This window comes from Lissotriton vulgaris, chromosome 1_1, assembly GCF_964263255.1.
Source record: "Lissotriton vulgaris chromosome 1_1, aLisVul1.2, whole genome shotgun sequence".
NCBI lineage: Eukaryota > Metazoa > Chordata > Amphibia > Caudata > Salamandridae > Lissotriton > Lissotriton vulgaris.
In genome coordinates this window covers 1,928,511,835-1,928,800,192 of record NC_141685.1, presented here as the reverse complement: position 1 = coordinate 1,928,800,192, position 288,358 = coordinate 1,928,511,835, and positions in this window count along the sequence as shown.

Sequence of the window (288,358 nt, the reverse complement as noted above, 5' to 3'; positions counted from 1 at the left end):
GACCTTTATCTTTAAAAAAAACATAACAAACCCGTAATGATCCAAAGTGTAATGGAGAATTTGAGTAGCATTATAAATACTGCATTATAGATACACCTACTCTTGTCAATAAAAAGAAGTTTGAAAAATACCTTATATTATCTTCAGATTCTGAGGTAAACATTGCCACCATACTCCTATTTTCCTGCTGTGCTATATTGTCTTGTCCATCCTATGGATGTATCTAAAATATATATTTATTTCACTATCGCTTGTAAGAAGAATCAGACAAGTTTACTCTATCTGTCCGTTTCTTAATCTATTTGTCTCCTACATGTCTTTGTCATGCTATCTGTCTATATTTGTATCTGTTGTATTGAATATATTGAAAATTATTCATAGTACTATATGACTTAGGCTTTGCAATTATCATTTATTTTTAAGATTTTCAGAACAGAATCATGTGCTAGATGTGGTCATACTAGCTGAGCCTAGCAGCTAATTGAGTAATCACATTCTTCACCACTTACAAATGGAAGTCAAAGGTATAGTCTTTCTGTAATTAAAACTGATTCCAATTTCATTTTGGTGTTTCGTATTTGTTCTGAATGTCTGTTGCCATCTTTAAATTTCACATAACGTTTGTAAGGTCAGTATTAAACACCACTGCTGTGGAACTGGTAGCAGGGGTCATGCGGTCAGAGTCTGGATTGTTTGAAGTTTAAAAATTATTTTTATGAACACAAAAAGCCATCTGCAGTATCTCAACATACATTCGTGGTTATAAGCAGAATACACTGTTTACGCTCTTTTTAGTTCCAAGATGCCATCAGTGCCACTGAGAAATCAAATGTTGGGGTAAACATTTTTTCACAATGAACTATCATTGAGTAGTCCAAATGGTTTCTGAATACGGTCTGGCCACTGTGGAATACGAGCATTGCCTCAGCTAGTCAGAAGGCTTAGAATTCTCTATACAAGTACTTGTTTTCACTACCTTCCAAATTCAGAACTGTGAAGCAGAGACCCTATCAGAAATGGACAGTTGGTTTATTTTGTCTCGCTGGGTTGAATGAAATTTGCGTGGCAAGTTACAATAGATCTATTTGAGCATGCTGAGGGATGTTAAGCAATGTTAATTCCTATTTTCTCCTGTATGTATATTCCCTGAATAAAACCAAAGGATAAATGGATGTTATAGTTCAGTGAAAATGTCATTTAAAACATAACATTTTAAACTAACAAAACAAACTGAATTTCACCACTTATATTTATCTCAAGTAGCTAATACTCATGCCCTAGAGTAACTAAAACTTGTGGCCTGCATGCACAGTGTTGTCCTCAATGATGCCATTTCAGATGTTGCAGTGATGTTATCAATGATGTCATAGAACATGTCATGAGTGATTTAATATGTGAGATATTCAGCAGTGCATGCCGAGGGCAGAGGTATAGTTACTTCAGAGTATGAGTTATAGTCACTTGAGATAGTTATAACTGGTGAATTTCAGTGGTTTTGGTAGTTTAAAACATTAAGTTTTAACTGAGATGTTCACCTAACCAGTCAAAATGCACCGTACTTCACACTCCCTCCACTCTCACAGGCTCCTGACCCATCAAAGGTGCCCAACCCACCACCGCTTATGGTCGATTATGCCATGCAACAACATAAAGTATAATTTTAAGTAATAACAATAATAATACAGGCATTTATGGAGCTCAAACAACTACCTCCAAAAAGGTGTCCCGGCGCTAGAACAAAAAGTGACAGGCGGGAAAACAAGCATCGATCGAGGGTTACATAGGATTAAGCTAAGTTAAAAAGCCATAATTTTACTGCCTTCCTAAATTGTGTTTCAGAAGAAATCTTGCGCAATGAGTTAGGGAGAGAGTGCCATAATATGGTCGCCCCAGCATAAAGGATCTGCCACCCAGCTGGGCTTTCTTCACTCGTGGAGTGCAAAGTAACTTCTAGGAATTCGACCTCAGAACGTGCTTCTGTGTGTAGACACCTAGCCTCTGTTTAAAATAGCTAGGGCATGTTCCATGGAATGCCCGCAAAGCTAAGGTTAAAGCCTTCAATTTGATTCTCTTGGCTACCCGAAACCAATGTAGTTCTCTAATATGCGGAAAGATATGTTGCCAAAAAGGAATGCTTCCGATCAATCTCGCAGCTGCATTTTGGACCATTTGGAGTTTCCTAACAGGGTAAGCCGGTAAGCCTATAAAGAGGCTGTTCGCTGAGTCCAGCCGGGCTGTTACTGTGGCCTGGACTACAATCCAGCGGTAACTCTCTGGCAGCCGGTGTATACATTTCCTCATGTTTCTCAAGCTGCTGAAGCAGGCAGCTGTTACCTGCTGAATTTGGGCTGAGTAGGATAAGTCAGCCGGCCATTTTACTCCAAGATTTTTGGCACAGCCAGCTGGCGTGGGTGGCGAGCCCATTTCTGCTGGCCACCACAGGTCAGCGGCGAGGGGCTGGGATTTGCCTAGGAACACCTTCAGTTTTATCTGCATTCAGTTTAAGTTTATTGGTGTTCATCCAGCATGCAATATCTTTTAAGCAGCCTTTAAAGCACTTAGAAGAATCTTCGGACTGAACCTTAAAAGAAAAAAACAACTGGGTGAAATCTGCTTAAGAGATTGCCTTCACACCCCTGTTGGCTATCTGCGTAAATAGAGGAGCCAGATAAATGTTGAACAGCAGTGGGCTTAGGGCTGACCCCTGTGGCAACCCGCACCATAGATGCTTGCAGTTGGATGGATGTGGTCGTAGGGCCACCCTTTGAGTGCGCAAGTGGAGGAAAGGCTTCAGCCAGGCCAGGCCTTTGCCCTTAACCCCACTGTCCAGAAGACTTTGAGCCAGTATAAAGTGGTTAACTGTGAGAGAGCGCAATTTGAATAAAACGTATATCCTAGCCATATTTAGACGCATATAGTATAAACGTAGGAATGAAATGTATATCGTAACGTGAAGTTGACGCCTATAGCATAAAGGTCAACAGGAGTGATAACGTGGTATAAGAAATGTAAATGTATTTACTTTTAAACATGCATTAGATTTAGAAGGCCCGTATACATAATGGGTTAATGTAGGAATGTGTAGAAATGCTTATGAAATGTAGAACGTGCAAAGTAGAATTCATGTACGTGTGTAACTTTAATGGAGAAACGGCGAGAAATGTAACGTGGAGAAGTGCGCAGAAAGTATACATACGACGATGTAACGAATAAGCATATAATCTCGTACTCTATGTATTATATATATATTCTATGTAAAATGTATTCAAGTATAATCAAGACTTTGCTAAAATGCGATTAGAGATAAATGTGTGTTAAAGGTTATACTGTGTAGAAAGAAGTTTGTAGGAATATTAGAAGAGTTTAGGTCATTTGTGATTTTAACCTGACTGACCAAGAGTTCGCAGGAGCGTAGTCCAATGTATGTAATTTAAGTGGACTCCTAGGAGTCGTGAATAGCTTGATGTGGACGTGAGAGCCAAGAAGTCTAGCACTTGTTAGATTTAAGGTGACAACGCTGGACAAAGTTTATGGCCTAAACGTGATAAGAAGCGCTTGGAATTTGAGAGTTGTTTTGGAATGACCATTCACAGGACCTAGAAGGGTCAAGACAGTTGTAAAGTTAAAGTCTTGTTTAAGTTCATTTGACTTTCGATCTGAAAGTGTCAGTTGAAGTCGCCAACAAGAAGATGAAGATGACATCTAAGGAGAAGGGTCAACCTAACGGACGACGCAAGGAGATGAAGTAATGGAAGAAGCCAGAAACTGACATCATCGGGGAAAGTCCGTGGTGGGCGTCAAGGGGCGTTTCACCCACACTGTGCTTGTGTATTTTAGGGACAGCACCCCGGGGAGAAGATGGCAATTAGCGAAGGGAACAGCGAAGCTAATGGCTCAGAGCGAGAAGATAGGGAAGGAGGGCGAACAGCTCCGAGCAGAGGCCATCTTAGAAAGCTCAGAGTAGATGACTTGAGCAGATGCGCTGAGAGAGATCAAGAGCGCAAGGGAGCAGTAGGCCGAGGACCCTTAGAGAGCGGATGGGTAGGCAGAGAGGGTACTGCTTCTTGAACTTAAGTTACCTTTAGAGGCTAAGAGAGTTTGAACTTCTTTGGGAGTCAAACTGCTGACACCTTTTTAGGAAAGGAACTTGCGAAGTAGGGATGTCATTTAGTATAGAGTAGGGACAGATTTAACTTGATTATTTTTCTCTTTCTGTAGATGACGCAAAAGAACCACTTCATATCGATACTTTTAATTTGCAGATTCGTGAATTGATTTTGTATTCTTTTGTATACTTATTGAGATTTATCCTGAGAGGATTGTATACGCATTTAATCTTGATTTTATATAAACTTTTAAACTTCATCAGTTGTAAGTGGTTCTTCAGAGTGGCGTCAGTTCATGGGGTTATCTAACCTATGCGGGGGTTGTCTTTTACTCAATGACAGATATAAATCGATCCAAAATTGACGAATGAGATAAGTTATTAAATTGATCAGAAATTGATATCAAAATCTCATTCCCCGCAGTTGGTAGCAGAGTAATGATGGTTATCTTCTGAAGAAGATGACCTAGGCCAGGTTTAGTTTACCCCAAGGTCCCTAGTCATCGTCGACCAGAAGAAGAATCGCAGCCGAAGACGGTGCTGACGGTGTATCGAGAGAAAAGCAGCAGAGTCGGTCGAGAGTGAGTATAAGGGTCATGCGTTGTAAGATTGCGGTATTTTATGTTGTACTTGTGTTGTAATGTCAAGCGGAGTTGAATGCCTGTAGTGTGATTGAGGGAAGGTTGTGAGCGCGCGCAACCGGATGAAATCTTAAGCTCCAGAGAAGGACTTAAGTGGTTCGGGTGTATCGAACACCCAGAGTAATTTGTCTACCATTGAAAGGGGGTCATGAGGTACCATTGATTTCCCGACAGACCGATGATAGGGGGAGCGTAAGAGTGAGTGTATGAGTAACGGACGCTGGTCGTACGTTTACTGTGTGTAAGTAACCTATCAGTTGAGGCAAGTGTCCGACCGTAAGAGGAAAGACGTGTTGCCAGTTGAGGTAGCAATTACAGTTAGACTGTGGCCGTACAGTCAGAGAAAAGTGATCGCTTGGACGGAAGTAGTCATTTTTCAGTGTATGAATGAAACGCATGCGAAATCGTGAGACGAGTTGAGAACGGAGGAGAACTGCTGCAGAGAGAACGAGTGACGTCAGCATAGAACCACGCTGAGATTAGTTAGTTTGTCAGACGTCAGCATAGAACCGCGCTGAGATTGGTTAGTTTGTCATACATCAGCGTAGAGCCGCGCTGAGATTGGTCGGTTGGCGTAGAACCACACTGGGATAGGCCGATTTAGCGAGAGCCGCGTAGGGATTGGAGGTTGTCATCGGGACGTAAACAAGGAAGAGAATTAATAAGGAACATCGTACATTATCGAAAATGAAGTGTTTTAAGGGTTTAAGAAGGATCTTTAGGAGAAATAGAAGAAATTTATATGCCGGAGAAGAAGCTCCACCAGAAGGCACACCAGCTTATCATATGGCAGTAAATGTAGGCTTACACTCGATACTATGGATCTCCGAGTGGAATAGGCTAACTGAAGGGGAAAAGGAACTGACGTTTCCAAGATTCGGAACGTTTAAACTAGACGTGTTGAACCAACTGAAAGCGGTAATGCTTTCAACGAGACCTCTACCGAGGCCAACACAATTCGAAGCCCTTGGTGCATGGTTTAGAACAGCACACGAAAAGAGCGTAAAAAGGCGCCAGGAACGAGTGAGACGATCAGTAAAGGCAGTACAGGATGCCAAATGGGATGAGGAAGCTAAGAAGTGGAGAGTACAAAAGATAGAAGCAGACAAACTGTTCACCATGATAGAAGCCACAGGAGAAAAGAAACCTCTAGAGGAAGAAGACGAGGAAAGCGAGACGGAGGAGGATCTAATAGATAGGCTGTTAACAGATAGACCACCTCCATACAGCGGTGAATCCGCAAGTCCCATATTACAGCAAGAGGACGGAGCTAGGTGGGGGGAATATAAATCGATCCCAGTAACGGAGTGGGACTCTAATAAGAGTGAGGAAATACCCCAAACTAGTTCTGAACAGAGAGTAGTGGGAAGATTCGTGGTCCAGAAGGTGCCAGAGACGCAATGTGCAAGGTCGTACCAAATGCCAGACGCTTTACAAGTACCTGTTACCATAGGCCCTATAGTGTCAATCTACAACCCAGAAGGGGTCCAGCAGGAGGAACAGGCACGATGGGACAGGGAAAGAGCAGAAATGGAGAATAGGAATGCCGTAATGAATCCTCAAAGGCAGATATTAGCACCAATGAGTCGGAGTACACCATTAGATTCCGCAATGGGTCCCAGGATAGAACAGGGAGGTCAAAGAGGGCCAATGGATTTAAGGGGTCCTAAACCGAAAACCCATAAGGAATTAAGGGAATACCTGAGAGAATGGGATACGGCCGAAGAAGCTCGGAATAAAAGTTTAGAAACAGGAGCTGAGTGGAGAGACCAAGATAACAGGATTCTCTCTCATTGTGGAGCTGGCGAGAGCAGCCCCGAGTGGGAGAGAGGGAGTCAAGAAAGCAGAAGAGATACGTGCCCTACCATTAGCGGCAATAGGCAAATGTGCGACGACAGGAGTGCAGGGTGTGGCGAAGTGCCCCGCGTCACCTTCAGTGAGGGAGAACGAAGGACACAGGAGTATCGGAATACTTTTAGGTGCACTCACCATGCCCCAGATGAGAATGTGCGACACTGGAATCACGGAAACATGGAGAGTCGTGAAGCGTCTCGACATGCATCCGGCGATAGTGGACGGAGTCATGAGAACCTAGGGAGTCGTGAAACGTCTCGCCATGCATCCGGTGATCACGAAAGAGATCGCGGGAATATGGAGGGCTATGAAGGACCTTATCGTTTGTTGAGCGACACCAGACAGCAAGCGAGTTACAGTGGTTTAGAACAGAACGGTGGATCCTATCTCGTATCTGGAGAAACCGAGCCGAAAAGACGGACTGTAGGGTTGGGGGACGGAGCATTATTCCACCATACCCCACGTGAAGATGGAAAGGCTTGGGATCTAGAGAGGTGGGAACAAAGAGATGGAAGGAAGACTCCTCATAACTCACCTGCGCTTAGGCGTAGGGCGCATAGTGGAGGTGAGAGGGATATGAGAGAACAACCTAGGACTGACGTGCTGAGAGCTGAAATAAAGGCAAGACGGATTGATGTAATGAGTCTGAAGTCAGACTTGGATGAAATAATTGACGGCACAGTGGCAATCGAGAGGCTAGAGCTGTATGCGCCAGATGAGATACTGTTTTTATCTAAAGATGTTACTCGGAAAGCGAGAGCAGCTCATGAGAAGTTATCTGAATTGGCAGAAAAATATATGATAGACATATCACGAACCAAAGCTTTACAGCCGAACCATAGGTTAAATTGCACAGATCTAGATTTGGATGAGCGTAGAACGATCGGACTGAGAGTACACATAAGGGAACTAGTCATGTGTATTAGGATATGGAGAGATCTGGATAGATGGGAGGAAAGATGGTCCAAGAAGGGATCTGTCAGACGAAGTACACTAGTGAAGTCCCAGGATACAGATTTAATGCGAATGGAAGCTTTCCCTTTGCGAGAAATCGCGAACGGAAACTATGTTCACGTACCCTGGAGTAGGGGGGATTTGGCGGCATTCACCAATTCCTTCCCAAAGCTTAGAGAAAATCCCGTAGAGTGGTACAAGCAGGTAGAGAGATTCGTGAAGATCTCTAAGGTACTTTGGATCGATTTGAACACATTGTTCGATATCGTAGTACCTGGAGATTTGTGGACGGCATGCAAGCTTAATGTTGAATGGCCTACTTGTGAGCCTCCGAGAGATACCCGGACAAACGGTCCATCAGTTAGAGTCATGGAAAAATACGAGAGAGTAATAACATGGCTAAAAGAAAAAGTGCCGGTGCAAGATATAGACTGGGTCAAGATAGATCGAACGACTCAGGAGCCTAAAGAAACGGTTCACGAGTTCTATGAGAGGCTACTGAAAGCATTTAAACAATACAGTGGGTTAGATGTAATGGATCCTAAAGACATAGGACAGTTTGTGTCAAAGTTTGTTCTCGGACTGAGACCAGACATAAGCCTAATGATTCAACAGCATCTGATCTGTTGGCAGAACAAACCTTTAGATGAAATTCTGAGGTATGCCAGGTACTGTAGCGATGAGATAGATTCTAAGGCAAAGAAACTCAAGGAAAAGTTAATGCTGGTACAAATGCAAGCAGCTGGAAAGGGTGGACAGCGGCAACAGGGAACAGGAACGCAAGCAAAGAAACAGAATAATCAGAGCAGAGATGAGGAGGAAAGACCGAGACCGAGAATGGATATCGCGGCACTGAAAAAGACAACTAGATGCCATCAGTGTAACGAGGTGGGACATTGGAGACGTGAATGTCCTTACAATGTTGAGACAGGGGAATTAGAACAGGAGGAGGAAGAGGTGCAGAATAACGTGGTTAAGGGAGCAACAGTCCCGAAGGGAAAGTTTGTCAAAGGGGGGACTCAGACTCCTCGAGCCCCGTTTCCTCAACCACCTCGCATTACCAATGGAGGAAAAACCTATAGACAAATGCCATTGTTCGTAGGAGGAGAAGAGTGCTACTACGTTGATCCTCTTACAGGGCAACGAGTGAATAGGGAGGAAGACTGTACTCTAGGAGCCGCCTTGGAAGTAGATCAGAGAGGACCATATGTAGAGGCCGAAGTAGCTGGATGTCCTACTACCTTTTTGGTGGATACGGGGGCCACTCGATCCACGTTGAGATCAGCGGTAGTCCCAGGTCTGCCAATATCGGGAGAGATGATTCAGGTGGTAGGAGTCGCAAACAAGAGGATGACGAATCCTCTGACAGAACCAGTGTCAGTAAAGATAGGGAATTACAGTGACGAACATCAGTTTGTGATCTGTGATTCTAGCCCTGTGTGTTTGCTGGGAAGAGATCTGTTGTGTAAATTGAACTGCACAATACATTGTACACCTGAAGGAGTAGAAGTGCAGACCAATGATGAGGATGCTGATTTTAAGGTTGTAAACTCACAGGAGTGCGTGGAACTATATCCTACCTTAACAGTGGAGGAGCTTCCACAGGATTTGAGGGAGAAAGTCTCAGCGGAGGTATGGGACTTTACTGGAGAAGAAATAGGATTGATCAAGGGAGTAGAACCAGTAAAGATCCTGGTAAGACCCCATGCTGAATATCCAAGAACACCACAGTATAAATTGACACCGGAGACGATTGCAGGAATAAAGCCTGTGATCGAATCCATGATTAAACAGGGAATACTGAAAGAGATCGTGGGTAGTCCATGTAACTCCCCGATCATGGGTTTGCAGAAGCCTAGTGGAAAATACAGAATAGTGCAGGATCTTCGAAAGATTAATAATATTGTTGTCTCATGTTGTCCAGTGGTACCGAATCCATCAGTGATATTATTTCAGATACCGTTCCAAGCTGAATGGTTTACCGTGATAGATTTGTGCCAGGCTTTCTTTTCGATTCCTTTAGACGAAGAGAGCCAGTATCTTTTCGCTTTTAAGCTGGAAGATCGCGTTTTAACATGGTGTCGTATCCCTCAGGGGTATACAGAAAGCCCATCGATTTTTAACCAGCTATTGAAGAAAAATCTTGAAAGTCTAGTACTGCCCAAGAATTCGGTTCTGGTCCAGTACATAGACGACCTCCTAGTTGCGTCAGAAACTGAGGAAGCTTGCAGAGTAGACACCATAACCTTGTTAAATCACTTGGCCGAGAACGGGCACAAGGTGTCTCCAAGTAAATTGCAATATTGTAAGACTGAAGTGCAATACTTGGGCCATAGGATTGAAAAGGGAAAGCGGAAGGTGTCTCCAGACAGAATAGAGGCAATTATGAAGATGAACGCGCCTACAACACAAAGAGAAGTCAGGATGTTTCTAGGCATGGTCGGTTACTGTCGACAGTGGATAGCTAACTTTTCACTGAAGGCAAAACCGTTGTTACAACTGACGCACAAAGGAGTAAGTGATCCGGTACCATGGGACAAGGATTGTTTGATGGTGTTTTTGCAGCTGAGGGAGGACTTATGTCGCGCCCCGGCTTTGGGAATGCCTGATTACACAAAACCGTTTTTGCTTTACTGCTGCGAAAGAGAGGGATGCGCTTTAGCGGTTTTAGCCCAGATCCACGGAGATGCGCGCAGGCCAGTGGCGTATTTTTCGGCTACATTAGATCCAGTAGCCGCAGCGTTGCCCGGATATCTCAAATCCGTAGCTGCAACGGGTGTCAGCATTGAACGTTCTGAAAGCGTGGTAATGGGACATCAGTTAGTGGTGTACGTGCCGCATTCTGTGGAATTGTTAATGACCAGGACGAAGACTCAGCATCTGACAAATGGCAGGCTCACACGCTATGAGCAAGTCATACTGGCTGCCGAGAATGTGACCCTAAAAAGATGCTCCGTCTTGAATCCTGCAACTTTGATGCCACTTCCGAATGAGGTGGATGATGAAAATTGTACAGATCATGACTGCCTTGATGTGACTGAACTATGTACCAAACCGAGACCCGATATCGTAGATGAGCCATTGGCTGATCCCGATGAAATTTCCTTTGTTGATGGTTCATGCGTAAGAGACGATGTCGGTCAGCTGAGAGCAGCTTATGCAGTTTGCACGATTACCAGAGTTATAGAAGCCGCTTGCCTGGAAGGAGTACACTCCGCACAGGTAGCTGAAATTGTTGCTTTGACGCGTGCTTGCTTAGCAGGCAACAAACTTCGAGTCACCATATACACCGATAGCCAGTATGGTTTCGGGGTAGTTCACGATTACGGGCAGTTATGGTCTCAAAGAGGTTACATGACCTCCTCGGGTTCTCCCATTAGGAATGGAGAATTTGTGAGACTTTTGTTAGAGGCATTGCAAGACCCAACAGCTATTGCAGTGGTTAAATGTGCTGCGCATACAAAAAACGTAGACTTTGTATCACAAGGCAACCGCTATGCGGATGAGGTAGCGCGTTATTGCGCGGAACAGGGATATTCTTACACTGATGCAAAAGTGGGGGGAGTCCAAGAAAGAACTGAATTAACAATGTTGTTAGATACTGTGGATACGTGGGATGAATTGAGATGTGTACAGGAAAATGCACCAGATGATGAGAAAAAGAGCTGGGAAACAGCGGGTTGTACGAAAAGCGAGATGAATTTTTGGATCTCTGCCGACGGGAGGGCAGTTTTACCAAATGAACTTGTTAGTCCAATGGCAAGGAAATTACATGGATCAGCACACATAGGAAGAGATGCTATGGTGAGAGTATTCAGACAGACATGGTTTAATCCCAAGTTTAGAGTAGCGGCTGAAGCAGTGTGTCAGCGATGTGCGATCTGTCAGCAACTAAACGTGGGAAAGAGAACACCCGTTACATTGAGTCACATAGGAAGGTCTGGGGGGCCTTTCAATAGGATGCAGCTTGATTTTATAGAAATGCCTCCATGCAACAGACTCAGATACGTTTTAGTGATTGTTTGCATATTTTCTAGATGGGTTGAGGCTTACCCTACACGTAGGTGCGATACACTTACAGTAGCAAAATTGTTACTTAGAGAGTTAATACCGAGGTTTGGGGTGCCATCCTCTTTGGAATCGCACAGAGGAACTCATTTTAACAGCGAAGTAGTGAAGATGCTATGTTCAGCTTTGAATATCGACCAGAAGTTACACTGCAGCTATCGACCTGAAGCCTCAGGGATTGTAGAGCAAATCAACAGTACAATCAAGTCCAGACTTGCCAAAGTTTGTTCATCAACATCCCTGAGTTGGCCAGACGCACTTCCAGTGGTTCTTATGAGCATACGTAGCACACCTGATAGAAAAACAGGTCTCTCTCCACATGAAGTGCTCAACTTGCGGGATTCATCGAGCAATACCATCTGCTCGATGAAACACAATTCGGGTTCCGTAAGTATCACGGGACGGAAACAGCCCTCATAAAGGCAGCAGACGACATCCGATTAATTAGAGACCAAGGTGGAACCGCACTATTGGTGCTCTTAGACTTATCAGCTGCCTTCGACACGGTTGACCATAAGATCCTAGTCAACCGTGTCGAAAGGATGGGCGTGCAAGGTACAGCGAAAGACCTAATAGCGTCTTTTCTAGCAGAAAGATCCCAGGCAGTCATACTGGGCCAGTATGAATCTGCTGAATTATCACTGCCGTGTGGGGTACCACAAGGTTCATCCCTTAGTCCGACACTTTTTAACATCTATGTGTCGGACCTCGCAAATACCATCAAAGCGCACGGGATGAACCTTACCTCATACGCAGATGACACTCAGCTGATACTGGCTGTCAGAAATGACGGGGAAACAGTGGCGGAAAATTTCAAGACAGGTATATTGGCCATTGGAAAATGGATGTCCGAAAACTGCTTGAAATTAAATTCCGACAAAACCGAGGTGGTCATTTTTGGCCACCTCAGTCCAAGCTGGTCCCCCACTTGGTGGCCATCATCTTTCGGAGCTGTACCTGAGCCAGCTACGAAAGTGAGAAACTTGGGTGTCATCTTCGATGACAACCTAAATTTCATGGCTCACGCAAACCAGACGGCCTCCAATGCCTTCTTCAAGCTACGATTGGTGAGGAAGATTCTTCCGTTTCTCCCTACCAACGTGGGAAAGACATTGGTTAGCGCAATGGTCCTTTCAGCGCTGGATTATTGCAACGGCTTGTTTGCAAATGCCCAAGCGAAAACTATCAAGAAGTTGCAGACAATCCAGAATGCAGCAGCCAGGCTTCTCCTCAACATTCCAAAATTTAAGCCTATATCTGAATCTTTGAGAAGTCTCCACTGGCTACCTGTTAGGAACCGAATTAAGTTTAAGACACTATGTATCGTCTATAAAGCACGGCACCATCAAGCGCCTCAGTTCTTATGCGACCATCTCGTCCCGTACATTCCCACTCGAATGCTACGATCTGCAGGACAGAATGACCTGATTGTGCCTCGAACCAGACTGGTCAACTGGGGAGACAGACGTTTTTTAGTCGCTGCCCCAAGATTGTGGAACACACTCCCACAAAACATAAGATCAAGTCCAAATTTACTGTCCTTCAGAAAGAAACTGAAAACTTGGCTATTTAATCTCTAAAAAACTATACAGACCTTATAGGAGGGTAAAACAGTACAGCGCCGAGACGCCTGCGGGCAATTGTTCGCGCTTAATAAATGCCAAAAATAAATAAATAAATAAATGGGGAGAGCTATGAGATTGCCATCGGTTCCGACTGCAGCGCTAGTGAACATCACAGACGATTTGATCTTGGACTACTGCAAGGGACTATCTGATGCCATTAATTCTGTGTCCCTCCAGGTCCAGGCTGCAGAGGTTCCATCAGCACAAGATTTATGCCATGACCTGAGTCCAGGGGACTGGGTCCTGGTGAAAAAACACGTCAGGAAGAACTGCTTAGACGTGCGTTGGCGAGGACCATTTCAAGTCATACTTGTGACGAACACTGCGGTAAAGTGTGGAGGTCTGCCAAACTGGATACATGCCTCACACACCCGAAGAGTGCCAACACCTCTAGAAGAAACAGCTCCTCTCTCGGATGAGAATCCGGCGGGAAGCGGAGAAGCCACAGAGGGGGAAAGCCAAGCTGTGGAGGTGATCGAAGAGGCTGAGACTGTGTTGGAACAGGACGACGAAGGTCAGGACACTAGCGAGACCGAAGTCGCCTCAGGAGAAGAGAGTAATTGGGAGTCCGACACAGATATCGAACAAACTGAGAGTGACCAAGAGACAAGTCCAAGAACAAGGAGCAGAAGGACAAGGAGTGACGAAGCCAGTTGGCCGGAGAGAAGGAAAAGGCCAAGCTCGGAAGGAAAGCAAGGAAGAACTCTTGTCCCGATTGCTGAAGAATCGGATCAGGAAGAGGAAACGACAGACTCAGGAACTGAGAGTCCAAGAAGATCGAGAAGGGTACGTGTGCCCTGCAGAAGGTACGCCACCCCGGAGTGGACTTATCTAGCAGATGTCTTGGGGACAGAAATCTGGGAGAGTGAAGAGCGTGAAAGTAATCGATCTCGATCCATTTGTGGCAGTGGAGATATGGATGTTGACGCCTGGACTCGAGACTGAGGGGTTACTGACTTTCACACTTCCTATACCCCCATACTTGAGTCAGATCAAAGATTTAGTGTTAAACAGATTACAATTTCCAACATTTGGTCATCAAATACCAGAAGAAGAAGAAAAAGTCATCCGTTTTGAGTTGTTGGAACTTGTTGTGAAAGCTGCAGGTACGAGAATAATTGTTGATGCATAAAGACTTTTGTATATAAGTTATAAAGAAGAAGATAACCTAGCGCCGAGTGGAAAGAAGAATAAAATTAGGGATTACATTTAGAGGACGGAGAAGGGCTAGGGTTGTCTGCTGCTGGAAAGAGAAAAGACATTGTTGTGAAAAAGAGACTTTGTTGATAAAGAGCACTTTAAAGACTGAGAAAGCAAACAAAGCAACCAAAGACTGGAAAAAAACTTTTTCGCAAAAGAAGGAGCTACGCTGTTCTGATAACATGGAGAACGGCAACCCAAACAGAAAAGCCAGATGCATAGTAGGTACACTTATAGCAATAGTAATATTCCTCATAATTACAGTAGTGACAATATCTTACATAACAGGACATGAAAGCGATAAGGAAATAACAGATGTAAAAACTGTAACGACTTTGAAACCTGCTCTTGTGGGGAAGAAGGAGGAGAGCAATGTTATACGTGAAAAGGCGTTACTAGCAGATGAAGCTCGTAGGTTACACGTAGACGAGTCGCAGGGAAATTTTAGGTCAAACGCATATGCTAAACTGTTGTACGAATATATCGATGCCATGGAGGCCAAAGATTGCTATGTTTGTATGCAATTGCCGGCTTCTGTAGATGAAGGCATTAGATATCATCATCTCCCATTGACTTATGGGATAACATGTAGTTTACTGCTTAGTATATTTTATGGTAGAGAAGGATTCGAGTACTACTTTTCAAATTATGATTCGGTACTGCCTGAAGTTCCGAACTATAAACAAATGAATAAGTGGGACTATTACAAAAAGGAGGATAGATTAGCTAAATTCTTTCTTCCTTGGGATACATTAGATACATCATATGCACGCAGAAATAATCTGACTTGCAAGGTGTCGGAGGTAGAGAAAAAGTTCATAGGACAAGTGGATGACCGATACAGAAGGCAGAAGATTCTAAAAATGTCAGGACAATGGAAAACGGATTGGACAGAAGAAGAGAAGGCACATAAAAAGAAAGGTAGCAATGGTCCAATAGCATTGGATAGAACGCAGAAAGGAAAGTTATGTTTAACTCGAAGCAAGACGTATTATGAGAGTGTATTTGTAGGTGAAGTGAATTGCGAACATGCTTTTAGATTAGAGTATTATACGAAAGATTTTATGAAAGGGATGCAAGCTATTCCTAATGTGTATTTTGTATGTGGAAGAAATGCCTATGTAAAACTACCTGACAATTGGTATGGTTCGTGTTACTTGGCAATTGTCTTCCCCAAAATATATCATGCAAAGGATTTAGCGATCATAGAAGGAAAGACTTCGACGAGAACGAAAAGGGAAGTAAGAGATGCAGAGGTAGTAGGAGATGTATTTGGAGCGATGTTTCCATTGCTAGGCTTAATCCTTAACGATGTTAAGATCAGGAGACTAGCTACAGTTGTAGGTAGATTGTCTGCAAGTACTGCAAGGTCATTAATGTTAGTAGAAGGCGAGATGCAATCAATTAGAGCAATGGTTCTTCAAAACAGACTTGCTCTAGATGTAATATTAGCAAAAGAAGGCGGAGTTTGTAAGGCTTTGAAGGTTCAGGAATGTTGTACTTATATTCCTGATAATTCAAAACCACTTGAGAAGGTCATAAGCAACATTACACAGATTCATCAAGAAATCGAAGATTTGTCGAAAATAAATGTTTGGGAAAAAGTAGGACATGGAGTAGGAAAGGTTGGAAGTTGGTTTGCTAACCTTGGCAAAAGTATAGTATGGTATATATTAAAACCTGTACTAATAGTATTAATTTGCATAATTACATTATTAGGATTAGTGAAACTATATAAATGGTATAGGTCGAACCAGTTACAAAGATCGATGAGAGATCAAGAAAGGAGATTAGCTGTCTTACAAGATCAACAGTATAAAAGTCTGAGAGCACTCGAATCGATAAAAAGAGGAAATGTTGTAACTAGTTTGGTGTAAAGGGTGCTATTCAAATTGCATTTAGTGATGACTCCTAAAAGTCATCAAAGGGGGGAACTGAGAGAGCGCAATTTGAATAAAACGTATATCCTAGCCATATTTAGACGCATAAAGTATAAACGTAGGAATGAAATGTATATCGTAACGTGAAGTTGACGCCTATAGCATAAAGGTCAACAGGAGTGATAACGTGGTATAAGAAATGTAAATGTATTTACTTTTAAACATGCATTAGATTTAGAAGGCCCGTATACATAATGGGTTAATGTAGGAATGTGTAGAAATGCTTATGAAATGTAGAACGTGCAAAGTAGAATTCATGTACGTGTGTAACTTTAATGGAGAAACGGCGAGAAATGTAACGTGGAGAAGTGCGCAGAAAGTATACATACGACGATGTAACGAATAAGCATATAATCTCGTACTCTATGTATTATATATATATTCTATGTAAAATGTATTCAAGTATAATCAAGACTTTGCTAAAATGCGATTAGAGATAAATGTGTGTTAAAGGTTATACTGTGTAGAAAGAAGTTTGTAGGAATATTAGAAGAGTTTAGGTCATTTGTGATTTTAACCTGACTGACCAAGAGTTCGCAGGAGCGTAGTCCAATGTATGTAATTTAAGTGGACTCATAGGAGTCGTGAATAGCTTGATGTGGACGTGAGAGCCAAGAAGTCTAGCACTTGTTAGATTTAAGGTGACAACGCTGGACAAAGTTTATGGCCTAAACGTGATAAGAAGCGCTTGGAATTTGAGAGTTGTTTTGGAATGACCATTCACAGGACCTAGAAGGGTCAAGACAGTTGTAAAGTTAAAGTCTTGTTTAAGTTCATTTGACTTTCGATCTGAAAGTGTCAGTTGAAGTCGCCAACAAGAAGATGAAGATGACATCTAAGGAGAAGGGTCAACCTAACGGACGACGCAAGGAGATGAAGTAATGGAAGAAGCCAGAAACTGACATCATCGGGGAAAGTCCGTGGTGGGCGTCAAGGGGCGTTTCACCCACACTGTGCTTGTGTATTTTAGGGACAGCACCCCGGGGAGAAGATGGCAATTAGCGAAGGGAACAGCGAAGCTAATGGCTCAGAGCGAGAAGATAGGGAAGGAGGGCGAACAGCTCCGAGCAGAGGCCATCTTAGAGAGCTCAGAGTAGATGACTTGAGCAGATGCGCTGAGAGAGATCAAGAGCGCAAGGGAGCAGTAGGCCGAGGACCCTTAGAGAGCGGATGGGTAGGCAGAGAGGGTACTGCTTCTTGAACTTAAGTTACCTTTAGAGGCTAAGAGAGTTTGAACTTCTTTGGGAGTCAAACTGCTGACACCTTTTTAGGAAAGGAACTTGCGAAGTAGGGATGTCATTTAGTATAGAGTAGGGACAGATTTAACTTGATTATTTTTCTCTTTCTGTAGATGACGCAAAAGAACCACTTCATATCGATACTTTTAATTTGCAGATTCGTGAATTGATTTTGTATTCTTTTGTATACTTATTGAGATTTATCCTGAGAGGATTGTATACGCATTTAATCTTGATTTTATATAAACTTTTAAACTTCATCAGTTGTAAGTGGTTCTTCAGAGTGGCGTCAGTTCATGGGGTTATCTAACCTATGCGGGGGTTGTCTTTTACTCAATGACAGATATAAATCGATCCAAAATTGACGAATGAGATAAGTTATTAAATTGATCAGAAATTGATATCAAAATCTCATTCCCCGCAACTGTGTCAAATGCCGCTGAAAGATCCAGTAGAAACAGCATAACTGATTCCCCTGAATCCAATGCCATCCTAATGGAAAGGGGCGACCACTCGGTCCCCCCGAACGTATGGTGGAGTACCCCGATCCCCCCGGGAAGCCATTTTGGGCGGGAGGCCAGTCTCGGCTGGTATGCCCGAAGCGGCGTAGCCGGGGCGCGCCTTTTCCCGCCCAAGAGTATGTATGTATGTATGTAAATGTAAATGTATAGGCATTTATATAGCGCACTACTTACCCGTAGGGTCCCAAGGCGCTTCGACCGCTGCGAAACCCTTCCTGGCTTCCCTGAGAGATGGTCCCTTAATGGGTATCTCCAGGGTGAGACCAGGCATCCCCGGCGGTCTGGTGGGGCCGTTAGTGAAGATGAGGCAAGCTAATGCCCAGAGTTGCCGAGTGTGATCGCTGATCAGAGTGGGCACCGAGGCGAGAGAATTATCGAGTCCGCTGACCCTGGTCCAGAAACCTGCCGCGCCGGGAATCGAACCCTGGTCCCGGGCCGTCCTCTGCTCTCGGGTCTGCCGCCTCTAACCAGTGAGCCACTGTCCTAGACACCGAAGCCGCTAGCCACGCCCCGGAGGCGGATTGGAGGTGGGTCCACGCCCGCCCGAAGAAGGATAAAAGGAGCAACAAGCCAAGAAAGCATCCTCTTGTTCCTGTGCTCTGAAGCTGCACCTCCCCGTTGCACGAGAGCTCGAGACGGAACGAAGAGCCAATTTTGAAGGATTTAATTTTGTATTTGTTCTTTCAGAAAGTCAGCGTTGGACGATGCCGGGCAAGAAGGTCGGAAAGAGGGTCGGTACTGATCAGATGCTCCGCATGCTGGTGAAAGACATGGCCGAGATGAAGAAGCAGATGGCGGCAATGAATGGTGTGGGGGGACCCAAGCGAGTCGTCGGACCAGCATTGCCGGGAGTAGTCCCTAACGGGAGAGGTAGAAGGGCCAAGAAGGGAGCGTCAGGGGGGGAGGCCCCAGTTCCCGAGGCGCCGCCGGTCCCGAATGAGGGGCAACCAATTCCGGTTGTTGTCACCCCCGTGAACGGGGAGGATATGCCTCCCGAACTGGCAGCACAGTTGGCAGCATGGTTGGGAAAAGATAACGAGGGGGCCACGGCTGAGGATGCCAGGGCAGTGTTGAAGCAGTTGCGGCAATCAAGAGGGGCTGCAAAGGCACCATGTCCTCTTGTTCCCCCACAGGCTCCCGTGGAACAACCAGTAGCGGGTGCGAGTTCGGCAGCAACTACGGTTACAGCTACCGGTCCAGGTAAGCAGCTATTGCCGATGGCGGGGGAGGGTTCGGTACCCTCGAGAAGGGAAAAAGTGGCTCAGCATATCCCGATGGACGTTAAAGAGAGGATATGGGCTGATAAATATATAAACATGTTTTCTTTACTAACTGATCATTATGAGATTGAGCATGTGAAAAATCAAAAGGAGTTTCTGCACCCTAGTGTTTGGCGCGCTAAGATGGCCGCTTTCAGAGTTGATGAAACGATAGGTAATTGGGGCAGAGCGTTTGGGATGTTCACCGCAATTATGGGGGAACGAAGGCCTGAACTGTTGGCTGAGCTACCTGTGTATCAGACACGTATCATGGAGTTTTCTCAGACATATGAGGGTAATCAATGGTTTTGTTACGATAACATATTCCGTACGTCCAAGGAGTTCGACACATCTCTGACGTGGGATTGTTTCGACTCCATTTCCTGGCAAAAAATGGAGAAATCGGGCATGACAAAGTCACCATCGTTGGGGGGGAACGGGGGCGAGTTTTCCCGCCACTCATCTGGGGCGCCCTTTCGGGCGAGATCAGGCAATGATCAGCACTCAAGGACGAATGGCAACTCAGGTAAAAAAGGGGTATGCAGGAGTTTTAACAGAGGCAAGTGTACAAGGCCCCAGGGGTCATGCAAGTTTAGACATGAATGTACAGGGTGCGGGCAGTCCTCGCATCCCGAGACCATGTGCAGAGCCAAAACGGGTGACACGGGAAGTAGAGGGGGCGCCAAACAGGTCTGAAATAGTCCGAGGGGCGTCTCTACCTACCCCGGTTGATACCATGGCAATGATTCCTTGGCTTAATGAATACCCGGTTCATAGCTCCGCTGGGGTGTTGCGAGATGGTTTTTCATATGGTTTCCGCATCCCGGTGGGGGATTTTCAGGGTAAAACACAATGTAGGAACCAACTGTCGGTTCTGCAGAATACGACTGTGGTACAAGCAAAGATTGGGAGAGAGGTGACCCGGGGTCGGGTTGCCGGACCATATGAGAGGGGGTGGCGGGTATCTCAGCCATATTGATTCTGCTACCTCACATTGCGCTGCCTCTGTGCTGAACCCAGCTCGAAATCTGGATTGGGTATCGTCCAGGATATTGTGGCTCTCGATAACATTGGCAATTGCCCCTGCACTATCTTTTCCAGCATTTTTTTTCCTGGAGCTGACAGCAGAGAGATAGGACTGTAATTGTTCAATTCCCCTGAATCCACATTGGGTTTCTTCTTAACCCCTTCGGTGCTCACGACGGAGCGGTTCCGTCATGAGCACCGGTTGCTGTGCTTATGACGGAACCGTTCCGTCATGGCCCCACCCGCTCAACAGAACCTTCAACACAGGGTGAAAATTTGCGCCGCGCTGAAGGAGTTAAGAGGAAGTAGAGTGGTGTGCTTCCATAGATCAGGGAAGATGCCGGAGGAAAGAGAGGTATTCCATATTTTAGACAGCACATTGCTGATGGAATGTGCCAGCTCTTTTCACAGTTTAGGAGGGCATGGGTCATCCGGCGAGCCTGACTTGCAGCCCTGGATCACAGCCAGTGCTTCCTTCTGAGAGATGGGAGTAACTACAGAGAGGAGAGGCATAGCTACCACGTCAGATTTAGCTGAGTAAGGCAGAAATACAGGATTTGTCAAAGGGTCTGATCACCAAAATAGTTAAAGCTGGCCCACTGACGTTATCAAAGGGTCAGTTCATCAACATATATAAAGTAGACCTATTGGCTTTGTCAAAAAGTTTCCGAACACTATAATCAAACGTATATTTCCAAAAATAGAACCAACCTAGGACATGTGTTGCTCTCATTAGGTATAGCTTGGTGCCAGTGACAATAAGTGCATGAGACCCAGCCTGGGCATACTTGTCTCACTTAGGGCTACACACTAAAATATACAGAAAGTAATGGCTGGAATTTTTGAATTAATCTCAGCCACTGGTAATTACTTGGGGCATGTAGGAAAGACATATTTTTTGTACTTCTCACCAACTTATTTTGACCAATGCTGGTGGTTACAGGACCCTGGGCTCTGCCAATCAGGTCCAGGGCCCGTGCTCTGACCGTAAACATATATGGTAAGTGGTGTAATAATAAATGGCCAAGACAATCTACTTGTAAGTCCCTGGTAAATGGTGGGTCATGCAGATTCAGAGACTCCAATGGGCATAAGGCACTTAAGTGTGCACCACTGTGGCACATGGTGTCATTTTGAAGCCTGCCCTGCCATCCAGGCTGGTGTTATAATACAACTGTGTCCAAATTCGACTTTGGAATTAAAAGTACTTCCAAAGACCAAAACTACCTTTCTATTACATACAAGTCACCCCTAAGGTTTGCCCTAGGATCCCCAATGGTAGGGTACCTTGTTATAAAAAGCAAGGACATTATACAATATGTCTTATATGCCCTGGAATGGGAAAAACACCCAAAGTCATTTTTCCCCATAGTAGATGCTTTAGGGCTATTCATGTTTGTGATTGGGCCTCTTCGCTCTGGAATCGCGCCACTGTCATGAAGGATGAGCGTGAGTGGGTGCAAATGTGTTTCTTCTCACAGTAAGTTCACCATTCACAACCTCGAGGCTCCAGTTTATCCGTTTGCGATGCTTGGGTTCTCTTCGCACCCTAAGGAACAGCGCCAGTGACACTCTCCTTGCTGCCGGACCACTCCTGCCCCACAAATGGGACTCTTGGCACAATTCTGAGTAGATAAAAGTTCAGCGGGACTTACCTGGGACAGTATCCAACCTACCCTACATCGTGGTGGCTTGATCTTTTAGATTTGGCCCAATCCAGTTTGACCGGGGTTGAAGCTTTATGATTTTAGGTGCTGTACAGCAATGTTATTCTTTAAAAATTCATATCTCTGCTTCCCTATATTGGATATTTGTCATTTGAAAGATAAAAATATTCTCTATTTGTATAAATTGGTGTTGGATTTTTATTGTGTTGTGTCTTTTATTTATTTACTGTTTTGAAGATATTAAATGCTTTACACGCCTGTCTCCTAAATTAAGCCTGCCTGCTCGTCTACCAAGCTACCAAGGGTTAAGCAAAGGATTAATTTATTGAGACTTGAATGGACCTTGCTAGAGATTGGCGAATTATTACTAGCTGAAGGCACCTACCTCCATCTAATAGGAATCTAATAGTAATCCACCTTCCTACAGGGCCACATTCCAGTCCATTGCTGTTGTGCACTCCAAGCTTTTTCAGTTTGGACCCACCCATATGCAAATCTGTTTTGGCCCTGTAGTAATGGGAGAACTACAGGCCAAACTGCTAAGCCAGGTCTTCCCGGGACTGAAACACACGCAACCTGGCCTCCAATATATTCCACTTCTCCTCTTAAGCAGAACCCTAGTGCAGCGTTTAAAAAATCCTGGTGATAATCTTTGACTTCATCTATACCTAAGATGCTCCAGCCAGTCATTCCGCCAAATATTCTTTCTCTCAAAGGCGTTTGCTGGAGGACGGGGGTCATTAAATTATAATCTCCTAAAATCTTGGATCATGGCAACCCTCTAGCAACTTGTCAAGCAAAAGGGAAAAGAGAGGTTTCATTCTGGTGGCTGATACAGCAATGGAACATGTACATCAATGTATTTATAAAGGCCTTAAATTATAAGAAAGCCCTTCACCATGTGAAATACAATCCTTCTTTGAAAGGGGATACAGCCAGGTAGGCCATTGGAAAAAGGCTAAATGCATTATTTTAAAATCAACCCTTTAAGGTGGTGCACATCTACACTGCACCCCACAAATTACATTTAATAACTTTTAAGAATGAGTATACAGTTGTCCCAAGTATGGTGACCTTCCCAAAGTCAAATACACATGCTGTGGTTAACCAGTCTGTCTCCACGTGTAGGGACAGAGCACATCCAGGGGAAGGTAAGTGCATGATCCCCTCTTGCTCAGAGTTAAAATACTACCAAATTTAGTAAAGAAATGGTGTGCAAGAATTAAGTGCAATATTCTAAATATGGCATTGCCATAATCAAGAATAGAAGATAATAATGCATGGATTATCTCTTCTTTGCCTTCCAGATATAAGAAAGGAAGACATGTTCTCAAAGTCTTCAGAAGTAAAACACAGGCTTAAGCTACTTTATTCCCCCTTAAAGTGAAAGACAAATCTGGACTCAAAGGTCGCTTCCCATGGTCAGTAGGGTGGATAAAGCCAACAGCTGAGGGGGCCACCATGCTCACAATTGGATGGCTGCTAAGAACCACTACTTCAGTCTTGTCTTAATTAAGTGTGTGCCTTATGTTTATACAGTTTGCAACAGCAAAGAGCCAATGTTAAAAATGTTTGTAAATACTGACCGGTGAACTGTGCAGCCAGATCAAAGCCTGGGTGTCATCTATGTAGACAGAAATTGGAAGTCACATCATCTTATAAGGTGCCTCATGGATATTAAATAGTTTAGGGCTCAGCATTGATATCTGTGGCTTACCACACCCTAACGATCTAAACTGAGATTGGTAGCAAAGAAAAGACACAGCCTGAAATCTTCTAGTAAAAGGAATTCTACATATTTATAGCATGGGGTGTAATGCTGAGTAGCTCAAGTCAAATCAGCAACAGTGGGTGATTGTCAGAATCTAAAGCCATTGTGTGGTCTAAGAAAAACAAGGCAGGTACACTGTATCTATCCCACTATCTAAGGTTGATACTAGGGTTGTAGTGGCATGCCATATTGTGCAATATCTAGTGCTGATATATTACCTAATTATTCTCATATTTAGGGAGAAGAGAAATTGGATGCTAATTCGTCGGTCCTTTGGTATCTGCATTCTCCTTTTTTAAATGGGGTCAATTTCTGATTTCTAGAGTAAATAATTGTTCAGCAGACTAGGGCTACCATACATGCGATACATGCCAACTTCTTGAGATATGAGGAGAGCTCGGAACCTGACAATTGTGAGGAGACCATTTATGATTCCTTTGATGAAATAGGCAAGAGCTCAGTGTGCTGACTTTGTGGTACAGTAGGATGAGGACGTGCAGCAGGGCTGGACAGGATATTTATTCTAATTGGTATTTCCCGGAGGGGTGGGTGGAGTCAGTGGAGACTGGATGTTGAAGGGACTGGGCTGCTGCTCGCACCTCTAAGACACCTGGGGCCTTATTTATGAAGGCCTTGCGTCAGTTTTGCACCGCCGGTGCGTCACTTTTTGTGACGCACCAGCGGTGTACAAAATGCGCCTCGTTGCGCCATATTTAAAAAGTGACGCATCTAGGTAGATGCGTCACTTTTTAAACCCCTGCGCCACATTATTCCTGCGTCAGGTATAATGTATGCAGAGGGGGCGTTCCCCCGCAAAAAGCCTCGTAATAGTGACGCAGTGAAATCTATTAGATTTCACTGCGTCACTTTTAGGACGCTGTTGCGTCAAAATCTTGCGCCTGCCTCACAGCAGGCGCAAGACTGACGCAAGCCCTTTCACATGGGGCTTTCCCCATGTAAAAGGACGCATTGCTGGACTTGCGTCACTTTTGTGACACACTCCAGCAATGCGTCACTTTTGCGCTTACAAATACGTCAGAAATACTGACGTATCTGTAACTCCTTGCGACATGATGCGTCATACATTAAATATGACGCATCAGGAATGTCGTAAGGAGTGCGCACTGAAAAGTGACTTATCGCTTTTTTCACGCAGCGATGCGTCACTTTTCATAAATGAGGCCCCCAGGCCTCATTTATGACTTTTTGCCGTAGGGAAGCGCAGCAGGCCTTCCTGCTGCACTTCCCTGCGGCAAAAAAAAAGGGCAGAAATGCGCTGTATCTATAAGATACGGCGCATTCCTGTCCTTTTCCCCTGCGCCGGCGCACAATGGGCTGCCTGCGCCAGCGCAGGCACCCTTGCACAATGGTGCAAGGGTGCCTGCGTTGCGGGGAAGATTATTTTTGTACAGGAAGGGAAACCTTTCTGTACAAAAATAATCACAAGAGGCTTTTCCTCTTTCTATGTGTGCAGCAGAATGCAGCACACATAGAAAAAGGAAAAACGAGGAGAAATAAAGACATTTCTCCCTGTTGCGCCTCCCTTACGCCTCCCCTGGGGAGGCGTAAGCTTTTGGCACTGCTTCAGAGTTACGATTTCTGGTAAATCTGGGGCAGTGTCAAAAGGCCATGGATGTTGCTGGGAACGCCCCCAGCAACACCCATTGCACGCCCCTTTAACGCAGAACACTGCGTTAAAGGGACTGATATTTATCAGGCAGCAGTACGCCACAAAAACTGGCGTACTGCTGCGTGATAAATACCACGCAGGCTTCTGCGCCACGGAACTTCATGAAAAGTGAAGTTCCGATGGCGCAAGGGGCCTCATAAATGAGGCCCCTGATACCCAATGCTATTCGGACAAGGCACTGCAGGGACTTCCTTCAGAGGAGAGTGTGTGTGTGGAGAGAGACCCGAGAAATGGTTTGAAAGATGGAGAGAGAGAAAGGAGAAATGATTCACAGTTCAGACCTGATGAGTAGAATAATTAATTTATTTGCGTGTTCTTGGTCTTCTGCTTTATGTTTCTGCTTTGACCATTTTTTTCTTGGAATAATAGAGAACGCTCCCTGCATGCTGATTCAGAGAAAACAATTAGGGCCTTTTGCAGTTGAGTTAAATGAGTTCATTTAGTAACTTAAACACACATGTTAAACACTTTGAGGGAGAAAAAGTATGGTCGAGATAATAATGTCTTTTTTTTATAAAATATAGCTTTCTTTATTGCCAGATTAAATCTAAATACTGAGCTATGTCTGCTAGGTCTTAGTACTCCCTCCAGTTTTTGCATTGCCTTTAGGGAAGTATAGGTCTGAGGGGAATGCTTGTTTAATTTGATTGTGGAATTTTAGGTACCAGAGCATGAGTGAAACCGTATACAGTCCTTAAACTTGAACTCAGCCTATTATTCTGATACTCCAAGCAGGAGCTTTATTTGTCATCCATTGTCAGATTATGTGTGTGGTTGAAACTGTGGGAGACATACATGTGTGTGATGACATAGTATACGATTGTGTCTTCCTAATGCAGCATCTTTGTAGTAGAGCCGTGCATTTTTGGGCATCCTGAACTACCACAGATAGAAGAAGTGTGTGTCTCTTTCACAACAGAACACATTGCTTTTGCCCATGTTTCGCTGCTGAGATTCCTCAAGTTGGTAAACGAGGATTAGAGTGAAGGTGCAAAACCCTGAGACGGTAGTCTCTGTCCAATCCTCGAAGCTTCATTGCATCTTTGAAGACCTCCATCTAAGATCTATGGAGCTTCGAATTTATGGGCATCATTTAACATTCAGTGAATAGTCTGTCTGTGTACTAATACAGTAGAGGCCGGTCTGTGTCTGCTATTCTGTGGATCATCCATTAATTTACTTGCTTGCGCATCATTTTGGTTAAAGTGCTTCTGCTAATGCAGTGGAAGAGCTTGCTTCAAAAATGTAATGCCGCCATGACATGGCAGCTCATTAGCATTTCCTTGTGTTACCCAACTACCTTCCTTAATATGGGTTTGTTTCTTCTATACAAAATGATGTCCTTAAAGCACAGGAATATGTATCCATGTGTGAGTTGGCCATTGATGATGTTTTCCGGACCAGTACACCTTGCTTTGCTTCCTAGTCCCAAGCATGATACACTGTTTTGGAAGGCCTGCCCTAAGTCGAGCAGACCTTAAGGTGCATCAGGAATACATTTTAGATGGCAGAGCCAGGTAAGGCACATGGTAGTATTTCCACTTCTAAATGAGTTGGGGGAACCGCAAGTTTAGTGGGGCAGCTGAATTGTTGATTTAATGCAGTTGCTTCTATCCATCAAACTTCAATTGAGTTCTGATGTATGTGCTTCAAATACAAACTCATTGAGTTAAATTACTTCTCATCAGCTTTTCAATTATCAACTGTAGTGATTTTCATCTGAAGATGCCTTTCATCAATTTCTTTCAACCCAAGAACATCATTGAATACTTACTGCTTTTCCGTTTGCTGGTTTCTCCCCTTTTCAACTCAGTAACTGATTCCCACAATTCCCTTTGTTTTAGGGTTTTACCTCTCCGGATTCTCAATTCCAATCTCAATTCAAGTACCCCACTGATAGAAATGGGGGTCTCTAGTTGGCAGAGGATTGCACCCTGTTCAAGTAGGGACCCTTATTCTACTCTGAGTAAGGGAGTCACACAACTAAGAAAATCCCTGTTCACCCCCTTGGTAGCTTGACATAAGTAGTCAGGCTTATCTCAGAGGTCATGTGTAAAGCATTTGCACCAACACACACAGTAACACAGTGAAAACACTGCACATGGACATCACACCAGTTTAGCAAAATAACCAATGTTTATCTGACTAAAGCAAGACCAAAACTACAAAATCCAACATACACAAGTAAAGATATCACTTTGAAAAGGTTCAAATCAGTTCAGTTCATAAGAGACGATCGATGCGTCACTTTTATCACAAAGTACCAGGGGCGCGTCAAAATCAAAGATGAAAACAGGCACAGTGGAGGTGAGGCATTTGAAAAGCAAAGCAATGCATGGATTCCTTACTCCCAGGGGAGTGGATGTGTTGGTTCCTTACTGTCAGAGGAGGTGATGAGTCCGTTCCTTACTGCTGCACAGGGGAGGTGATGCGCTATTTCCTTTCTGACAGGGGAGATAATGCGTCGATCCTTACTGGGTGGGGGAATGATGCGCTGCCTCGGGTCCTTTCTGGTGGGCCACATCGATGTATGACTTGGTGCACAGCAAAGATGCGTAAGAAATCCAGATGTGTTGGGTCAATGCAGTGGTGGTGGAATAGGTGCTGTGTCGATTTCCCAGTCACAAAGCAGTGATGTGTTGATTTCTTCACCTGCACAGCAGGCCCTGCACTGGAGTTGGAGCACGCACCACAGATGTCAGTGACACAGTGCTCAGGACTCGGGTTGAAGGGATCTTTCAGCCACACAGCAGGCGCTACATCAATTCTTTGGGCACACCGCAGCGATGCATTGGTTTTTCAACCGCAAAGCAATGCTGAGTCAGAAACACAGGCAATGAGAGTCGATTTGTGGAGCGTCATTTTTCTTAGCAACAAAACCACCTTCAAGGGTGCAAAACTGGAATTGGCACCACTTGGCTGTTCAGAACTCCCAGCAGAGGAGTTCAGGGGTTGCAGATGTAGTGTTTGATGGCCCTGAGTCTTCTTAACAGGATCTTAGCACACACTAGCCCTGGGAAGACCTTGGCAAGCAGGATGTAGAACGCAAAGTCTAGTCCTTTCCTTCCCAGAGCAGGAGCAGCAAGCAGCAGACCTGCACAACAAAGCAACAAGCAGAGTGGCAATTTACCTCCAACAGGATCCAGCTCTTCTTCCTGGCAGTCTGTCCCATTAGCCCAGAAGTGTTCTGAAGTCATGGTATCACAGCTCCATTACTTCTACCAGTTTCTGCCTTTGAAGTAGGCAACTACACAGGAAAGTGTTTGTAGTGTCCAAGACCCCACCTTTCCCTGACCTGGCTCCAGACACACTACACGGGTGGAGACAGCTTTGTGTGAGGACAGGCACCGCCCCATTCAGGTGCCAGTGATAACTCTTCCTACCACTCTAGCTCAGGAAGAGCCATCAGCCGGGTAATGGCCATCAGGACATGCATGACGCTCCTCAGCTCCCTTTCTGTGACTATCTAAAGTGAATGCACAGAAAACAGCTCAACTGTCACACTCCCACAGATGTGGATCTGACAGGCGGGCAGAGGCACGGAATAGTAAAGTAAGAAAATGTCTACTTTCTAAAAGTGGCTTTTTCAAACATGCAATTTAAAAAACAACTTCACTGAAAGATATATTTTTAAATTGTGAGTTCAGGGGGGACAAACTCCAATTCTCTATCTTTTCCCCATTAGAAGTTATACTTGTAAGATGTTACAAGGCAGCTCCAATGATGACGTAAGGGAGAGATAGCCTTTGGAAAAGCAATAAATGAAATTAGCAGTATTTCACTATCAGGACATGTTAGACACTCCAGTACATGTCCTGCCTTTCAGATACATTGCAACCGGCCCATGGGGCTACATTGGGCCTAACTTAGGGGAGACGTATATGTAGTAAAAGGGAAGTTTTGGGCCTGGCTAGTGGGTGCACTTCGCAGGTCAATATAGCACTTTAAAACTGCACACACAGACACTGTAGTGGCAGGTCTGAGACATGATTGCAAGGCTACTCATGTGGGTGCCACAATCCGTGCCACAAGACCACTAGTAGCATTTAATTTACAGACCCTGGGCACACCTGCTCCACTTTACTAGGGACTTACTAGTAAACCACTCACGGATAAACCAATTACAGTTACATTTGACACAAGGAACACTTGCATTTTGCACTGATCAGCAGTGGTAAAGTGCCCAGAGTTAAAAAACAGCAACAATTAATTGCAGCACACATCCAGGAGCAAAAAGACAGGGGGAAACATGCCAAAAGATGCCAGGTCTATACCCACACATTGGGGGATTCAGAGGGGCTCATCTGTTTTTGTTTATGATGGACTTTCAAAAAGAGGTGTTACCTATGTCTGTTGCCTCATTCTGCAAGGCAGTCTTACAGTAAAGGAAATTGTTATATTCTCTATCTATTGCTTTTGCATTTATATTTTTCCCTGTTGATGTGTTAGACTGTATGAATTTCTAACTTGATGAGCCAGCATTTGAGGAGAAGACGTAGCCCTGACATTTATACTCTGGAGATTTAAATCTGCCCTAAAATTACTGATTCGGGTCTCTAATCTGAATTATTAGAGAATTCACTCTGAGGGTTACCTTTATTGCCTCTGTTTGCTACCCTGAAACTGTGCTTGTATGGATGATCAGAAAACAGATGATGATGACAGAGATAACCAAAAGCTAAGTTTCACAAAATCAGGACAGAAAAGTGGTGCCAAATTATAAGTTTTCAACTACCCAGTGGTAGTATTTTTGCAATCTAACACCTAATGAAAACTGAATACAGACATATTCTACTGGAAGCTCTTAACATTACATTTCTGGAGTAAGTCCAGTAGCCTAAACCACAAATTTTACCAGGTCAGGTAAAACTGCATCTCATGTGGGAGACAATGAGTAGTCCTTCATATAAAAGCTACACAGGTCACAGGTAATCCCAGCATAAATATTAACCTCTTCACCAGGTTGCTTATGAAATTTGAAAGTAATCACCATCATTCTCAAGATGCAAACAAAACTGGAATTTATATTTTTCCTTACTCAATATAATGTCTGCAATATAGTAATTTTGGTAAGTGCATATTTCTAAGATTCATAACGTGTTCTAAACTGTGGGAATAAATATCCTTCTCTACAATGTTAATAATGACCTATATCCAATAGGCAGAGTGGCCTTCATTTCTACTGCTTCCTTGTAATTAATGTATTGTTTATGGGCAAACTCCAGCATTAGGCCTACAGTAGGAAAGGTTGATCTATGAAAATAAAACCATTTGATCTTAATAAAGCACTTATAGCTGGGGTATGTTTAGTGGGCTCTCAATTGTGGCAAATATAAAAAATTGACAGGTCCAAAACAAATTCAATATGGGAAATATATTAGCCCCTAAACCAGTATTGCTGATCTGTATCAATGGATTACTAAGTTGACGGTACTGCATCAATAACCACTTCATCGGCTTTCATTACATAATTATAGGCAAATAAAATATGTATTATGGCAGTAAATTACATTATTTTCATTCATATAAAATACATTTTAGGATTACGGTTACATACTTATTTTAAAATAATCTAATTTAAGATGTGAGTTGAATTAAATAAATGCACATGTAACATTTTGGGATACCTATTCTGTGTCATTTAGCTAACTTATGCAAATGAGAAAATCTAAGGGTAATTTAATTTCCTATTTAAAGCAAATTATTTTTATTAATAATGATATTCCTTCATTAAATGAGAAATTAAAAAGTATAAGAGTTATTTTATTAAAAAAATAATTTTAAACTAAGTGTACTGTTACAGTAAGGAATATGCATTGAATTGCAAGAACAATTATTTAATTGACATCAAGTTTTGAGTTATGAATTAATTATTTGAAACATGAATTTCTAATGTCAATTGATTAATAGTTATGGTTATCCTTATGAATATGTTAAGCTCATCATAATGATTATTCACATTTGCCCCTTCCAGAACACATAGCTCTAATTTTGTTTTCCTATACTCAACCAAAATATAATTTTTAAAAATTTAGATAGCCTTTAATAACATATACTTGTTAATGTCAGGGCACATAGCACCAACATAGAGGGACCAGACATCATTAACATTCGCTTTTGCCATTGTAGTAGATTGCAGATTAATTAAGAGTGTGTTGTACCCTGTACATAGAGACACTGGTAGCCATGTTGTATGTCTCAAGTCTTCTTTATTGGTTCCACGTCAGGGTAGTACCAATCATAGTCAAGCTAGCTCTAGTCAGGTACTAGCCAAGAACCAGCCCCAGCAGGAGCAGCCTGCCTAGCTGCTCAGCACATCTCCAACTGTCACCACTCATCCACACAGGCACCCTGGCATTCCATTCATATCAGTCACACCAACATTCTGTTATCATCTCTCACTCTGGCTGAGCAGCTAGGAAGACCTAGGCTGATTGCATATCAATGTAAAACTAAGGATATAACTTTATCCCTTTCCTTTTAAAATGAAAACAAAAATTAAAATTCTAAAGAAGAGAACTATACACAAGAAAGCGGTAATGTTCATAACTCAGGGATGCAACTTAAAGCAAAACATCACAAGAGAGTGAACAATGGAAATCAAGAAAAGATGGGCAAAATACGACATTTAAATGTGCATTAATATCCCCCATGAAAATTATTTAGACATTTCAAAACGTGAAATTAATTAAGTAAAAAACAATGTTAAAACGCAGAGAATCCAAACTAAAAGCAACTTCGCCAGAGTAAAAACACTGCCTACCTTTGGGAAGGAAAAATATTGTCAAGCAATAATAAATACCAAGCAAGCAATAACTCCATCCTTACCAAAAAACTATTAGAAAATAATATAGTGAAGGGTGGACACAGCCCACGGCTAACACCTGAGGCAAGAAACAGACAATAAGGGTGAACCAAAACAAACAAATTATACGTATACCACAAAATAGACCACACAGAAAGTACACACTGTGAGGCACAGGGCGACTTACACACGACAACATCTGAAGCGCGTGGCGACTTACACAGGACAACACTTGATGCGCAGGGTGACTTACACACAAGACATGACGTGCAGCATAACGCGACTTACAAACACAATAAGACCCATAGATCGTAGCAAGCGTGCAGCGTGAGACGACAAACACAATGTACCCTTGTACAAGAAAGTGGGAATAACTTGCACAGGTATGCGGAGCTCATCCGTATACCTACCCCCATGTGGGGTCACTAACTGGGACTAAAACCCAACCCAAACTTTAACAAAAATGTGCTGACCACCCACATACTAATACCGGATGTATGTCGTTACAACGCATACTTTTACTCCGCGTACCATTACAACGCGGTATTTACAACGCATACCGCTACAACGCATAGCGCTTTGGGGTGCTGGATAGTGGTAAGTATAATTTACTATTCTAACTCCAGTCCTCGTGGACCCTAGGGAAGGTGTTGGATAGTAAATTAAACTTACCTCTTATCCTAGAGCGCCCCCCAGCGCAATGCGTTGTAACGGTATGCGTTGTAATGCCCGCGTTGTAGTGGTAGTGCGGAGTAAAAGATGCGTTGTAACGGGTGAATACCACTAATACCATTCCATTTACTGTAGAACACTAGAGACCTGTGCCCCATGCCTGTGAGCGATCTCTCACCCGAGTTGTCCTAGAACCGCACTTCCCCTGCATAAGGGGACACACAAATAATAACGCAGCACCATAAACCAAATAAGAAGACATTTCTGACATTATGCTATAAAAAGGTAGGCAATAACAACCAGAGTAGAGCTACTCTGTGCACACACATACATTGCACATCCCCTTAAAAAATTTTAATAATGTAAATGGAAAAGTGTAAAGATAAGGCAATAGCATTGGTAAATACATTACAATATTCGCCCAATTGGCATTAAGTATGCGCACACAGATTAGGAAGTGTCAGCAGTGAGCCCCAAGGCAATGACAAACCACACAACCAAAATGTAGTAAATAACAGTCACAGGGCCAATAGAATCCAAAGAAACAAGTAAGACCATTTCAACATGTGTACCAGAAAACGGGTCTTTACTAAAATGAAACGAAGCTGATGGAGCAGAACATTGCCCAAGGTCCTTGCGACATGCGTGGTCATAATATGCTTAAAATAAAATGAGCAGGAAACAGTTGACTGGCTCTGATGTAACATTACCTCTGACATACTTGAAACAGAGAATGTCACCCAAGGAATCGCACGATGACAATTCCATAAGTTGATTATTCCACAAGATGTTTCCCAACACCAGCAGCAGAAAGTTGGACAAAGTGACAGTTCAACAAAGTTCACTGGACACATGGAAGCCACACACTGTTGGCAAAACGAAGATAGCTAACAAGCAGAGTGTGTCTGCCCCAAGATGGACGCACGTACATGACGCTGATCCGGATGACTCACTGCGCGGCAATGAGTGCAGGCGTGCAGAAACAAACTTGGTGTCGTCATAGAAGATCCTGTGGGTAATACAGGATTCCACGAAGAAACTTAATGTAAGATTTCGCCCGATGCTACTTTGAATTTTAACTAGAGGTAACGGTCACTCGAAGACCGGCAGCAATTTGCAGGGAAAATTTAAATAATCACATCAAACTCACCACCCAATTGTCAATGAACAAAATGAATGACCCCTTATTATGCCGGTGATACGTTCACACAGACAACGTGTTACAAGTATAAACCAGAACACGTATGACACAAATGCACAGCTCCTCTTGACCCAAGGCAAATATGATTTCTTTCTTTAAAATTTGCTTTGTAGGTCGAATCTGGCAACCGGTACCAAGCATCAGCCAAAACATATCATTCATTTCAATTTCGTGGGTTGATATGTCATGCGCTCTCACCATTGAATAATAAAGTTGCAGGGAACCTCTCACATGTCAACTATTTGCCAAATAGAAATGAAGGAAAAGGTACATAGAAGATGTCCCTAATTTCCTGATGATCCATACTTGCAAAGACACAACAGTGCAGGGTTTTTAGAATATAAACACACGTTGTGGACCAACTCCTCGTAGAATTAATGTCCCAATCCAGGGCAAACACAGTACTGTACACCTCCAGTCAGCAGCAGGCAAGAAAATACTTAAAAGTGCTTTCCATGTGTAACCAAGACACCATTCTTGAGAGACCCACACCGCTCCTGTGTGGCGCTGAGATGTACTCACGTTAGTTCACAGTATATGTGTCCTCATCCCTAAAAATTAATTCAGTCCAACTACAATCACCAGATCCTAGTATTCAGCTAATCAAACTTTCAGATCAACACACAAATAATTCTAAGCCAACAATCTTGGCTAATTATTACACGCAACCCAAAATTAAGGAGAAAAAGTTAAAGAATGCGATATTGTGTAACGTCAATACTGACCTTCGATCTTCAGATCCACTAACCAATATAATAATCACTGGTGACTTTAATTCCAACCTGATCCTAACACCGGAAGAGGATCATAAATTATCAGCTGATAACATCTATTGGGGTGTCCCCCAACAGATGCAAGGTGGTCTTGGAATACGGAAGGATCGACTAGCAACCCAACTAGTGACTGAACTGGAGTTTCTTGGGTTGCGTGCACTGAATGGGAGGTTTCCTGAAGATCAACCCCCCAGTAAAACGTACTATGGTCCACATTCTCAATCCACCTTGGACTTTACAATGGTCAGTCTTTCAATAATTCCCTTGGTGATCAGCTTTCAAATTGAGTTTACCCTGTTGAGTGACCATGCAATGCAACACACTATAATCAGCCTCAATAAGGAAAGATTGCAACCGTCATACATGTTAGAAGGTCAGCTAAGTTCTGTTAACCTGAAACGCATAAATTGGTCCAACACCAATGATCACGAGTGGTTCACTATAATGAAGGACACATTGAGTGAGATCAGAAATGTATCAACAGATGCGATTCAAGCATGGTCCCATTTTCTGCTAAAACTAAAACAAAAAATGAAGTTGCCAGTTATGAAATCCGGTATAGACGGACCACAGAAAAAACACCCGAAAGAGCTACAAGACCTGCGTAGACAACTTCAGAGAACTCAAAGAAAGATAAATCTGGCCGACCGTGGTACTAGTCAATGGGTCAGCTTCCGTACACAAAGAAAAGAATATAAAAATAAGGTCTGGGAATATAAAAGGTTAACTAATGAGAGTTTTTGGTCCAAATTAATTTTCAATTCAAAACGTCAGAATACTAATTTATTTTGGCAAACCATAAACCAGCTAACAAGACCCTGTAACGCCCTCATATCAAATGTGCAGGAATCGGAGTGGGCATCATTTCTTGCTACAAAATTTACAGATATCTTGCCAAAAACTCAGAGTAACGCTCTTTGTCTAAACAGTCAAAATAAAATGTGCCCCGCAGAAGAACAAGGGAGACAACCTTTGACTAGTAATCCTTGTAACGTATCTAGCACTGTTCCTCAGAATAAACAATATACGGCAGAAGATATCATTAAACTGATCAAAAAAGCTAAACCCAATGGGGCGCCATGCCCGGATGGTATCCCGCAAGCAGCCTACAAACATGCTCTGGAATTTTGGGGACCCTGTCTAGCGCAACTGTTTTTGGATGTGCAAAACTGGAACAGAATACCCGAAAGCTAGCAAGGATCCATATTTACGCCAATCTATAAAGGTGGTGAAAGATCAAACCCAAACAACTATCACCTAATAGCATTGCAGGACATTGAGACAAAATATTTTGCAACGCTTCTCTTAAATGATTTGGTCACTTGGTCAAGTGAAAAGGAGCTGATACCCATTAATCAGGGTTCAGGAAGGGGATAGGTACAACAGCAAATATCCTATCCATCACTATGATCACGGAGAAATGTATTACTAGCAAACGGGACCTGAACCTGTGTTTTATTGATCTTCAGGCCGCATTTGACAGTGTGGACCGCAATTTATTGTGGTTGAAATTGAGAGCATGGGCAATACCGGCGAGTATTTTAAGGTGTTTGCTGTTATTTTATTCCAGAACTTGGTCGCAAGTAAAAATAGGGGATGGCACACGGCTGTCGAGAAAAGTTTTTACATCAATTAAACTCAAACAGGGGTGTGTCCTTGCCCCTCATCTATTTAATCTCTTCATCTCGGACCTCACCGGGAAACTGAACAATTGTAATGCTCATCCACCTAAACTAGGCGACCTACAGCTCACCCACTTGGCCTACGCCGGTGATATAGTACTCATGAGCCTAACGAAAGTGGGTTTAACCAGATTAGTAACTGAACTCTCAACATTCCTGTTGGCAAGTAAGATGGCTTTAAATGTTTCAAAAACCAAATCCATGTTGATAACCAATCGCCGTGGATCTAATTGTAATATTTGGCTAAAAGGAAAACCACTAGAGAGAGTCTCAGCATACAAGTATTTGGGTTTCTATCTGGATGATAAGCTTGATTTTAAAGAACAGAAGAAATACCTGACGCAAAGAGCGGGTGCCTTGATATTCGGACTAAGCACTTTGACAAAAAAACTTGAAGGACCATCACTTAAACCTTTAATAATTGTGATGGCCAACAAAGTTCTTCCAACACTGTCCTATGCAAGTGAGGCAATGCATGGAAAGGATATGGACCTACTTAACAGAATTGAAGGAAGAGATTTGAGAGCTGCGTCGGGACACTGACGCCATTGGAGAGATAGTGGCTGAACTGGAAACGAAGAGCGATGGCCGGGATGTTGAGATGGAGGCGCTACAGCAAGAGATCATCCGCATCCATAATCAACAGGTCAACAGGTCGACCTGCAATCCCACGTTGCGGACCTGGAGAACCATTCCCGGCGACACAACATTCGAAACCGAGGGGTGAAGCACTCCCCCGACACTGAAGATCTCTTCCACTTCACGCAAGGCCTCTTCAACCATATCTTGGGCAGACTGGCAGACTCGGTCATATGCCTGGACAGAGCGCACCGGACTGGCCCACCCAGAGCATCTATGGCCCTGCCGGCAGACATTTTAGTTTGCGTCCAGGACTTTTCCACTAAGGAAGAGATTTTAGGCAAGGCGCGACAGATGGGGTCCATTTCCTTTGGCGATCATTCCCCGACCCTATATCAGGATCAGGCCGCCATCACCCTGGAGAAACGCAGGTCCTTCAAGCCGGTCACCACCGAGCTGAGACGCCTTGATATCCAGTACAGCTGGAGGCATCCGTTCCGCTTGGTATTCAAATGGGAGAATAAAGTGTGCCAGCTGAGGTCGCTCAGGGACGCGTGCCAACTATTGGGCATTGAGGAGCCCGAGTCGGAGGGGGGCTCCCGTCCTGGGGGGTCCCGGAAGCCAGCTCTGCCGGTCAGTGGCGGCAGCAAAAGAGAAGGCGCAGGCCGAGACGCCCACCCCCAGGGGAGATCCAGGAAGGTCAGAGAGCAGCTGTCGAAACGGCGGCTCTGGAGCTGGCGGCGACGGACAACGGATGAAACACAGGACTCAGTGGCCCGTAGTCCCTGGCATGGGCATGGAGTGAGGCGGTGGTCGGCGGCGGGAGGGGATTCAATGGATCCGGACACATTTCCCCACTTTCTTTTCCACACTGACAGGTCTTGTGTGGAGAATGGACATGTTCAGTTTCTATGTTCTATAGTTTGGGAGGGGGGGAGGTGGGAGGTGCAGGGGTTGGGTTGGGTGAAGTGGTGGGGAGGGTGGAGGGAGTTGACGGGGTCAGTGTGGGTCCATGGTCGGCTGGGAGGGAACGGTCTGATTTCTGGGTGGGATCGCTGCAAGTGCAGGGGCTTGGCGCCGGGATCCTCAGGTGGACGGGTCGTGCCCGATTTAGTGGCGGAAGGGGGTCATGTTCCCATAGATGGGGGTGAATGAGTTGGTTGTGCTCACGTTGAACGTGAGGGGTCTGAACAATCCAGTGAAGCGTAAAGCAGTCCAACTATTCCTGGAGTAGTCCCGGGCAGACATCTGCCTCCTACAAGAAACACATCTGCTGGCTAAGAATGGCCACCGCCTTCAATCTGGTAAATTTCCCCTCCAGTTCTACTCCTCCTGCCTGGATAAGAAGGCTGGAGTGGCAATTCTAGTTGCACGCAAGTTTAAGGGAAAGGTATTAGGTAAAGTTGCGGAAATTAAGGGTCGCTTGTTAGTCTATAGGATTTCCCTTGGCGGACTACACTGCACGATCGGCTCCATTTATGGGCCCAATTAGGGGCAAGAGAAATTCCTGCATAAGGCCCTGGCTGAGGCCACTGATTTGATAGATCGTCATTTCCTGTTAGGGAGGGATCTCAATCTAGTCTTTGACAACTTGCTAGACAGGTCATGCCAGCGTACTAGTCAGGTGGGGGCGCTCTCACAGGCAGGGGCACTTCGCCTGAGGGAACTAGGATTAGTGGATGCTTGGCTCGCGCTTCACCAAGGGGAGAGGGAATACACCCACTTCTCGGCTGCACACAAAACATACGCCCACCTGGATTATTTGCTTGTCTCGATGTCTACACAGTCGCTTGTCACGAACGTTGATATTGGCACAGCGCCTCTCTCCGATCACGCACCGGTCACCATTGCCCTTTCTGGGCCGTTGATGCCACGGGCCGATAGGGTGTGGCGGCTACGAGAATCCTTGCTTCACAGAGTGGAGACGGTCACCACAATCCAAAGGGCGATACAGGATTATCTGACACACAACAGTTCTGAGGACACCGCTTTGTCCACTCAGTGGGCGGCTCTGAAGGCCGTTCTACGAGGAGAATTTATCTCCATCTCGGCGGCGGAGAATGCGGAACGCCAAACTAAAAGAGACGAACTCACCCAGAAGACCAGGGAACTCGAACAGATCCATAGAAGGACTGGGGCGCCTCGAATATGGCGTCAGCTGAAAGCTGCTCCCCAGCATTTGGCGCCTTAGACTTAGATAGAGCGGAATACGCAGCATTGAGGCTCAAGCATCTATACTACACTGGCGGTGACAGGTGTGGGCGCCTCCTGGCGCACAAATTGCGTACAGTTACACAGAAACGGGAGGTAAAGGAGCTGCGGGGACGGGACGGTCTACCTGTCATGGGGGATCGGGCAATAGCCGCGGCCTTTAGTGACTATTACACGGAGCTATACGAGGCCAGCCCGACAGACCCAGAGGCCGAATTGGACTTTCTGGCGTCGATCCCATTGCCTGCTCTGACTCAGGAACAAACTGATAGTTTAGAGAAAGACATACGGCCGGAGGAGGTTATCTCGGCTATCTCCAGACTGAAACTGGCCAAGGCTCCTGGCCCAGATGGCTTCCCGGCAAGCTTTTATAAGACCTTCTGCGTACAACTTGCCCCGCTGCTCTCCAAGCTCTTCACCTCATTCGCTGAGGAAGGGACGATCTCGGGAGATCTGCTTGAGGCCGCCATTGCGGTTATACCTAAGCCAGGCAAGGATCATACGGACTGTGGAGCATTTCGGCCCATCTCCCTTCTGAACGTGGACCTTAAGCTCTACACGGGGATCCTTGCTGCCAGGTTGCCCCCTCACATGGGGGGACTGATTAATCCGGACCAGTCCGGATTCATACCGGAGCGACAGACCTCCGATAACACCAAACGAGCCCTCCATCTCTTGGAAAAAGCGTCCAGAACGCAAGGGGAATACATGCTGCTGGCCATTGATGCCGAAAAGGCATTTGAACGCGTGCACTGGCCCTATTTGGAAAAGGTTTTGGTTAAGTCAGGTATGGGTCAGAAATTCAGGACCAGAGTATTGAACTGCTATAAATATCCATCGGCCACGGTACGGGTGAACGGTTGCTCCTCGCCACGTTTCAAGATCGAACGGGGCACCAGACAGGGGTGTCCATTATCTCCCCTGCTGTTCGCGCTGTATATGGAGCCTCTGGCGCAGTTGATTCGCATGGATCCCGAGGTCAAAGGGATCAAGTTCGGGGGAGACGTCCACGCGATCAGCCTGTACGCTGATGACGTTCTTTTGTCCCTCCCCGAGTCCCGTAGTTCCCTCCCGGCATGCCTAGACGACCTGCTTAGGTTTGGTCGAGTGCCAGGCTTCAAAGTCAACATGACGAAGTCGGAAGCGTTAGTTCTGTCCTTAGACCCGGGTACTCGCACATTACTGCAAGGCAGGTTTCCTCTGCAGTGGGCCAAGGAGGCGGTCCCGTACCTCGGGATTCGTTTGGCCCCCTCTCTTCAGACCACAGTGTTCATTAACTATTCCCACCTGAGGCGGAAAGTCTGACAGGAGCTAGGGCAGTGGAAACACTACCCACTGTCGTGGCTCGGCCACGTGGCGGCAGTCAAGATGACGGTGCTCCCTCAAATTCTGTACATCTTTCGCACCATACCCCTTACCCCGCCCAAGGGCTGGATTAAGCAGGTACAGTCAGCGCTCTCACAATTCATTTGGAACGGGAGGAAACACCGCCTGAATGTCCAAAAAGCGATGCTTGCACCAGAACAGGGGGGGATTGGAATCCCAAATGTACTTCCAGGTGTCGCAGCTACGCTTCTTAGCGGAATGGGTCCGCTGGGAGTCTGGGAAACATTGGTTATTTCAGGACCAGGCGATCGCCGGGAGGACCTTGCAGGAGATTCCGTTCATGCACCGCATACATAGGCCACCCAATCTGTACGCGTAGTTCATCACGCGAGTCCCACTTGAGATCTGGGACCGGGTAGGGGTCTCGCTAGGTCTTACCACCCTGCCGTCGCCGCTCACGCCCGTCCTTGACAATCCTGACTTCCAACCGGGGATGGATAAGAAGGCCTTCGAACGTTGGAAGCCGGCAGGCTGCAGGGCTCTTTGTCATATGTACGGGCCGGAGGGTGCGGTCCCCTTCCCGCAGTTTGTCAGGAGTATGGCCTCCCCGAGTCCGAAAGACTCAGATATCTCAAGGTCAGACATTGGGCTCTTGATCCCGCGATTAGAACCACAGCGGACAGGCGGATGACGGATTTTGAGTGCTAGCTGATCTCACAGACATCTGACAAGCAGCTAATCTCAGACCTTTACAAAACACTCATGCACCAGCACCATTACACTTACAGCGCAAGTAGGGCGCGCTGGGAGCGGGAGTTGGGGAGAACTCTCTCACACAAGGAATGGGATGGAATATACTACAGAGCACGACATTCGGCCTATCACATGGGGCTCACAGACACGCTCACTAAACTGGCGACCTATTGGTATTACACTCCGGAGCGTCTCTATGTGATGGATAGTAGTAAAGATCCTCTATGCTGGCGGGGCTGTGGCCAACTAGGAACGTTAACACACATCCTATGGGACTGCGGGCTCTTACGGGAATACTGGCGACAGGTCCTGAGCGATGTGGATGTCCACTTTGACACGGAAATCCCCTGCTTCCCTGCGTATGTCCTTCTGGGGCTGCCTAACGCCTTGACTTATCCACTGAGGTCTAGGAGGGGTCGCTTGATAGCCATTGCGCTTGGGTCGGCGATGCAGAATATCCTGATTTACTGGCGGTCGGCGCAACTCCCCACGCATCAGGGCTGGCTCCACCGCCTTTGGACAGTGTTGGGCATGGAAAGGCTCTCCCTATATAAAGCAGGAGAGGGGGCCAAATACGCAGAGCTTTGGAAGAAATTTCTGACCCTCTTGTGGTCTGAATTTGTGGAGGTGACATGCCCGAGGTATCTTAGACTGCTGCGACTATCGGACGCAACACAGGCAGCGGGGAAGGGGGATCCCGTCAGAAAGTAGGGGGGTACAGAAGATAGGACTGAGGAACAGACCATGGACCACCTGGGAGTTTGGGGGGCGGGGAGGTGGGGGCCTGTTGGGGTTGATCCGGGGTTGGGGTGCGGTAGGGGGGTGGAGGGTTTGGTTTCTAGTGGGGCGTGGTGGGTGGGGTTTGGGGCGGGCGGGTGTTCAAATGTATGTCATGGACGAGGATACACCAGCATCTTGCGGACTATGCAGCTTCTGGAAACGGAGAGTGATGAGCCGGAGAATTTCTCAGCAGGCTGCGAGACACTGTTTATTTCCTTTGATCTTCCACCAGGTTGAAGCCGGTTGCGGTGTTCAGTCGCACATGCACATGGCCCTGTTTTTTTTAACGCGGCCGGCCCTGCATGGATTGTAGGCGGCTTGCTGTGTATAACTCCACCCAAGTACCTGAGAGCTGTGCCTTATTCCCATACGGTGTATTGTTCTGCCCGTCGCTTGTCGGTGTGGTGAGAGACTTTATCTGGCTGTATTGTATCCATCCTGTCTTGACATGCTCAATAAAAATATTTAATCCTAAAACATTAACCCCAGCAGTGTACCTGGAAACAACATATTCCATTTTTATTAAAAGAAAGCTGATGCTATTGAGATTTGGCAAATTTCCAACATTAGCAGAGGAACCAGCATGGAAACAGCATGTAGCTGTAACATGTCGATTGTGTGGTAGCCCAAAAAAAGTTCTAATACACATAATTTGCCATTGTAAGAAGCTGTCTAAGGAACGGTCATACCTTTAAAAGCATAGTTTTTGGATCAAGAAGCTACGAACATGTAGATCTGCTAATATTGGAAGCTTGGACATAACTGCCCCTCGAATGCATTGCAAGCTGGTGAAGTTCTTGCAAGCATTTGAGAAATATCTTAAACAATACGAAGATCCCAATTGTTAATAATCTGGAAAAACATTGACTCTTAATTCTTGCTCTTACAAAATGTTTTTTTAATCCTTTTTAAATGATAATTTATAAACTTTTATAATGCGTGTGCGAAATACATCAAATTGTTATGGTTTTAATTAACTAAACAATAAAGTTTAAATTTCAAAAAATTTACTCACGTTAGTTCAGATTCCCAAGAGATGGATTTACTTTGGAATTGCTGTGGTCTTTGTAAAATGATGTGGCTGGAACACTTAATCCTGCTTTTTAAACGCTGTGGCTGTAACACCTACATCTGGCTGCAGTTAACTTCACCTCTAACTTTTTGAATCTTTATGCAGAGGAGTATTTCCAGGCTGTAGTGTCCTTCGGTAAGGACACTTGTTGGTGGGGCTGTCCATTGACATGGACACTGGTGGGGCTGGCTTGCCTGGAACTCCGTACTGCTTCATGTACTTGCTTTGTTTTCTTGTAGTTGCGCAGGTTACTGGAATCACATAGTTGTAGTCTCTTGGTTTTTATCCTGTCCTTAAGTACGCCTGGGTCCAGGTCCGCTTGTTGCCAAAATAAATGTTGTATCCTATACACAGAGACACTGGTAGCCATGTTGTATGTTTTAAGTCTTCTTTTTTATTTCCACATCAGGGTAGTATTAATCATAGTCCAGCTAGCTCTTGGCAGGTATTAGCCATGAACCAGCACCACCAGGAGCAGCCTGCCTAGCTGCTTAGGCCATCTCCAACTGTCACCATTCATCCACACAGGCACACAGGCATTCCATTCATCACAGTCACACCAACATTCCGTTACCATCACTCACTCTGGTTGAGCAGCTAGGAAGACCTAGGCTGATTACCTATCAATGTAATACTTAGGTATAACAGAGTGATTGAGAATATCGAATGGAAAGATGCTCCATATCATAGACAGATTTTCAACTGGTTTGAGTAAGCCGTTTTCACTCTTAGTTTCTATTTCTTGGGTGGATAGCCCAAATAGGTGGAAGCTCGCAGTTGAAGAAAAGTTTGTTCAACAGGTCAAAAATATGAATTCATTCAAAGCCAACTCATCCTTCCATAGTTTTGCAAGATCAATCAATTGTGTTTGGTAAATTGGGTACTTGAGACACCTGTTTTCATACAGCTTAGAAATAGCAGAAGTGGGGTATAAAGCAATTTAAAAAAAAATATTCTCATTAAATGATAAGGAATTGAAAATTAAGTCAGCTCTTTTGAAATGGATGGAGGCATTGACTCATTAAGTGAAGAAGAAACAATAATGGAAAGGATAGTCCCTGTGCCATCAGTTGGTGGTGAAATGTATTGAACATATAATAAGTAGCTTATAGAAAGCAGTGATAGAATGTGGTTTCCTGAGCTAATGTATCAGCTAAACTAAATTTAACACGTATAAAGGTCAGTAAAGATATTCAATCCAAAATAAATGTGAATTTCTGAATAGATTGGTCGGTCATACGGGATGATAAATAAAAATCAAAACAAGACTATGAGATGCATCGCTATACCGTATGAGAATAGGTTAAGATAACATTGTTCAGAAGAGAATAAGAATAGAGTATTTTAAAGTAATTACTGCACCAGTTCAGTAGGGGAAAAAAGTGAAATCCAGATGGAATTACTCCATTAAACTGCCAGGAAAGCAACGGGAACTGAACCAGAGGTCTGTCAGAAACAGTAAATTGTATTTTTAGGCATCAATTTGGTTTGTAATGTCACTAGAAGGTACAAAGTAGCAATTAAGCAGCCTGCATGCAAGAATATGCCAGATAATAAAAGTGCAATGAACAGACTGGCTTATGAGGACATGCATTAGGGTTGAGGTGTTAAAGTTAGTTGGTTTCAAATACTGCTTGAATTAGGGAGCACATTTTCACTAAAGCTAAGCGTACTCAGCGGCAGAAATAAAGACAAATTATGAAAACCGCACTCTGCGAGATCAGCTGAGGGGCTAACACCTAACATTTTAGGGAATGAAAAACGCAAATAATCTCAACAAGTCATACTGGTCCAACAGAAGAAGATTATGGTGCAAATAGGGAGCATGATTGGCAGAGAAACAGTTAACGACCTGGGGTATGAAGGCTTTCTGCTGACTCGGCAGGAAAAACATCGTGGGGGTAGGAGTAGTTTCTGTTTCTTGGCTCTCTGAATTATACCGGATGACAAACCATAGCAAAGAAATAAATCAAAGACCCATGAACTGGAGTCATTAACACAATTTTTTCTTATACCTGGTACTGCCTACTCATGCCTTTAATACATTAGAAGGGAGTGATGCGGCTAAATATGCTCAAAATGCAGAACGGTCTCCTCACACATATATAATTTGGTTGTGCCTCCAACTCCTTAATTCAAGACCTCTCATTGCCAGTCAGTTACTTTAGAAGGGAGAAGGAAGTATGTGTGCTCCCCCATACAATGTTACAGCATCTAGGGGTAAAACAAAGCTGCTGCCTGCAGCCCCCACAGTGCAATTGTAAAGCCCGGATCCGCTGGCTCCAGGCTTGTAATAATCGAGTGTGGCGTTTGTGGACTCAGTAATACCATGCCCAACGATGCCAGGAAATTTACTATGGCCTGGAACAGTATTCCCACAGGGGATACCAAACAGATTAGTAAGCTCTGAAGATACGTGCAGGAAAAAAATATAAGCTTAGCACAAATAAATGTCTCCTACTGCATCGCAGGTCCAGAGTTGGTCTTAGTTTTCACATACAAAATTGAAGTATAGTATAGTACAGATATAGTTCAATCATTGGCTCATCATGTTCTAAATTCCAGATTGAGTTATTACCACTAAGACCAATGTAATGCTCATTCAGACCTTAATCTATTTAAGCAGACAGTAACATTTAGCATTGAAATTGTTTCATAAACCTACATCTCAGAGAAGGTTGGATAGAAAAGTGCAACAAACCCAGAGACTCAAGACTTTCATCAAATTCAGAGACGTTGATGAAATTCTGGAGTCTCAACATAACATAGCTTTGTTAATTAGCTGCCATACAAAGCTTATCTTGAGCAACACATATATCAACAATTGGGAGAACGTAGCAATCTACAACAGAAAATTGTACAGAACATGGAAGTATTAACCTTTTTTAGCCTGTTAGCAGCTTTTGATTCTGTGTTTTACCATGAATACCACAACGGCTGTATGAAATTGGTGTGCACTCAGCCATATTGCTTTGCTTCTATTCTTTCTTAAGTAACTGGTCTAAATCAGAACAGTTACTGTCTCTTAGATCCAGCCCCAAAGACTTGCATTGTAGAGTCCCTCAGGCTTCTTCTCTGATCCCTGAATTCTTTAATGATTATCTGGCACCGCAGGCGTATAATGTGAAAAAAAGCGGATTTGAGATCATTATGTATGCCGATGACACTCAGCTGATTATCTCTATTGATGACAAGTAATTTGAGAGAAAGGATAATTTGGTTGAGTGCCTTTTTGAGGTAGCAGAATGGCTGCATATTTATTGCCTAAACTAAATTCTGCCAAAACCGAGATTTTGCTGTGTGGTGGCGCTGAACAATTTTGGAGTTATGTTTGGTGGCCAACACTGTTAGGCCCCGCTCCAAAACCGAAATTATCAAAAACTTGGACTTTCCTATTGACGATGCCCTGTCTCTGCGAGAACAAGTAACCAGAGTTAGAGGGATTTGTTTGAGGCTGCTACGCACATTGGCTTATGGTCCGTAAACTAGCTATTTTCAAGTTAATGTGGCATACGCAAAGAGCACTTTGCAGAAACTGCCCAACGTTATTGTTGAATAGAGTCAACTTTCTCAAACCCGTAAGGAACCTTCGGTCAGCCAATGAGGCTCTAATGTCTTGCAGAAAAATAAAAAAAACCTTGGATGGGTGCCTGTTCTTTTTTCCATGTTTTAGCTTCCTCTCACTGGAACAAGCTCCCCCAGAATCTACGTGCAGTGTCAGATCTGGGGACATTTCTGAAAAATTAAAGCCATAGTTATACCCACTCTAGGGTCACGATTGTAATGGTAAAATCTAGCGGCAGGATATCCCTTTAGGGATGACTTGTACGCGCTATAAGTACCCAATAAAAATACAAAATACAACATGCCTTTAAAATGACCTGTCTAACCAGTACCTTTCACGCTCATGTGGGGAGTGTCCAATTTATAAGCCATATATACTTTGGTTTTACTTACAGATGGATTTTCTGAATACAAGACATTTTGAAGAAGTTTAAACGAGTTGGATTAATATGAATAAAACGTCATTATAAACCCGACATTATCAGCAAGATTATCTTTATTTTTTAAAATACACCCCCAGAGTGGCAGACTGTTGTGCGCTGTGCACTGGGGGACATCCCCTAATTTGGAGATGCACCGTTGATATTTGATTCACCAGAAACTTTGAGGATTATAAAGTGAAAGTGAATCCCCAGCAGCACGCTATATTGATACAAACTCTGGAACACTCGGACAGTGTGTGTCTTAACTTATATTGATGTGTAAAAGAGAAAATTATTTTATAAACTGCTTTAACTGTAATATTTTCTGTTCTATTCTACAATATTTTTCTTTCATACTCAAATTATGGCAGACTCTTACCAATCATGGATGGATTGATGTGTGTGTATGATTGAATTGGTGGATGTGTATAAGTGGATGCCTTGATGGATGAATGTGGGCGAATAAATGGTTAAATCATGGCATGATTAAATGGAGAAATGTCGAGTGAGTGGAATGATGGAGTATGAATGGAAGAAGAAGGGAAAGCTGATGGATGGTATGAGCAGATGGGTGGTTATTTGTATTGATGGCTAGGAATGGAACTTTTGCTCGTGTCCATCTCTTGAGTGATACTGAAGTAATGAGTATTTTTTATTCTCTATGATTACTTTTAGCAAACATATTATGACATGGTTTCATTGACTTTCTTGGCACTTCTTATATTCGTTTTCATGTGTACTTACAAGTATATTTTTATTGAACTTTTTAAAATTAATGTATTAGCCATTGGTTTTATGTATTGTTCCATTAAATTGTGACTTTCTTTGGTCAATGCCCGAAATAAAGTACTCCATTCAAATCAGAGCTATGACTTGCTGTGGGTGGATGGCAGGGTGGGTAAAACATTGAGAACCAGCAGTTAGTTAGCCTACCGTTCAATTACATTAAATCGTGCAAGCATTTCAGAGAAACAATTGGTACAATTAAAAATATAATAAATGCTGTAATCCTATAGTTGTTTCCCAGAAAACATATCTCCATATTCTTACGAGTGTGAAACAACAGAGCCAAAATTGTAACATCATGCCAGTTTAAAAACAGCACTTCAACATTTAGATCAGCCACTTAGAACGTCATAATTAGATCCCCAAATTTAGGTGTGGGAATATGAGGGGGTCATAATCTCCTGTTCTTCCCATTATCCCCATATCTAAAACCAAAGATTGCAAGGTATTTCCCACTGAATATGATGCATACGTTGATGTGTTAGGTTAGGAAAATGGATGCATTAATCAATGGCTAGGTAATGCATGGGTGTTTGTGCATTGACACATGGATGGGGATATATGGAGAATGCTTGAATGAGGAAGGATTAATGGTGAAATAGTTGGAGTAATGGAATGATTTGGATAGGGTGAATGCATGACAGGATAGAACAGGTCATATAAGTAAATAGAAGTGTGATGAGAGAGAGATACATACATTTTGGTAAATAGATAGATGATTTACATTGGTAGGAGGTGCAATAATTAGCATGAAATGTTCCTCTGTTGTGTACATTGGCATTAGCACAACAAAATAGGCTGTAAGATGGGCCTGAATTGGAACATGTGAACACCTTTAGCGATGTGAGTGGACACAAACTGTATCCTGGTCAAATTTGTTTATAGATTTGTGAATGGTCCACATGTTGAATATGTAGACTGAGATGTAAGAGATGTTCATGTGAAGTTAGATTTTACATTTCACAGCCACCTGACTTCAAGTGGAAAAACTATTGGGTAGCGTATCTGCAATATGATGGAGAGCTGCCTCAAACTCAACTCTGACAAAACCGAAGTCCTCATCCTCGGCTCCACTCCCTCTGCTTGGAATGACTCCTCGTGGCCAGCAGTACTCATAGCACATGCAACCTCGGCATCATCCTCGAGTTTCTATGAACAGTCAAACCAACACTGTATCTTCCTCCTGCTTCCCCACACTCCGCCAGCTCCGAAAGGTCTTCAAATGGATCACCCCCAGAGTCCAGGAAAAGAGTCACCCAGGCACTCTTCAGAAGAAAGCTTGACTACAGCAACACACTCTACCCCGGCACAGTCCAGAATTTCCAAAAGAAATTGCAGCACATCCGAAATGCCTCCACCAGACTTATCCTGGACATCCCTCACCGAAACCACTTCTCCCATCATCTAACAGACCTCCACTGGCTCCTGACCAACAAAATAATCACTTTCATACTCCTCACACACGCCTCCAAAGCCATGGACAACACCGGACCTGAATACCTCAACCACTGCCTCTCCTTCTACACACCGACCAGACACCTATGCTCCACCCATCTGGCATTGGCCACTATCACATGGAACAGAAAAACATTGGCTGGAGGAAGATCCTTCTCCTATCTCACTGTGAAGGCCTGGAACTTCAAACCTCTGAACCTCAGGCAATCACAGTCACAGCTTCAATTCAGGAAGGATCTCAATACTTAGCTCTTCAACTTTACAACATATCCCTCTACCCCCCACCACCATGAGACCCTTACAGGTTAGTAGTCGCTCTTTATAAAAACATTGAATGATTAACTGATTGATAATCTGATATTGGGTTCTGGGAGGATTCATATTTTTGTGCAAAACCATGATGTTTCTCATGCTTACCTTCTCTGAGGAAGTGGCTTGTGCTCTGTTGCAATCATGCCAGATTTGTTTGTTAAACCCCCTGGAATTTGTATCTCAGTAATTGATTCTCACTGACAGCTTTGCTGCAGTTTCATGAGCCAGTCAATGTGTTTAATTTCTAACAAAAGGAACTTATATATGGCTTTCTTTGTTGCTAGTGTTTCATTCAGAAGTCACATTATCATCATGTTCTTCAGGTCCATGTGTGAGATTTGTTCTCTACACATCACTACTGAGACAAGTTAATTACTTTAAAGTCCATGGATCAACAACTTCAGTATAACATAGTCCCCTTTGTAGGGGATTAAGCATTTTACATGGAGAGAACGAGGATGGGGGAGTAATTTACATGGGTTAATAACCGGCAACATGGACATGCCTGACTTGAGCATATCCTTTGGCAGAGTAGAGAAGGGAAGCAGCAAAAATGTTTACACCACTAATACGAGAGATGGCCTTTTTAAAATTCTGGAAGGAACAGATCAGATTGATGGGCCAGGTAAATCTAAAAGCCATGAATGAGCTAACCATAAACTTTAATTCACCATTTTGAAAACAATCCCAAACTGCAATGAATGGGGGTGCAATGCATTGATTGATTGGCTATGGTTGTCAATGGAACCTGAAGAATATGATGACGATTTGACTTCTGAATGAAACACTGGTAACATTAATGTTTTTCCAAAACAAAAGTTGAATATTTTAGAAACAAAATACATTGACTGTTTTGGCTGTCTCTTCAATGAGGAAGTGGAACTTAAAGATTAAGTTTTTGATAGAAGTGCCATGATGAGCGTTACTTTAGAACTATGAAGGCTGAATGAACAGCAATCTAGTAGATTTCTACAGGATTCACTGTTGATTTAGGGGGTTACCTGACCTGTGGGATCCTTCTTTACTGTGTATCCCTTGTTGACTTTGAAGCTTTTTAGAGGGTTTCACGATTCGTATTTCCACCTGCCAATTTTGTATATATTGGATATTTGTGTATAGTGTTTAGTTTTATGTGTAATAAAGTGCTTTTCATATTTAGTAAGGAAAAACACATTGTCTGGACAGAAAAGTATGGAGTGACTATTTTTGTGCTAAATTCCTAGTCTTAAGTAGACAGCATATCCTCTAAATTTCTTTGGACTGCTCTGCCTTGCTACCCTGAGAACCAAGTGTTAGAAAGGGGTATTTGGCTCTCCGTTGAGACCTCCGCAGTACTGAGTCTCCCGGACACCAGTTGAGAAAGACGCCAGTTATTATGATAAGGGCCAATATTACCACCACCCTTCTGCTCTGTGACTCTCCGACCTTGATCCCTTACTACTTCCAAGTGCTAAACGTTCATTGTGTTTGTCTCCCTCCAGCTTTATTTCTGAAAGAGTGCCACCTACTTTGTACTTAAGAGTCTCAAACCATGAGTAATACATCCATGTTGCACATCTAGCAATTTTTAATGGTATATTGTCTAAAGAATGTCTAATATGAACATGTGTTCTGAATTCTGTTCAAGAAAATTTGAAACCGGATACCATATGATCCCACACATTATAGAAAAATCAAGTTCATCAAATTGCTAAGCTCTCTACATCAGATGGGATATAGGAACCAAGTTTGAAATAGTTGAACACCAAACTGAATAGAATCAAAGAAACAAATGATTGTGTGCAATCATTTTGTTAAAACACTATACAATGTGGCAGTCTTATAATGTGTTTTCAATATAACATTACATCACAAAAGGAACAGTACCATATTCATGTAACATTATGTGGATCTGTGCCCTAAACAGTCTGTTATAATGCTGCCCAGTACTAAATGATTTTTTTAACAGGGAAAAATGCATATCAAAGGAATTTAGATTTTTTCTAGAATGGATAGTGTATGTGTAAATATGGCCAAGAATAAGAGCCCTTAACTTTTGTGAGATCTTAATGTTAGTAAAGTGTTCATTCAAGCCCATAAAATATTAATACAGTGTAAAATGTGTTAAAACGTTTTTCATGTTGGATGACCGATTCAATGTGAGAGCCAGTGGCGTAGCTAGGAGGGGGCGGTGGGTTGCAGTCCGCCCCTGGCGTCACTTTTTTGGGTGTTGTGGCAAGCCTCAAGTACAAGGAAAATTTCATTTTTTATTTCATCCCCCTCATCGCAGGCACTCCCGCTCAACGAGGTCTTTCTACTGCCTCCCCCCCTGCTAATCGTAGTCATTCACCTGCCCCCGCTCATAACATTACCAGCACTGGGTGGTGAAGTAAGCGATCACTCCAGGAGTCAAAAGCCCTACCTACGTCAATGGTGGGAGTCAAGAATTTTTTAGAAGATAGTCAACTTACAGAACTCTAGCACTGAATACTGCAGCATATACAAAGAAGGTCTGTAGCAGCACCATCACAAAAACCAAAACTGGAGGCAACACAGGTGAAGGAGGAGGAAAAGGAAAGAGATAGAGGAAGAGAAAAGAAAAGAAAGCGAACTGAGGGAGTAAATCAAGCAAATTTGGTGCAGAAAAAATTAAAGAGTAAATGAGAGAGAAAAAATACATGACAAAGCGAAAGAAGGGTAAGTAAGGGTGAATGAGAAATGGGAGGAAAGTGAGAATAGATTGAGAGAGAGAGATGATAGAAAAGGGAAGAGAAAGGAACACTTGAAACTGAAAGTGATTATGAACCTATGTAAATTTCAAAGTGCATTTAATACTCTCTACTGCACAAACTCAAAACAGGCAGAAAGGGGGTTAAGAATAAAAACAAAAACTTGTTTTCTAAGTCTCCTTTGATTGGGGAGCTTTAGAACAAGCGAGTCAGGGCTTATTGATCGCCTTGTAGATAAAAGTTGCTGAAGGGAGACCCAGTGAAGAGCCCTATGTGTGAGCGTTAAAAGGTTGACCATTTGCTATCTCGTGATCTTTTCTGTAGCAGACTGAAACACAGATTTTTGAGAAGTGTCTGAAGTGGGTATGTTTCTTCTATCAAAGCGCAGAAGAACAACGTAATTTGCTTATTTGGTACAATATCGTACAATTTAGTCTTTGACATTCTGTATGTGGTTTTTAAAATAAAAACACTATTTGACATACAAGCTCATGTTTTTGCTACATGTGGTGAGGATGAACGAAAAATAGAAGTGCTGCATGATGATGAGCTATTCTGCAACTAGTTAGTGGTTCGTTCTCCCATTCTTGAGATTGAACTGGGGTTTGGTATGATTTAGCTTGAGATGAACTGCAGGCATCCAGGATTGAAAAGTGTCGAAGCAATGTCTCAAGAATGGATCTACTATTATAGAGTGATATATCGTTTTGTCATTAGCACCCCCAGCAACATTGGAAGAGTTTGGGAGAAAATGAAGGACTCCATATTCGGTACAAATTTTAGCTTATTTAAATGGATCAATTGTGTAATGTTTTCTCTAGCTATGACATAAAGAAAGAGAACCAGTTTCACACTGTTTACAGGGTATCGATAATCATTGTTTTTGAAGGCCTCAAAGAGATCAAGGCGAATAGAAAGATGTGTTCAACTTTGTGATTTGCAGTTTCAGTGCTACACAGGGTCTGAACAAATCAGAATTTGAATGTTCTTTATGTAGAATTGTTGGGGGTCAGATATAAACAGATTGTGCATCTTAGTCAGTCTAGTCTGAGACGTAAGCAGGTGAGAGATAAGGTCACTTAAGGGAGGTGGAAGGGGGGTGAATGGTTGTTGAGAGAAACGGATGGGTGAAGGGGAAAGGTTCGGATGGAGCCTCTCATAACTGCAGATTTGTGGGAATTGGAGAGATTGACATCTCCAAGATTGGTGCTCCCCAAGACAGGTGTTTACATCTCTGAATATGGAATTCTAAAATGTAATGTTAAGTTGCAGAAGTCCTCAAGCTATTCCTTGTCAATGCAGAGAGAGTAGTAGATGACACTGAACGTGGAGGGTTCAGTGGGTGTGAGCATGAAGTGCCACGTAATTCATTCTCAGATTGGTGTCGGTGAATGTTAGAGAAGTGACTCGTATGAAAGCTCATCTATATCTGGAAGCGTGGGAGGTGCAGGATAGAGCAGCAATCTGATACATCAGAAAGGTGGGAGTAGACAGGGATGTTCCAGGTCTCAGCGATGAAGAGGGCTTCCGAGTTTTTGTGTTAGAATTCACAATTTTTCCTTTTACATTTTACTGTAATCATGTATATCTGGATTTCATTGTCATTATGTTAACCTTGGCATGAAGAGTGAATAAAACCAAACCATTATAAATTGCCACGGTTAAAAATACCTCTCTCTATTTTGGTTCATGTTAGAAATACCCCATGGTTTTTCCATTGACTCTAGAACTCTGTGCACTTTACACTTGCTAAGCACAGGTATAGTGCCTGGGCTCCCTTTCAACATTATATTTAATAATGTTATATCTGGCTAGGTAGCAGTTACAAATTGCATTCTTGGACATTTGTAAATAATTAGCACAAGCTCAATTCACAGGTGAAGTCAGAACAGTAATAAATATTGATGAGGTGTTCACTTGTTCCCAAACTGAAATTAAAGTGTTGAGCAGGTATTTCCTTTTACTCCCGCTACCCACCCCCTAAAGCCAAGTGGCAACACAATTCCACTGGACCGAATATTCCTGATGCTCCTGCTCGGAACTTTTCTGAAATAGAAAAACCAATTCAGTAAGACCTCACAGAGAAGGTATCCCTCCTCCTGGAATACCCTTTGGTTACCAGGTGAAGGTGCAAAAAGTATCCTTCCGTCGAGTGGTCTTCTCTGGCCGCAAAATTCAAATTTCTCTCACTCTGAGCTTTTTAGCCAAAAGTCAATGGCTTCACTGAGATGTCTTCCAGAGGCTATCAGATGACATTGAGCCCCCTTTAGCCTCAGCTTGCTGCCTTGCCCTGCTAAGAATTTTTTAATTCCATTTCAGAGCCTAAGTCCGAATTTAAAACTTTTGAACCAGATTTCTATTTCCAACTTGATCTCTTTGGCAGTTGGCCTTATCTTAAGCCTAGGTACGGTGAAGCACAAACTAGATGACTGTGATTGGCGCCTTATATTATTTGGAGCTATTTAAAATTTAAAAATACATAAACCTGGTTTCCTTTATTGGATATTGTTGTAAATAACGAAGTCCTTGAGCCAGGTACATTTAATAAGCCAGATTTAATTAAGCTTAGTTCCAGGTTAAGTTCCAAGTATTTGAGTATAAGATAAGAATAAACCCACCAGTAGTGGCCTCCCTGCCACTCAGCCTGCCTGCCATCAACTGCCTCTCCAAACACCAGCCAGGCACCCAAGATTCTATGATGACATCAGGCATTCCAGGTATACAACCGTTACAACGCAACTTTTACAACGACCTACCATTACAACGCAACTTTTACAACGCAAACTATTACAACGCATTGCGCTGGGGGGCGCTCAGGGATAGGGAATAGGTTAATTTACTATCCAATAACCTTCCCTACTATCCACGGGGACTGGAGTTGGAATAGTAAATTAAACTATTCACTATCCAGCGCCTAAAAGCATTATGCGTTGTAATGGTATGCGTTGTAAAAACCGCGTTGTAAAGGTAGGCGTTGTAAAAGTATGCGTTGTAACGTCATACATCCGGCATTCCAATACCCACACCAGCTGAGCAGCAGGGAAGTCACACAAGCTAAGTATAACACATATATATTTTTTTATGTCATTATGTTAATCAAATTTACTCTTTTCTGAATTGGTTTGAGAATTTTCTTAAACGGTGTTTTGACTTTGTAACTGTTTTGGTACTGCAGACATTTCTTTACACATTGCTTCTAATTTAAACCTGTCAGCTATGTGTCAAAACCACCAGGGGTTAAGCTCAGGTTAATTTAAGGACTCTAAACTTTCACCCTGATATCCCCGATAAAGGGTTGTGGTTATTATGTGAGGCGGGTGCTCACTTTCTTACAGTACATTTTTCCTGAATCCTATCTTCATGTAAAATATCATTATAGTTTTTGTAAAATAATTTCAGTTTTATAATTTGTTAGAGGTCCATCTGAGATAGAGCTAATAGTTGTTTGCAGTGTTGCATTATTTTTAATTTAGAGATGTGCTGCAAAAAAAAAGAACGTATTAAGTACCAACAATGTGTGATTATCACATTGTTATCAGAACCTATCTGTCCCATTTGACAGTAGACAACACAGAGAACAACTCTCATGGTTGATGAACAAATGTATCAAAACCAAATATTGCTCAACATTTCTTCAGGCATTCTAGATCTGTATGGGTTGAGACAGTGATATCACCCTTGTAGTTATGGTTCAATTTCTTATTTATTGATAAAATATTTTTCAGTCTGTAATGAAAAATATGCACTAAGCTATGCAGAAGCAAAAATAAACGAAAGTTAATCCAGAACTGATTTGTACAGATATGTGAAAGGACAGACAACCTGCTGGAAGGATCAACATAAAATGTGGCATCAAGCCAGAGGCTAGCATCTTTCGTGGGCATGTTTGATTGTTTGAATGTTTACAGCTATTATAAGTTTATTCTGCATTTGGAACTGGCTAGGAAAGGTAAGGACAGAGGTATGCGCTGTGAAGAGGCTCTGAGAATCGTGCCTGGTTGAGCATGGTGAAAGGATCCTTGTCGGGAAGGGACGGCGCCCAAGCAGCAGTGGAAGATGTTAGAAGTATGGGGGATAAGTGTAGAAAAGCAGCAGTTCACCCTGGGGGGCATATTATCAAGGGGGTTTATCTCCGCTTTTTTGGCTTTAAAAGCCAAGAAAGCAGAGATAAAATTATCTCCCTATTATCTAGCTGTCGCTAACACCAGTTAGCGACAGCTAGTAGGAGATAGCGACCATCTTGGGCCCCACTTTGCATGTCAGTGATATTTGTCACTAATGACATGCAAAGTGGGCGTGCCAAGATGTTAGCGACTGGAAACAGCCGCTAACATCGCTATCTCCTATTACCAACTTTTGGAGATATTCGCGCTAAGTGCGAATATCTCCAAAAGCTAACACCTGCCCTGAGCAGTTCTTAGCCATGTTATCCAATGGGAGGTGGATAACATGGCTAAGAACATTAGCCCGGTAATGCATGAATATTGCTGACTTTTCAGCGATATTCATGCATTGCGGCCGATTTTTATCGCATTTGCGATAAACCTTGGTAATACCAAGGTTTATCTGCGATAAAAATCGCCTCAGCTCAACTGTAATTTTTTGTCTCTAACCAAGCAATCGCGATAATTATCGCTATTGCTTGGTAATGTTCTTTAGGGCCCATTGAAGCCTCTTGTGACAGCAGAAGTAGGAACAGTTTCCCACTGCGTGAATGGCTGCTGAGCATGTTCTTTTATTTTTGTGTTGCACATTTGGGGCCCTCCTAGTCAGGAGGAAAATGTATCTTACTTATTTCCAAGAGTTTAATCTGCACATTTTTCAAGACAACAATGAGGAATGCTGAGTTGTACTGGCTTTATTTTAGTAGCTGCATAACAAACAGCTCAAGCAACGCTTTTGGCCGTAGTGCTTCAACAATAAATGTACTTTGTTGTTTACAAACTGCTTAGGTGATGCTCCCTTAGAATGAAATGCTTGAATAGTTGATCTGCTCAGCATACAAATTGGAAACTTCTTTAATAAAGTAAACATGAACTCTGCCATTAATTAAGTCAGCAGTGCTAGACATTAACTGAGACAATACCCTTGTTTTCTAATCTCATTGGGCTAATTATAAAAGTTTTCATTCGAAGGAAGTAAGGTTGCTTGGTTTAAAGAGGGCACTGTGCTAAAAAACGTTCATGATAATTGCAATGCTTAATAAATTGAAAATATGAAGGGACAGAAGCATAATTGTAATTAATAATTAATTAGAAAATGCGTGGATTTGCATGTTGCTTTGTATTTTAAACTATTTTACTATATCCCACTTGTAAGTGTTTGCAAAGATTGTCATATGGCCTTCAGACATTTTTCCTATAAAAGAGTCTCTGCACCAGTGCCTGCTATTTTAATCTGGTTTTGCCATGCAGTAACAAAACGACTCCCAGTGAATGAAGAGGCAATGCTAATAAATGTTCTGCACCCTGGCCCTGTGCCATATATGAACCCTTCTCCAGGATGTTTTTGTTGCTGCCACCCACCTCAGCTTCTCTGCCAGTCAATATCTTGTAATTCTATTAGTGACTTCCTGACTCAAGCCAGCCCTTTTCATCTAATTATTTTTCAGCACTTTTGCTTTCGATGTTCAGGATGTGATTATGCAATCATCCTCCACTGCCTATGAACTCTTTTTACATTCAAAGCCATTTTTAGGTCGAGCCTACAGCACGCTTGCGCTTTCTGCAGGACCTGCTATAATCAAAACACATACTTTATTCCTGCCTGCTACTTACCATTGGTTCACTCCTGCATCATTCTTCTTTGCTGCCTAACTGGTTCAGGCAGCTCCGTTAAAGGCCCAGGAGCACCGGCCAAGTACATCCAATTACTCTTGCATTCTTCGTCTGTAGTCTTGGAGAAATCTTTTGCTTAAATGTGTCTTTTTGCACCATCACAGCTTGTTTTTGTAGGCTGCTTGTGTCTTTGGTACAGAGCCCAGTGGCTTTCTTTCACCTGCTTAGCGTGGTGTTGGGGACCATCTTTTTATATATTTTTTAAATAGTTTGCGCTTTTCACAAGCACTACTGTTTTTAATGCAGGATTACACCGTAAGGTTTATGAAATCTATAAAACACAGTAGACACGTTTCTAGACTCCTTCCTTGCCCAACCATCCTGCTGTCTCTGCTCTGGGTCCCCCTCTCTTGACATCAGCCAGCGGGCTTCAGCCTGCGGCGGCGTCAAAGCAGAGCAGCATGGCCAGGCAGACGAAGAAGGAGGGCTGCGTGCTTTATAAACACATGATATGTTTGTTTTGGTTTCGTTCCATGGCTCATGTTTTAAAGCAATATCTATTTTGGAGTTGCAGACTACAAGGTGCTTATTTGGTGGCATCTTTATGTCATAACACAAATGGTATGTGTCTTTCATTTTTTAAAACACACATGGTATTTTATTTTTTTAGCATTCCTTGTCTTCTGTTTTAGTACTGTATTTGTTTGGCCTTTCCCAGTACAAGGTATCTAGACCAATTATAATAGTCTTCTTTTATTGGGTTTACTGGGTCCATTTAAGCAACAGGGGGGCTTAAAAAGCCACTTACCTTTCCCATACAATGCCTGCCTCCTGCCGTCCCCTTCTGTTTCTCTCTTCAGAGATGCGATCTGGCATAGGAAGGGGCAGCTAATTCCCTTCTTCATTACTCTGGTGGGAAAGGGGGCACATTGCCCACAGATTACCTGCCTCTCAAAAGGGGCTGCACCGGGTCCCCCATGTGTACTGCCTGCCTCCTAAACACCCACATTATTTTGGTAAACATAGGATTACCACTTACATTTCGCTGAAAAGAGCGCTCAAGTCGAATCAGCTAAAGCCTTCACTGGAGACGGAAGGTGGATTTCGGTATTTTTGTGAGGGGTTTGTGTATGTGGCTCTCACAAGATGCACTCCTCACAGTCTTTGTCATAGGTAGAATGAGAAGGCATATGTTATTAATAATGAGCACCAGTACAGCGCACACACTGCTATTAGTGGAGCATCACAGCGCCATTTTATAGTGCACAATATGACTTCCGTGTGTTTCTATAGTAATCACGGTGTGATTCGGATTTGTTCTCTTGTGTCCAGCCAAGCACACATGCAGCAGAAATAGTTCTCTGGTAGTCTGACCATGCTCCACAAAGCCTCCTGGATCTTTGCTCCCCATCGCTTTATAAGCCTGGAACGCTGCTTTAAGCTCTATTAGGCGTCTTTTTCATTCTTGTAATGTTTTTTGATTAACTCAATCACTTGTCGGATTCCTATGCATTTTTATTCAGCTTTACCATTTGTGCCTGCTCTCAACTCGGTTACCTGTTGTCTACATATTACAAAGAGCTTTACCATGAGCATATCATGCTGTCTGCTTTTGGATCAGGATCTTCTGTAGGCTTCTCCATCTATAGGGCACACACACCCAAAGCTGGATCTTGGTGATTGGTGTTTTGCAACTGTGACTTCCGAGGACTTCTTCTAGGATGTGAAATATTGTCCTCAAATATTGAACTTTAAATTACTGTCTCGGTTTTTACGAGTGCATGCGTATGAAAGCTTGTACACGGCCCTCACAATAAAGCCATCACCCTGCATGCAATTATAACGCAGTCATTACAATGACAGCATTGTAACAATGCATACCGTTACCCCGCAATTCGTAACAACGACTTGCGGAGGGGGGAGAAGGTGTTGGATTTAAACACCTTCTCTACTCTCCGAACAAACTGGAGTTGGAATAGTAAATTACACAATTCCAACATCCAGCACCGCCCTCCACAAGTCGTTGTTCCCACTTGCAGGGTAATAGTATGCATTGTTACAACGCTGACGTATTCATGAAAGCTTTCCTAGGCAAAGACTTTTACTCCATTATACTCTTCACAAAGTCATCAACATGTTTGAAACGAGGCAAGAATAGTGTTGGCTTAAAGTGTGTCAACTGATTGCATTGATGCTAAACCAATTTACTTGCTCACATATTGCTGAGAAAATGACAGCATTCATTTATAAGAACATTACTAAGAAGTGTAATGAATCTTCTGTTCAGTGCAGACAGTCCAATATAGGTCCATACCTGAATCACTGACAAAGAATGGAGTGCCCGCAAAAGGTGTTCAGGCACTTTCTGCTACAATTTACTACTCAAGAAGAAAGAATGAGTGGATTTAGCTTACTTTAAAAAAAAGTTTGAGATCCTCTTATGTTTCATCTGAAAGGTGGCCCTTTTTCTCTGGGGGGGGGGGGGGGAGAGGCTGGGGTCAGTGGAGATATAGTCTTGGTCTCCACTTTTCCGAATTCAATAGTCATGGGATTTGACGAGTACAAAAAGACTTGTCTAACTGGGTGACCTGAATGAAAATTCCACACTATCCTTGCCAACTTGTGCTCACAAAATGGCTCAACTAGTTGTTAACATTTTCCCAATTCTGTATCTTCCAGCTGAAGTTATTTTCTAAAGAAACACCAGACACCCCTACTAGCACTGAGATTTAAGTCAAATTCAACCAGGCTCCAGAGTCATAGCAATGAAGGAAAAAAATATTCATAGACCCATTATTCCTCACCTCGTATGCCACGAGGTTGTGACTTGTGCTTTTAAGGTGTCATGAGTTCCATTTATTCAAAATAATTTTCCACAGATAAAGTTTTTTTTTTCTGAAACGTAGCTTTTCGTTGCCATTGTTTTAGTCAAATAAAAGGGTTTGGAGAGGATTCTGCCTTCCACTGTTGACCTATCATTTATTTCAGGGTGAAAGTAAGCTGCATAACAAAGGTGCGTGAAGTTACAGATTGGTTATTAAATTCCCCATTTACCCAAAAGAGTTACGCAGTGGTATCTAGATTAATTAATAATCATCTCTTTTCCACCAAATATTTGATGTTCTCTTGGTAAAGATTGGCCAAAATAAGGCTTGTCATATATACATGTTATAAGACATCTGCCTCTTCAGATTTACATCTAAAAATGCATAGATTTTTATCCTCGAATGTCAGCACAACATGTGTGTTAATGTCCATAGAGTAAAAATCATAATCTTGGGCTAGGAGTGATTCTCTTTGCTCGCATCTGGTGTTGAGCCGGGTCTGGTGGTTTAGTGGATTAATGCGTCCACTGTAGGGGCATGTGTTTGCCCTCATGGTCACAGGTTCAAATTCTTTTGGGTCCACACAGCATTTCATCCTTGTGAGGTTGATAAAATGAGAAACATGGAGTTGGGTAGCAATAAACATCTATTTAGCCCCAAGATGCCCATGGGTGAACATGCGCTTTACAGATACATGTTATGTTATTTTTTTATAAAAAGTAAATTCTTCTGTAGGAGGAGTAGAAACATTTTCTATGCTTGGTACGCACTGAGCCACTTCAAAGGACATGAATGCCTTTTTGTTCATGAAATTGGTGATTAAACTACAATCATGTATTTGGTTTAATTATGAAAATTATATTCTGTAAGTACTCAAGTGTCTGGTACACTGAAGACAGTTTTTTATAAATTGCACGATTAAATTGTCGTATATGCAAAATACTTTCGCTACGAATTGTAAGTACTGAAATCAAGAGAGTTTGTTAATGTTTTTATTGTACCTTTTATGGCTGACACAGACGAAAGAAAGGGCTTTAATTGATTTAATTGATTGATTGCCATGTATGGCTAGTCCATTGCATCCCAGTGGTTAAATTAAAAAAAATGAAATTCCCTACCCTTGAACCAAACATTTTATAGTAGTCATACAAACAATAAAATGCCAATCAAATGCAATGCTCTTGACCTTCTCCAAGCGACAGATGCAATTGGAGCTTACATATATGTTGTCAGAAGTGAGAATATGTATAACATTAGCTTTAGCAATATCAATGAGCTAGCTATTACTTTAGGCATATTTGTTATTTGGGTATGTGGTGTAATTTAAAGATATTGTATTCTTATGTGCTGTTAGAGATTGATATAAATTGTGTGAGGTCATAAGCATTGCATTTGGTGTGCATGGCTAATGTGTCAGTTATGGTTTGCAGAGGTTTTTATGTTTTTTACATACAATTTATAACCAATCCAAATTATAATTTCACTTTAATGGTGTTTGTTCACTGATTTTATGTTTTCATTTTACTGCTTACATACTCCATCCAGCTGGAAACAATTGTGGATTGCAAATCCCTGCTGCACAAAGCATTCAGCAATATGCACAAGAGGCTGTCCACAGACAGGCCCTCAGCCAGGCCCTGCACCCAAATCTCTGTGGCTAGACAACCCCCACAGCACATGGTCTTCAGCCATAAGCAGAAGAGATTTGCTGCAAACAATCTACTTACCTCGGGTGACCACCTCCCCACCGCTGCAAGAAGCTTTGAGACATATATGTGGGAGGAGGGTTGGCATGGGGTCTGGCCTACGATCAGCTTTGCGCCCAAGCTGCAGCATTCAGCCTTGCCAGACCAATTCGTTATGTTTTTTGTGGTCAGAATAATTTTTGATTTTCAATTTTTTATTTATTTGATGCTTTACGTGAGCAAAGGTAATGTGAAATGACTATGTACTAATTGGAAACTCTTATGCTTTAATTATTCTTGTAAGTGGTATTTTCTGGTAGATAAAAACGTGTTTGTTTCAAAATCCTGGGATTCCTTTTACAGAACCAGATATTCATTGTGCACTCAAAGTAATAAAGTAAATAGATACTAAAATAGGGATTGTTCTCCATTTTCTGTGGCAGCCTTTCCATATATTATGGGTTTTGTACAACCTTGGTTACTGGTATTTTATTTATTTCTATTTCTGTTCTTCTAGGATATTCGAATACTCCCTTTCATGCTCTGAATTGAGATGGCATGTCTTGGTCGAAGTGACAAGATAGTACAGACCAATCTGCTCCCTGTTTAATTTCTTGGCACAGAGATTGCATGTCACCTTGCTTAAATTCAGTCTCTTCTTTCACAGGGGATGGTGATAGAATGTCAGGTTCTATTGTCTCTCTGAGTAAATAATGTCTTCTTCCTCTGTTGATGTGGGTAATTTTCACGGAATCTCCTATTGTGCTTTGTCAGCAAAGGCTTAAATGTGGTATATAGATGTCATTCCAATTATATACATCATATGTCTACAGATGTCCTACACTTCACAACACAGTGGATCTGCTTCAATCAATCAATCAAAGGGTTGGTGAAGCACAACTACTCACCCGTAGGGTCTCAAGGCACTGGGGGGGACGAAGCTTCAGGATGTTCATTCGGGTTCGTCAAAGAGCCAGGTCTTGAGGTCCTTCATGAACTTGGAGAGTGTTGGTGTCTGCCGGAGGTGGAGAGGGAGGATGTTGCATGCCTTAGCTGCGACAAAAGAGAATAACCGCCCTTCTGTTCTGGTTTTCTTGATGCGATGCACCGTAGCTAGGGAGAGCTTGGCTGAGCGCAGGGATCTCTGGTGTGCGTGGAACATATATCATATCCAGTGCAGTGATTCAGTTAAGCTGATCCGGTTTTGTGGAGGGCTTTGTGGGCGTGGGTGAGAAGCTTGAAGGTGATTCTCTGTTTGACGGGCAACCAATGTAGTATCTGCATGTGTTCGATGATGTGGGAGTGTAGCGGTAGGCTGAAGACTAGTCTGGCGGCGGCGTTCTGGACGTTTTGGAGTTTGCGGGTTAGGGTTTTGTTGATCCCGGTGTAGAGTGCTTTGCCGTAGTCCAGTTTGCTGCTGATCAGGTTGTGGGTGATGGTTTTCCTGTGCTTGAGAGGAATCCAGTTGAAGGTCTTTCAAAGGAGAGGGAGGGTGTGGAAACAGGCAGAGGTGACGGTGTTGATTTGGGGGTTCATTTTGAGTTTGGAGTCCAGGAGGATTCCGAGGTTGCGTGCGTGGTCGGTGGGGGAGGGAGGTAGGGTTATCAAGGGCGGGGGGCCACCAGGTGTTGTTACAGGCATCTTTGTGAGGGGCCATGATGAGTACTTCAGTTTTGTCTGTGTTGAGTTGTAGACAGCTGTTCTTCATCCACCTGGGGACGGCTTTCATTCCTTCTTGGAAGTTGTGCTTGGAAACATGGGGTTCATTGGATAGACAGAGGATGGGTTGGGTGTCATCTGCATAGGATACCATACTGAGTCAGTGGAATCTGATGATGAGTGCAAGCGGGCCATGTAGATATTGAACAGGGTGGGGCAGATGGAGGACCTTGGGGAACTCAGCAGGTGGTCGGTGTGGGGTCCGAGAGGAAGGGTGGGAGTCTAGCCTGTTGCGATCTGCCAGACAGGAATGAGCGGATCAAGTCGAGGGCTTTGTGCCAGATTCCTGCGTCTTGTAGCCATCAGGGTAGGGTGTGGTGAGATACGGTGTCGAAGGCCTCTGAGAGGTCCAGGAGGATGAGGGACACAGTCTCTCCTCAGTCGAGGAGGGAGCGGATGTCGTCTGTCGCGGCGATGAGAGCGGTTTTGGTGCTGTGATTTTTCCTGAAACCATATTAGGAGGAGTCGAGGATGTTGTTTTTTCGATGGCTTCCGCCGGGTACGGGAGTAAGGAGATTGGTCTGAAGTTTGTGAGATGGGTGGGGTCCGCCGAGGGTATTTTCAGGAGAGGGTTTATCTCAGCGTATTTTCAGTTGCCTGGGAAGGAGGCGGTCTCGAAGGAGTGGTTGATGATTCATCGAAAGTCGAGGCGATAACGTCTGCAGCTTCCTGTTGTTATGGAACAGGCACTTTTTGATGCGGTAAAATGATTAACAAAGATTCATCCAAAGAAAAATTCAGAATGCTCTTGAAAATACTGTGGACTTGAAATAAGTAATCGGCCTATCGAGGGTGGCCTGGCCTTGACAACTGACTTGTCAGATCCATAGACACACCCAGATAGTGAATCCAGACCTTGAGCTAAGTTTTTTTAACCCACTTTTATTCCACCAAGGATAGGTCTGGACATATTTTTCCATTTATGTATTATTTCAAATGGGTTGTCAAAGAGAGTTGTGAAAAAAGTAGCTAATAAGTTGAATCTAGGTTTTAAACACCATGAGACAGTAAAGGAGAGAGCGATATAGACTCAATTATACTGCAGAGACCATCTGCAGTGCTCCCCTCTATTCAAACAAATGGGGTTTGGAGAATAGAGCAGAAATGTGGCAAATAAAAAGAAGCACCATTCTTCTAGTACAGAGCTGTCCCTCACGTAAATGAGAGCCAGGTGGAAATAGTAGGGAGAGGACGGCAGACATTTTTACAGCATATTATTTTATCAAGCATTCATTTTTATTCAATAATACCCTCACCAAGATGATCGGCAGTTGTCCTGGCATTATAATTAAAACTAAAGCTATTTCACCTGATACAAGATTTATGACAAGTGCTTTGATTTTTCACAATGTATCACATAACCACTATTTCCTTCTTCATAGTCAATGTTTCTACCTGCCACACCATTTTCTGTTGCATACATAACTTTTCTTTTCAGAAGAGCAATGCCCTGGCATAATGTCTCTGAAATATAAATTTAGACCTGAAAATAGCCTCGTGAATAAGGACCACTGGTTGTATGCCATCTGAGTGAAAGGTCCCTTCCGTTCTGAAGCACTGCTTTAGCACTGCTAGCACTACTTTATTACTGACCTTTAGGGCAGCGAAGGGAATTACAGATGTGAAGGCTAATAGATACAATGTCTGCCTCTGTCTCTTCCTGTCGCCTAGGGTGCACCCAATTAAGGTGAGCCATTTCTGTTTGTATAAGAGTTTTAAGCATGACTTTAAACGGTTCTAAGTCATTCCTTGTGTTCATTTAATCATATTTTAAATTCCTTAATGCCATAATAAAAAATTCCTGTATGCCTTTCACGCTGCATCAGCAGTTAGAATATATCTCTTTTACGTTCTGCAAACAAAGAAGCAGAATGCCTCAATTGTTCTGTATTCAGTGTCCTAAAATATTGCAGCATTCACATGGTTCCCTGATTTTTCACCATTCCTTGCACTTCCATTGTCCAGTTTATTCAGTCTCAGATCGTCAGCTTCATGGCTTGCTACTGACGCTATTCTTCTGAACACACACCGAGCCCTGTGTTCTTCTTCTATGGCCCTTACCAGAGGTACATGAGTACCTCCATTGGCCTTTGTTCCCTCACATTTCCCTGGACTGACTTCTATCGTAACTCAACACATTTATCTTTCATCATTTTGTAACTTGGTAAATGACTCTCCTCATCACGCTTAAGTAGGTTAACAATTTCCAAGAAGCTTATCTACCAACAATCTCACCGTTCCAATCGCGTCAGTGTTTTTCCTCCACGAGGTGGTATACGAATGACTTCACATACTTAAAACTGTAGATGTGTGGGTGTACGACAGACAAAATATATTGCTAAAGACAAGTACTTCCTTATTTCAGAAATTACTGATTTATGTTAATTTCACTTGATTTCTATTGTTTGTGATGTATTTTTTTAAGTTCAAAATAAGTTTATTGAATAAAATTCAGAAACGTAGCATAACACAAAAGAGAAAAGAATAGAAATAACATATGGTCAATACTTAATATGCTTATAACTTCTATGTGATCATGAGGCTAAAAAATGGTTCAAAATGCAGAGAAAACAATAATGAAGTAAATTGAAATAATAGTAAACAAAGGAGAATAAAAAAACACAGGAATTTTGAAGGAAGTATAACACAAAATAATATATTGCATATAATCAGAGATAGGAACAATATCATGGAGGTTTAGCTACTTCCTGCTGAAGAGGAGATGTGGCTGGGGAGCGACGAGCACTGAAATCAATAAAGAGAGTGACTGGTGACCATAAATGCAAATGTTTAGGTGCCATATGTAGCGGGGAAACAAAGGAAGTGTCTAATCTGTGATTGTAACAAACTGCATACCACCATGCCTGGAATGATAACTTAGTAGAATCTTTCCAATTTTTTGTGATCTGCTGGAAGGCAACTGCTATCAATAGGTCAACAATTTTCACAGTGGACTCACAGTTCTCCTAATTAGAAGAAAGACTACCCATAAAAATGTGTAGGGGGCAAAAGGGTGATTAGTATTGAAAATAGAATTGATTTGAGCCCCGAACTGAATCCAAAAATCATGGACAGGAGGACAGGTAAAGAGCATGTGAAAGAGGTCAGCTTGTGGCGCAGAGCTGGACCAACAACTGTTTGAGATATACGTATGCCTAGTGTGAAGTATATGACGGAGAGAGGAGGAGTCTGTTGTAAATGTTAAAATGTGTTTGTACAGTATTAGCCGCCCTTGAGGACTTACGAATTTTAAGCCAGATTTCCCCCCAGAAATCAATGGACCAAGAAATACCCACCTCGGATTCCCATGCAACTTCCACTTTAGTCTTCTCTCTTGGAGAAGTAGAAGTATGTAAAGCTGTATATATGATAGATGCTTTGGAAGCAAGGAGTACTAAATTCCTAACAGTGTTTGTATGTGGAGGCGTGGTTGTCTGGAATGACTGACTAGAATTGAAAATGGAGTGAGCAACTTGGACTGCTTTCAACAATAGCGAGAATTTGGATCTAAAAGAAATAGGTAGACTAAATAAAGAGTTGGCCTCGTCAAAATTTATGAAATGATCCTGATTATATAATTGATGGACCCATATAATGCCACGTTGTCTCCAGGTTTTCCAGAAGATTGGTTTAAAATTAATTAGAATGTTTTTGTTGTGCCAAATTGGTGATTCAAAAAAGGAAGTAAGGTTACTAGGTGGTATTATTCGTACAGTGTGCTTTATGATAGGAGTAACCAGAGATTGTGGCAGGCGTGTAAAAGACAGGAATTCCTGAAATGAAAAGGGCGATAGAAAGGATTTTTCAAGGGAAGCCCATTTGGGGAGGTAGACATCAGGATCCGCAATTCACTTTGATGCTTGATGTAGAAGAAATGATTTATGGTAGGTGATTAGATCAGCGAAATTCACCCCCCTTCCGTTTTTTGAAGCGGATTGACTTTGATAGAGACATGCAAGCTTTTTTAATACCCCATAAAAAGGATGATAATATAGAATTAAGCTTTGTGAAGTATCTGGACGGATTAGCTAATGGGATGTTCGAAATCGTGTATAGGACTATAGGGGACAACATCATCTTGATGGTATCTAAGCGACCCCACCAAGACAGATAAAGTGGATGCCATTTAGTTGTTAGGGTCGATACTTTCTGAATGCAGCTGTCCATGCAATGAGAAATGGTTTCGGGAATGGTTGGAGAGAAATGCAAACCTAGGTATTTGATGTAATGAGGGCTCCAAGTGAAACCCGAAGAGACAAAATCAGTGCGAAGAGTGAATTTGGTGAGGGGTAAAATTTCACATTTATCCTTATTCAATTTATAACTGGAAACAAAAGCAAAGGATTGGACTTCATTTGACAACGCAGGAAGAGAGACCTGAGGGCAAGATAAAAACATAAGGATGTAATCCGCATATGCTGCCATCTTTACAATAGTATCTTGAAAGGTAAAGCCATGTATGCCGGCTATTTGACGAATACGTAGTAGGAAAGGTTCCAGTGCGAGATTAAAAAGAAAAGGCGAGAGTGGACAACCCTGCCTTACACCTCTATGTACGGAAAAGTAAGAAGAGAGATCACCATTAGCTGTTACTGCGTCCCTTGGGTTACAAGAAAAAGATTAGAGCAATAATTTTTGGACCAAAACCAAACCAGCGAAGAACACGAAAGAGGTAGGGCCATTCAACTCTATCGAAAGCTTTAAGGAAATCCAAGGATTGTTTATCCGATCTCCTTAAAGCTAAATTTCAATTCCATCAATATACTGCCAATAATGCCTCCAATATTCTCCTCAAAACTAGTGCCAAGTACTACGGAGGTCAAAACAAGGCAGGTAAATTGCTGGCGAAATATTTAAAGGTAAAACGAAATAAACTCAAAATCGAATCTGTCTTTGGACGAGACACTCAATTAAAGTTCAAAGATGGGGAAATTTTGACTGAATTTCTTCACTTCTATGAATCACTCTATACATCTGAAACATCTTCTTGCGACCATGACATTTCACATTTTCTCTCTTCAATCCAATACACTCCTCCCACCACTTTGGATTTCTCGCCATTGGAATTGGACATTTCACAAAAGGAACTCTTAAAAGCTTTACAGACACTTAAAAAGGAAAAGCTCCTGGCCCAGATGGTTTCACTGTAGAATTCTTCACTCATTTTTCAAATGTACTCCTTCCCAAATTAGGTCTCCTTATCTCTGATTTCGTGAATTCCGGTCACTCTTCTGGTTCGTTTGCGGACGCTCTTATTTGTCTCATTCCTAAAGATGGTAAGGATCCTCAACACTGCAAGAATTATCGCCCCATCTCCTTAGTCAACATTGACCACAAGATCTTTTCTAAAGCGTTAGCCTTACGACTGGAATTGTATTTACCTGATCTGCTAGGAGCGGAACAATCTGGTTTCGTCAAAGGTCGCCTTATCTCAGATAATACTCGCTTGTTTTTTGATATTTTGTCCAAGGCTTCCCACTCTTCTCACCCTCTAGCGGCCATCGCATTAGATGCCGAAAAAGCTTTTGTTTGTGATGTCTGTCCCACATAAGTTTGCCAGAAGGATATTTTCCAGCTTATACCAGATTTATTCTGACTCAAGTTGCATAACCTTTTAACTATATATCATATCCAGTGCACTGATGTTTTAGTACTGATGCTTTGATAACTACACAGCTTTCTGCAGAGCAATGTGCCTTTTATAAGTGTTCATTGATGAATGTTTCATTGAAGTTATCTCTGCGTTACCATGATTGTTCCTAACCTTGCCTTTTCTTCAATATACTTCAAACGATCTTTCCTAACAATGTGCATTCAGAGGGGCATCCTTTACTAAAATGTTTAAGTATTTTATTCACCCAGACTAGACTCAACAATTGTATTATTCGTTTCATTGTACCCCTTGATCGGAGTAGAATTGAAAGAAACACAGTACCATTGGAAGCCATTCGCCCTCAGCCCATCCAACAAGAAGAGCAGCTTTTCACTATCAGAAGCCATGTACCTTCCTTCCTTCTTAGTCCTGGATGCTACAACTATGTTGGAGACAGCAGAAATGTCCTCCATGCGCAGAGGGAATCTCTTTGCACACCTAGGACATTTTATTCATATTTTACAGAAAGAAACCGTTACTTTGAGGATTTGTTTCTGAAAAACCTAGAAATGTCAAAGGACCTCCATGATATGGTGGACCCTCCAACATTGGAATTTCGACAAAAGTTTTTTTGTCAGATTGGCTCGAGAAATATCCATAACACTCATAGGGCTGTATTACAAGAGGTGCCATGGAGGAGGCAAAGTTCATGAGCGTCCATTTTGTTTGGCTCTCTCGAAAGTGTAGAAATAAAGAAAGAAGGCGCAGATGTCTGTGCGCCCTCTTTTGTAACAAAGAAAGCTCTGGTGCACATGGACTTCCGGTGCTATCTTCATGGCATGTTCCCTCATTAGCATGGGGGTGTGGCACAAGTTCACAACTGCCCCGAGGGCAATGCATTACTGGTAATTGAGTGCGTTGGCACTCTTTGCCCCCGGCATAACTCTTCAAAGGTGCATGGTGGCATACACCGGGGCAATACAACCGTTACCTATTATGGGCCATAATGTTTAAATCCAAAGATAAACTGTACTTTTCAGACATATGAGAAGGCTAGGGGCTCCCTGACAGCAGCGGCATTATCTACAGCAATGCGGACACCATGAAAATTAGGATCAGGGCACAGAAATGTGGCACTACTGCTTAACCGCAAGGATGCCATAACAGCACTCTCCAAAAATGTAATGACAATGTAACAAATGGATTTCTGACAGTATTTAGAGATATTAGTTTAATTTACATCATTCAAGTCGAAACGGCGAAGTAGCAAAGTTTTGCCAATCTTCGTTACAGTTGTTTGATGTTAAAACATATTTTTGTCATTGCTTAAATGCAAACAATCGAAAAGTTAGCCAGACACCAAAAAAGGACAGATATGCATACACTCCTTTAAACTCTCTCATTATCTAGCTTTAGGGTTACATTTATAGTTTTTTTTTGCCCCGTCTCCCTCAGCACAGAAGAAGTCTTCAGACCAAACTGAGTTACTGCAGTCTTTGGTAGTGAATTTTCGTGGAAATTCCTCCCGTCAATGTGGCAAGAAAGTTGTTGTCCACATTGCAGCGCTGAATAGTCTACCGTGTCACGGCGGTCCTCCTGGCATTTGATTTTTGTGTTTTTCAGAAACAAATCCTCAAAGTAAGTGTTCTTCATTCTGTTAAATAAATAAGAAATGTCCTGAATGTGCAAAGCGATTCCCCTCTGTGCATCGAAGACATTTCTGCTTTTTTTCTAACACGGTTGTGGAATATGGCAATCGGAAGGAAGACACATCCTTAAACTGGGTCTGGCTTCTGACACTGACAAGCTGATCTTCCCTGGCGGATGGGCTGAGGGTGAAGGTTTACCCAGGCTGGTGCCACATGACTGTCTGCAACTGAGAACCCACCAGTTCCACCATCAATCAATGAGATGGGCGCACTACAAGGTCCTTGGAACAGAACATCCTCCAGTTTACGGCGGATGTCATGCATGCAACAACTTTATAATGAGAACTTAGCGTCAACAACTGCTAAAATGCAAAGAAGGTTCGAAAGGACAATGTTAGAATAGGTTAAATCAATGACGTACATAACGTGCCTTTGTGTCACATATAGTAATTTGCGGCATGTTCGGGAAAACCTGTAACAAAACCTCTTTTAGCTGCTAACATGATGTTTCATGGTCATTTCTATTACTCCCCCTACTTGCTCTCTGAGCAGGCTGGCTCTTTAAATTCTTATGCAGAAACAGAATGTATCATTTGTTTCCCACTGAACTGATACTGCATATTAATTTCCATTGCGTCCCTAATGTCTTGTCTATGGAGGGCTCTTATATAAATGCTGACAAAGAAATGGATCGCCATAGCAGAAAAATAGCTCCTTGAAGATACATGAATAAAAGCTCTCGACAGGCTGCTATAGGAAGAAGCCATAAACGCTGGTAATTAATAGTCAAGCTCACAAATCTGTCAGGGTTTCTTGTTTCGCTGATGCAGGTTCACCAGCAGCACGAAGCAAATGAGTCACATAGTCACATCCTCGCCATGTTCCTAGTTAAATTGATTCATGTTGATGGAAATTACATGTTTGAAAATAAACCAAAGTTCACATATTCATAAATTAGAAAGCTGTTCCTTTCAGTTGATGGGGAGCATCTCTGCTCATTGATATTCTGGATTCACAGAAGTGAGCAAAAGCAAGGTCAATAAATACAAAAAATAACTGCGGCCCTTAAAATCATTATTATGCATTAATGATATATAAGGTATCCCTTCAATATCATATTATGTAGCCGAGCTTTTGCCTATCAAAGTGTGGTTATGTCCCTGTATCCCTCATACCAGTGCATGTTACTGTTTGGTTAATATGTAATGGTATCATACAAAGAAATTTGTGCATCTCGATGTTTAAGCGATGACCTTTTCTTGATTCGCTGGAATACTTTAGGATTAAGCATCAAACAAAAAGTAACTTTTAAAATAACCTCGAGTTATTTGGTTGTTTTATTGTCCTGTTTTCCGCAAAAATGCTCCTTCCCACATCGAATGCTGAAAAGGAAAGTCTCCGGTTTCTTAAGGCCTTTTACAAGTGGAAGCCGAAGCTGAATCCTCAGTACCTCTGGGCTTATATAGCGTGGCTTGTCACCCCGAGTGGATCTCCAGGTGCTGTGTGGTTCGAGCGATTCTTGTCGGGGAGTGGTGGCGGTCAAAAAGCCAGGTCTTCAGCTGGTTCCTGAACTCCCTCAGAGAGGGGGAGCGTGCAGGTGGAGGGGGAGGTCGTTCCAGGACTTGGCAGCGAAGTAGGAGAAGGCGCGGTCACCACATCGTCTGTGATGGATGCGTGGGACATGGGCTAAGGTGAGGGTGGCATAGTGGAGCTCTCTGGTCATTTGGTCGTCATAGGAGACTATTTTAAGTCCGTAGGAGAGTGCGATGTTGGCCAGAGGTGTCATGTAGGTGTTGAAGAGGTTAGGGATGAGGATGGAGCCCTGAGGGTCACCTTATACAAAACTTTGGGTGTGGTGATGAAGGTTGGGAGGTGGATGCTCAGGGTTCTTCCAGAGAGGAATGAGGTGATGTAGTTGAGAGCATCATCCTTGATGTATATGTGATGGAGTCTGATAATGAGGGTGTGGTGGGAGACTGTGTCGAAGGCTGCTTATAGGTCGAGGAGGATAAGGGCAGCAGAGCTGCCTGGGTTGAGGAGTCATCTGATATCATCCATGGCTTTGATCAGGGTGGTATCGGTATTGTAGTTAGGTTGGAATGCTGACTGGGAGGGGTCGAGCAAGTTGTTCTCTTCGAGGAAGTTGGTAAGCTGGAGGTTGTTGGTGTTCTCAAAGACTTTGGCGGGGAAGGGGAGGAGCGAGATGGGTAGTAGTTATTGAGTTGTTGGGGTTGGCTGTGGGTTTCTTCAATAGGGATTTGACCTTAGCATGCTTCTAGGCATCAGGTACAGTGACTATAGTGATGGAGGTGTTGAGGAGTCCTGCGAGGAGGGCTCAAATAGCTTCACTTCCTATTTTGAAGATGTGATGAGGGCAAGTGTGAGGGGGGATCTGGAGTGGATGGAAATCATAATAGACGTGGTGTCTTTTGGTGAGAGTTGCTTCCGTTTGGTGATATAGTGGAGGGTGGTGTAGCTAGTTGTGTTGGCGTGGGTAAGGTTGGTGGGTTGAGGATCGAAGTTGCTGTAGATGACGGCGATCTTCCGGTGAAAGAAGATTGCCAGTGTGTCACTGAGGACTTGGGAAGGTTGGACAGTGTTCTCAGTGGCAGAGGGACAGGTGAATTCACATTCGATGTTGAAAAGCTCCTTGGTGCAGTTGGTGCTCCCCTCAGGTGAGAGATTTTGTTGGGATTCCTGGAGCCATCTGTTGTAGCTGTTAAGGGTGTTAAGGATGGCCCTAAAGAGGTTGCATCTTGTAGGGGGTCTTGTTGGGACACCAGAGTCTTTTCAGTTTCTTGCAGTGATGTTTGAGGGTTCAGAGGTTCGGCGGTGAATCAGTTGGCTTGCTTGGTAGTTCTTCCCCTGGGAGTTTTCTTCAAGGGGGTGATGGCGTCTGCAGTTGAAGTGATCCAGTCAGAGAAATTCTGGATGTTGAGTTTGAGGGAGTCTGTGGCGGGTGGTCTGTTTTCATTCAAGGCGATTCTTCAAAGGGGTTCAGTGACCCTGCCCCAGGTGCGATGGGGAAGGAGGAGTGTCTTGCAGTGGTGTTTAAAGGGCTGTAGATGGTGAAGGGAATGATGTTGTGGTCTGTCAAGGACAGCTTAGTGGTGTAGGAGAACTTGGTGTAGTCGTTGGTGTAGATGATGAGGTCATGACCAACTAAGCAAGGATGATGATGCTCATGTTTTCAAGGAGCGTGGTGGTGTTGGAGTCACCACTGTTTTTGAGGTGGAAGTTGAGGTCTCCCAAGGAGTATGTAGTGGTTGGAATGTAACATGAAAGGAGCAATGAAGTCCGGTTTGGAGTGCCAGAATCTGGTGCGGGGCCTGGCAGTCTGCAGGAAAGAGTTCTTATAATGATGGTTTTGGTGTTGAAGTTGAGGTGTTCCATAATCAGTGTGGTGTTGTCGTCCAGGGCTGAGCAGTCAAGGGGTCTTCGTGGATGATGGCCATGTCTCCACCGTGTCTGTTGGGGTGGCCGCAAAGGATCATATTGTATCCCGGGGGTGTGGCAGTGGCGATGTGATGTGCGGATGAGGGGTGAGCCAGGTTACGGTGATGAACATCCCATCTGTGCTGAGTGTGACTATAGTGTCCAAGACCTCTGTGGTGTGCTTTCCTTGGGACCTGAAGTCCAGTAGAGTGCAGTGGAGCTGTGGTTTCTGAAGGGTTGTTGGAGCCTGACTGGAGGTTGCGTTGGTTCTGACATTGCAGGAGAAGATGCAGTGGGGGTAGGTGAAGGGTCCTTTTGTGTAGCGGGAAGAGGCAGTACAGCAGTGGTTGTCTTGTTGTTTTGATGAAAGGTTCTGGAGATCATTAGTGGATTAGCGATGGCGGGCTGTGAACCCATGGGTCCAGGTGCCAGGCGCAGTCCAGCGGTGGACGGGTGCAGACAGGCTTTCCTTTGGCATGCCATTGGCAATCCTACTGACGGGCAGAGCCCCAAGACACTCTTCAGAGTAACAGTTGCACTATACAAATGCCTTTGTACATTACATTAAGTAGTCCCGGGGAGAAGGGAGGTGCAGGAGAGCGGCACGAAGAACTGGCGCAAGCCAGTTGGCCTGGCAGCGAGAGTCTGGGCAGAACACAGAGGGAGAACCAGAGTAAAAACAAGCAGATACCAAGAGATGGCACAACAATAAATACAAACAAAATTCAGAAAACACTGCAAAATGCATAAAAAACAATAAAAAGTACAACAAAAAAACACAAATACAATACATTTCGAATACAAACATAGGAGAGGCATGAGAGGAGCGACTGGGGCACAAATCAGTGCTCGTCAGGAGCAGAAGGCGGCAGCAAAGTGTCATTCTATGGGGATCTGGGGAGTGGTGACCTTGACAAAGAGGTCTCGGGCTACTCCTTAGTCATTCTGAAGAAAAGTTACAGGTGCACTATTTTCCGTTCAAGAAGTGGCCCTGCTATGGTTTTCTCTGTGTTTTGTGAGAGGTATGCAAAGCTCATGTACTCAGGGAAACCATAAACAATTAGGCCAGGTTAAGGAGTTTCCCATGTTTTTACAGTTAAGAATTTTTGGCATGTAGAAAAATACGAGCGAGTCATCAGGTCTGTATGCTCTGTTTCCCAGCCTCACTAGCCTGGAACAAAAGACACTCCATACCAAGGAAAAGGAAATGGCTGCTAAGGAGAGATATTCGGAGGTCAGTGACGGTATTCGATTCAGGTCTGTCTGAAGAGAGCTTTACTGTTGCTGCTAATGTTAAAAAATTAACTGTGCAAAGCCCCACTATTCTGCACTGCGCTATCCCACTTCACTGTGCTATATACCAGGGGCATCAACATCCGCCTTTGTAGCATTCGGTGGTACAAAGCCATTGCACAGGAAACAGTAAATACAAATCAACCACACTGCAAGGGTAGAGTGACCTACAAGGGATAGGTCACTCTACCCTCCACTCTAAAGACTCTATTCAACTGCAACGCTTCCTAGGGACACTGACCTACTACACTACATCCAAGGGACATTAATCCAATGTAATGTATCCTATGGAGCCTGCGCAGCTACAGTGAATACATTCTATGGGTCCTCAATAAATACAATGCACAGCTTGCCATGGACACTGAGGCAACACTCACATTGCATCTTAGGGAGACATCACCCACTGCCTTGCACATCAGTCTAGGAACACTAATTATTTACACTGGTATATGCATTTGGGGAATTTACTCAGATTGTATTGTAATCTTGTGACACTAATCTACTACTTTGCACTTTATTATTTGGCACCATGGTACCACAGTACTTCACGGGGCCACTATACTCCCACATCACTTTGTCCTCTCGCACAATGGATTTCTTCCTAGGAGCTCCACTCACCGCACTTCAAGGCTGAGCCATAATCCATAACACTGTGCTGTATTCTAGGGAGACATACCTACAAACTGTGCCATAACCAAAGGCACTAAGCCAGCCAGCTCACTTTATCTGGCAAAAAAACAGCCCACTGCTTTCTACAAAGGACATTAACTCACCACACGGCACTGCATTGTTGGAACAATAACCTTCCGTGGAGCACAGCATCGCGCATACACTAATCAATCAGTTTGCAGTACATTATAAGGCGAATAGGAAATCCCATTTCAGTGACTTCTGAGAATGTGTTAAGGCATTTCATGAATATGCTATTTTAGGATCCAACGTTAATTTCTTGATATTACCATTGACTGATATATTGTTGCCTGGTGATCTCAGAGACATTGATATACTGTGGCTAATACGATAATAGGTGGATAATACGTGAACATGACTACTGGGATGGCCTTGACAAATGGCTTAGTACCTTGTAACACGGGGATGGCGGCCGAATGGATGTAACACTTTTCGGGTCCCAGTGGAATGTGAGGATCTGGACAGAAGCACCTCAGAGGAATACATATGCCTGGAAGAAGCGATAAGGAGGTGGGGTAATGACCCCAGGACAGAGGAGACAAATCAACATTCCATATTAAACCATGAACAAACACTTCTCCGCAAACTCAGATGACCTCTCATGATCAGATGTAAATCAGAGATTCCCGCTTGCCCATCCTTTCTGATAGTGGAGGAGCAGAATTCGGTGGAAGGGGGGAATACGCTTCAGCATTTGAAGTGAAAAGATCTTTGAACGCCTTTCCTACACCTCAACCTGAATGACGAACGACTGCGGTGTTTATTTAGTTGCTGATTCCAGGGTAGAAGGTAAGACTTTTCTGGTTGGAGCCAGGGAAGAAACCACGCACTGTGGGAATTAATGAATACACCTAAACCTTCGCTAGACTTTTGTCTTTTGATATTAAAGGTCTCAAAACCTCAATGACTTCCACAAAGGATAGAGGGACAGTGACAGTGTTCCTTGAGTACGCTTGTGGTACGGCTCTGTTGCAGTCACCTCCTTTTAACTTGGAATTTTTTATGTGGGGTACTGTTTACTTTTTAAAAATAACGTGTGAGGGGCTTGGGTGCATTCGCTAATCCTACCTGCCCTCGATTCCTGGTCTTCGTGCCTTGGCCCGATGCGGTGATTCACCGTTCCGTGTAGGGCAGGGTAGAAAGAGGCAGGCACTTCCGGCTGGGGCAGCGCTCTAGTTGTTGGGCGAGCTCGCATTTGAATTCAGCGGACGCACGCAGGGTGCACGCCAAAGGCAAGCCCGTCTGCACCCGTCCTCAGCCGACAGGGGCTCGGGCCAGAACCCCTGCTGGATCTGATTCAGTCATCTGCTACAGCGCTCAGGCACTTCGCACACTCTACTCAATTATGGAGGCGAGGTGTAAGCATAGTATAAATACTGAGATTAACAGTTGGCAATGTAACCACTGCTAGTTTAAGGTGGAGGCATCTGTGGAGGACAGGAAGGTAGGTCCATGAGGAAGCATAGAATTGAGATATATGACCAATTGATGGAGGGACAAGCAGATGTCTTATTTGTCACTGAGACATGGCTAGATACGGAATCCGCACATGATGTTTTGGAGTCACTTCCCGAGGGGTATGGGATTATGAGACTGGACAGATTGTCTGGTAGAGGAGGGGGCATTGCAATTATTTATAAACATCATATTCAGTGCTCCCTCGAACCAGCTGATATTGTTGACAGTGAAGCAGGCCTCTTTACACTCATAAATGCCACTAACTATGTTTTCAAAGGTCTACAGACCTCCGGGACCCCATTCAAGGTTCTCTCTTAGCTTAATCGACTACCTTATGCAACTTGCACTAAGGTACGAAAAATTAGTGGTGTGGGCGATATGAATTTGCACCTTGATGATGCACTCAACTCTGGGGCACAAGAGTTGCGCCAGGAATCAGCAACACTACAACTATTGCTAAAGTCTGAATGCCCTACACATAAGTTGGGACATTTACTTGACCCCATTTTTGCTAATTGGGATGCTTTGGTCGTGGAGGCTCCGCTTCCCGTGCTGTGGTTGAATCACTTTTTGATACAGTTTACGATACAGCTACCGGTACTCAAAGCACAGGAGAAAGTTAAAATTGGTATTAAAAGTAGGAAGTGGGTGGGATTCTCTCAAGGGGCTTTCAACGAGGCCCATCTAAGAGACGGACCACCCTCTGGTCTGGATGCTAACCTGCCTTGTGAAGCCCTAGGGAGGCCTATTACTGATGCCCTTGACTGCACCGCACCCTGGTCATATAAGGTGTCCACAAAAAACGTAAACCAGCTCCCTGGTTTGGTGAAGAACTTAGGACTGCCAAATCAGGGTGTAAGGGCCTAGAGAGATGATGGAGGAAAGTGTTCTCTGTCCACTTGGAAGAGGAATATAAAATCTGTCGTAAGTCCTACCATTCGCTTATTAGAAAGGTGAAGACCGCCTATTTCAAGGAGAGAATCCAAACAGCTGAAAATTGTACCAAAGAACTATTTAAAGTTTTTAAAGACATTTTCTCCCTGACATTTATTGCATCAGCCATTGTTGGATCTGAGGAATCCTGCAATCGGGTTGCTGAGTATTTTGCGGCAAAGGTGGGAAAGATTTATTCCTCCTTTCGTGACTCTGCTCGTGGGAGGGTGGGAGTGGAGGAGGAACCTGTGGATGCCCTAACACTACAGTGTCTCCATGAATTTGCTGTGCCCGTTCCGGACACTCTTAAACAGATAGCCACTAGCATTAAATCTGGGACACCAAGGGATCCAGCTACTCCTAGGGTGCTTAGAGGGAGCATGGACACACTAGAGCCTTTTATCAGATATCTCATCGAGATGTCTTTTAGCTCAGGAATGGTACCTAACAGATGGAAGGAAGCAGTGGTGCTCCCTTTACAAAAGAAGCCCCATATCAGTGCTGAGAAACAAGACAACCTGCGACCCATCTCCCTGCTCCCTTATTTTGCTAAGATAGCAGAGAAGATTCTGAATATACAGCTTACAGCACATATCAGTAAAAACAACCTTCTCCACCCCTCTCAGTCTCGCTTTCATGCCCTTCACTCCACCGAATCGGCTCTGCTGTACTCCACCAAGACCATTTGGAAGCATGTGGATGAAGGACAAACAGCGGCCCATAATTCTGTTAGATCTTAGCGCCGCTTTCGACACTGTTGCCCACCATACCCTGCTGTGGGATCTAAAGAGAGGCAGTGTCATTGGCAGGGCCTTGAAGTGGAAGGAATCTTTTCTGTCCGAGCGTAGCTTTCAAGTTATGCAAGGCGCTTACTACTCCAGGAACATCAAGTTGACGCAGGGGTGTCTCAGGGTTCTACCCTGAGCCCGACCTTGTGCAATCTCTTCATCACTCCCCTGGCTAAAATCTCGGATACATTTGGGATTAATGCCCTGTCCTACGTTGATGACACCCAGCTTGTGGTCTCTTTGACTCAAGCTCGGGTCGACGCAGCCTCCAATTTAATGTCCTGCCTTCTAGAACTGGCTGGGTGAATGGCAAACAATTGTCTGAAGCTGAATGGTACCAAGACCTAGATGCTGGTGATTGGGAAGGCTCTGTCAGTTTGATAATAGGTTTGGTGGCCCCAGACGTTGGGGTCTACCCCTACACTGTGGGAACAAGCGAGGAATCTTGGGGTATGGGTGGATAACAAGCTGTCTTTTGATTACCACACTAGGCGGGTGGCAGGCGCCTGTTTCGGTATCTTACGGTGTTTATGGAAGACCCTTGACACCCTTCTCATGGCATCCAGGAAGATCATGGTGCATGCCTTGGTGACTTCTCCCCTGGATTACTGCAGTCTCCTGTATTTGGGTGCATACGAAGATTGCAGTGTATCCAGAAAGCTGCTGCAAGATTAGTTCTTATGCTACCGAAGAGAGCTTCAGCTAAAAGAGCGCTGGTCTCCCTGCACTGGCTTCCCATCAGGGAGAGAGTAAAGTTTAAGGCCATGTGTGTGAGTCATCGGATTCTACAGAAGAAGGGGCCTTCGTATTTGCACGACCTTCTCACTCCATGTGCACCGACCAGACTGCTTAGATCGAGTTGGAAAGGAAAGGTGCATATCCCCAAAATTATGAGATCCAGGATGGGCGGCCTCTCTTTTCGGTACTTGACGGCCCAGTTGTGGAACACTCTCCCTCAGAGTCTCCAGTTGGAGTGCTCTGAATCCATCTTTTGGAAAGGTGTGAAGACCTATTTGTTTCCTGTTGTCTAATTTAGTCTGTTACCAGGTAACTGTGGATGCTGCTCTCTTTTTTAGTTGTTAGCGCGGGGACACACTGGTTCAGTGTAATCAGACCCTTTATAAATGCAATTATTATTATTTTATTATTTGCTACTGGGAAGGAGGGGTAGAACCCAATCCATAGAGGATATCTATGTACTCCGATTGATACTTGTCTTTTACATATTGGAGGGAGGCAAAGAGCATTTATCCTTAAGATTTGTCCAGCCTCTGACACAGGTTTTTCTTTGCTTAATATTTGGACAGCACGTGATGGTCAGATACGTTTTTGATCGAGTGTCGGTGGATTCACTGGTGTTGCTGTGATCATAGTCCCCAACACTACAGTTGATTTGTATAGGGGGTCTGTATTTCGTCTGGGACACCTCACTGCCCATGATTAGGTATGGATCCCAAGCTGCTTTAACCCTAGGACTACCCCCTCTTCACCCTTTGACTGCCCTAGGGTGAGTGTTATGTGGGATTGCCCACATACACCATGCCCCACACTGCTATCCTTAACCCCCCACACAATCACTGACAGCCCCCTGAATATTCACACATCCACTTTGAATCGATCACCCTAATAAAGTGACTCAGAGATGTCAAATGCTACAAGACCACTTACTCTGCTATCCCTCAATTTCAATGGCATCACACATTTAATTAAAAGAAAGAAATCCATAACAAGCATGATATCACTTTGGTCCAAGAGACATATCTGACTCCAACTGAATGTGATAAATTCAAGAGGGACTGGGTGGGTCAGGTACTTTACACATGCCCTGAAGATCCACAACCCTACTCACAGACCTTACCAATGAGCTAAGGGACTAGAGGAGCGACAATACTTTACACAAACATCTCTCCTATTGGTTGCATCACACTTAGATACTGAGGTGAGGTATGATTTTGCACAACTCCAAATTCAGGACTCTTATCTGATAGTGTGCTTGGGGGAATAAATCGATGTTTTATTCCAGGGTGAGGAGAATATTACCATCATTCAGGAGGATGAGGGTGATGATTGTAGGGGAATGAAATGTGGTTATGGACCTAATTTTTGACAAATCAGGGCATCCAGATCTTGCACATGGGGAAGACTGGAAATGCCTCTGTGACTTGCTCTCTGACTTTGCCTCAGTTGATCGAAGTAGATTAACACACCCAATGAAATGAGGTTGTACTTACACCTCATGTGCTCATGGAACTCGTTGCCGCATTAAATACTTACACATATCTGGAGTTCATTATCTGGTGGCCCCTACGTTTGAGTTAAAACTGCAGCTCCACCACCGGGTCAATGGCTGATGAATATGTCCAGTTATAAAAACCCAGAGGACATGAAGTGGCTACTGTAAATACTTCAAAGTTTTCAGGACAAGAACAGGTATTCTGTGGACTCACCATTGATAATGTGAGGGAGATGGAGTATGTTTCACAGGGGAGATGTTGTGGGAGTCTGCAATAGCCAAGCAAAAAGCAAACGGGAAAAGATGCTCTTTGGAACGTGTGATCAGAAAACCCACACTGGATTACGCATGGCAACCCACACCGGCAAACCTAAGAGCCATTACACAGACGATATAAACAGCCTACACACAACCCAGTCTGAAAATGTACTCCTTCTTTTATGATGCAGACACTACTAGTGGGCAGGAAATGTGGGCGACTTACTGGCCTACCATCAAAGGGGCATGGAGATGACCCTCACAATCCTGGTCATACGCAATCAAAATGCTCATATCCTAGCACAAGCCCAAAAGGTTCTGCAGGGATTCCACACCTCTTAATCCCCCCTATATGAGGTCCCGAAGACCTATTGGCCGAAGGAAGGTTTCTAGACAAATTAATGCTTCTGAGACTACCAGCAGAGCAAACTTCTCTGCTAGATGCTGATCTAACAGAGGAGGAAGTGATGTATGCCATAGATGACACAAAGGCATGAAATACCCCTGGCAAGTCAACAATCCTGCTGAATTTTATAAGATGACCAAAATTCTGGTCACTTCCGTACTATGCCGGGTATTCCAGGTAGCGCTGGCAAAAGACACCTTGCCAATAGACGTTACCAGAGCTAGGATCATTCTTGTACCTGTACCAAACAGAGATCCATTGGAATGCGCTAATTACAGACCCATTTCTTTAATACGCATGATTGCAAAAATTCGAGCAAAGATATTGCAGGCTGCCTAAAAATATGCATTACCACTTTAGTTCACCCCAATCAAGTGGTGATTGTACCAGGGAGAACCTCGAACAACCACATGAGATTCCTTTCCCATATCCTCTGGCAGGTGAGAAACAATGATAATGAGAAGGTACTCCTTGATAGAGTGGAGTAAGGGAACCTTCTCTGCACAATGAAACGGATGGGGTTTGGACAGAAATTCCTGGCCTTGGTACGCAGTATATCAAAATTGGGGAAGGAGATTGTTACATCCCCTTAGTTCCCAGTAAGGTGGGGAACAAGCGAGGGATGGACTTTATTCCCACTGATGTTCCTTCCAGCCTTGCAGCACTGGCGTTGGCTAATAGGCGAGACCAAGAAACAGCAGGCATAAGGACGGTGGCAGAAGATTCTAAGGTTCATCTATATGTGGGTGATATCCTTTTTATCCAACGCCGCAGGGAGAATAGTGGTGTTAATATACCAATTCTCAAACTTTTCGGGCTACCGCGTTAATTGGGTAAAATGGAAGTCCCTCCATCCATACATTCCACCACTCCAGTTTCCTTGGAGAACCTGACTTTAAATGGAAACAACATCTTAAATACTTAGAGGTACTAGTTAACAGAGGTTTGCAAAACATGGTCAGGATAATACCAGCCTCCTAATAAATAAGATGACAGTTGATGTCCTAAGATGGGAACACATAATTTTGTCCCCATGGGGAAAGTTACAGGTAGTGAAGATGAATATAACACCCAGATTTAATTCTATTCTTGGGGTGTGACGTCTGCTGGTTCCCAGGGTTCTCTTGCGCCAAATCGACAAATCCATATGCATGTTTATATGGGGGGTGAAACCCCACCAATACAGCTCGAAACTATATGCTGCCTCCACAGCGGGGGCATAAGTTTGCCGAATATGGAGTCCTACTAGCACATCAATTAGCCCACTCTGTTTACATATTAAAAGAGTGTTGAGAGAAGCCCTCGCAGATTCCTTTGGAAAGACACTCGACAGGGGCAGAAGGTGACCTGACAACATATACGAGATCCTGGAAAGGTTCAGACACTGGGAACCCGATTATACATTCAGTGCATATAACATGGAAAAGGGTACATGTTACTGGTGAGGGGCTCGGTCTCATTACATGCAGGTGCTCCGTTATGGCACAGTGGAGCGATTATGGTGGGGCAATCAGAGGTAAGCTGGGCAACCTGGAAGAGAAGCAACGTTAAATGCTTGTCCGACATGTTCAAGGACAGAGCCATCAAGTCAGTTTGAGACTTACAGGAATAATTTGGCCTACCGCCTGCGCAGGCTGTGAGGTATACCCAATTGTATTGTATTGTATTGTAATTGCATTTATATAGCGCTTACTACCCCTGATGAGGCGTCAAAGTGCTTTTTTGGCGGGTATCACGCTACTCCGGGACCCATAGAGGATTTGTGTTGAATTAGTATAGTGAAACATGCAAGTACATTTTAAGTGGTGGATAAGTTAGTCAATTATTTGGATTTGGAATGATAGCAGAAGGATAGAGGAGGACAAATGTTTGTATTTATTTATCACTTGTTGATGCATTCAGGAAGCCTATAAAGGATTAGTGGTGAATTATTAAGGTGAAACATGAGGTAATTTCAGTGGTGGATATTAGTCTGTTACTTGGAGTGAGAAGGATAGCGGAGGGATAAAAGGTAAAGAAAGATTAGCATTCATATAGCACTTGTTACCGCTGATGGGTGTTGAAGAGCTTTTCTGGCGAGTAGCACGCCACTCCGGAACCCATAAAGTATTACTGTTGAAAATTAGTATAGTATAAATATGAAGTAATTTGAGTAGTAGATATGTTATTCAGTTATTTGGGCAGTATATTAGTATAATTGAATATGGAATTTGAGAAGTGAACATGTTAGGCTGTTAATTTTGATGGAAAAGGATAGTGAAGGGATGAAAGAGTGAACATTTTTTCTTTAGGTCTTAGCAGTAGGAAGATGCTTTTGGATAAGTATAAAGGAGTTTTGGAGGGGAGGAGTCGGAGGGGAGAGTTTAGAAAGGTTTGTTTTAGGGGATCGGTGTAGTAAAAGGGTGTCAGATGATGCAAGGAGGTGTAGCACAGGAGAGAGTCTAGAAAGGGTTATTTTGGCGATCAGAGTAGTGGTATGGGATTTGGGATAAATGAGAGAGTGGATGTAGAGGATATATTGATAGATGTATAGGATGAGAGATTGGGTAGTGCATTGGAAGGAGTAGTAGAAAGAAGTTTGAGATGAGTCAGAAGGTTGGGCTAGAAGATATATTGAGCGAAGAATAGGCTGAGAAATAGGCTAGTGCATTGGAAATGCTAAATTAGAAGAAAGTGATAAATATATAGATCCATAAGTACATTGAAAGTATATAGATAAATAAAGGAAGTAAGTATATTTAGTTTAAATATATTGATAGCGGCACAGGATGAGAAATAGGGTAGTGCATTAGATATGCGTTTTCAGGAGAAAAGTAACAGACACACAGATCCAAGTACATGGAAGGTGCATAGATGCACAATGGAAGTATGTAAATGTAGGCCAAAGATGATTTTTATTTATTGATTAATATTATTATTATTTTTTTTTTATTTTCTCTTAACAACATAATTATTTTACATGTTTGGTAATGTAACACACAAAGATAGTTACATATCTACAGTGAAAACAAATGCTTATATACACAGGGATATGTTGTAAATTTCTGTTTCCGTATGGTGCTTATGTGGGGAAGAGCCAAATCTTGAGTAGTTTTCTGAAGATAATGTGGTTGTCGTGGATCTTATGTTGGGGGGTAAAGAGTTCCATAGTTTGGCAGTGAAGGATGTGCCACCCATAGTTTTTTTCTTGTATGGTGGGATTTTGAGACTATATGCTCCTTTAGAACTATTCCATGTATTGCTTTGTGGGTAATACAAAGCAGCTTGAACGTGGATCTTCTGGCAACCAGTAACCAATAAAGGGCTTTCAAGGCAGGGGAGATGTGATCTCGTGGTTTGATATGCAAGGGTAGTCTGGCAACCGAGTTCTGAATCCGTTGTAGTCTTTTCATGGTCGGTAAAGGTGATCTGTGGTAGAGGCTATTGGCGTAATCGAGTTTGGATAGAACAAGGGAGATGGTAGCTTGGACCTTGTGCTGGAATCCCAAAATAGGGAAAATTTGTCGCTCACTCAGGAGGGAGCCTTATAACCTGACAATCTCCCCACTTCATATAGACATTCATGTTTGGAAGCACTTTTGGGGGTACCATATGGGGAATATATTCCCTGCTTATTGACCATGCCTATTCTTCAGACTAATTTGCATATAGCCAGGTTCTGAGCTGGGATGGGGCAGTGAGATAAATAACGGTGATGGATCAAGCCCTGATCTTTGGACTGGGTAAGAGTGGTCTGCTTAATTCAGACACTCTGTTCATCACCACCCCCTTATCTGTATCGTTTTTGGCCACTATAGGTGTGGCAGGGTATACTCAGACATGAGTCCCTTTCTCACTGCTCCATCAGGATTCAAGCAAGCCGGGCCGAAGAGGCTGAAATGCCAGAAACCGGTCCCCGGTAGCTTGTCTCCTTTCTGGTGAAGAATTGGCTTGGTAGTTTGGTCTGCCCTGTTCCCATGATGCACTGGGCCAGGGACAGACTAATTTGCATATAGCCAGGTTCTGAGCTGGGATGGGGCAGTGAGATAAATAACGGTGATGGATCAAGCCCTGCTCTTTGGACTGGGTAAGAGTGGTCTGCTTAATTCAGACACTCTGTTCATCACCACCCCCTTATCTGTATCGTTTTTGGCCACTATAGGTGTGGCAGGGTATACTCAGACATGAGTCCCTTTCTCACTGCTCCATCAGGATTCAAGCAAGCTGGGCCGAAGAGGCTGAAATGCCAGAAACTGGTCCCCGGTAGCTTGTCTCCTTTCTGGTGAAGAATTGGCTTGGTAGTTTGGTCTGCCCTGTTCCCATGATGCACTGGGCCAGGGACAGACTAATTTGCATATAGCCAGGTTCTGAGCTGGGATGGGGCAGTGAGATAAATAACGGTGATGGATCAAGCCCTGATATTTGGACTGAGTAAGAGTGGTCTGCTTAATTCAGACACTCTGTTCATCACCACCCCCTTATCTGTATCGTTTTTGGCCACTATAGGTGTGGCAGGGTATACTCAGACATGAGTCCCTTTCTCACTGCTCCATCAGGATTCAAGCAAGCCGGGCCGAAGAGGCTGAAATGCCAGAAACCGGTCCCCGGTAGCTTGTCTCCTTTCTGGTGAAGAATTGGCTTGGTAGTTTGGTCTGCCCTGTTCCCATGATGCACTGGGCCAGGGACAGACTAATTTGCATATAGCCAGGTTCTGAGCTGGGATGGGGCAGTGAGATAAATAACGGTGATGGATCAAGCCCTGATCTTTGGACTGGGTAAGAGTGGTCTGCTTAATTCAGACACTCTGTTCATCACCACCCCCTTATCTGTATCGTTTTTGGCCACTATAGGTGTGGCAGGGTATACTCAGACATGAGTCCCTTTCTCACTGCTCCATCAGGATTCAAGCAAGCCGGGCCGAAGAGGCTGAAATGCCAGAAACCGGTCCCCGGTAGCTTGTCTCCTTTCTGGTGAAGAATTGGCTTGGTAGTTTGGTCTGCCCTGTTCCCATGATGCACTGGGCCAGGGACAGACTAATTTGCATATAGCCAGGTTCTGAGCTGGGATGGGGCAGTGAGATAAATAACGGTGATGGATCAAGCCCTGATCTTTGGACTGGGTAAGAGTGGTCTGCTTAATTCAGACACTCTGTTCATCACCACCCCCTTATCTGTATCGTTTTTGGCCACTATAGGTGTGGCAGGGTATACTCAGACATGAGTCCCTTTCTCACTGCTCCATCAGGATTCAAGCAAGCCGGGCCGAAGAGGCTGAAATGCCAGAAACCGGTCCCCGGTAGCTTGTCTCCTTTCTGGTGAAGAATTGGCTTGGTAGTTTGGTCTGCCCTGTTCCCATGATGCACTGGGCCAGGGACAGACTAATTTGCATATAGCCAGGTTCTGAGCTGGGATGGGGCAGTGAGATAAATAACGGTGATGGATCAAGCCCTGCTCTTTGGACTGGGTAAGAGTGGTCTGCTTAATTCAGACACTCTGTTCATCACCACCCCCTTATCTGTATCGTTTTTGGCCACTATAGGTGTGGCAGGGTATACTCAGACATGAGTCCCTTTCTCACTGCTCCATCAGGATTCAAGCAAGCTGGGCCGAAGAGGCTGAAATGCCAGAAACTGGTCCCCGGTAGCTTGTCTCCTTTCTGGTGAAGAATTGGCTTGGTAGTTTGGTCTGCCCTGTTCCCATGATGCACTGGGCCAGGGACAGACTAATTTGCATATAGCCAGGTTCTGAGCTGGGATGGGGCAGTGAGATAAATAACGGTGATGGATCAAGCCCTGATCTTTGGACTGGGTAAGAGTGGTCTGCTTAATTCAGACACTCTGTTCATCACCACCCCCTTATCTGTATCGTTTTTGGCCACTATAGGTGTGGCAGGGTATACTCAGACATGAGTCCCTTTCTCACTGCTCCATCAGGATTCAAGCAAGCCGGGCCGAAGAGGCTGAAATGCCAGAAACCGGTCCCCGGTAGCTTGTCTCCTTTCTGGTGAAGAATTGGCTTGGTAGTTTGGTCTGCCCTGTTCCCATGATGCACTGGGCCAGGGACAGACTAATTTGCATATAGCCAGGTTCTGAGCTGGGATGGGGCAGTGAGATAAATAACGGTGATGGATCAAGCCCTGATCTTTGGACTGGGTAAGAGTGGTCTGCTTAATTCAGACACTCTGTTCATTACCACCCCCTTATCTGTATCGTTTTTGGCCACTATAGGTGTGGCAGGGTATACTCAGACATGAGTCCCTTTCTCACTGCTCCATCAGGATTCAAGCAAGCCGGGCCGAAGAGGCTGAAATGCCAGAAACCGGTCCCCGGTAGCTTGTCTCCTTTCTGGTGAAGAATTGGCTTGGTAGATTGGTCTGCCCTGTTCCCATGATGCACTGGGCCAGGGACAGACTAATTTGCATATAGCCAGGTTCTGAGCTGGGATGGGGCAGTGAGATAAATAACGGTGATGGATCAAGCCCTGATCTTTGGACTGGGTAAGAGTGGTCTGCTTAATTCAGACACTCTGTTCATCACCACCCCCTTATCTGTATCGTTTTTGGCCACTATAGGTGTGGCAGGGTATACTCAGACATGAGTCCCTTTCTCACTGCTCCATCAGGATTCAAGCAAGCCGGGCCGAAGAGGCTGAAATGCCAGAAACCGGTCCCCGGTAGCTTGTCTCCTTTCTGGTGAAGAATTGGCTTGGTAGTTTGGTCTGCCCTGTTCCCATGATGCACTGGGCCAGGGACAGACTAATTTGCATATAGCCAGGTTCTGAGCTGGGATGGGGCAGTGAGATAAATAACGGTGATGGATCAAGCCCTGCTCTTTGGACTGGGTAAGAGTGGTCTGCTTAATTCAGACACTCTGTTCATCACCACCCCCTTATCTGTATCGTTTTTGGCCACTATAGGTGTGGCAGGGTATACTCAGACATGAGTCCCTTTCTCACTGCTCCATCAGGATTCAAGCAAGCCGGGCCGAAGAGGCTGAAATGCCAGAAACCGGTCCCCGGTAGCTTGTCTCCTTTCTGGTGAAGAATTGGCTTGGTAGTTTGGTCTGCCCTGTTCCCATGATGCACTGGGCCAGGGACAGACTAATTTGCATATAGCCAGGTTCTGAGCTGGGATGGGGCAGTGAGATAAATAACGGTGATGGATCAAGCCCTGATCTTTGGACTGGGTAAGAGTGGTCTGCTTAATTCAGACACTCTGTTCATCACCACCCCCTTATCTGTATCGTTTTTGGCCACTATAGGTGTGGCAGGGTATACTCAGACATGAGTCCCTTTCTCACTGCTCCATCAGGATTCAAGCAAGCCGGGCCGAAGAGGCTGAAATGCCAGAAACTGGTCCCCGGTAGCTTGTCTCCTTTCTGGTGAAGAATTGGCTTGGTAGTTTGGTCTGCCCTGTTCCCATGATGCACTGGGCCAGGGACAGACTAATTTGCATATAGCCAGGTTCTGAGCTGGGATGGGGCAGTGAGATAAATAACGGTGATGGATCAAGCCCTGCTCTTTGGACTGGGTAAGAGTGGTCTGCTTAATTCAGACACTCTGTTCATCACCACCCCCTTATCTGTATCGTTTTTGGCCACTATAGTTGTGGCAGGGTATACTCAGACATGAGTCCCTTTCTCACTGCTCCATCAGGATTCAAGCAAGCTGGGCCGAAGAGGCTGAAATGCCAGAAACCAGTCCCCGGTAGCTTGTCTCCTTTCTGGTGAAGAATTGGCTTGGTAGTTTGGTCTGCCCTGTTCCCATGATGCACTGGGCCAGGGACAGACTAATTTGCATATAGCCAGGTTCTGAGCTGGGATGGGGCAGTGAGATAAATAACGGTGATGGATCAAGCCCTGATCTTTGGACTGGGTAAGAGTGGTCTGCTTAATTCAGACACTCTGTTCATCACCACCCCCTTATCTGTATCGTTTTTGGCCACTATAGGTGTGGCAGGGTATACTCAGACATGAGTCCCTTTCTCACTGCTCCATCAGGATTCAAGCAAGCCGGGCCGAAGAGGCTGAAATGCCAGAAACCGGTCCCCGGTAGCTTGTCTCCTTTCTGGTGAAGAATTGGCTTGGTAGTTTGGTCTGCCCTGTTCCCATGATGCACTGGGCCAGGGACAGACTAATTTGCATATAGCCAGGTTCTGAGCTGGGATGGGGCAGTGAGATAAATAACGGTGATGGATCAAGCCCTGATCTTTGGACTGGGTAAGAGTGGTCTGCTTAATTCAGACACTCTGTTCATCACCACCCCCTTATCTGTATCGTTTTTGGCCACTATAGGTGTGGCAGGGTATACTCAGACATGAGTCCCTTTCTCACTGCTCCATCAGGATTCAAGCAAGCCGGGCCGAAGAGGCTGAAATGCCAGAAACCGGTCCCCGGTAGCTTGTCTCCTTTCTGGTGAAGAATTGGCTTGGTAGTTTGGTCTGCCCTGTTCCCATGATGCACTGGGCCAGGGACAGACTAATTTGCATATAGCCAGGTTCTGAGCTGGGATGGGGCAGTGAGATAAATAACGGTGATGGATCAAGCCCTGATCTTTGGACTGGGTAAGAGTGGTCTGCTTAATTCAGACACTCTGTTCATCACCACCCCCTTATCTGTATCGTTTTTGGCCACTATAGGTGTGGCAGGGTATACTCAGACATGAGTCCCTTTCTCACTGCTCCATCAGGATTCAAGCAAGCCGGGCCGAAGAGGCTGAAATGCCAGAAACCGGTCCCCGGTAGCTTGTCTCCTTTCTGGTGAAGAATTGGCTTGGTAGTTTGGTCTGCCCTGTTCCCATGATGCACTGGGCCAGGGACAGACTAATTTGCATATAGCCAGGTTCTGAGCTGGGATGGGGCAGTGAGATAAATAACGGTGATGGATCAAGCCCTGCTCTTTGGACTGGGTAAGAGTGGTCTGCTTAATTCAGACACTCTGTTCATCACCACCCCCTTATCTGTATCGTTTTTGGCCACTATAGGTGTGGCAGGGTATACTCAGACATGAGTCCCTTTCTCACTGCTCCATCAGGATTCAAGCAAGCCGGGCCGAAGAGGCTGAAATGCCAGAAACCGGTCCCCGGTAGCTTGTCTCCTTTCTGGTGAAGAATTGGCTTGGTAGTTTGGTCTGCCCTGTTCCCATGATGCACTGGGCCAGGGACAGACTAATTTGCATATAGCCAGGTTCTGAGCTGGGATGGGGCAGTGAGATAAATAACGGTGATGGATCAAGCCCTGATCTTTGGACTGGGTAAGAGTGGTCTGCTTAATTCAGACACTCTGTTCATCACCACCCCCTTATCTGTATCGTTTTTGGCCACTATAGGTGTGGCAGGGTATACTCAGACATGAGTCCCTTTCTCACTGCTCCATCAGGATTCAAGCAAGCCGGGCCGAAGAGGCTGAAATGCCAGAAACCGGTCCCCGGTAGCTTGTCTCCTTTCTGGTGAAGAATTGGCTTGGTAGTTTGGTCTGCCCTGTTCCCATGATGCACTGGGCCAGGGACAGACTAATTTGCATATAGCCAGGTTCTGAGCTGGGATGGGGCAGTGAGATAAATAACGGTGATGGATCAAGCCCTGCTCTTTGGACTGGGTAAGAGTGGTCTGCTTAATTCAGACACTCTGTTCATCACCACCCCCTTATCTGTATCGTTTTTGGCCACTATAGGTGTGGCAGGGTATACTCAGACATGAGTCCCTTTCTCACTGCTCCATCAGGATTCAAGCAAGCTGGGCCGAAGAGGCTGAAATGCCAGAAACTGGTCCCCGGTAGCTTGTCTCCTTTCTGGTGAAGAATTGGCTTGGTAGTTTGGTCTGCCCTGTTCCCATGATGCACTGGGCCAGGGACAGACTAATTTGCATATAGCCAGGTTCTGAGCTGGGATGGGGCAGTGAGATAAATAACGGTGATGGATCAAGCCCTGATCTTTGGACTGGGTAAGAGTGGTCTGCTTAATTCAGACACTCTGTTCATCACCACCCCCTTATCTGTATCGTTTTTGGCCACTATAGGTGTGGCAGGGTATACTCAGACATGAGTCCCTTTCTCACTGCTCCATCAGGATTCAAGCAAGCCGGGCCGAAGAGGCTGAAATGCCAGAAACCGGTCCCCGGTAGCTTGTCTCCTTTCTGGTGAAGAATTGGCTTGGTAGTTTGGTCTGCCCTGTTCCCATGATGCACTGGGCCAGGGACAGACTAATTTGCATATAGCCAGGTTCTGAGCTGGGATGGGGCAGTGAGATAAATAACGGTGATGGATCAAGCCCTGATCTTTGGACTGGGTAAGAGTGGTCTGCTTAATTCAGACACTCTGTTCATCACCACCCCCTTATCTGTATCGTTTTTGGCCACTATAGGTGTGGCAGGGTATACTCAGACTTGAGTCCCTTTCTCACTGCTCCATCAGGATTCAAGCAAGCCGGGCCGAAGAGGCTGAAATGCCAGAAACCGGTCCCCGGTAGCTTGTCTCCTTTCTGGTGAAGAATTGGCTTGGTAGTTTGGTCTGCCCTGTTCCCATGATGCACTGGGCCAGGGACAGACTAATTTGCATATAGCCAGGTTCTGAGCTGGGATGGGGCAGTGAGATAAATAACGGTGATGGATCAAGCCCTGATCTTTGGACTGGGTAAGAGTGGTCTGCTTAATTCAGACACTCTGTTCATCACCACCCCCTTATCTGTATCGTTTTTGGCCACTATAGGTGTGGCAGGGTATACTCAGACATGAGTCCCTTTCTCACTGCTCCATCAGGATTCAAGCAAGCCGGGCCGAAGAGGCTGAAATGCCAGAAACCGGTCCCCGGTAGCTTGTCTCCTTTCTGGTGAAGAATTGGCTTGGTAGTTTGGTCTGCCCTGTTCCCATGATGCACTGGGCCAGGGACAGACTAATTTGCATATAGCCAGGTTCTGAGCTGGGATGGGGCAGTAAGATAAATAACGGTGATGGATCAAGCCCTGATCTTTGGACTGGGTAAGAGTGGTCTGCTTAATTCAGACACTCTGTTCATCACCACCCCCTTATCTGTATCGTTTTTGGCCACTATAGGTGTGGCAGGGTATACTCAGACATGAGTCCCTTTCTCACTGCTCCATCAGGATTCAAGCAAGCCAGGCCGAAGAGGCTGAAATGCCAGAAACCGGTCCCCGGTAGCTTGTCTCCTTTCTGGTGAAGAATTGGATTGGTAGTTTGGTCTGCCCTGTTCCCATGATGCACTGGGCCAGGGACAGACTAATTTGCATATAGCCAGGTTCTGAGCTGGGATGGGGCAGTGAGATAAATAACGGTGATGGATCAAGCCCTGATCTTTGGACTGGGTAAGAGTGGTCTGCTTAATTCAGACACTCTGTTCATCACCACCCCCTTATCTGTATCGTATTCTTCAGAACCAGCAAGGGGTTTACAAAGGTGGTGGGAAGGCTGACTTGAAACCACGTTTGAAGATGAAGATTGAGAGGACTTGATGACTTACCTTGACAAAGATTTGAGGGAAGCAAGATTTAAATTCAGTCACTTTAAAATTCTCCACACATGGTACTGGACTCTGGTGAAGCATCACATGGCAAAACTAAGTCAGATAAAATTCTGCTGGCGGTGCACCAGAGAGAGGAATAATTGTAAGCATAATTCGGGAATGTGCACACTGGCGGCAGATATGGGCCACCCCTGAGACAGAACTGGGAGAACCACTGTCATTTATGTTGAGAATGGCCCTTCTCCATGATTTTTTGGGATTGCTCACATTAACATCCCATGTGAAACAATGGTTATCGCCAGCATGAGCAATGGCTAAAGTAGTCATGTTAAGACTCTGGAAGACACAAAATGCCTCATCCCAAAAACATTGATTAGAAGGCATGTATGAAATTGCAGTCTTTAAAAGTGTAATTCATCAACAATGATAATTGACAAAAATTTGAAAAGATTTGGCGCATCTTCTTGTCTTGCTGATCTGTTTAGGAGGAGGAGGGATTGCGAACTGGGATTGTGAAAGCAAGAGGGACAACAGATTTGGATTAAACTGAGTGGGAAGGGGCGGGAGGGGTGAGGGACACCAGGGAAATGGGGACAGACAATTCCTTGGTTATGGTATTAGACAATACCGATGTGTTAACTAAGTATATTATCATCTTAAGATGTACTGCTATGACCTTGTTTTTGAAACGCAATAAATAATTGTTATTAAAAAAATGCCATACTTATGGCTTTATGATAATACCGAGATGCCCAGTTCCAGAAATCTTTGTCTCTCACTCAGTAGCGGTCGGTGGTGGGAGTAGCTGCCATGGGGAGGGCGAGGGGCAGGGTGGGGAGTAGTAATCTATGGATTACGGAGGAATACAGGTAAATAAACATATACATAAATAAAACAAATTTCCTTCCATGCACTGCATCGCATTTGGGGAAGCAGTGCACACAACAAAATTAGTTTTAATTATTTATATGTTTACATACCTGTAATCCTCCATAATCCATAGATTATTAACCCCACTCTGCCCCTTCCCACATCACCGCATGGCAGCTACTCCCACCACTGACCGCTACTGCTCTCACTTATGGCAATGTTTTATGTATCATTTCATTCTGAATGTCGTTAGAATCAAATTGATATCTTGCCCATTGTCTAGTGTCTGTATATTTTAATTTGGCAGAAACCCAACTTTCTGCATTGTTGCGATATTTCTCTACCTTTATATTTGGTAAATTGTGCACCCTTGCCACAATTTACATATTAGAAAATTTAAATTATTCTTCCTGAATTAATATTTTTTTCCTTATTTGAGTCCATTGAACAAGGCTCACATTAAGGAATTATTTTCCTATTTTGCCCATATCATATTGACTCCAATCGTTTATCAATCTTCCTCTAAATTGGTACAAGCATTGCCTAATGGTTTTTTGGCATGTTTATGTGGAAGTATCTGCTTGTCTGTATTTATTGAGTTTACAAGTTTTTCAACGTACAGTATCTCAGTAACTTTGGATTATTGAGTTCCTTTTTTGGAAATAGCAGACCTATAGGTTTATTAACACGGATCTGGATAAACAAATAATTCTCATAATAGCTTGTTTTTATGAATCTAGTCTCATATACACAATTGATTGCCAGGTAATAATTCTGGAAGTCTCGGAATGTTAATTCACCCTATCAAATGGTTGGATTTAAATTCTCAATTATTATTTTAGGCTGTTTTTGATTCCATAAAAAAGGAGCAAACTAAGCTCTCTGCTTTTCGAAAAAACATTTCATGTAAAGTGCATGGCAGAGCAAAGAATAGAAATAAAAAAAATAAGTGCTATATTGTCTTTTAGCAACGATGTGCTTGGTATAACTGTAATTGAAAGTAGATTTCAACTTTCTATTAAACTTTCCATGTTGTTAACAAAGGGACATAATTCAGCCTTGTAACGTTCCTAGTAATTTTTGGAAATCTATTTACCCAATTGTCCTTTAGGGATTTCATTATAGTTAGTTTGTAACTGACTAGGCAAGTCTATTTTCCTCGCATGAAACATTGGTATCTTGGTTTGGATAGATAAATGAATGAAGGTCCATTTAAATCGCATGCCTGTTCAATAGTCCCTTAGCCAAGTGAATTTATTTTATGGCCTCCTAGCTCTTTGAATTCTGCAACTATACTTAATGCAAGATGTGTATTATTTTGTTTGCTTTGTAGCATAAACAACATTTCATGTGCATTTAGTTTGACTCTAAGTGGGAAGGATATATTGTTAAAAGATTTTACTTTCTGCTAAATGCTGTGGGCAATCATTCAATAAACATCTCAAGAATAATTGATGAAATCTGAGTGCCCTGACATGTCCCTCAAGTGAAGATTTAATCAATTACACATTCTTTGTTGATAATTAAGATTGCCGTAGAATCCTTGATTAGTGAAGTGATCAGTCTTGTCATCAGGGAAAGGAACCCTATATTTTTTAGTACTTCAAGCTGGAATTCCCAACTGGCAAGATTGAAAACTTTTTCTTTGTCCTCCTGATTAATGCTTCTATTTGTGTAGTTAACATTTTGTAACCAATATTCAGTAATGTGATGGGTCAGAATGAATTGAAATCTAGGCAGTTCTTTAATTTTTTCAAAAACTATATCCATACTTGTCTGTGGAAAGAATCAGGAATCTTGCTACCTGCCAAATGATATCTAATCAGTTGGGTAAGCATTTATTGAGTTCTTTAATAAAGGATAATACAATTCTGTTGGAAACTGCCCTCCCCAACTGTTTTGAGATTTGGCAAACTGCTCATAGAAGTCTCTACTAACCCTTCTGTATTTAGAACTGTTAATGTTTGTAATTCTTCACTGATGACTGGTGGATTCTTACATTTCTATAGATATGCTTGGATTTTTATCATTGGAATTACAGCTGGAGACTGACATATATTTTTGAAGTTTGTAGAAAAATCTGGCCTACTTCCCCATGGTCATTGGTGATTGAGCGGAGGTAGATCCGGAAGGGTTTGGGAGCAGGTGGGAGATCTAAGTTAATTTCCTAGGGCAGTGATTTCGTCAGAGAAAAAGGAGGCGAATTCCTCGATGATATTAGGGATTTAGGGGTTTCTTTAGAGGTTTTAGCTAGTTTGTTGTATTGGTGTTTGATCATTTGGAAGAGCTTGCGAGGTCTGTTCTTGGCGTTCCCCAGTTCTGATCTGAAGAATTCTTTTTTTGAGTTTAGGATTTCCTATTATAGGCATTGCTGGTATGGCAGAGAAGTGTTAAATGTGTGGCTGAGGGGTGTTGTCTCCAGGGTCTTCCTGCCTGACGGAGGGATCTCCTCTCATTGTTGAGGGACGCATTGAACTAGGGGTTTCTGTCTTTGATTTGGGTTCTTTTTAGTTTTATTGGAGCAAGAACATCAAGAATGTTATATATAGTCTCAGAATAATGTTCATTGAGGTTGTTGACCGTAGTGATATGAGGGGTGGGGGGGTCACACTTGCCGCAAGGAGCCAGTTCCCCGTGATCAAGGTTCTTGGTGTCTCTAAACCAATGTTTCAGAGTCACAGGTTGCGGTGCCCATGTCATGTGAGTGCCAGGTAATAGGAAAGTGATAATTTGGTGGTCAGACCAGTCGCATGGGTTTATAGAGATAAGCTTGACTGCTGACTCCTTAGCGAGGATCCAGCCAAGACTGGTGCCTTTCGAGTGTCTTGGGAGTGAGCAGGTTTGGGTAAGGGCTTGGTCAGCCAGGAGGTCTTTGATGGTGTTGACCTGCGGCTCTTTGAGATCATTCCAGTGCAGATTGAATTCACCAAGGAAAATGTCTATCGAATTGGGGGAAGATTTGGCTCTGGTGATTTCCATGAGATGGTCTGTGAAGGTGTCATTTATGCCTGGGGGGTGGTAAAAGATATGCAGTTACATAATTGGGTGGCGTTGCTGCATTTGGAAAGTGCAAGGTATTCGCAGGAGTCTGTGAAAATTGCCAGAAGTTCAGTGACAAGGAGGTTATAGCGGTAGATGCAGGCAATGCCTTCCCCTTCTTTTTTGGATTGCCTGTCCAGCCTTGGAATGTTATAGCTGGGAGGGACTAAAAAGTCCAGGCAGGGAGATGAGGATTCATTGAGCCACGATTCAGTCAGGATTGATAAATCAAGTTTTTGGCTCAGGATGGGATCGGCAGCATCAGCGGCATGCTTAGCTGCTGAGCAGCAGTTAACTAGGAGGCCAGACAGAGGGGGGTTGTAGAATGTGTTGTGAGATGGGGCTAACAATGGTACTAGCTCTAGGTTGCTATCAACCACTCCTCTGTTGCGGAGGGTAGTAGACCTGTTGTGGTTGATTGCAACCGTGCGAATAGCATGTTTATCACTCACGTCTAGTAGACTTGGGGTTACAGGGGCAGTATTTTAAGTAACAAGAATGGCTTGAATTTCCTCTTCTGTGCGGTTTAGTGGACTTGGGGTCACAGGGGCACATTTGTAAGTAAGGAGGAGGGCTAGATTTTTCCCCTTTGAGAGGTGGTAGGGCTGCTTGCAAGGACGAAGGTGTCTCAAGGATAGAGGTAACTGGTGATGGGAGTGCTTGGTGACAGGGAGGGAGTAGAGTTCAGCGGAGCTTGAAATTCGAGAAGGAGAGTTTGGTGAGGTGAAGGAGGTTCTTTAGTTCCAGAATGGAGTTATGGATGCTCTGATTTAGTGTGGCTGCTCTGTAGTGCAGTGTTTCAATATCCATGTAAGACAGAGGTCTTCAAACTTTTTGATGCCAGGACCCCCTTGTAAAACCTTTTTAGGCGTAAGGACCCCCTTCTGACAAAAGATTTTAGAAACTGGTACTCCTCATCAACAACTATCTACAACCATAAATGCGCCTGTTAGACCTCACCACATCCATCCATCCATCCATCATTCATCCATCATTCATCCACCCACACTTCCACACATCCATCCTTCACCCATCCACCCTTTCATCCTTCCTTCCATCCATACATCCATCATCCATCCATCCTTTCAGCCTTCCATCCATGCATCCATCCTTTACCTATCCACCCGTCCATCCATCCACCCATTATTCATCCACCCGCCTTTTCACACATCCATCATTCATCCATGCAACCTTTTATCCATCCATACATCCATCCACCCTTTCATCCTTCCATCCATACATCCATCCTTTACCTATCCACGCATCCATCCATCCATCCACCCACCTTTTCACACATCCATCCATCATTCATCCATCCACCCTTTTATCCATCCTTCATCCATCCACCCTTTTATCCATCCTTCATCCATCCACCCTTTCATCTTTCCATCCATACATCATTCATCCATCCTTTCATTATTCCATCCATACAACCATCCCCCCTTTCATCCATACATCCATCCTTCATCCATCCACCCTTTCATCCATCCATCCTCCATCCACCTTTTCACACATCCATCCATCCATCCTTCATCCATCCATCCACCCTTTCATCTTTACATCCATCCACTCATCTTTACATCCATCCACTCATCTTTACATCCATCCACTCATCTTTACATCCATCCACTCATCTTTACATCCATCCACTCATCTTTACATCCATCCACTCATCTTTACATCCATCCACTCATCGTTCATTCATCCATCCACTCATCATTCATCCATCCACTCATCATTCATCCACCCACCTTTTCACACATCCATCCTTTCATCCTTACATCCATCCTTCATCCATCTATACATCCATCTACCCTTCCATCCTTCATCCATCCATCCTTCATCCATCCACCCTTTCATCCATCCACCCTTTCATCCATCCACCCTTTCATCCATCCACCCTTTCATTCATCTATCCTCAATCCACCTTTTCACACATCATCCATCCATCCACCCTTTCATCTTTACATCCATCCACTCATCATTCATCCACCCACCTTTTCACACATCCATCCATCCTTTCATCCTTCCATCCATCCTTTCATCCTTCCATCCATCCTTTCATCCTTTCATCCTTTCATCCTTCCATCCATCCTTTCATCCTTCCATCCATCCTTACATCCTTCCATCCATCATCCCATCCATACATCCATCCACCCTTTCATCCTTCAATCCGTACATTCATCCATCCACCCACCATTCATCCCCCACCTTTTCACACATCCATGCAACCTTTTATCCATCCATCCTTCATCCATCCACCCTTTCATCCATCCATTTATCCATCCATTCATCCTCCACCCACCCACCTTTTCACACATCTATCCATATATATATATGTATATATATATATACATACATACATACATACATACATACATACATACATACATACACACACATGTACACACACACACATGTATGCATGTGAACAACCCGAATGACAGTGCGGGCAGCTAATGTATTTAACACTTTTTTATGCACAAAATGCATCTTCCTGTCTAAAGCTACAAACATCATCAAATGCCAGTTTTGAATTCCGAACACAATTTCTGAAATTTCGCATAATTGTGCAAAGGAAGTTAAGCAGACTTTGAACACCCCCAGTTATAATGCGGAGAGGCTTGCAAAAGGACCACACATGTTTCACTCACCCCTTTTGCAGGTAATGTCATGCAACAGACAATCCAAAGGATGATCGAAAGGTTTTCTCCATGTCTGTTTGTTTCAAACGAGTGTTGTCATTCTCACACAGAAATCCCAATTATCATGCGGGCGGGGTGGGGGGGGAGGGGGCAAAAAATCACGGACAGCGGAGTGCTGGCAGGGGGAGGGTGGTGCGAAATCCATCCAAGGACTGCAGAATGCGGGCAGGGGTGTGCGAAAATGCACAGACGAGTGCGAAGGGGGGTGGGACCCAGGAGAGGTGGCAGAAAGCAGGCGAGACCAGCAGCCACCATTCCACTGCCACACTAAGTTACCTACAGGTTAAACTAGCGCTATATAAAACGTTACAAATTAAAATAAACTCCACAGCGAAGTCCATTGAACTCAAAAGGCTAAAGCCTCCTCCCCCAGCTCGTGTATGTGAGCCCTGCTGAAACAGCCTCAGGGACATATACAAAGGCACACCAGAGTACTTCACAGGTCTTCAAAAGACCTTTACTTGTTAATGAGGCTTTAATGTTTTTCACACCTTGGTGTGAATAAGGCCTCCGCCGTGAGCACCCTCAATCAGCCCGACGCCAGGAACTGCACTCTGACAGAATCGGCGACCCCCTTCCCAGGACTCCACGACCCCCCTGGGGGTCGCGCCCCACAGATTGAAGACCTCTGATGTAAGACCTTGCGGGCCAGAGGTCACTGGTTCCGGAGTGATTCTGTTGGCATGCACTAGTAGTGTAGTAGTGGGGCTAGGGCAATCTTTGTCTTTGGCCCTTGGATGAGTTTCAATATCCAAGAAAGAGGGAAGATCTTGCGGGCAGGAGGTCCATGATTTGGGAATGATTCTGTAGGCAAGGACCGGTACCATGGTGGTGGTGCTAGGTTGAGCTGTGTTGTGAATGCTTAAAGGAGTGGTTGGTGTGTAGCTAGGTGTGCTTGGCGGATTGGTTGCAGGATCATAGGGGATTTCACTCTGGATGACTACACTAACTGCACCCTTGCAACTACAGTCCTAAGGACTTTGCTTGCTACAAAAGTGGAAGGAGTGGACTTCCTAACAGCAAAAGGTTAAAAGAGGTCCACCTGCATAATCTCCACCAAGAACAACCCATCTGGAGTGCGTACAGTGGACTTTTGAAGATTTTCCAGGTGCATTGTGGAAAACATAGTCCCAAAATCCCAAGGACCATCTTGAGGCTTCTAGACCCTCGAATTGGTGTTTTGGACTCTATGAACCCACAATAGGAACTTCAGAAAAAAGTTCCAGAAGTTTGGAGCAACATTTGTAAAACGCTCCATTAGTTGACCAGGTGCATGGTGGGAGTTGCGGCCCCAAACACTTGGCAGGAGTTGTGGATGACTTTCTTGCATCAAGAAATACTTCTGGGAGTACATGTAAATGGTTATGTTGTGGGTGTCCGGAACTCTGGACTTGGTCCCGGTCCAGCGTGACCTTTTTAACCCTTTGAGCGCTCTGTGCTTCTAAGCGCTAGTTTTACATTTAATCTTTACAAATTCATATGTCTGGTTTCCTACTTTGGATTTTTGCCATTTTGGTATCATCGTAAAGATATAAATATAACCTAGTATTATACAATGATGTTGAATTTTTATTGTGCATTGTGTCTTGCTTATTTAAATTATTGGTGTTTTTAAATGCTTTACACATCTGTCCCCTAAATTAAGCCTGCCGGCTCATTGCCAGTTACGAAGGGTCGATCAAGGGAATCATTTATTGGTACCTTGACTGAACCTTTTATTGTGTTAGTGGCCGATTTAATAGTGGTAGGTCCCTTCTTATCACTTCTAATAAATCACTTTCCAACAAATGGTATTTAGCCCATGATGATATGTATTTGTGTTTAAATTACACCACACAGGATTATGAAGGCAGAGATGGTTAGGTCCCTTAAGGCCTGGGCAAAGTCAGCTCCCCAGAATGAGGGGTAGTGGGAAGATGTCTCATCCAACAACCTCCAGGTGGAGAGGATGACAACAATATTTCCATAACTTCCAGTATCAGGTTCATACTTCCAGCTAGGGAAGGGAGGGGAGGCTCCCACACACAGGAACCAGAACTGTCCCCTGAGGAGAGACAGCTTGAGGCTCAGTTAGCATCCATATCTTTAGAGAAGTAGAAACCGGAACCAGGGAAGAAGAAGTGGGCAAGGAAGGAAGAACTAAGAAATGGTGGCAGTGAAATTGAAGAAGGTGTTGAGATGCCCAGGGGTGGTGGTTTTGCTCCCAGGCTTCCCAAGGGAATATTTCCCATTTACGTATAGAGGGATGACATTGATAAATGGCTGGCTGCATTTGAAATAGCCCTGGAGTTGAGTAGGGTCCACCCTAAATATTGCAGTTCACTCCTGTGGGAGGTGATCCCATTAGCTGGGATGGGATAGGCTCCTGACCCTAATAGGTAGTAGGCAGAATCCTCCCCACAGATAAAGAAATGCTTAGCCAGAAAATGTGGACCGACCCTAGAACAGTACAGTGTGAAGTTACAGGGCCATGCAGAAAGAACACACACACAGTCCTGGGTGAACTTTGTGGACATCTCAGTGAAGGTACTAGAGGGCTAGATTAAAGGTTACAAGGCGAGCAAGTCTGAGGGCCTATATAATATAATTCTTGAAGGGCACATCCTGACTCATTGTGTGCAAGAGAAGCTACACTAGTAGCTAGTGGACTCTAAGCTGCCTGGTCCAATATCTCTTGTTCACTACAATGAATTTTCATTTTGATAGCATTTTGAAGATAATGAATATATTAACATATTCTAATCTGTGTGACATGTCTCTACTGTTGCACTCTTTAGGAACTTGAGAAATAAAAGTGTTGCCCTAATTTTGTGACTTTGATATGAGAAAATGTTGCCAATATCTACCGCCCAAAAAAGTAAAAACATTTGAAAATATATTTGAATACAAATTCCTAATGAAATAATATTCAGATATGGCAAAAATGGATCAATAATAATTGCATGGTTTGTCATCTTGGATATGCAAAGAAACATGAATGATTGGCGTATTGTATTTCTAATATTAAGTTCTGCTTTGTTTGTTTCTGTTTTGTGCTTTTGCCTATTGGATGTTCCTGAACAATCATTATACATTTTGTGGATACTGGATTAAGGACAACTTGAAAGAAAGTGACCTTTTCTGATTTTGTGCAATGCACTGCAAATAGTGTTACTAAATTGTATGCAATACTTATTACATTGTGTTTAGTTAATGGATTTAGAAAAATAAAATTAGTTTTACATTTATGCAAAAACATTCAATGATTTTGTGATTATAAGATAGATTCCCTGTACATATTATAGCATTTTTGTGATGCAACTTTGCATGTAATGTGAAATTTGGGTTGGGTATGGGGAAATCTAAACAGGTGATTTTGAGTCTCTGCAGGGTCAGTGGTCACACATAACAGGATGCATTCAGTCCCCCATGCAGAACCCATATTGAGGATATGCCCTTATCCTTGTTTGGTACATGCTAAGAACTTCATTTTAATTTCCCCATGTCTGGTCAGATCCTACTACACTGTCCCTCTTCTGCTGTCTGCAGCATGTGAAGCACACTGAAAACCTGTGAGGGTCAGAGAGGTTCCAGTAGTTCCAAGAGTGTCTGTAGCCCTTCTAGGATTTAATATAACAAAATATCACTTTTGTAGGAGCCTTGGGGAATACAACACAGCTGGGTGTTCATAGAACGTTCCTGCTCTCTTTTCCTATCTCGGCACATTGTCCTATAACTTTTTAAACCTCTTGTAAGAGGAAGGAACGATGTATGGAACATGTGAGACTCTGCAAATGCAAATGTAGAAATGTAATTATTAAATGTTCTGTAGATGATGAGATGTTCTATGGGCAATAGTGTAATATATTATAGTTGAGAGCAAAAGAACTGGGGAAAGGGGTCCAAGCACGATTCCACCTATCCTAAGTACTGCCTTATTCAATCTTATTGGTGACACGGATCGGAGATTCTATGTCCCCTAAATCTCCAAGAACAACTAATTGTCCCAACTTACAATTTGTAACAATATTGATCCAGCACACAAAGTTCTTTTTTATATAAAATATATACAATAGTAACAACAATTTAGCAATCGAAGTAGTGAAGCAATCAGTAGCAGAATCAACGATGTTATTTTTTGAAGTTCAATCTTTATTTCATCTTCACAACGCACTGTAGCCAACGCGTTTCGTCCTCCACGGACTTCTTCAGGGCAAATAAAGACAGTTCTTTTTGTAATGTCAATGTAAGAATCTATCCTTGCGTCCAGTCCAATTAATACTGGATATCCTCAATGAAATCTCTCCTACTTTTCCATGTTTTATTAATCACTTTATGGCGGGGAATATATTTTCAAATGTCAGAAGTCTCTCCGGTAAGGTAGCCCGGTGTAGTGCAAATTTTCAAGGTGGATTTAAGCCAGCTCCATCGCGTGGCGTCTTCCGTTGTAGCATTGCAGTAATATATTATAGTGATCAGCTTGGTGATAACTACCATCCACCCACATTAGGGGCTGATGCCTGTAGCTCATGTCCTTTTATACCAAGCAATGGTAAATTATCTCTTATTAGAACATTGGAATATTGGGAGCTCCAGTGAAAACAATGGAGTAGCTCCAGGATTATAATGGCTGGTATAAGCCTGGAGCTCCAACATTCCAATGTTTCTTTGTTCACTGCTCTGGCTGTGAACAAAGGCTTCAGGGAGCCTGAGAGGATTCCAATCCCCTCGCGCTCCCTTAAGGCTTTGTTTCATTTGTTAGAACATTCTACCCTCTAGTGGCAACATTTTCTAATAGCCTTATAGCCCTTCGTAGCTGGGCTATACCGGCTATTAAAGTTCCTCTCCCTTGTTAAAGGCCATAGCCGTAACGCTGGACAGGGCTTTTAATAGCCGGTATAGCCTGCTACGGCGGGCTATCAGGCTATGTTAGAACATTGGAATTTTGGGAGCTCCATTGAAAACAACGGAGTGCTTCGAGCTTATAATGGCTGGTATAAGCCTGGAGCTCCAACATTCCAAAGTTTCTTTGTTCACAGCTCTGGCTGTGAACAAATGCTTCGGGGGGGCCTGAGGGCATTCCAATCCCCTCATGCTCCCATAATGCTTTATTCTTTTTTTGTTAGAACATTATGCCCTCTAGTGGCAGAATATTCTAAAAGCCTTATAGCCCTTCGTAGCTGGCTATACCGGATATTAAAGTCCCTCTTCCTTGTTAAAGGCCCTAGCCGTAACACTGAAGAGGGCCTTTAATAGCCGGTATAGCCCTCTACGGCGGGCTATAAGGCTATATTAGAACATTGGAATAGTGAGAGCTCCATTGAAAACAATAGTGTGCTCCAGGCATATAATGGCTGATATAAGCTTGGAGCTCCAACATTCCATTGTTTCTTTGTTCACAGCTCTGGCTGTGAACAAAGGCTTCAGGGAGCCTGAGGGGATTCCAACCCCCTCATGCTCCCATAAGGCTTTGTTTTTTCTTGTTAGAACATTCTGCCCTCTAGTGGCAGAATGTTCTAATAGCCTTATAGCCCTTCGTAGCAGGGCTATACCGGCTGTTAAAGGCCATCTCCCTTGTAAAAGACCTTTGCCTTCGGCTCGGGCCTTCAACCCTGGAGAGGGCCTTTAATAGCCGGTATAGCCCTCTGCGGTGGGCTATAAGGCTATGTTAAATACCCACACATCCGTTCACTTATGTTACATAATTGCCCAGAGCAAATTAAAACATTATGGGAACATACAATATACTATCCCCATCCTTTAGCCTCACTGCACTTTTTCCCCTTAATGATTCCATCTGTGTGTTTAGGATTCGTTTTATGTGGCAAATCAGGCACAGCCTCCTAAATATCGCCTTACAATATTGTACAGGAGAACAATTCTATAATCTGCATAATTATTTGAAACCCTGAGTTTACTTTGTCTTCCTTTAGAAAAATGAAAACCTATCTTTTCAAAGCAGAGAGTTTTCTGACAGTTATTGATTAATTTGCCTGAAACTGACAAAGAAAACTGATCTAATCTTTGGCCACTGACATTTGAATATCAAATACTTGCATAAACAAGGAGCTGTCACTGCCAGACATGCAGGCTAGTGGGTCTCAGAGAAACTAGTTTAAGACACAAACAATATTTTGCATTCAACCTATTTCCAATTCAAATTCCAGTCACAAGGACTGAATATCGCTTCCATTTCAGTTGCTATGACTTTCATAAATACATTAATATTTTTTGGGGGGAAGTATTAATCTGCGAAAGGCCAGTGCGCACAAAACTGTTAGTCATAGTTAATATTTAAATTGATTCTGGTTTTAAGAAGCCAATCTCAATTTCTTTTGGAAGTTACTGTCATATGTCTGCCACTAAATTTAAAAAGATATTTAATTTTTTGTAGCTAGATTCAATTAGTAGTGTGCATGATTGCAGGCCCAGTGTTCAGTAAGATATTTTATGAAGGTAGTGCACAAAAAAGAGCCAGTATTCATATTTAGATGTAATAAGGTAACGTCCCTCAATCTTCTAGGTAGCAATTTGTATTTTAAATTAATGTTGGTCCTTTCCAAACATGAGGTGTGTGCAATCAGCATGATGCAATACTATATCCGGCGTCATATCACAAGTACGGCAGGGTCATTAAGGCATTGTTGCATCAGTTTTGATCATATTCACATGTATTCAACAGAACACAGGTGGCAGCTGTGTGCCATGTCATGTTTAGCTTTTTCACAACATGTGTTACTGTTCACCCATGTGTTCAAATTGGTAATAATGTATTTTTCAGTCAACATATAAATTGACATTCTGCGGAATATCAATAAGGGAACCCTGGGTAGTTCCATATATTTAGGAGTAATGATTCTCCTTTTTATGGCACATGCATGTAAAATCAACCACATTTGCAGATTTAGGACCTGATACACAGGCTGTATTTTGAAGTATGTAAAGTAATACTTACTTACCACAAAATTCAGTTCACAACAATACAAGTGGAAATCTCCACTTCGCCTATTTTTTCTATAGGGAGATCCTCACACAAGTACGTGTATTAATAGTGAATTCTAGAATATGGGGAACTCTTACTATTAAAAGGGAGCTAAAATTAAGTGAATGCACTCTCCGTCTACTGCTTTCACATACACAAGATGCTCAAGAAAATCTTCAGCCGGCTACCCATCAACCTTGCAGAAGCTTCACCTCAAGCATCACTAGCAAAATAGATTTGCAAGCTAGACTATGGCAAGCTAGACTACGGCAACAAACTCTATGCTGCAGACCATACAAAACTCAATCATCAGGCTCACCTTCAACATACCAGACTCCTCAAAGGAGGCAGACTCCTACTACTCATATACATCACCCCCATACACAGAACCAGATCCAGTGGTCATGCCTTCTCTTGTCTCGCTCTAAAATCCTGGAACGACCTGCCTCTGCACATCTGAGCCTCCTTCTTTTAAAAAAAATAATAATCATTTTTATAGGACATTATTTTATATCCAAAATTACACCAACAAATTTGACAGTTAGAAGCATTATGATACAAAAAAAGAAAACATCAAAATCTTCCCAATACTATGAGCATTTTATAATTTTATACCCACCCTGGAAACCCCACCAGCAGCTGATGAGAGATCCCAACAATATATTCGTAATTCGCTCTTAAGAATCACAATGAAAAAAAAAACATTTTCCATAAAAGAAACCCTTTTCTCACAAATAGTAAAAAATCTTTAAATATCAACGGGCTATGAATATCAATTTCTATAAATTTCTATAAAGTGCAGTGTGTGAAAGCAGCAATCTATCAACTTCCCTGTTTAATTCTTCCCCTCTACCCACTCAGTTAATGACGCCCAGAGTCTCAAGCCGTTCATTCACGCTCTAGCCCCCCCTTCTTGCATAAACTGCATTTTAAAGGTTACAGACTGTTAAAAACCGGGCAAGCCCCTGCTGAAATCCCAGTGGGTTAGAGTCCAACCAAGCTGATGCAATGCAGAGCCCTAAAACTGCCATGCCAATAAAAATCCGACCTTGCCCGGCTTTCCCACCCCCTCATCTGCCAAACCTAACAAAATCAGGCTTGGAGAGAGGTAACATTCCAATCCTAATGCTTCATTAAAAAAATGTAGTGATATCTTTTTGAAAAATTCATAAACATGGGGGTGTGGCCATGATGGCAACCTAGGAGGACACTGGTTCCAGAGGCTCCCCGCTCCGTGCTCCCCTCGCCGGCCGAATCCTGCTTAAAGCTCCCCTATGAAAGCACAGCAGTTGGCGAGGAAACAAGCACACATCTGGAGCCTATTTTACTGGTGCATTTGGAGTGTGGGAGAGGCAGCGATGACCTTGCAGAGCCCAACCCTAGACACCGCGAAATGGCACCCTAACTGGGAGAGCGCAGGCTCACTCCAGTACAGGACCTGAGAAGGCGACCTTGCACCTAGAAGGCCTGGTGTGCCATCCAGGGGAGGGTCACCGCATCGGAGAGCTGCTGGGTCGCCGCTGCAGTGACCCATCGGAGCGACAGGAGACTAACTGCTGCCCCCCGTAGACAGCAAGCAGGTGGAGGGCTGAATCCCACGGGGTAGCGCACAAATCGAGGCCGAGGCAGTGGGGCCTATATCGGAGGAGCGATGGTCCAGGTGCTACTTCCCGCAGCTCCCCAGCGGAATCCTGTCTTCAGGGGGCCGGTGAGGAGCGGTGCCTGCGACCTTTGGGAGACACGTGGAAGCAGAGAAACAAGCGCCGATTCCCCAGGTGATTTTGGGGCTCAGGAGAGGCAGTGGTGGCCCTGTACAGTCAGGCCCGGGCACCACAAAATGGCGGCATAGTGGGGATAGCACCGAAGCACACAAGAGCGGGGCCAGAACAGGAGATCCAAAGCCTGTGAGGTTTTGGCGAGTTTGTCGGAGGAGAACCGCCCGCATCTGAGGGCGGCTGGAGCACAACCACAGCAACCCCACGGAGCAGCGAGAGGCGAACTGCAGCCCCCCGCTGACCACGAGTTAGAGGAGAGTCGCACCAAGCACGGAGGTGTGCAAATCAAGGCAGGGGCGGTGGGGCCTATACCAGAGGGGCGGAGATCTGGGTGCTGACTCCCAAGGCCTGCTCATTGAGCTCCATCGTCTCAGGAGCGAGAGGGGAGTGGTGCCTGCGGCCTACCGGGGCCCACACCTGGAGCATTGCAGGGCCGGGGACAGACTCCCTAGCACTGGCCCCCCATAGACCAAGCGTAGCGCCTAAATCCCTTTGCTTGATACATCGCAGCCGTAAAGGGGCGTGCGGACCCATAGCGCCTAACAGTACAAAGTGGTCACAGGTCCAAAGGATACGGCCTGGAATGGCCAGCACTAGGAAAAAAGGTGAGCGCACGCTAACAGACATGCTCCTCAAAGGCCCTCCCAAAGGGAAAAAAGGGCCCTCCTCCCTGGCCGTGCTGAAGCACCATACAGACTCAGGAGACAGGGAGGTGCCCATCACCAAGTAATTTCTAGAGACCCTATTCAACTCCTTGCGAGAAGATGCAGAAAGTTGCCGGAGAGGTTCGGGAGATACGCAGAGAAGTGGACGGTTTGGGTGAGAGGGTGGCAGCAATCGAGGACTCGGATCAGATCAAAGTCAAGAAAATCGAACAGCTACAGCAAGAACTTCTCCGTCTCCGAGATCAACAGGTAGACCTACAGTCGCATGCTGAGGATCTCGAAAACAGATCTCGGCGCAACAACATACGGGTCCGCAGTGTCCCATACAAGGCAGAAGGAGTAGATATCACTGAGTACCTACAAGGCCTATTCTGAGAGATTTTGGAGGAACCAGCGAACTTTGAAGTTCGCATTGTCTGGGCACACAGAGTTGGGCTAGCGAGACGTGCACCTGCTCCGCCTAAAGCTATCTTGGCCTTTTTACCTGACTTCCCTCTGAAGGAGAGAATCCTTCGTGAAGCTCAACAAAGGCAGCCTCTCCAATACCAGGGTTACCCAGTGGCACTTTTTCAAGACCAGTCGGCCATTACACTTCAAAAGAAAAAGGCATTCAGGGTCGCCATGACGGTTCTGCGGGACAAGGGGACCCCTTTCGACTGATCTTTAAATGGAATGGAACTTTACAACAATTGCGATCCCTCCAAGACACTAATGCCCTGTTAGGCATTGAACGTGATGAAGGCCCAACATCACCGTGACCATCCCAACAACCCTCGCGAGGAGGGTGGCAAAGAGTAGGTCGTAGACGATCACCTGGTGCAGACCTGAAACCAGATACGGCCACAATTGTCCCAAGAACAGGCAATGGCCATCCAGCTGGCTGAGTGATGGGGACACAAATGCACTACAACAACGCTGATCCAGGGGGCGGGCGGGGGGACGAAGGAGTCGCCTCGGTTACACGCCCTACAACGACCTTTCACCACAGGCCTGCAATACAAGTTTCCTGGCCTGGGATTATGATATACTGTGGGGGTTTTGGTGTTGGGGTTAGGTCGGGGGGTGCCATTCAAAAGTTGGTATGTTGGGGGGAAGGGACGGGAGGGAGGCTTATTGGGTGGGGGGTCGGGTTTTGGGTGAGTTGGGGGTTGGGGTGGGCGGAAGGGGAACCAGGGCCCGAGGCCCACACGGGATATGCAGCGCGGGCGGCTTCCACTAGAATGGACAGTTACTACACTTCATCGGTGAGGTGACTGGGGCCACGTTAAAGGTTATTACTCTGAATGTGAAAGGGCTCAACAACCCCATCAAGCAGAGGGCAGTCCTATCGTATTTATAAAACTCAGGTGCCGCTATATGTTAACTTCAAGGAACTCATTTACTCACCAAAGACTGGCACAGGATGAGGTCCCGAGCATTCCCTCAGCAATTCCTCTCCTCCGCTACGACAAAAAGGCGGGGGTTGCAATATTATTTGCCAAACACTTTCACAGTCAAATTGGGGACAAGATCGGGGAGATTAAGGGCAGGCTTCTTGCCTATAGCATTAAGGTGGGTGACATGCCAATGATAGTGGGATCCATGTACTCCCCTAAGACGAGTCAGGAGCCCTTTCTTAGAAATGTCCTGTCATAGTCTCTATGATCCCCAGAACACTTCCTACTCATAGGAGGGAACCTCAACCTGGTTATGGATAGGGAGAGAGATAGGTCTGGCCACCGCTTTGGCAACACAGGCGGGAAAGACTGGTTGGTAAAGAGGGGGCTGGTGGACTTGTGGCGGGCTAAACATCCTGAGACCTCGCACTACACATTCTATTCTCATGTTCACCACACATACTCCAGACTGGACCACTTCATAGGCTCCTCAGATTTGGGGGTTCAGAAAGAGGACGTGAACATCATCTTGGCAGCCATTTCAGATCATGACGCCGTGGAAATAGCGATTAGGGTCCCACGCATTAAGACATCACAGGGCCGGTGGAGGTTGAGGTAAGCCCTCCTGCAACGTGGGGAGGTAGTCCAGCAACTCCACAAGTGCATCACTGACTACATTGAGCTTAATGGCCGTCCAGACACGCCCCTGACGGCCGTTTGGGGGGCCCTAAAGGCAGTGGTGAGAGGAGAATTGATAGCCATCTCATCTGCAGAAATCAAAGACCTCAAAGACAAACAAGAATCACTAGCAGCCAAAGTGCTTGAATTGGAAAGGGTACACAGTCGCAAAGGAGCTCCCAGAATTTGGAAACAGCTGAAAGTTGCGAGGGCTCAGCTGGCAGGTAGAGACATAGACAGGGCCAAATATGCTGCACTCAGGCTCTGGCACACGTATTATGTGAGTGGGAATAGACGGGGACGCCTCCTGGCAAGTGCGATTGGGCCAAAGTCCAACTATCTAAAATCTCAGCCCTACACGATAAGCACGGGGAGAAGATACACGACGAGGTACAGATCCCGGAGGCGTTTAGTGCATCCCTCCACAGTGCATACCCCCTCCTTGACAAGAACGCAGAGGCTTACCTGCAAGACGCAGCCACCACCGCTCTCAACGTGGAAGGTGCAATGTCACTGGATGCACCTATCAGAATTGAGGAGGTGGTTAGTGCAATGTTCCGTCTCAAGCCCCTGAAATCACCAGGTCCGGTCGGCTTCTCCTCATGTTTTTACAATGTTTTTTGCCCCGTAGTCGCACCGATTCTCACCAAACTTTTTAACTCATTCCAGGGGCCCGGCTCCATCCCACCCTACATGCTGGAGGCTGACATTATAGTGTTGCCTAAACCAGGAAAAGATACCACCCATTGCGATGCCTACAGGCCAATCTCCCTACTTAATCTTGACCTCAAACTTTTCACAGGGGTGCTTGCCTCAAGGCTTGGACCACGTCTTCCCGGTATTATAGAACCAGCTCAGTCAGGCTTCATCCCTGGCAGACAATGCAGCGATAACCCTAAACGCATTCTCCACTTAATCGACAAATCTCACTACAGACAGATTCCGTGCTCCTATCCATAGACGGTGAGAAAACGTTTGATAGAGTGGATTGGGACTTTCATGAGAAGGTCCTGGTGCACTTTGGTACTGGGGAACGCTTCAGAGCGTGGGTTGCAAGCTGCTATCATCGACCACAGGCATGGATCCGAATCAACGGGTTGGGTTCAAGTCCATTCGAAATCCAACGCGGCACTAGGAAAGGGTGTCAGCTCTCGCTCCTCCTCTTCGCGCTCCATATCGAACCGTTAGCTCAAAGGGTGTGAGACAACCCGAATATTTGTGGCACAACTTTCGGTGGAGAATTGCACTCAATTAGCCTATACGCTGGCGACATCTTGACAGCGCTCGATAATCCCGCGCTGTCAGTGCCAGCATTCCTAGATGAGGTGGAGGCCTTCGAATAGGTGTCGGGCCTCAAGATGAATAAAGGGAAGTCGATGTTACTGCCACTCGGCAGCAACTCCCACGCCACACATGAGCCATCCCAGTACGACAGGGGATTATGGGTCCAAACGCAACTCCCTTACTTAGAAATTGTTCCCACCCCATCTACTAAACAAACAGTTGCCAGAAACTACGCTAAAGTTACATCGCAGATCCAAGGGGATCTCAGGAGATGGCAGAAACAACCATTGTCCCTACTAGGGCGGATCGCGGTGGTAAAAACGTCAGCGCTCCCCAAGATACTGTACATTTTCCAAACTATCCCAGTGCTACCCCCAGCAGGGACCATCAAGACTCTGCAAGAGGCTTTACAGCACTTTGCCTGGGCAAGGAAGAGACCAAGAATGCATAGAAACCTAGCTTTTCGAGGGCTTGATGAGGGTGGCCTTGGGTCCCCAACCTGCAACAATATTTCCAGGTGGCGCAAATGAGATATGTGTCGAATGGTACAGGCCTGAGTCAGAGAAGAGATGGCTCTTTCAAGACAGGACAATGGCCCAGACCTCATTATGGAAAATACCATTCCTCCGTTGAGCGCACAGACCAAGATATCTCCAGAATTCGCACATTACCCGCACGGTGTTAGGCGTATGGGACTCGGTGGCCATTAAAAGGGAGCTCACAAAATTCCCGTCGCCGCTAACTCCCTTACTTGACAATCCTGACTTCACCCCAGGAATGGACACTCACATGTTCCCTCAATGGCGAGGATCAAGTTGCAGATCGGCAGGACATTTCTTCAACCTAGAGGACTTTATACCATTCTCAACACTGCCACAGCTCTATGACATTGTTGCTCTGCAGCATTTCCAATACTTTCAATTCCGACACTGGTTAACGCACCGTGAGGTTAGTCCCTTAGTTGGTAGGAAAATTACGGGATTCAAAAAATGGTTAGTAACCAAAGAGTCAGACCGCAACTTAATTACAGATCTCTATAAGATGCTCACCCCACCTCCTGAGATACACTGTTCAGCCTGTCAGCGGCGTTGGGAGGAGGAGCCGGGAAAATGCTCACGACCAGGGAATGGCATTCCATACATTACAGGGCCAACCACATGGCTAGGAACATGGCAGGTAGGGAGACGTCTATGAACCTCGCAACTTACTGGTATCTTACTCCAGTTAGGCTACACAGAGGCAACCCATCCAGCAGCTCCACCTGTTGGAGAGGGTGCGGTGAGAAAGGTACTCTGACGTATCTTCTCTGGGACTGCAAAGAGGTTACGGCCTACTGGACATCTGTTCTCAATGACCTAGACACTTACTTTGATACCAAAATTCCACGATTTCCAGCATACACTATTCTGGGACTCCCGAATATGCTCATGTTACCGCTGAAATCCACAAGGGGGCGACAGATGGGTCTGGCAATACAGGCAGCCTCCCAACGCATCCTATCCCTTTGGGGAACAAGCACACGGCCCACACACACAGGTTAGTTACACAAATTCTGGTACACGCTGGGTATGGAGTGCATCCAAGCCACACTCACGCAATCCACTGCCTACTTCCCCACAGACTGGCAGCCAATGTTATCACTCTTATCAGTGGAATTCAATGAAATAACTTGCCCCAAATACCTTCGCCTTCTACGCCTTACGGTACACACTACTCTGATGCCAAGTCCAGGCCAGAGACATCATGAGTCTATCATACACGAGTCCTATCTAATCACACATATCAGCACATGGGTTGGGGTGGGGGTGTTCTTGGGGAAGGAGGAAGGGTTTTGTTTTCCTTGCTGTTCCTCTTTTGTTCTCAAGAGAGCTTTACGTCCAGGTACACAAGACGACACAGGGGCGACATTCGAGGACATTTGTCACACCGGAAGGCTCCCGTATACAATGTTCATATCAATGTAACGCACTTATTACAGTTAGTCCTTAGCGTAACCTTGTGGACTTACAACAGTATTGCAATGTATTTGTTCTTATCTAAAACCAATAAAACAAATTTGAACAAAAAAAAAATCATAAGAAGTCACATGAAGCAAACATATGGACAAGATCTACCCGATATACTGCACAGCGAGGACATATGTACTTTTACTCTTTCCCATTTAGCAATTTTATGCAGGGTATATTAAAGGGAAAAGCAGGTCTTATATTATTGTGCTTGCAGTCGAGCGGGGATTAAAACATTCTGCGCCATTCTGAATGATTGATGGAACACCATATCTGAGATATCAATTTTATCATTTCATTTAATTGACCATTGCTGCAAATCGTCTTTTATCAATGACTTGAAAAGAATATTTATTAGCCTTATTGACAAATCCTTATTCTCTACCAATTTATCAACTTTAAAATGTTCAGAGAATCCAATTGGTCCACCCCCTTTTTTAAATAAAAAGTCCCTGATCTGAAGGTATTCAAAAAAGTCTCTCTGATCTAACCCAAAGATCGTTATAAGATCACCAAAGGGGACAAAGCTCCCTGAGGGAAAGAAAGACCCTAGTGCAGCCAAACCGGGCTCAGCCCATCTCCTACTCAGTTGATCCCGAAAGATCTCAGGCTGACTCCCATATTTTGAAGACCCCATATAGTGTCTTGAAGAAAACTTTCTTATAGTAGCTATCTTTAGATATCGCCACAAGCATTCCTAGGCATCCTTCCCCATAATGAGTTAGAAGGAGGATGGAACCTCTCCAATACACCTTTCCACCGGTTGCTCTTTAAACATAACTAAACTATGCAATAGAGAGGTGGCCCAATAATACAGTCTCAAATTAGGCATAGCCCATCCCCCTCTATCCCTGGGCAGTGTCAGAAATGTAAAGCCTCTTCTCGGTTTTGCATAAGCTCAAGCGTACCTAGAGAACAGATCTTCCATTCTCTTCAACCAGTGTGCTGAGATCTAATGGAATTCCCCGAAAAAATATATAACATTTTGGGGGAAACATCTTTTTAACCATATTGCATCTACCAGCTATGAATAGATGAAGATTGTTCATTCTAAGCAAATCTTGATTAGTCTTAATAAAAGGGGTTCTACTTTTTCCTTGATTACATTGTCTATATCTAAAAATATTTTTATGATCTCATTATTAATAGACTTTTAAATGTAAAATAAATGTATTTATGAAGAAAATAATATATGTATGTGAATGATATACATACGGTTTTCTAATTTCTGGACATACGCAGAGAGGATTCTGAAGGGTGTTCCTGGAGAAACAAGCTATGATTTGGGGGCTTCCTGGGGTGAGCATGGAACTATTCCAGGAGGAACAGATCACTACAGCTCTTCTCCCTAAAATAACTATTAAAATGTTTCATGATCGAAAGAGCCTGCAGGATACTTACTCCCCTGCTAAAGTCTGGGTTTACCTTCAGAACCGGAATGCCATCCTTAAATGTGGCCGCATACAGGGTCCTCCGCTATTTGAGGAAAAACCAATCTCAATATTACCAAACTACACACAAAGACTGCAAGAACAATGAAAAACTTTCCGAGCTGTCAAAAAACTCATGAGAGACTTGAACATGATATACAGCCTGATTTTTCCAGTGAAATTGCTTGTCCAACATGAAGTAAAGGTGTTATTCTTTTTTTAGTTCAGGAGAGGCCAGTGACTAATTGGAAACTTGGTACAGACAACAAGCTGGACTCTGATAAGAACACATGCAGACTCCGCTCTCTTTTGGAGATGGAAAGGATGACGGAGGAGTCTGCACAATCGTCAACATCTGAAGAAAATTGTGGTCTGTCCGGATGGTACGCTCCGGGCTGTGGTCGTAATGCCGGACTCAAGAAACAAATTTCAGAGGCCCTGAAGTAACCCTAGCACAGCTAATGATTGCACTGGCTTGGAGTGATAGTGATTGCTACGATTTACCTTCTTGACTGCAAGTAATACTATTCCCACTGGGGGTGCACCCAGTGGAGAGACATCCACACCTTCCGGGAAAAGCTGAGGATGTCATCATTGCTGCCTGAACTATGGACTTATCAGTGATGGGGCTGTGGCCGGGCTTACTCACAGGGGTGGGGAAGGGTTAGATGATTATGATATCTCATTTTGACTATTCTTTAAGCACTTCGGCCTTGCACCTTCTCAAGAGACTTGGCCTCTAGCGAAGCACAACAGTTTTTAATTAGAATTGTTGGTTTTCTTTCTGCTGTAAGTTCTTCGTAATGGGGCGTCATAAGCTTGCTCCTGACTGGTTGGCTGCTGAATGGGAGGTTTTGGTTAAGCTACACATTGGGACGGGGGAATTGGATAGAAATTATGTTTTTAAAGGGTAGGATAGTTGGGGAATTACACGCCTCTCTTGTACACCATGGTCCCCGCTACTAATCCCGGGTTTTGCCTTCTTGGGGGGTGTGCTGATGGGGAGACCAATCGGCTGGAATGGTGGCCGAGCTGCCATGTCAGTAACTGGCCAGTCACATAACTTAGCTTATGTCCTTGAATATCCTGGGTCTTGCCCAATGTGAGAAACATAGGAGAATGCATGCTTACCTGAAATGTTATAATGTGTCTTTTATATTTTTTACAAGAAACACATATCCAGAGTGTTAGACCTGGCACCTTGGTGTGGGTCTCCCTTCCATTTCTGCTGTTGCTGCATGTGTTTTTGCTGGTGTTAGATGCTTTGAGCACTGTGCCACTGCAGTCCAGTGCCACAGTGCAAGTGCTCCCTATTGTAAATTAATGTATTAATTAGTGATTCCATGATTGGCTGGTTTGGTTTAACCGTCAGACCATAGTACAGTGCACAAAGGAGTGCCCAGGACTTGTAAACCAAATGCTGCTGGTGGGCTTGCAGCACCGGTTGTGCCATCCACAGAAGCAGCCTGTAAAAGTGTGTCTAAGGCCTTCCATTGCAGAGCCTGTGTGCAGTCTGGTACTACCATGCTAACTGTGCACGTGCACCCACTTACCAGTCCCTAAACCTTCCCTTTTCTTCATATAAGACACCCCTATGGTAGGCCCAAGGGCAGGGTGCATTGTAAGTATAAGGTAGGACAAGCCCTGATGTGTGTGGCATGTCCTAATAGTGAATTACAGCCATTTTGTTTCACTATTGCAAGGATACCTATTCCCTGTGGGCCAGAATGGGCAGTTACATTATTACATCTTATAATCCTAACTGACACAGGGAACATGGTAGAAATTGGAGTTTAGTATGCATGAACTAAGAATGATAAAAATACATCTTTTAGTGAAGTTGATTTTATCATTCTGTGTTTGAAAATACCACTTTTAGAAAGAGGAACCAGAAGAAACTGAGGAGAGGCTATCCCTAAGCTAAAGTGCTGCTTGGGGAATTGACCTGCAATGGTTGCCTGACTGCCAAAGAAAGGAGAAAGAGACTTTGATGTACTTTCATCAACTTGTAAGGATCTCCAAGGGCTTGAGAGAAGAGCGTGCCTAATGCTGAAGTCTCAGACTTCAACCACCAGCTCCCCAAGAGTTTTTTTGGAAGTGCCTGCTGCTGTTTTGAGCTTTCTGAGGGACTGCATGTCGCAAGGAACTGGAAGCGCGACTCACAAAGAAGAAGCGTGTCGCCATCGCAGCCGCTGCCGTCGCATCTCTGAACAAGGGTGTCGCCGTTGTAGCTGTCGTATCGAGCGGAATCGTCTCACATCGAGGGAGAAGGGTGTCGCCACCAAAGCCGCTGTCGTCGAATCTCTGAACAAGTGTGTCGCCGCTGCAGCTGAAGCAATGAGTCGAGACATCTCGCAACATAGGAGAAGCCCTCTGCATCAAGAAGAAGACGCCATCTTTGTTTCTTTGCATCAGATCTTCAACGCATCACCGTCCTTGTGTGCCAGGGACTACTGCATCACCTTCCCTGCTACACTTTTGTTGCCCTGCGTGTCGCATCTTAAGACACATTGACTCAAAGTGTCGCATTTTAAGATCTAAAGAAAACTAAGCCAATTCTGTCATTTTTAAGTACAGTATTGTGGATTTTTGTCGTTTCTGGTCTCGTGTTAAATCTATATAAAGAATACTTATTTTTGATTTACACTCTGCCTCTGAGATAAGGCTGTCTGCTACCAAGGGGGTGAGCAGGGGTTATTTTAGGAGTTTACCCCTTACCCTGACTAGAGGCAAGAGTCCCTATTTGTCACATGTACCTACCTGTGCCAACTAGAGACCTCCAAATCTAACAGAGGGATTCTATTCCCAGCCTCTGTAAGCAGCAGAGTGGACATATGCTGCCTCATACTCTGGGTATGCCTGGAGTGCATTAATATGGGTTGCACTGCAGATTCCATTTCAACACAGCTACCATGTTCTAGACCAGGAGGGTAGATATGTTATACTATATGGAGCCCTAGACAGCTGCAATATCCATCTGGTTACTTTTAGGCACTAAATAATGACTGCCCAGACTTTTATGCCAGGTTGGCTGCGGGTACCTCCTACTATCTCACTGCAGATAATATTATGACAGGGGAGTGTAGACGGTGCCATGGCCGATAGCCGCCCAAACATCACACTAAACCCCATATGATCAGAGCATTATGCGACATGATGAGAGAATTGCATCTTCTTGACATATGAACAGACAGATACACATTAGAGAAGGTGTTCTCCTGTTACACTCCCACAGCGGGGATCCATAGCTGTAGATTATTGTCTGGTTTGCAATGATATGGCACTAGGGGTATCGAAGACCTCATACTTGGCTCGCTATCTATCAGACAACTCCCCTGTCCTAGTGAGATGTAATGAGGGAGTGCAGACAGCCTGCACAACCACTATGGCACCTGCGAGTGGAGGCGTAAATAGATCATCCATTTGAGGCAATGGTCAAGAAAATGTTAACACATTATTTTACTGAAAGCTGTGGTACAGCATGTAGCAGAGCAATGGACTGAGAGGTGATGAAGGTGTTTCTGCTGGGGGGGGGTGCCTCAAGACACCCTATGAGGTCAGATGACAACGGGAAAGGGAAATTCAAGCATGTGAGATAGACCTGGGGGGCATAGAGGCAGTGTTTCATTTGCACCCCAACAGGCTGGTGGACTGGTGTAAGACCAGAAACATACATTCACTGCATATCACCAGCAGCTGCATGCCAAAGCTAATAAAACTGTTTTGATGCTGGCTCGACTGGTCTGCAGAACAGCCTCATCCTGATGAGTGATTATTCAGGAGGCCGGGTCTGCGCGGAATGGGTCACTAATGAGGTGTTTCAATGCCATCTGAGCAGGACCTTTGCTGCGCAGGAGAGGTATCAGATGGGTCACATGTAGGAATAATTGACAGAAATAATACTCTAGAATCTTGACTTGGAGGAGCATGAAGAGTTAGAGATAGGTCTATCACGCATGAGGAGATTCTTTCAGCGATCCAGGGTTTAAAAACTGCAAAAACTCAGGGAAACTATGGTCTCCCGCAAGTATGCATATACAGTAGTTGATAGACTTCTAGAGGTGTATGATGATGCTCTCTAAAAAGGTAGCATTCCGCCCTGTTAGACCTGGCACCATTGGCGTGGGTCTCCCTTCCGTTTTTGCTGTTGCCTCAAGTAATTTTGTTGGAAATAGATGCTTTGGGCACTGTGTGACTGCTATCCTGTGCCACAGTGCAAGTGCTCCCTATTGTAAATTGATCTATTAATCAGTGGTTCCATGTTTGGCTATTTGGTTTACTTGTCAGACCCTAGTCTAGTGCACTAACTGTGCCATGGGTGTGTAAATCCAAATGCTACTGGTGGGCCTGCAGCACGGGTGTGCCACCCACAGAAGCAGCCTTGTAAAATGTGTCTAAGGCATTCCATTGCAGAACCTGTGTGAAGTCTGGTACTGTCATGGTGACTGGGCAAGTGCACCCACTTGCCAGTCCCTAAACCTTCCCTTTTCTTCATATCAGTCTCTCCTATGGTAGGCCCAAGGGCAGGGTGCATTGTAAGTATAAGGTAGGACAAGCCCTGCTGTGTGTGGCATGTCCTAATAGTGAATTACAGCCATTTTCGTTTTTCACTATTGCAAAGCTACCTGTTCTCCATAGGCCAGAATGGGATGTTAGAGTTATTACATTTTATAATCCTAACTGTCTCAGAGAACATGGTAGAAATTCGAGCTTAGTATGCCCGAACTCAGAATAATAAAATACATCTTTTAGTGAAGTTGGTTTTAATATTCTGTGTTTGCAAATACCACTTTTAGAAAGTAGGTATTTGCTTGTCTAACCATTCAAACCTGCCTCTTCTAGGTTGTGTATTCCCATGTCTGGTTTTGTGAGTGACAGTACTGGGAAATTCCAGGAGACAGGCTGAGTCACCCGGTGGTGAATAGAGAGATCTGCATCTAGATGGGAGGGAGGAGTTGCACCTGAACCTTAAATAGGGCTGTGCCTGCCTTCCACAATGCTGGCTCTGCCCCCTGTAGAGGGGCTGATGTCTCTTCCCTGCACACTGAAAGAAGAGAAGGAGTCCTGTAAACAAAGTGCTCCAGGACTGTACTTGCCTTCCACAATGCTGGTTCCACCTCCTGTGGGCCTTGATGTGCATGCCCAGCACTGTGAAAGGAAAGGAGAAGTCGGGAAAACAGAGTGCTTCAGAACTGGTTTGGACTGGGCAAAGACCCTCTCCCCTCAGAGAGCAAAGGATTTTGGGGTATTAATATTGGGACCATGATCCCATGAAATGAGATCACTTTGGACTACAAGAAGAAACCTTTACTGAGCAGAGGAACATGAAGAAACTGAGGAGAACGTATTCCCAAGTTGAAGTGATGCTTGGGGGATTGACCTGCAGTGATTGCCTTACTGCCAAAGGAAGGAGAAAGGAACTTTGTGTATTTTGCTTTCAACTTGTGAAGGATCTCCAAGGGCTTGGAAAAGAGCTTGCCTCCAGCGGAAGTCTCAGGGACAACAGACTTCACCTCCCAGCTCCCATAGTTCTTTGGATGTGCCTGCTGCTGTTTTGGGCCTTCTGAGGGACTGCGTGTCGCAAGGAGCTGGAAGCACGACTCAACAAGAAGAAGCGTTTCGCTGTCGATGTGCCTGCCGTCGCAACTCCGAAGGAGGGTGTCGCCGCTGGAACTGTCGCACTGCACCGCATAGGAGAGAAGCGTGCCGCAACGAAGAGGAAGCGTGTCGCCGTCGCTTCTGCTGCCGTCGCAAATCCGTAGTTGTCGCACTGCACAGCATAAGGAGAAGAATCTCGCCATGAGGTCGGAGCGTGTTGCCATCTCTGTAAATGTAAATTGATACTTGTATAGCTCACTACTCACCCGCAAGGGTCTCAAGGCGCTTGTACGAATACCGCTGTGGAACCCGTCCTGGCTTTCCCTGTGAGGCGTCCACTCCTGAGCACCCCCAGGGGGAAGGCCAGGCATCCTTAGCATTGTGGGGGCCGTTGTGGAGATTAAGCAAGCTATTGCCCAGAGTTACAGAGTGGGACTCCATGATTAGAATAGGCACTGAGGCAAGAATTATCAGGTCCGCGGAATTTTGAGCCCAAGACCGCCGAGGCGGGGAATTGAACCCTGGTCCCGGGCTAGACCTCTGCATCAGGGTCTGCCGCTCTAACCATTGAGCCACACTTCTCCATCTCTGTACCTACTGTGTCGTTGCGATTCCTTAAATGCAATTGCAGTTTAAGTAATTGCAAATTTTGCAATTAATTAAATTGCGACTTTTGTATTTGGGATGATGCATCCCAAATGCAAAAATACCAGTCGCAAATGGGCCGATTCTGCGAATCGGCCCGTTTGTGACCGTTTTTTTTGTTGATGCATGTGGCCCAATGAGAGAAAATTAGGTATCAGTCTCCCAATAAAAATTGTACCTCAGATGTGGGTAGGCTTAGTGCCAGCAACAGATCACACCACATTTTTCCACTGAAAATGTACCCTTTTTTTTTGCAATGTGCCTAGCTGTAGATTTTGGGCCCTGGCTTAGCCGGCACCCAGGGAAATGTAGCAAACTTGTACATTTTTTTTAACTATACATGCAGGGGAATACAGGATGGGGTGACTTGTGTTCGCACCAGGTTATGTGCCCTAGAATCTCTTGAAAACCTCAAATTTTGTTTAAAAAACACATTTTCCTCACATTTCTGTGATCGAAATTCCTGGATTCTGCGATCAGTAATAAACTTCCTTCACCCAACAAGTCTCCCAATAAAAATGGTACCTCACTTGTGTGGGTAGACCTAGTGCCCAAGACAGAAAATTACCTAAAACACAAGGTGGACCCATCACATTTTTCGACTAAAAACCGACCTTCTTTTGCATTGTGCCTAGCTGTGGATTTTAGGCCCTAGCTCAGTCAACACTTAGGGAAACCTAGCATTCCTGTAGATTTTCTGTAACTAGAGACTCAAGGAAATCCAGGATGGGGTGACTTGTGTGGCTCTCACCAGGTTCTGTTACCCAGAATCCCTTGCAAACCTCAAAATTTGTCTACAAAAACAAATTTTCCTTACATTTCTGTGACGGAAAGTTCTGGAAGCCACAAACTTCCTTCCACCCAACATTCCCCCAAGTCTCCCGATAAAAAAGGTACCTCACTTGTGTGGGTAGGAATAGTGCCCACAACAGGAAAAGGCCCAAAACACATTGTGGACACATGACATTTCTCCACTGAAAACAGACCCTGTTTGTGCAATGCGTCTAGCTGTGGATTTCGAGCCGAAGCTCAGGCAGCACCTAAGGAAACCTAGCAGACCTGTACATTTTTCAAAACTAGATACCCAGGGAAATTCTGTGGATGGGGTGACTTGCGTGGCTCTCACTAGGTCCTGTTACGCAGAATCCCTTGGAAACCTCAAAATGTGTCTAAAAATCTAATTTTCTTCACCCCTCACATTTTCTCGCTAGAAAGTTCTGGAATCTGTGGAGATCCACAAACTTCCTCCCACCCAAAACTCCCCCAAATCTACCTATAAAACTACTACCTCACTTGTGTGTGTAGGCTTACTGCTCAGGACAGGAAACGGCCTAAAACTGCAATGCGGATACATCACATTTTTCCTTTGAAAACGGGCCCTTTTTTGGCAACAAGCCAAGCTGTGGATTTTGGTTCTAGCTCAGCCGGCATCTAGGGAACCCTGCCAAACCTGTACGCTTTTGACAGCTAGACGCTAGTAAATTTACGGGCATATATTTTCTCACATATAAATTTACATTTGTGAATAGGGTCCTTAGAGTGTAGGCAATGTATGAAAAAAGGAGCAGCCCCTTACATAAAGCCATGGAAACTGACTTTTTGCATTAATTATGTGACACTCTAAACTTGCAAACATTTCATGTTGGCCTCTGATGGGTGCGCCTTGTGCCTGGCCGAAGCAATTCTTTTCAGATCAGCTCTAATGAGAATGCAATATATATCAAATACTTTTTTTTATGCTCTCTAAATAGGCTTGATTGTATAATACCAGTTCAAAGTTATAATACCTGCAATGGTAAGTCAGTTAGTCAGTTGTTATTGTAAAGTTAATTCAAATCTTAACAACAAATTTCTTAAAGGTTAAGAAGTTTTCCCTTCATATTCATGTAATACAGATTAAAATAATGATTTCATAATAATTTTTACAGCTACAAATTATATAAAATGTAATAGAGAAGAAGACAACACTTTAATATGTAACATTTTGAATAAACCTTATTTCATCTCAATTTAGCAATTGAGCAAAGGTGCAGGATCATACATGTCAGGTTAGTGTAATAAATGTACTATTGAATGGTAAGAATGTTTTCAGACTGGTGTGGATAGCTCCCTAAATAATCTTGTGCTGAAAGATCATACTGGAAAATGGTAACAGGATTTTGTTGCTTTACAAACCTAGGGCCATATGTAGGTAATCTCTATTTACCGATTCTGAAATACCGAATTTTCCATTTCGGTATTTCAGAATCGGTAAATAGTATGTAGGTAAACATTCGGTAAATGTTACCGATGCGGTAATATTCAGTATTACCGATTCGGTATTTACTGATTCAGTAATTCCCATTCATTCCTATGGGCTTGGAGGCCTATAGGAATGAATGGGAATCCATTCACTAATACTGATTCGGTAAATACCGAATCGGTAATAGGGGGAACATATTTAAGGGTGGCATGGTGTCACAAAATTGCTTTTTCAAAGGTATTCGGTATTTACCACCAACTTATAGTTGGTGGTAAATAATGAATCCTTAAGGCGAAAATGCACTCACTTGAGTGCTACCTACATAGGCTTTTACAAATCGGTAATTTACAGAGTCCTTAAAATAACGAATCGGTATTTTACAGATTCCTTAAAATAATGAATCCGTAAATTACTGATTCCTTATTTGCAGTCTCCTACATCTCAAATACCGACCGGTATTACCCCACCTACATATGGCCCCTAGTGTTGATAAGAATGAACCAATCCTATTACAATTCTGCTAGAAAAGCAAGCTTTTGAGGGGGACAGATTTAAGGTTTGGTGGTGTTTTAGATGCGCCCAATAAAACAGAGCAGCTCTCCAACAAAGTACAGGGAGCTACCCATGGTTTTGTTACATGTGTTTTGCATAATTTGTGCAACATTCTAAGCGTGCCAGAGTTTGAATGTGACATTTATATCTTTGCCTTGTTGCTGACTCTCTCAGCAATAGTAACAGTTCATGCCACTTTATATGATGGAAATGGAATGAGATACTCTACTTATTTCACACACGCTACAGAACAAATTCAAACAGATGGTCCTAAAGTTAGAGCTTTGTAACTTTGTGGTAGCCATTCAGACTCCCTTTTCCTATTAAGATCATGCCATGGGAAGTTACCATGTGGTTACAGATTTTGATGTGGGACATATGAACACAGCATGGTACCCAATGATATATCAATTATGCCTCAGACAGGGTCAGGGGACATTGCAGACACAATAAATGTATTCCCAACTAGTGTGTGTCAGGGGAGTGAATCAGGCATACAAAGAAGCTACAAAAGGCATAAGCTTTGCTAGATAAGCATGTTCTGATTAAAAACCCAATCCAGGTATATTGAGGGAGGTGTTTATCAGTGGCATTTATTTATTCTAAAGTGCATTTGTTTAAAGTAGACATAGAGAACTTGGGTTCAGTCTGTCTACTTAATCAAAGAGCAGCCCCTTGTGAGTGTTATCACCATTTGAACAATGAAGGCAGCTCCACCTTTGAAGCTCGCCTTTTGGGAAGTGGCTTCCTGCAAGGGGGAAGTGACACCTCTCCCTGCAGCAGGATGCTATTGTTGTCACAAAACTCTTCAGGTGGGTGTGGGATAGTGCTATGGGCGAGGCCCAGAACAAGCTGGGTCACAGAGTAGCAACTTTCTAAAATTTGCATTACTTTAAAAGGGACGTTAAATTCGGCCTGGGCATCAGGTCAAGTTTATTGCCATAGTAAATTTGATACCTTACAGTGCCCTGTTAAGTAGTCCCATTCAGAAGTAAGCCATGCTTGGGGTGCAAGCCGGTAACTCTGTATAAGCCAATCAGGCTACTAACGTTCCCACAGCAAAACAACAATTTGAAGGGTTTTGCTGCAAGGACATATATAAACTTACAAGTTCCACTTAATAATATACAGTTTTATGCAATACGGCTATGTAGGCCTTCCTTTTGCGAGACTTACATATATTGTTAAGGGAACTGTGAGTAGGCTGGGAGCCATTTTGTACTTTGTCACACACAGGGTGGCCCAATCACTGCTGCAGCCCTGGGTGAACACTCTGCCTTATATGCCCTTGGTACGTGGATGCCATATTCTAGGGACTTACAAGATAAGTCAGTACTTGCGAATTGGGAATAGCCAATTCGACATACACTTTGTAATGGTAAGAACACTGGCAATGAGGTCTGGTTAGCATGCCTTCGTCCACTATCAGAGTAAAAAAACTGCCAGTTAGTAGTCCACCGGGGGCAAAAAGAGTGGGGAAGGACCAGCAAAAAGCCTGTTTCCTCACAATATAAAAGGAACATTTTGGCCTGCCAAAATGTGTTATTTTGATAGGTCAAATTTGCAGTCTGAAAGAGCACACTCAGGCTACAGAGGGTTTGCACTCAGTCGTGTTTACACTGTCACTGGAGTGAGTGCCATAATGGGTGCTGAAGTCCACTTGTGATGTTTAACTTACAGGCCCAGAGTATCTTTTGTACCATTTACTGGGATCATAAAGGTAAATTAAATATGCTAATTAGGGCTATACCAATTTAATGATGTTCAAAGGCGGAGCACATAGGCCCCTTACCAGTGGTTAGGAGGTATTAAGTGCACACATTACTGGAGCCAGCAAAAACAGTCAAGTCAAAAATCTGGTGTTACATCACACAAAAGATGGTGCTTTCCAACATAGACTATATCCTATGGAAGGGTTGCTATATTAACACTTTGGCATTAAGACATTTTTAACGAGGTGATAATTTCACAGCACTGGATCACAGAAAGGATATCTTTGTGGAGTATTGCAGGCAACTATTTTTAACTAGTACATTGCAAAATTTGACCATATCTATATTTTAGAGCATATAAACACAATTAGGAAACATGTTAAAAGATTTAAAGCATCATACTATGTTACAAAATGTGTTTCAAAGTTAACTACAGGCGCTAGTGTAAAACGAATCAGTGTTTGTTGTCTGTATACATTTCTGCGAGGTGATTTATCATTAAGGGCCAGATGTAGGAGCCCTAATAAGCCGTTACCGACCGGTATTAGGGTTTCCAGATGTAGGGGGCCTATATTTTACTAATTCTGTATATTTAGCGAATCGGTAAATTTACAGAATCGGTAAAATACCGAATCAGTATATTTACCGATTCGGAAAATCCAAATGTAGGTGACACTCCTAAGAGTGCCACAGGCCCTTAAGAATCGATATTTTACCACCCAATACCATTGGGTGGTAAAATACCGAATTCAGGTGTGCATGCACATCTGTGCATGCACACCTGTGCAATGTGATACACAGACATGCCCTTAGGGCATGTCTGTGTGCCACATGGCACACAAGTCCGGAATTGGGGTGCTAGAGGGTGCCAAAGTGACACCCCCTGCACCCTTGCAGGATTCTGTATTTACCGATTCGGTAAATACCGAACCAGTATTTCCAATTGATTCCTATGGGCTTCGAGGCCCATAGGAATCAATGGGAAATACAGATATGGTATTTACAGAATCGGTAAATACCGACTCTTACAGAATCGGTAATATTTTACCTACATCTGCTTCCTTCCAATTTACCAACTCTTAAATACCGAATCGGTATGAGCCGCCATTTAAGAGTCGGTAAATCAGAATTACCTACATCTGGCCCTTAGGGTGCTATTGGCATGATCCTCCCTTGTACAATGCACTCACTTGGCGCTCTTGATGTGGAAGTTACAGTAGGGCACAAAGCCTCAAAGTAGCTGCTTTCTATACAGCTCTGTTGCTGACCCATGTATCAAACTGGTCAGCCGGAATGGAAGCAGCACATGTAAGTGTGAAAAACAGGCCAGGAAATGTCTTTGATGTTTTATTTTTCTATTTTAACATTCATTGCCAATGTGTCCCCACAAATCCCATAGGTTCCCCCATGTAAATGTAAGTAAAATGCATTATTGTAGCCAAATTTTGAGGTTTGCAAGTCACACCACTCTGGATTCCCCTGGTTGTGTAGTTTCAGGCAAGTCTCGCTTTGGTAGGTTTCTTTTTGTGATGGCGGAGCCCCACCCTAATTTCACATCTTAAATGGGTCTTTTTTCATGCCAAAACTTGATTTCCCCCCTCCCCCCTTTGTTTTGGGCCTTTACTATTGCAGGCGCCAGGGAAAGCCACAAAGGTGGAGAGCTGTTTTTATCGGGAAAAATGTGGGAAGACAGGCTAGTAGAACATTTGTTATTACCAATTGGATTTCAATCCATTTTTGACTTCCAAGTTTTGCTACATTCTCTCTAAATCACAAGACACTACCGGAAACTTCAAGTATGGAGGTGTACAAATAACGACCATCCCTAAACTTAGCATCTTGCGCACATTAAAAAAAATACCTAGGTTATGTTTTGTTACGGGAACTTTTAGGGCGCACGATTATCCAGAGGTGTCCTGCCCCTAGTGACTCCTCATTGATGCAGAGCTGGGAAAAAAGAGGACTTATTTATCAACAATTCAGGTCTTTAACCCTTTCCTGAAAGCTAGAAGATTGGTGGCATTTCTCAAATAGAATGTCAAGTAGTTCCAGGCTTTTGCTGCACATGAAAAGAAACTTCTGCCAACCATCTGAGCTTTTTGTGTTGGTGGAACTACGAACAGCTTGGCTCCCAGAGATCTAGGAGTTCTTATCAGTATATACCATTGAAACTGGAGCCTTAAATGATCTGATCCTAAGCCTTGTAGTGCTTTAAAGACCATACAAAGAGATTTAAAATGCACCCGGTTCCTCACCGGGAGCCAGTGCAGTTTTTGTATCTCTTAGGACAGTGGGGAGAACTTGGATGTGCCTGTAAGTAATCTGGCCATGGCATTTTGTAGCAGCTGAAGTTTATACGGAAGTCTTTGGTGTATGATTAAATAGAGGCTGTTACAGTAATCCAGCCTTGACATGACCAATGCTGTAACTACTGTTTGCCGGCTCCCTGAAGGTAAAAGCCGCAATACCTTCTTGACAGTTCGAAGGACATGCACTGTTATTGAAGTTACTGCATTTACTTGGGCCCCAAAGGAGAGTTTCTCATCCAATATTATTCCCAAATTGTTCATCTTTTTTGAGGGTATAGGAAGTGAACCTATATAGGCAGGCCACCAATTAGGAGTCCAAAAATTAAGATAGTTCCCAAACAGCTTTACTTCAGTTTTACCTGAGTTAGGTTTTAGGCAATTGTCTGCTATCCATCTCCCAACCGATTTCATACAGACTTGAAACCGTGTATCTATTCCCAGCTCTTGGGCAGGTAACAGAGACACCACAATTTGTGTGTCATCAGCGTAGGAAGCAAGACCAAACCCGAATGCACTGATAACGGGGGCAAATGATGAGACATAAATTTTAAAGAGTGTTGGGCTCAATGACAACCCCTGCGGTATACCACAAGGCAGTGCAAAGGACTTGGACTGAAATTTACCTAGGGTTACAATCTGTTCTCTGTCTGATAGAAAAAATTTAAGAAGATCCCAAGCTTTACTCTGGACCCCACAAGTCTTGAGATGGTCAATCAGAATATCATGATGGACTGTATCAAAGGCCATGGACAGATTAAATAAGATCAGGGCTGCCCTGCTTCCTCGATCCATGGCTTCCTTGATCTCCTCAGTGGCGTTAATGAGCGCAGACTCAGTGCTGTGTCCTTCTCTTAGACCTCAGCCAAATCAATTCAGCAATACAACCATCTGAAATGGCTGCAACGTTAGGCTCAATTCATCCATTCCCTTGATAACAAGCTGGGGGTCTATCTGCAAATACTCTCAGCCTGAGACCAGCTTATCTTGCAATGTGCAGTACCAGTTGTAAACTTCATGATGTTCAGAATTTAAGCCACTGTCGACGATATTCTGCCCTTGGTTCCACAAAACTGGCGGTTCCCTCAAACCCCCCTGCTCTGCCTCTAACTGAGAATAATGGGGACCATCTGAATTCGCACTTCAAGGACTCATCCCCCTTGCCTGAGCTCAAGATGGCTGCCTCAGTGGGACCCTCCTCAATGCTCTATCTCTACTGTCTAAAATCATTGGTCATCATCCTGATCTTGACCTGCTCTCACCCGGCCCTGTTCTTGCTCACCCACCGGACATTTACTCTGAGAACTTTCCCTAGACAGTTGAGACCAACCTTTTTGACTGATGCCCGGTGCAGCTATCTCACAAGCTAAAGGGAAGATGGACTATGGATTTCCTCCTTGGACATCACCTACCGAGTCAGTCTTTGGATAAAATCTCCTGCGTCTCTCCTGACCTTATCTCCCTCCTCCCCCTTCACCCTACCTCTTACCCCTTTCCTCTCTACTCTTCTCTACTTTCCAGCTATTGACCTTTGCCCTCACCCATCCTTGTTCATAGTTCCCACCCTGTATATCCACTGGACTTTCATCTGTGAACTTTCCCTTGTCAGTTGAGACCTAGCTATTTGACTGATGCCCGATGGAGCTACCTTGTTCAGCCTTGGACGTCACCTACCCAGTCGGTCTTTGGGCAGACTTCCTTTCATCTCTCCTGCCGTCCTCTCCCTCACCCTCCCTGTCTGCTCTATTTGTCTCACCTTTCTTTCCTCTCTCAATGTGTAGCTTATTTTTGAAGTAATGTGTAATTGTTATCATTTTCTGTTACAGTGTGTAACCTAATGTAAAGCACTCTGATACCTACGGGTCTAGCCAGCGCTATATGAAACTCATAAAATAAAATAAAATAAAATAAATAAATTCTCTAAAGCCATATTGGGAGGGATCCAGCGCTTGTACTTCCCCCAAAAAGTACTGAGTTGACGATTCATGATTTTTTCAACCGAGAGATCGTGCGGAAGTTGTTGGGATCCTTAATGTCCAGGTTTGGCTTTTTCAGAAGGGGCAATATTGAGGCTACCTTCCAAAGCTTGGGGAACTGATTTGTTTCAAACATTCCATTAAAAATGGATGCAAGAGAAAGAGCGATCGGACTGGGGGACAGTTTTACAACCACCATAGAGCATGGATCAAAAAGGCGAGCTCCTACCATTAGGAGCTCAAGAGTATCGTTAACGGTCAGTTTGCGCAAATTTGTCCAGGGCAAGGGGGGCAATCCTCGTGGGCCTAGATACCTCCCTTGCCATGTTCAGGCCAGCATTATTAGGTCCGCTGAAGACCGAGAAGATGCTCTCCTGTTTATTGAGGAAGAATTTGGCAATCTCCTCACATAGTCCCTAACTAGACTGAAGTTTAACTGGGCTCAGGGAAGCCAGGCTGGAGACAATTCTAAACAACTCTTTGGCTGAGTTTTTTGCCAAATCAATTTGCGTTGAGTAGAATTTTTGTTTCGCTGAGAAAATGACTTGTTTATACTTCTGAAGGCTAGATTTATACAGTTTCATTTTTGCTCCATTGTAGCCTTTCCTCCAATTACGTTCAAGGCATTAACAGATGCGTTTTAAATTTCTCACCTCCTCTGTAAACCATGGAGTGGGTTGATGCAATCTTTTGGGTAAAACTGTTTTTAGTGTTGCTATTTTATCACACACTTGTGCAAGCCATTTGGTGTAGACGGTGGTCGCCTCCTCTACACCCTGTGGTAAATGACCTGCTGTGGTAGTAAGAAGATCCTGTAAATCAGTCCCATCAACTCTATTCTAGGCTCAAATCTCTATCTGTCCTTTGGGATAACTACTCTTCTTGTGTTGAGCCACAATAGTTAGTTTAAATTTAACAGTAGCGTGATCAGACCACACAAGTGGTATATGCCTGTAAACGCCAGACTGGGATGGTTGGAAAAAATACCATCTAGGGTATGTCCTGCTGCATGAGTCGGTCCCCTAACATGTTGCTTGAGATCGTCACTATCCATCATGTCCATCAGCATTGCCATGTCAGGGTCAGTAGACACCTCTAAATAGAAGTTAAAATCTCCCAAAATAGTATGGGTGTTACAACAAAGAACTTCTTCCAACAGATTAGCAATAGGAACAGCAAAAGAGTTTCTAGCTCCTCGTGGCCTGTACAATAAAATACCTTTAAAGGTATGATGGTCGGATAGGGTGAAATTAAAAGACAGACCCTTACCTGCTGTGGTTGAAATGGGCTGAAATACAGCTTTAATAGAGCTGTGGTAAATCACTGTGAATTCCCCCCTTTCCTAACAGGCCTATTTAATGCATGGCAGAAAAACCCAGCTATGTAGCTTTCACTAAATCTGGACCGGGGGCGTCTTTTGTCCAGGCTTCTGTAATGAAAGCCATCTTTATTTCATTTTCCTCTATGAGCCTTGCACACTGCATACTATGATTAACCAAGGACCTGGCATTCACCATCCACACCCGGCTACAACTGTCCTTTTATCCTTAATGGACACAATGGGCTTATATCTGATATCGGGTAGAGTTATATTACATTTAGGACAGGACCCTGGGGGAGCTAACGGCATTGAGTCAAATGAAAAACATGCAATCCCTATCCCTCTCCACCTTATTCAGTTCCAACAGAGTATTTTTGGAGTATGTGTAAATGGAGGGCTTTCACACACACTAACCTTAGCGCTTGCTAAGGGTGGGAACTAGAGGCACGGGGTCTAGGAGCAAGCCAGCCTCCACTCTACTATGAATACACAAAAATGGGCTGTCACTAGAGTGCGTTCCTACAGTTGCCTACAGAGTTAGAAAGAGATGTGGTCCCAGTGGGGGCATCTCATAAAACGTTACAGACTGGCCTCGAAACAACAATCCTTTCTTCCTCAACACAGAACTAGCCCAGTTATTCAGGAAAATTAAGCTGAAAGATTTCTTTGGCGAGACTGAAGGACAAGACAACAACTGCACCAACACTGGTCTACGGAAAAAGTCTACTTTCTCCCCTCCAACTCAGAACGTTTCCTGCAATGTCTGGCTTTTGAACAGGCAGTCCTCACTGAGGTGGAAAAAATCGACTTCAGCAATTCAATGGGGTTTCAAAACAGGACCAGAGGAGAGAGGACGGCCCTGGAACAACTAAAAAACAACTGTGATGTGGTTGTGAATCCGGCAGACAAGGGAGGCGCTATAGTTCTGATGGATTGCATCATGTACAAGGAGGAGTGCCTGTGCCTTCTGTCAGACATGACCAGCTATGAGATAAACCAGGAAGACCCTACACCCCGCATTATGACCAAGATTAAGGACATGGTCAGTGAAGTAGAGACCCATGATTGGATCAATAAACACAAGGCTGAATTTCTAGTGAATACGGAACCAAGGACACCCAGATTCTATACCCTCGCCAAAATCCACAAAAACAAGACAGCCAGGTAGACCAATAGTGTCGGGAATAGGGTCAGCATTGGAACCCCTCTCCCAGTTTTGTGACTGGCTTTTTAAACCAATTGTACAAAAATCATGGTCCTACCTGAGAGACACCAAGGACATACTCTGCCATCTCAGAGACCTGGAGACTGACGCCAGTGAGGATATGTTCATAACCATGGACATAGAAGCGCTCTATATGAGCATCCCCCAGAGGCGCACACTGGAGGTGGTGGAACAGATCCTACAAGACCAAGAGTGAACATACATGACACCTACACATTAATCATGGGGAGATCAAGCCTGAAACAAGGGAGCTTTTTAGAAACTCCATAGAGCAAGAGACCTCCTCTTTTGAACAAGACATGGGCATTTAAATACAACCACAGATGGGTCCCAAGAGTGCAGTACAAATACGAATTACACGTGGGCAGTGCATGCAGACATGGGCACTTTAGCCATTGTTTTTTGTCCCATTTATACCCCTCCTGAATACAGCTAAACCAACCATGACAGTGTGTTTCGCACAAAGCGTAAGAACATTGAGCTCGGCTCTAACAGGCATAGAGGTGGAGTGCTGGAATCCCTAGGAGTCTGAGACTTATTTAACTACACAGTGCTGGGCATGCGCAGTAGGTGTACTGCGGTGCAAAACCCATAGTGTTTTGCATCCTAATGCGAACAGTGCGCAGGTGCATAACCTGGACAGTTTCCCTTGCACATGGGTGTCTGCTTTGCCTACACCAGTAACTTAGGCAACCAGATGGGGCTTTTCGACAGGCCGAACGGGGGGGGGGGGGGGGCGTTGAAGGGCCATTACTAGAAATATCGTCTTCTAACCAATGTGCGCAGGCAGGTATAGACAAGCCTCAACCCAGGCGGCCAGGCGTTACCCAAAAGGGACACAGGAAGTACACCTGACGTCCTCAATTAACGCTCATTATTCCACTAACTTACCACCTAAATAGAGTACATAAACCCTCTGGTTCTTCACCATTTTCCATCGACGGGGAGACCGAGAGGACACCTCTGTGAAGAATGGCTGGAAGCACTGAAGTCAGACAGTAAGAGTGTGTATGACTGGATGTGATTGTGAGAATGGAAGGGTGTTCCACCCTCTGGGAACCAGAATGTATGGGTACTGCCCTACTAGAGCTACAACCTTTAAGTCCATTCTTAGTTAATAGTATGTGATGGCAGTTTTTCTGTCCACTACTTTTGACCCCTTGTACTTCTCATTTCTAGAAAGTCAAAGTAGGTCCTTCCGCCTTCGCCCTCCCATGGAGCAAGTAGGTTAGGATATAGGGTAAAAGTTGGTATGATACCATTTCTTTTATTTGGCTGAAAGAGTACATGTTTACATGTCACGTGTCTCGTAAAGACCACACCACATGCGCAATAGGTGTGACGCCATATGGATGGTACAATGTGCCAATTGCATACATACTTACACACTCTGGTCTGTATGTTTTATTTTTGTTTCCTTCTTCCCCTACAGAGTCAATTGCATTGGTACTACACCGAGGGGGCAACTATAAACCCATAGCCCCCTTTCACATTAGAGGAAGATTCGTCCTTTTTGCACTAGGTGTGAGAAGGTGAACCCTTAGGTAGTAACCTCCCCTTTGGTCCTGAAGAATGCTACGTACCCTTCGGGGACACGAGTGCAGAAACATGTCTACCACATTTAACACTGTGAAGGAAGAATAACGTTCCACATCACCGGTCACTTCTGTTAATCACCATACATGTGTTCCCTGAATAAACATAGTCTAAGGACAAATGTAATGGTTTTTAAGTCACTTATCTCTTCCACACGTGCATCACTTAGCTTTTGTAGTGCATCCCTGTCTCCAAGTGTATGCCGCCCTCTATCAAACCAAGTTTTTAGAGGGCGAGGACAGCCGATGATGAAGCATGACACCGGGCGGAGTGTGAGGCCAGTCCGTAACTTTTTATTAGATGCCCCACTGGCACTGCATCTCTTTCTAACACTGTAGGTAACTGTAGGAATGCACTCTAGGGGCAGCCCATTTTTGTGTATTCATAAATGGAGGACTTACCTGGCATCAAACTACCAGGGTTTCTGGTGTTGGGCGAGGCCCGGGCACGGAAAGGCGCAGACGGGCTTGCCATAGGCGTGCTTTCAGTCCGCCAGCGTCTCAATTTGTAGCTGGAGTCAGGGAAAGCCTCGTCCGCTACTCCTCGTCCTTCCTAAATGGCTGCACCGCCTGACTCAAACACGAGTCAAGCTGTTCTACCGAACCTCAATTCCCAACAAAGTAGATTGCAAGGATAGAGAAGGTAAAACAATTTATTTAAAATTCCAATTTCTAAAAGTAAGCGCCGCTTAAGGAATGTGCAAATTACGCTGTGCAACTACACTAAACAACTGAAATATCAGCAGTTTAAAAAGCAGGTTGAAAGGGTATTGTTTCTACATGTGCCAAATATCGCTGTGTAAAGCACAGTGCATCTAGCAGTCATCTAACATTCTCCCGGCCCAAGCTTCAGGAGAGAATGCGCAACAGCGCCAGCGTCTCAGTTAGTAGCTGGAGTCAGGGAAAGCCTAGTCCACTACCCCTCATCCTCCCAAACTGTCTGCCCCCACCCAACTCAAACACGAGTCAAGCTGTGCCACCGAAGCTCAATCCCCAACAAAGCCGATTGCAAGGATACAGGTAGGTTTCTTTCCTACCGATTTTTCACTCTTTATATTTTACCATATGAATTGCCAAATAGTCAATGCACAATGAAAATTCATTATCAGCTGCGGCTCAGTTGTTGGCCCTATGCACCCTGTATTTTTGGACAATTACATTTCCCACTTTGTTAAATAAAATGTTCAGACGCCATTAGCATCATACTTCCTCAGTGAGTCACCACGGGGCTTGCATTGCTCTCCCCTAAAGAGTAGTATGAGGTAGTTGAGCTGCACCTTGATTAGGCATCGATGACATAGGCTCACATGTTTGATGTGGACACTCAGACGGGTCACCTCGCTCGAGATCTCTGAAACAAACGAACTTTGAGGTAGATGTTGAAGTGCGTTGCGTCTGGTGTGATGGACTTTTTTGGATGATGCGCTGTCATCATGTGTTCTTTGCACATGACAACCCTCAAAGGGTTGACAGCAAATTGAGAGTATGTTTCTGATTCCATTGTGTTTGACTAGTAGCCAGTCCCTTTTATTAAATATTGTTTCATGGGCGCATTGCAGCAGATTAGCATATGTTTTTATTTTGCTCTTTTGAGAAGTGTCTGTGCTACAAATCTCATCGGCATTCATCGATAGGCCCAATATCCATTGTGGTAGTTTGGTTCTGATAGCTCTCCCAAATAGCACAGTGGCAAGACACTCACCAGTTGTGGAGTCAGGAGTTGTTGTTTTTTTCAAGAAGATGGACGACGCAAGAGAGAATCATGAAGGAGAGCGGCCAGGCAGGGGAGGTGGCAGAAAGACAGGTAATTCACTTCTTTATATCTTTTCTAATGACTTGGGAGTGGGGAGGGGGAGCGGGCGGAGCGGAGCTCCACAGAGTTTTTTTAAACTCCGTGGACCTATGCGTAGAGGCACTAAGCCAGCTCCGCCAAGGGTTAATATCAACAAAAATGTGCACTGCACCCCTCCACTGTCATTTTTGCCATCACAACTATGGGTGAAACCTACAGCGTAGGACCCGTAGAGCGTTCAATTATGTCCAGATTCAACAATGTTTTTAGTTCTTTCTCAATGGCTTCTTGTATATGAAAAGCGACTCTTCAGTGCTGTTGGGCAACAGGGCTAATGTCTTCATTAATATGAAGTTGCACTTGAGGCTTCCCTGGCCATGAAACTGACTCACAATGTCAAACTGAGCACGGACGTTGTAGTTGAGAAACATCAATCTCATGTCAGCAGCAGTGGCAAAGCTAAGTGGGCATGCACTAGATGAAGTTCCCTGAAGGACATGAATTGGTGCTTGCACTAATGTCATTTTATGGTACATGGTTGCTATAAATGACACTTGACTCTATAATGGTTTAGCAGCAGCCCACGTGAATACCTTCGTGTTTGACAGCGTAGGGCATGGCACAGGAGATAGGCTATTGAACTTTTCTATTGTTATGAAGTTAATCAATGCACCTTTGTCTATTTTGAAGATTATAGGGCAACTGGTATTCTTTAATGTAATTTAAGGACAGCGTCCAAATTAATTTTGTTGCTTCGTTTGGTGATTCTTCTTTGAATTTTGATCTTCTTTGAAAACAGCTAATCCTACACGTGAATGTCATTCCTTTGTCAATATCATCAATACACATACGTCTTCTCCACTAGTGCTTGATAATGATGTTGAAGAGCCTTAATATGATGAACATGAAGATGACCGACTGTGCTTGCTTTCTACTTCTCATGCCTGATGTTGCAGTTTGACCTTGTGAGCATGGTGAGAATGCTTCCAGAACCTCCTGGCGTCCATTTTCTCTCCTTGCTGTGACACATTTGGTTTCACTTTGCTTTGCTGATCATTATGAAGTGGGTCTTTTCCCCACAGCCTTTGCATATCTGTCCCATGGCTGGACATTTATATTCATGAGGAAATGGAAACTACTTCGGAACCATGACTTTTTCTTCTTCAGAGATATCGACTTGTATGCATAATTTTTGTGCTTATTCTTGCTTTTCATGATCAACACTGATTCACTGTGCGCTGTCCCTGCTTCTATATCAGAAGCTTGTGGATCTGCTCATTCTTCTGTTCTTGCAGTCATTATCATCTTCTCTAAGCTTGAGTGTCTCTCTCAGCATGCATCTTCTGAATGAACTTGAAAGACAACCATTGATGATTCTTAGGTGCATAGCTTCTTCATCATTGAAGTCACAGAACTTACAGTGTGTCAAGTCTCTCAACAAACTAATCCATTGCTTTAGCAGCCTGCTGTTGGTTGAAAATATACCCTCGGCATCTGATTGAAAGTGGCTTCCAATGCTTCTTTTATCTTTTTGTATGACACTGTATCAGTTTGTGAGACTTTCTTTAGCACTTCTTTCACTCTATCACTGGCAAGGTTTTTCAAATATTTAATGTTTTTCTCATCATCTTCTTCTTCTAGCTCATCTATTAAGTCATTAAAAGTTTCAATCCATGCAGCCCACTTGGCACCAATGTTCTGCTTCTTTTCTGTGTCAAATGGCTATGGTGGTTTCAGAAACACATCAGCATTGCACTCTGTGCACTCCTCTGTTGCCCTTGAGAGCACATGCTGTTCAGAAAGTGTTCTCGCACAAGGCAGGATTGGCAGCCTCTCAACGTAACACCCTTGTTGCTTGAGCCTAGTCTTCTTGATTGATTCAAAGTCATGCAGTGCTTTAATTGATTGTACCGGTAAGTAATGTTCTTCCTTCCTACCTGGTTTTAACTGCTTTTAGAGTTTGCTTCGTATGTGTGATGCCCCTTAGCTACGGCGCGGCGCAGTCTCTCCTCTTTCAGTCTTGATAGAAGGTTCTGGTGGGCTATTTCAATGTGCTTCTCTGCTGGGCCTTCAACTTCTTCAATAACAGCATATGGGCTGGAGTGGGGCTTTGAGTCCACATTCCCAAACTGCAGGTTGCATTGCATCGATTTAGGGCGCATGTGGCATGCAGAAGCAATTTGCTGTACCATTGCAAACTATGAGGGAGAGCAGCCTTGTTTCTTTGGGGCACATATCCCCTACCTGTCGTCAGATGTAGCATCTTCTCCAGCCCAGGAGCACGCAGATGAGCACGAAACACACACAGAGCTCTGAAACAGATTAATGTATTCCTCAATATAATATGACACTGCATGCAGTGCCTCATAACTTTCATAAGCAGTCCTCAGTGTCGTCTGGTACAACCGCTTCTGGATCAATATTAGTTTTGGTTGCGCACAGGTTTCTGTGTATTAGTTTGAAAAGTTGTTGCGTGCCACGGAGGTTTCACTTTCTTGACCATAAAGTGTCTCCTATAAATCATATATACATCCTCCATTCTTAGAGGGCGACCCTCTGGGCGCAGCTTTATGAATCGCATCTCTGATTAGTATTCTTTCTTCATGTGTATACAAAAAATACTTTTAAAACAGTTCTTCATTGAAAATAATCGTATTTATTTAATGCATGAATATATCCTTCTGTATGTGCTAATTTTCACATTTTCCTTCCATTTTCTCAAATTTTTAAATGGTGTTCCCAATGCATTTCGTGCCACCTTGGGCACTTCATCAGGGGAATCTAAATGAAAACAAGGTTTACTGAATGAGAATCCACACTTTCGAAGATTAGTGTGTGTTGTCATACCCAGCAACAAGGTACTATCATGACAGTATAAAATCAATCTCTATGTTAAGATGGTCTGAAACCAGATGGCAAATGTCATATGCAAATATAGTCTCATGCCGTAAAAGTGCTGTTCGCTTGGGGTGAACCGATAAAGGTGCAAATTAAAACCGTGAACTCACAGACTGTGCTTAAAAGAGCAAATTATGCAAAGCGCAAATGTTGATCAGTCTTCACAACTGATGTTGATGTGGTGCTGTTAGAAACATGAATATTGAACATAACAAGGGTTTATATGCTAAAGGTTAGCAGTAATTGGTCAAGAAACTAACGGGGTGATATGTGTATCTGGCTGTACGTGCAGTTATTATGATCATTATAATGGTCGGGTACTCGAATATACGCGCTAGCGTATCGCAATCTGTTTGGTGCTTGTTAGACCTGACATCATTGGCTTGAGTCTCTCCTCCATTTTTTCTGTTTTGCCTCTACTGTTTTACGATGTTTTGCTGGTATATGCTTTGGGCGCGGTGCCACTGCTGATCAGTGCCACAGCGCAAGTGCTCCCTATGTTAAATTGATGTATCTATTGTATCCATGTTTGGCTTATTTGGTTTACTGTCAGTCCTTAGTCTAGTGCACCAGGAGTGCCGGGGCTTGTAAATACAAATGCCGCTCGTGGGCTTGCAGCACGTGTTGTGCCACCCACGGGAGCAGCCTTGTAAAAGAATGTCTACGGGTCGGTCATTGCGAGGCCCACGTGCAGTCTGGTACTGTCACGCCGGCTGCGCAAGTATACCTACTTGCCAGCCCCCCAAACCTTCCCTTGGCTTCATGTTAGTCACCCCTATGGTAGGCCCGCGGGCAGGGTGCATTGGAAGTCTAAGGTAGGACACGCTTGACCAAGTTGGCATGTCCTAATAGTGAATTACCGCCATCTTCGTTCTTCACTATTGCGAGGTAGCCTGCTCTCCATTAATTAGAATGGGCCGCCGGGATTATTAATGCTATGATCCTAGCTGGCTCGGGGAGCATGGTGCAATGTCGAGTTTGGTATCCCTGAACTCGGGGTTTAATTACGCATCCGTTGGTGTGGATGGTTTTTGGACTCTGGGTTTGAAAATAGCACTTTTAGAAAGTGTCTATTTTCTTGTCTAACCATATCTGGTTTCTGCTGGTCTTGCGTGAGTGTGACAGGAGCTGGGTGGCTCCACACGTCTGGATGAGTCGGTATGGGATGAGTGGGACATTTACGTTGAGAGTAGGGGGAGAGTAGTTGTTGATAGCCTGCCTTGCCTGATACAATGCTGGCTCCACCTCCTGCCAAGCGGCGGATGGCTCTGTGCCTGCCATGGACGATCCTAGCCCCACCTCCTGCCAGGAGGCCGATAGCTCTGCTCCTGCCAGTGTCAACGCTGGCTCCACCTCCTGCTGGGCGTCTGAGGACCCAGCCCTACTCAGTGAATAGGCCAGGTGCTTCTGCCTGGCTCCACCCACAACAGACCCAGGATGTTGGGAAATCCCCGGCATGGACAAAGGGATCAAAGCCGGAAAGGGGTATAAGAGAAGGACCCCTGAACCAAGAATTTAGATCACTTCTGACAAGGAACCCTGTAACCAAGGACAAGAGGCCTGCTGATCTAAGGACTGCCTATCCCTTCTGCCAGTGTGCTGTTGTTGGGGGAATCCTGCAGTGCTTCTTTATTTTCGCCAAGGAACCAGGAGAGAGGAACTGTGTGTGTACTCTCACGCTTGCTAAGAAAATCTCCAAGGACTGGAAGAGTGCCAGTCTCCTGCTGAAGTCACAGGGCTAAAAGACTTCATCTGCTAAAGTGCTCTTGGCTGGAAGCGTGCATCCAGCACCTCTGAAAGAACCAGCCATCACGACGACCGGACGCCGGGCCCGACCGACGCCAGCAGCAACGCCAGTGAGTGGGAGTACGGCTCTAGCTCCAGAGGACCTCGTGTCTGCACCGCTGCTGATCGCATCAACTGTGTGCCCTTCGACGCCGTGAGCGCTGCTCACTCTGTGCAACCGCATCATCGACGACGCCTGCTGAGGCCTGATCGACACCGAAGACGCGACGCCGGATTGCTCGACGCCGCTGATCATTGTGTGCTTCATTTTCCTAAAGGTACTGTGTTGTTGGGGGTCCGTGTGACTCCAGGCTCAACGTAGCGCTCCTCGCGGTCGACGCCGAACCTGTGGATTAACTTTGCCTCGACGTCGTGTAGCTCCCGTGTGAGTTACCCTGTTGCTAAGAACTGTGTTTCCAAGAAGAAGATTCGCTTGATACTAAAGACTTTGTGCTAAAGAAGAAACTACCTTTGAACTATCCTTTTTCCTTCCCAACGTATTTATTCCGATTGTGTACAGTTTTGTCGTTATTTGGTCTTGTGCTAAGCCTTATATAAAAATACTTATTTTTATAATACTACTGTGTCGTGTCCATTTGTAGTGTATTCACTGTATTACTGTATGTGGTCATAATTGCTTAACACACAGCCTCTGAGATAAGCCTGTTCTGCTCTGCCAAGCTACCAAGGGGGTGAGCAGGGGTTATCGAAGGGTGTGATCCCCTTGCCCTGACTAGAAAAGGAGTGTCCCTATTTGTCAGAACTGTATACCTCTGCCAACTAGAGACAGCCGGTTCTAACATTGGTGGCAGCGGTGGGATTTGGACCTTGCATTTATGACCCATGTACAGTGATTAGTGTGCGCTACATAGTGAAAGCAGACCATAACGCAGTCACAATCTAATTGGGGAGGATCCTATTTTTGTTCTCCGCTTTTCTGAAACTTGATTTTTTGAACACTGCCAGTTTTGACCATGAGTGACAACGGAGTCACTACCCCTGTCGTTGTTGTGGAGGAGTTTGAGAGGAATAAGCTTAAGAAATACAAGAAGGATGAGCTGAAACACTTTTGCAACCAGTTTAAAGTTCCTAACACAGGCCTCTCGAGAAAAGATGATTTTCGTAAAGCATTACAGGCCTGGTGGGAGTCCAGAGATCCCTCTGATGTGGTGGTGGTACCCACAGAGGAAGGGGATGAGGAGGTGCCAGTGAATGGGCCTGTGTCCTCTCCCGGTAGCAGTGTTTCCTCCAAAGGTCTTTCCCCTGAAGAAAGAGAAGAAAGGGCGAAAGAGCGAGCTTACAACATGGAAATGGCAAGGCTAAAGATAAATGGGCAGTTGGAGTTAGAAAATGCAAGAGGTAGAAGAGAAGCTGATTTGGAGATCAAAAAGTTAGAGTTTGAACGAGAGAAGTTAGCTTTGGAGCGTGAAGCCAGGTTGAGGGAGCTGGATATCCAAGCTAAAAAGTTAGAGTTGAATCCCTCTGGTGGCAGCATTCCATCTGAGCCTGCAGAAAGTACGTTTTACTTTCCGAAAGATGTGATCAAAGATTAAAATAGGAATGAAGATATTGGTCAATGGTTTAAAGCATATGATTTAGCATTGTTGGCCCACTAGGTCCCTGAGAAGAATTGGGGAGCGGGGTTGTGGGGTCGCTTTGTGAATGAGGGAAGAGATACCCTGTTAGACATGCCTGTTGCGGATAGGATGTCGTATGCTCATATGAAAGATGCTTTAATGTTGCGGTATGGCCTAACCCCTGAGAAGTACAGACAAGCTTTTAGAGAATGTAAGAAGTTGCCTGGTACGACGTGGGTTGAATATGTGTCTTATTTCTGCAGAGCCATGGATGGTTGGGTAAAGGGCTGCAAAGTGGAAAGTTATGAAGCTCTTTATGATTTGTTTGCTTGGGAGCACTTATCTAATAACTGTTTTCCAGAGCTGCGCCAGCACCTGATTGATAGCAAGGTATCTAACCCTAGAAAACTTGCTGAGGAGGCGGACCGCTGGGTCAGTACCAGGGTCCACAAGGGTCCAGTGGGAGACTCAGCCAAAGGTGGGCAGGGTCCCCAGCAGAAGAGTGGGGGGGACAAGGGTAAACAGAAGGAGTCTCAGAAAGGGCCCCAAAGTAATCCCCAAGGGAACCAAGGGAAAGGTTCCCAGCCTCCCCCTGAGAAGAAGCCCGGGGCCCCGACGGGTAAACCTGTTCATAGGGGCCCCCTAACCTGCTACGGTTGTGGGCAGGTGGGACACCGGTTTTATGACCCCCCAGTGTCCCAAAAAGGATTCGAATGCACCGCCGCGTGCACCCCCCCGTCAGTTGGCGAGTGTAGCCTTGGGAGGGGAGGCGATGGTTGTCCATGGTGGGAGGGGTCCCGCAGAAATGTCCCTGGTCTCGCTAGGAGACATGCAAATGGTCCCTCCACCCCCTCTGCCTAGTAACACTAGTAAATATAGGCAGTGGGTGACCATTAATGGCCATAGAGTGGAAGCTCTCAGAGACACCGGAGCGAGTGTGACGGCTGTCAAGTGTCACTTAGGGCCCGATGTAGGTGGCCGTTTCAGGCCATTTACCGACCGGTAACGGCCGATTTCGGCCGTTACCGACCGGTAAATGGCCAATCGGTATGTAGGGGCCTAAATCCAAGGCCACATGTAGGTAAATCTACATTTACAGAATCGGTAAAATTACCGATTCGGTTAAATACCGAATCGGTAATTTTACCGATTCTGTAAATTCCATATGTAGGTGGGACTCTTCTGAGTCCCAAAGGCCTTAACGAATCGGTATTTTACCATGAAATCCAACTTCATGGTAAAATACTGATTCCGGTGTGCATGCACATGTGTGCATGCACACCTATGCCATGTGGCAGGCAGACCTGCCCCTAGGGCTTGTATGCCTGCCACATGGCACCCAATCCTGTTTAGGGGGTGCCAGGGGGTGTCAAAGTGACACCCCCTGCACCCTTGTGAAATTCGGTATTTACCGATTCGGTAAATACCGAATCGGTAAAGCCTATTGATTCCTATGAGCTTTGAAGCCCATAGGAATCAATAGGCTTTACCGATTCGGTATTTACCGAATCGGTAAATACCGACTTTTACCGATTCGGTAAAAGGGAACATCTGGATTCCCTACATACCCACCCCTCACATTTACCGATTCTTAATTACCGAATCGGTAAAATTCGGTAATTTTCGGTAATTAAGAATTGGTAAATGTTACTTACCTACATCTGGCCCTTAGTGTCCAGAGAGCAGGTGGTTCCCCACGCATTCTACCCCGTGATAGCTGCCGACAACTCCCAGAAAGAGTGTGAGGTGGCTCAGGTTTCCTTTGAATGGGGGGGAGTTTCAGGTACTCTTCAGGTTGCTGTGAGGCCCGCCATGCCTGTCGATTGTCTCCTGGGCAATGATTTAGAAGACTCCCCTTGGGCTAAGGTGGAGAGAGCGGCGCACTTGAAAATGTTGGGTGTGCCAGAGTGGGTGTGTGCAACCACTCGTTCGATGACAGCGAGTAAGGGTGTTGATGGGGTCCCGGAGCCTGAAAGTACGGCCCAGGACCCGGCTGTGAAGAGAAGAGGCAGGAGGCGCGGGAAACCGGCCCCCGTAGTTCCCGTGGTCCAGGAGGAGGTAGACCCCGAGGGGGATGCCCTGGAGCCCACAGGGGAACAAATTGCCGAACTGGGAGATCTGCCCGAGCTGACCCATTGGCAGCAGGATGGTGGTCCCTCCAGGGAGGAATTCTGTGTGGAACAGAAAGTGTGCCCTTCTCTCGTGGGCATGAGGCAGAAGGCCTCAGCCCAATCCTCAGGTGATCAGTCAGGGTCACATTTTGTGTACTGGGAGAACGACCTCCTGTATAGCGAGCCTAAGGCTGCTGAGCCTGGGTCAGCCCGTGTGCTGGTGGTACCCCAGCGTTTCAGAGCCTTCCTACTGGGTTTGGCTCATGACGTTCCGTTAGCTGGACATCTGGGGCAGGACAAGACCTATGACAGGCTTGTCACCCATTTTTATTGGCCTCAGATGCGTAGGGATGTAGACATCCATTGCAAGACTTGTCGCACTTGCCAGGCAAGTGGGAAAAGCGGGAGGAAGCAGAAGGCTCCCCTCCAACCTTTTCCAGTGGTCAGCAACCCCTTTGACCGGGTGGGTATTGACATTTTTGGGCCCCTGGACCCCAAGAAAGCCCTGGGCAACAGGTTCATCCTGGTCTTGGTGGACCATGCCACAAGGTACCCGGAAGCCATCCCTCTCAGAACAGTGACGGCCCCCGTGGTGGGACGGGCACTGATGGGTGTTTTCTCCCGGATGGGGTTCCCCAGAGAGGTGGTGTCAGACCGAGGCACCAACTTCATTTCGAACTATATGAAGTCTCTGTGGAAGGAGTGTGGGGTAACCTACAAGTTCACCACTCCTTACCACCCTCAAGGAAACGGGCTGGTTGAGAGATTCAACCGGACCCTGAAAGGCATGATTATGGGTCTTGAAGAACCAATGAGGAGGAAATGGGACGTCCTCTTGCCATGCCTGTTGTTTGCTTACCGTGAGGTGCCGCAGAAGGCTCTAGGGTTCAGCCCCTTTGAGCTCTTATACGGTCACCCGGTAAGAGGACCTTTGAGTCTGGTCAAGGAAGGCTGGGAGCAATCTCCCAGGAAACCTCCCCAGGATGTATACAGCTACATGCTGGCCTTTCGGAACCAGACTCCATGTTTGGCTTATTTGGTTTACTGTCAGTCCCTAGTCTAGTGCACCAGGAGTGCCGGGGCTTGTAAATACAAATGCCGCTCGTGGGCTTGCAGCACGTGTTGTGCCACCCACGGGAGCCGCCTTGTAAAAGAATGTCTACGGGTCGGTCATTGCGAGACCCACGTGCAGTCTGGTACTGTCACGCCGGCTGCGCAAGTATACCTACTTGCCAGCCCCCAAACCTTCCCTTGGCTTCATGTTAGTCACCCCTATGGTAGGCCCGCGGGCAGGGTGCATTGGAAGTCTAAGGTAGGACACGCCTGACCAAGTTGGCATGTCCTAATAGTGAATTACCGCCATCTTCGTTCTTCACTATTGCGAGGTAGCCTGCTCTCCATTAATTAGAATGGGCCGCCGGGATTATTAATGCTATGATCCTAGCTGGCTCGGGGAGCATGGTGCAATGTCGAGTTTGGTATCCCTGAACTCAGGGTTTAATTACGCATCCGTTGGTGTGGATGGTTTTTGGACTCTGGGTTTGAAAATAGCACTTTTAGAAAGTATCTATTTTCTTGTCTAACCATATCTGGTTTCTGCTGGTCTTGCGTGTGTGTGACAGGAGCTGGGTGGCTCCACAGGTCTGGATGAGTCGGTATGGGATGAGTGGGACATTTACGTTGAGAGTAGGGGGAGAGTAGTTGTTGATAGCCTGCCTTGCCTGATACAATGCTGGCTCCACCTCCTGCCAAGCGGCGGATGGCTCTGTGCCTGCCATGGACGATCCTAGCCCCACCTCCTGCCAGGAGGCCGATAGCTCTGCTCCTGCCAGTGTCAATGCTGGCTCCACCTCCTGCTGGGCGTCTGAGGACCCAGCCCTACTCAATGAATAGGCCAGGTGCTTCTGCCTGGCTCCACCCACAACAGACCCAGGATGTTGGGAAATCCCCGGCATGGACAAAGGGATCAAAGCCGGAAAGGGGTATAAGAGAAGGACCCCTGAACCAAGAATTTAGATCACTTCTGACAAGGAACCCTGTAACCAAGGACAAGAGGCCTGCTGATCTAAGGACTGCCTACCCCTTCTGCCAGTGTGCTGTTGTTGGGGGAATCCTGCAGTGCTTCTTTATTTTCGCCGAGGAACTGTGTGTGTACTCTCACGCTTGCTAAGAAAATCTCCAAGGACTGGAAGAGTGCCAGTCTCCTGCCGAAGTCACAGGGCTAAAAGACTTCATCTGCTAAAGTGCTCTTGGCTGGAAGCGTGCATCCAGCACCTCTGAAAGAACCAGCCATCACGACGACCGGACGCCGGGCCCGACCGACGCCAGCAGCAACGCCAGTGAGTGGGAGTACGGCTCTAGCTCCAGAGGACCTCGTGTCTGCACCGCTGCTGATCGCATCAACTGTGTGCCCTTCGACGCCGTGAGCGCTGCTCACTCTGTGCAACCGCATCATCGAGTGCTCAATACGGAAAACAGCATGATTGAACAAAACAAGTTCAATAAAGTTATTTGGCATGCAGTGCAAAGCATTAATCTATCGCTACGGTGGTGTCGCAGAAAAAGTCATGCCGTTCGTCATGATTGAAAAACGGGACCTTACCTCCCAAAAGAAGTACATCCGCTTAGGCAGTGTGTTGCAGGTTTCGTATTAGGCGCCATTGCAATCTGGGGTCTTATAAGGAAATAAACAACGGGTTCGCAACCACACATTCTTTTACCGAGGCATCAGCTTAAGCACCATTTTGTGGTGGATAATTGCAATCTGACAGTCGAGTGCAAGTTATTAGTATGTCAAAAATAAAATTATATACGCGTACAAAAACAAAGGGTGCAAAACAATGAATAATGCGACCATGTTGACACAAATATTATCAACAAGTGTAAAAAAATGAAGGTGTAATATATAGTGAATATAGTGGAGTTTGATTGCATGTCTATGGGATAAAAGGTGAAGGGGACAGGGAGAGTGTGTCAGTTTCATAAGGCTATGAACAGCTAACATTTCCATACATTTGTTTTTAATTTTTTTTGTTTTTTGTTCCAAGACCTTTATTAAACAGATACGTGATAAAATAACACAGCGTAAAGCTCACATCCTTAATATATAAGGCCGGCAGCATTCTGTTTTATGCAAGCATTGGGCTGTCACGCCCCGGTACTGTGGTATTACGTTATTACACAGCAAGTCGCCTACAACCACTGAGGGCCGGCCGCGTATATTATGCTATTTTGTCTCGGTATTTTACCTTTATGTAGTGCAAACATTAAACATCAAGTCAACTTAACTGGATCTTTCCACTACTGCTCTCCACCACCAGTGTATAGTGTCGTGGTAATTCAAATGTGATGCTAAAGATATTTGAATACAGTAATAAGAAACAATAGCAGCCATCTGAAATCACCTGGAATACACCTAGTCCTCACTGTGCGCATTCAAGTACGTTGTTAGTTATGCCCAATAGTTTTTAGGCCGAGACCTAGTTGGCAACATTTCTTCGTACGTACATAGAGTGTTTTGACAATAAACCAAATCTCTCAGCCATTGTTTAGTTGACGGTGAATTTTTGCTCTCCCAGTGCATTGATACCTGTCGTTTAGCTAGTAACAGTGCCACCGCACAGAATCGGCATTTCGTCGCTTTCACTGCACCCAGTAGTCCCAGTAAGCAGCAGCGTGCTGTACATTCTACAGTGACTCCCACCATTTCAGACAACATAGATACCAACTCAGCCCAGTATTGTTGTATCCTTGGACATTGCCAAGCTAAGTGTATAAAATCGGCTGGATCATATTGGCATCTTTTACATTGTGCATCTTCACGTAGGCCAAATTTATGTAACCTGGTTGGTGTATAGTACGCCTGATGGATATATTTGAAGTGAATAATTCGTAGGTTGCCATTTGGTCTCATCAGTGTGCATGTGACCTCCCACCCAGTCTTTATCCTTAAGCAGTATTTCTAGTACCAGGTCCCATCTTTCCCATGCACGTGTAGCCTTTAGGCATGGGCGGATTTTGCGGATTGGCAATCCGCGAATTTGCGGATTTGCGAATTTGCGGATTGCGAAAATCCACAAAATCCGCGAATCCTCGCAGATTTTTTTTTGTGTGTTCGCACGGGTTTCTGCAAGTTTGCGAGGGTTTTGTACAATTTCGCAAATTGCGAACTTGCAGAAACCCGTGCGAAGACAATGTGCCTGCTCATGTATGTACCTCTTGTGTGTATAAAAGGTCAGAGAAAGATCAGTTCAGCAGATGAAGAGAAAGAAGCTCCTGGTCACAGGAACAGCACGGGTATTGCGCTCGTGAAAGTCAAGGATGCAAAGTCTATCCAGCATCACAGCTGATTTTCCACGGTAGATTTGGGAAGAAGGCACACCTGTCCAGCCTCGACGACGCTCACGATTGTTTTTGGGCTAATGAATGAGTCACTGAATTTGAGCATCAACTAGTTCGAGCGACCATGTGTGTGTTACTATGCAATCGCCCCGAAGGGTGCAGGGGTCCCTTGAGTGAGCTGTAACTATTTTACAATGGCGCCAGCAAGCTGCCAGCGCCGTTGTAAAATAGTTACAAAGTTAGCTTGCACAGGAAGCACTTAGATAAAATAAAGCAGCACCTGCTTCATTTTATCTAGTGGTTCCTGTGCAAGCTAACTTTGTAACTATTTTACAACGGTGCTGGCAGCTTGCTGGCGCCATTGTAAAATAGTTACATGAGTGGGGGTTCAACATTTGAACCCGTTACGTCCGCGGATTTTTTTTTGCGGATTTTGCGGGAAATCCGCAAAATTCGCAGATTGCGTATTTATCAAAAATCCGCAAAATCCGCGGGCGTAACGGATTTCCCGCTCACCCCTAGTAGCCTTGTGACCGATTTCTGACTGCATTTGTGCATAAAGTCATGATACTAGATACGTAGTGTTTGGTGATGTCAGAACAAACTGTAGTGCTTCTAAGGTAGGCGGTTCTTCCGGGAACGTGGTATAGTGTTGCCTGATCGCGCCTTTCAGTCTGTGTATTGTGAATTGGAAGAGCAAAGTGGGGTTTTGTACGAATTCTAAATCTTGTTCAGACAGGAAAACACCGTCCTTGTATAGATCCCCCATATTCACTATTCCCACCCGTTTTAGTAAATTCATGCCCACTGATTCTGCTGTAACTGAGAGATTAGGATGGTAATGTAACGGTAACGCTTTGGCGTAGAGTGGGAGTTTGTTCGCTAATCTGCCCAGCTGTCTCCAAGCCGCATTTGTAGCGTCAATAGTGTTAATGTCTTTGCTATGTAATGGCGGTCTGTTGTGAGTGATGATGGCATCGAATGGGACCGGACTGGCATCTCCCTCTTCCACCGCTACATGAGTTAGATAATCGTTGGGTGATACCAATAATTTGCATAATGTGCCTGTGCACAGAGGTAATGTAGCAGTAAATCCGGGACTCCCCATCCTCCACTTGCATAGGGTAGTGTCAGTACCGACAGTTTAACATGCGCTTGTTTACCCGCCCAAATCAGTTGTAGCACTAGTTTAGACACCCGATTAAATACTTCCTTTGGTGGCGGTATCGGTATATTGTTGAATAAGTACAGGAGCTTAGGGAGCACCACCATCTTAACAATTGCAATGCGGACGGCCAATGATAGTGGAAGTTGTATTCACCTCTTGACCCTATCCTCCAAATTGTCTATGACCCTGACGTAATTTGTTCTAATCACTAGTTCCGGGTCTCGATGGAACCAAATTCCTAGATAACGCACTGGGTCTGTGTGCCACTTGAGCGGGTATTCACTTGTGTGTGGCGTTGTCGTGTCTGTTAGTGGGAATATCAGGGACTTGTCCCAGTTTATTTGTAATCCAGATATACCTCCGAATTTGATATACAACCGAAGTAGCGGATCCAGATTCTTGGCCGAGTCCCGTACATATAGAAGCATATCATCGGCGTACAGCGAGATATGTAGCGGTCTGCTGGGGAACTGGAGCGCCAGGTGTTGGTTCTTTTAACTAACCAAACATGCTAGGGGTTCTATCGCGATGGCAAAAAGGAGGGGGGAGAGTGGACATCCCTGTCTCGTCCCGCGTTCGATATTAAAGGCATTTGATACGTAACCATTGATTTTGACTCTAGCAATAGGCCGAGTGTACAGTAATTTAATCCATTGTATAAACATGGGGGGAAATCCCATTCTCTGAAGGATTGTTAACAAATACGACCACTCAATGGAGTCAAATGCCTTTGCAGCGTCTAACATCACTGCCACCGCTTTAGTTGATGGTGTGAGGTAATGTGAAAATGAGAACAACGACCTAGCATTATGCGCCGTATTCCTCGAGGGGATGAATCCAGATTGGTCCGGAAGAACTAGATTAGGCATGAGCGGTTGTAATCTGGTGGCTAGAATTTTGGCAAGGATTTTTGAATCCACATTTAGTAACGACAAAGGCCTATATGAGGCGCAGTTCGTCTCGTCTTTGCCCGGTTTGAGTAATGCAATGAGCATAGCTTCCCGCAATGATGCCGGCAATATCTGAGCTTCATGTGCATCCCCAAACATGGCGACTAGTCGGGGGGCCAAGAGATCTACGTATTTCTTGTAGAATTCACAAGTGAATCCGTCCGGCCCTGGGGCCTTGCAGTTCGGTAGTGACTGGATCACCTCAGTGACTTCCTCTACTGTGACAGGAAGGGCCAGGTATTGTCTTTGTGTGTCCGATAGCCATGCGATAACGATATCATCCAGGTAGTCCAGAGTTTCCTGTTTTGTGGCCACTGGACATGACTTGTACAGCTCACCGTAATTTTGAACAAAGCATTGCAGAATGCCCTGTTGATCCGTATAAGATACACCATCCTTCCCCTTCACCTGCGTGATGATTGTTGACTTACGTCCTGCACAAATTTTAGCCGCTAATACCTTCCCCGGGCGTCCTCCCTCCCCGTATGATCTTGCAATGTGCTTTTTACTGAGATATTTGATTTCATCCGCCGCAAATCTGCTGTGTTCTGTTAGAGTGTCTCTTATTTCACTAAGAGTTGATTGTTGGTGTGAGACTTCGTAGTGTTTCTCCAGTTCTTGCAGTTTGGTTTCACATCTGGATATTTGTGTTCTAATACCACACAATATCCCTGCGGTTGTACTGATACACACACCACGTATAGTGGCTTTGAACGCTTCCCACAAGAGGCCTGCGTCTTCTGTGGATTCCTCATTTAGAAGAAAATATTCACGGATTGCTTTCTCGATTGTGTCTGCATAGAATAAAATCTGTGAGCGCTGCGGCATTACATTTCCAGCTGTATGGAGGAGGTGTGTAGTTGGGGATGTTCAGGGACAGCTTTACGGGTAGTGATCCGATAGTGTTTTAGGCAAGTGTGTTATCGCGCTAGTCCTCAATAGTGTATCTTTGGACCCAAACCAGTAATCTATACGCAACCAGCTGCCATGTGCTATCGATGTGTGCGTGGCCTCTTTCGCTAATGGGTGGCGCGCTCTCCATAAATCTTTGATGTTTAATTCAGCTATTATATCGTGTAATTTGTCACGGGCCCGTGTATGATGTTCGATCGTGTTACCCGACCTGACCATGTCATCCTTAAGTGCAATGTTCAAGTCCCCTCCCCACAACAGAGTATGTGTGTCTTCAGGACAAAGTTGTTGCCAGATCTCATTAAAGAAATCCGGGTCGTCCGTGTTGGGACCATATGTGTTAACTAACGTCACCTGTCTGCCCTTCACCCTGCCTCTCAATATGATGTAGCGACCATTCGTATCCACCTTGACCGCATCAACAGTGAAATGTGTGCCTTTCCGTACCAGAATGGAAACCCCTCTAGCATAGGAAGAATATTTGGAAGAGTGTATTGATTCAGCCCATCTTCTCCCAACCTGGGCGTGCGCATGCGGGGCATCATGTGTCTCTTGAAACATAACTATGTCCATATGCCATCTGTCAAGTGAAGCAGAGATTTGGCGAATTTTCTTGGGATTGGTGTATCCTCTAATGTTCCATGTTAAAAGATTAAGTGGTTTGGCACCTATATCTGTCCCAGCCATGTGAGTCTGTAGTGTGCTCCAGGTTTGTAATCGTGTGTGACCCAGCCGTATGCCTGCATAGTGCAATGTATCAACTGGGCGTCAGCATCACAATGAAAGCAATATATACAACATAAACGGAAGTAGGCAGTGCATCTTAAGCAGTTTGATCCATAACTAGTAACTTCAGACCCCCCCATCCACCCCCCACCCACAACAGCAGCCCAATCCTGCTGAGGCCATACCCTATATGAACATTCCCATTGCATAGAACTGTGTTGGGGAACTCCCATGTGGGGATCCGCTTGAGCAACATGTCTCCATCCGAACTAACGGATGTGGCCGGACTACAATAATAACTCTCTTCTTGTGTCTGTGAATTAACAGTAGGTGGTTACCTAACATTTAGTTACAATATAATGAGCATTATGTCAATACCTCTAGTTGCAAATACCCTTTACGAGCCATGTACCAGGTTAGCACGTTGGGAAGGTAGAATCAGGACCGACTTCCCGCATACAAGTGCAACACGTGAGATGGGGAGCAGACCCGTAACTGCAAAATAGCATTGTCACAATTGAGTGCGCCCTCACCCTCCGCCCTCCCTGTGCGTGAGTAACAGGTAATGTACTGTATTTGGCGGAGTCGTTATTAATCATGTGTTTACGCACGATGTCTAAGTTCGTTAGTCTAGGTTATTATAATGTTGCACCCACATTTTAGTCTAGTTTCAGACAAATCCAGTTGTTTCCACCGTATATCATTAAGTTCAACGATGTCTAGTTCTGTGGCTGGGTGGAAGCTGAACCTGAGTGTAGAGTACAAACCCCCTGCATTAACCTGCGTGCACATTCCACATCTGACCTACGGTCCGTACCGCATGCAAGAAATTGCCTACAGTGCGTTTTGGCGATTTTTTTGCCGTACCCGTCTGTAGATTAAAGTCTCATGTCAACTACTTCCTGTTGGCCACTCACCCCACTGCACACATCCGTACATCAGCATAAGCAACTGTTCACAGTGTCGGACTGTCAGTGAGTTTCATTCGCCTTGTGATTTCCTGTGGGGTGGAGTCGGTGCATCTTACTAGGCATAGCTAGTTCTCTTTTCCATTATGTGGACTTTTGTGGCATTTGCTAAGTATGACATTTCACTCTATATCTTCCTCTTGGTCGTTGTCCCTTTCACTTCTACGGGAGGAAATGATAGTCTTGATAAAGTCGTTGGCCGCTTTAGGTGAGTTGAGCAACGTTGATTTTCCTTTCCAAGTCACTTTCAGCCGTGCAGGGTATAGCATAGCATATTCTGATTTGGACGCCCCTAGGTTCCAGAATGGGCTGAGAGCGCTCGCCAGCTGGATGAATTCGAACTATCTCCAGCTGAACGCAAAAAAAACTGAGATTATGATCATCGGCAAGAAACAGGAGCTCTGGGGTGACAAATGGTGGCCTCCGGAATTGGGGCCTACTCCGACTCCGGTAACTGAGACAAAAAATCTCGGTGTTTGGTTTGATCATGCCCTTAGTTTTGTTTCCCATACCAAGAGAGTGGCCGCCAGTTGTTTTTGGCATTCTGCGAGGACTAAGACCTGCACTGAAATTTTTTGATGCCTCTACTAGGCAGCTGGTGTTGCAGGCAACGGTGATCTCTCGGCTTGACTACCCCAGCACTTTTTTAGTGGGGGTGAACCAAGCGGAAATTACACGTTTGCAACGTATCCAGAACGCAGCAGCCAGAGCTGTGGTTGGCTTGCCCAGGTTCTGTCCCGTTGCTAATACCCTACGTTCCCTCCACTGGCTCTCAGTCAAGCAGAGGATCTAATTTAAAGTGCTTTGCCTCTCCTACAAAATCCTCAAGGGACTTGCTGCCCCGATTCTCTCAAACCTTTTGACACCCTATGTCCCTGCTCACCCTTGAGATCTTTAGGCCAGGACTTGGCAATAGTCCCTCGGTTTAAGCTTAGCCGAGTGGAGGCCGCTCCTTCCGAGTTCGGGCCGCGGCTTTGTGGAACTCTCTACCTTTAGAGATAAGGGTGTCAGGTAATCTTTTCTTATTTCGCAGGGCCATCAAGACTTTGTTATTTCCCTGAGACTGTTTGCTTTTAGTCTATTGTCTGGTTGTTGTGTTGTGTAGGATACCATGTCAGGCGCCAGGACGCTCCTTCGCTGGAGCAGCTGTGCGCTGAATAAATAATCCTAACATAACAAAACATAAAATAACATAACATAACATATTCTACCTTCAGGTCACGCAGCTTAGCTTTTGCCGTGTTGAATTCTTTACGAGCCTGTTGGACCGCTATTGTATAGTCTGGGTAGAACTCTAACTTGTTATTTTGAAACGTAAGGTCCTTGTGTTCGCGAGCCAGTCGCAGAACCATGTCCCTGTCGTGGTAATTCAGTACTCGTGCGACAATCGGCCTGGGTGTCGTGCCTGGCGGTGGATGTGGTGCCAAGGTGCGGTGGGCCCGTTCCACGATGAACACCTGGGATAGTGAGTCTTTTCCAAAAAGCGTCGTACATAGTTCCTCCACATATAGTTCCATTTTCCCGGTGTTTGTAGATTCCGGTACCCCCGCTATGCGAATATTATTGCGTCTCGATCTAGCTTCCAAATCTTCTGACTTAGATTTGATGACTTCCAATATCTTCTCGAATCCCGTGCATTTGGACGTGCTTGTTCGTGCTTCATCCTCCACAGCGGAGATTCTTGTTTCCGCTTCGACCAGCCGCTCGCCGTGTTTATTCATTTTCGCTGCCATATTGTCTACCCTGGACGTAAGATGATCCAATTTGCCATTCATGTCTTGTAGTGTGGATTGGATAGACTTCAGAATAGCTTCCATGTTACTCGCTGTTGCACCCGATGCTTCCGCTTTGGTATCTGAGTGTGATGTGGGTGTCCTGGTGGTCCTGCGGGAGTCAAAGCTAATCTTAGGTTGCTGCTTGTCTGGTTTGCCCATCTTGTGCCTAGCCTTGACGAGTTGTATCTTAGCGTGGTACAGTGCAGTAGGATGACTGTATTAGGTCAAGTTTGTCGATCACTGCGAACGGGAGGTATCGCGGCAGGTGATTGCGATGTTCTGTGGGTCAATGCCTGTACATGGGTCCGTCGCGCTCAGTGTTTTATAAAACGTGTGGCTGCTTTAGGGTTGGCACACGATCATATCTCACGGCTCAGTAGTGGCCTCCAAGCTAGCGCATGTATTGCAGAGGTCTCCCTCCTGTGCACGCAATTTACAGATCGTGCTCGATGTGTCTCACCCACCTAGACCTCACCACATGTCTCACACGCCTTGATTCGGTGGTTGTATATCCCTGCGTGTATTCTATTTCACAGCTTGCACTGTAGTGCGTTCCTTGTGTTTCCTTCGCACGCCCAGGAAGGAGCGCCGCAGCAGTCCGCCAACAGCCCGTCCCCCTGCATTAGCAGTACAAGCGTTGTTCATCTACCACGGACTTCGGTTGTGCTACATACGCCACAGTTTGTTAACAGGCCGCGCACAATGGAGATTGTGTGGCAGTCGCACCCCAGCACTCCTTTCTCGCTTCATACAGCAAAGTACCTGTGCCGCATTGTCCGTTTTAATGTGACGCTCTTTGCTGTGATCCCGAATGCTGTAGGCGTGTGTCACCAGAAGCCTCGAAGCACTTCTAATGATAGGTTAAGGAGACCGTGTGGCCCATGACCTCCGTCATGTTGATATGGTTTTTCGCGCCTGTTTTCCTGCAGTCCCCTCGTCTAGCGACACAGTCACTGCGCTTCGCTGATTGTGCCCCCACAGTTAGACACCGTGTTCTGGGTGACTGTTTGTGCTTGGGGGTTATGTAACACTGTTGAGGAACGCAATTTAGTCAGGACAAGTGCATGATGGCAGTGCATGAGTTGTCGCCTAGGCTGGGGCTGTCTCTGTCGTGCTGTGCTGTGCCCCCCGGCAGTGTATGGTTAATACCACGGCAACATAGCTAGCTTGGTATCCTCCGGTGTGGTGCGGTGTCCGATCATGACGCTGCTGCATTCAGTGGGGGCTGCCATCTTGTGGATTGTCTTCGCGCCAATATCTTACTTGCCACTTTGCCAATATTTTAATCTTTTAGCGCCGTTAATGGGCTATGCGTTATGGGCGCTGCATTCGTGGGTGAATAGAAGCTGATTGTAGGGTATAACACCTTAGCTGCTTCACAAATATCCCTCCCCAGTGCGCAGCACTGAGGAGGAAGCGCTCGTGACGACCGTTGGCCGTCAGCAGCGCTTAAGAGGTTAAGAAGCCCAGTCCTTTTTTATGCGCCAAAAGGCAGCGGGTGTCCCAGCCTCGCATTACATGGACAGCACACCCACGCTTAGCGTGTATTTAGAGCCCTCTGGTTTTATGAATAATTGTAGGACCCATGCGCCTTACCGCTAGCGTGTGTCAGACTGCAGCCATAACGCTCCGTTATCGCACAGAGCCTCCAGGAACACTCACGCGACCGTTGCAGAGTCTATCAGGTCCGGGGCTCAGCAGCCGCCATCTTGCTCCGTTCCCGCTGACCTCCGGAGCTTCAAACTTTCTTAAAGTCTGATATGATGTCCTGCAGCTTGGGACCCCAGATTTTCCACGATCGTTCTCCACCTGTTTAGCTTCCTCAGGATGTTTCGCAATCACATTTTCGGGAGCATTATGTGGCTGGAATAGCACGATTTTCAGTCCATCCGGCGGAGCTGCCTGTTCAGACAACCATTCCGCAGTGCGCCCTCTAGCGCCCCCCAACATTTCAATACATAACAGGTTCGTGTGTGAAGTAACCATGTGGTGTGAATTCAATGAGACTAACCACAATCTGAACATGATATTCAGTCTATTAAATGGCCAATTTTGAGTTTGTGACAGCTTTATCACAGGTAAAACGCAAATTCCAAGCGGTCATTGAGTCCCTTGGGCTTCATTGAGTCTAGCCTATAAATCCAATTGTTCTACCTCTGTAAGACAACTTTGTTGGTATGCTTCCCTTCGGTTTTCTTCACAACTTCCAAGATGGTAAATTTCACTTGTGCGATGTTGTGTTTTCTCTCATTGAAGTGAGTTGCTACTGTCGATTTGACATTTTTAGTCCTGATGTTGCTTTTGTGTTCTAATATGTGGGTTTTCATTTTTCTGTTGGTTTTCCCTACATAAACCAGGCCACATGGGCGTTTTAACAGATAAATACGTTTAGAAGTGTTACAGGTGGCTGTGACGTTCACTTTGATTTGTGTGTCTCTCATCGGATGCGTGATGGTGTTACCTTTGATTATACCATGGCAGTTGCTGCAATTGTCACAGGGAGGGGTCCATTTGTGGGAAACTGCATCAGATCTAGCTTTGTGTTTCAAAAGTTCTTGGATATTTCTACTTCTAGTGTAGGCAAACATTGGTTCATTCTCAAAAATACCTTTGAAGTCTGGTTCGCTGGCCAATAATTGCCAGTGCCTATTAATGACACGTTTATATAGATGACTCATAGTGGAGTACTTTGATACTACGACCATTCTGGTTTGTTCAAGTTTTTTGACTGATCAACAATTGCGCTTTGCATAATATGTTCTTTTAAGCACAGTCTGTGAGTCCACGGTTTTAATTTGCACCTTTGTCAGTTCACCCCAAGAGAACAGCACATTTACTGCATGAGACTATATTTGCACATAATACACTGCCATCTGGTTAAATATGACAACACACACTAATCTTCGAAAGTGTGGATCCTCATTTAGTAAACCTTGTTTTCATTTAGATTCCCCTGATGAAGTGCTCAGGGTGGCGCGAAATGCATTAGGAATACCATTTAAAAATTTGAGAAAATTAGCACATGCAAAATGATATATTCATGTATTGAATAAATACGATTATTTTCAGTGAAGAACTGTCTTAAAAATATTTTTGGGATACACATGAAGAAAGAATACTAATCGCAGACGCGATTCATAAAGCTGCGTCCCAAGGGTTGCCCTCTAGGAATAGAGGACGCATGTATTGATTTATAGGAGACATCCGCTTCTAGCACATTCAGCAGTACATACACTTTTTATGTGTATATTTTAATCTCCCTTTTGGAATTGTTTGTTTTTTATATATTTTATCAGTGGAAACTTCCTCACTTCATTCTGGGCAATACTTGCTTCCCTGGTCAGCCAATTGCCACATGGCATGATTTCTGCAGTGAGACTCAGGCAGTGGAGCACTTCCAGGGAGAGGAGAACACCCAGATAGCGTTCTAGTGTTTTAACCAGACACTAGAATACAAGGGCAATGTGCATGCGGACGTGCCAGTAATCAGTGCCGTTTGGTACAGATGCTTTTCGCACATTCAGCAGTATGTGTACCTTTTTTTGTGTAGATTTTAATCTAGATATTGGAATTATTTGTTTTCTAAATATTTTACCTGTGGAAACGTCCTCACTTCATTCTGGGCATTTCCTGCTTCCCTGGTCCTCCATGAGCCGTATGGCATGAATGCTGCGGAGGGAAGAGGGCAGAGGAGCTCTTCCGGGGAGGGGAGAAGACTGCCAGGTAGCGTTCTAGTGTCTTAACTAGACACTTCAACATAAGGGCCATGTGTAAGCGGACACACAACGAAAATGGCGTGTCAAAGGCAAGCCCGTCTGTGCCTGTCCACATCCGGACTGCGCCCAGTGCCCGAATCCCTGGTTCTCGCAGTGGGATCAGACATAAGTGATCAGATATCCCAGAGATTTGCTATTGAAGCTTAAAGGTAGGTGGGAGGCCCCTCCTGCTCGGTGTTTCCGTTTCTGGACCTTTATGAGCAGTAGCAATGTGACTGCTCCTCATCTGGCTTCCATGTGAATTATCCTCAAAAGAGAGTCTGGGTACATAACAAAGAGGAAGGCAAGGTTCAAGGGACCTCAACACCTGACATAACTAAAACGCACACTGCCCCTATTTTAAAGCAGGAACATAATGGTTTCCTCATAAATTCTCGTTCACTGATAAAGCATACATTGGAGTCCGCTGTTTTCTTGGCATCATAGGAACCTGACTGGGTCTTTATCACTGAAACCTGGGCTAATGAAGCATCTGATGATGATTTAATTGATGCCATCCTGACAAATTATTCAATCATGAGACTGGACAGGGCCTCTTGGCCGGGCGGGGGACTGGGTATTGTCATATTTTAAATGTTTGATGGAATCTGGATTTGATCTAAAAACATGCAAAACACTCTATTTAAAAATGATTTTATCAGCTACTTACTCATTTGCGGGCTTACTGATATACAGACTCTGAGGACCCAGATCTCCTTTTTAAAGGAGCTAAAATACCTAGTCAAACCTTTTTAGCTAACAAATGCTTGACCATTACGGGTGATACTAAATTCCATCTTGAAGAGACCAACCCCCAAGGCTCACTATCATTTATGGAAGTCCTTACGAGTTTGGGAATGACGCAAATAGTATCTGCCCCTACTCCTAAGGCAGGTCACACACTAGATGGCATTTTTACTAATGATATTAGGCTGTCCCATCAATCAGTCATCCACCTTAGCTGGTCCGATCACAGTGCAGTAGCTTTTTCTTTTACATCGTCATCCTCAGTCAACAGCAGTCAACCCCTTCAAACCATGATCAGGTCAAGAAGTTGGAAGGGGTTATCTGCTAAAGTCCTGTCCAAAACCTTACACAGCACACCCACTGAAGTCCTGTAGGGCCTAGATAAGGGGGCATAGGCATTTGCAGAGTGGCTGGAGATGGAAGCCAACAAGATCGCCCCCTCTTACGGTAGTCACACAAAAAAGACTCTCTCCAACAGCCCTCTGGTAAAATTACGGACTCAGGACGCTCAAGCAGGCATGTCACCGACAAGAGCATATTTGGAGCGAAAACCAGGTGGAGTAAGAAAAAAATAATCTGTAGATATCATATCAAGAAATATAAACTAGCTTTGATTGACCAAAAAGCCAAATATTTCACCCAAAAATTTGAAAATGCCACATCTGCCAGAGAACTCCTAAGAGCAGTGCAACAGATCTCCACCTCCCTGACACTGAAGGGTGTGAGGGCTCACAATTATTTTGCAACCTGTTAGCAAATTTCTTCCAGTCTAAGATTGTAGATATCCATAAAGAATTTGAAGCAGCCTCTAACACACCTATGCAGCCAACCCCAACCAGAAGGCTCAATTGGCATCTCGGAAGACCCCCATTCAAACACATCAAGAGACCAAATTAATGTTTGTCTTCCCATCTCTTACCCCTAGAATAGTGGAACGATTCCTTCTTAACACAAAATCAGGATCACCCCCTAAAGCCTGCCTACCTACAGATCTTCACCTGGCAGCTAGTACCATAGCCCATCCTCTTTCCAATTTAATGAACCAAGTGATTATCTCTGGATCCTACCCCGGATGATGGAAGGAGGCAAATATTAGGCCCTTTCTAAAGAAATCAAACTTGGACGGTATGGATTGTAAAAAGGAGCATCCTATTTCACTGCTTCCCTGACCAGAAAAGATTCTAGAGAAACATCTTAATATTCATCTGGTGGAATTTGCAGAACAGCTGGGCTGGCTGGACAAATCTCATTTTGGCTTCAGGAAACATGATTGTACGAAATCCGCACTGATTTCAGCCAAAGACTGCATTAGGCGTCTAGTGGATGAAGGACAAGATTCAAACACATCAAGAGACCAAATTAATGTCTGTCTTCCCATCTCTTACCCCTAGAATAGTGGAACGATTCCTTCTTAACACAAAATCAGGATCACCCCTTGAAGCCTGCCTACCTACAGATCTTCACCTGGCAGCTAGTACCATAGCCCATCCTCTTTCCAATTTAATGAACCAAGTGATTATCTCCGGATCCTACCCCGGATGATGGAATGAGCCAAATATTAGGCCCTTTCTAAAGAAATCTAACTTGGACGGTATGGATTGTAAAAATGAGCATCCTATTTCACTGCTTCCCTGCCCAGAAAAGATTCTAGAGAAACATCTTAATATTCATCTGGTGGAATATGCAGAACAGCAGGGCTGGCTGGACAACTCTCATTTTGGCTTCAGGAAACATGATGGTACAAAATCTGCACTGATTTCAGCCACAGACTGCATTAGGTGTCTAGTGGATGAAGGACAAGATGTGGCACTGATACTCCTTGATCTATGAGCAGTGTTTGATACCATCTGGCCTTTGCTGTTGATGGAACGTCTTCAAGACCTGGGTATTACTCATCAAGCCCTGGTCTTCTTCCTTCTGCTCTTCTTCCTTATGGATTGTTCTCAGAGTGTGAAGCTACGACATTTCTACTCAGAGGTTTTTTCTCTGCCATGTAGAGTGCTGCAGAGCTCCTCATTAAGGCCCACACTCTTTAATCTTTAAGTGGCCCACCTTTTCTGCCATAATCAAACTCAATGGGGAAAAACCGAGGTGCTGCTCTTTGGTACATTGAGCTGGGATAGCAGCTGGTGGCCAGATACACTAGGTTACTCCCCAGCCCTGGGAAGAAGGTCACAAATCTTGGAGTTCTTTTAGATATTGTCGGCGCCTTCGACACCGTCAACCATGAACTTTTGGTTGAACGTGTCGAGGGCGGCGGCATCCAGGACATCCCTCTAAAATGGATCTCCTCTTTCCTAAGCAATCGCCACCAAGCCGTCCGCCTATCCGACCTCAAGTCGGAAAAAAAGGAACTCACCTGCGGGGTCCCCCAGGGTTCCTCCCTTTCCCCGCTCCTATTCAACCTCTACATCCGGCCACTAATATCCGATCTACGGAGGAGGGACGTAGCTATCTTCAACTACGCCAATGACATTCAGCTCGTCTTCACCATTGACCCCTCTCCTCTTGCAATCGAAACCTTTCAGTCCACCATGACGTCCATCAGAACGTGGATGAATACAAGCCAACTTAAATTAAACCCAGACAAGACTGAGCTGGTACTTACTAGGCCCTCACTCAACCCCTGGAACCCTAGCTTTTGGCCATCCGCCCTGGGCCCTCCACCTACCCCTGTCGGTGCAGTCAAGAGCCTCGGGGTCACAATTAGTAGCGATCTTACTTTAAAAACTCAGGTCAATTCTGTAGTCTCCTCCTGTTTTTTTCACTTACGCAGGATCCGAAAAATTAGCACATTTTTCTCTTTTGAGGCCCTGGTTCAGGTCACCCTGGCCCTAGTCATGTCACGAATTGACTACTCCGACTCCTTGTACGCCGGGATTCCTGCTTATCAGCTGCAGAGGCTTCAGCTGGTTCAGAAACAAGCGGCTAGACTTGTACACGGCTTACCTAAGTCACATCAGGCTAAACCCCTCCTTAAGGGCCTTCCCTGGCTCCCTGTGGCACAACATTGCCTCTTTAAGATTGGCTGCTTGACCAACAGAGCTCTATCATCCCATGGGCCAGTCTTCATTTCCAACAGAGTCCAGCGCTTCATTCCCCGCCGTACCCTTCGCTCTGCCAATGCTAATCTCCTGACTCCCCTCACCTTCAAGTGCAAGAAACATGGGGGGCTTAGATTTGCGTTCCTTGCACCTCAGTTTTGGAAATCATTGCCACCCACACTACGTCAAATTGAGTTCTACCCTATGTTCAGGAAAGCTCTTAAAACATGGCTGTTCTCCCAGGCCTATGATCAATAACTCACACCCTCTCTCTGTTCACGCTTCCTCATATCCAGCGCCAAGAAACCGTCAGTGAACAAGCGCTATACAAATCCCTTTTATCATATCATATCATCATAGATATTGAAATTAATCTTAATGCCCAGGCTAATCGCACGGTGGCAAAATGAATTTGGCTCATAAGGATGCTTAGGAAAATCTTCTTATTCAGCAGTCAGCATGTAAGCAAGTTGCCCTTGCCCTAGTAATCTCCAGACTAGATTATTTGTATTCACTAAACCTAGACTCCAACACGAGCACCCAGCAGAGACTTCAAGAGGTACAAAATGCACTTGCCAGATTTATTCTTGATATTCATAGCTGTCAGTCTGCCACTAGGGGACTAGAGGCCTTACATTGGCTACCTATCAGAAGGAGAATTATGTTTAAATCACTCTGCATAGTGCATAAGACTCTTTTCCTCCCCAGCCCATAAAGAATAAAAAATATGTTTTGCTGGTATCGTCCAGAAAGAAACTGGCAATCAGCACATGGAAATCAGCTCATGGTGCCTAGAACCAAAGGAAAGAAACGGGGTGACAGAACATTCTCAATTGCAGCAAACAGACTTTGGAACTCCCTTCCGCAAAGCTTAAGGGTTATTCCTCAGCTTATGCCTTCCAGGAAAGCACTCAAGGATGTATGCATTATAGACAATTTTCCTGAACACCTCTAGGCTAAGTATGGTTCTCCGGATAAATATCTACAGCGCCTTGATGCCTTCAGGAAATTGTCGCGCTATGCAAATTCAAAAACAAATCAAATGAAGCACACCTGAACACCTCCCAGAAGACTACGTCTGCCTAGAACCGTAGGCGTTCTAGCGCACGTAATATCAAAGACACCACACCACGTCAATATTCAGGCTGATAGCATGTAAGTCTTTGTCTTATGCTGATCGTTCTTACCTCAGGCATCAATAATTCTGTGCATTTTCTGTGTAGAAGATTTGCATTGTGCCACCATGCTCTTGCCATCTGACATCGCATAGTTTGGGCAGCCTCTGCATAATGCCTTTTTGCATTTCTCTCCTAGTCGCAATGAGCCAGTCATGCTGTCTGAGATTGAATAGCGTTCACGTGGCACTGACGGGCAGCATAAACACCTAGCATTGCCAAGTGATGGTGTGTCTGCAGCACAATCTCATTAGCGCTTGCTAACAAGTTTTCACAGCAGACCATTATCATGTTGGCTCATAGACTACAGTGCAAGATGTTTGGACTATGTGACTAACATATCTCAGCAATAATCTTTCAGCAAAGCAAACAGATTGCTTCCCTGAATGTTTGGAAGAGAGAACGCAGCAAAGATATAAAGAATAATGTAATTGCATGTGCCATAAAATCATAACTGAAACAGCAGCGATAAAGCTTTCGGTGGTTGCAGACGGGTTCATGCTGAAATGTGTCTAAAGAAAATGGGCATAAAAGTCTAGGAAGCTTTAAATTAGAGAAGAGCGGTGCCTTTCATAACACCCACAACAAAATCTGTCACCTGCTAACAAAGACAGATTGTCAGCACCTTCAATCAGAAAGTTACATATTAAATGACAGCGACGAAACCCATGAGAAGCATAAAAATCAAGCTAAGAAGCTGAATCCGCAGTCCCTGTGCGAGATAAGAAAAAACATTTAAATCAAACTGGCAGCACCATGGAAAGCTTTTACAGAAACCATTAATGGGTCCAAACTATTAATATGACCAGCCAAGGGCAGAGAACATGACTTTAGAAATTCAGCTTTGAGGGCTGTGTGACATCAAGTGATGTGTCTGTGGGTAGGAGGGAGGAAATAGCAGCTTGCATAGGCGAGTGGAGAGACGAGGGGATTTGTCGGAAAGCAGTACTTCGGTTTCACAGAAAATCAGGAGTCGGGGGAATACCTATCATTAGTGCAGCAGGTGCAGTAGCACCAGAGCCCAGAGTTGTGAGAGGAACACAGTACCAACATGATGGATGCTCCTTGCTATCAAATTAGGCGACGGGGGTCCTCTTTATGTGTCTCGTTTGGGACCCAGGTCACTCTTGCTAGGCCATTGGCGAGAGTAATTGAGATAAAATCGTTTCCGGTGTATGTTTGGGAAGGGGTTGAAACATGGTTTGTCAAAGGGATTGCTGGTTCTTACTGTGGGCTCATGTGCCCTTTTCCTTTGTTTGAGCTGGGAATGGTTGTAAATAGAAAAGGGCAATGCCAGGAGGACATGTTTTCGGTTTTTGGCAGTAGGACTGTGTTTAGGATTGTGTTGGAGAAAGAGGGGGAATAAAGGTTTAGCCTTGAGTATCAAGGGGTATGCGGATGCTTGCAGTTTAATATCTAGGCATATTGTGCCAAGCGTCTCCAGCTTCAGCAATGCCTACATTCTGCTGGCCCTTGCCATTATTTCAGCAAGAAAATCCTCCCATACTTTTATTGAAGAAGACAATTGACATTAGAACACTGGAATGTTGAGAGCTCCATTGAAGCAATGGAGTAGCTCTGTGCATATAATGGCTGGTATAAGCCTGGAATTCCTACATTCCAATGTTTGTCTTCCTGTATCTCCCTTTTTTAATTTAGAACATTCAACCCAATATTATTTCACAGTCCTAGGAGTTGGCCTTTTCACAGGTACCAGAGTTAAAGAGGGAAGTTTCTGTTCACAGCTAAAGGGCTCCGTGGCCATTTGCCCAGAAGAGAAAACCTTCCCATTGTTTCACAGTTACTGTATATGGAGAATTGTTCTCATATGAAAAGTGTACAAGTCGAGAGGGCTGTGGGACTCAGTAAACCGATATTTGTGTGTTATTTTTTATTTTAGTAAGGTAAGTTACCGACCCTCGAAGGACCGGTCACCACTGTACAGAGAACACTGAATACAATACCATCAAGTGAAGGTTACATATATATGGGAGTCATTTACAAATGTGAGTGTACACAAAACCAATATGTTATCACTTACACGTTTTTCAAACATTTAGAGGATCAACAAACAGGTTTGTCACTTCTCATATGATAAATATAGGCCTGAACGTCTGTTTGCATTGGTATGAGGCCTCAGTGATGAAACAGACCAAAGCATTGTGAGGATCATAAGGACGACTTAGCGTTGGTTCTCTGCTCCATCGAGAATGAATATTGGTAACCGGATCCTTCCGCATACATTCCTTTGCCTGGAACCCTAAGCCTGACATACACTTAAGATTGACTACCTCATAGTCACCTTATAGTTATATGTGACAACATTTTATCTATCGCACATATATTGGGCTTTCATCGCACCACTCAATCAGTCAATAAATCAATCAGGGTTTTTTAAAGCTTGCTACTCACCCGTGAGGGTCTCAAGGCGCTGGGGGTGGGGGTAGGGGTGCAGCTCCGGCTCAGTCGAAGAGCCAGTTCTTCAGGCTCTTCCTGAAGGTGTGCAGAGTGGAGGATCATCTGATGTTGACTGCAAGCTTGTTCCAGGCCTTTGCTCTGATATAGGAGAATGCTCTTCCATCTGCTCTGGTTCTGCGGATGCGTGGAGTGGCGAGGTCTGCAAAGAGGAGGTTCCTTCTAGGTACATGGAAGGAGACTCTTTCGTTGAGGTATTTGGGTCCGATGGTGTGTAGGGATTTGTAGGCAAGTAGCTTGAAGGTTACTCTCTCCTCGATGGGGAGCCAGTGGAGGTCTCGTAGGTGCTGGGTCATGTGCTCATATCGTGGGCTTCCACGGACGAGTCTGGCTGCAGTGTTCTGGATGGTTTGGAGCTTATGTAGCAAGGATTTGTTGACTCCGGCGTAGAGGGAGTTATGAGTATGTGGGTATGTGGGTGTCGGTCTTTCTACATTCGGGGGAGATCCACTTGAAGGTCTTTTGGAGGAGGAAGAGGCATTTGAAGCAGGTGGAGCAACAGCGTTGATCTGGTGTGTCATTGTGAGGGAGGAGTCTTAAATGAAGAGATTTTGGGCGTGGTCTGATGGAGTGGATGGGTTTCTGAGGGTGAAGGGCCACCAGGTGTTGTCCAGGTGGTGGAGAAGGGCCCAAGGATGAAGACCTCTGTCTTGAGCTTTAGGCAGCTGTTGCTCATCCAAGCCGCAATGTCTTTCATTCCCTCCTGAAAGCTGAGTCTGGCGTCTTCGGGGTTCTGCGTGAGCGAGAAGATGAGCTGGGTGGCGTAGGATACTTTGCTGAGCCCATGCTGTCTAAGGATGGAGGCAAGGGGGGCCATGTAGATGTTGAAAAGCATGAGGCTAAGCGAGGATCCTTGGGGTTCTCTGCAGTTGATCTCTGTGGGTTCGGAGAGGAAGAGTGGGAGTATGATCCTTTGGGTTCTGCCCGTGAGAAAGAAACAGATCCTGTCGAGGGTGGTTCACCGTATGCCGGCGTCATGGATTGTTGGGAGACAGTGTAGAAGGCTGCGGAGAGGTCTCATAGGATGAGGGCCGCAGTGTGGTGCTGGTTGAGTAGCAGCCTTTAGAAGCTCTATGCCATTCTGGACTTTTAATTACTGTCCAGAGGTGTCAGGGACAACACCCGAAGACCCCTGAGTTCTACCTGTCTCGGTGCACAAATGAACAGAAACACGGGCTTCTCGATGGTGGCGTCAAAGACCAAAGGTTTATTACTGCAGGGACACAGAAGTCACAGAAACTACACACGGGCAGATTCTAGGAGCCTGTTCGAATTGCATTAAGTGGTTGCTCCTTAAATACAGAATATTTAGCTGGGGGCAACATTCTCCACATACTAGTGTGTTTCTCAAACTTTATGTCCTAAACAATAAATATTTGGCGTTACACAGGAATCGTCAACAATATCTGATGTCAAAACATTTCGAATGAGAGGTTCCCACTGTTCCATCATAATCCCATGTCATCTTTACATTGAAGAGCCGGACGCCTCATCGTAAATTTCGTTACCTCCCCCTAATAAAGGCCCAGACGGAAAGGAGCAGAGCCAGGTGCAGAGATAGAAAAACAGGATAAGAGATGTTTGTGGGTCGTAAATGGGCAAGGCTACCAGCTTCGACCGCCTAATCATGATCAGGCCAACGAACACGAGAACCAGTATAGCAGGACTGGCCTCGGGCAGAGGAGACAGCTTCTGCCGAGTCATGCGGCCACAGCGTTTCTGTCCTAAGGTGTACGTGTCACTAGCAAGGTGAATCGCCGGCTAAAGCCCACGTGTCTTTATGTGAAATGAAGTGATCAGAGGTCATTGCGTGTCCATTGACTATGTGAGGGCAAGGAAACAAGATGTATGCCATGATCTAAAATGGATGCCATCGGTGTATCGGAAATGTGGTTATAACAGGAGTGCTCTTGCTCGTAGCATAGCGAAAACACCAGGATATACTAAATGGATCATTTGCGGTTCATCGGTATCAAAATTATGAATTTACGACAATGTTGAAAACACGGGTTCAAATCGTCACGGAAACTCAGACCCTCCTTTTGCCCTTACATAGGCAATTACTCAGTCTATGCCAGAATCTATCTCGATGTTCATTAGGTCAGTGACATGTTGCATCGTCATCCTTTCTCGTACCTTGTCTTCAAATACTGGCGGTTTTCTAAGACAGGTTGCAGCACAGAGGCTACACAAAGCGGGACCACATTGGATAATAAGGCAGCACGAGAATAGGAAAACTAAGATAATACCAACGACCATCAGAACCTTCCATCCCCACGCTGATAGTAGAGTCCAGAGCCATTCCATTAAGGACCAGTTTCCCTTGTCTACATGGATAGAGTCGGAAATTTTGTGAAGCTTAGAGATCGCTTCATACACTGTCAGAGCATTATTGGGGATAAAAACACAGCAGCTCGATTGGATCATTCTGCATACCCCACCTCGATCTGCAAGTATTACGTCAAGAACCATACGATTCTGTAACGTCATGAGACGATCCGCCTGAAGCTCAGCTGTTAAATTACTAAGGGCACCCGCACTTTCTGTAATAGTAGATTCAACTACCCGTGTTAGTTGACGTAGATTTCTACTATTGGCCATAGGCCCCCAGAATGGAAGGAAACCTTTGAAAAAGTCTCCGGCTTCCTGACCAGCGGTATCTTCTTTGCTGAAAACACCTCTTGCTACTCTGGTCTTGTGATAATCTGAGGAAGCAGTGTATGTTGGAGGCAATAGTCGAGCAATATAACATGAACCTGAAAAGTCAGCAGGCAACCATGTATATGCCCTATCCTGACAAATGAAGTAGGTACCCTTAGCAGTTAGAAAGGCAGGGGAAGAGTTAGACGGATACACATAAGTCTCAACGCATTCACTCTTCCCTAGCCGAGCTCTTGGATTTCTCCCATTACCTTGCAAACAGACTTGACCTCGGTGAGGCACGACCCAAACTGGAGTGGAGCTCTTACGCTTGCTTTCACCCAAACTAATGCGATACTCTGTAGAATTCCAACTCAGATATACTCGTAGGTCATCCCTAGGAGAAGATGGGGTGTTATTGACGTCTTTAATCATGTCAATGATTCCCTTGACTAAAGCTTTATTAGCGGAGTTATATTTAGCGGAACGTGGTGGACGCGGGGGATAGGTCTCTAGGGCATAAACAAATATAGTCTGAAAGGCCTGAAATGATCCATTATAGCTGAAAGGCAAGACCAGATAGGGAATGCCTTTATCCATTGTGTGTGGTATCAGACCACATACCCAGCAGTCTGTTGTGTTAACTACCAGCTGGTGTTGATGCAAGAGCTGTACAAAAGTGTTGTTTATGAATTCTGAGCATCGAGCTTGCTCGTGTTCAGGAAACAGATGAAAGGAATGATAAGAAGCAATAGTAGTAGAAACAGGATCAAGGGGAGGTACTGTAGTTGTTATCGGTGCAAAAATCAAATGGATGCCAAAGACGATTTCACCCACCAACATTATTAAAGCGATTAAAAACATAATTGCACATTGTATCATAAAACATTTGTTATGAAGAATCTTGTTCAGTCTATTTCTGCGAACATAAATTACATTCTCTCGGTGCAGCCCAGGAAGCTCCATCTTCTACAACCGCTCGCGACCACTGATGGTATGTACGTAGTTGAAAATGCCTCTACCAGCCCTGGGAGTTCCCAGAACTAACAGAAAGACCGACCTTGTGTCTGGCCCCCGCAGATTCAACTAGGCACAAAGCCACGACCCTACGGCTACCCAGACGGCAAGGTATTAAGCACAATAGAAATATACAGAGAAATGCAAAATGTATAGCAAACTTCCTGGCTGGAGGCAATGTATCAGAGCAAAATGATAAAAAATAGGCAGTTTCCTGCTTTATTTGTCCTTAAATTGAGAACGTAGGTTGTATCTCAGTTTTCCTGGTGTAGTTTGATCCAGAAATAGATTATTTTCATCAGGAGTAACAATGTTCGGGTTCGCAGATGGCAAGTGTTCGTTTGATGCAGAGGACAAATGCTCAGTGTTCAGAGGAGCAGTTTCAGAAGGGGAGTCAGAGTTCGGTGAATCAGTTATCAATTCTGCATCGCTGAAAGGGACGTATCTAGGAACTGGTTCGGTTTCAGAGGCACCAATTCCTTTTCTCACCGAGTTATCATAAGGGAGTGGAAGGGGTACACGCTTAATAAGCGTCGCATGGACCCAATTTTTTCTACCAGCCACACGTACAGCAGTCCTCGTTGCCAACAGCACCTGGAATGGTCCAACGAACTTGGGCTGAAGATTTCTGGTCCGTCCAAAGTTCCTTATAACGACAAAGTCTCCGGGTTTGAGCTGATGACCTGGACTTTCCGGAGGCTTTGGCAATGCATCGAAAACCTGTTGGTGAATGAGACTCAATTTAGCAGTCAAGTCAAAAAGGTAATCAATTAACATTGGGTATTCCAGCTGCCTAAATTCCCTAGGCCTTGGTACCCCCCAAATATTAGCAGGGCGACCGAACACAATCTCATAGGGACTAAGCCCTACTCGGGAATGCACAGTCGCTCTTGTGGATAACAGGGCCAAAGGTAAGGCATCTGGCCAGGACAAGCCCGTGGAGGCTTGTATCTTAGCCAGTTTAAGCTTGAGGGTTCCATTGTAGCCTTCAACTAAACCTGCTGACTGGGGGTGATTCGCACTGTGGAACTTTTGTTTTATCCCTAAGCCTGCACACACACTTTGCATAACTTTCCCTACGAATTCACTTCCATTATCTGACCATACAATCCGTGGCATGACGAACCTGGGGAAGTATTCTTTTAGGAGAATTTTGGCAGTGGACAGGGCAGTATTGTCTTTGAGTGGATATGCTTCGATCCACCTTGAAAAAGCACAGACTACCACCAGGACGTACTTAAGGTTATTGCATCGATCCATGTGAATGAAATCTAACTAAATCACTTCAAAGGGGCAAGAAGGAGGAGCGAAGTGACCAGCAGGTGTGGGGGTTCCCTTGCCAGGATTATGCATCAGGCATATCATGCAGTTTCTCACCACTCTTTCTGCACACTTACTAATTCCATCATTCTTCCAGACTGCAGCCAACATCTTACAAATCCCTTTAGAACTGATGTGCGCTGCTCCATGCGCCATCGTTACTACCGCAAGCACATACGCATCAGGCAACATCCAACTCTGTTGTTCCGTCAAATCAATCCAACATCCATTCGAGTCCAATTTACCCGTTTTCTCTTTCCATGCAAGTTTTTCATCTTCAGTCGCTTCTTTCTGAATCATTCTCACACTTTCCATTGTGTCCTCACACATTCCTGAATCAGTAACCCATCTTGCAGACGTTGCAACATACATCCCACTCATCGGATTCCTAGCTGTCTGTTTTGCTGTCTCATCAGCAAAGGCATTTCCTCGACCAACATCATCCGTGATTGCTCGATGAGCACTGCACTTTACAATCGCAACTTCCATTGGTAAGGTTAGAGATTCCAACAAGTCATTAACTAGCTGACCATGCTGGATCTTAGTCCCATGGGACGTAATAAAACCTCTTTCCTTCCACAATCGGCCAAAACTATGGGCTACGCGCAACCTTCTCTTTCGTGAACATAGAGTGTAAATGGCTTACTGTAGTCAGGTGTACCCAACACAGGAGCTGAACATAGTGTGTTTCGTAACTCAGAAAAGCTTTGCTGACATTCGTCAGACCATGGCACTGGATTCGGAACACCTTTCCCAGTCAAAGCCACCAACGGTTTTGCCAAGAGAGAAAGATTTGGGATCCATTGCCTGCAGTATGAGGTAATACCCAAAAACGCACGCACTTCTCTCTGTGTGCTAGGAACATTCATCTGTGTAATTGCTTTTATTCTCTCTGGGGTCAACCTTCTTCCCTCCTTTGACAAGAGATGACCTAGGTAGGTCACTTCTTGGCAACAGTATTGCACTTTGGAAGGTGACACCTTGTGATTCAAATCAGACAAATGATGCAATAAGGAAATTGTAGCTGCTTTGCAAGTTTCCTTGTCATCGGCAGCCACTAGAAGATCATCGACATATTGCACTAAGGCAGAACCAGGAGGAAGTACAAAAGAATATAACTGACTTTTTAATGCCTGACTGTAAATGGATGGGCTTTCACAATAGCCTTGTGGAGCACGTTGAAACCTGAAGCTTCGTCCTCCTAGAGAGAAGCCGAAAATATCTCTGCTTTCCTCGGCTATCGGAATGCTGAAAAAGGCATTCTTCAAGTCAATCACTGAGAACCACGTGGCTGTAGCAGGAATCAACGTTAACAATGCAGTAATGTCTGGAACCACAGGAAACTGTGGAATGACAATTTTGTTAACCTCTCTAAGGTCAATTACAAATCTGTAGACTGGAGGTTTTGAGTGATCAGTGCGTTTCAGAATAGGCAGTACAGGGCTATTACAGACATTTCCTCTAGTTTCCTCTATCACGTCTTTCTTGATCAAATCTTGCACTATCAATAGGAGCGCACGCTCACCTTCACTAGAAATTTTGTATTGTGGGATTCGTGGAAATTTGACATTTGCCTTCAAAGTCACTACATATGGTGGGATTTCCAAAAGACCTACATCGTTAGGACCGGTCGCCCAAAGAGTATCAGGGAGAGAACGCAGCTCCAGTGGGAGCGCATCCATTGACAAATACATCGGGGAGATGTTTCTCTTACCTAATGTAAGCTGTACTCCTGAAGGAGAACAGTACAATGTCGCATATAGGCGTTTTAACAAGTCTAAACCAAGCAGATTTTCATTACAACCAGTCGTCAAAATCAAGGGTGCTTTCAATTGACGAGGCCCAACAGAAATAGACAAAGGACCAGAAACAGGGTTGTGAACAGGGGCGCCTGAAAAACCTACAGAAACATTTGTTAAGCCGGACAAAGGTGCGCCAGGGAGTTTTGCATGAATGATAGAACTTTTTGCTGCACCAGTATCCAACAGAAACGGTTCGACTACACCTGATGTGGCTACTGCGACATAAGGCCCACTCTGGTCTACTGGAACTGATACTACTCCCTCTCTCTGTCCAAGGCTGTCCTAGTACTCGTTTTTGCTGAAATTCCTCACCAACTTCACAGTAATCTTCAACATGATACTGTTGAGATCTGGCTGGCTGTGTAGGCTGACCATTTCGTTGATCAAAATAATTAGAAGGGCGATCATTCGTTTGTGGAGGCATAGCACCTCGTCCTCGACCTCTAGAATTTTGCATAGAACCACCACGACCTCTCTGAGCTGCAGCAGCATTATTTTGTGCCAATACTGGACACTCATTCTTGTAATGACCTTCCTTCTTGCAATAGGCACATTGATTCCATTGGTATTGCGGTCTCTGTGAACCATAGTCGGACCTCTGATATGACCCTTGCTGTGTATTCGTTTGATTCTTGCGAGGCGGATATGCTTGTTGCAAAAGGACTTTAGTTTTTAAATCTTTCGTTTTCTTATCTGATTTTTCCTTCTCTTCTTTATCCCTATTTTCATAGTACTGGGCAGTTGCAAGTATCTGTGCAGTCGTAGAGACAGCCCACGCACTTTCAGAATTCTTTAATTTATTACTAAGCTCTGGTAACAGATTGTGCACAAATTTATCAACAAATAATCTCTGGCCTCCTTCCGTGCTCATATCCTGACCACTGTGATCTACGAAAGTTTCCTCGAATCTAGTGAAAAAGTCGGAGACGCTTTCGTCTTTCTTCTGCCTGCATGCGGACAACTTGTCCCAGTTAACGCGCAATGCTGGCATCAGAGTTTTCATTAAATCGATTATTCTACCGGGCAAATTAGCAAATAAAGGTTCAGGTTTAGAACCCCCAATTTGTTGATTATCTGCCGCAATAATAGCTGCCCAATCACCACCTAGAGCAACTGGATGATTTTCTCTACGAATTTTAGCCCAGATTGGTTGCGGTACTACATTACCAAATAGCATATCAATGTCCGCTAGATTCATTACGCAAGCTTCAACCGTCTGAGCCAACTCTTTGTAATATCCGGCGGGATTTTTACGCGGATCTGGCAAGGCCTGTTTTACTGCTAACACTTCAGCTCGCTTCCACGGAATGTGTATCCACACTCTCTGGAATTGCGCTGGAGCGGCTGCAATACCACACACTGCATCAGCTTGCACAGCGTCGCGCCATATTGGCGGAACCTCCCTCATAGGGTATTGGCGACCTTTATTTGCGCTACCCTTCTCTAAATCTCTTGGTCAACGGAGGGAAGGATCAACCCTAAAATCTAAAATCAGTTCCATTGCTTCTTTTATTTCCTGGCCAACTATCATACCTGCAGCAAATTTTTTGTTGAATATGAATTAATTCGTCTGGAACTTGTTCAGAATCATTCTCATCCCATTCCTCACGCAATAGGGAACACATAACTTCAAACACATAGCGTTGTGTCGGTTCATTCCATTGCATAAATGTATCTAATACATCTCGTACACTATACCTTCCAACTTTCGAAATCCACCTGAGAGCAGTGGAATCTAATATTCCTCGTTCTTCAATATTAGGAAGCTGACTACGTCTCTGAACAGATTCAGAGGCAGGACTTTTAATCAGAGTTTTGTAGAAAGGAGAGAGAATATTAGAGACAGATTCAGTGATTCTCAGACGAACAGAAAGCGGAGTCATATAGCTAGAGGAAGTTTGAAGTAGAGTGGTAGTTGGGACAGAAGAGACAGCAACAGTAGGTGTAGGAGGCAAAGTAGCTTGCGAAACAACAGGTATTAGCGGTACAGGCATAGGCAAAGGAGCTGGCAACCCTGGAAGAGGGGGTGCCGGAGGAACATTGATAACCACGGGGAGTGCAGGAGCTTGATTCAGGGGAGCAGGAGCAGGTATACCAGGCTGTCCAGCAACCGGTAACACAACATTCAGCAGAGGTGGAGCCGTAGCACCCTGTGCATACGGTGGAGGTGACCTCAACAAGTAAGATCATTTTCAGAATCCTCCACTATCTTAGTTGTACTCGATGGCAAAGCAGGGTAGCACTTATCTATCGCTAAATTACGTTCTCTATCGGCTACCTCTATCGCTTTCTCAGATTCATTAAGTTGCAGCTGCTTAGCAGACTGTTCTAAAGTCAACTCTTGTTCTTTTTGTTCTTTCTTCAACTTTTTAGTCTCTCTCTGTTTGGATTCTTTTCGCCAACAACGGAAAGAATCAAACATTGCCGGCCGGGCTTTCTTTTTAAACAACTTTCTTTCTAGATTATCGAGAATTTCAAGTTCAAAACTACCATGTAGTGGCCAACTAAGGACACCATCTTTCTCCGTATAGCGGATCCATACCTCGTTATAAGAGATAGGGCCCACACCAAACTTGCAATAAAGATCATAAAGAGGAGTTCCAATCGGAGGAACCGAACACGAGTCCTCCAACTGGGAATCCCTGTTGCAACCAAAACATGATAACATACAACTTTTCCGACTTACCATTTTATAAACCCGGAACACAGAACAAACACAAACAACAGTGCGCACTCGAACTTAGGCCTACCAAAGTGAACAAATGTATTGATACCCAGACTAAACCAAAAGATTATCGTAACTAGAACAACCAGTGATAATCTTACAAAACCAAACCAAACCAAGGAACTAAAAGGATTATCCAAACCCTTACGAAGTAACCAAACAACTAGCAACCACTTAATACTTAACTGAGGTACCGAAGACGTCACCAAGGAGAAACCCGTCACGTCTTGCTGTACTAAGGTCTGCACCTCGGGTCCAAGACAGGGCGACGGTCAAGGCAACGGACCACTGCAGCCGTCCGAACGGGAACCCTCGTGGAAGAGAACGTCAGGCCACTTTTACGATATGCCGGGATCGATGAAGTGGGGCGCCTCCCTCCGGAATCTTCACACGAAGCTTCTCGAACTCTTCAGGCTTTTGGACCGGTACCGAATGACGTCGCCCCACTGGGGGCGCCAATTGGAGTTCTGGACTTTTAATTACTGTCCAGAGGTGTCAGGGACAACACCCGAAGACCCCTGAGTTCTACCTGTCTCGGTGCACAAATGAACAGAAACACGGGCTTCTCGATGGTGGAGTCAAAGACCAAAGGTTTATTACTGCAGGGACACAGAAGTCACAGAAACTACACACGGGCAAATTCTAGGAGCCTGTTCGAATTGCATTAAGTGGTTGCTCCTTAAATACAGAATATTTAGCTGGGGGCAACATTCTCCACATACTAGTGTGTTTCTCAAACTTTATGTCCTAAACAATAAATATTTGGCGTTACACAGGAATCGTCAACAATATCTGATGTCAAAACATTTCGAATGAGAGGTTCCCACTGTTCCATCATAATCCCATGTCATCTTTACATTCAAGAGCCGGACCACCTCATCGTAAATTTCGTTACCTCCCCCTAATAAAGGCCCAGAAGGAAAGGAGCAGAGCCAGGTGCAGAGATAGAAAAACAGGATAAGAGATGTTTGTGGGTCGTAAATGGGCAAGGCTACCAGCTTCGGCCGCCTATTCATGATCAGGCCAACGAACACGAGAACCAGTATAGCAGGACTGGCCTCGGGCAGAGGAGACAGCTTCTGCCGAGTCATGCGGCCACAGCGTTTCTGTCCTAAGGTGTACGTGTCACTAGCAAGGTGAATCGCCGGCTAAAGCCCACGTGTCTTTATGTGAAATGAAGTGATCAGAGGTCATTGCGTGTCCATTGACTATGTGAGGGCAAGGAAACAAGATGGATGCCATGATCTAAAATGGATGCCATCGGTGTATCGGAAATGTGGTTATAACAGGAGTGCTCTTGCTCGTAGCATAGCGAAAACACCAGGATATACTAAATGGATCATTTGCGGTTCATCGGTATCAAAATTATGAATTTACGACAATGTTGAAAACACGGGTTCAAATCGTCACGGAACCTCAGAGGAGGGCCCAAGGATGAAGACCTCTGTCTTGAGCTTTAGGCAGCTGTTGCTCATCCAGGCCGCAATGTCTTTCATTCCCTCCTGGAAGCTGAGTCTGGCGTCTTCGGGGTTCTGCGTGAGGGAGACGATGAGCTGGGTGGCGTAGGATACTTTGCTGAGCCCATGCTGTCTAACGATGGAGGCAAGGGGGGCCATGTAGATGTTGAAAAGCATGAGGCTAAGCGAGGATCCTTGGGGTTCTCTGCAGTTGATCTCTGTGGGTTCGGAGAGGAAGAGTGGGAGTATGATCCTTTGGGCTCTGCCCGTGAGAAAGAAACAGATCCTGTCGAGGGTGGTTCACCGTATGCCGGCGTCATGGATTGTTGGGAGACAGTGTAGAAGGCTGCGGAGAGGTCTCATAGGATGATGGCCGCAGTGTGGTGCTGGTTGAGTAGCAGCCTTTAGAAGCTCTATGCCATTCTGGACTTTTAATTACTGTCCAGAGGTGTCAGGGACAACACCCGAAGACCCCTGAGTTCTACCTGTCTCGTGCACAAATGAACAGAAACACGGGCTTCTCGATGGTGGCGTCAAAGACCAAAGGTTTATTACTGCAGGGACACAGAAGTCACAGAAACTACACACGGGCAGATTCTAGGAGCCTGTTCGAATTGCATTAAGTGGTTGCTCCTTAAATACAGAATATTTAGCTGGGGGCAACATTCTCCACATACAAGTGTGTTTCTCAAACTTTATGTCCTAAACAATAAATATTTGGCGTTACACAGGAATCGTCAACAATATCTGATGTCAAAACCTTTCGAATGAGAGGTTCCCACTGTTCCATCATAATTTCATGTCATCTTTACATTCAAGAGCCGGACCGCCTCATCGTAAATTTCGTTACCTCCCCCTAATAAAGGCCCAGAAGGAAAGGAGCAGAGCCAGGTGCAGAGATAGAAAAACAGAATAAGAGATGTTTGTGGGTCGTAAATGGGCAAGGCTACCAGCTTCGGCCGCCTAATCATGATCAGGCCAACGAACACGAGAACCAGTAGAGCAGGACTGGCCTCGGGCAGAGGAGTCAGCTTCTGCCGAGTCATGCGGCCACAGCGTTTCTGTCCTAAGGTGTACGTGTCACTAGCAAGGTGAATCGCCGGCTAAAGCCCACGTGTCTTTATGTGAAATGAAGTGATCAGAGGTCATTGCGTGTCCATTGACTATGTGAGGGCAAGGAAACAAGATGGATGCCATGATCTAAAATGGATGCCATCGGTGTATCGGAAATGTGGTTATAACAGGAGTGCTCTTGCTCGTAGCATAGCGAAAACACCAGGATATACTAAATGGATCATTTGCGGTGCATCGGTATCAAAATTATGAATTTATGACAATGTTGAAAACACGGGTTCAAATCGTCACGGAACCTCAGAGGAGGGCCCAAGGATGAAGACCTCTGTCTTGAGCTTTAGGCAGCTGTTGCTCATCTTAGCCGCAATGTCTTTCATTCCCTCCTGGAAGCTGAGTCTGGCGTCTTCGGGGTTCTGCGTGAGGGAGACGATGAGCTGGGTGGCGTAGGATACTTTGCTGAGCCCATGCTGTCTAACGATGGAGGCAAGGGGGGCCATGTAGATGTTGAAAAGCATGAGGCTAAGCGAGGATCCTTGGGGTTCTCTGCAGTTGATCTCTGTGGGTTCGGAGAGGAAGAGTGGGAGTATGATCCTTTGGGTTCTGCCCGTGAGAAAGAAACAGATCCTGTCGAGGGTGGTTCACCGTATGCCGGCATCATGGATTGTTGGGAGACAGTGTAGAAGGCTGCGAAGAGGTCTCATAGGATGAGGGCCGCAGTGTGGTGCTGGTTGAGTAGCAGCCTTTAGAAGCTCTATGCCATTCTGTGACAGTGCAACAGCACCAACTTAACTTCCACCAATGGCCAGGCAGCCAGGTGTTTTAATGATTAGGATCATCCGCCTGATACTGCTCTTTACTTGCATCTTTTTGTTACTCGCATTTATGTTGAGGGCTCTTTGTGACCAGTTCTTTTCCCGCACTGTCTTCCTATTTCAACTCAAACTGTGGGCTATAAGTTAGAAGCAAAAATAAGGTGTTAGGCAGCATGTGGTACATGACAAAAAACCCTTGAGTCATCCTTACATAAGGCAATGCCCATTAATGCAATACCACAATGTCAGGTTGTAAGTTTAAGTCATTACAGGCGGGTGCACTGGGTAAGCCATACTTCCAACTAAAATGCAAAAAGCCTGAGGAACAGCAGAGGAATAAAAAATGTTTCTGTAATCAATGGGTGAAACCAAGTTTGCTGAATAATACAAGAGGCAGTGATTCAATAAAATCTGTGATAGTGTCAAAAACAAAATCAAGTTTGAGTTACAAAACTCATATCAATGCAATTTAATAGTACCCTTCATATAAATACATTGACAAGATTAAACATTTACACAAATATAAATGTAGATGAAAACGTAATCTACCGAACCCAGGAGGCACTGGAGCTGGGTAGAGTGTTACATAACGCAGCAACAGCGTTCAATAGTGTTTGCAAAATCAGTTTAAAGTCTAAATCTTTAACATGTTTTTCCTTCACTTCCAAAACTACTATAACAAATACTTTACTGTTTTATTATTATATAAAGCAAGGGTATTCATTTTTGCAATTAAAGTTTACTCTAACAAAAATTTTGTGGCATCTAAAATAAACACAGTATTAACTAATTGATTGCTCCATTTGCCCATGTATGCGGTAATGCTCCCATTGGAGTAACTAAGCAATATCTGTTCAAATTTCAAGTTGTAATTAGGCGTGCATGGTGATACTTATAAGGCACACATCAAATCATTCTAAGCTAATTAATACCTGACTCTTTTTTTGGGGGCAAATGATCCTATTAAATAAGTGAGGAAAACATAGAAAATTATTATACCAGAACTCTGGTCTGTTTAAATACTAATGGTCTGATTTAGATCTTGGCCGACGGGTTACTCCATCACAATGGTGATGTATATCCCGTCCGCCAAATTGTAAATCCTATGAAATCCTGTGGGATTTATATTTTGGTGGGTGGGATATCCGTCACAGTTGTGATGGAGTAACCCGTCTGACAAGATCTAAATCACACCCATAGTGTGGGAGAATTCTACCCAAAATATGCAAATTCTCTGCATTCAGAGGTACAACTATGTGCCACAATAATGCTTTCTGTATTAAACCATAGCACTACAGGACTTATGTTTCATATTCACATGGAAATATTGTGCCATGCATGTCATGACTGTTATTGGTAATGTATGATCCTGAGTACGACTGAGTATACTAATGAGGAGGACACCATAGCTGAGAGAGGAGGTTTGTCAATGAATTTGGGAAATGTTATCTTCAATCACCCACAATGGGTGCTATGCATGTGGCTGTCACTTTCTGGTTCTTCCTGTGACCAATCAAGTCTCAATTAGTCTGAAGTCCTATTATTTTAGCCAATGGCATCTGTGGTGGTGCCAGTGTGTCATGGGCCCTAGGGCCAGGAAGGAAATGGGTCCCTTGGCTGTTGTTTGAATTATAAAATACAGCAATAATCAGGGTTAAGTGTGTTTCCCGGGCCTCCGGGCCCAGCCCCACTGCACCTACTACACCAATGGTAGCTACACCCCTGGATAGCATGGCTCATGTCAAGGAAGAATACACAAAAGAGTAATGAAGATTACAGGAAATATCTGGGGTATTACCTTCACATTCATCTTCCTCATCACAATCGTTGATCTAGTGTATAAAGTCAAATTTGGGAATAAGAAAAAACAATCAGAACCTCTAATTCAATTAGGCAAATTATCAAACATGTTAAACAACCAAATCATTATCGACCTGATTTATCAAAGTTACCAGCTACCAAGTCTGCCAATCTAACAGCAACTGACCACATCTCCCTCACAGACACAATATGAAGAGATTAAATTGAAGAGTCCTCTAAATTTAGTGGACCGGGAAACCATTTTGCGAGTATACACATGGCAATTATATATTTATTTCAGGGTGTAGTGGTGGGGATGTAGTAGAGGGGATAGTTTTCAGCAAAGTATGAAGCAACAGCTTTGCTACCTTGCCACTACCATCTTCACTCTCCCTTGTACAAGGAGGGTTAAACCACAGTACAATGAATGCACCGTGCACAAGTAAGAATCCCCACAAACACTTTCTGGAAAAAAACTGTTTGACTATGTGAAAATCCCTACAAAATCAAACATGAAACATTAACAATGTCTAAAATACTGTCTAATGTTTCTATAATATATTTCTGGGAGAAGGCTCTCCAAAGGTATATAGAGTCACCGTCCCTGGTAATGATCTTATTCACATCCTCTTCAATTACAATCTACCAGACCACACTCATAACAATAAGATATAGTTATAAGGTTACTAGAATGTGCACACTGCTGGAATGTCCAATTAGATCAAGCACTGACAACTTCTGAAACAGGTCCTGCTCCTGTGAGAACAAACAAAATCTTCCCTTTTATTCTGGCTACCAATCCATGATATGAGTTTGTAGCCATGATACCAGAAGTGAAGAAGAATCACATTGCCTCAATGCTCTCATTCACAGCTCCAGCTTGAGAAACAGCAAAGCATCTAGCCCCAAGCCTGAAGCTCCAAAGGATTGTGCATTTGAAACACAATTCTTCTTTATTTTTGGAAAAAGACTAGGACACAAATGTATGTCCTTAAATGAAGAACATCCCCAACTCCTGTCAGCTATAACTATGAAGCAGCGTGTGAGATTTGGGTCTGCGTGGAAGACCGTTGCACCGGTCAGGGCATCCGCCCAAGTGCAACTGTCCATGACCCCCATATTCCATCCTGGTACATCGCTGTGACAAGAAGCAGGCCATTACCCATGTAGTGTTGTGAACCAGAGGGGCCATCTCTATGTGTGCGCTGTTCCGGAAGCTGTATGCAAGGTGTTGAGGGAGGGTCATTGATCTGGAACATCGTGCAACCGAAGTATAGCAGGTTGCGACCTGTGGAAGCAGAGCATCGGTTTTATTACCCAAGCCCAGTAGCACTGAAGGCCTGCCGCCGTATTCAGAATCACTTCAACGAAAGCTGTTGGACGTCTGCCCACCCCCAACATCCAGAATTTCCCCTCATGGGCCTGGGCATGCATTAGTCTCCTGGCGGTGAGGAGAAAATCTGGATGTTGTGGGTGCATGGAGAGCAGGTAAGTCTGATTGCTGGGCCACCAAGCCTCTTTGGGAACTTGCTCTAACTAAAAGCGCGACTGTACTGAGACACTTAATATGTTGTGTGCAGTATTTCACTTTATGCTCATATAAAAATACCACTTTATTTTTTACAAAAGTAAATATCTGGCTTGACATTCATTTATTGGAATGCTGAGTGTCTTTTGGAGTTTTAAGTCTGTGCATGATTTGGATTGACCTCCTCTCAAAGAAGCCTTCGACTAGCAACCCACGCTATCACTGAGAGTCATGTGCTGAACCTGTGTTCAGGCCAGGACGCTCCCCCACTGCTCCACTGTCCCCTGCTGGTGCTGTGTCCCTGTCCGCTGCCCCTCGCTGCTTCTGGGAAGTCGAGGCCCTCCTCCACCCGTAGGCTCCCGCCTGCGCCTCATCCCTGATGGCCCAGTGGTGGGCGGTAAGTATGCGGTTTGTTCTGCTGCCTGCTTTATTGTGCCCACCTCGTATTTTTGTCTCCTGTATCTGTGTTGTCTCTGTCTCCTGCTATCTCTGTGCGCTGCGTTAGTTAACTGTCGCCTGTATCTGTTGCACTGTCTCTCTGTACTCTGCTTTAGCTAACTGTTGCCTGTAATTTGTTGCCTACCTCTCTGTGCGCTTCTTGTCAACTGTTGCCCTCTGTTTTGCCCATTTATGTGCCTTTGTGGTGTGCCAGTTCTCCCGCCCACTCCCCGCACTCCCCGCATTCCTTCCCTGCCGCTCCCGCCCCCCCTCTCCCATTTGCTTCTCGCCATCCGCCTCCCAGCTGCTCCTCCCTCCCTCCACCCTTTCTTAATCCAGGCTGCTGGCGCACCGGTGGCACGTCAGAGGCAAGCCCGTGCCTGGACCGTGCCTAGCACCAGAACCCCTGGCCCTGCGCCCCCACCCCACCCGACCCAGACTCAGCTACGACGCCGATTCCCTTCATTCTCTCAACACCGGCCGAGACCAACACTGCAACCAGGCCGCCCCGAAACACACCCACTGACCCTTCCTTGCCGCAGCTGCACCTGCGACAGAACCATCAAACCACCAAGAACCAGACCCAACCACTTCCGCTGCATACACCTAACCACCCGCTCCACACGCAAACACGCCATCGAGCTCTGGGACCTGCTCGACACCACAGGCCCGGACGTAGCCTTCCTGACCGAGAAGTGGTGGAACGACTCTTCGACACCAGACATTGCCGTGGCCATCCCAGATGGATACAAGATCACCAGCAGGGACTGTGCCAATGGCATCGGAGGAGTAATAGCCATCATCCACAAGTCCACACTCAAGGTCACCACCCACGCAGACAACACCCTCAACACCGCTGAACACCTACACTTCCGGATCCACACCGACCCCAACACCACCCTCAGAGGAACTCTCATCTACAGACCCCTGGGCCCGCTTCAGCGACTCCATCGCCGACCTCGCCAGCACCCACGCACTCGCCTCCACGGACTACATCCTCCTCCGGGACCTGAACTTCCACCTCGAGAACAACAACAACGCCAACTCCTCCATGCTGATCGACAACCTCGCCAACCTCGGCCTCAGACAAATCATCATCGTGCCCACTCACGCCGCCGGCCACACACTGGACGCCGTCTTCTCCACAAGCACCCACGTCACCTTCAACCACACCACCGAACCCCACTGGACCGACTACCACTGCATTCACTTCACCTTCAAAAAACCAACCACGCTCCATCGCACCCAACATCTGTCTCGCCGCTGCTGGAGCAAAGTCACCGAAGATCAGCTGATCAACACCCTCTCCCAGAACCCACCCACCGACCCCACCAACCCAGACGCCGCAGCCCGCAACCTCAGACAGTGGATCAACGACTGTGCCAACATCCTCCCCCCACTGAAGAATCCCTCCAACAACCATGCCAGCAAGACAGCCACCTGGTTCACCGACAAGCTCCTGGTCTTCAAACACGCACGCCGGAAAATGGAGAAGAAATGGCTCCATGAACGCACACCGGACAACCACGCAGCCCTCAAGGACGCCACCCACAGACACCACCACCTCATCATATCAGCCAAGAGATCCTCCTTCAAAGATTGCCAGGATAACAACGCACACAACAGCAAAGAGCTCTTCCGCATCGTAAAAGGACTCTCAAATCCCAGCACCACCACCAATGACATCCCGCCCTCACAGGAACTGTGCGACTCACTGTCCATCCTTTTCCACCGCAAGATCGCCAACATCCACGAAAGCTTTAACACCACGACCGACCCGACCACGCCAGACTCCACCCCTCTCCCGAAGAACAACAGTGCCAACCGCCTGACCACCTTGTCCAACGTCAGCGACGTCGAGACACGCAAGGTCATGAACTCCATCCACTCAGGATCACAGACAGACCTGTGCTCACACCACATATTCAACAAGGCAGAAGCAGCCATCGCAACCCAACTACGGAAGATCATCAACATCTCATTTGAGACAGCAACATTCCCGGAAAGCTGGAAGCATGCCGAAATCAATGCCCTTCTCAAAAAGCCCAAGGCGGACCCCAAGGACCTCAAGAACTTCAGGCCCATCTCCCTGCTCCCGTTCCCGGTGAAGGTCATCGAGAAAATCGCCAACATGCAACTGACCCACCACCGCGAAGACAACAACATCCTTGACCCATCTCAATCTGGTTTCAGACGAAACCACAGTACCGAGGCAGCCCTCATTGCCGCCACAGACGACATCAGGTAAAAACGGCGAAACATCTGCCCTCATCCTCCTGGACCTCTCGGCCGCCTTCAACACGGTCTGCCATCGCACTCTAAAAACACACCTCCAAGAAGCCGGTATCCAAGAGAAGGCCCTCGACTGGGTCACATCCTTCCTCTCCGACAGATCCCAGAGCGTCCGTCTTCCACCTTTCCGATCCGAAGCCACCGACATCATCTGCGGTGTCCCCAGGGCTTCTCCCGAACCCGACGCTGTTCAACATCTACATGGCCCCCCTCGCACTAGTGGCCCGCCACCACAACCTCAACATCATCTCCTACGCTGACGACACTGAGCTCATCCTCTCCCTCACCAAGGACCCACGCACCGCCAACATCCACGACGGAATGAAGGCCATCGCCGACTGGATGAGGACTAAACTCGGACAAGACGGAGGTCCTCATCCTCGGACCCAACCCCTCAGCCTGGGATTATTCCTGCTGGCCAACCACTGTGGGGACAGCACCAACACCCCCCGACCATGCACGCAATCTTGGAGTCATCCTCTACTCCTCCCTCTTCATGTCCAAACAAGTCAACGCCTTCTCCTCCTGCTACAACACCCTCCGCATGCTCCTCAGGATCTACAAGTGGATCCCGACCGAAACAAGAAGAACGGTGACACAGGCCCTCGTCAGCAGCAGGCTGGACTACGGAAATGCACTCTACGCCGGAATCCCAGCCAAACACCTTCGAAGACTACAGCGCAACCAAAATGCCTCCGCCCGACTGATCATCAACGTCCCCCGCCGCAGCCACATCACCCCCCACCTGAGAAACCTACACTGGCTCCCCATCGACAAGAGGATCACCTTCAAACTCCTCACCCACGCACACAAAGCACTCCACAACGCCGGACCAGCCTACCTGAACAGCAGACTCATCTTCCACACCCCGACCCGCCAACTCCGCTCCGCCAGCCTTGCCCTTGCCGCGTCCCCAGCATCCAACGAACAACCTCAGGTGGCAGATCCTTCTCCTACCTCGCCCCCAACTCCTCAAGACCTGGCTCATCGAACAGTAGAGATACTTCCCCCCCCCCCCCCCCCCTCAGCGCCTTGAGACCCTCACGGGTAAATAGCGCGCTCTACAAATAGATTGATTGACTGAAAGGGTATAACATGACCCAATTGCTCAGTACCCATAGTAGGTTTGACCTGGGATATCAGGAGTGAAATGCCTAAATCTCACACAGTTGGGCCCAGTAAACCCCTGCTTTTCCTGTGTCCCTCGAAGGGAGTTCTACCACAGTGCACATGAATCCTGGGGGAAAATATGAGAGGAACAACTCCTGTTTTTGCTGGTGTGACGTTGCCATTTAATCAGCCTTTTCCACTAACACCTTCACAATCAGCTGCTTTGTCCTCTGCTCAGACAAATTGCATTTTGCTAGATGAATCATTTTCAAGTTTCCTGTGGGATTTCAAGGAGGAGAGGAAGTATCCGACAGATACAATCAATATGTTCTGGAATCTTTTTTCTCTTACCAGCCCTCTCTTGCCAATTACCACTAGAAATGTGAACATTATATTCCACAGACAGCAGGAACAAATCGTGCTCAGAGCATCAACCAGCATAATGTGAGTATCCTTCTAGCAACTAACTCCAGCCTGCCTTCATCTATGAAAGAGAACTACCAGATGTTCACACACATACATTGCTTTGTGAACCAGTTTGAATTCAACCAGCAAATGAGGCATACCCAGTGGGTCTGGGCAATAGCATGTACAGAAGTGCTACTGCTACTCAAATTGTTCCTGCACATTTGCAACTACTGTTAGAGGAGGAGCACCAACCAGAATGAAACTGAAATTATCGCGTCTAATGGCTCATTCAGTTTCTTTAATCATTTACAGGCCATTAGTTCCAAGTAACTGATAAGTCACCTCTTACCACAAGGGAAAAATCACCATCCAAATAATATTTACACAAGTAAGGCTTCTGCTTCTAAAACTTTGGAACATACCCTTCACTGGTACCTCAGCTCTGCACCTGAATCTTGATACATTTCCCCCATGTGGCAGGCATCAGACCAACCCACAAGTTTTCAGCTAAAATGTTATCAAATGCTAAAGTGTGTTCGTATCTGTCAGAAAGCAGAATAATATTTGGGGTGGATGAGAAACAAGCACAAGTAATAAAGTGACACCATTGCTGGGTCCTTATAAAAGTTTAAGTAATTTAAACCAGAGCTCAAACTGGTATTTATGATACAAAGCATACAGCCTTAACTTAAACAGTTACAAAAGTAAAAAGAAACACAATAAAAAAGCTCCAATTTAGAAAAATAGGGAAATGTTTAATTAACAAAGTGACACCCAACAGCAAAAATCCCAAAATAGGAAATGGACATATCAATTTTAAAGATTGGAGTTGAATAAGTACAATGAAACATAAAGCACTCAATGAAATCTAACAGTTGCAGATGACCAGCACCAAGGTGCAATTTCAGGATCAACACAATAGTGCCAAGGTTAGATAAAGCAAATAAATTGGTTATGGTGAAAGTTTGGAAGTCAAAAATTCCAAAAAGTTTCTAATTCTCACTAGAGAAAGGGAACTTTACACAAAGTCCTCCCTGAGTGGCTTATTGAAATTGTAGTTGCCGGATACCTGAAGCAGATTGACCCAGATTTTAGATTTTTTTGCTGAAACGTTTCTAAGAACAGAAAAGGACATAGTCATTTTTCCCAGAGTTACTGGGACCTTTGAGTGCAACAAATCTGAAATGGAATCCTGCGCCATGGAACTGCTGGTTGGATACCTTTTCTTTATCTGTCCCACTTAAGCTCCGAAACTTTAGAGGAATTGTTTTCAAAGCTTCTTCTGGTGGTGAAACAACCCCAAAAGTACACTTCTAAGGCCCACAGGACTTTATATAAGTCGCTTAGATACTCACATGGTGTCAGGCTGAGGCCAACAGCAGGGTCCTGTCCAGGTCCTATTGCCACTGGTCAGCTTGGCAATTCAGGAAAAAAAGGCCACTTGGTCCAGCCCTTCAGGTCAGAGGCTTCAAACAAGAGGTATAGGCATCCTTCTGTCCTTCTGCTACATTCACGCCTGGCTCCAGCTACTGGGTAGGTGTGACTCCTGGCTCTTCCCTAACCACTTTTTTAGTAGTTCCTATTTGCAGTACTGGAAACAGACCCAAAGTGTCATGTGTCATGGTAATTCCAGAATGACTGAAGTCTTCAGCCACACTAAACTTGGGATCAAAGAGCTGGGGTGTGTATGGGTGTCTATTATGAAAATCAGCAGTATCCTTCCATATCAAACATTAAAATCTAGTTTGAAGCAAGCCCTCGGGCCCTCAAAAACAGGACAAAAGCAGAGTCTCCCAGCAACCAGACAAGGCATGCACTAGAATTGTGTTCTGGTTCTGGTTGAACCTTTTAAGGCTGCAAAAGCTTCTCATGTGTCTCAGACAAACCTGTTATGCAGGATTTGACACTGTTGTGGTATCAGGATGTTAACAGCCCTCACCCTGAATATTCTGTTGAGCTTAGAGGAGTCACCCCGACCATTCAGGACCATCTGTCAATCAAAGTAGTCTATTGTGTGGTTCCTGGGTGGAAGCTCACACCTCATAAGGGTTCAGTATTTTGTTGACAGCTTTTGGGGAGCTAATGTAAGTTAGCCCCCATGCGATTCAGACAGGGTAGCCTTCTTAAAGTTAATGTTACTAAATATTTATTTTAATCCAACTTCACCATTGAATCAGGCTTTTAATAAATATTAAAAATAGTTGTTGAACTATTTTTCTAAAATGGTCCTAAACTGGAGCTAGCAGGAATTGATATTTTAATCTGTACTCTAGTTTTTTCCCTAAAACAGCCAGAGTATTTAACAGTGAAAATAGTTTTTGAAGCCTTTTTACTGGTGGCACGTGTTAGCAACAGATTTCCCATTTTTTTCATTCATGCACTTTACTTTCTGTGCTTTATTGTTATTTAAATGGACAGGGAGGCTACACTGTTAGTCCAGAAGTTATGTTTTTCTGGTCACACTAACGGATGGCACTATAGGTTTTGTAGTCCACATTCAGCATTTATCTTCCCAGTCCATGGGTATTGTTTCTACATCATACAAAATGACCTTACAGAAGAGTTAATTATGTTAGCTATGGAGTAGACAATTTCTACATGTTTTAGGGATCACAGCACATATGGTAAGCACCTGACATCACTGCTCCAGTATGCAGAGTCTCAAAACAAACCAGCAATACAATTCAGCAAAAACATATGAGGAGATTTTTCTCATCATATATACCAAAAACCTTTATTGCATTCACAAACTCCAATTCAGAGTATTTCTGACAATAAAAAGGGTTTGTACATCTGGCCCTTAATTCCATCTAGGCCTGTTTTGTGAATGTCTAGCAAAGCCTACACAATAAAATTGAGTTTGCACTTATTTCAGTTTGAGAGCACACTAAAGTAGTGTACACTGTTTCTATTTATTAGCTATGTAGGTTTGCAGAGACACACTTTTTGGAGAGACTTATGAATATTAATAAATATGCTTTTCCTACACAACAAAGGCATTTTTCCTTTCAATGCATCACTGAAGGATATTTAAACTGCGGCCCAAGCAGAGCAAAGAGGTACTCTCAGCAGAGAAGTATTTTTCTCATACACATTGAAGGTGTAAACACACTGCCATCCACATATGAAATTGAACGTCCCTTCTACATGTGCTTTTTCTTTGCCATCTAGAATGGTTTTACAGGACTGACACATAGATTACTTGGATGAAACCAATATCAATATTGCTATTTTAGGGGAAGATCACACACACTGTGTCATTGGTTAGCTGTGTCAAAGAACACAGAATCTTAATACCAGCATAAACATGGTCCAGAAAAAAGGCAAACCATTTGGGGTAATCATGCAGGAAAGGTGAATTTGATACAGTTGGCCAGAGAGTTCACAATGTAAAATCCATTCCTATTGCATTTGAAATATAATTCATAATTTAATCCGCTCCATGTTGTGTTTGTCCAAGTTTACAATGCATAATCCCGTCTTATTGAATTTGTCACAGAATACACAACATAAACGTTATTCCTTTTGTATTACGCACACAGTTTTCAATGTGAAACCCCTTCTGACTGTACTGGTGGTGGGGTTATTTCTTGCAAAATCCTTTGCTATTGTATTTATTATTGGCTCTGTGTTAATAATTTTCCTATCAATTAAGAGTAATGGAAGTATTTCTTAGTGGACTGTCAAAATTACTGTCTGGTAAAATGCATGTAGGGAAGGAGATCAACATGTCTTAAATCTCTTTTAGGATGATCTCAAACACTACAAAAGTGGCCGCCCATTACAACCGATACCCTTACTTCCGTCTTGAAATCGATCAAATCAGGTTCTCCACATGACCCTATTCCTGTCAATATAATAAAACTTATTGAAACACCTGCCCTTAAAATCATTGCAGACACTTTAAATTCATCACTTGAGCTGGCCACAGTTCCTCCCCTATGGAAACATGCCATAGTGACCCCATTATTGAAAAAACCTACAGCTGACCCGGAACAATTAGCCAATTATAGACCTATATCACTCCTCCCAGCGTTTTCCAAATGTCTGGAAAGACATGTACACACAGCCCTCACCCTTTTTTCTGATGATAATGCCCTCCTTCACCCCACTCAATCTGGTTTTCGAGCGGGTTTCTCCACAGAGACTGCCCTGTTAGGAATCTCTGAAAACATCAAGAAACTCCTCGACGACGGTCAAACGGTTGCGCTTATTTTACTCGACTTAAGCGCAGCCTTTGATACCGTGTCGCACAATAGATTACTCACTACGCTTGAAAAAAATGGAATCAGTGGAATAGCACTGCAATGGATCAGATCCTTCCTGAGCCAACGTACCTATCAAATAGCTTCTGCCACTGCAAGCTCTGGACATTTTAACTCTCCTCACGGGGTTCCACAGGGGTCCATTCTTAGCCCGCTCTTTTTCAATTTATTTCTGAGACCCCTGGCAGATTTAGTGGAGAAAGCTGGACTCACTTTTACGACTTACGCAGACGACTCACAAATTGTCTTTTCACTATCTGAACCCCAATCTTCATCATCGTCTTCTCTCAAAAATGGTCTCCTGAACATCTTCAACTGGATGTCAACTAACCAGTTGAAATTAAATGGAGACAAGACGGAAATCCTTCTTCTGGGCAAACATCCAGAGCTCTGGAATATATCACACTGGCCTACACAGATGGGTGATCTCCCAACACCAGTGCCCCATGCAAGAAATCTGGGAGTAATTCTAGACAATACCTTGTCCATGAAGCAACAGGCAAGCAAAGTAGTGGGTCTCTGCTTCACCATTATCAAATGGCTCAGGAAGATTCTGTGGATGCTGCCGGTCCCCATGCAAAAAACAGTAGTCAATGCCTTAATTACATCTCGGCTTGACTACGGGAACATCTTGTATCTGGGGGCAAATAAAGCAGTCATAAAAAGATTACAGCTAGTACAAAATACGGCTGCTCGATTTCTCTGCCATATCCCTAAAAATTCCAGTGTGTCCCCTTACCTACGCGAACTGCACTGGCAGAAGGTGGAAAATCGCATCAGATTTCAGGCCTTAAACTACATGTTTAAAATTAAATCAGGTACTGCCCCGAAATATCTTCAGACATTAGCACATCCCTATATCCCTACAAGAAACTTACGGTCCCAATCAGCTGAAAAGTTCTGCATGCCAAGATTCAAGCTTTCTAGGATGGGAGGAAGATCCTTTTCCCACCTTGGTCCCACTATATGGAACTCACTTCCATTTCACATACGAAAAGAGGGAAGTCTCTCCAAGTTCCGTAAAGCGATAAAAACCTGGTTGTTCGATCAGTAACCTGAATGACCCAGCTTTACTCTCCAATCAATGATGCTGTGTTCTCAGGCGCCGGGAAACCCTTCTTGGGTAGCTGTTGCGCCAGACAAGTTTATAAAAATAAATAAATAAATAAATCTCATAGGTTTTGCCTAATGGATGAAGCCAGGCCTCGAAAAAGAATGACATCCCATAAAAGAGCAGGTTTAGACAGAGAGGTAACCAAACCCCAAACCATTGCCTACTAAGGCAATTTGTGAGCTTCCATGTAGGAAAATACCTGTCATGATGCTTTAATGCAGTGTTGTAGCAAATCCGCAGATAAAGGTTTATTTTCTTTAACATGTGCTTTTAATAATAAATAAGTCTGGCTTTAGTCATGACTTTTCAGAATTAACATATCAGACCTATGGTAGGTGACATAGCCTTTTCTAATGAACTAATTAGGCTTGTAGTCTTTATCATTGTCTTGTCATCAAAATTAGCTCAGTCATACTGTATTTAGTGTAATCCTTACTAAAAGTCAGCCATTATGTATACAGTCATACAACTAAAACGTTTGTATAACATTGGATTTGATAAAACAATGTTTCAGCACCTCCTAAGGGGATACAATATGAATTATCACAGTGCACATCTTCTACCTCCAGGGCTTGTCAGAGGGGGTATCCGACAGTAACACCATTGTCTTTTACAGAATTCTCTAGGATTTCTCATATTAAAAGCTGTCTACATATTTTAACACAGTCTAATAATAATCAGCAACCCTTAAAAACCTATTGTATATTATATCTGCATTTCACAAAAAATATGTCAAGCAACTGTCTTTGTGGTAACTTTTCGGAATCATCTGAGCAAAGCTATGTGTGGCAGCTGACAAATTTTCTCAATGACCTAATGTGGCCTACAGCCTTGATCATTGCCTTGTCGCAATAAAAAAACCTCAAGCCTGCTGTCTTGAGCATTTGGTTTGCCACAAGGCAAAAAGTGCATTACAATCACTCTTTGTAAGTGAAAACATGCACAATGTCTAATTAAAGCTTGTAGAGAGGAAGATCTATATATAGATGGAGCATTTGTCCATCTCATAGTGCTTCTTAACCCTTTCACTGCGGTGGCTATTCCGCCGCAGTGCTAAGGGGCGGGAGGGGCCACGTGGCGCTGATGATGGAACCGATCCGTCAGGCCCCTCGGGTGAGCTGTGCTTTTGACGGAACGGTTCCGTCACGGCACCGCCCGCTCAATAGAATGCTCCTCGAAGGCACGAAATCAGCGCAGCGCAGGGACGGCGAGCGGGCCGTGACAGAACCGTTCCGTCACCAGCACAGCCCACCCGAGGGGCGTGACGGAACGGTTCCGTCACAAGCGTGGGAGGGGTTAAAGCTCTTTTTCTGGTGATAATATAAGGCCTGGCAACAGACATCACATGAGAAGTGAAAGTATAGCACAGTCAGGAATTAACATCTTTAGAACAAAGAACAGAAAATATATCTGCATGCTTTTTGAGTAACAAGAGCAACGTGAATTATTTCACTGCTAAATGAAGATTTGAAAAAAATAAATGACAAAGGACTGGATCTATAGCAATGTCTTGGAGTCTTACTGAAAGCTCACACCTATGACGAGCTTTCTACAGCTTTGTCTGAGTTTTACCAGAATATATGTTGATGTCTTTGAAACTTGCAATTTCTACAGCCAGTTATCTAGACCAGCTGGTTGATCCCTTGCTATAACAGGTACATGGGCATTTTACCATTTAAATTGTTTTGCAGCATTAAGAATCAGAAGGACCTTGCAAGGATTACCTCCTCTGAACAGCTTTAATAAAAAGCAGATCATGATGTCAAGAGATTATGTCTGAGAAAATGGAACTCTGCTAACTTTTTAAATGCAAAGAGATTTTCTTATTTATTGTGACCATTTGTAACTGCTAGCAGATTAAAAAAAGAAACTAACATCGAAAGGACTGCCTTTCACACTATACACTTGGGTTTTATTTAAGACAAGCTTATTGGATGAGCACACCAGTGACTTCTGTGCTGCTTGTTGACGTCTTTGAATCATGAATTATTGGAAGAGAATTCTAAACAAGGTGCCATGCTGGTGGCAGCATTCTGTAGACATATTTTAAATAAAAATCCCTAACTAAACCAAAACAGTTCAGTCTGCAAATCCATCAGAAGGAGGCACATTGAGACAACTCAACGTTTTGGATAATCAACAGACTGGCAGGAAGATGTGGTCTGTGGATGAAGAGGGGGTAATATGAAGGTTAAGTTGGGTGTGTGTCTATAATTAACGTTCATTTACAAATATGCGAATGTTATAAATGATGATCGACGAAATCAAGAAGCAGACATCACAGAAAAAGGAGTCTAAGTAGAGTTACATATTTTCCTTAATATGTGATTCTGTGACTGTTTTTAAATTAAAAAAAGATGAACATAAATTAATCAGAAATTCATATTTTGAACGCATTTCTTGGGAAGAGCAGCTGACGGAGTTGTTCTTCCTGTAATGAGAGAATTTAAAGTGATTAAAGCTTGCATTTATTCACTTTGCTCTGAACACCAAGTAGTCAATGGCGGCGGAGCGTCGCGCCACTGCATGGCTCAGAGCCGGCAAATGTAAATTAAAACAATATTCTTGCATCGTTTTAATTTACATTTGCAGGCTCTTAGCCAGCGTTGTTGGGAGGGGTGGGACCAAAGTATGGGAGGGGAGGAGGAGTGCTACTGCTCTGCACTCCTGAAGTGCGCAAATGCGATCTGGCGGCCGGCTCAGGCCAACAGAAACACACAAGCGCACTTTGGTTTTCTCCAGCCCAGCTGCATTGAGAGACCCCAACAAATCCTTGGTCTAAGCAGGGTGACTTTTCTGCCTCCTCAGACAAACCCCCTGCGCTGCAGCACGGGTAATGAACAGGGAGTCTGTCCCAGGGGCTGCTTTGATCAGCAGGTAGGAAGAGGAGATGCGAGGAGACGCGATGCTGGAGCGGCCTGCAGCAAAATGTAAGGTTTCTTTTTTAATATTTAATCCCCCCGTGTGACCCCACGCACCCGCCTCACCACCTTTCATTTATGGCGGTCGCCGCTGGTCTATGTTACAAATGACGTGAGATAACGACTGCATAGTGTCTCAGATACCTTTCACCTTCAGGAATCTTTTATGCCTCTGTCAGTTAACCAGGAGTTTTCATGTGGAAGACTTAATCGTAAATACAGTATTTCGGGTTCTACCAGACGTCACTTGAGTAAAGTGAAATAGGGTGATGAAGCAGTCAATGCTATAGTACGCATTGAAAGGCAGGTGGCCAAGAGAAATATAGTTTTCATAGGAACTAGACACAATGTATTACAAGGACAATGGTTTAACTTGGTTTGTCGATTTCAATTCGTTCTACAGCTTTCATTTGTTTTACTTAGGATATGTCACATTCTCAGACTGCAATAAAATGTACACCATGAAAAATATAATGTAAAGTTGAGGTTAGAGCTTCAAAAAACAATAAGCATTGGCAATGTAATAGGTCTCTACTGGGATTATAAACGACAATGTGTTTTACCTATGCATTTTGTTTTTCAGTAGTTTGGATGTATGTGGGGTGGAGTGGAATGTTCTTTGTTGTATTGGAAATGTTAGTTGTGAAATTGTATCAAGTGGAATTGTGTGATTTGCAGTGTATTTGTGTTGTGGAATTATTTGGCATGGTGAATAGATTGGTGTGAGAACGGCATAGTATAGATAGAAAAGAGGGTAGAGAGGGATATGAAGGTTGCGGATGAAGTGGTGAACTAAGTTTAGAGAGAGGAGCAGAAAAAAATGGGAATGCATGGCCACTTTTGTAAGCCTAAGACTTCCTAAGAAGAGGAGGAGTGGCATGGATTTGGTGGGGAGGATAGCATTAAGGGCCCAATTCCGATCTGGGTCAAAAAGCTCTCCGAACAAGCCGGATCCAGAGTGTTTTTTTCGGACCGAGACGGACTCCTGCAGTGTGAAAATGCGAGTACAATGCGGCCACATGCTGTCGGACTCGGTTCGGTCCTACTCCCATAGAAGTCAAGAGGAGCCGGTTGTACGGTGCATACATGGGCTCCCATTGACTGAATGGGTACGGCTTGCACAAAGGTGCCCCCTACAGTGGGTACGCATCAGTGCCATCTGCATCATACACGCCTGTGTTGGGGAGACTCTTGGGTCTTCCCCTGTGTCCAAGTCGTAAGGCTGCCTGTGACAGGGAGTCGGACGCGGACCCCCAAAGGCAACGTCCCGGACATTTTGCGACCCGGAAACTTTGTATCAAACCGGCTGTCCGATGCGTGCATCATATTGGCTCGGTCATAAATCGCATTCATTGCACAACACGGTTAGCTTACGGACGAGACGTATGGAGCGGTTCGGACTCGGAAGCGACTCGGTCAGTAAATTTCACGTAGCTTGCATTGTACTTGCTCGCTCGTACAGCTGTATGAGTCGGGTGGAAAACACGAGTACGGCTCGTAGCTTTTCCAGCCGGATCGCGTTCGGTGCCCATCCGACCCGGGTTGGAATCGGCCCCTAAGAGTCTTGCTGTGCGGTGTGGTGTGGTGTATTGACATTTATTGTAGTGTGGTGGATTGTTTTGGAGTTGTTTGAAATGGTGTGCACTGCGCTGCATTATGTAGAAAATGGCAGATAAACAAAACAATGTTGCCTAAAGAAAAGGGTTGCATGCAGTAATATTTTAGGATATAAAAATAAAAGAATCATTCTTAGTTTTACAGAGGTGTGCTCCCTTTGGTTGTACCCCACATTTGGCAATCTGGCTGTTTTGTGTTTGTTCCTCTTGTGCTAAAGAAATATATACACTTTGAGAACTAATAAAAGTGTCAGTACTGGATGCAAATACATAGAAGTGATAGTGGCAGAAAGGGTAACTGAGCAAGTAAATGCTTCCCACTGAGGATCTAGCTGAAAGGGAGAGAGTATGCCATTTTAACAAAAGCTGCCAACTTTATAATTAGGGAACCAGGCTGCTAATGCACATGTATTATTTACATCATGATTGTACATTTGTAAACTATTTTTCGACTAAGTTTACATTTTATTTAATGTGACCTCTGCTATGTTTAGGCCAGAGCTCCCGATATAGTAACTGGGGAAGCAGATTGAAGTTTTGGCATGGTGTCAGCACCCTGATTGTTTGGGTAATTTAATTGCTGTCCACAAGTCAGTCAGTCAAAGTTATGTTTATTTAGATCATAGTCTTTAAACAAATGCAAAGACATAATTACAGATTTTTAAAAAAATTGGACGGCAATATAAAAAAGTAATTGCAAGTTAAAATATTCTACAACACTATTTATAAAATGTTCACAATGTATACGTAGCTTAAAAGGAGGTACCAATAAAAGCATCACTTTCTTTGGGTGGCCCTACCCTTTAAAAGTTATAAATACTTACGATCAACTGTCCACATGTGTTAAAAGTACGGCAGAGCACACTAAATTTAGAAACAATATTCCTACATGCTCCATTCCCAAAAAGGTACTTGCACACCAAAACAATAAAATGCACTTAAAAAGCCACACTGCTTTTCCAGTTACCAGCTCAAATGTACAAAATTTGAACTATTAAATAAGTTGAACAATCAGGCAAATAATAACTATCACTATTGACTACATACAGACAACGGTATGTTGAGACAGATGCATTCCCTTGATGGAGTGCGACAACCTTGCAGACACATGCTCAATGGCAGCTGCCCACACTGTGAAAGAAGTCCCACTTTAAGACCTGCCTTGGCACCCGAAGCTTATGTGTAAGGTATCTTTTCAATATTTCAGGAAAATGTGTTTCATGCTTACTGCTGTTCTAGGAACCTAGGAAGCTGCTCAGCTGAGACACCAAATGGGACGGCCCAGCGAGAAAAAAGGGAGTGACACCTCCGCCCTGTTGGTAAAAGGAAGGTAATAGAGGCCCCAAAAAACAATACGATGGAGGAGGACCTAAGGGAAAGTTTATAGACCAAGCTCTGAGTACAATTCCCAATAAATCTATAAATAACAAAAGGTACCAGAGGGTCTGAAAAGGAAGAGTTCAAAGGTGTAGGATATCCACCCGAACAAACCTCAGTCCCTTCTTTAACTAGAGGTCAAATTAGTTGACACAAAAGCTCTCAAAGGATGAGGAAGCTACCCATCAGTCACCATACGGATCCGCCCTTCATCATCTGGGTATTGTCCGGACCACCCGTCTCAGAAAATCAGTGTATCAATCAAAGGGTGACCTGGTGGTTAAGAGGTCCCCTCTGTTGAGCAGAAAACAGTGTGGTCAACCACTCGATATTGAGGAGTGGAGAAGAACTATGGGACTGAGGTGTGCAGTGCGAATAACTGTGAGTGAGGAAAAGAACAGAAAAGTGCGTTAAAATTGGTTATCAAAGCACGAAACAATCTTTATTCTGTGTATGCTTGCAATACCAAGATTAAAAATACATAACCTTAGGCAGTCAAGTTAGGTAGACCGTCTGAGGTAGGTCGACATGTTTCAGCAAACATGGACTATTGCGTCCTTGCTTTCATCAGGACCAGAAATATAGGATAAGTACTACTGCACAAAGTGAGAAAATAATAATGTGACAACGAAAAAGAAGAGTACCGACGGACAGAGCGGTGCTTCATTTTACCCTGAGCCACTGCCAGGTGGGGTGAGGCGATTCTACCTTACAGATTGAGTGAACAACACTAACTGTAATGACATTTGGATTATACAGGTGACTCCTTGCACTTGTTTCACATCTTTTTCGTTGTCACATTATTATTTTCTCACTTTGTGCAGTAGTACTTATCCTATATTTCTGGTCCTGATGAAAGCAAGGACGCAATAGTCCATGTTTGCTGAAACATGTCGACCTACCTCAGACGGTCTACCTAACTTGACTGCCTAAGGTTATGTATTTTTAATCTTGGTATAGCAAGCATACACAGAATAAAGATTGTTTCGTGCTTTGATAACCAATTTTAACGCACTTTTCTGTTCTTTTCCTCACTCACAGTTATTCGCACTGCACACCTCAGTCCCATAGTTCTTCTCCACTCCTCAATATCGAGTGGTTGACCACACTGTTTTCTGCTCAACAGAGGGGACCTCTTAACCACCAGGTCACCCTTTGATTGATACACTGATTTTCTCAGACGGGTGGTCCGGACAATACCCAGATGATGAAGGGCGGATCCGTATGGTGACTGATGGGTAGTTTCCTCATCCTTTGAGAGCTTTTGTGTCAACTAATGTGACCTCTAGTTAAAGAAGGGACTGCGGTTTGTTCGGGTGGATATCCTACACCTTTGAACTCTTCCTTTTCAGACCCTCTGGTACCTTTTTCTATTTATGGTAATAGAGGCCCACCTGCCTCCAGAAAGACCACTCAGGCACCCACCGGGCTGCTGGCAGCATTCGAACAGCACAAATACCACCAAAATCAGCCCCCAGACTGCTAAAAAAAGCAGCTGACAGCTGGAACTCGGGTACCAGCCCCTCAGCCATTGCCCGAGTGCCCACCTTACCAATCCGACCCTGAGTCTGGAGCCTAGTCAGACAAATTTTTCTGTTTTACTTGAGATAGTCATAAGGAGACGGGTGGACAGGCATGTTTTTGACCTGGAGCAGCTGAAAATCACAGTAATGATATAAGTACATTAAGCCTTTAAAAATGCATTTGCCGTTAAAGCAAAATGCTGAGCTTTGTCTGGTGAAAGGAAGAATTTTTGTATCATCTCAGCCGTTAAAAAGTCACTCATTTTCTTTTCTGCTGATTTTATTCTAATGATTTACCGCAAGGAATTGTTGCAATTCACAACCTGAATAATATTTTTTTTATTATTCGAGGTTCCAACTATCCACGTGTCGAATACACCCTGGTTTGGTTTTTAGAGTTAACAACATTTGTAGATTCCAAACAGAAAAGATTTGTAAGGCATACAGACAGGGCAGTTCTGGGCCTCTCGCTGTCAAGGAAAATCTATAAAATTAAGAGCAAATATGAGACATTGAATGGTAGAAGCAAATGAAGGGGTTCAAGTTTGGAGGAGGAAATAAAAGCCTAAAACCGCTGAAAAAAATGAAAGAAATATGACAGTGGATGTCTTCCCGATAGGGAACAACTAAATGTTGAAAACTATGTATTTTTGATAACGCTTTCCCTTCTAAATTATGAATCTGACATACCCTCCTGAGTGCACTTTTTTCTCTTGAAAAAGCGTCTTCACCTGGGCTAATTAGCTAAACCTCTGTGCAGTCTATGGTCAAAGTAAAACATTTATTTTAAAAAACCTAAACAAAATACACACAGATGTTTAAAAGAAAGACCATCCATGGCAAGCAACCTCTCGACATAGTATCTGTTCAGAAAGTAAATTGCTGGTTCTCCCTTTAAGGGAGTTACGGTAATGCTGCTATTCCTCACCACAGCTGTCTTCGCCTTAGAAAATAGAGAGGCTTTTAATTGGGCTCACGGGGACTAGAACGGCACAAGAGACCACAGACACTTCCTCTGGCACAGTACCTGAGATGGGGGCCATTTCAAAAGCAAGCAATCTCTCCCATTAAGGCCTGTTCAGAAAGTAAATTGTGGTTGCTCCCTTTAAGGGAGTTATAGTAATGTCTTCGTTCCTCACCACAGCTGTCTCCGCCTTAGAAAATGGGGAGATTTTAATTGGCCTCACGGGGACCAGAATGGCACAAGAGAACACACACACTTCTTCTGGCACAGTACCTGATATGGGGGCCAACTCAAAAGCAAGCAATCGCCTCCAATAAGGCCTGTTCAGAATGTAAATTGCAGTTGCTCCCTTTAAGGGAGTTACAGTACTGTCTCTGTTCCTCACCATGGCTGTCTCTGCCTTAGGAAAAGGGGAGACTTTTAATAATCTTACAAGAATTGGAATGGTACAGGAGATCACACACACTTCTTCTGGCATAACATCTGCGATCAGGCTTGCTGTGCTGGAGGCGGGCTCGGTCCTTGAAATGCAGGTCTGGTTTTGGCAGCATTGGCGAACTCACAAATCACAGTAGTTATCTTTAAAAAGGTAGGCTTTGTTTAGGTTGAAAAAAGCTAAGAACAAAACGTGGATGAAATATTGTTACAATCCAATTAGTGGTGTTTGATGTTTAAGCACGAAAAGAGCTACGAACAAGTCCTACACGTGCATCAAACATCAAAAAGAGTTCCTAAAAAAACACTTAAACACACAAGTGAATGTTTTCCAGTAGTTAGTCCCTACTGCTTGGGTGTAACCGAGCGGAGAAAAGCAGGGACACACAAAAAAAGAATTCACTGGCAAACAAATGATTTGTAACGACGACCCAATAAAAGCCAAGGGGCAGGCTAGAATGCCACAAACTGATTACAGCATGTCTTGAGAGACAGCAAATGGGTTGACTAGGGTCGACCTAAAAAGGTGTTTGGAGTGACAATGGAATGTTATATACGCAGCAGGCATTCCGTAGAGTATATCACACATGAAGACTAGAACACCTCTTTATAATCCTGTGCAGCTGCAAAATGCACTGTTTGAATATTCAATAATGGGAACACAGGACATTTGTATAGATATACAGTGTACTGCACTGCTCATGTGTTATTTCATGTATGCTCTACACAGACACATGTCCGCTTCCTCTGGTGAAAAGCGTACAACATCCAACAGATTAGAAAACAAGCTTGAACACTCCACTCTTCGTACACCACACTAATATTTAATGTTGCCTTCTCCAGAACTCTCAGCCTTCTCCTAACTCGTCTGTATATGCACAAACCACACACACAAATACAAAGTCACACAGTGTCTGTTTATATAGCTGATAAAAAGCTGCATGTTTTATCAATCATCAAAATGTATATGACCAAGAAAAGACAGTTTAAAAATAATTTCTGGTGCAAAGGTTTGCATGTGAATGGCCGATGAAGAAACATCTGTGTTTAATTTGAAACAGAAACATTGAAATCAATCACTTTGAAAATTAGTGAAATCGTTAATTAAATCTAAACTCTGTGTAATGCTGCATAATTTCAACATTAAAATGTAGAACCCTGAAGCAATATTATCAGTATACTGTTCACTCCCATGCTACGGATCTGAAATATCTGTTTTACTTCGGTCAAAACATCAAACTGTTTACTGTAGGATGGTTTAGAGCAGTTATCATAGCAAACAACATTCATATGTTGGATGAAATTCTGGTTACAAATATCTATGGGTATCCATCTTTGTTAACAAATATGAGGTAATATTGAATAAGTCATTTGACTGAAAATTTAGATTGAGGCAAGGACTGAATTTTAGTGTCAATGATTCCTAAAAAAAAGGTTGTTTTTTAATTGAGAAATAACTGTATTTCTTTAAAAATGAGTGAAGCTTTCAGGTTACATTTTCTCAATTGATGTAGAGAGTTAAGTTTAGTACCAGCCACGCAACTGGCCATTCCTGCCATTTTTCTGTATTGTCCGATGGGTCCGCTGCATTATTTCTTTCTGACAGAGTTTGTGTGGCACCTAAGGCAATTAACTGCAGCTCTGGTACTCATGAGTGACAGCTTTGGCACGCACTGAGGTGCAAATGTCCTTGTGTAGTGTATAGTCAATGGGTCGCTCACTACTGACCTCACCAGCGGGTGTAACCCAAGAGCATCACGGTAGATGCAGTCCTTCTAGGCGTGTGCGCCTTTCGTAGCTCTGGAAGTGTAGAAAGCAAAATTGCAGCACCAACTCTGTACACCGGTGTTTTGGAATTATTGTTCCTCATCAGCAGAGTGTAGGTTTCTCCAGGGTTTGCTGGGCAGGCTGCCAAAGTATTCACAGGTATGGTACCACTCAAGGCAAGTAGGAGCGGTATCCAAGCTCGTCAGCTCAAATGGTTCAAGGGAACCATATATAAGTATATAGTCAATGCTGACGAGGGAAACTGTCCCGAAACCCGGGCCATGTCTCGGGTCCTAAGAACTTGGGGATAATGAGTAACTACTCGCACCAACTGTGGTGAACTACTTTTTGCTCGTCCATCTACATGCACTACATGTACCAGAGTGCCAGGGGGCGACCCGGAGGAAAGGCTAGTGGTGTGCGATCCAACTTGGTTGTACTTAAACGGCTCCCGTGAGCCCTGAGCTGACGAGCTCTTGGAGACGCACCTGCGCGCCAGAGAGGCATCAAGGCCTGTGACGGTTATTTGGCGGCCTTCTCATCTACCCCAAACACTGCTCTGCTGACTAGGGAAACTGTCCCGAAACCCGGGCCTTGTCTCTGGTCCAGAGAACTTGGGGATAATGAGTAACTACTCGCACCAACTGGGGTGAACTACTTTTTGCTACCCCAAACAATGCTCTGCTGGCGAGGGAAACTGTCCCGAAACCCGGGCCATGTCTCGGGTCCAGAGAACTTGGGTATAATGAGTAACTACTCGCACCAACTGTGGTGAACTACTTTTTGCTCGTCCATCTACATGTACTACATGTACCAGAGTGCCAGGGGGCGACCCGGAGGAGAGGCTAGTGGTGTGTGATTTAACTTGGTTGTACTTAAATGGCTCCTGTGAGCCCTGAGCTGACGAGCTCTTGGAGACGCACCTGCGCGCCGAAGAGGCATCAGGGCCTGTGACGGTTACTTGGCGGCCTTCTCATCTACCCCAAACACTGCTCTGCTGACGAGGGAAACTGTCCCGAAACCCGGCCTTGTCTCGGGTCCAGAGAAGTTGGGGATAATGAGTAACTACTCGCACCAACTGTGGTGAACTACTTTTTGCTCGTCCATCTACATGCACTACATGTACCAAAGTGCCAGGGGGCGACCCGGAGGAGAGGCTAGTGGTGTGCGATCCAACTTGGTTGTACTTAAACGGCTCCCGTGAGCCCTGAGCTGACGAGCTCTTGGAGACGCACCTGCGCGCCGGAGAGGCATCAGGGCCTGTGACAGTTACTTGGCGGCCTTCTCATCTACCCCAAACACTGCTCTGCTGACGAGGGAAACTCTCCCGAAACCCGGGCCTTGTCTCGGGTGCAGAGAACTTGGGGATAATGAGTAACTACTCGCACCAACTGTGGTGAACTACTTTTTGCTCGTCAATCTACATGCACTACATGTACCAGAGTGCCAGGGGGCGACCCGGAGGAGAGGCTAGTGGTGTGCGATCCAACTTGGTTGTACTTAAACGGCTCCCGTGAGCCCTGAGCTGACAAGCTCTTGGAGACGCACCTGCGCGCCGGAGAGGCATCAGGGCCTGTGACGGTTACTTGGCGGCCTTCTCATCTACCCCAAACACTGCTCTGCTGACGAGGGAAACTGTCCCGAAACCCGGGCCATGTCTCAGGTCCAGAGAACTTGGGGATGATGAGTAACTACTCGCACCAACTGTGGTGAACTACTTTTTGCTCGTCCATCTACATGCACTGCATGTACCAGAGTGCCAGGGGGCGACCCGAAGGAGAGGCTAGTGGTGTGCGATCCAACTTGGTTGTACTTAAACGGCTCCCGTGAGCCCTGAGCTGACGAGCTCTTGGAGACGCACCTGCGCGCCGGAGAGGCATCAGGGCCTGTGACTAAGCATGAGCGGATTTTGCGGATTGGCAATCCGCGAATTTGCGGATTTGCAAACTCGCAATCCGCAAAATCCGCGAATTCCCGCGAATTTGCGGATTTTTTTTTTTTTTTGTGTTCGCCCGTGTTTCTGCCAGTTCGCGAGGGTTTTTACAATTTCGCAATTTGCGAACTTACCTGTCGGGTCGCAAGTTTTGCGAACTTGTTGTTTCTACGTGTCCAACCTGTTTGGGACACTCTTCTTCATCACTGCCACTCTCTGTCACCACTGCCACTCTCTGACTACTCATGCCACCCTCTGGCCCACCCATGCCACCCTCTGTTTCATCACCACACCCTCTGGTTGTCCAGTGTACATTATTTTTGGCAAAGCAAAGCACACCTTCCCTGCCTCAAGTGACCTGAATTAATTTGGGGCTGATTAATGTGTCACAGAATATTTTTTTAGCTGGCACCTGCTTCCTTAGTGCGCCCTGATTAGTGATCTTTTGCACTTGCTAAGTGCTTTCATTGTTGCAAAATTAGTTACAACACCTGCCCTGCCCCAACTGACAATAATGAATTAGGGGCTGATTAATGGATTTTAACTTCCAGCCTGGCTCCTGCTTGTCTCCCTTAGCTGTAATTCAGGACCTTTGTGGCATATGTGTAACTATTCTGAGGTTCAGAGCAGGGTCACATAATAGTTGCAACTGGCAACTGAACTCTGGAGGGGCCCCTCAGGAAGCACTACAGGAAATGGCTACTAATGATGAGCCTGAACTTTTGAACCTGGTAAGTAGTTACTTTCAGTTTTGCTAAAATCGTATTTCTGCAATTTCGCACTTATTCGCGGGGCGCGAACTCACGCGAACAGTGCGAGCAGTGCGAGCAAAATCCGCTGCTCGCGGATTTGCGGATTTTTCAGGAAATTCGCAAATCTCGCGGATTGCGGATTTCCCGAAAATCCGCAAAATCCGCGAGCGGAACGGATTTTCCGCCCATGCCTACCTGTGACGGTTACTTGGCGGCCTTCTCATCTACCCCAAACACTGCTCTGCTGACGAGGGAAACTGTCCCGAAACCCGGGCCATGTCTCGGGTCCAGAGAACTTGGGGATAATGAGTAACTACTCGCACCAACTGTGGTGAACTACTTTTTGCTCGTCCATCTACATGCACTACATGTACCAGAGTGCCAGGGGGTGACCCGGAAGAGAGGCTAGTGGTGTGCGATCCAACTTGGTTGTACTTAATCGGCTCCCGTGAGCCCTGAGCTGACGAGCTCTTGGAGACGCACCTGTGCGCCAGAGAGGCATCAGGGCCTGTGACGGTTACTTGGCGGCCTTCTCATCTACCCCAAACACTGCTCTGCTGACGAGGGAAACTGTCCCGAAACCCGGGCCATGTCTCGGGTCCAGAGCACTTGGGGATAATGAGTAACTACTCGCACCAACTGTGGTGAACTACTTTTTGCTCATCCATCTACATGCACTACATGTACCAGAGTGCCAGGGGGCGACCCGGAGGAGAGGCTAGTGGTGTGCGATCCAACTTGGTTGTACTTAAACGGCTCCCATGAGCCCTAAGCTGACAAGCTCTTGGAGACGCACCTGCGCGCCGGAGAGGCATCAGGGCCTGTGACAGTTACTTGGCGGCCTTCTCATCTACCCCAAACACTGCTCTGCTGACGAGGGAAACTGTCCCGAAACCGGGGCCATGTCTCGGGTCCAGAGAACTTGGGGATAATGAGTAACTACTCGCACCAACTGGGGTGAACTACTTTTTGCTACCCCAAACACTGCTCTGCTGACGAGGGAAACTGTCCCGAAACCCGGGCCATGTCTCGGGTCCAGAGAACTTGGGTATAATGAGTAACTACTCGCACCAACTGTGGTGAACTACTTTTTGCTCGTCCATCTACATGCACTACATGTACCAGAGTGCCAGGGGGTGACCCGGAGGAGAGGCTAGTGGTGTGTGATTTAACTTGGTTGTACTTAAACGGCTCCCGTGAGCCCTGAGCTGACGAGCTCTTGGAGACGCACCTGCGCGCCGAAGAGGCATCAGGGCCTGTGACGGTTACTTGGCGGCCTTCTCATCTACCCCAAACACTGCTCTGCTGACGAGGGAAACTGTCCCGAAACCCAGGCCTTGTCTCGGGTCCAGAGAACTTGGGGATAATGAGTAACTACTCGCACCAACTGTGGTGAACTACTTTTTGCTCGTCCATCTACATGCACTACATGTACCAGAGTGCCAGGGGGCGACCCGGAGGAGAGGCTAGTGGTGTGCGATCCAACTTGGTTGTACTTAAATGGCTCCCGTGAGCCCTGAGCTGACGAGCTCTTGGAGACGCACCTGCGCGCCGGAGAGGCATCAGGGCCTGTGACAGTTACTTGGCGGCCTTCTCATCTACCCCAAACACTGCTCTGCTGACGAGGGAAACTGTCCCGAAACCCAGGCCTTGTCTCGGGTGCAGAGAACTTGGGGATAATGAGTAACTACTCGCACCAACTGTGGTGAACTACTTTTTGCTCGTCCATCTACATGCACTACATGTACCAGAGTGCCAGGGGGCGACCCGGAGGAGAGGCTAGTGGTGTGCGATCCAACTTGGTTGTACTTAAATGGCTCCCGTGAGCCCTGAGCTGACGAGCTCTTGGAGACGCACCTGCGCACCGGAGAGGCATCAGGGCCTGTGACGGTTACTTGGTGGCCTTCTCATCTACCCCAAACACTGCTCTGCTGACGAGGGAAACTGTCCCGAAACCCGGGCCATGTCTCAGGTCCAGAGAACTTGGGGATGATGAGTAACTACTCGCACCAACTGTGGTGAACTACTTTTTGCTCGTCCATCTACATGCACTGCATGTACCAGAGTGCCAGGGGCCGACCCGAAGGAGAGGCTAGTGGTGTGCGATCCAACTTGGTTGTACTTAAACGGCTCCCGTGAGCCCTGAGCTGACGAGCTCTTGGAGACTCTCCTGCGCGCCGGAGAGGCATCAGGGCCTGTGACGGTTACTTGGCGGCCTTCTCATCTACCCCAAACACTGCTCTGCTGACGAGGGAAACTGTCCCGAAACCCGGGCCATGTATCGGGTCCAGAGAACTTGGGGATAATGAGTAACTACTCGCACCAACTGTGGTGAACTACTTTTTGCTCGTCCATCTACATGCACTACATGTACCAGAGTGCCAGGGGGTGACCCCGAAGAGAGGCTAGTGGTGTGCGATCCAACTTGGTTGTACTTAAACGGCTCCCGTGAGCCCTGAGCTGACGAGCTCTTGGAGACGCACCTGTGCGCCAGAGAGGCATCAGGGCCTGTGACGGTTACTTGGCGGCCTTCTCATCCACCCCAAACACTGCTCTGCTGACGAGGGAAACTGTCCCGAAACCCGGACCATGTCTCGGGTCCAGAGAACTTGGGGATGATGAGTAACTACTCGCACCAACTGTGGTGAACTACTTTTTGCTCGTCCATCTACATGCACTACATGTACCAGAGTGGCAGGGGGCGACCCGGAGGAGAGGCTAGTGGTGTGCGATCCAACTTGGTTGTACTTAAACGGCTCCCGTGAGCCCTGAGCTGACGAGCTCTTGGAGACGCACCTGCACGCCGGAGAGGCATCAGGGCCTGTGACGGTTACTTGTCGGCCTTCTCATCTACCCCAAACACTGCTCTGCTGACGAGGGAAACTGTCCCGAAGCCCGGGCCATGTCTCGGGTCCAGAGAACTTGGGGATAATGAGTAACTACTCGCACCAACTGTGGTGAACTACTTTTTGCTCGTCCATCTACATGCACTACATGTACCAGAGTGCCAGGGGGCGACCCGGAGGAGAGGCTAGTGGTGTGCGATCCAACTTGGTTGTACTTGTGTAGTGTAGTTCCTATTTTCCCAATAGGCTCTGTGCATTGGAATAACATAAACAGCAGTGTAGACGTAGGACTGAGGTCAACTAGGTCTCTACTGACTATGTTAAACTTAATATAGGTTTGCGCCAGCTAGCTCAGAGGTCACTGGAAACTTTCTTGAATAAATAGGGAGGGACAACCTGCCCTGGCTCAGACAAGAAGGGATTCAGTTTCCGACAACCGCATAAACATGACAACTTTGCTCCCTCAGAATAAGAGTATATCTCTAGAGTCGTGTGAAAACAATAGACAGCTATTTCACTCAGTCAGCAGTGCATACTTAGTTTCACCAGAGTGCAGAGAAATAGAGAGACGGACGTTTTCAATAAAAAGGTGTTATTTATTGAGCAGTCTTCTTTCTCATGCAAGAGAAATGAATTGGCACAATTGCAATACTTAAAGAAAAGTAAAGTGCGTACAGTAAAAGTAGTATTATGAAATAATACTGTAAAAGCATGGATATGGTTTCTTAGCGATATGATACTTTAAAATGGATTAAATATATACATACATAAATACATTGACTAACGTACTCAACTGGTGCTTCTAACTAAGCCTACCCCGGTGTACCTGACCTAAGCCTAATACATGGGAAGGGATGAGTAAGTAGCAGTTTTTAAGTTAAGTTAGTTAAGAATATTTTGCCAAGAATCTGCATCAAGAATTCTCTTAGGGGTTTAGTCAGCTCCGTACCTTGGTAGTAGAATGTGGGAGGTCTGGTATCTCTTTCCTCAGGACTCGATATTCCAGCAACCCACAAGGGTAAGCTGGAAACACCGTAGCTGGATTTTCTCGGCTGGAGAAAAAGACAGCGTCTCTCTCAGTGCGTCAAACAGGAGGCGCAGCTTCCGTGGCCACTCGCATCAGCTGGGCTCTCGGGCAAGTAGATGGCCACTCTGCTCCAAACCACTGTGTGTTTGCTTAAGGCAACTGTTTGTATTTTATACCTGGAAGGTGCCGGGTTTGACGTAAGGTTGGACATAAGACGTCACTAAGAACTAACAGTTCTCTCTGGACTTCAGGAGTTCTTGTTCAAATCAAAACAAAAGCAGGGGGGTTTTCCCGGGCTGCTGGAGGCTTGATTTGTCTAAAGAACGCGTTGTGCTTTCTAGGAGTCGATGTAAGTAGCCTTGCTGTGCTTTGGTTTGCATGGGCTATTACTGAATATGAATCTGATTCTTATGCCTTTATCAGGATATTATTGATTATAACATCACAAGGGCATAAATTGTGAATATAGAATTAGGGTCCTAGATATGAACACGACACTTGGGTGGTCTCCCACCCTAGAGTGTTGAGGACGTAGGCCTCCTATTTTCCTAGGTGCAAGCTGTGGCTGGTTGCATCAATTATACTTTTGGGGTACATTACTGGCATCCCTATTAGGGTGGCCACCTCACTCCAGTTCAAAAAGGACACTTTCTCCAGTCCAGAATACATGATCTATAAATTGCTTTTTCAGGTGTGTTGGTCTAATCAGTTCAATGGATGCACAGCAAAACTACTTAACCCGAATACATGTTTACTACACGGAAGTTCAAGACTAGACACAGTGTCTCTGATAACCTGGAGAGTTGTGGTCAATCTAACCTCTATGTAAATTAAGGACAGTGTTTTGTGCTGACAGTAACCCTGTGGTTTGTTTTTATATTTGAAGTATTTTCAATATTTAGTACATATGTTGTGTAATAATAATTGCAACAATTGCTCTTGGAAGATGGTTTGTGGGAGATGGCAATCTGGAAACATCTCAAGGTTTGAAAGCATGCAGTGTACAAAACAGAGGATGGAGGCTGCCCAAACAGAACTTCAATAACAGCTTTATCGCACACTTTTTCCTGATCTGTTTCTTTCCAACACTGGTCGTTATAGAATACACAAGGTTTCCCACTTGAGAAGTAATTTAGATTTTCATTCTGTTGAAGTTAATCAATAAAGTTGCATGGGATTGGGTAATATAAATACCAGTCATGGATATCAACAAAACTGTAGAACTGAGTGCTATATATAACACACTTTGTTGTTGGTAATGATAAGTGTGGAAACAAGGCTCAGAAAGTTATGTGTGTGCTGCCGACACCTACATCAATGTGAACAATTACACTGTTGAATCCCAGCATGGCCAACTCAGCCTGCCATTCCTATGCAGAGTGGCAAGGAAGTAGCAGTTCTTCCATATTGCCTGCAATATGTGGTGTGAAAGAACAAAAGTACTGAATATGTCAAAACATATTTTTTGTCACAATAAAAAAACTTTTGAGAATCGTTAAAGTGAAAAAATCATGTGACTTTTGAATCTCAATTACAATGAATTTCAAATGGTACAGTGTAAGTAGTGAGATCACCCAATCAATAAATAATGAAAGACAAGTGCAAAAAAAAATACAGATGATCCGCATGCAGGTGAGTAAGATCAATAGCCACCTTATCTATCTTAGATTCCAGGGAGGGTCGGGTTTGGTTCATGGTCTCCTCCAAACGTTCAATTGCAGCAAGTACTGCATCCAGCTTGCTCGCGGTCTGATCCACTGACCCCTGTTTCGCCATCTTATCCATTTTGGGGTTTGGACGGTGGCAGTATGGCCTGCACTCCACCCATTCCAGTCCGTGCTTGGATGCTGTCCGACATCTGGTGCAGAATCTGTTCGCCGATGCCTCCTTTACATCCAGGGAAGGCACACTGTAGAGCCGCCAGGGCTCAAGTACTTCTCTGGAGCTCCCCGCAGTTAGTAGACAGCCAACAGCGGGGCCTTGTCCACCACTTTGCAGTATCGCCCCCTTGGTCCAATCGTCTACTCCTGTAGCCAGCTACGCAGGCCCCAGCTATGAAGAGTGCAGTAGCGCACTCTGCAGCAGACGAGCGGGCCAGGCTCGGATCGCCGGGACATCCATCCACCAATGCCCACCGCCTCAATAGGAGCTGATAGGACGTCCCAGTTGGACAGCAGCAGCCCGCGACAGCTGCACTGTGGCCGTTCGTGTAGCAGCTTAGAATGCACCGCTGCCTCAGGCTGTGGCAGTTCCAGCCCCAAAGCTGCAACTCTGTGTCTTCGCGACGACCATCAAGGAGGGGCGCCAGCCACAAGTACTCCCTGTTTCAAGAACAACAGGAAGGCCTCTGGGTTAATGAAGTGCTGCCGTTCAGTATATTAAAAAAGGGGGGATGTCCCATCTGGGGCGAGGGCAGCGAGAGCCCAGCATGGCACCTCACCCGGCAGTGCCGCTGATTAAGGTCTGGCTGGTGGCGCTCACTGGTGCTGGTGCAAATCAGCGGTGCACAGCGGGTAGCTCCTTATAAAGCGGGCCCCCTTCCCTCAGGTAACAACACAAGTAGGTAGGCTGCCACAATGGCCCATCTGGCAGCATCTCACTGCGACCTCTCACTTCACATCCTCTGTAATCAGGTCTTTAATGCACAGGGGTCGCCTCTACTACACCTCCTCAGTGCTCAGAAGAATATATAAACAGCAGCTCTCTGCAGCTCTCGGCACAGCAGCTGGGGGTGCAATAATCTCAGCCCCTCTCTGATAGCGGTATCAATGTCCCGATCTGGCCACGTCCTCAGCCTGTCAGCGAAGGAGGGGGATGGGCTTCCTCTCTGTGTATCTCACGCGGGAGCACCAGCAGCCTCACAGGGCCGAATTGGAGCTTCCCGCATCACATCCCCTTAACCACCGCAGCCATTCAGTGCAGAGCCAGGCTACTGCAATACCTGGGGTCATGCGGGTGACGTCGCTGGGGCTTAATCGTCCTCCTCGCCTCCGCCACCCATAACGATCAGCAGGGCATGAGGGCGGGCACTTACAACAATGGTGTGCCGGGGGCAGCGGGTCGCTCGCTGTACCTCTAGGGCAGCGGATGTGATAGGGGTCCGGTTGCCATCATCGCATCCAGCTCCTCCTCTTGTGGCAGCCAGGTCCTTCGCGGTCACAGCAGGGCAGGCGGATCACACATTGGGGGTCCCAGCGTCAACACACCACGGCCCATCAAGCAGCAATACAGCAGGCACAACTGCAGTCATCGGCGATCTTACTACTACGCCAGTGCTTGCGGCCTTGTGGGTTGGTTCACAACTCGGACTTGCGTAGCTGAGGCCAGCCGCACTGAGGCCACGTCGCGAGTGGCCCCTTTAGCCGGGAGCATCACAACAGACTCAGAGAGGGACAAATCACCACTGCCATATCAGGACATCTTCTGGCATTCATCCCGATCGATCACTGTCCTCAGAAGTGACTGCATGCGGAGAGATCGGCCCGTGTAGGGGAGCCTCCTGGAGAGCTCTACCCGAACACGTCCGGCTCGATTGCAGCCTAGCCACGCCCCCGTGGGTTGGGTTTGTACTTGCGTGTAACGAGCGTGCCTGTTCCTCCACAGCCTTTTTTCTACAGCCATGGAACTGACACCAGGAGCTCTTTAACACCTTGGCTGCTAGGCGTTTCCCCCCCCTGTGCTGGAAAATGCTTTAGTACATCATTCATGACGAGCTCAGCTCGTCATCAGCACAGCTCAACTGTGCATCATGACGAGCTGAGCTCGTCATGAGCATCGAAAGGGTTAAAAAATCTTTCTACGTTTTTTTACAATATTCGATGACTCGAAACCACAGTATTTCAATGTTTTTTTTCATAGTATTTCGAATTGCTGAAAGACTGCCAGTCTCGGACTTCACCCATATTCCTTTTCTCTCATTTCAGCTTATTAAATATGATCATCAATCACTCACTTTCAATTTTAGGATAGAGAAGGAGAGAGGGTGGTAAGGTGGGGAGACCAAAGAGGGTCAGGGGGACTCAGTAGTCCTACCTGGAAAGACCTGGAACCTTTAGGACCTCATTTATGAGAGCCCTGCATCACTTTTGCACCACATAAAGTGGTACATTCATGATGCAGGGCTCTCATTTCAATTTATGAAGCAATAGAAAGCCACCCTGCGTTTCTTTAAGTGGCCTCATAAATCATGACCAAGGCGACGCATCTCGGATCACTGCTTCACCTTACTCTGTGCCCTGGAGGCATTCCATTGATGTTGTAGTGTGTTTTCCCATGCAACACCCATTGAATTTGATTCTGCCCTAGATTTACAAAGTGATATAAACCTAAGGAAGGACCAAACCCTGAGGTGAGGACTAACGATGAGAAATATGTTTACTGCTCCTCGTTTTTTCCAGATTTCATGTGTGCTACATTCTGCAGCACATATTGAAAGAGGAAAACACCTCTTAGGATTGTTTTTGTGAGGGAAGGTGCTCCTTGCAAATTTGCACATTCTTATTCATTGGAGAGGCAGCTGAAATATTTCAAATATGGATTGCAGACAAGTTTGAGGAAGAAACATCTCTACTTTATTAAATAAACAAATGTATTATATTTAATGAGGCAGTGGGAGTCTTGAGAAGGGGACTAAAGTGAACACTGTGGAGGTCAGATTTTAGGGTAGACACATAACTCCTGCAGGTAACACTCTGCTAATATAATGGATGTCCTGCAGTAAAATCGTTTCACTGGGATCAAAAAAGAATGTAGCAGATCTGCCCTTAGGGATTTCAATCTAAACTAGCTCCTACACATTAAGATGTAGTCAAAAAGCATGAATTGGGTAACAGTGCAATTAGCCTTCTGGATATTAAATCTTAGAAGTGAAAATTATTAGTCATTCATTTCACCAGAGTCACAGTGAAAAGAGCCAGCGCGTTATTAATTAATGTAAATTATAATGAACGTTCAGCAGCCATATGCAATGAGGACATTTTACTTAGTGCTCCCTAAATCACAGCAGGGAACTTCACTACATGCTGCTTCCGCTAGTTGAGATAACCTTTTCACATCATTTATATTCCTGCCGACATTTAATCAGGATTCAGCTATTGTTTCCTTTCATGATCAGGGTATTTTGTACAGAATGCCTGATTTCCTTTAAACTCTTCAAGGTTTATAATCGAGAAACTAAAATATGTATTTCAGTTGGTAATCAAACAAAAATATTTGAGATCACATCAAAATGCATATTATAGATATGCACTCATCGTCGATATTCATAAATAAATTTAACTCGCTCAAATAACAAAACAAATGACTTTTTTCACAGTAATTCATATTTGGCAAAAAAGTATTTCTTTATATAAAATATCACCTACATAACACTAAAATGCTGGCAGAGCAAATGAAGAATAAAGGAAAAAGGGGCACTTTTACAAAATGAAGTTAACACAATATAAAGTGCAGTATTATGCAAATTTAGATCTGATTCTTTGAAAAGAAAGGATAGGCAGAGCATGCTGGAAGTGTCCAGGGATTGTCCCATAATGCAAACTTTGAACAACTTATGAATGAAGCAAGTTGTCTTACTAACATGTGCATTTTTTCTCTTGCACTCAGTGCCTTCAGCCTGAAGGGCACTATCAGCACAGGGATAGTTTCTATTTATTGTCGGTTGTGAAGTCATCACACAATTCAATGCCTCTGAGAATGTCAGATGTGCTCACAGCTAAAGCAGCCTTTTAAAGAATGAACAGGATACCACTCGAGCCTACAGTTGTTTGCATATCATAAACAAAATAATTGAAAACCTATACTCTACCCTGTAACCCTGCCCCACATCTTTGATGTGTTCCTCTACGTTCTATCTGATTCCTCAACGAGTTAATGGTCTTTTAACATCCATTTGAAGCGATTCCACTTAGGTCTGACAAAAATGAGCAATATCCCAAATTATCCTCCATCACTTATCTGGTATTATCGGCTGAATCTTGATCTCATATTATCTCTCTTTATATTCTGTACCCTCCAACTCCCACCCCAGACTAGCAAAACTGAGGAGTAGATCTAGATTACAAAATGCCTGTGGTGCTAGAAGTGTAACAGTGCCAGAAAATCAAAGCTGTGTACCTCTATCTTTCGCTAAGAAGTATTGTATTACAGAGAAGGTAGCATGACTCCTTATATAATAATCAGTTGCACTTTAAGTGAAGAATGTTGCACAAATCTGTAGTTTGGCAGATTTGACTCACTGGCAATTTTACATTAAACCTCACAAGTAATTCTACACAATAATTTGTAGAAGATTAGAAATTTGGTGAGAAGATGAAACTTGAGCACAGGTATGTGTTCACCTCAAACAACAGCAGACCATATTTGAGAATTCCGAAGTTGTTTGTGGAGTCATGAATGTGAGACAATATAATGTATATAATACCTCTTAATAAATCAAATTGAGGTGTGCGTGGCTTGGCGCCCGACAGACATGACGGCGCCCGAGTGAAGCTCTCCGGGGCGTCCAGGCAGCTTCACGTTTCCCGCTGTGCCTCAATGACGCAAGCGCAATGCTGAAGCGTCGGTAGGTCTCCTGAACACCCTAGGATACTTGCAGACTTCATTCCTGCCGGAAACAGTGACTTTTCCGATGCTGTAAGTCTTCTCAGCAGCGTCACAATTTCGCGGCCGCATTTTGTTTTCTGCTCGTGCTGCAGCGCTTTCACTACGGTGATTTATGGAAGACAGATGCCATAGACTTTCCTCCTACGTCTTCTTACACCTTTCTTGTGCAGCATTCATGTTCTCAATGCCTCCACTAAACGGTATAAGCGTTTCTCTGGCATCATTGAAACAACTTATCTCATAGGAGCTTCTGTGAGGAAAGTTTTGAGGCAGCCATTTTGTGAATTCCTTCTCATGTATGCAGCTTGTTGGAATACATAAATCCAGTGACAATAATTCTTTTTCTTCAAGGAGGCAGCCATAACTAAATGTTTTTTCTTTGCCTGTCACTCGCCTCATGTACCACTTTTGAAGTGACTACATGCAGTTATTACTAAATAAATAGCTTTATCTTTTTACACTCATTTGGCTTTCTCAGTTGCTTTTCCTTTTCTTTTGGTGTTTCAGTGATCTCTTTCTTCATTTGTTCTTTTTACATATTTTTTATTTGGACGATGTGTTTATTTTGGAGATTTATGGGCAGACTAAAAGGTGCTCTTTCAATGAAGGCAACTTCAAAGCATATTTTTGTTAAAAATTAAAACATTTTCACTGCGTTGTCCAAATTAGAAGACTCTCTGCTATCTACATCTTCAGGTATTATGGCAACCATGGATCCCTTAACAGCAACATCGGGGAAATCCATCTCCAAACGCCTAAAACAAAATCCTCCTTCTCCGCCTAAATCAAACTCACTTGTTTATATGGAAATATTGTTGGAAGAGATTAGGGCCTTGCGTCCCTTTATAGAAGAAACCAACACAAATTAAGAATCCTCACTAAGAACTGGTCACATCTTGACACAAGAATCACCGCTGTCGAGCATAACATGTCTTCTATCAAAGGGACCTGTACCAAAGTTTCTTCTCTCCAATCTCAAGTTTCTGTACTCCAGCGTCAAGTGGAGGATCTTGAAACTCGTAATAGGCGTAACAATCTGCGCGTTTATGGCCTGGCAGAAGGAGTGGAAGGGTCTGAGCCTCTCACTTTCTTTAAATCCTTTCTCCCCAAGATACTCCACTTGCCAGAAAGTACTGTACTGAACATTCAGAGGGCGCCTCAACTGGGACGCCTTCCCTCACTTGCCTGACCCTAACAAAGACCAAGAGGTGTTATCTTGTACTTCCTGGAGTATACTGATCCACTAAAAGTTTTATCAGCAGTGAAATCTTCTCAACGTATCACCTGGTCTGGTTCAACTTTATTTTTGGCGCAGGATTACTCCAAGGCCACTGCAAACAGAAGGAAGGCTTTTTTTAAAAGGAGATCTGATCTACAATCAATAGGTGCCCGTTATGGTCTCTTTCACCCTTGCCTCTTTAAGGTCACATTCAATAACAAAATAACGACATATGAAGACCCGCTGCGACTGCAAAGCTTCATAAACACTCATAAAACAGATGCTGTGGACTCTTCAGGATTTTCCTCTTCAAATACTGGTTGAATTTATGAATTTTTCAAACTTTGTAATGTTCCCTTTATTGTTTTATTAAGTTGCTTCACCCCATCTTATTTTTCAATGTATCTTTGGTAACTTCATTATTTTTCATTTCCACAGCTGTTCCATCCTTTTGACGTGCTGCCCCCTGGTCCTCTGTTTGGTCGATCCCGGTTGTACCGTCTGTTTCTGTGTGACTCCACCCCTCCCCTTGTCTCCCTGAATCTTCCTTTTGTAGGTATATTTCATTTTCATATACCTTTATGGTTCTTATCATCTGGTCTTTTTTCATTGTTCTCCTCTGTATCCTCACATTTCTTTCTTTTACTTTTCCTCTTCTACTTCCTTAGACTTTTCTCTTCCCTTTTTCTTCTTCTTCCTTCTCTTTACCTATGTATTCGCAGCCTTTCTCTCTTTCATCACTTTTCTTTTCCTCGTCTGCTCTGAATGTTACTAGTATTTCAAGGAATGTTTCCTATTGTTTTTCTGTCATAAAATTAATTGCTTCTTATTTACTAAATAATTTCACTTACAAGATTGTTTATTACATTGTATGCTTCCTGTTTTATAATGTTACCCCATTTCAGAATAATTCAGGGTTACTACATGGAATATTAAAGGATTGAATAACCCTGTTAAAAGACAACAAGTACTATCCCACTTAGCTAGATTAAAAACTGATATTGCCATGTTGCAAGAGACTCATTTATCTGATACTGAGGCCTCTAAATTAAAGAGATTTTGGGTAGGTAACGTTTTCTTTTCCCCAGCCCTGGGCAAGAAAAATGGTGTTCTAATTCTGTGTCACAAAAAGTTTGATGTTTCTGTCACCCATCAGGAAATTGATTCGGATGGTCATTGGGTGATTGTTAAATTACTAATAGATAAAATACCATTGGTTCTTTTTAATGTTTATGCTCCAGTTTCTGTTGACAATACTTTCTGGTTGCAAATTTTGGATAAATTACTCTCGTTTGATGATGAATATATCATTCCTGGTGGTGAATCTAATCAAATCCATTACCCCGTTTTAGATAGATGTTCCCCAGTTACATTTTTACATACTAAAATGCACAAGCAATTTACCTACACTATTCATCGGAGATCCTTAATTGATATTTGGAGTCTTTGTCATCCAGACCTCCAAGAATATAGTTACTTCTCTCCCCAACACACAATCTCGCACTGATTATATCTTTTTAAGTAAATCACTTGCTCAATATGTTATCCATTCAGAAATAGGTGCTATCTTAATTTCAGATAATGCCCCGGTTTTTGTTGACTTTGATTTAATTTCTTTTTTCCAATCCATTGGTAGATGGCGATTTAATAACTCCCTACTTGCAGATCCTAAATTCTCTAGCCTATTCAGTTGCTTTGCTTTGGAATTTTTCACTACTAATAATCTTTCTGACTCTTCTCCTACTATGATTTGGGACTCTTTCAAAGCAACCGCAAGAGGCTTCATAATCAAGTATGTCTCCCAGAAGAAAAAGAGTTTTGAAAAACTTTCAACTCAATTACTCACTAAAATTAAAAAGTTAGAATATACTTATTATTATTCCATCACAGAAACCTCTTTGAAGGATCTCATTTCTGCTAAGATTATTTTTAATAAATTGTCCACAGAAGCTGCAGCCTCGTATCTCCTGAAGAGCAGTGCCCGATAGTATGAAGGCCATATTAAAATGGGGAAACTCTTAGCTAATTATTTAAAAACGTGCCGAGATAGAACTAGAATTGCCTCCCTAACAAATTCGAATGGTGATTCTTTTTTTAAAGATGATGATATTGTACAAGAATTTGTCCCCTTCTACAAAAACCTTTATACTACTGAGACACAACCGGTTTAGTCTGATATATCCTCTTACTTTCAGTCAATTAACTCCCCCATTCTCATCATATTGACTTTGACTCGCTTAAATCGGATATTACTTTGAAAGAAATTTACCACGCTGTTTCAGTATTAAGACGCAGTAAAACTCCTGGACCCGATGGTTTCACCTTTGAATTTCATGAACATTTTTCAAAATCTTCTTCTCCCAAACCTCCTTCTCTTTTTTAATTCCTTTATTACAAATGGCTCTTCGCAAGGAACTTTTCAAGAAGCCATGATCTGCTTAGTTCCCAAAGAAAATAAAGATCCTTCTTTTTGGAAAAATTATCCAATTTCTCTAGTTAACACATATTATAAAATTTTCACAAAAATAATTGCCCTGCGTATTGACCCCATATTACCCGAACTCATTGGACCGGAACAATCATGTTTTGTAAAGGGTCATTTACCCTCTGATAATTCTAGATTTTTCTTTAATCTCCCTAGCAAAGCCTCTTTCCTAAATTATCCACTTGCTGCTATAACTCTAGACACTGAAAAACCATTTGATCGGATTGGTTGGGATTTTATGTTTTATGCTCTCAAATGGATAGGATTTCCTCCCAAATTGATCTCTTTTATTTCTTTATTGCATTCTGGTCCCAAAGCTTCTATCTTTGCCAATGGTAAGGCCTCAGACTATTTTTCTCTCTTTAGGGGAGTGCGCCAAGGCCATGTCTGTTTATGCTGATGATATCCTTTTATATTTTTCTAATCCAGATGTTTCTCTTCCTTCCTTTCTTCGTCAAGTTGATATCTTCTCGCAAATCTCAGGTTATCGCCTTAATCGAGATAAATGAGAAGTTTTACCCCTTAAAGTTTTATGTCTTAAACATTACTTCGGTCAGACAGGATTCTCCTGGCAACCGACTAAATTGAAATACTTGGGTTATGGGTCTCCCCAACTATCTCAGAAACCTTAAAATTAAATTTTGACTACATTATCAAAAAGTTAAACGACTCAATTACCAAATGCATCCCCTCTTTTGCTTGTGGTGGGGCAGATTAGACTCAATTAAGATGATGCTAGCTCCTCTATTCTTATACTCTCTCTCTATGATACCAGTACACATCCCTGGCTATTATTATAAGAGAATAGACTCACTCTTATTGAAGTTTCTCTGAAAAATAAACCCTCTCGAATAGCCTTATCCTGTCTCAAGAAGGACAAAATCCATGAAGGTCTTACGCATTTTCTCTAAAACAAGCTTCCCGATGGCTCTCTATAGAACTCCCTACACTTCCCCCTTTGTGGCTCTTCATCGAAAAATTATTTACTTCTCCCTTCACCTTCCCAGAAACTCTCCCTTTCACTTCTAACACTTCTTTTCTACACTCCTCTGTTATTGCTCACACCCGTAAACTCTTAACTCCCCTTTTACCTTCCTCATATCCCTCCCTCACTTCGCTATCTCAGCAAAAACCACACTTTTTTTTAAAATCATGGAGAACCAAAGTCTTGTTATGGATTTCTCAACTTGTGCTTGATAATCAACCTTTATCCTTTTCCGATCGTCAGTCTAATTTCCTGCTTCCTAACTCTTTTAAAAAACATTATGACCTCTTGCTCCCCGCCCTTCAAACATATCTTAATTCACTCCCATTTTCCTCCATTTCCCCTTCATCTTGTACTACAATTTACCCTCTATTGGACACTTCTTGTATTTATAAATATTTTATTATTTCCTTCAGAAAGGCTTAAGACAAAGACTGAATTGGCATGGGAACATGATCTGTCACATTCTTGGTATGTTTCTATATGGGATAAGTTATGGTTAAAGATTCATAAACCATCAAGGCATCTAACACTACCCAAAACCTTTATTTTATTTAACAACTTTTATTACATTCCCCTGCAAGATTAGGCTCTTTTTCCCCGGATGTCACATCCAAATGCTGTTCATGTTCCCACCCAAAAGCTGTTTTTTTTTTTTTTTGTGAAGTAACAAGGGCCCCCTGGTAAGGATAAAGATCCTGGGTCAGGGAAAAACGTACAATTTGAAGAAATCAACCCAGGCTGTCTTGTGAGTAAAACACTAGCTATGTCAAAACATAATAATATACCAAAACACAATCAAACTATAACACAACAATTAATTTGATATCAAAAATAATTAGTTTTAATTAAAAAAGATTAATTTCACAAATGAGTTTTGTATACATAATGAATTAATACAGTAAAACAGATATTATTTATAAATAAAACATGTAAGATAAAAACAACCAAGGAAACATTGATGTTTATCCTATCTAATGTTAATAAGGCTGTGGTCTGTCAGTCAACGCGTTTCGACACGTCGTGGTGTCTTCTTCAGGACAAAATTGTATGCAGCCAAATGTTTCTGATGGAACTTGGTTAGTTGCTTTTAAACCTTCAAATACGTCCACAAAAAGTGAGGCACCTCATATAATTCTATATTTCTGCTTCCTTCTCACTTCTTATGGACCAAATATTCTTTTTTTAATACTTTTCACTATAATGTCAGATGTATCCGATAAAATAATCTCAGGGTATTGAGGTGGAACACGTTAAGCCAGTGGCCGAGGTGCCAGTATCCGAGGTTGATAGGAAGTCGTGGGCTCAAACGGAGTAAATAGTAATTCTTTCAATGTTTATTCTGCTTTAAACGGTCCGTTTGCGAGAAGCCGTGTCGTTTGTAGTGCGCGAACGCCGAAGATCTAACTCGACGGGCTTTGGCAGTGTTGTTTAGAAGGGCACAAATTATTCCCTCGATTCCGAGATTTACTTCCCTTATTCCGAGTGTCTGCAAGGCGTTCGCTCTCGTCTAAACTCGATCAGGTGCCGGCCGGTTCGTGAAAAAGTAGGACCCAAAAGCTGATCTTGAACACATGTTATTTTGAGTGTCCTAATATACAAACTTTCTGGCATTTAATTTGGTCTCGTATAAATACCATTTTTAAGACTAATGTCCCCTTTTCCATATCTATTATTTTTCTGGGTTCCCTATCCCCATCTTGGCCTTAAACCCCTCCACATTTTAAATTGTTAGATTTTTTACTAGCTAGAGCCCTACATTTAATAACCTCTAATTGGAAAGAAGCGAGCAAAGTTACTTCTACAGCCTGGTGGAATGCTATATGTTTTCATCACAGACTTGACACCAATTACATCACTCCTATTTCTCGGGCAATTAAAAGAGATTTATTATGGTTTCCTCTCACTTGCTTCTCCTAATACAACTACTGTTACTAATGTAGTTACACCAGATGAGGTCCGTAAACCACCATGATCATATATTGTTGTCTTTTCTTCTTAATATTTTTAATGGTTGTTGTTAGCCTTATACTTATATGCACTCATAATTTTATCTTTATTGATACTTATTTGCATACAATGTTCTTCTCAAATTTTATTTACTTTCAACTTTTCCTGCAATAACAAATGTATCCTTTTCCCCCACCTTTCCCTTTCTCTCTCCCTTAATTTCATATATATAATGTTTGTTGTAACCAGTTTTTTCCTTCACAATCTTTACTATTTATTTTATAATTAGGTTATGTACTACGTTGTTTTGATATACTGTTGCTTTATTTCCATTGGGTTTCAATAAACACAAACTTTAAAAAAAAAATCAACTTCAAGTAATATAATCATGGGTTACTTTAAATTCAGTGACCAGCTTTATGTTTTCCACTAGAATCAAATTGCATCAATGGATTTAACCAAGTTTCGAATTTTAGTCCTATTAATGTCATTCATCTTCTTTCATGTTCCTTTGGCACTCTGTGTACCAATTTTATTTGTTTCATTCCATGCGTGGGGAAACCTATGCATAAACAAAAGAAATTTGAAATCCATAACTGGGTTTTAAAGTACCTTCATATCCAAAAAAGGTAAAGCTCTACGCAACTGTACACATTCTTCATCAGTTCTTTAATGTAAATATTGGTCTTACACAATGTAGTATTAACTATGAAATATAGATATTTCATGGATTAATACTCTTCTCCAAGATGACTGATGATCATTGCATATTGGATGTCATAAGTATCATTATTACTCTAGTGTTCAAGTGTTATTCATTGTCTATAACAACATGTCCCATAGCCAATGACTAGAACTTAAACTCTGCAGTAATTCTAGTTTTCTATGGTGTTTTAGTGAACTGTTGTTGGAGCTGGCCCTCTCTTCATGGTCTCAACCAAACCCTTTGCCTTCACCCCTCCTGTTTTGCTTAATTCTTTTTTGTTCGCTTTAGGACTCGGTGCACTTTACTACTGCTAACCAGTGCTAAATTGCTTATGCTCCCTCCTTCAAACATGGTAAACTTGGTTTACATCCAATTAGTACATTTAATTTACTTATTTACTTTGATGCCCCTAGTAAGGTAGTACCCAGGGCCTCACCCAGTTAAGTAAACATTTAGAAAGTTGGCATTTTAGTGCCCTAACTATTTGGTGCTTGCAGTTTGTGTCCACATAACCGGGTGTAGTTGGCAGCTGTCCTTTGTGTGCTCCTCCCAGGCAGTATCACAAAAGGGTGACTGGGTGTTGACATATGGGCCACATTGAGGCTGATCGGAGGGGCAGACCTGTCACATACCATGCTTGCACTTCAAAGGAGCTGATTCAGCATACACACAAAGAACTTCACACTAGCCTTTTGTGACTCCAGACATCCTGGGACTAGGGCTGGGTAAGGAACGAAGTTCCAGAGTCAAATGTGAGGGGAAGTCCAGACGTTTCTCCCCCTTCAAAGCTGGTACCTGGTATAAATACTGGACTCCTGAGACCCGCTCCTCAGTACGCTCCTGGAGTTGTAGATACTCCAGAAGAAGGACTTCCCTGCTGCCAGAAGACTGCCCTGCTGTCTGAGCCAGAAGATTGGACCTGCTCCATTCATCCCAGGCTACGTGAAATGACTGCAGGGGTCAGGTTACTGACCTGTTCAGAGCTAAAGGGAGAAAACAAGCTCCAGAAGCTTCCCTGCAAATTTCCAGTTGACCTGATGTACTAGACTTGCAAGTGGACCTGCTTGCACCTTGCTTGCCTCTGAGTTCCCAATCCCCAAGAGGTGCCTCATCTGTCCTGGATCCTCACTGTGGCTTCATTTGATCTCCTCCTGGAATAAAAGGAGAAATCCTGTAGTTTTGGGCTCTTTGTGACAAAATCTTCCTGTCCCACCAACCACCAATGCGAAGTTCCAGTGAACCAGACTATGAGCACTACAATGACCACCAGCGACGACCGGCAACATGGTTCTCCACACTTCTGGTAATAGCATCAGCAGCCTGCGAAACAACTGTCTGTAACGCCCAACCTGCTCTTCACACTACCACGATGCCCATCTGCAGTGCTCTCATGTGGTCTCTTTCACCATGAAGTGGACTCTTTGTGCTAGGCTTTCAAGAGGTAATTTTTTTCAGGGGAACAAGCCTGATCCATGAAACTGACCCACTCTCCATCTTGGTTGGCCTGCATTTGTGACTTTCCACTGGTCTAGAATGACCAGATGACTGCAAGTAGTGCTTTGTGCTTTTAGGTACTCTACCTAAATCTTTGTAATTGCATATTTCCGGTTCTACTGATTTAATTTTTGTTGTTTTGGTGTCAAATCAATTACTAAATTGCACTCTTTTTTTCTAAATTGGGGTGGGATTTTTCTTGTATTATGTTTTCACTTTATTACTGTTTGTGTGCTGCGTATATTTATTACAATTTACCCCTAAGTTAAGCCTGATTCCTTTTGTGCCAAGCTATCAGAGGGTTAAACTCAGGTTCATTTAGTGACTTTCAGTAGCTCACCTTGCCAAGGATTGTGGCCATTTCCTGAGAAGTGGTTCTGTTGGGTATTGTACAATCTCTTTGGGTTAGGCTAAGGACAGCTCTAAAACACAAACAAGCAGAACTCTCTGATATTCAAAGTTTTTATATATATTAAAAACAAGAACCAATGAAACAGTAAAATGGAATTACTTCATTCCACTACATTACTAGCAAATATTTATCAAACACAAGTGCAGTGACTGTGGTGATTCAAGTGACAAATGTGAAACATGTAGTGACACTTATATACAAAGATGTTGAATCAATACAATTTACAAAAAGGGGGGGAGGGGGAGGACCGGGGAAAGTATAGAACGATGTATTTATTATCGTTTTGTGGCCAGTTTCATCATAGTAAAAGTTCCAAGGAAAGCAAGGAATTATTGTCCATATTCCTGGAATTATCTTGGCCAAAAGGAAGAGCGTCGACGTTTCGACCCAGGTTGCGCCCCAGTTGGTGGTCGCGGCGGGTCTTTATCAAGACAAAGGGGGCTGGAAAAGAAGGGAAATGTGTATCAGAGAGATGCTTGTATAAACCGTCATAAATGACGAGAGTAGCTCCAGATTACTTACATGGGGAATGTTCAACAGTTATTGTGTTCCAGAGGGTAGCCCGATGGTCAACCTGGAACAGAATATTTAAATGAGGAATTTTAGGACCAGGTGGTGTGGGATTCATTCAAACTCATAGTCTTAAGTGCCTAGGTGACAGAATATATTAGTCTACTCAGAACAGTGCACGAGTGATTTAGCCGTTTTATTTGGTCTTTGTGAAAATGCTCCCCGGGTAATTACGAGGGAATTGGCATATAGGCAGGTCCTTAGAAAAATAACATCAGCGGGGAGCATCCGCGATGTGACGAGGCGATCTAAGTATGAGCGCCAGATCGAGCTTGCCGTATGAGGTGCTGGTGCACATTCATACCATTAAGTGCTAAAGTGTTTGGATATCTTAGCCGGAGTGCCTACGTGATTTTTAAGAAAACGGTGCAGTTCCACTTAAAAGAAATTGCAACCGGAGTCATCTATGCCGGAAAGGGCGATCCGGGTGTGGCATGTGGGCTTACCCTCGATTTAGTGTCATCAGCGTGGAAGCCTCCGTGATGTGGGAACCGGCGATCCGAATGTGAACGCCAACCCGAGCTCTCCGAGTGAAGGCGCTCGTACTAAGGGGCTTGAGTCAGAGCGGTAAATGTACTCGTATCCAGGCAACATCAACCCGGAACGAGACTAGCCAATCAGGTTGGAGGCGTCAGCAGAGAAGGCGGAAGGCCTTTCTCCTCGAGGACGCAGTGGACGTCCGTTGCAATTTCTTTTAAGTGGAACTGCACCGTTTTCTTAAAAATCACGTAGGCACTCCGGCTAAGATATCCAAACACTTTATCACTTAATGGTATGAATGTGCACCAGCACCTCATACGGCAAGCTCGATCTGGCGCTCATACTTAGATCGCCTCTTCACATCGCGGATGCTCCCCGCTGATGTTATTTTATTAAGGGCCTGCCTATATGCCAATTCCCTCGTAATTACCCGGGGAGCATTTTCACAAAGACCAAATAAAACGGCTAAATCACTCGTGCACTGTTCTGAGTAGACTAATATACTCTGTCACCTAGGCACTTAAGACTATGAGTTTGAATGAATCCCACACCACCTGGTCCTAAAATTCCTCATTTAAATATTCTGTTCCAGGTTGACCATCGGGCTACCCTCTGGAACACAATAACTGTTGAACATTCCCCATGTAAGTAATCTGGAGCTACTCTCGTCATTTATGACGGTTTATACAAGCATCTCTCTGATACACATTTCCCTTCTTTTCCAGCCCCCTTTGTCTTGATAAAGACCCGCCGCGAACACCAACTGGGGCGCAACCTGGGTCGAAACGTCGACGCTCTTCCTTTTGGCCAAGATAATTCCAGGAATATGGACAATAATTCCTTGCTTTCCTTGGAACTTTTACTATGATGAAACTGGCCACAAAACGATAAAAAATACATCGTTCTATACTTTCCCCGGTCCTCCCCCTCCCCCCCTTTTTGTAAATTGTATTGATTCAACATCTTTGTATATAAGTGTCACTACATGTTTCACATTTGTCACTTGAATCACCACAGTCACTGCACTTGTGTTTGATAAATATTTGCTAGTAATGTAGTGGAATGAAGTAATTCCATTTTACTGTTTCATTGGTTCTTGTTTTTAATATATATAAAAACTTTGAATATCAGAGAGTTCTGCTTGTTTGTGTTTTAGAGCTGTCCTTAGCCTAACCCAAAGAGATTGTACAATACCCAACAGAACCACTTTTTTGTCAATCACATATACCCAGGTTCTGAGGGACACAGGGTTACCCCATTTTGTCAAAACATTTCCTGAGAAGGGTTCACACCTCCCCCAACCAACAACCCAATTTCTCACAGCAGTTAGGGGTCTATTAGGATGGCGGTCTGGAAAACACCCAATCGCCATGCACCGCTGCGGTGTCAAAAGGAGCATGTCCTGCATATCCCTGCACTATGTGGCAGGCACTGCACAGTGCCTGGTACAAGGACATGTTGGGGGATACCATGGGTACCCCCCAGTGCACCCACACCCCCAAAACATTGGGGGCCCGCAATGGCCCCCCAGAGACATTCTCTGCATGCCTTTCCATGGCAATTCCATAGCGGCGGAAACCCTGGCAACTGCCGGCATCATAATCATGCCGGTGGAGCCTGGCCCTGCACCGGCTCCATTTAGCAGTCCAGCTCACCCGCCAGGCAAGGGTGCAGACTGCTATCGGCAGAAAATTGGCGGACGGAATTTCTCACAGCCACGGTCATCACCGCCCTGCTAATGTGACCAGTGGTGTTCCGAGTTTCGATCGCGGACGGATGGCCATTGTCGGCCCAGTGGTTGCCACCGCCAGCAGCCATTCTTCTGCCATCCTAATAGACCACTTAGTTTGAAAAATTAGGCATTTGAAATATCATTTGAAAGATTGATGGTTTTAGACATCCAGATAGGTGTGAACTGAAGGGAAGAAAGATTAAATCTAGCAAGACATAGGCAGTAATAGACATATAGAGAATGCATAAGAGAGGTGACTCGAGAAGCAAAGAAATAGATTGGTTTAGAGAGCAAAATATGCAGTCAGAAAATACTCTGGATGTATTGTGCACTACATTTGCTATGAGGCTAATATTTTTGTTTATTCTTTGTGGACTTCTAATTTGTATTTATGATCCATGCCATTTCATATTCACTAATAACATTTTTACCACTGCATTCTGAGAATATATATTTTTATACAACACATAAATAAATGACTTAACCATGTAAATTCCATTCGCATTATGGATCATGTCAGTTTTTTAGAAAAGCAAATTTGTCATAAACAATTAATTCTTATGGATTGTTTGAAGAACTTCCGATAATGGACTGCAGCATGTGTACTTTCATGGTGGAATGAACTAGAATGAACTAGAACCTAATATGCTCCAATGGAAAATCATATAAGACATTTGGTTTTTGGCAGGTTATCTATCAATTGAACATGCCACTGTGAACTAAGGTAAAGAATTGAAAAGGCTTGTTTTAACTAACTCATTTATTCCTCCCAATTTCCATAACACTGCGGGTTTCTCATTTATGTTTCATTCTGGTCAGCTAAGCATGGGCTACCACTGAAGAATCTTCATCTCAGGTTCTTACTTTATGGCCAGATCATCACAACAACCATTACATACTCCACTGTATATATTGCTTTCAATAATAATATAGGCCCAACCAAAGTAAAGGATTATTTAATTCTTCATAAACCGTGATAACAGTTACATATTTGGTGAGTTTGCTTCATCTTTCTTATAGTACATATTCACTGTCTCCATTTACAGGGATCGCCGATGTCCCATTGAGAATTATTTATGGTGATAGAATGTCAAATATAAAGGATGTTACATAAGACATTGGCTATTAAAGTATCAAATGAATATAACCTTGTTAAATCATCTAAGAATTTACTAGATAGTAAAACATTGTTCGGTTTTGTATAGTTTAGTTGATTTGTGGGCCATCGTATAGTGCACATCACACCCCTAATAGTCTACTGAATGCAATCAATATGCAAGGTAGTCTAGAACTTCCTTGTTGGATTGGCCCGTTTTGTAGGTTTATCCCCAAACTCTTTGCTTAATCCTCCATTTTTTCCTGGCGTGTTTTTGTTGGCTTTTGTTGTAGGACTCTGAGCACTTCACCACTGCTGATCAGTGCTAAAGTGCATATTCTCTCTGTTTAAATTATAATGATAATTTGTTATCAATGATTGGCATATTTGATTTACTGGTTAGTCCCTAGTAAAGTGCACTGAGTGTGCCAAGGCTTGTAAGTAAATCAAATGCTACTAGTGAGCCTGCAGGACTGATTATGCCACCCACATGAGTAGCCCTGTAGGTGTTTCTCAGACCTATCACTGTAGTGTCTGCGCGCGCAGTTGTGAACTGCCATGTCAATCTGGCAAGCATACCCATTTGCAGGCCCTAACCTTCTCTTTTCTTACATGTAAGGCACCCCTCAGGTAGGCTCAAGGTATCCCCATAGGTAGGGTGCAGTGTATGGTAAAGGTAGGACCTGTACTGGTGTGTGTGGTATGACCTGATAGTGGAATACTGCCAACTTCAAGGATAGCATGGGAGGTACTTTGTAACATTTTACATGTATAACTTCTCATTGGGACAAGATGGAGGAACACAGTTTAGGCTTTCCAAACTCATAATTTAATAACACATATTTTAGTAAAGATGGTTTTTAAATTGTGTGTTTGAAAATGCCACTTTTAGAAAGTAGCTATTTTCTTGTTTAACCATTCTGTGTGCCTCTGCATGTTTGTGGATTGAATGTCTGGTTTTGGAATGACAGCGGCTGGGGATGTGCATTCACAGTAGGACAGCACTGCGGGGTTGAGGTGTGCTGGCCCTTCCTGGATGAATCAGAGCTGAGCTGAATAGACCTTGACTGCATTTAGAGTAGTTGGAGGAGTTTTCCTTGAACCTGAACAGGGGTTGTCTCCCTTGCACAATGCTGTCTCCACCCCCTGTGGTCTTACTCTACCAGTGAGGACAGAATTGGTTTGGAATGGGCTCAGAGACCCTTACACAAAGAGGAACAAAGAAAAAATAGGGTATAAATAGTGGACCTTAAACTCCAGAACTTTAGATTACTTCTGGAATCAAGCGGATAAATTGGTTCATTTGGTCTCAAGGGAAGACGAGAAGGGCACTCAAATTTATGTCCCTCCCTAGGGAGAGAGGGGGCTGGGTGGTACCCGACTTAAGCGCATATTATTGGGCCACGGTTTTGCAATATATCCATGGGCTTCTGGGTGGCATGACCGGTGGAGGGGCGATGGTGTTATACCGGATGTATATGAGTTACTTTTGAACGGTGAAGCCCGTAATTGACTTCTAAGTTTTAACAAGGCTAGTTACCATAAAAAAGTCAAATTTCTAAGACTCTTGGAGCTGCAATAACGGTTTGGACTACTATCATGAAAAAGCTGGGACTGGGCAGAATGAATTATTACACTCCTTTATTTAGGAATCCATCTTTACCCTAGGTCTTTCATGATGGTGTAATGAGGCGATGGGATGTGTTGGGTGTTAGAACAATTGGTGATATCACTGACCCGGGTGGTATAATTAGTTCTGAAAAAGTGCAAAGCTTGTTCAATCTGGAGCGCAGAGATTTCTTTTAATTCTTACAGATCCGGTCGGCCCTGGTAAGGGAAAGAGGGGGGCTCAGAGCATTCGGTAGAGATACCGTCATGGAAAGGGTGCAAAGATCCGGAGGGGTGCCTATCACACAGATCTATATTGAGCTTAACCAATCTCAGAATCACAATCTGAAAAAAAATTCTGAAAAATGGCGGGGGAAGTTGAACATTGAAGGGAACAAGTTTAAAGCTTCACTTAAGCTAGGTTGTATGGTGCTAAAGGTGGCCAATCTTCAAGCCCAACATTTTAAAACTATTTTTGAACTTTATTTTACCCCAGCAAGAATAGCTCAATGGGGTGGAGCTATGGGCTCCTGCTGCCTGCACTGTCACAGCATGGAGGCTGACATGATTCATATGTTCGCTCTTGTCCTATGTTGGACCCTTTGAAAAGGGCGCTAGAGCTTTTCATGGGTCAGACTATGAGGATTCAAATAAAATTAAACAATTAATTAGTGGTCTTAGGTGTGTGTAGGGATGGAGTTCAAGTAGCTCATCGTGAGTTTATATTTCTTGCCATGGCTGTTGCTAGGATCTGTGTGGCATTGGCATGGAAGAACCCTAACCCTCCTACTTTTCAACAATGGGTGTCACGGCTTTAAGCCATATATAGTTTGTTAAAGGGCTTATATGAGAAGAAAGGGTGGAAAGCTAGGAAACTAGGGAAACTCATCTGTGTCCCAGTAATAGATTGGAAGACCGCACTGGAGGGATCCCAGCCATAATCATTGGTTTTGAATTTGGTAGTTGTTTCAGCTTTGACAGCATGCATGTTATTTTTTTAGGATGGCGGGAATAGGGAGCAATACAGATTCAGCAAATTGTTGTTTATTTGCTCTTTGATGGTTCAGTCCCTGGAGGGTTTTGTTAACTCCTTTCTTTACCCATTATTGTCTAATGTAATATGTACTCCTGCAAGTTCTACATTATCAAGAAAATTTGTATGGAATTGTATGGCTTTTTTTCTTCCCTTTTGTAATGATGAATTAATAATTGATGGTGACCAACAAATAAAAAAAAATGAATCAAGAGGAACTTTTGCCAAGGAGAAGAGTTGGGGAGCTGTGAGGAAGAGTACTGTCCCTTTGCTGTGTGCTGTGTGGGGTTAGCCTGCAGTTGCTGCTTCTGCCAAGGAAAGGACAAAGCACTGAACTTTGTTGTGTGTTCTGCTTGTGAAGTGTCTCCAAGGGCTTGTATGTCCTTGCCTCCTGTTAAGAAGTCTCAGGGACACAAAATACTTCCTGCAACTCCTCTGGTGCGGCTGGACTCTGCCATTTGTGAGTCCTACCTTTGCTTGAGGTGCCTCCTTCCTGTTACAGGGCCTCAGCGGTGGGGTTTGCAGCTAATCTCTGCCAGAACCAGCGCATAGCAACGCAAAGCTGTGCAAAGCCTCTCAGAATTGACGCCAGATGACACGAAGCCTCGCCGAGTCCCACCGAACAGCTGAAAGCCTTTCAGAAACAATACCGGACTATGCAAAGCTTCGCCAAGTCCACCGAACAGCTGCCAGACACTCTGAACCCACACTGGGTGATGCAAAGCCTCACTGTGTACTGCCAGGCGATGCAAAGCCTCAAAACGCAACCTCCAAGACCAATGCCGGATGGTGCAAAGCCTTGCAAAGCATCGCATCATCTCCGGTGTGTCACGCATTGCACCTGTACGTCATGTTTTTCCATGCATCACCCACCCATCAGAATTGTTTTGAATTTCGACACTTCCCCTTACAGTCCGAATTCAATGCACCACTTCTCTGGCATGCAGCAGAACTGCTGCCACTCCACCCCAAGGACTCAGGGACTGAGGCATCGCTGTGTTTTCCAATGCTTTCTTTCTCTATGGCTGTTTGGCCTTGTGAACTTTGATGCATCTACGAGTACTGTGCATAAAATCACACTTCTATAGTTTTCCATGTACAAATTGCTTAAAACCTTTTAAAGTCATATTTTGAATTATGTATGTTGGATTTTTATCATTTTGGTCTTGTTTGGTTCAGATAAATATGTTTAATTTTTCTTAACTGGTGTGGTGTACATTTGTGGTGTTTTCACTCTGTCACTGTGTGTTTGGGTGCGAATACTTTACAGGATAAGCCTGTCTGTTCGTGCTAAGACACCAGGGAGGTGAGCAGGGGTTATCTAAAGTGTGTATCCCCTTAGCCTGACTAGAAGCAACAGTCCCTACTTGGACAAAGTTAAATACCTCTGTCAACTAGAGACCCACCGTTTCTAACACTTCTGTATATCACAACTAAACTATATTGTCAATTGTGCGAAGATACCTGCCATCGTTAGCCATATTGCCTAAGTCCAGTGCTATTTATCATACCCTTATCAATATCGGTTCATAGCTACAGTTTCTGAATATATGATTAGATAACTTGAGAACCCAATTCAATTAGTCATCAAGAAATAATTTATGGGTGTAAAATACTCTGTATAAGAGGTGTTAGTAAGCAAATGATGGAAATATGAATAGAAATGTTTTTCCCAGGGTACTACTACTGCACAGTGATAGAGCAGTGACACAAAACTATTCTTTTGAAAGATATTGAGATTTCAAATTTCAACTTTGAATTCATAACATAAGGAAGTAAAGACAGTTATGAAAAGTTATGTTCCACATTTTCTCAACTTGGAGTAATGTATATTTGTTTCCATCTTCCTTTTTCCTTTTACATTCACCTTCATAGACGTTAAGGCAGGTCATTCCTGAGAAAAATATTTTGGCTTTATTGACATAATTGTATAGGAGAATATGCTTTTCTACATGGAAATAATACAGACAGCGTATAATCAAATCTAAGGAAATTAATAATTTTTGAGGTAGGAGAATAGGGAACTCATAATAATCTACTGTGTAGCAACATGGGCATATAAAGTACATCCTGATGGTCTGTTAATGTTGATGATGTTATAGAATTCTAATCAAAGTGGACATTTAGGGTGGTTAGAGAGGGAAGATTAATGGTGTCCATTTTAGGAGTCTTCGTGTCATATATTGGAGGAGGATTTTTTTTAGATGTATGGGCAGTATTTAGTACCTTGTGTATGTATAAATATTAGGGCGTATGTATAAATATTAGGGCAGCCCTAAAATAGATGGTATATGAGGATAAAACACAAAGAGTAACAACAGTGGGTATCTGCTGATTTAGCGGAGGGACTCTCACATACAACGAGCCATTTACTTAACTATATATTATTCCTGAAGTTACATTTCTTGAGCTCTTCTTTTTGTCTGGTAAAATCTTTCAGTGGTCCACCTGAGCAAATGCGTTTGATTTTCAGCTCTGCCCGCAGTATGTGGGGAACTTTAAAAATCCAAATCTGGCATAAAGCAAGTTGTCAAGGCACAGGGTCACCAGACAAATTCTTCAGCTAGGGGATCTATGACGTATGTAGTAAAAGTATTCTCAGTGCTTAATTTGTAAAAAATGAAGTGCAGGTGCTCAAATATGTGTTGGAGACCACACCCACTTTCCTCTGGCTCCACCCACTTCCTGTAGTGGGTCGCCACAAAATTAATCCTACGTATGTAAATCACCGTATATGAAATGTACATAAGCCAGGCCCAAAGGACTACAAGTTGTTGGAGTGACATGTCGTCCTTACTGGTAGACAGTTGAGTTTAAGACTGCTTGATCTGGAGAAGCCCAACCTCTGAATTGAAAATGGAACACCATAACTGTTTTTTTTTATTTCTACCCAAATTAACCCTTTTTGCAACATTAATCTATGCTCTAACCTATACTTTGAACTGTGTATAATGTTCTTTTACGACAGTTAATAATTAAATGTTCTATATTTAGATTTATAACTTATAAGCTGTAACAAAATGATGTCTATTAGAAAAGCAGTAACCCACAGACCTTTTTACATTATGTGCACTTTTCATCTGCATGGTACAAATTCTTTACAGCAGGCACATTACCCTTCAATCTAATGATGAGTCAAAACCTCTACGAGACACAATTCACCTCAACTGCGTGTGTGGACTGTGACTTGGGGACAGGACAGAAATAAAATGAAAAACTTTCACCACGGCAGCAGATGGCACGTGAACAGGGTTTTGCTGAAACCAGTGGCATTCACAGGGTCTTGCCACAAAGATGGGATTGGCTGCTGGCACAGCAGTTACTTTGGCCTGCATCATGCATAAAAAAAAAAAATACTGAGTGAATACTGTTGTTTCTGCGTTTTGTCTCACTTACCACACAGGTGGCCATGTGCTAACTAGAATGTAAAGCATGAGCATCACTCCACTACCGGCGGGTGTTATGCAATATTTAATGAAATGCTGTGTAGGTCACTTGTGTTGGGGAAGTATCACTCCCATGAATGTCAGGTTTCCAAAAGCTTCTTCAATCCCTCTGGCCCTTTGGCAAATTCTCAATGTTTTCATACATATTGCACATGCTGCCGTGTTTTGACCTTGCATTGTGTTAAACCAGAACAACTACACAGTCCTAAAGCGCACACGTTTATGAAAGTTCCGCACCGCTTGGGCTGCCTCCCCTTTGTTTCCAGTCACTAGATAGGGCAACTCCAGTCACCCGCCAATGCCACATCCTCCGAAATCCGCCGGGCATCGTGGTAATTATAAACCAAGGCCTGTGGGGGAGGTGGCAGCGCCGCCTGTGAGCGCTTCTTTTTTGTGTCCCCTTTTGGGGGCAGTGTTTGGATGAGCACCCTGCAGGATGTGGGAGATTGCACCTCCAAAGGTTATTTTATGGTAGCAGGCGCGCGCCTGTTGGGCGAGTGGTTCACCCACGCTCCGTGAAGTGCGAGAGGAACTTTTTTCAAGGCTCTGCACAGAAACTACAAAAACAACTTGAACCACGAGCACGAGGCTTGATGACATAGGAAATAAACCTTTTAACAGGAACACCACATTGAACACCGTGAAGAACAGGCCCTCTCCTTCTACCAGCCTCCAGGCCCAGAGCATTGCACGTGATGCAGGCGGCATGATTGCTTGGACTCGAAGTCTGTTTAACATTACTAAACGCGGTGACTATCACACTGCGCTCAATAAAAAGCTGTGTTAATTTCGGTAATTACTTTCTTTATTAGTCTTGCTTCGTGGAGAAGTGTGGCTCAGGGGTTAGAGGCGGCAGACCCGGAAGCTGAGATCGGCCCTGGACCAGGGTTCAATTCCCCGCCTCCGCGGGTCTTGGGCTAAAAATTCCACGGACTCGATAATTCTCGCTCCGGTGCCTTCTCGACTCACGGGTTCACACTCTGCGACTCTGGGCAATAGCTTGCTTAATCTCCACAACGGCCCCTCGCGGCGGGATGCCTGGCTTTCACCTTGTGGATACCCTGCCGGGGTTATCTCACAGGGGAATACCAGGACGGGTTCCCTAAGCAAGCGCCGGGAAACCCACTGCGGGTATATGTGCGCTATATAAGCTCAAATACATTTACATTTACATTTCCAATACACTCCAACTCGACAAGCAGGGTGCTAGAAATTCTTCAGTACGTCATGCTAAACGGGCGGTGACTCATGCAGTGCGTGCGCATGCGTTGGAATAAAAAAAAAGGTTACGCATAAGCACGTTTCTGCCCCCCCCTACCCCACATAACCAAATCCAGCAATGGAAGCCAAATTCTCACGGAACCACGGAGATTGATTTATTATCAGCACAGCAGCACTCTTCACCGGGGACTCAGAGGACTGTGATAGTGTGAATTGCAGTGTGGTGAGTCAATGATTTATACTGTGACATTACACATGCAGTTCAGTCAATGATGTGAGTTGGCAGTGGCCCTCAGCTGTAGACACGGCATGAAAAATAAGTGCTGGTTGTTGTATTCCTTCCTCTGCTCTTCTTAGCTATTCTAGAATTGTTATTGCTCTGTTATGGTTCCACATTCTCTTTGTGGGAGTTTGGCAGAACCAGCCTGTCTCCTGTACTTTGTAGATGTCTAAGCTGTTATCCTGTAATACAGCATCCTTCTGCTACAACTTCCTGACTCCTGGATTACAACATAATTTTGGCGACGCTTTGGGATATCTACTGAACACCACGCATGCCTCCAGGATTTTTTTTTTAAAACAGAAGCTGTATTTTCATAAGGATTCTAAGGATTTAAACAGCATTCACGTATACCTAAGGTATTTTTCTTCTATGTGTTTTGATTGCACCTGCGCCTGATTGCCCTTTTAATGTGCTTTGATTGCACCAGCGGCTGATCTTTCTATTTGCTACTCTTCTTCTCGTTTTTTTTATTATTTTACCTCAACTCGGACTAATCTTTACTCCACTAAAATAGTAATTTCCACATTTCAATTTGATTTCATCTACTTTGAAATCTTTTCGGAAATTTTATTCCTTCAAGTTACCTGGTTTCCTGTGTGTGTACTTTTGAAATTTTCACCCTCGCGTGGGCCTTCAAACCGCTGACATTAAGAGTGTTCATCGCGTGAGCTTTGGAACGCCTCACTGCACTCGGACCTTTCTTTTCCTGACTGCGTTTCGTCCGACTTTGACGACGCATCATTCAACGCAGCGTATGCCAAGCTGCGTTTTACGTCATTACGTGAACGTCCTCCGCCATTTTCAAGTTACCTTGACAACGTCTCAACGCCGATCCGCACGGCAGCGGCGGCTTTACTTTTTGCAATTTCCTGAGTTTAATGCGCATCACAACGCCGATCCACACGGCAGGGGCGGGTCTACATATTTGGATTGCGCTATTGTGAGTTCTTTGGCTGTACGAACATAAACTTTCCCAATCTATACCATCACGATTTCTTTCTTATCTACCACGCGGATAAGAGAAGTATTCTCTTTTGTTGAACCTCATTTTTTTTTCTGTTTGTTTACATTAACAAGCTTCTACTAGTATTGCATTCACCTCTGGATTTCTCAATTGATGCAGACATCGGTGACTACTTCTTTTATTTTAATTTATTTCTTTTGCTAATCTAATGTATTTTTGAAAGTACTTTTTCTTACATATCTGTACTGTGTGATTTTCAACTATGGCCAGCAATATTGTTTCTCCTGCACATTTCTTACCTACAGCAGGTGATCCCAAAGTGGAGTGGGATCTTTGGTTTCCTACTTTCCTCGCGTATGTGGATGTTGTTGAAGAGGATGGTTGTTCTCCTAAGAGGAAATTAGCGTTGGTAAAAAACGGTCTAGGTGGAGCTGGTCTTAAAGAACTAGAAAATCTTCCTTCTTTGGATGGTGCAGGTGATTTAAATATATTTGATGTTGTTGTCAAACAATTGGCTACTAGGTTTGGAAGGAGGATAAACATTGTTATGGAACGTTTTAAATTTTATTCTCGTGTACAAAAAGAAGATGAATCAATTGAGAAATGTTGCTGCTTTACGCACTCTCGCTGGGTCTTGTGCATTTGAAACAATTAATTTTGAACAGGTTCTCAGAGATCAAATCATGATGAGAACTAAGAGTAAAAAGATACAAGAGCGTTTGTGGATGGGTACTGAAACTACTCTTAAGGCTGTACTCAACATTGCTAAGGGTATTGAACAGTCTGAAATGTTTGTAAGCGAGATTAGAGGTCAGGAAAGCAAAAACAAAGTAGTAGTCATTCCTGAAGTTTCAGTAGTAAAAGAACTCTATAATCAAAAATATCAAAGAAAAACGCAGCCTTTTCCTAACAAACCACAATTTGTTCCCAATAGACAAAGTGACAATTTCAAAAGGGACACTAAACCTTTTGAAAGGAGAAATCAAATTGTTTGTTACAGGTGTGGAGGTGTCGACCATGTAGGGAGCTACAGAGGTTGTCCTGCCTGGAATAAGATATGTGTAAAGTGTAAACGTTCTGGTCATTTTAGTAAAATGTGTAGATCAACCCAAAGAGTAAATATATTGACCGATGATGATGTGGATTCCGTTCCTATTGATACTCTTGGTATAAATAGCTTATTGTGTGTTGGGGATACCAAATGTAAAGGTTTTCCCAAAGACATAATATCAGTGGATGGCAATGAAATTTCCATGCTTATAGATTCCTGTGCTTGGTACAGTATTATTGGGATGGACGTTTTTAAAAAATGTTGGGGTTCTTTGAAACTACTTCCACCGGATGTACATCCAGGTGGTTATACTGGTCATAAGATTGACTTGGTGGGCTTTATGTGGGCTGACATCTCATTTAAAGGTAGGAGCATTAAAGGCAAAGTTTATGTTGCCTCTAATGGTGCTGCTCTTCTTAGTTGGCCTCATCAGCATGAATTAGGCATCAAACTCGACCCTAACGCAGCTCACCCTGTTTACATTATTTCTCCAGAGAATGATAAGTTCACTATTGCCCTAAAAGAAAAGTTTCCTGCCATCTTTTCTGACAATGTAAGCAAATTTGAGAATTTTAAACATTGCATTATTCTCAAGGAAGGAGCTGTTCCTGTCAGACATAGAGTTAGGAATGTCCCACTTGCATATCGTGATAAATTAAAAGTAATTCTGTCTGATCTGGTAGCTAGGGGAATAGTGGAACCAGTTGAGTCATCTCCATGGGTTTCCCCAGTGGTTTTGTCCAATAAAAGCAACGGCGAACTTCGTCTGTGTGTTGACCTTCGAAGTTTAAATCAAGAAATTTGGGTCGATAGGCATCCTTTACCTAATATACATGAGCTTATTTCTACTTTGTCTGGTGCATGTGTCTTCTCCACCGTAGATTTGGCAAGTGCTTACCATCAGGTACTTTTACATGAGGAATCCAAATTTTTGACAACCTTCATAACACCAGAAGGTATGTTCCAATTTCGTCAAATGCCTTTTGGTCTAGCCAGTGCGGCTTCTGTCTTTCAAAGACTTATGAAGGAAGTTCTTGAGGGTTGCAATGGCGCTATTGCCTTTCAAGATGATATTTTAATTTTTGGGAAAAATTTTGAAGACCATGACAGGAATCTTGATGCTGTACTAAAGCAAATTCAAAATAAGGGCCTAACTTTAAAATTTTCTAAATGTAAATTTAGACAAAGTAAAGTCGAATATCTGGGACATGAGATTTCTGCCCAAGGCATTAAGCCCAAGCGTAATCACATCCAAAGCATACTCAAAGCTCCTGCACCTTCTAGTAAGGACCAGCTTGTGTCGTTCCTAGGCCTTACTGAGTTTTATAGTAAGTTCGTTCAAGATTATGCCTCGAAAGTACATTCTTTGAGATTATTGCTAAAAAAAGATGCAACGTTTTCTTGGACCAGTGTGCAACAGTCTGCCTTTGATCTTCTTAAAAAAGAAATCCTTAATGCTCCATTTTTAAGACCTTTTGACCTGGGTAAAGAATGCATTGTATGTGTGGATGCAAGCAATGTAGGTTTGGGCTCTGTTTTGATGCAAAAGGATAGAGGTGAGGAGTATGTTGTATCCTATGCCTCGAGAACTCTTCATGGTGCCGAGTACAATTACTCTACAATTGAAAAAGAGTTGTTGGCTTGCACCTGGGCTGTTGAACATTTCAGACAGTTTCTTTGGGGAACTAAGTTTCGCTTACGCACCGACCATAAACCTTTAATTAACATGCTAGCTGCTGGTGGTGGGAGGACTCTTACTGCCCGTCTTGCACGTTTGGCTGCGAAATTGCAGGAATTCCAGTGTGTTGTGGAATATGTTCCTGGACGTTTGAATGTACATGCTGACTGCATGTCCAGGTTGCCTGTTGATTCACTGGTTTCTACTGTCTACAATGATATGGATGTTGTATTTTCCATTGGTGACGTTAATGGTGAAGGAAATGAGAAGTTGTTGAATGCTATTTCTGAAATTGACTGGAGGAATGCGATGTTTAATGATTCAGTTTTATCGAATGTTGTGATGTATTTACAACATGGATGGCCTGAAGAACGGAAACTATCTGGTGAGGCGTTGTCTTTTTACAAAGTCAAGGATGAAATCATGTTTGATCAAGGTTTTGTGACTAGAGGTGATAAAATCGTTCCTCCTGGTGAGTTAAGGAAGAAAATTATTTCAATGGCCCATGAAGGCCACATGGGTATGTCAAGTACAAAAAGGCGCATTCGTGAATTCTACTGGTGGCCTGGAATTGACAACATGGTTGATAGATGGGTCAGTTCGTGCTTGTCTTGTTCTTTGAGTGATAAGTCAGTGAAGCCTTTATCCAATGGTGTTTCACCCATTGAGTTCGTTACTTCCCCTTGGAAGAAGTTGGGTGTGGACATTGTAGGTCCCCTGGATTTATCACCCAACAAGGATCTGTTTATTTTGGTCTTGATTGACTATTTCTCCAAATGGCCTGAGTTAAAAATTGTAGATAAAGTGGGTTCTGTTCAGGTTGTGGAAGTTTTGGATGAAGTGTTTTGTAGGGAGGGCATTCCTGCTGAACTTGTTTCTGACAATGGTCCACAATTTGTTAGCAAGGAATTTTCTGCTTTTCTTGATAGATGTGGTATTACACACAAAAGAGTGTCGAATTACAATCCACAGGCCAATGGTCAAACAGAACGTTTTAATAGAGTGATAAAAGAGTCCATCCAACTTGCTGTTAAGAACAATTTGAATTGGAGAGAAGCATTACGTGCCTCTTTGTTGTCCTATCGTGTATCACCCAACTCTGTCACGGGTCTGTCTCCTTTTGAGATGCTTAGAGGCAGGAAACCTGGTTCAAAACTTTTGCCCTGGTGGATGAAGAGTAAGATCGCTGTTCAGAATACTTTTGATCCTATTAAGGTCAGAGACAGAGTGTTAACTTATCAGGAGAAGATGAAAAAGAGTTCTTCTGGTTCTGTACCTCGTAACCCTAAAATTAAAGTAGGAGATTCTGTGAGAGTAAAATTTGGTAGATCTTTTGGGAATAAGTGGAATAAATGGTCTGACCCGTGCAAAGTTTTAGAGGTTTTTTCTAAGGCTGTAAGAGTAGAAGGCGGTAAGATCTGGAATGTTAGAAGAGTCTCGTTGTGTAAGGCTTTGGATTCCAAGCACATTTCGCAGCCAACGGATTCCAAGCACATTTTGCAGCCAACTTCTGAAATCAATCCTTCTCTGGCTATTCCTGATGTTGGAAATGATGTAACCTTTTCTGCCTTGTTAGACACTTTTGGGTGTGAGCCACAGTCTGAAGTTGTCATTCCTCCACAAGTTATCAATTCTTCTCCGTCAGCGAATTTGGATTTACAACCTAGTGAGATCTGTCTACCCTTTAATGATGTTAGTGATTCTGTGGTGTGTGCTGAACCTGTGGTTCCTGGACGACTCATTGCACAACCTGATAATGTTGTTTTACGAAGAAGCAGTCGTGTTAAACATTCTCCTGTCAGATTGTGTGATTTTGTTCATTGATTTTTCATTTTCTTTTTCTTTTTGTTTTCTTTTATTTTTTTTTAATTTTTTTTTTCTTTTCAAAAGGGGGAAGGTGTGTTGTATTCCTTCCTCTGCTCTTCTTAGCTATTCTAGAATTGTTATGGCTCTGTTATGGTTCCACATTCTCTTTGTGGGAGTTTGGCAGAACCAGCCTGTCTCCTGTACTTTGTGGATGTCTAAGCTGTTATCCTGTAATAAAGCATCCTTCTGCTACAACTTCCTGACTCCTGGATTACATCACCGGTGCTAAGCACCGGAAAGCACCGGCACAAATTAAGCTCTGAGTATTCTATTGTATGATTAATAATATGCTTCAGACATGGTGCTGGGGACAAAGTCTGAAATGGGCCATTCACTGGGAAGTGAGAATATATGGGCCGCTTTCTTTCACAAGATCGTGGTTTGGAAATCCTAAAGAAGTGTCGAAGGTGCGGCTGTGGAGATGCATAGTATCCTTTCTCCCCTACGGGGGTGTAACCAGACCTGTAATTAAAATAATACATCCTTCGGACACTGGAAGGGGCCAGAAAAGAACCATGTATCTGGTCTTGACTAAGGAAGCATATTATCTTTAAATGAGGACAAAAAAAGAAAAAAAAATCATCATATTCTGCGAATGCCATATTCAGCGCTTGGCTCAGTTGTTCGCCGTCCCAAGCAAGTACAGTACTTCAAATTGTTAAGCAAAAACTTTTGCAGAGCTAAGAGCCTAAATTGCCTGAGGCACAAAAGATCTGTTGATATACCGAGGACATTGGGGGAGTAAACATACTTTTCAAGGGAAGGCAACATTTCAGTACAAAGGTTTGCTATTGGAAGGTCCCTTTAGAGAGGAAAACGTATTGTCTCATAAGGCAGAAAATGGACCAAAACCAAAATGGCGAAGCTTCTTCAATCACACTACGCCGAAAAACAACTCTGAAACGTCAAGAATAATATTAATCATTCAAGATTTAGGCCATACAATGCAGAGGGAGGGAGAAGAAAGGAACATCAGGGCTTAGGTACTTAGCTGGATCAGAAATGACTGACAGCGCGCATTCGTGCGTGTAACACTCAAAAAGCTGTAGTAATGGAAATTATGCATTAGGTAGACAGATTGTTTGCCAGCCTTGTTGCAGGCTGTCTATGTGGAAATCTCTGGGTTGGCAGATGTGACAGTAATAAAAAGAAACACAAAAGACGTGTTCTTATTGAGCAAAGCCATAATGCCAGGTAACATGAAGGAATAATTGTTGAGCCAGCCTTAGACCTAAAGGCCTTTGCAACTGCAGGCAGAAACCAAGCATCACATAAAAAGAAGCTAATCAGCAAGAGGCACACCACACACGAGGCCTGTGCAGCAAAAAAAAATATTTTAATGAGCATGCTTACAAATGACAGTGAACCCTGCAACCAAAAAACCCTCAAAAAGTCTACAATGTTCCAAAACGTATTTCTCTCGGACACAGTTGAATTGTCACAACGAAAAATCTAAATCACGTAGAAAGCCCTGTAAAAGGAGGTCCAAGGTGCAAAATACATGATGTGAATTAATGAAATACTCAAGATTCAGCACTTTATCAAAGCGTGAGCCAAGAGCCAATTTAAGGAATTACTCATGGGAAAATTGTATTTCTCACTTCAACAAAAACTCATAGAAGCAAAAGAAATGAAGTATATGAGAAAGAAGAAACAAAACATGCTAACTAATAGTCCTAAGATTGTCAATTCAATAGACCCAAATTAAACTGTGCAAAGAGTGTAAGTCGCAAGGAGCCCTGACATTGTGATACTGCTAAAAGAGGGACTATGAATGACGAATCCAGTACCACAGAGAACATTTGTTTACCTTTAACAATAACATTTGTAACATTCATGGAAAGAAAGAAGGGTGACTTATTATGCCATAAAAGAAAAACCCTTTCTGCCTCTCCAAAACATGTAAACGATAGTAAGATGGTGGCATTTCTCGAAAAATTAAAAAAGAGAACCGGATGCATATTAGATACCCAGATGATAAAAAAAAAAAAAAAATGAGGGGCTGTTGGTGGTTTAACTCCAAAATGAGGAAAGAAAAAAGAGAATTAGTATTGCAACCGGGCGAAACATATAGGGGGAATACAGTTTTTTCCCAGGAAGGACATTAATCCCTTCCATGCGTCTGAAGTCACAGTGGGCGTGTGCGGAACATGGCCGGGGGCCGTCCGAACCCCGCCCACTCAATAAATCACCAGTACCGTGGCGGAATTAGCGCCGCGGTCAAGGTATTAACCAAACTGAGGTTGTTTGCCTGGTGAACGATATTAGAAACTGGTGCAATAAAAACTGGTTGCCAGAATTAGCTTCACCCGATTTTATTATTTGCAATTCCGTAGAGTTTTACTAACATCTGTTTATTGATTCCTGGTGTTGCTGACTCAGCATACTCTGAGCAGTGCCCCAAAGACCCACCTCACCCAACAGGCCACAATACCATACGATCTACAACAGTAGCTTAACATTTGTCTTGTCTCCAAAGCAGAGGTTAGCTATTTATATTACAGAGCCTTTTTAAGCTCATGGTGGGATTCATTTCCACAGAACATACTTCTATGAAGCATATAGCCAAGTGATGAGGATAATACTGCAACTCACAATGTTACAGGAGAGAGTATTAATCAGTGCTCAGCTTAACGGCTAGAGCGACTAGAGCGGCCAACTCTGAAGCTGGAGAACCTTCTCAGGGTAGGAAAGTGCAGTACAGGAATTTTGGGGGGGATATTGGGTTTGAAGAGGGCAACAGGGAGTCACCCAAGGGAATCCCTTACTTGGCTTGCGCCTCCTCCAGGCTCTGGTCCGTGATAGTCATGATCTGCTGCAGAATGCTCCCCAATGTCTTGCTTCTGCGGAGGCTCCCTATTGTTCTGGTGGTGGTTCATGCTCTTCAGGCCCTGGGGCCCCTGGTGCGGGGTTTGCCCTGGCAGGCTCACCCCCCCCCGGGCCCTGCATCAGCTGGCCCCGCTCGTCCATGCTGCTACCCAGCACCCTTACCCCCACCCGGCACAAATAAATACTCTCCTTCGCATCTCCGGTGGCGGAAGCTGAAAGCGGCCGAAAACCTCGGAGTGAATCCACCAGCCTTGCTCGGTTCCCCAACTCCCTCCGCGTGGGGCACTGGGCCTTCTCACCCTCTGCAGCACCGGGCTCGAGCTTCAGGCCTGGCGCTGCTCCCCCTTGGCTCTAATTCCGAGCCTGCTTCCCGTGGGAAGCCTTCGGGCAGGCGCTGGCTGAAGTAAGATGGGGGACGAGGAGGTAGTGGTGTGCTGTGTGCGGGAGGAGGGTGTGTGGTGGTGGAGAGCTTGGAAACTCATGGCTTCCTACTCCGTTCCAAGCTGATCTAGGACGAGGCGAGGCCTGGGAGGGCATTGACCGTAAGTTAAACTTGTCTGAAACCCAGGATGCAAAGAAAAACAAGCGCCGCCGCTAAAGTGAAAGAGACTGCGCCGGCAATAAAAAAAGTGCTGATGTAATTAAAAATAAGCGCGGCCGCTAAAGTGAAAGCGACCATGCAGCAAATAAAAACAAGCATTTGCAATGCAATAGGACTCGCATTTACGAGAGACCCATTGCATTGGAAACGGGAGTGCAGGGGGCGAGACGGCACATATTTTAGAGGAGGTGGGGGCGAAAAGTCACGGACTGCGGGAGGGGGCGGGGGAGAATGAGAAGAAAATAGTGTTAGGAGTAAAGGGGCCAGTAGCCATAGGAGGATACTAATGATGACATGGCCATCATGAGAAGGGACTAACAAGCCTAAAACCAATCACAAGACAGCATTTAGGACCTTAGCCAATGAAAAAGATGGGCGGAGAGTGGGCGGAGCTTCTACGCTTTACTGTATACTGCATGCCTCTGAAAGCGAGCAGTGCATGCGCTGCATCGCTAGGCTCGACCTAACAAGAGATTGCTTAATTAATAATAGCAGAGAGCCGCTAGCTCTGTGCCTGTCAGGTTAATTAAGAGAGCTATTTTAAAGGGCCCTAATTCCCCACTCCACTACCAATGTTTGCACCAACTGATGTGGGCTTTTGACAGATCATTACATGAATCTAATAAATTGTGGGAATTTTAGGACACACAACATTGGAAAAGGTATGCCAATCTTCAGAATTGACCAAACTGACTAGACTACTGCAATAATAGATTTCAATAAGTAATCCTTAGAAGTAAAATAACGGTACATTTTTTGTTAACATGAGTGAATGAGTTTATAAAGCAAATTAGACTTTTCAGTCTTGAGCAGAAGGCATCATGTGGAGAGCACGATATACATTGTCTGGAGATTTACATTTAAATTCAGTATTTTGTGTGGAATAGCAGCAATGTAGTTGCCTGAAGGTAAAACATGGAAGCTACCATTAATAGACTGAAAGAATATTCACTAAATAATCATTTACATGCACACTCTAGGCAGAAGTATACATTTGCTTTCTGTTTCTTGAGGAAAAGCATTATCTGTTTGATTATCATTCTTACCTTATGTTGATCAACCACACTTATTCGCCCTGAAATGATACAAAAAGGAATCAATGAATCTTATGCATTAGGTTTTCAATTTTATACTCAGCAGAATAATTATAGGGCATCAGAATAGAATGACGAAGAAGCACGAAGAACCTCTTGCTTTCTTCTTAAATTCTGCAGAATAATAATATTGAACTACCAATCTTTTCTGACCAAGGGGTCTTTTGGCTTTGCAATTTCACTCATTCGCACATATATGTAAACTAAACACATATTCTATTCCTTTCTTCTCCCATTAAATAGAGTAAACAGGAGTTCAGGGACAGTAGTCCTACTGGTAGTGTTGGAACGAGAGATTGTGGAAGCGAAACTCAATCTACAAATAAAAAAGGCCAAAGTGTGTGTGTGTGTGTCTGTGTGTGCATTTCTATATTCACTGAAAACAACAAAGGGTAAATGGATGTTACAACTAGGTAAAAATGTCACATAAAATGTTAAACTAAACCCCCCCACTAAATTCAACAGTTACCGTTAACTGAAGTAATTATAACTCATGCCCTTGCCATGCACACTCACATTTTCATGGCACCATTTCAGTTTTTATCAGCGATGTTATCAATTATGTCATACAACAGGGTATAAGTGTTGTAGTATGTGAGGTCATGAGCAGTGCGTGGCAAGGGTAAAAGTTGTAGTTTCTTGAGCCTTTGTTTTTCTCAATTTATTTACATTTTTTTAAATAATTAAGATAATATTTCCATATCTAACTATAACATTGCTTTAACCTTTGTTTTTTATTGAATTTCTTGGTTTTATTGTGATGTAATGTAACATTTTCTGTAGCCACCTTCAATACCTACTCAGAAAAGAATGCAAACAGATCATCAGGATCATCTTATGACACAGACTGCCCAAAATCTTCAAATATATCCTTTATACAATTTGCGTAGGGGGAGTAGTTAGAAGCCTACTACAAAAGTGCTTGGAATTAGGATCTTTCCAACCCAAGTTGAACATCTTTTCCATGAGACAACACCTCAAGAAGGAAAACCTCGACAAAGTCAACCCAGAAAAAACAGGCCAGTATTTAATGGCATTTTCCTAGGTAAACTACTTGAAAGAGTAGTTGTTACTCAACTCTCCAATTTTACTAAAGAAGATAACTTGATGCCAGAACAACAATATTGATTCAGCCCAGATAATGTCATAATAGCAGACCTTGTATCCATATTGGACCATGTAAAAGTCACAGTGGTCATGCATGGATTGACTGACCTACTGCTTCAAGACAATGCACACCATTGACACTAATATACAGACTTCATCTCAAAATATGTGAAAACACTCCACAATGGATTAATTCACACCTCCAAAACTGACAGAGCTTAATATTCCTACACCGTTAGTATCTGCCATTCACACCCATCTAACCCTCTTACTGAAACCGATCACTTTTTTTTAATTTTCATGTTACAGCTAGGCAGATGGTACACAAATCACTCTAAAAATGGAGGGGCCAGAGGACCTCTGCAAGTCAAAATATTACATTGCCTCAGTGCCTTAGGGGTATTGATTATAATCAACCACTTAAGGCACAGTACCACAAAGGCAGAGACCTTTGGGCAATCCCCCAAACAGGTACCTTAGATCTTTCAATTTGCCCCCTCTCAAAATCCTGAAGTAATTCAGGAAAAGAAAGAGAGGACACTCCATATTCTTCCTCGCAGCTAAGCTATAGAATGAATTACCATTTTTTATGTCAGCCATTTCTACTGAAATATGCTTTAAAAAGTTGAAACTTCGGTTTTTCAAACCACTTAAGATTATTATGTCTGTTATACTGTCTCTCCTGTATACTCAGTGCCATGATGCTCTTGCTTGGCAGCTGTGAGGCTACATAAGTATTCATTCATTCAGTCATGGATATATGCTCCACCAGCTATGTTAAGCAATGTGAAAAACTAGGGATAAACATAGACTTAAATCTATCTATAAATCTTAGTGCCAATGAGGTCACAAGAGGTACCTTCAAAACAATAAAAATATTAAGGCACATCATCCAATAGCTTGGACACCAACAGAAACGCAAGCTATCTGCATATGTGTGATCCCCGGGGTTAACTCAGACTTCTTGGAGGCTTGACAGAGGAAGGGAAAGAACTTTCCAGAACCAGTTGTGGGAGTAATATAGGGAATCCCCCCACTTCAAAGACTGGCACCAGGTATAAATATTGGACCCTTAGAACACATTTTCATTATACTGCTGGCCTTGTGGAAGACTTTAGATCTGCATTGACACCCGAAGGCATTGCGTTTGCCTAAACCTTAAACATGGGGTTTAAAAATGTTTCAACAAAAACTTACTGGAGAACTGACAGAATACTTGAGCCAACCTTATAGAATATCCTCCCAAGGTGCATCTCCTGACTTTGCAGTAAGCCCCAAAATGTACTTTTCAGCAGCAGAAAATCCTATTTAGCTGGACCTCTCAGTGAGGGTATCTGTCCTCATGGAGCCATTTTTCGCTACAACTTCCAGCTTCATCCCACTGGGATTTTTGGCTTCTGAAAGGTTTTCTAAGTTCAAAGGTAAAAATGTTCACTGGGCTCAACAACATGCTCCCCATTGATGGCTACAACCTTCAACCTGGAAATCCTTTTTTCCCCACTCAGAGCATACACTGAATACATGTATAGTATGAGCAAATAATCCTTGCTTAATAGTTTCTTCCTGTTCCATGACAGGACAAAGTGTAAGGTAAGAATACTGTAGTAAGGCTTATAGGTCCATTGTCGACATTTGCTTAGTTAGCATGAACTTCGCTGCCATGAACCTGCTTTTGGGCACGTCACTGCATGCATAAATTATACAAGACTCTGTTTGTGCCCCTTTTACATGAGAACTGTCTACCTTGCAAGTTCTTTGCTGTGCTCTGAGGTTTAGTCTGCCCACGGTGTTCAAGGTTAAACAACAATGCCCCTTGTTATTCTGTTCTGATCATTCCCTCACACCTAGACATAACATGCTACACACAGCTGCACTCATGGAAATCGTGTACTTTAATATTGCAACCGCAACCTGTGTTGACACAATTGGAGAGACACTTTTCCGGCAAGAAGAGCTGTGCTTGTCCTGCGATGTTAACATTGCATCTAGGCCTTGAGGTATGGGGTCTGCTGCTGACAAAGCCCAGAGGTCTTCCATTTCATAATAGACTATCTCTTGTCACTGGGAGGGTGGTTAGGCCGTTCAGTCTTTTTCCACAGTTTTTTATAACATATTAACCCCGTTTGTATTCTATGGTATTGTAACAATGCTGACTATATTGTGTTTATGCATTTTGCTGCTAGTATTGGCTTGTGTACTGCACCATAGAGAGCCTTAGTTGAAATAAACATTTTAAACTATACCACATCTCTGATTGCTTCCATTGTGGACAGGTATGAGTGAGTGAGCGAAAGAGTGTCTAGCTCCCGCGATTCCCAAGATAGAGTGACATAGTCTGGGTTGCATAATCATTGGTAGCTTCGCTGTAGATGGAAAACAAATGAGACACTATAGCTAGTTGTTTTGGGATTTTGGGTACGGATGTGGTAGGTTGGTACACCACCTATTCACTGAGGTCCAGTTTTCCTGTGCATAGTTCTGTATATGTGCAGAATCCCCACAACAATACTTCAGTTTTTAAGAGAGCCCATATTCAAAGTTTAAATAGTTCCATGTTTGTTTCCCTCATGCACCTCTACTTTCAGAAATACTTATTTGTTCTTCCTTATGTCCTTCAAACACGTCTGAAGAAGGAATTGTTTTGGGGAAAATAATTGCTTTTTTCTAAAGAGCAAGGTATTGGCTGCAATTAGCAACATTGTTTCATGATTGGCTAGCAAAGGTGCTATTAACTATGAAGGATTTTATATCCCAGTATCGGTGATCCTCCCAAAATACCACTCCCACACAATGGCACAAACACGACAAAACAATCCCTATAACACAACACCACCTAGAAAGGAGTTTCACTTGATAAAATGAAACACATAAAAGACTCTCTTTTCCGAATAAGGCTTTTTTTTTTATACAATGCTCTCTAGCAGAAAGTCTTTTCCAGATGTTAAATGAACAACATTCAAATGTATATATATATGAGCGCATTGTGGATCGGCCCCTGGTGCATAGACTCTTCGGACATCGTGGTTGCGGTAGTGTTGGGGGACCGGAGGAGGCACTCTGCAAATTGCACATCCACATGGGAAGATCTAATTGAGTGTTCTGTGGGGCGCATGCTGTTCCCTGCTTCCCCGCTATGACATTTGTGTTATTCCGTGTCCCGCCCCGGCACCGCAGTTCCCAGACTTCATCACGCTGCATTCTGGGAAATGAAGTCTTGCCCTACTTTCGGGACTTCACACAGGTGCGTGAACTTAACATCAAGGGGTGGAGCGGGCTTGCAACAGCAAGGGATTGAAAGGAGGGACTTATCTACCGCGTGTGACCACAGGATGCTTTGGGCGCTGAAGAAGGCAGAGGGCTGCCGAAATGCATACGCCATTGTGTGATTAAGTGAAGGCTTCCTACCGTGTCCTCCTGGGTTTCTGTCTCTTTTTTCAAAGGAGAGTGTGTGGATATATATATATACTATTTACTGAGACACTCCTGAGGCGAAAAGCCAGGAGCCGTGTTATTGAAAATCTTTGTTTTAACCTTGTATACTGTGTTTTTAAAAACTGCGGCACAATTGCACCAACCCCTGGCACTTACCTCAACTACGCCGAGCAGCAGATCTAATCGCTGTTTTCCGGCCAAAACGCTCGCTTCTGCCGCCATTGCCTGCTCGAGGGAGCCACGAGCCACGCCCACCTCTGTTGGCCACGCCCCCCCTCACAGGTACAAATAGAGCGCGCTGATCGCTAGCGCTGCACTATTTACTGAGACACTCCTGAGGCGAAAAGCCGGGAGCCGTGTTATTGAAAATCTTTGTTTTAACCTTGTATACTGTGTTTTTAAAAACTGCTGCACAATTGCACCAACCCCTGGCACCTACCTCAACTACGCCGACCAGCAGATCTAATCGCTGCTTTCCGGCCAAAACGCTTGCTTCTGCCGCCATTGCCTGCTCGAGGGAGCCACGAGCCACGCCCACCTCTGTTGGCCACGCCCCCCTCACAGGTACAAATAGAGCGCGCTGATCGCTAGCGCTGCACTATTTACTGAGACACTCCTGAGGCGAAAAGCCGGGAGCCGTGTTATTGAAAATCTTTGTTTTAACCTTGTGTACTGTGTTTTTAAAAACTGCTGCACAATTGCACCAACCCCTGGCACCTACCTCAACTACGGCGAGCAGCAGATCTAATCGCTGTTTTCCAGCCAAAACGCTCGCTTCTGCCGCCATTGCCTGCTCGAGGGAGCCACGAGCCACGCCCACCTCTGTTGGCCACGCCCCCCCTCACAGGTACAAATAGAGCGCGCTGATCGCTAGCGCTGCACTATTTACTGAGACACTCCTGAGGCGAAAAGCCGGGAGCCGTGTTATTGAAAATCTTTGTTTTAACCTTGTATACTGTGTTTTTAAAAACTGCTGCACAATTGCACCAACCCCTGGCACCTACCTCAACTACGCCGAGCAGCAGATCTAATCGCTGTTTTCCGGCCAAAACGCTCGCTTCTGCCGCCATTGCCTGCTCGAGGGAGCCACGAGCCACGCCCACCTCTGTTGGCCACACCCCCCCACCGACGCCCAGAGCACCTACTATAAAGCATGAATGTAAGCCGGAAGCGCAGCGGACGAGCGCAGCGGGCGCGACGATGGCTTAAGGCAAGCTCGTCTGCGCTCGTCCGCGACGAGGACACGACTAGCGCAGACAACTCTGCTCAAATTCTAACGCAGCCCCCACGCTATACCCGTGAAACCCTGCTCAACCTGCGAGAATTCACACACGAAGGTCAGCACATCTTTGCTGACACCGCCTTTCCACTGCATGACTTCATAAATAAGGGTCTGCTCCTGGGAGGCCTTCTGAATGTCAGATCACTGCCAAAACATGCTAACGAAATTCATCTACTTATCGAATCTCATCACTTGGATGTCCTGTTCTTAACCGAAACGTGGACCCACGCAGATTGTGACATTGAATTAGCATGGGCATGTCCTCAGGACTTTAAAATTTTGCACCTTCCCAGGCCCAAAGGCCGTGGTGGTGGAGTAGGTATTATCTACAGAGCCTCCTGGCACATTAACACCATAGACATGGACTCAGTCGCCGGGACCGAGATCCTCGGCCTCTCCATAAACTGCCATTCTGGAGGAATTTTTACGGCAATTATCTGCTACCGTCCTCCAGGGACTTTCACCTCCCAACAACAGCAAGCGCTACTCACCACCTTCACGAACATGGCAACCTCCCACAATAAACTAATCATCCTAGAGGACTTCAACCTCTGGCCAAACGGTAGTCTAGACCCTGGTCTAGAAAACCCCTTGCTCTCTTGCGAAAGCGTGGGACTCTACCAACTGGTTAAGCAACCTACCCACTCAGCAGGTCATCGACTTGACCTCATCTCTTCCAGTTCTCAACTAGTACATCTGAACGACATTTTGCCCATGAGCTGGACAGATCATGCTCTTCTTAAATTCTACATTACCAGCACAAAAACTAGAACGCCGAATCATAGCGCCCTACCAGAATTTATGTACAGAGACTGGAAAGCTCTGGAAAAATTGAGTTCTACCACCGCCGTATTTAACGTGGAAGACAGCTTCTCCCCTATCAACTCGGTAGAAGACAACTACAAAGCCTTCTGCACGAGGATATTATCCACTACGGACTCCCTAGCTCCATTAAAAAGATGCAAACCTAAAGGCAGAGCATCAGCCCCATGGTATAACGACTCCCTGAAAATCCTCAAATTAGCCTGTAAACAGCCTGAGAGGAAGTGGAGACAAGGCTATTGCGACACAAACAAAATTATCTGGAAAAATAAGCTCCTGGAATATAAATCTGCCATCGCTGAGAGCAAATCCACCTACTACTGCTCCACCATAGTCAATGCAGCAAATAGCTCCAAAAGCATCTTCCAGATCCTTGACAACCTTATCCACCCCGACTGTGCCAAAAAAACCATCCCCCCCACACAGACCCTCTGCGATAATCTCGCACTGTTTTTTAAGGACAAAATTTAGACCATCATCCACAATCTTAACACTTCCCCTTCGCAAGATAATCTCAACTTCCCCGGGGCCGCCACTACCAACCTCGATCCGTTGAGCCCAGGACACCTACCCAGGGAATGTCTGCAGGTTCTCCCCCTTATCTCGGAAGCAGACTTCGAGAGAGTGGCACACGGAATCACCTCTGGGTCCCCCCTCGACCCGCTGCCCCCAAAAACATGGAAAGCGTGTGGAACTGAACTCTTCCGCACCCTCCGCAGGATCTGCAACCAATCCCTGTGTTGTGGATTTGTCCCTACCCCCTGGAAGCAAGCACTCATCACCCCGCTGCTGAAGAAACCCTCATTGAACCCTGAGTGTTTATCTAACTTTCGGCCTATATCGCTGCTACCCTTTCCGGCGAAAGTTGTGGAACGCTGGGTTAGCTCCTGTCTATCAACACATCTAGAGCAGAATCACATTCTGGACGACTTCCAATTTGGATTTCGCCCAGCCCATGGCACCGAAACGGCTGTGCTTAGAGCCATGGAAGAACTTTGTATGCGTGCAGACAGGGGCCACGCAGTGGCCTTGATCCTATTGGACCTGTCTGCCGCATTCGATACGGTCAACCATGTGATTCTGCTAAAGAGACTCAGAGAGGCAGGGGTTGACGGCACCGCCTTGCTCTGGTTCCACTCATACCTGCGAGATAGGAAACAGGCTGTGTCCCTCCCCCCTTTTCAATCCGCCTTTTCCCCAGTACCTCACGGGGTGCCCCAGGGCTCGTCCATCAGCCCGATTCTTTTTAACATTTATTTGAAACCACTAGTCACTCTGATTAAATCCCACAGACTGAAAACTATAAACTACGCGGAAGACACCCAGCTTATCCTCTCCTGGGAGGGGGAAGACTCAATTCCCATGGAATCGTTCCACGACTGCTTAAGAGACACAGCCGGCTGGCTGCACAAAAATTCCCTGCAATTCAATTCCTCTAAGACCGAGGTATTGTTCTGCGCTGGGATCCGGATTCCTCGCCTATTCCCCACGGAATTCTGGCCCCCGGAAACCCCAGAAAAACCACAGCCGGTCACTAGTGTCCGCAATCTGGGTGTTATGCTAAACAACAAACTCAGCATGGAAACGCAGGTAACCAAAACAGTCTCCACCTGCTCGGCCCTACTGCGTTCTTTACGCAAAATCATGCCACTACTTCCCGCACAGGCTCGAGCACTAATAGTCAGGTGCACTATCCTTAGTCGTCTTGACTATTGCAATGCACTTCTGCTCGAGTCCCCAGCTGTTCTACTGGACAGACTCCTAAGAGTCCAGTCGGCCGCAGCCAAACTAGCCCTCAGATGGACCAGGAGATCCTCGGCCACAGCAGCCTTAGCGGAGCTACACTGGCTCCCTCTGAAGCAGCGAATAGCTTTTAAAGCACTCTGCCTTGTCTTCAAAGCACTACACGGAACTGGCCCCAGATCCCTACAAAAAATGTTTTCCTGGTACAACCCCACCAGAACTCTCCGATCCGCCTCAGCCTGCCTTGTGATGGTACCCAGATTCAACAAGGTAAGGACGGGAGGAAGATCCTTCAGAGTGGCTGCCGCTAAACTCTGGAACAGTTTGCCAGTCGACATCCGCCAAATATCACAACTCCTTCCATTCAGAAAGCGGATTAAAACTTGGCTCTTCCCCTAAATCCCTCACCTATAACCCCTCCCCAGTCTCCCGATACTTACCATCTTAGGAGTAATCTCTCAGCGCCAGGATACCTGCCAGGTGACAGATGCGCTATAAAAATGTTTTAAATAAATATATATTAAAGCTCCCAGTCCCACTGGTATATCGGGGCACTCGCGGGTGGGTGCAGTCTGCTGTAGTGGGTTCCCGCAAATATATACAGCTCCGATTCATCGTCGTTTAGAAGAAAACAGCACTCATACACGAACTGATGCTTGCACTCGTGTTTATTCAAACAGAGTAAACCTGACCTACACGGATTTGTGAGAAAATTAAAATTGCATAAATATCACAAAATCAGAGCAGCAACGAAAGCCCCTAAAACAACCATGAAAAGATTGACGGCTACTGACTCGCTATCATGTAATGATCTGAGAAGTGTGGAGAATTTGGAAAATCTAAGACTAGAACTTGAAACACAGAACTCACTGGAACTCTCAATGGTTGTGTGGTAAATAAAATTACCGGGACTATTTTTCTATACATTAAATGACAATAAGGATAGCTCAATAAATGAGAGGCAGAGTCCGTGGTATCTGAGTCATACGGGCTTTAATTAAGTGGCTCGAGTCACTGGACATCGGGTTCCATCACCACTAAGGTTCAGGAAGGGATATTCAACATTTTATTAACATCACACATTATATATAGTAAAACTGAACAGTTGCATTGAATACAGTAGGCGTAACAAGTGAAAAAGAGAGTGATAAGAACACATGGGCGTAAAAGAGGGCGTGTAAGGAGGCGTACACGGAGGTGTGTGCTGGAAACGTCACAGAAGTGTCATAGGTGGGTGGGTGCAAAGAGAAATTCTGCAGGGTCAGCAGAAACCTTTACCACATATGCGCGCGCAACTGAGCATGACGTGGTATTGACGTGCAACTGGGGAGAGCTGGGGGGCTCGACTTTAGCACTAGTAGAGGAGTCTGGTGTCTGGGATGTCAGAACGACCTGCACCTATAGTATATCTGGTATCTTGTGTTTGGAGGAGGTATTGTCTGAAGTAAAAGGTCTCTCGGGCAGAGGCCGTACATGACTGAATGCTAGTGGGTGCATACGTGTCTTCATGCAATGCGCGGGGCCATGGGCCTACTATGGCAACGGGTGCAGTAAATTACTTGTAAGGAGACAGGAAGGCCGGGCCCTTTGCTCTGCAGGCTGGAATATGTTTACCTATTTCACTAGACTGGAATGTATTTTTGCGGAGGCTGAGCAGATAACCTGTAGGCAAAATACCGTCTTGGCAGGCAGGCCAGGCCGAGCCGGGCACCGTTTCGCTGGGCAGGAAGTAAGGTAGAGGTCAGGGATGCATACCTAAACTACAGCTTTCAGAGACAGAAGAGGCTCGGAGCCTCAATTAAGGGCCTGGCTCGACTGAGCCAGAAAAACGTGGAAAACGTGTGCTTTGCAATATTTAAAAGTGCACCATGTAAATGCATTGGAAACGTAGGCCTGAATGTGGAATCAGTACTTTATACATGAAGGGCTTACTAACTGACATGCTAACATTGGACAGAAATGCAGAGGCATTATCATGGCGGGCACGGGAAGGGAATTACATGACATACATGGGGCACGGGTGCATGGATAGGGTGCGAGTGGGGGTCACACTAGATACCTGAAAATTTCTATTTCCTCAGTTGAGAGGGCACTAATAAATCAAATAGAACAAGACAAGGATGAAAGCTCATTCAATCCGGCATCAACGTTCTGTCCGGTAATGCCATGGGATGCCATAGACGCATTCTCTGAAACTGTGTTAAAAGAACTAGTGACAATGAGAGGGAAAGACAATACATCCAAATGGGCTGATAATATAACAATTCAATAAAGGAGTGCTCTCAAAACATTAGAACAAGATGAAGAAATCATCATAAAGCCCTCAGATAAGGGCGGAAACGTTGTGCTGCTCACCAGAGAATATTATCACAAGGAAGCCCTAAAACAACTATCTGATACTAAATACTATCAAAAAACGGATGGAGAGAGATACAACGAGAGTATAAAACAATATGATGAACTTGTAAATAAATGGTACAAAAGATCGATGCTGGGCAGTGAGGAGAATCTTTTCCTACGTAGTAATAATCCAACGATCCCTACCTTCTATCACTTGCCCAAATTACATAAAAATGCCACCGAACCACCAGGGAGACCTATTGTCTCATCGATCAATGACCTAACGGAGAATATGTCCAGATTCATCAATAGTTTCCTATTCCCTCTTGTGACACAGCTGAAGTCCCATGTAAGGGACACTAAGGACTTTCTAATGAAAATTGAGGATTTCATATGGGAACCGACGTATCTATTGATGGTACTGGACATATAAAGCCTATACACTAACATAAGCCATAAACTGGGAATTACCGCTGTGGAACACTTTCTGAATAAGAGATCAGCAAGATTTGCCTTGCACAATTGTATGCTGCTGGACTTTGTCGAATTCTGGCTGACAAGCAATATTTTCTTGTTTGATGACCAACTATACGCACAAGTGTCTGGGACTGCCATGGGTACCTGCTTCGCTCCCAGCTACGCAAACTTGTTCATGGGCTGGGGGGAGGAGCGGGTACCCAGGGCACTCCACACAGACGAACAGGAGACAGGTAGGGTAGCGAGGTGGTACCGATATATCGACGACCTCTTCATCGTGTGGCAAGGGACGATGGAGATGGCTCAGAGATATATCGAGGTCTTGAATACCAACACCTACAACTTGCACTTCTCGGGAACAGTCAGTCCAGTGGCAGTGGATTTTCTGGACCTGAGGGTGTTTGTTGAGAAGGAGAGACTACACACCTCACTATACCGTAAACCCACGGCAGGCAATTCCATCTTGAGGGTAGACAGTAACCATCCACCCAAGCTCATACAGAGCATCCCCTATGGGGAACTCCTTAGGCTAAGAAGAAACAGTAGCAGAGATGAGGACTTCGAGCTAGCGGCAAAGGATAGCATCGAAAGATTTATCAAGAGAGGGTACGACATACATTCCCTCAACAAGACACTAATGAAGGTTAAGAAAATCCCTAGGACATGTTTACTACAAACAAAAGAAAAAAGAAAAGAAACAGAAACAGGCGGCAAGTTCCGCATGATAACAACGTATAGCACTGAATCTAACACTCTGAGAGGAATATTGGCCAGGAACTGGCACATTCTTCTAACAGATCCTATCATCAAGGAAGATATCCCTTCAAAACCCCAGGTCACCTTCCGCAAGGCGAGGTCTTTAAAAGACTCACTTGTGAGGAGTCACTTTGAAAAGAGGAAACCCAAGCAGAACACCTTAACCGCAATGAGGGTTTTTTATCCCTGCGGAAAATGCAAAGCTTGCACAGGGAGCAAAAGGGTATTAACCTACAGAGTACCTGGGGCAGAGGTAACCAAGCCTATAAAGAAATTCCTAACATGTAGTACACCATTTGCAGTCTACTGTCTTGTCTGCCCATGCGGCTTGAGATATATAGGCAGTACAATCCACCCGCTAAAGATCAGGATACTTGAACACCAAAGGGCGATTGAAAAGGTAGATCCATCATACCCAGTCGCAAGACACTTCAATGAGATACACAACAGGGGCAGAAGTAAATTACAATACTTCGGACTGGACAGTATCCCAGCTAGCACACGGGGGGGAGACAGGCTAAAACAGCTCAGCTGAGACGTCTGGAATCCAGATATATAATAGATCTGATGACAAAGGCACCCCGAGGTCTAAACAGCGGGGAAGAACTAGCTGTACACTTAGGAAGATAGATAACACATGGTACAAATCAGGATCTTTATAATGTTTTGGTTAGATGGAATGTAATGTGTCCTCCTAAGATAGGAGGTCAAATCATAGATGAACCTGGAACATATCTGCTAACTAATTTTGACTGCCAACTTTTGGAAATTTTGTACGAAACTTTGCACTAAGCAATATGAATTGATATTATTATGGTTAACTTGATTTTGACTGATACTTGATTAATTACAACATATCTTTAGTTAGCTTGATCTAACAGTTTATGGGCTCATAAACTCTGTAGCTTCAACAGGAGGTGAACCTAGCCTTGGATTAATATTTTAATAATTGTATGTTTTTTGTTGCACTTTTTCTTGAACCAAGAGAGCACTATATATGAAATGCATTATTGATATATAATCTGTTATGCGTCAAACTTTTTGCTAATGCGATACGGGGAGGACTATGATTTACAAGTTTAATGGAGTAGCAGATTCTATGAAGATGGTCTCACATTGTTACACGCCCTCGTAGGTGGTTCCTTCGGGGGCATTCAGCCGATCCACTGCAGTATTCTTGGTATGGGACAATATATTGAGAAACAAGGCAGTATTTTAACTACATATGATCAACATGATTCACATAATGTTATAACCGACATTCCCACTACTCACATGTGAGACCACATAGGCCCCCGATGTAATCCAAATCTGGGGTAACATGCCGATACACGGCAACACAACGTTAAACTCCGCTTGCACCATTCCTGGGAAAGCAAACATTAGTAGGGTGGTAATTTCTCTTTGTCTTTCTGGTATGGTTTGTCCACTCAAAGATGGCCCCCGCATATGACTTGTGAATGGCAATGCAGTCCGTTCTCTATGTTTTATGTTTGACGATCACAAACGTAATATGTATGGATGAACTGTGATGTGCAATTGACACCGAGGAAGGCTTGAAGCCGAAACGCGTCTGTTTACTCTGTTTGAATAAACACGAGTGCAAGCATCAGTTCGTGTACGAGTGCTGTTTTCTTCTAAATGACGAGGAATCGGAGCTCTATACATATATATATATATATATATATATATATATATATATATATATATATATATATATATAACAAGAACTATCAGTCCCATAATTCATTCACCTGAGAGATGTTAATAAAAGGGTATTTTACTGGTGGCTAAAGCTTGCTGATCTTTTGTTGAACTGTCCAGGAAAAAGGGCATGTGCCCGAAACACGTAGGCAGGAATCTGGAACTGTGTGCCTCTCAGCGTTGCTTGTGCTTTCCAGCGTTAACACTCAGCGAGTGCATCTCAAGAAAAAGAAACTTTTGAATCATGTAATGTGGCCCTGCCTGTGGCCACGAGTTTGCACCACTGCAATTGCCTTGTGGGTCCACAATGTTTTATTGGGGCAGCGCATTTGGAACAGAGCATTGTTGGGTGACTCACAAGCACGCTTTGTATGGGACATGCTATGGTGCCTTTTGAGAACTTTGATTTCATTACGAAAAGTTGGTGGCAGCCCACAGGTGTGTAACAAGAAAAACTAGTCCCCTAAATCATTGTGGATTAACTCACCTGAGAGATGTTAATAAACCAGGATTTTACTGGTGGCTAACGCTTGCTGATCTTTTGTTGAACTGCCCAGGAAGAAGGGCGTGTGCCCGAAACACGTAGGCAGGAATCTGGAACTGCGTGTCTCTCAGTGTTGCTTGTGCTTTCTAGCATTAACACTCAGCGAGTGCATCTCAAGAAAAAGCAACTTTTGAATCATGTAATATGGCCCTGCCTGTGGCCACGAGTTTGCACCACCACAATATCCTTGTGAGTCCACGCTGTTTTATTGGGGCAGCACGTTTGGAACAGAGTGTTCTTGAGTGACTCATAAGCACGCTTTGTATGGGACAAGCTATGGGGCCTTTTGAGAACTTTGATTTTATTATGAAAAGTTGGTGGCAGCCCACAGTGGTGTAACAAGAACTACCAGTCCAATAATTCATTGTGGATTAACTCACCTGAGAGATGTTAATAAAAGGGGATTTTATTGGTGACTAACCCTTGCTGATCTTTTTTTGAACTGCCCAGGAAGAAGGGCGTGTTCCCAAACCACACGTAGGCAGGAATCTGGAACAGCGTGTTTCTCAGCATTGCTTGTGCTTTCTAGCATTAACACTCAGCGAGTGCATCTCAAGAAAAAGCAACTTTTGAATCATGTAATATGGCCCTGCCTGTGGCCACGAGTTTGCACCACCGCATTATCCTTGTGGGTCCACGCTGTTTTATTGGGACAGTATGTTTGGAACATAGTGTTGTTGGGTGACTCACAAACACGCTTTGTATGGGACAAGCTATGTTGCCTTTTGAGAACTTTAATTTCATTACGAAAAGTTGGTGGCGGCCCACCAAGATGTAACAAGAACTACCTGCCCAATAATTCACTGTGGATGAACTCACCTGAGAGATGTTAATAAAAGGGATTTTACTGGTGGCTAATGCTTGCTGATCTTTTGTTGAACTGCCCATGAAGAAGGGCGTGTGTCCGAAACGCGTTGGCAGGAATCTGAAACTGCGTGTCTCTCATCAATGAATGTGCTTTCCAGCGTTAACACTCAGCGAGTGCATCTTAAGAAAAGGCAACTTTTGAATCATATAAAACAACCCATTCATGGAAAACAAAGACAAATCTAAACTGCCCAAAATTATAACAAAAAGAACCTCTACTTTACTAGCAAAAGAATCAAAAGACTATCTGCTAATATTAAAACTGAATGCGGAAGAAGGAGAAGAAGTGTCTTTAGAAGCAGCATGTTCCCAACTGGGAGCAGGCCTAAGTGACAAACATCCACAGTCAAAACTCTATCCTCAATTCCCCCCGGGAAACAAAATAGATGTCTTCAAAGTAACTGTGGTACAAGACCTATACAAATTAAAGAGATATAAATATTAGGACAACTTAAAAAGAGTGAGCGAGAAGCATTAACTGATTTAATGAATGACAAAGAAATAGTCATAAAAATTGCAGATAAAGGCAAAAACTTTGTCATATGGGACCCTACCTCACTGAAGCACACAGACAAATGGAGGATAATTATTTCTACGAAAAATTGCCAAAAGATCCAACAATGAGAATAAAAAGAGAAACTGATGCATAAATCAAAGTATGGACACAAAAAAACATGATTGATGATGAGGAATCTAAATACTTGACAATAGATCTCCCAGGTATTACAACCATTTATTTTCTACCCAAACTCCAGAAAAATTCCAAAACTCCACCGGCACGCCCAATTCTGTCTGCAAAAGGATCCCTAATTGAACCATTAGCAAACTACATTGATTTCTTTCTGCTCCCTTATGTTACACAATTAAGCTCATACATAAAGGACACCAGTGACCTGCTCAGATTTATACAGGACATTCCATGGCATAACAACTATCAATTGATCACAATGGATGTAATTGGTCTCTACACCAACATTGACAATTCCTTGGGAAGTAAAGCCATCACCTATTTCCTAAAAGAAAGAAACATACACTACAGCAACCACAACGACATGCTGATTGAGATGATTACACTAGGTTTAAATCAAAATTGTTTCATCTTTTGCAATTATTATTTCCGCCAAAGTAATGGAGCAGCAATGGGGTAGTCTTTTAGCCCCAGCTACGCCTTTCTGGTAATGGGTTGGTGGGGAAAGGAAGTGGCATGGAATTCAACACATCAGTGCAAAAGATAATAAGATGGACACGGTTCATTGACGATCTACTGATCATTTGGGATGGTAATGTGGAGGACTTTCAGGAATATTTTGAAGTTTAAAATTCAAGTGAATCAAATTTAAAATTCACCTACAACATCAGTAATGAAAGGGTGATATTCCTTGACACTGAAATATATGTAAAAAATATGAACATTTAAACCACACTGCATCGAAAAACAACTGCCACCAACTCAACCCTAGAAGCCACAAGTTTTCATCAACCGGCCTTGATATCCAGTATCCCATACGGGAGTTCCTTCGCTTGAGGCGAATCTGCAGCAAAGAAGAAGAATGGCTACAACATAGTGAAAACACAAAGAACAAATTCTCAAGAGGAAATACAACTGCAAAACTATAAAAAAATATTGGACAAGAGCAAATGAGAAATCCAGAAGTGAAGCCTAACACCAAAATCATCAAATGAAAGTACACAAAAAGAAGAACCAATCCACCTAATTTTAGAATATACTCAGGAATCCAAAGAAATTGCACACATTTTGAGAAAAAATTGGAAAATCTTAAAACTAGATGGTACCATGGGCAAACTAATGGGAAATTATCTGACCATCACGTATCACAGGGCCAAAAATCTTAAAGACCGATTGGTCCACAGTTACCTAAAGATCAATCCAAGAAAGGAAATATGGTTGAAAACAAAAGTCTTAGTGAAATACCATAGTTGTAAAGTGTGCCAAATTGCCAACACTACAAGAGAAATAACAATGGCAGATGGAAAAATATGGCGGATTCATCAACTCATTATGTGTAAAAGTCAAAACACTGTGTACATCATCGAATGTCCATGCAAATTAAAATACGTGGGTAGCACGATTTGCGAGCTAAAAAAACAAGTGCTTGAGCATGTTCGAGTGACAGCAAACAAAGATAAAAACAATGCTATTGCAAAACGTGTGGAGTCACACCACAAAGGTGATTGGAAGTGCCTCAAGTTCTGTGGGATAGAAACTGTTCCCCAAAGTGATTTTGAGGGTAACAGAGAACGGATATTACGGCAGAAAGAGTCCCGCCATATACTCAACTTCAGAAGTTTGTCACTGTATAGATTAAATTTATCGAAAGAACTATACATACACCTGTGAGGTTCTCGTGATCCTAAGATCTGTTTAGATTGAAAAATAAACACAGATAAAGAAACGCTGGTTAGAAATGTGTAACACCAAAATATCGAGAGTTAACATATACATGTCTCCATATGAAAATGATAACCCACTGTAGGGTCAAAACTTCTCATCCCGCATTGTTTACTGCACCGGTATAATAAAGCTTTCAGTCTGTTTGATGGAACCCTTCCTACCCGACGCAGCACGGCACTCTTTTGCAAAAGAAGCTCGTCCTTGAAATTCCCTCCCTACTAAGGGCATCAAACAGACTGTAATATTGGTAGAAGTACACTGAACCTACGAAAGGAAATAATTTGCACCTCCAAGGGGACTACAATTCCCAGAACATCACTGTGCTATTGAATTATGCCACGCCCACTGTGGGAACTACTTTGAATAAATGGCAATTTACAATGGAGGTGCGTGATCAGTGTTTTTTACCTGCTAGCCCATGATGAAGAGGCGTACTTAGCCTCGAAACGCGTCGGCAGAGGCAGATTGGAATACTTTGGGGAATGAAAAGCGAGCTGCAGCGAGGCTAGAACACCGGAAGGTACAGTGCCGTGGTGTGCCCTCTTGCTGCTTTTGGGCGATTTGTTTGCAACATTATTCACGGCTGCTCATGTCGTGGAGAGGAGCTCCGCTTCAATCAGGTTTGAAGACTGCTGGATGGAACCCTTCCTACCCGACGCAGCACGGCACTCTTTTGCAAAAGAAGCTCGTCCTTGAAATTCCCTCCCTACTAAGGGCATCAAACAGACTGTAATATTGGTAGAAGTACACGGAACCTACGAAAGGAAATAATTTGCACCTCCAAGGGGACTACAATTCCCAGAACATCACTGTGCTATTGAATTATGCCACGCCCACTGTGGGAACTACTTTGAATAAATAGCAATTTACAATGGAGGTGCGTGATCAGTGTTTATTACCTGCTAGCCCATGATGAAGAGGCAGATTGGAATACTTTGGGGAATGAAAAGCGAGCTGCAGCGAGGCTAGAACACCGGAAGGTACAGTGCCGTGGTGTGCCCTCTCGCTGCTTTTGGGCGATTTGTTTGTAACATATATATATATATATATATATATATATATATATATATATATATATATATATATATATATATATATATATATATATATATATATATATATATATATATATATATATATATATATATATATATATATATATATATATATATGTATATATATATTTTTTTTTTTACAGGTACGAGGGAGCAAACTGGACAAGGGCTGGCGAGTTCAGGGCATCACTGTATGCACGGGCGGGTTATTGCACCTCACTCGCGAATTGGGACACATGTGCACCCCTCTGTGTAATCGAGGCACAGGGCCAAGTGAGGGGAACGTAGGACGGACATATTGAGAGTGGAAAAATACTTTCTGGATGGAACTTTTTCTGTCCTCCCTCGATGATTACATCAGTCAGCCAATTGAGCTCCCTGCCACAGACATTTAAACATCGCCCTGTCATAAGCCTCACTTTGATCTATACAGCTACAAACCGGCATTGACAAAGGCATCCGCCAAAATGCGTCTGCCAGGAGCTGTGACTGAGGATATTGCTTTTAATCAATTGTGCATCTTGGTGGCAATAAATTTACCGCTCAGCAACTTAGCATGTGTCTGACCCGTTTTCAATGCAAAGCGGGATTGGTGAAGTATATATATATATATATATATATATATATAACCTACTGGTGGGGTCGCCAGTAGGTAGTTATAGTTAGGACCTAGTTACCATAGGAAAATCATAACATTCTATTCCCAATAACTTTGGCACCGATTGACAAATCTTTGCGTAATTTTCAAAACGTATGGCCCGCTCCGGTCAGCTCCTATCTTGAAAGATTCAGGGTGATTTGTCAAGGGGGAGGGGTGAGAAAAAGGAGGGGTCCCAAAACATGTTTTCCCCATGCAATTTTCCCTAAGAAACTTTAGACATGACTACAGCCCGAACTGCTGAATGGAATTACACCAAATTTGGTAAAAAGGTAGCCCTTGGTTCAGAAAGAGCCTTTTTTGTTAAATGGTGTAAATCTGTTCAGTAGTTTTTTAACATTAATGGAAAAAGAAATATATATATCTGGGCAGAGCTTAACCACACATCTCATCGTGAGATCTGATTGGCTGTCAGCACTTCATCCAAAACTTGTTGGCAGCCATCTTGGGACCAATATACATGATAGCGCCTCATTAAAAAGCATTGCAGTTAATAGAAGGTTTTAAGACTTTAGTTACATTATAAATGATTTGTTGATGGCACCATACTCATTTTAGGAATTGTGGTGTGTTCTAAGGGGATTTTACGATGTGAAAAAGCCTTCTGCTGGGATATCATGAAGCATGTTTGAGACAAAAATATTTTCTCATGCTTTTCCCACAGAGGTTTGGAAGGTGTTCTATATGCTAAACTGAGAGCATATTTTCTGTAAATTCCCATTATCTTTCTCAGTCATGTGAGAATGAAGACTGACACTCTCAGTAAAACATGTACATCCAACAAGGGCAGAGACTGTCAGTTGATTCCTTTATGTTCTACTGCAGCTTCCCAGAGTGTTCTAAAGAACAACTAGAGCACTGACAGTCCTACTTATGACAAACGTATTGCACACCTGAAGCCATCTTGATTGGAATGAAGTGGTAACTCTTAAAACATTTAATTTAAAAAGGGACAAAATGAGGGGGTTCATTTTGCCACAGAAGGTATGATTAGTGCTGCAGAAAGAAAAATGAGGGCACATTTTGAGTGACTTCTAAAATCCTCTTCTATTTCATAAAAAAATTCTGACATGCAGACTGCAACATGCACTTTCAATACCAGCAGGAGACTTCCCTGGTGAGCCGTAGCTTTACTACAGTGATCCAATAAGCAACTAGAGTGCTAACATTCTGAATTTATGGCAAATGTGTGACACATCTGAATACCTTCTTGATGGAATCAAAGAAAAAAACTGAAATTATTTCCTACTTAGGAGACTACAGTAAATTAGGAAATTAGGAAACGTCATAACAAATAAGTCTCCCAAGTTGGCCCCCAGAGACAAAAGAGCCCAAATGTAGCTCAAATATCACTCAGATGTAGCCCACATGTAGCCCAATGACAGAAGTGTGCAAAACACTTTTTATTTTTTGTGTTTTTGCAGTTTTATATAGTGCAGACTTTTCAGGTATTGGAGAGCTTTACATGAGCATTGATTACATCACACGAGAAAAAATTCATTTTGGTTGTAGACATGGGGAGATTACGTGATTTGACCAGAATCACAGAATGTTGATCTGAAGCATAAACTCCAACCTGGTTCCCCAGTTACAAAGTCTGCAGCTCTGGAAGTACCACCACATCCTCTTCCCTAAGTGCAACATTTAATCAAGTGGTCAACTGGATAAAAAAAACATAAAAATAACAAATAATTTAAAAGTACTTTGTCGCTTTTTGAAAACTTAGAAAATATGTCCTCATTTTAGTTTTTTAGAGCACAATCCATATTTTTGATGCAAAAAAGACCCTCTCATATATGTAATTTCTAAAGGAAATGCTCTAGGTATTACAGTTTTGATTACATCAAGATGACGTCAGGCGTTCCACACTTTTGTAATAAATATCGAATGTTTGCAATCTAGTTGTTCATTAGGATACTGTTGAGAGGCAGAGGCCAGGGGAACAGACTCTGAAAATTGAAGGCAGGTAGGAGGGCACAGAGGCAACAATTTGACCACACTGGGCAGGCAGGAAGGGCAGTGGCAGCACAACAAACTATGGAGGGCAGTGGAAAGGGGGGCAGGGGCAACAAACCATCAATACAGGACTGGCAAGAGAGGCTGTGGCAATATAATAGACCATTGTGGGAAGAAGGAAGAGGCAGTGGTAGTACAACTATACATGCCAACAGACCCGATTCAACCAGGAAACGTCCAATGTTTTTAAGCCCAAATGGACTTTATTTGACCTTTCTCCTGTCTACAATCTCCTCTTTTTCAATGTAAGTCAAAAGGGAAAATCAATACCCCAGTGTTTTTTCAAAATCTCCCTCTTACCAAGTTCAAAATGTTAGCAAGTATGGTACATTGTATCATGGAATGCAGGAGGAATTGGGATAGGGACATGGACTCGGATAACAGAGGACAGGAGGGGCATGGAGAGGTGCACCAAACTGACCCTACAGGGCAGGCATCAGGGTTTGCAGCATCACAATACACCACACAGGGCATGCACGACGTGAGTTGTTAGAAATGGGATTTCTGGTTGGATGAGGCTTGCGCCAAAGCCAGGCAGAAACCACCACTCTAGTCATGGCAAGGGAGTTACACTCCAAAGATAACCCCTGCTCACCCCCTTGGTAGCTTGACACGAGCAATCAGGCTTATCCCAGAGGCAATGTGTAAAGCATTTGCGCACGTACACAACAGCAACAACATTCCAGGCACACCACAAAAGGAACTCCACACAAGGTTATATAAAAATAGCCTTTGTATTCTCAAAACACATCAGATAGTAATAATACAATATACATAGTGCCAATCGGCAATGGCAATATTCAAAGGGTTTATTTACACAGGATAGGGCCACGTGGGCCACTGTCAGGATCAACACTTAGCAGAAATTGGTACAAGTAAAAATAGATCATAAACCTACAACCAGTAGCCACTGGTAATCGCTGTACTCCACCTCAACCTGTAACATAACTTTACATTGTGCACAGTCACATGAGGCGCAAATTACATACTGCGCCAATCTCACCCGCATAAACACATTATGCAATCTCCTCACTAGTCTAAACACATTAGACTCTACCTCCTAAGTATAACTCACATTAGGGGCGTAAATCCCAGTGAAGTACAATCACATGAACACAAACCTAAATAGGTAAAACAACCTCATAAGCCTAAACCATATCTAGAGGTATCAAACACAGGGTGCGTAAAACATACTAAATGCATTACCTTGCCTAGCACCATAATCACATCAGCACATAAATCACATTAAGGCCTTGCGCCCTATACATCTACCAGTCCCCCTGGCCAACTGGCCATCTCCAAAAAGGGGGCTCAAATGCCCTGTGTCCAGAATGTCCGGGCACGCTGCCAACGCAGCGCCAGTCAGGGGTGCACCATCTGCGCAAACCTAAACGTTGCAGCTGCCTAGTACCTGCTGGGCACCTGAGAACAATGACATGGGGCCTAAACGCTGCAGCTGGCACTAAGTGCTTCGCAGCTGTGTCAGAGGCAAAGGAGTGCAACTCACTCCTACTCAGACATGCCCCCAAAGAATTGCGCCTAAACGGTGCAGCTGCCCACTACTTGCTGGGCAGCTGTAAATAACCAAATGAGGAATGGCACCACTGTGCCGCTTCAGGGACTCTCTTCATCACTGCCCAAACCTGGGCACCACTGTGCCCCACCACGGGGGAAACCATTGCCCCTCGGGCCCTCTCTTTGGGGAAGTACGGGCACCACTGGCCCTTGGGACCCCCACTGGTGCCCTTAACCAAGATATGCCCCCTTCGTTGGAGTGGCCCGCTCTCTTGCGGGACCACTCAGCACCCACGCCATTACAGCACCAACAAGGAGCCCCACTCACCAGGCTGGTCTTGGGGAGGCTCTCCTTATTTTGGACAGGCTTCGGCGGGGCTTCCACTCGGGCAGAGGGGGGAGGCCGACACTGTGCCTAACGCCCCCTCCACTCCATCACCACAGGCTCTGCTCTTCACACAGTCCCTCTCCTGGGACCGGTGCTTCCGCTTGGAGCCTGAAAAGGCTCTGAGCAGTCCAGGCTGCACACAGGCAGCGTCGCCACGGCTCCCTCGCTGACACGGACATCTGCCGGTTTCGCAGGCACACGCAGGGCTCCTCAACGACACCCGGGAGCCCTGCTTGAGAAGACACCTCTCCCTTCTTCCCCCAGGCCCCCTCCTGGGACCCGGGGCTTCACCGCCATGCTGGGGACACAGAGCTCTCCTCCACGCCAGGGGTGGGGGTCCGCTACTCACGGCCGCACTCCTCCTTCACCCAGGCCCCCCTCCTGGGACCCAGGGCTCAGTCTCTTCAGCAGCGCAAGCAGGGCTCTCCCTCAACTCACGGGAGCCCCGCTCTTCTGGCAACCATGGCTTCCTAGGGACTTCCTGCAGGCCTCACGATGCCACGCCCATGTCCCAACGAGGGTGCCTGACTTCCAGGTTGCATTTGCAGCGGCCTGGCAACGTTTTGCAAAGCAGCTCGGGCCGCGGCGGTGATTCTTCGGCTGCATAAACGGGGTGACACCCGTAGTTTAAAAATAAGTTTTAAAAAGGCAAAATGAGGGGTAGGCTCCCTCCAAAGATCGGCTATAAAACAGGATGGGCTCCTGCTAATTAAAATACACAAAATAGCGGCCATAATGCAGGGTGGGCACCTGCGAAGTCCCGGTAATATCGGGGGAATCACTATACCGGGTATTCCTTCGGCTCCCGGCAGTAGCATGCTGCATGCCCTCCGCTCCTCGCTCTCTTCTGGGGCCAGGATTCAAAAAAGGTGCTCCTAAGGTACAAGCAGCATTGGCAAAGTCCTGGCCTCTAGTCAAAAAGCACCAATGAGTCACAAAAGCCCTGAGGAAAAGAAATAGAGAACCAGCTTCCCAGCAAAGGAAGAAGTCCTCCAGGCATCCAGGGCAGGGCCCAGGGAGGCAAGCCTTCCCCTGGACCCCAGCAGCCGGCCGCCTCTGGTAGTTTCAAGTATCAAAACAAGAACATTTTCATGTGGTCACAGCCCCTCTTTAATACACAAAATCCTTTGTCTTCAAAGGTGCAGGCAAGGGGGCGAATCAGATGCAACTGGTTCTGGAGCACTTTGTTTTGCTCAGCCCCTCTGCCTATTCACAGGATGGATCAGGGACATCAGACACACCACAGGGGGTGGAAGCAGCATTGTGGAGGGAAGGCCCAGCCCTATTCATGTCCCAAGTGCAACTCCTCCCTGCCATCAACATGCAGATCTCCCCATTCACCACCGGGCAGACCCATCCTGACTCCTGGAGCCAGGCACACCAGCCAGCTCCAGTCAATCACAAGCCAGACAGTCAATTCACATTTACTGCCCAGACATGCAAACTTCTAGAAGTGGCACTTCTCCACTAGACACAGTAAGTCTGCACACATCATCATGCAGCATTTAATCTCACGAGTTCGCACATACCAAACTCGACCCTGCACTCCCCACACATCAGGAACTACCATGGACACACATATCCCCATGCATTCCTATGGGAGGGCAGGGCATTCTCACCACACATACACAGAGAGCGCACGCAAATTACACTGGACCACAGTGAAAAAGTGCGCAGAGGCCTAAAATCACCAACACCAGGTTACTGAAACAGGCTAGGAAAATGCAAAAAGTTTCGGGGTGAACCTGCCAAAAGGGCGAAGTCCAACAGGAGTGAAGCACATAGAAAGCAATAGTGGGGGGGACAGGACCATGCACATGGACAACAGAGAACAGAGGGGAAATAGGCAGTGGTAGCTAGCCCATAATGGACAGACAGGAGAGAAAGCTGCAGCATAACGGACCATAAAGGGCAGGAGGGATGGATCAGGGGCATTACAATGGAACAGACAAGCCAGGAGGGAGGGAATAGGGGTCTGCACATGGAAACAGAGGGCTGGGGGCAAGGGGACAGGGCAGGAGCAGCCAGATGACCATGGAGGTCAGGCAGGATGGGCACTAGAAGCAAGACACACCATGGACAGCAACAGTGAGACTATAATGGCATACACACAGACCATGGAGGGAAGGTGGAAGGGGGTCAGGGGCAGCCAGCTGATCACACAGGGAATGTGGGAGGGGCCGTGGCCGCACAGAAGACCATGCATGGCAAGCAGGAGGGTTAGTGGCAGCACAATGGCTACGATAGGCAAGAAGGAGGGTGCAGGGACATGCATAAAGGACCATTGAGGATAGAAGGGAGAGTCAGGACCTGGGTACAGACAAGAGAGTTCAGGGGAAGGGGCCTCACAACTGACCACGCTGGCAGGCAGGAGAAGCATTTGCAGCACAACAGACCAGGGAGTGCAGAATGGTGTGGTAGTAAAATGAACCATGGAGGACAGGAGGAAGGGGATAGGGGCATGGAATGTGGACAGGTAGGGTAGAGGTGACAGGGACCGGTTACAGTCATCTGACAATGCTAGGCAGGTGGGAGAGGAGTGGCAGCTCAACAGAACACTCAGAGTAGATAGGAGTGGCAGGTCCATGGAACATGGTGGGCAAAAAGGATGGAGCAGGGGCATGCACACAGACATTGGAGGGCAGGGAAAAGGAGAATAGGGGCAGCAAGCTAAGCACAGAGGCTAAGCAGGAGGTCAATGATGTTGCATAGAATTGGGCAAATCAGGGCAGGAGGAGTGGACTGGTACATCATGCTACATGGCAGGCAGTGGCAGCACATCAGACCATGCATGGCAGGAGGGAGGAGGCTAGTCCATGGATTCAGACAACAGAGGATAGGGAGGAGGTGAATGGGGCAGCAAGCTAACTGTTCAGAGAAGGCGGGAAGGTCAGTGGTAGAACAACGGCCACACAGGGCTGTAATAAGGGAGCAGGGACCTGGACATTGACAATGGGTGGCTAGGTGGAGGGCAGGCAGGAGAAGCAAGCTTGGGTGGGGGCAGCATAATGGCAGGCCCTGCTTCCAACCCCCCACCATCCATTGTAATATGCATCTTACTTAACATTAAAAAAAACTAGAAATTTGCTGAAAAAAACCTAAAGATTACAGGGACGGTATAGTTAGATTCAGATTTCACTCATACACAACAAGTGAAATTCAGCAGTTATAGTTACCGGAGCTAACTATAACTTACACCCCCATAATTTACTGCTAATGACCTCAGACATTACATCACTCATGACATCACTCATGACATCTCAAATGAGCAGTGAATAGAATGGGATGAAAATTGCTAGAACTTTATTTAGGGATAGTGTTTGAATATCAACACCCCTTTTTTCTTTTCTTTTGTGTAAGAACCATTATATTATGCAACGTGCCAAGATTAATATGGCCGATAGCCTTTCACTTTGACATAATGTGTAGTCCATTGTTTATGTTGATGTTTGCAATCCCAAGTCTGTTTATTATGAATAAGTCATGTTGATGAACATACAGGTATGGCGGTCACGGGGCAGGAGATCTTGAAATGACATTGTGTGCATATTAACACTTGTTTTCTTTTCCTTATTGTATCAATTCCTGGATCTTCACATCGTGACCAGGCCAATATGGCAGCCAGCTTTATGGAATAAAGTAATATGTTGTCCTATGTTAATGTTGGCAACTGGAGGCATTTGTACATTTAAATAAGGATGCTACAATGACGTCTTGTATCGTTATCAAGGTTCGGACGAGCCGAAACGCGTGGATCACGTCCTTTGAAGATTAAATTCTTCCAAACTACAACCTGAGTGCTGATTCCTTCCTTGTAAGAGTGAGAGGAGATTAAATACATATATATAAAATTCACTGAAAAAAATACAACTTTAAGGGACATTATAGTTAGAAATTAGCAATTAAAAAACCTCAGAAATTCACTGGAAAAACCACAGGTTTCATGGACGTCATAGTTAGTTGGACATTTCACTCGTACAAAACAGAGCAATTTGGCCATTATAGTTAGTTGTGCTAACTATAACTCGCACCCCCAATGCCCTGCTGATGACGTCACATATTACATCACTGATTACATCACTGATGACATCTCAAATGACAACAATGATGACATCATCCACATGATCATCTGATGCACCTCCTCACACCCTAAAATACAGACTACCATTCCCGAAACCATAGACACACCAATACTAGTACAGCTACAATATTCTGTACACTATGCATGCAGACCTCTAATCAGCTATATAGCATTGATACAGTATTTTAAATACTCAGTTAGTACCTATGCAGTCTAGGATCTTTCTGTCTGTCCCATGCACTTGTACATTCACCCATCCAGCACTATGTACGTATCGTATCATTCGGCCAATACCTAAGCACTTATAAATTTAGCATGCACTCTCTTTGCAGCACTGAAATTACTCCAGTTATTAGTCATATACTTAAGGGATGGCCTATTCACTAACACAAGTGCAGGTACAATATTGTGTACACTATGCATGCAGACCTCTAACCAGCTACATACTATTGATACGCGCTTCTAAATACCCAGTTAGTACCTATGCAGTCTAGGAATCCTTCTGTATGTCCCATCCACTTCTCCATTCAACATCCAGCACTATCTACTTATCTACTTATCCTATTACTCCACCAATATCTAAGCACTTATAAATTCACTATACACTCTGTTTGTAACACTGTAATTATTCTAGTTACTAGTCATGAACTTATGGAAGTGCCTAACTACTAACACAAGTACAGCTATTATATACTGTGCACTATCCAAGCAGGCCTTTAACTAGCTACATACTATTGATACACTCTACTAAATACCCAGTCCGTATGCATGCAGTGTAGGAATCATCCAGTCTGTCCCATGCACTTCTTTAATCACTTATCTACCACTATCTACTTATCCTATCACTCCACCAATACGTAAGTACTTATAAATTAAGTGTTCACTCTGTTTGAAGCACTGTCATCATTCCAGTTACTAGTGGTATTCTTATAAAATGACCTAAGCAACAACACAAGTACACATAAAATATTCTGTGCATAATCCCTACAAATCTCTAAGCAGATACATACTATTGGTCCACTATATTAAATACTGAAGTAGTACCCATGCAGCGTAGGATACCACCTGTTAGTCTCATGCAATTCTTCAATCACCCATCCAGCACTATTTTCTTATTGTATCAGTCTGCCAATACCTTAGCACTTATGGGGCAGATTTACAAGCACCCTGCGGAACCAGTACATCACTTTTTGTAAAGTAGTGATGGTGCCAGGCACTCCTTCATATTTACAAGGAGAGGAAAAGCCACCCTGCGTGGTTTTTCCTCTCCTTGTAAATACGACCCCTTCATACACAGAACTTTGCGTTTAAGGGGCGTTCCATAGGTGCCCATGCAACACCCATAGAACAAGACACATCTCCGGATTTATGAGAAATCGTAAATCTGGAGATGTGTGTGAATGCTGCGCCATCCTAGAGTTGGTGTAGCAAGGCGCAACAAGGAGAATTTTTTTCATTTCTCCTCATTATTTCCTCTTTCAATGCATGCTGCATTCCACAGCATACATTGAAAGAGGAAAATGCCTTTTTGTGCAGAAAGTTGTCCCTTCCTGCACAAGCACAATCTCCGCACGACACAGACATCCTTGCACCATGGTGCAAGGGTGCCTGTGTCACCGCATGGCTGCAGTTTATGCAACAGTGCAGAGGGAAGCACAGAGTTGACACATATTCATGTATATATTTCACATTCCTGTGCTTTGGAAGTGCCACACTGCAGTGCAGCTAAAGAGCTTGCAGTGTCATGTTGCAGTACTTCCTCAAAAATCTTCACCTATAAATTCACCATACACTACTAATGTATTCTTTCAGTCAATCATGCTGAATACATATATTCAACCAAACTTTCACACATTACCTTGCAATTATAGTTCTTTTTTAAACCAGATAAGGTAGTTCCGCTAAGATTTTTTTTTACTTTTTTCTTTTGTATTTTTTAAATTTTTTTTTAACAATTTTGTATTTTTTTGGTGTTTTTAAAAAAAAAGGAACAAAAAAAGGAACAAATAAAACAGGAAACTTTTGGAATTACTTATCATTTCAAAGACAAACAAAAAAAAAATTAACAACGATGGTTGCATTGCGCAGCACAAACTGCATCCACTGACTGCTCACCAAAGCATAAGTTTCTTACACATGATGCTCGAGAAAGCCAAATTCTGGCGTACTGTCCATTGCATGTGTTCCTGAGGACGCTTCAGACGTACTTGTCACAGCAGGTGAGGGGTTCAAAGCAGCTCGCCTCATTTCCTCCGGAGCAAGATTGAGAGGATGTGTGGTCCGGAGATGCTTGTACATAGAAGCAGTGCCACAAGAGTATTTTTTAACACTGCCTCTTGACAGGACTCAGTCACAAATTTTGCACCTCACCTTTCTCGCATTTACTTTCTTCTCCCCAGATGAAAAAGTGAAGATTCTTTCTCTGTGGATGTGGTGCCTCCTGCAAGAATTCTTCGAAAGATACTTCCGCCTGCTGCTGACCAGATGCCATTTTGTTTGATATTCTTTGAAAAACACCAAAAATAACAAGCAAAAATTGTTCTTGTAGGAAAAGAGATGTCACTCTAAAGATGCCCCAACAAGAATGATTAAAAAGGGTGTGGTACTTCAATAGTTAGTGAGAAATGTTATGAACCAATTAAATCTTTTTTTTTTAGGTCACATGGGATCCGCGCACTCTGCGCTCCCGAAGCACACACCCGACGCAACTTTGCAAAAATATATTCAAAAATAATATAAGTTTATTATATGTACAAATATTTTTTTTATGAATATCTTAGATACTCTCTTGCCCTAATATGTATATTAAAGACACATACGTATCATTTTAGAACATACATGTTTTTGCCGGAGTCACGCACTCAGCGCACACCACCATGTATATGACATCACGCCGGACCTGCCACCACTCAAGTATCGCGTACCGTAATGCGCATGTGTCGCGAATACGTGGGAGCAGGAGTCGCGGACTGGTCGCATACCAATCGCGCACATCACATAATATTAAATGTATATGATGTAACTGAAAAACACGCAGCCGTCACACATCGTACGCGGATCCTTCATGACTTTTCTAAAATGGTGGCTAGAATACGCGCACCCACCGTGCTGTGTATGCTTTGGGTGCACGACTCAAAAAAAATGTGGATTTTTTTTAAAGAAAATAATATAAATATGTTAAAATAAAACAATAAAACAAAAAACACTGACCATGTCATGAATGTTGTAATATGTGACATTGTGGGCGCAAGAGTTATAGTTAGCAGATCTAACTATAACTGAGGAATTTCTATGGTTTTGTATGAGTGAAATGTCCTGCAGGAAATCAAAAAGATATATACACTAAACACATCAAATGATTACATTTTGGATGTGCACTCTGACTCACTCACACATCACAAAGATTCCACACATTTCTCTGGCAACAAAAGTCTCTGCTCTGAAAGGCACCAAGCACACTTCCCACACATTATCCCAGCGAAGCTTACGAAAGCCTCCATCCAGCAGAAAACAAAACAACCTTAAACCTGGATAAACAATTTGAGCAATCTGGGGGTCTGCACGTGCACGCGGAGCAAGACAGAGTCAGGATTCAAGATGGTATGAGGGCATGTCAAAGCCAATAGTAAGAACTTCATAATATTTACCAAAGTACAACACAATTCACATTTGCGCACCACTGTCTATAGCATCACATACTTTATCTCTTCAATGTACAACACAATGCAAATTTGTGCACCACTGCTCGGAACACTGCACTTCGAAGCCAAAAAGTACATTCCACACCTCTCTATCTCTCATAATTTCAAATGCACATCCAACATGTTCTAATCTTGGCAAGCTGTTCTACTCTGTGACAGCTCCCACTTTAAGACTGCAAGATTACACTAAAGAAACCTTCAAGGGAAAAAGGCATTTGTAAGATGTTGTACATTCAGGCTAGTGTAAAGTAAAACACCTAAGGTCAATTAAAATCATGGTAGTCAAAGGTCATCGCGTGGTTTCAAACCATAAGAGTACCTCTAGCACTACAGTATCCTACATGACCAATGCATCTCTAAACTTCAAACTACCCCCTGGAAAATGTAGTTCATTGTCAGAGCTCTGTCACATATTGAATTCTTTACCCACACTAACAACAGTCAACTCAGCACTCTGCAGTAACCCCCTCCTGTTGTTCTGTGCAATGGACATGTGAGTGGGTAGGGAATAGGCTTATTTAGTGAAGCAAGATGGCCGCTAGACAATCGAGGCTGTTAGAGGCTCCAGGCTTGGATCACCTTTCGGGTGAATATCCCTGTTGTAGCTGGTCTCTGTCGCCCATCAGCAAGGTAATTTGACCCACACCCACCAACCCAGGGAGGCAGCTTGCTGGTGGATGAATGGACATCCATCACTGCACTCCTGGGTCCCATCGCTCTCTCTCCTGCAACCCTCCTTCTCTGGACCTTCAAGTACGAGGTAACTGTGACTTTGTGGCAGCTAACCTCCAACAAATCATTTCCTGGCTGAGCACAGAACCATATGAGAAGGCCCCCGTTCATCTGAAAGCAGAGGCTGATCGACCTGTATATGAGTTGCCTGTCATCTTTTCCCATTTTTGGAAGGGGGATAGAAAAGTCCGCTCCTGAAAACCATGAACGTGTCATGTCCAGCCTGCTCTCTTGGGTCATTTATGACGCAAGAAGGTGGACTTACCTAAAACAATGTGGCATTAGCCTTTGGCACTGCCCAGGACACTAATCGCTGGATGCCCCATTTGCTACCATCCTTGCATTTTGAATAGCTGTGATGCCCTGGTAGCAGGAGAGGGAACTCACTCCACATCTAGAACAAGCAGGAAGCAGTCGTGTTGAAGCGCAGCCTTTGAGTTCATTCCTCCATTTTAGGAGACCGCTCCCTGCTATTCCTCGAAGGCAGTAACACAAGATGGCGCTCCTCTTGCACTCAAACTAAAATCGAGGAAGGACTAAGACCACAAAGCCGATTGAGTGTAATGATGGACTAAGTCACATGCTAAGTTTACCTAATGAGCTAAAGTAGCAGCCATTCTGTAATGGCTTTGTTAAGGATACCCTATTGGAATTCTGCTTTCTATACAACCCTCTTTTAACAAATGCCTTTTGCACATATTTGTTATTGGTAACCTTTTCGTCACCCCCTTTTCCTCTAACTACTGCTGGCTGTGTGCAGTCAGAGGCTTCTTGAATGTCTCCCCTTCCTAAAAGGGCCTTGCTCATCCCATAATTCTGGTACCTCCTAGACCCTTGGAATGTGCGGAAAGGAAGGACAAACTAATGACCTTGGTGTCTACAAGGAGGCGGCTATCTTTGAGTGGTGTATTGTTGCCCACCTATTCTCTTTAGGCGACCAGTTTACGCAGCTCCTGGAGTTTTCAAAATTAACCATACTCTTCCCTCTTCCCTTCCTTATTCATCTGTCCTTACCCCCATTCTCTCCCTCTCCCTCCTCTCACACGCCTTGTGAGCGTCTGGTATCCTTGGTCCCTCTCTTCTTCCAATTTGGCCTTTTGGCTCTTTAGTCATGAATCCCCTCTCAAGAACCTCATTAATCTTCAAACTGGCTCCAGCTGGTTTTACTGCATACACTATCATATTCCCCCCTAAACTATCCAAGAATGCTTCCAAGAAATGTAAACATAGGTTACTCAAGTCCCACCCAGAAACCCTCATTTCAGACCCCTACTTCTGCACGAAAACGGGAGAGACCATTATTGACCATATCTTCTACGCTACTAGACATGCCCAGTGGAGGATACCCATGCACCCTCTGCTCAGGATCTCCACATCTACCAAAACCCATCATGGGCTAAGACTATCAAAAGCTCCCTCAATCACTTGCTGAGCTGAGGCAATCATCTACATTTACAGTAATGGAACTGCCCTCTTCCAAGCATCTGAGCGCAACCTAGAACTTCTTTACAAAATATTCCCACTTAACAAAAGTTATGTGACGAATAAAGTTGCCCTCCTGACACACACCCAGCATAACCCTGCAGACATCCCTCTTACTCCTCTGGAGGTTTCTTCCCCACCCCTCCTCACTTACTTGCCCCACCCCTATCCCCACCTCTCCTGTCCTCCCCAGGTAGCCTACCCAACAACATCGCAGATACTTTCCATATGAGTCATCATAATTCTAGGATCCTCTCCATGCCTTGAATGTGAAGAACACTAAATCACACTGCAACGCTACCAACACCTGCACCCATATCTGTTTCTGCTTACTGAACATACCCACAATGTCTACACTGATACTCCCACCACTTTCCTATTGGTCCAAAGGATGACTCTTGTTAATTGTGAACCCCAGAATGCATTACCCAGAATGCCAGGGGCGAACCTTGCCTGATAGGTGAGCGGTGTGCTCCTAGACCTGCTGTTTATTTAAAAGTACTCCCGTGAGTCATGGAGCTGACGAGGTCGTGGACGAAGCACCTGCGCGCCAGTGAGCGGTACCTGACCTGATACGATTTTAGCAACCTACTCAGCAAACCCCTAAAACTAAGTCTGTAATCTCTACTGACGAAGGTTAATGAACCAGAAACACCGGTGTCTAGAGATCAGCACCATCTGCGCCATCTTTGGCAAAACACTCAACAACATTTCTATGAGGCAAACTACCAGAGACTGCATTACCCAGAATGCCCGGGGCGAACCTTGCCTGATAGGTGAACGGTGTGCTCCCAGACCTGCTGTTTATTTAAAAGTACTCCCGTGAGTCATGGAGCTGACGAGCTCGTGGACGAAGCACCTGCGCGCCAGTGAGCGGTACCTGACCTGACACGATTTTGGCAACCTACTCAGCAAACCCCTAAAACTAAGTCTGTAATCTCTACTGACGAAGGTTAATGAACCGGAAACACCGGTGTCTAGAGATCAGCACCATCTGCGCCATCTTTGGCGAAACACTCAACAACATTTTTATACGAGGCGAACTACCAGAGACTGAAATACCCAGAATGCCAGGGGCGAACCTTGCCTGATAGGTGAGCGGTGTGCTCCCAGACCTGCTGTTTATTTAAAAGTACTCCTGTGAGTCATGGAGCTGACGAGCTCGTGGACGAAGCACCTGCGCGCGAGTGAGCGGTACCTGACCTGATACGATTTTGGCAACCTACTCAGCAAACCCCTAAAACTAAGTCTGTAATCTCTACTGACGAAGGTTAATGAACCAGAAACACCGGTGTCTAGAGATCAGCACCATCTGCGCCAACTTTGGCAAAACACTCGACAACATTTCTACGAGGCGAACTACCAGAGACTGCATTACCCAGAATGCCAGGAGCGAACATTTCCCCATCTGTCCCGGAGAACAATTTCCATACCCTAATGCCCGCCCGGCCCTGCAGGGTGAAAGCTACTCTATCTGACAACAATATCTATTCCCTTCTCCTCTCATTCAAAGCTATACACTATGACATCCCAAACAACTTTGGTCAAATTCAAACTATTCCAAACAATTCATACAGAGAACCTAGGCCTAAAACTAGATTTATAAACAAGTCCAACCTTAAGCAAATTCCATTCAAGCACAATTCCTTCATTGGAGTCATACCCCATCTGCAGTGTATGCTACTCAATTGCCGTTCGGCATCTAAACAAGCAGCTGATATTGCTGACCGTATCCTTACACATGATCTTGAATTCATAGTTTTTTACTGAAACATGGTTAAATGTCTCCTCCACACCAACTGTTGACATACTCATGCCCCCTTTATATGACATTATCAGATTAGTTAGACCAATCAGACCAGGTGGAGGTATTGTCTGTATACATTGGGTGCCCCCCCCCCCACTCATTCTCCTCAGCTAAAACATTTGGGTGATAATTAACAGTGACCTCTCCATGAAAGCCCAAATTGCTTCGGTTAAATCGACCTGCTTTCGTCAGCTAAAAAAGGTAAGGAAGATCAGCAGACTCCTTAGTAGGGAAGCACTGACTCAGGCTGTTCTAGCCATGGTAATTTCATATTTAGATTATGCCAACTCTCTACTTCGATATTCCATCGTATCTCACCAGGAGACTGCAACTAGTGCAGAACCTAGGCAGCTAGACTAATATTCCAGCAACCCAGATGGCAACATGTTTCCCTCGTCATGTGGAAGTTACATTGGCTCCCCATCCCACAACGATCTGCTTTCAAAGTGGGCTGCCTGATTTTTAAGTCCTTGTTTGGTCCAAGCCCTAAATTATTCTCCAGCCTTATTCAAAGGCATATACCTATTCACAACCTGTGTTCATCCCATATGCACCTCCTGGCCACACCCACTTACAAACTGAAGCGACAAGGTGGCTGCAGATTTGCAGTGCTGCCAACTGGATTTTGGAATTCTCTTCCACCAAACCTTAGAGCACGTACGGACCTCATGAATTTCAAAAAACCTCTCAAGACCTGGTTATTCACCCAAGCCTGTGGACTAATCCTAAGCATATGACAGATCAATAGGGCTCCAACACATCCTAGATCCAGCACCAAGAAACGAATCGGTGTATGTGTGCTTTACAAGAAAGTTTAACAGAACATAGCATACATCACAATTATCTGTCTGTGAACCAAATTCAAAACATCACTCTCTTCTCATGTGGTTACCTGGGCATCAATATCTTGAATCAGGAAAGATCTAGCTGCAAACTACATTCTTTTTACCATCCTCCAGGAGATAACCTACCATTCGTGAACAAATCATAAAAGCATCAAGACCAATTTCATTACCCACTGTTCCAAGATCTTCCCTGGTGATTTTAGCCTCCACTCGAATGACCTTTGCAATCAAGCAGTAATTAGCCTAAAACCTTCCTAACTGACCTTAAACTGGTCCAGATCTGTGATAGTCCTACCCACAACTTGGGATCGACCTTAGATATAATCGTCTCCAAGACCAACAACATTCAACTTGAATCAATTGTCCCTTGTGACTGGCCAGACCACCATCACATCACCTTCCACATCACATAATCAATGTCCTCTAAAAAGGCACAAATTTAAAACCTAGTCACTGGAAAAAGGAATATTAGAAACATTAACCTGCTTGAACTGATATCTATTAGCAACCACATGCTAAACTCTGTGGATGATATGTCAGATGTCCAGGGCCTTACAGATCATTACCACAATTCAATGACAAACATTTTAGATGATATAGAACCTCTCCAGCTAATAGAGTGCCCACCAAAGACTCTCAGCCTTTGTTCAATGGCAGCCTGAATACAGATAGACACAATCTAAGACTGGCAGAATGCTCATGGAGAGTCGCCCCTTCTCTTGATCACCTCAAGCACCTAAGATCATAGAGAAGTATATACAATAAATGCTTTTGTATCGGTAAAGCTGACTTCTTTAGGAAACAGTTAGACGATGCCAGGAACCTACCTAAAAAATTGTTTGAAGTTGTCAAATCACTATCTAACAGGCCAACCAACCCTCTACCTGGATCTATCAGGCTACCTAACTGCAAAGAACTGGCCTCCTTCTTCCTTGGAAAGACGGGAAAGATTGAAAGTGAATTACGTTCTAAAATGACCTTCCTTTCGGTGCTTTCCCACATCAGCCCTCCCCACCCTTGGGTTTGGAGCGTCCTGGTGTCAAGCCCAAATACAATGCTGCATGGAGTTCATTCAAATCCATTGATGAAACTACCATTCTAAAAATCCTATCAAAACTGAAACCCTCCAACCACTTCACCTCCCTGCTCCACGCAAATCTCTTCAAGGAGATTAAAACCGCTCTTCTTCCACTCTGGATCAAAATAGTAATTTTACTACAAGAGTCTATACCATACTACCTCAAATCGGGAGAGATATGCCCAATTCTCATGAAACCCTTGGTGATCACAATAGCTTAAATAATTCCCACCCTATCTCCAACACCCTGACGTTTTCAAAGCTCCTCAAAAACTTCAACTATGCAATCACACCGATCATTTTCAGCTCCTGGACAAATATCAATCTGGCTACCGTCAGGGCCACAGCACTGAATCGGCCTTATTCACATAATTGATGACGTGCTGCAAATGCGTTATCATTATGAATCCTGACTGCTAATCCCTCTCAACCTCTCATCAGCATTCGATACAGTCAAACATGACAACCTCCATGATTTGGTCCTGTCCTAGACTGGTTTGCATCCTTCCTCCACAATAGAGCTCAAATCTGGACCCTTAATACCTCGATCCCTGTCCTTTCCGTCAAGCCTTGTCCTTGGTCGGATCACTTTCTCATCTCTTTCTCACTGGATCTAAGTCTTTCTTCCACTACCCCACTCCCCAAACATACTTGGGCGAGGAATTGGAACAGAGCCGATATTTCTGCCCTCTGTTCCTCTCTCTCTGCTTCTAACCCTATCCTGGCCAATCTCACGCCGTCCAGGCAGTTGGATGCTCTTGGCAGCTACCTCCTGAGGGCTTGCAATCAGGTTGCCCCTTTGAAGCATGTAACAGTTAAGCGCGGCCACGATGCGAACAAATGGTTCTCTCCTGCACTTAAGGCAAAAAAACTCGAGACTCGCCAAGCGTGGAGAGCCTGGAGACGCGCTTATTGTCCCCTCCTAAAATCCTGTTACATGCTTACTCTAAAAGAATACAAAAAGGACATTCTCCTTGCCAAAACAGCGTATTTCTCTGGGAGAGTCCTTGATGCTGAGAACCATTCCAGGGAGATATTCTCTATAGTTCGGGAACTGTCTTCATCTGACAGGGCTTCTTCCAAAGTTCCTCCCTCCCAGCTGTTGTGCAGCTCTCTCAACGATTTCTTCGTTGAGAAGGTTGCCCTCATTAAGGCCGGGATTCCGCCTCCATCCTCTACCTTTTGTGACCCCCAGCCTCCCCCTCCTGTCTCCCGTCTGACTCACCTGCCTCCCTTAACTAGAGACTCCTTCCTTTCTCTACTGACTCGCGTCAAATCTGGCTCCATTGTGGACGTTGCTCCAGCGCATATTCTTTGCAGGATCTTTACCAGCTGCTATCTCCCCCCCTCACCTTCCTTAACGATTCCCTTGACCAGGGGATCGTCCCAGCCTCTCACAAAACTGCCATTGTCATTCCTCTTTTAAAAAAACCAGGAGCTGACCCTACCTCTCCTTCCAACTATCGTCCGATTTCCCTCCTCCCCTTTCTGGCAAAGGCCCTGGAGGCCCATGTTACTCAGGTCCTAGGTGCCTTCATTGAGGAAAGCGGGGGATTTGCTTCCCGGCAGGCCGGCTTTCACCCACGGCACTCCACCGAGAAGGTGGTTATTTCTGTGATGGACGACCTCAGAGAGGGGCTTGATACCAATATGCCCCAGGCCTTGGTCCTTTTAGATCTCTCCGCCGCCTTTGACACGGTTGATCATTCCATCCTTCTCACCCGTGTCAGGGCGGCGGGCATCGAGGGTCCTGCTTTGGCCTGGATCAGCTCCTTTCTGAGAGATCGCTCCCAGGCTGTTCACCTGGCAGAATTCATCGCCCCCCTCACTCAGTCCGGTGTGGTGTTCCCCAGAGTTCTTCCCTTTCTGCATTATTATTTATCCTATATATCTATCCTCTTATTTCTGCACTTCAAAACATGGAGGTCACCGTATACAATTACGCTGATGACCTCCAACTCATCTTCCACCAGTCACATTCCTCTACCAGTATACTCAACTTCCAGTCGGTCATGCTGTTCATCAGCGATTGGATGAACGGCAACCATCTGAAACTAAATCCGGACAAGACGGAACTTGTTGTTACTGGTAGCACCCCTAGTCCCTGGTCCCCCAGTTTCTGGCCCCCTTCTCT